Genomic DNA, 281,120 nt, shown 5'->3' on the forward strand with positions numbered 1-281,120 from the left:
AATTTGGTCACACTTATTACGCTCAAAATGGAAAGCGCGAAATGTACATACGCTTTAAATATGCCATTTAGACTTAAAGCCAATTAATCGAATCAAAATGGACTCTTACTTTACAAAGCAGACTAATTATGCAATCGCTCTAAAAAAATTGAGTCTGGATGAAAAACAAATATTTTGTAACCAGAATTGCTTGAATACACCTAACAGTGTGTACACACTTAAAAAAAAAAACAACAAAAAATGTTTGTTGGGGGCTTCAGCTGATTATGCCAAATGAAAATAAACATTGAATATAATGAATACTGTACATTAGTAAAAATATAAAAACAAGCAATGATTCTTGAACTTCATTACTACATAATTTATGTGTATTTTGTACATTGCATGATGCTCAGATTCAACAGTTGCGCAACTGTTGAGTGCTCAAGCCACCGTTCGGTGTGGTGAATAAAGACGAACTACAGCTGCTGATGAATGAACAAGCAGTAGTAAGGTGTAAAACATAGCAAAACGTAAAAATTCAGCAACCGCAACAAAACAAATACAAAAAAACCAAGATTAAACAAAGTGCGTAGGCTGCTGTGAGCACATAACAAACAATAAGAGCGATTGCATATGGCGCTTGTGTACACAACAAAACCGGTGAATGCGACGCGAAAGCCCCAAAAAAAGGGAACAATGGCAGAAGGCAAAGCAGTAGTAGGAGTATGTTGAATGTTGAATTTGTAGCAGTGTAGTTGTAGTTGTACGAAGCAGCGTGCAAGCCGCAACTGGCAAAAACTTGATGTGAAGAAGCAGCACCAAAATACACAACTGCAAAATAACAAAAGAAAATCTCAAAAAAAATAATATAACAAAAAATACATAAAAATAAACATTACGATTTGTTAAGAAAATGCATTAATAATTGTAGCGAGCGCAAGTCAAATAAAACGCCGGGCATGTTAAAAACGCTGGCCGAGCAGCAGCTGACGGAGCAAACACAACAACAACAACATCAGCAGCAGGAGGAGGCGGAGGCTGCCGCAAGAGGCGGTGAAGGTGGAGAAGGAGCCAAAGTTAAAGCAGAGCGCAGCTGCTTCAACCAGCAATAATAATAATAATAATGTTGCTGGCGGCAGCGGGGCAAGCAGCGCCCTACACCTACGAATCCAGTGCGGCACGCAAAATTAATAACAATAACAACAACAGCAGCAACAGCAGCAGTAGCAAGAACAATGTCAGCTCAGGCAACAGCACGAGCACACCCACCACTGGAGCAGCTGCAGCAGCAGCTACCACGTGCAACACGAGCAACAGCAGCAACAGCATAGCCAGTAATGCAGCCACAGCTTTCATGAAAACGCTCTCTGTGCGCTTGCATCGCGGCACCGAATTCATCAAGGATACGGTCCAAAAGGCACTGGTCATGTCCGCAACAACGCCAGTGATTGCAGCGCCGCCGCAAGCACCGCCGAAGCAACCGGACACCAGTCACAAACTGAAGCGTAAAGTTTATGGCACCGGTGGCATTATGGGCACGTCGGCAGAAACAAGCCTCGCCAGTCGCCAGTTTGTGCGCAGCCAGCCATATATCAAGCCGACGCCAGCATTTCTCCGTCATTTCGCTGTGGCGCCGAGCGCCTTGCATCGTTCGGCGTCGGCCCGCAAACGAAATCCCAGCACTGATAGCTTACTCATGGACATGTGCCTGTTCAAGCCCATTCGTCCCATGCCCATAACGCCAATCAAAATGTAAATGCCACCTTCGATTTTATTTAATTTTTTCAATTTGTATTCAAGTTTTGTCCATTTTTCAACGTTTAGCAACAAAGCACGCGGCTTCGAACTGAAGCGGCCCAAATTTATGCCGCCTGCTTCCAATTTATATAGTGAAGATGAAGATGAGGATGACGACGATGAGGAAGAGGACGAGGGCGACGAGGAGCACGGCCAGGAGGTGGTTGGCAAGGAGCGGGAAGCACCCAAGGAGCCGGTTGCACTCAAGCCAAAGCTCAGGTAAGTTGCACTTACAAATGGGAGCACTTTTCACTAAAGATAGTTTGCTTGCAGCACACTGACATTGCCACAAAATGTAACTGCATCGGCATTTGTGCTACACGAAGCCGGCAGCAGCAGCAGCAACACTCAAACCAAGGACAACAGCAACACACACACCTCAGGCTCAGGCTCCACCGCAGTCGCAGAAATTGTAGCAGAGGCAGACGCAGTTGCAGTTGCAGCAACTGACTCCACGGGTAGAGACAGCGCCAAGCCAAAAAAAGTGGCCACCAAGCGACGACGTCGGGCGCCCCTCTTAACGGCCAGGCGACGTCGCAAAACATCATCAGCAGCAACAGCAAAAGCTAAGGAAAGTGCAACCAAAACAGCTGCCACAACAGCTGCTGCACCGAAGCGCAAGCGACTCCCTGCAGCAGCAGCGACTGTCAGCACAACCATATCGCCAGTGCTTCACTCGCCGCCCATGACACGTCAGCGTGCGCGTCTACAGATCTCCACCAGCAAATAAGCGCAACAGCTTGTTACACACACACACAAATACACACCCACACACACAACACTCCCATCCCTCTCAGCTAGGTATTTTTTTATTAATGCAGTTAAGTCATTGGAACACGGCTCAAGGCCGGCCTCCCTATTTGTAATACGATGCCCAAAAACTGCTTAAACAACGCAGAGACGCAAACAACAACAACAAAACACAGACACAAACCAACAACAACTACAAATCCTAAGTCTTTTGGTTCTAGTTACTGATTAAGTCGTAAGCGCGATTCCATTGTTGTTTTTCCATTTGATCGCAAGTGAAATCCAAGCAAATTCAAATATTTACTTTAGCGTAGATCGAGCGAAGCGTTTTGATTTGTTTTTTGTACGTTTCATTGTCCAATTTGTGTTCCATGTTTTAAGTTGCTGACAAGTATTTCTCTCCAAACTGCTGATGATTTGTGTACCTTTAGTTTCTTATTTGTAAATGTGTTTCATTTTCTGTTTCACTTGCTTCCTGTAAAAATGTTTGGTAAACTCTACGCTATATAATAATATAAACTGGTCTTCAAGACTGATGCATAACTAAACGAATATTAAAAACAAAAAAGGAAAAAATAAGAGAACTCATTAAACGGCAACTGATATGCAACTTAAACCCATTAAGAACTAAAATAAAAAAAAAATACAAAAAAAAAAAAACAACTTAAAACGTAAGCAAAGTATTAAAAACAAAACAAAAAACAATATAAAACTTCAAAATATAAAAAATGTATAAAAAAAAAAAACAAAACAAAACGAAACCAATACAAATAGTAATTTATAAGCCATTCCTGATTATTATATTTTGTTTAACATTTAATTATATTGCATACAACTAATGTGTATCGTTTGTCGGCCGAATTTTCATTATAATTTCCATTAGACACTTTAGAATTTTTCTTAATTACAATCGTATAATGTATGTATGTATAATGTATTCATATTGCCTGTGAGGCAAAATGAAATGCAGAGAAAACGCCACAACTAATATTAATTTCCTACATTTAATTAAGTTTGTTAAAATTTATAGCTTAGTAAGCAAAGAAAACAATTCATTCTCTTATATAAATAACAAAAACAAATCTACATATATATATATATATATATATATCTGATCATTGACTATAATGCATATGCCGGTCAAATCAACTGTGTGTTGTGATATGAATTAATTTATAAATCAAAGCAAAAGACAACAAAATTCGTTTGCTTTTAATGCCACAGAGATATGAACGCAATTTGACAATTCTCCAACCCCCAATTAAAATATTAAAATGAAATTAGAAAAACTATAATTAAATATACCTAAGCATTGAGATACCAACGAATTGGGCAACCGAAAACAACTCACAAATTATGTATTAGCACTAAGCCCCTCAACAGTTTTAGCCGATTCCAAAATACCGGATTAAACTAAAAAACAACACACACAAACTAGAGCAAAATTACTTAAAACACACAGCGAGTTATGCGAGTATGCGTCAATAAATCCGTAAAAAGTTAAAACAAATATTTTAATTTATATATGATGATAATCTATGAAGAAGAAATTTTGGGAAACAGAATTTAGGTACTCTTGTTCAAATGTTCATCAGATCAATATAGTCTCAAGAATCAGAGACTCTGTTCGCTGCAGTGGTATTTTAACTCTGAGAATTCCTACTAAAATCTACTTTCATGTTCTCATTTCCTGCAAATTTTAACTCCCATCCATTAGTTGTCTATTATTCTTCTGTTATTCAGTTATTGATCAGATCTTTCTAAACTTCTCCCAATAATCAGAATATTAGAACATACTTCTATCTATTCTTCCTCCATATTATCATTTCATGAGAATCTTAAACGCCATTCATTATTTGTTAATTATGTACTCTTCTTCAAATCACTATCAGTTCCATCTTTTCATTTCACACAGATCTTAAATCCCATTCACATATTAATATAATAATTATTATATTATTATTATTATATATATATATTAGTATTAATTAATTTTCTACATTTTATTAAATGATATTTTTAAGATTATGTAGAAATCCGAAATGTAAATCATTTGTAATGTTCACTCATCGATCATTTTGGTGGGCAGAACATTCCACAGATCCTGCAGCTTGTAGCCATTGGGTATGGGTTCCATGGCAAAGCCCAGCTCCTTGCAATAGATGGGCTCAACTGTCGTTTGATCCGTGCTCAATATGCCCAGGCTGCCAGCCGCAAGATACTTGTTCAGCTTGGTATTGATTTCGCGTTCCTGACGCTCGTCCAGCTCCTGATAGTTGTCGATCTTAAATTGTGTTGCCTGGGCGGCCTCCTCGGCGGCGGCAGCCAACCGCTGACGTGCATCCTGCGGATCGTACTGAATGCCAAAATTGGGCTGATCCTTATAGATGGTGTGCAGCGAGCACAATTCCTTAAACAGTTCATTCAAACGCTCTACGGGATCGATGCGAAAGCCCAGCATATAATTGCCACCCGTCTCCGCTGTTTGTATAACCAAAGCCGGACCATATTTGGACTCGCGTATGCGCAGCTACAAAGTAAATAAATTTAGGGAGTTGGGATTCAATTGTCTAATGGGACTGAGAAACGGACTCACGTTATCCAGCTGCAAATAGGGCAGACTAATGTTGAAGGTTTCGTTGGCATCGGCAAACCACACCAGACGTATATTGGTCACCACAAAGCTGCCCAGATTGCCCTGATCACTCGACAGATTCCAGACGCCCTGCACCTCGCTGAACACCCGCTCATCTGGCAACAGGATCAGTTGACCCGCCTGGACAATGGCGCCGCGCAGTTTCAGATCCCGATACAGAAACGTGCGCTGATACAAGCTGTTTTCAGAATGGATACAATTTTAATTGAAAAACTATTTAAGCAAGCACTGATTGCCAACTCACTGATGCACATCGGAGACGCTGGCAAAGATGGGCTGATCCCGACGCGCCGTTTCGCCGGACACATCCGTGAAGAGAAACTCGAAACGGGTCTCATTGCTAATGGCCAAAATGTAGAGCGCCTGGCTGGGAATGCGGTTCTTGGTATGCAAGTGAACCATTCGGGTGCTCATATTGGCAATCCGAGCATAGCCAATGGCTGCAAGAAGGTAATCAATCACATGAATGAATACAAGATTAAGCTATATACATATATAAAAGCATAACTAATGGCAGTGCCTGGTTAAATTCTTAGATTTTTATAGAAGTTTTTCTTTAAATTTGACGTACACAAATTGAACTTCTTGTGGACGAGTGAATGCCAAATGATGCGCAAATTGGTGACCAGCAGTTTGCCCGTATCCCCCGGATTACCCTTGCTGTCCTCTATGTGGCAAACCGTATCCAATATTTTCTCGCCAATATGTAGACGATTGTGTCTGGAAGGGATTGACCAATGATTAGGCTATGATGCAATTGAATTGCCTTACTCACAAATGTGGTGTATCGAATTTGACTTCCCTATCCTCCCAGAGCAGCTCCTGATGCAGTGAATCCATTTTGCTGATTATCTCCAGGTTTTTGAACATTTTTCGCACAAGTTTCTTTTAATTGTTTGTTGTGTTTTGTGGCCCCAAAAAGACGTTGCCCGGCAACGCTTTTAACTTGAAACAGCTGATTATTTGTATGGGTTTTTTTTTTAAATTTTATAATACATATAATATATTTATATTTCGTATATTTGACTACAATATAGCTGTATAAAAATACTTATGCATTGTTAGTGAAAAAGTATTGGTCAATGCTGTTGCATTAACTGCATTTCGGACTTCATTTGAAATTGCGTTCAAAGTCTTAAGTAAATTATGCACTTTTAGCCAGGCTAATTAATGGAAATGTAATTTAGAATATTGGCAAAACATTCAGCTTAAACGTTAGCAACATTTAAACAAACACGCACACACACAAACACACACTCGCGCACACACACACAAGGCAATCGGTGCATCGAATACCAGATGACAAAAATAATTAAATACTATTTACAAAAAAAAATGGCAAATAAATATTTGCTTCACATAATTATCTGGGGCTCCGGCACACTGGCAGCGATGCTCTTGTGCGGCAACACCTGGCCACCGTTCACATACAGCTCGTCCTTGACAATGACATCCTCGCCGAGCACAGTGATGCCTTCGATGCGCACCCAGCGACCGACAGTCGAGCGCCAGCCCACAATGCAGGAGTCCAGCCAGGAATGCGAACGCACAATTGCCCCCTTCAAAATCGTTGAGCGCTTAATGCAGACACCATCCTCGATGATGACATCGGGTCCAATTGTTACATTCGGCCCGATGCGACAACCCTCGCCGATTTTAGCTGTGGCATCCACCAGCACATTGCCTACAACGCCGGGTCCAGTATACAATTTGGGTGATTGCTTCTGACGCAGCGAGCTAAGATAAAGGCACATCCCTGAAAGTAAAATGAACTTGGTTATTGGAACATAGATACCACAGTTGTTCTATTTGTATATATGCTATAAGAGAAACTAAAAAACCGAGATACAAATAGATCAATTCAGTTTTCTATTGTAAATTCAAAGGTGGAAATCCAAAAATCAGGTATTAATAAACATGAGACGCTTTATCAGCAATTACGAGTCATTAGTACCATCGTTCTATCAAGCATTTAAAATTGCTTTTCAGCTACTGGCATAGGTTCTAGGAAACCAGATAAAAGTCGCACTGTGTGCACAAAATTTGATTAAAGACATGTCGCAACAAAAACTGAAGCGTTAACTGATAAAAACGTAAGTGGGGCAATTGAAGAAGATATGACTCAATGAATTGGAGAGCGCACCGGTTAGAAAGTCTTTGGGCTGTCCAATATCCATCCAGAAGCCGGTCAGCTCCATGGCGTAGAGCTGCTGCTGCAGCGCCATGTCGGGAAACACCTCCTTCTCAATGGACGTGGGCTTCACCTCGATGCGTTCCAAGACCGATGGATTAAAAATGTAAATGCCCGCATTGATTTTGTTGCTGATAAACTCCTGCGGCTTCTCAATGAAATTCTTGATGCAACCCAGTTCATCGTAGAGTACAACACCATATTTGGAAGGCTCCTCCACTTTGGTCACCACAATGGTGCCCTCTTTACCGTGATTGCGATGGAATTGCACCAGTTGCTTAAATGGAAAATCACAAATCACATCCGAATTGAGTACGAAGAAGGGTTCCGCACTGGCGGACAAGAGAGGCTTGGCCAGGGCCAAGGGACCAGCTGTGCCCAGCGGTTCGGTTTCGTGTGAAAAGATCAGGTCCACTCCCAGCTTGTCGGCCTCCACTTTCAGCTCCTGCTCCATTTGCTCCGCTCGGTAGCTAACCGCCAGAATGACCTTAAAGGAAAATATAACTATTTTATATAACTCTTTTGCTCTGGTTGCATATAAAAACTCACCTGACGACAGCCGGCATCGACGAGCGCCTCCAATTGATGCAGCAAAATAGGCTTATTGGCAAACTCCACCAGCGGCTTGGGCGTGCTCAGTGTCAGCGGACGCAGACGTGTCCCATAACCGCCCACCAGAATGAGGGCACGGGCGCCGGTGCCAGCCGTTGTCTTTGGAGATCCGCACATTTTTCTTTTTGTATAATCGCTGGTTAATTTTTGCGGACACGTCACAGAATCAACACCGGGCTAAATTATCTTAGTGCAATTGTCGATGGTTTTGCGATGACAAACGCTACAGGAGAATTGAGTTTTTCGTTTTGTTAATGTTTGACTCTGAAGCTATTAATTAATATGGGGCACTTTTTGTTGTTGTCTCTTTGCTGATAAGCCGCTTGTTGTTGTCTTTTTTATTACCGTTGGCGCGTTCCTATTGGGAGCGTCGTTGCAGTGACTAGGTGTTTGTGATTCTGCCTATCGATGTCTATATCGATTTCAAATACTTTCCACAGTTTGAATTTATTTAATACAACAATTTAGGAGCAGCTTTGATGCTGCTTTTGTGGTTGTTGTTTGTTTTGCCGTGAAATAAAACCAAATTATTATAATTAGAGATGTTGATTGTGTATCGATATTTTTTTGCTGCCTACAAAGGCGGATACGATATATGTAAATATACAGGAAATTTGTCATACAAACGCAATAGTTACTAACTTCCAATTAATCCAGCTATACCTATGTAAAATATATAGTAATTGTACTGAGCAGCTTATGCCATTGTAATATATTCATTTAATTGGCTCTTATCGATATATCGTTTGGCTGATGCCAGAGTTTTTGGTGATATTTTACATTGCGCTCTTCGGTAATACTGATTTCGAGAACAGTGTGACCTGTGCTGTTGACAGCAGTGTCGGAGTCGGAGTTCTGTTATGTGTGGAAATAAATAATAAAACAGAAAAAGCTGTGAAAATTGTGCAAATCATTCTTAATTAATAGCTTAAAAGGTAAGTGTAACAATTGAGCATATCGACGTAGACATGATCGTTCACAGTTATGTAAATGCAAAATGTATAATTGTTGCGACAGACAAGCAGCAGCATAATTTGAGGCTCCGCTGGCCACTCACACACACAACAGTCATACTCAACACACACATACACAGTCCGACATATACATGCACACACATATTTGTGTATTTCGTCGAATCAGCAGCCTCAACAGCAGCGAGCGACAACCAGACAGACAGAAAACAAAATGTCGACCATTTTGCATTTGATTTTGATTGCTTTTTTATTCGATATTTTGTAAACGAATCGTGTACATTTATTGCACTTGCAACAAAATAACTGACAAAAACATATCGCCAAACTATGCTATGTGAATAAATACGAAAAGTGCAAGCAAGCTGAAAGCGATAATAAAATTGTGTGTGAGTTGAAAGCTTCTTCGATATTGATTTTTACAAGAAAATACGGATGAGTTAGACTCAAATGTGTGTGTACATTTGTGGTCGGTTCTTTGTGATATCGATTCGAATTAGAAAAATAAATATATATGTGCACATACAATTGTTGGACGAGCAACGATGATCTCAAATTGGTTGGCAACGCTGATCACCCAACAACAGTTATTGTCGAGTGCCCCTAGCCATGAGTGTATGTATGTTTGTGTGTGTATAATGATTTGTTTAATTCTATTTTGAATATTATCTCTATATATCGTTATGTATGTGTGCTTCATTTTTCCTGACTGATGCGCGCAGCATCTTGTTAAGTTTTTACTTTCTCTTTTATTTATGCTACGAGCGAACGGCAGCGTCTACTAAATCGATGTATGTGTGCCTCCCTCAATGCAGCAAAATAAGCAGTCACGTTGAATTTCATGCGCACACCGTATTTTATTTGTATTTAATTTTGGCCTCTTGTCAGCTTTTTATATGTGTTGTTGTTGTTATTGCTTTTATATTTGTATTTGTTTAGCTTTTATGGTCACATTGCATTGAGTTTCTCTGAAGGTGGTTTGTTCTGGTGATTGGCAACTCGTGTTTAATTTTTTTTGCAAGTAATGACTTGCAGCAGCAAGAGAAGAAAAAAACAACTCTGGGCACATAATGATCAGCGTTTGATTTAAATACTACTTACACATACTTATGAAATACACACACGTCGTTGTGTGACGTCATTATTGGCATTTGAATTTAGAATCTGTGATTTAATGCTTTATATAAAGAGTTTTACAAAGAGCCCTAAGAACACCAAGGTCATCTTAAAATGTATAAGTATCGATAGCTTGAGATATTGTTATTGTTAAATATGGAGCAAGACAATTATAATTATAAGAGAGCATGGTAAAAAAAAAGGTATGAAGGTCGTGTGTGTTTGCAGGGTATATCAACAATATGGCAACGCTGTCGTCTCATAAGTCAACCTTGAAAGTTGATTGAACTGCCAAAGGAAAATATTTTGACCCCAAGAGTCCCAATACAAGCACACACACACGCACATGCAACACTCCCGAGCCGTCAATTGCCTGCGCCGCCTACGGATCGCATATACATAATTTGATTTCCGTTTTTGCTGCTGCTGCGGCAACTCCCGTCCTTAGACCACAAAATGCTGCCTGCCACTTCTTCAACTTTGCCGTACAGCAGACGCCTTCCTTTTCTTTTTTTTCAACTCCACAGTGCAGCGAATAAAAACAAAATCCTGTTGTGTGTCTGTCTCGTTTGTCTGACGGCAACTTTGTATGCATAGCAGTAGAACGTGTGTGCTTGTGTATGTGTGTGTGTATGTGTGTGTGAGTGTGAGTGAGAGGGATAGAGTGCGATGGTATTGGTGCGTTTCATTTACTCTACACTCGATACCCATTCCCTTTCCGTGTTGGTTTCGTTCGCCCCCTCGAACAGCCAAAACACAACTCGATTTTGCTCTCTGCGCTTTGTTTGCCCATCGCCTGGCTGACTTTGTTAGCTATATATATATATATATATATATATATATATGTTTATATATATATATATATGTGTGTTTTTATTTGTGTATAAGTGCGCCTTTGTACATTGAACTCTCGGGTGCCAGGCCCAGCACTGGCAGCGGTCCTATTCCTGGACTCTTCGTGTTGCAAATCTGTCACGTTCCCCACTTGCACCCATTTTAAATTTGAAAAACGAAGTATGTTGGTTGTAACTCTTACGACAGGTGGCATGCAAATTATATACATATAAAAATCACAATTTAAATTTATCGAATTTAGAATACACAAATAGTTAATTTCTTCTGGTCGGGCTAGTTTCTACAAAAATAAATCGATAATATAAACATATGATATCGATATGTACTTATTTGATTGATTGAAATTGATAACGATCTGTGTCGATCGGCATATCTTGTAGAGTACAAATGATTCGTCCTTTTTTAGCTGGTTGATTCTGCAATCTCTCTTCCTGATGTCTTGTTTTTTCCTTCTTTTTTTTTTGGAAGTCAGCGTTTGATTTTTGTTTTTTCTTTTTGTTTCTTCTTCTGGTTTGTTGTTGGCACCCATCGAATCATCCCTTAGCGATGAAATTCCGTGCCAAAATGCTGGATGTGCTCTATATGCGCGAATTCCAGGCGATAGTTGCCACATTGGCCAAGCTGGCTAAGGATTGCGTGATGATATTGGGACAGGAACGGATGCATTTCATTGTTAACGAGGAGCACTGCTCGACATCGTCGCCGCTCGTCTGGGTGACCATTGCGGCTAAAGATTACTTTCCCGAATATAAAATGACACCAGCAGCAGCACATCCCGGCGACGATGAGGACTTCATTGTGCTCGTTATGTCCGCCACGCATCTGAGTCGAGCGCTCGCCGTGCTCCGCTCGGGCACCACCAGCACTGTGCACAGTTGCAAGTTGAAATTGAAGCAAATCCAATTTCCCTGCATCTCGGTGATTGCATCGGTTGTGTCGCCCAGTTCAGCTGAGCCGCGCGAAATGGTGCACGACGTGCCCGCCACCATAATCCCCGCCAGCGAGTGGCCCGCATTTATGTTGCCCAAGATGCCGTCACCTCAGATTGTGCTCGGCGTGCCCTCGCTGCGTCTCATGCGAAGTCTAGTTGACAAGCTGAAGAACATTTCGCCAAGTCTGATATTCCATGGCAGCACCAATGGTGAACTGAATCTGGTCTCCGAATCGGAGATGGCAACGATTACGTCGCGTTTCACTCGACTCTTGCTGCACAAGGGTGAGGGGAACTCTAGCCACCAGTCGACGGAAGTCTCCTGTTCTGTGGATTCGCGCAAAATGTCGGCGTTTTTCAATGCACTCCAATTGCCCAATGAGGAGATATCGATAGGTATCGATAACGAGAATTGCATTTGCCTGCAACTGGATATTCGCAGCAATGTCGTGTTGCACTCCATTCTACCAGCTCTTTGTGTTTAAATTAAGTCAAAATAAATGTTACCGATATGTCGCCGAATGTGCATATCAGATGGGCAGCCAGTATTGATAAATAAGCCTTTGTTTTTATTTGCAGCTGTTTGTTTTTAGGAAGAGGAGGAAGGAACCCGTAGAAAACGATTACCGATATGTATGTAAAATATACTTGATATCGATATGCAAATTGTCAGGCAACATCGATAAGCGAAAGTTTGTTTTTTTTGTTTTGTGCTGTGCGCTTTTTCGCCCCAATTTGGCAGCGACGTCGTCGGCTGCAGCGCAGGCCGTGGCCTGTTTTTATATGCAGCGGCAGCGACGTCGACCGAGCGCTCGCTCTCTTGAGCTTGTTGCATTGCCTGAGTGTAGAACACATACAAATGCATATGGCTATACACGTGCATGTGTGTGTGCTGTTGTTGTTTGTTTGCATATTTATTGTGTATTTTTGTTACTGGTTTTACAACCGCTTCTGTTTGCTCACTGGCAATTGCAATTGACTTGCATTTATAGCGTACTGTTATTGTTGTTGCTGCTGTAATGCAGTGCGATTGCAGGTGAGTAGCTCTTTCAAGTAGGCCAGCTGTGACGCCTGCAGCGACGTCGACAGCGCCGCACTCTCAAATCAGTCAACGCTGCGTGGGCCGCTCAAAAAAAAAATTCGCTCTCGTTGGAAAAAAAAAAGTACACAGTTGAACAGCCATTTTGGGCTCGGCTGCGATTGCTACAAAGCAAAAAATAAAATAAAGAATAATCGAAATAGATGATGATGAACAGTGTTATCTATATAGTGGTCTTTCCCTTTCAAATTAGAACGCTGCGAATCCCGAGAATAATAATAATAAATAAGAATTTGGTCATTTCTGTGTTGTAAAAAAAAATAAAAATAAATTAATTGAAATGAGTATCGTCAAAGTGACATTTTGAATTTCTTGATCTCGCTGTTGTGAACCACTGTATTTAAATAAATAAATGGCTGCCATTTTTATCAGGCATTTTTTTGTAGCCCTTGTCTCTCCTCGTTTCTTGGTTGCTCGTTTAATTGCGTATTTCAAAGTAGAGTGTGTGTGTGTGTGTGAATGTAGACAGGTCACCTAGCCACACAAAGAGACAGACCCTATTAGAAGATTAGTCACAACTTCACAAAACGGCTGTTCGTTTGTGTAACCCAAGTTGAACCTTTCACACACACATACACAAGTCGATATATTAAAACACTCATGCGATCAGCTGATCAGTTCAATACAAATTTCGCTCTAACGCACGAGTCACAAGTAACAGAAAAGAAAAAACAACAAAATTCCAGCGAGCAACGAGTGCACGTTCCAACCCCAAAGTATTACTTGGGTGCAAAAAGGAAGAAGAAAAGAGCACTCATTTCTCTCTCTCACTCTTTCTTTGCTCAACAGCCATGGCCATATTGAGTGGAATTTAAATTTCCCTTACGGCAAAGAAATTTGTTCGAGTCCCAATGGAAAGTTGTTGAGTGCCGTGTAAAAGGCCCATTTGTTGCGTTAATATTTTAAGTGCGTCGCACTTTGACTAAATAACAAAAAGAAATAAGTTAGTCCAATGGCTGCTGAGAGTCGGTTTGTTGACCTCATTGCCAGTCAGCGACAAGGGTTGAGTGACCCGCTTAACAACTGTGCTGAGAGGAACTGAGTGCTTTTGTGCTGCCCGTTGTCGTCTCTATGATATATTGGATATTAATTCTAAAATGAACTTGTATTAATTGCAAAGTTAACGTGCTTAACTTAAAAGCATATTGAATTTTTATGTACATTTGAGTGATGAGTGTTCAACTCAAACAAATTTCTCGCCTGACTCACTCTCACTCATTGAGTTGAGCTCGTTTATTCGTCGGTCGCCATCATTGACGTTGTCGTTTCTGCTGCTGCTGTTACCGCTGCTGCTGACTGTCAGTCGTGAGTTGGTTTTGAGTGCGTGCACAGCTGAAAAAATGTGTTCGTGCCGATGAGGCAAACGTTTTTTTTCTCTATCTCTCTCTCTTTTGTTTTTTTTCTTTGCTATATAAGACTGTGTGCAAGTACATCATGTACAAGGCATTGCTTTGAAAAAAAGGTGCAGTACATTTATATAATTTGCAGTATATTATTAATAAATTACGTAGTCGCGTTTTAATTTTTTTTTTTTTTTGGGTATCGAATTGTGTTCTTAAATAGCATGCAAAATGGTTGAAATGCTTTGTGTGCTGTGCATTCGTCGTTTATTTCCAACCATTTCTTTTGCCTCTTCGCTTTGCTTGCGTTATATACGGTTATACGTTACATACGTATACATTTTCTTCATGGTGTGCGTGTGTGCGAGATTGGGGCTGCTTGACTATGTGTGTGTGTGTGTGTGTGTATGTGTGTGTGTATGTGTGAGTGCGAGCGACTTATGTGCTGCTGCTTCCCCTCGTGCGTTCATGCCGAGGCAAACGACGACGTCAACGTCGCTGCTTTAATTCTGGTCTGCTCTGCCTATGCTCCCTTTTTGTATTTATACTGGAAATCGACAGTCAGTCGTCAGCAAAGGAAGAGGAGCACAGCGTACAGTTAAAGGAAAAGTAAATATGGAAACGTAGTAAAAATATAAATAACTTTTCGCGATGCAGTTTAATAAAATTTGTGGGAAAAAATATTTCACTTTTCGCATTTCCATTTTTTTTTTTTTACCATGTAAATGCATAAAATTCGTGCGTTCTTTCCTTATATATTTCTATTCTCTATCGTCGTGTGTATAACAGTAAAGAAGTTTTGTACTGTGTGTGTGTGTTGGTGTCAGTGTTTACATACGCCTTGTATATAACGGAATTGAGTAAATACCTAGAATTGTGACTTATATATATGTGTGTATATATATAGTTATAGTTATATAATTATCGCCTCGTTCTACTTCTATTTCTTATTTAGTAGCTGTGGCAACAAGTAGTGAAGCTTTTGATATTTTCTAACTTTGCAATAGTTACATATATTTATTATGAAGGAAGAGGTGGGTCACACTTAATTCCATATATCGCCAAAGGCCCTCAAGCAGTCAGTCATCCAATCAGAAACCGCCCACTTTGGACAGACCTTCACTGCGTGGCAACCACAACAACAAATAACATTAACAATGGCAAGGTTTCTAGTTAATTGTTGCATGCACTTTTTTTACCTTGCATTTTGTTTTTTTTTCATTTGCCACTAGCAGCTGTAGGGTTGCCAGACCGGTAAAAATCTACCTTTTAAGCAAGTGCTTATTTATTACGTTCTTTACTTTGTTGACCTGCTGCGCCTCTCAAAGCTAAAGTTTTATTTGAAGAGTGCGCAACACAGAAATTTTCCAATGCAACTTACTTTACTTTTTACGGTTAAGTTGCCACAGTGACGACGATGGACGGGCGACCCTTTATTTTGTAGCCCCAGCCAGCCAGCAGCAGCAGCCTGTAGAAAGCGCTGTTGTTGCTGCCCACACATACAAGCACACGACCACACGCACACCCCACTTTCCTATCATTCTCTCGCTCGCACACACACGCTGTTGCTGCTCAGCTGTGCGTAGGCCACAAAAGCAGTTTCGTAATAGAAAATAGAAAACCAACATAAAACACAAACAACGAATATGAATAGTAAAAAATTCAAACGAAAAAAAACTTGACGAGGCAACACTGTTTTGTATGCTTGCAGCCCCGTTACGACGTACATTGTCGTTGTTGTTGGTGCTGTTGCTGGCGTCATATGCTCGACTGAGTTTACAAACACACATACATATGTATATGTATATGTATACAAATAAGTTACAAACAATAGCACGCTGTATAAATCTACGGGGTAGGTGTTTAATTTTTGGGCGGAAGGGTGGAGAGGGGGTATGAATTACAGATAGAGTGAGCAAGCGAGCGGGTCAGTGAGTTACGGGTGGGGAAAGGGGATAGACACACACATATATACATACAAATGTTATCAATTATGTTTGCCAACAGGGTTGACAACAAGTCTAGCACAAAAGGTAATTGCAATGTACATAAATACATACATACAGACATACATATTCATACACACATTATGTACAATTGGAGGCCCTTCACATTTTTCAATTGCTGCTGATAAAGAATTAAACAATATTGACAACAAGCGATAACTACATGCCATATGTTTGGAGTTGCCACCACACGCAAGGAAAATGCTGCTGTCTCACACACAGGCACACACATAGATATATAGATATGTATGTATCTACCATTTGCGGCCTCGCACATTTTTTATTTGGTATCTGTTTATTTTTTTGGTGTGAAAAACTTGTGGTTTCCACTCGGACAAAACTAGCTAAAAATGTAAAACAAAAAAACGAAGAAAAAAATCCAAATTCAAACAAATTTTCATGTAGCGTGTGTCGACGTCGACGTCTTTGCTGGTTTCATTTGAAGCGACCTTGAACTCAATTCGTTTTCGTAATTTTTTTTATTTTCCTTAATAGTTGTGATTGACAGTTGGTTTGCACTCAATGTTTGTTGGATTTCGTGTCATATTTGTTGTAACGACGACAACGACAAACACACACACACGCTCACAAACTACGCATTTATTTTGTAAGTGTAGCTGGCGACTTTGTTGCCAGCGCTAACTGCGCTGCAAAGGGCGAAGACGCCGTCGACGTTGCCAACACGTTTCGGTCGCTGCTGCTTTGTGTCTGTCTGTCTGTCTTCTGCCTTTGCGGTGCATCACTGCTACAATTGCTTGCTTTGCTTTGCTTAGCTGTGTTTTGCTTTTTATCTTTTATTCGTCGCGTGTGCTTATTGTATTTTCAATACGTGCGTTTTTGTGTGTGTGTATATGCGGGATCTTGCATTGGGTTCTCGCAGCGAAACAAGCATGACAAGTTACACACACACACACACGCGCACACACACACACTCAAGCAGAAACGAGTTCGTGCTCGTTGTTCGCTCACTCGTTGACTCGCTCGCACATACATAGGAAGAAGGGGCAGTCAGCCAACTGAGCAGCGCTGCTTACGAAAACCAAAATATAAACAAAACGGCCGAGAACAGCTGATTAACAGCGCAGCATGTGCGCGCTCTCACTTTGTGTAAGTGTGTGTGAGTGAGCTGCTCCGTCTCGCTGTAAGTAATTTCCACTCAAAACAAGTCGCTCATAATCATCTGCGCACAGTTTACTCGCTCTCTCTCTCTATCTCTCTCTCTCTAGCACACATGCACGTGTTGGTGGCTGCTGCTGCTGCTGCTTGCAAACAGCTGTTAATTTATTTACATATTCGTGTGTGTTTACTGCGCACATATGTTAAAAACAGCTCAACTGTGCGCGGACGAGCGAGTGTGTCTGCCAGTGTGTGTCTGCTATCTCTTGTGCTGTATTCTTTTGTGCTCTTTAGCCCGGTTATCAATTTTCTTTTCGGCCTGCTGTGCACTACGTACCTGTCTTCGTTTGCCTTGAAAGGGGCAGCATAAATCTGCGACTTACCCTCAATGCGGCCGGTTCTTTGTCACATGGATGTTTCACGCACACGCACAAACACACACACCCCTAAGCACTTCCTATTCCGTGTCCTCATCCACAGATCTTTGTGGTCAATTCTCTTTTGACTGTTCATTGAAGCAGTCATCATCGGTCAGCATTGAGTTTTTTTTTTTGCTCTTAGCTATTCAAATTACATTTTCTTCCCTTTTGGTACTTTAACTTAGGCAGAAAAACATCGATAGCATGAACATAATCTAGTAAGCAACGCTGTCAACGCTGAGTAATCTAGAATATTTATAAAAACATTGAAACAAAACAAAATTAACTAAAAATTACTTTCTTTTTATTTGCAATTACAGAAAACAAAACTTCTCTGACCGCAATAAACTAACTGCCGCGTCGTGCACTCGGAAGAAGAACTCAAAAAAAGAACGCTAAAGTCAAACTGAGCAAATGAGCAAAATAAATATATAGGAATTTGATCCTAAGACTCTATTCAACAACAAAGCAAAACTTAAAAGCGTGTGGTTTATATATATAAATATTTTTTTTGTTGGTTAGCATATACATATAAAAATAGATATATAAGACAGATGATTATAATTGCAAACAATTCTGAGTGAAGTTTGTGGCATGTTAAGTGTGTTCGATGCCAGTGCGGTTAAGTGTCGTCTATGGCCGAGTCCGTTAAAAGTCAAACGCTCTCTGCATTGACGGAGGGGCAACACGACGGTAGTACAATAATAACAGCAGCAACAGCAACAACTACAACAACATCAGCGTCCCATTCACATCGGCGTTACAATAATAATAATAATAATAACAACAATAACAACAACAACAAAAGCAATAATCATAGTAACAAGAAACGCAACAATACAACAACAGCAACAGCAGCGAGAACAACAATTGCTGCTGCTCCTGCCACATCCTCCGTCGCCACCGCCATCGCCAACTCTGCCGCCGCACGTCGTTCACGTAGCAAGGGTCACAGCCTCACAACAGCAACAACAACAACTACATCAGCAACAACAAACAACAAAACTAACAACAATAAGAAAAACGCTGCCACTGAAACTGCACCACGACGCTCAACAGCATTTGGTGGGTCGCCAAACGGCAATAGCAGCAGCTGCAGCAACATCGATTGGTCCTTATCGCCAGGCAGTCGCAAGCGCCAGCATCAACTGCATTACAACAACATCAACAACAGCAACAGTCAAAATCGTAGCAGCAGCCACTGTAAGTAAAGGTTAATCAAGCTGTAAGCAATTGGTTCTCTCATATTTTGTTTATTCTATTTTGCGGGAATATTTACTTGTTTGGAAGATATCGATTTGTTTGAAATTGATGCAGGGTGTCAAGTTATCGGTTGCCCGAAATATCTATATATAAGATATAAAGATATATGATATACAAAAGATATGCATATATATATATGTATATATTGCTTATATATTTGGCTAACTATAGATAATATTTTTGTTATCGATAGCAGCAGTTACAGGGTGAGTCATGTAAAATCAACTGCAAGTTGAAATGAAATTAATTTTATTTGTCTTCCGTATGAAAAAGAAGTGAAAAAAAATATAGAGAGAAAAATGTTAAGCAAGCTCTTCTGTGTTTATCGAAATTAAAAAGGTAGTCAACATAGGCAGAGCTACAGCGATTTGTCATGTTTTTTTTTTTTGTATTTGGTTTCTCTAATTAGTAAATTTATAAGCAAGTCACTCTTCCTAAAGAAATAACCTTAATTAAAGCCTTGTTGTTGTCATGTCCTTTTCAGTTGCGCCGCCCGGTGGAGATCAGTACGTGGAGCTAAGCTCGCAGCTAATCAAGAAGCGACGCGTGCAGCAGCAGCATCATCTCCATCTACAGACGTCATCTAGTGAGGCAACAGCAAAGGGAGCAGGTGTAGGAGCAACTGCATCGGTTGTTGCTGCAGGAGCAGGAGGAGGTGCCGCCGAGCCAGCGCATAGTGTATTGCAGCAGTGCACGACGCCGCTGCGTCAGCCATCAGGTGGCGATTGTGTGGCACAGCGTACACGCTCGAAAACTCTATCGCCCGAGGAGCTGCCCAGCACCAGCAGCGCGGCAGCTGCCCGCCAATACAACAACAGCAACAACGCTAAACAGCAGCAGACAAGTGAGTGCAGCAGCGGCAGCAATTGCAGCAATCACGTCATTGGCGTGACGCCACAGCGCGGCGCAGCTGCCCGCGCAGCAGCAGCAGCAACAACAGCAACGGTACGTGGCAGCAGCAACAGTAGCAGCAGCAACAGCAGCAGCAATTTGCTCAACTATTACCGCAAAACGCGCAAAGTTAGCCACTCGCGCGCCAAACCAACAACAACAACAGCAACAATTGCACCAGCAACTGCTGCATGTCAACAGGAGAATTTGGTCGGCAACAACAACAGCAGTAGCCCACGTCTGCTGGCCAGCAGCTCGGCGGTAATTGCAGCCGCTGCAGCAATCGACGCTGCCAACAACAGCAACAGCAGCAACACCAACAATAATAGCAAAAACAACAGCAACAGCAACGTTGTTCTCAAGCGTCTGGACAAGAAAAGCAATAGCAACAACCACAACAACAAATACACCAAAAATCGAAAAAGTCTGCGCAAATATCAACAGCAACAACTGTTCGACAAAGTTCACGGTGAGAAGGACAACAGCAGCGGCGAAATCAACGAGTTCAACGAGACAGAAACAGAGAACGGCTACGTCGTCAACTTGGACGCGGAGCAAATAGCGCCGTCGTCGTCCGAGGCAGAGGCCCAGGCTAATAATAAAGTAGACGTCGTCGTCGCCGCCGGTGTTAATAGTGCGGAGAATCTGTTTGAGGCTGCCGGTGCCGATAGCACATCCGCCGACGAGGACGAGGAGCCGGAGCAGGAACAGGACGAGGACGAACAGGAGGAGGAAGTGGATCCCGAAGAGGAGGAGGTGGGTTTCTACGAAATAGTTAACTCGGCGGATTCATCATACGAGGAGGACGCCCAAATCGTTGCCGAAGAGGACGAACTCAGCGAAGAGGAGGACGTTGACGACGAGGAGGACGACGATATCGAAGAGGATTTCGACGAGGAGGAAGAGGATCTCTCAGAGGGTGAATTCGCTGAGCATATTATTGGTGAACTTGGTGAACTTGGTGAGTTCCATTTCCATTTCCATTCTCTTAAACTATTATTCACACACTATATACACACACACATATATATCTATATCTACACTTGATCTCGACTAAAAACTGTTATGCTATTATATTACAATATATAAAATATTAGTGTAATCTTTGATAATTGTAGAATATATATTCAAGGATATATATAGTTTGGAATTCATTGCAAGAAAATCAAAGCCAATATAGAATACAATACGAATAAGAATCGTAGTTTTTCAAAGTTTCATTTCAAAAATTCTTATTGATGTGAGTAAAGTATTTGCTTTTTAAAAACTTTTGAATTTAGAGTTTCGATAAAAATATCTTATTTTTAGATCTGACCATCATGTTTTTGTATATAGATATTGTGTGGTATATTGAATTGTCTTGTTGCTCCTTTGATTAATCTTGATAGTGAATTCCAACTACTTGACCTATATACATTTATTTGAGCTATCTTTTTGTGTACATATTCGTGCTTTTTTATTGTTTGATGTTTATCGAATTGCTTGCAAATATTTATCTTTCGATTTGTTGTACATAGAAAAACTTGATTATTATATGTTTTAATTACGCTGATAATTACGAATCAAACGCTCTTTTCCCTTTTTCTCATAATTTCCTCCAAATATTAACAAATGACGGGCGGCCAGTGTTGCCACACAAGAAAAACAAAAATAAAAGAAGCAGAATAATTTGCAAATATTTTTTGTGCTCAATTTGATAAGTGCTCGAATTTCTTATCAACAACAACAACAACAAAACCAAAAACAACTAAAACATTTCTTGATCAATTGCCTTTTGAGCTGCGTCATGCCGTCTACATGCGCACTTATGAGTGTGTGTGTGTGTGTCTTAATATGTACAAACATATGTGTGTATATATAATATATTAATTGTTTTGTTGATAAAAACATGTACATTGTTTTGCAATGCCAACGCACTTTGTCAAAAGGCAGTTGAAACTTTTACGTCGCGCTGTTTAGAACGAGAATTTCAGAGTGCATGATATATATTTTTTAATAGAAGTCGAAGCAGATACTAAATTAATTGTGTAGCAATAAGAATTGTTATATATAAAGGCGCAGGTGTGTGCTTTTTCAAACTATCAACAACCACCCAAGCTACCATCCCCTGGCTGCTGTTCCCACTCGCCACTCCATCCCCTGACATTTAAAGCGGGACTCTCACATTCATAAAATATTCATCGAGCAGCACAATACCAAAATAATCCTCCAATACTAATATTGTTCGAAACCATCCATATCCATTGTACAAAAAAAAAAAAAATATATATAAAACAAAACAAAAATACGCCCATTAATTTGAACTATTGCATATAAATATATATACATTTATGTGACGATACCCTTGCAGAGGAGGGTATCTAAATTTTTGTTATGTGATTAAAGAAAATATCTATGTTCATGAGTAGTGCTAAAAACCACCAAGAAGTGAACAACTGTGAATATGATTAGGAAATTATATTGTACATCAGTCGTTATACATACATATGTTCAGCTGCAAGAGTATCTAGTCTTCGGCAAACCCGACGATATAACAGTTCCTTATTCATTTATTGTATTCCATATATATATTTTTCTGTCTTTTATTATACAACTGCATTTGCATTGCATTAAGAAAATACCCTTTCCATATTTATTTCGTTAACTGAGTGTGTATGCGTAGAATGTCGTCGTGGCCAGTGTGTCCCCCAAGCAAATAGGGTTTCTCCCGTTTATTTTTGTTTCTATTTTGGAGCGAAACACTCGCAGTGTTGTAAAACGCCGCCAAAGCCAACAATTTGATTTAAATCTCGTTTTTGCACGTTGCTGTTGCAAATTTTTGTTTTGCGATATGTATTTCATTTGATTTGCCAAATTTATAATATTTGTAAATTGCCGAAATCTATTTCTATGTACAACTCACTCAATTAATATGTATGTATTTACGTATATTTATAAGCATATATATTATATATATATATGTAACAAATATGTATTTCATTGCTGATGCCTTGTGTTGTTGATGATGATGATGATGTTGTTGTTTTTGTGCAAGCAAACAAAATTATAGATATATAATGTATATATATATATAATTGAAATAAACAATTAAAGAAGCATTCAAAGCGTCGCGTCGCAGGGTGTGGTGTGTACTCTAGAAAGAGACAGCGAGAGAGAGAAAAAGAGACCGAGAGAATGATAGAGAGAGGGAAAATAATTTGTAGCAGCAACAGCAGCAGCAACAACAACAACAACAACGACAACTATTAGCAGCGGCAACAACAAAAGTGCAGCAGTGATGGCCTAACGACAACAACAGTACAAACAGCAGCAGTAACAGCAACAACATGTTACTTGCTGCACTCTTGCAATATCTCTAGAACTTGCGTGCGTATGTGTGTCTGTGCGTGCATGTGCATGTGCATGTGTGTGTGTGTGTGTGTGTTTTCTCTACAGCCACATACATACACACACATACACACACACGCACAGCCCAGACTCTGGCGTACAACAACATTAGTTTAGTGTGCCGAGCAGCAGTAAACAGCAGCAGCAACAACAGCAGCAGCAACAACAACAGCAGCAGCAGCAGCAACATCATCATTGTCAGCGACTACTTGATTAGTTCCCCCAAAAACAACCCCATTCGCTATCTTCCCCAATCCACCCCCAGCCTTCATCCCCTCTAAAACTGACCCTTTTATGCGTGCCGCCCTCTATTCCTAGTTTTTTGCATTACATTATTCAAAAAGCAACAACAACTAACGTAGTAGTGTAGCTGCAAGCAAAAATAACAACAAACAAACAAACAAAACACAAATCCTAAAACAAAAACAAAATTAAGAAACAAAGCTGTTTAACTGTTGTCTCCCACTACTCTACCCCCCTCTCTACTTGTGCCGCCCAACAACAACAACAACAGCAGCAGCTGCGCCACACTCAAATCGCAGCCACAGCAAACGCAACAGCAGCAGCAACAAACACACAACAGCAACAACAAACACCCACAGCAACAACAATAATAATAACAACAGCAACAACAACAACAACAGTAGCAGCAAACCGAACAAAAACACGCTGGCAACTTATTCATCAACAACAACTGCACTCACAGCAGCACCGTCGGCAGCACCTGCGCAGACAAACCACCAAACACCAGCTGCAGCAGCAGCAGTCGCAGCAGCAGCAACTGGCACAACAGCAACAACAACGTCCTCCGGGTATCAGCGTGCCGCCCCCCCTGGCCAACAAATTGGTGGCGGGGCGGCACGAGCCACACGCAGCAGCGCCGCTGCCGCTGCTGTTGGCATTGTTGATTATAGCGTGCTGCCGGCAGCAGCCGCCACTCACATGACGCCCTACGTACCACAGCAACAACAGCACTCGCACCCGCAACAACAACAACCACAGCAGCAGCAATTGCCGCCGCTGCAGCCGCATCCGCAACAGTTGCTGCCAGCGCATCAGTTTGCTGCTGCGCATCTGTCGTCCTTTGTGACACCCACGGCGCCGGCAACGCAACATTTTCAGGCAGCTGCATATTTTACAGCGGCTCAGCAACAGCAGCAACAGCAACATCATCACCATCAGCAACATCAACACCATCAGCAACAGCAACAACAACATCATCAGCAACAGCAGCGACAACAGCCGCATTATTATCACAGCTCAGCTGCTGCTGTCGCTGTGCTCAATCTGCAACAGCAGCAGCAACAGCAACACCCACAACAACAACAACAACCACATCACTATAACTCCACAGGGCCGCCGCAACATTCACGTCCAGCGCCGCCGCCCATTATTTATCAGCAGCCACGGTACGCAGCAGCAACATTTGTTCCGCCACCAACACAACAGCAACAACAACAGTCACAACACACAGCATACACGCAACAGCAGCAGCAGCATTCTTCACTGCGCCGCAGTTCACGTGGCAAAACGGGTTCTTGTGTGAGTTCCGCAGCAGCCGCACAGCAGCAGCAACAACAACAACAGCAACAGCATCATCTGCAACAGCAACACCAACTGACAGCAGCTGTTGTTGTTGCGCCCGGCACGGCTGCTGCAGCTACACTACAACAACAGCAACAGGCGCCCAATCAGTATCAATATCATCCGCAATTGGGCGGCAACACGGTGGTTGTTGCCGTGCGCCAGCAACAACAGCAGCAGCAGCAGCACGCTGCTCTACAGCAACAGCACCAACAACTGCATCAACAGGCGCTGCAACAACAGCAACAACAGCATCAACATCACCAACAGCAGCAACGCGCAACAATTGTACAGCCGGGTTTTTTGTTCAACTACCGCGGAAGCAATCATAATCAGCCATCGCAGCAACACCAGCAGCAGCAACAACAACAGCAACAGTTGTCGCAACAGGCGACGCCCAAAGCGACGCCGCACAGCAGTGGTAAGTGGAGCGGGATTGATGAGAGGCATGTGTGTGGAGTAATGGAAAACTGCGAGCACAGCAAAGCGGGACGGCCGGCGATCCTCGATATCGATCTAGATCGAAATTCATATATATATATATATATATATATATATATATATATATTCCTAACAAGCTCTTTTGATTTATTTGTTCGTCTTATTTTTGTTTTTTGTAAGCCCACCACACATACGCACGCAAGCACTTCACGTTCTCTCTTTGGGTTAGGATTAGGATTAGGGCTTTGAGCAGCAGGAGCAGTAGGCGTGTTGTTGTACGTTGTAGGGGCATGGTCAGTCCGTTTGTTTTGTGTTGTATATGTACACATATGTTTGTATATATAATGGTCTCGGTATCGGTATCGGTCTCTTGGATATATCTGGTACATGTATATTCTACTGGTGTTGGGTCATCAATCAATCAATCAATCAAGCAAGCAAGCAAGCAAACAATCTACTAGAACAATTGCACAAAAAAAAGTCGAATCAGCTCTGTCCCAATCCCATTAAAATGAAGTAAAGCCTGAAAGGCAATCGATAAAGCAGTCGATTCTGATGTTATCGATTGTCGTTTTGCGCCTTACACACAAGTCATTTCATCTATTTATTGCCCCTCCCCCCTTCTTTCTACCTGTGCCACCCTGTGCAGCCGTCGCGCGTCGCATTGCTCGCGGTAACTGGCCCTCTCTACCAACTCCTCCCCCACCCCCTCAAGCCACCCAATCACAATCAAATAATAGCAGTTCTAATTTCTCTTTTGCGTTTATCTCTCTCTCTCTCTCCTCTCTTTCTGACGGTCTATCCCTTTTACTGCGCGTTTCGTTTTGTAAAAAAAAAAAAAAATTCTTCAATTTAGCAGCTTCGGATGCTTTAACATATAGTTTGATGGCACAACAGCAACAACAACAACAAGCGCCAAATGGACCGCCGCATGCAGGTGGACAGCAACTGACGACAGGTAAACAAAACCCAATAAAAAAAATAAATAAAAAAAAAACCAGAAAGAAACTCACCACAAACAACAAAAATGAGCAGCACACGCATACAACACCACACACACACACACATCACTTATTAACTCATGCTCTTATTTTCGCTTACAAAACACGCACACACACACAGGGCGACTCAGGTGACAGGGTGGTAGCAGCAGCAGTAGCCTTTTAGCTCTTTAGTTTACAATTGGATCTTTATTTTTCGATTCTTGATTTTAACACAACTACACAACACTACTCTAACTTATCGATCGCTTTTATGTATTGTTTTTGTTTTTCTTTCCATTTTGTTGTCTTATTCTATGTATTTGTTGTCTACGTCAGCTGTTTGCTAGCTCTCTCTCCCTCTCTCTCACTCTTCCTCTCTCTCACTCTCCCTCTCTCACACTCTCCCTCTCCCTCTCTCTCTCTCTCTTCGTATCTCTTGCAATGTTTTAGTGCATTTTGCACTGTATTTTTTGTTGTTCTTATTACATTTTGTGTAGTTCTAAATGAAAACAATAATTACTGCTACAATTATGTTAATTGTGTTGTTTTTTTTATGAACTCTATTTTTTTCATAGTTACCAATTCGGCAAATCTCAGCATCGTTGCAGCCGCGTTGAGCGCCGCACGCGAATCAGCGGGCAACGTTAACGTTAGCAGCGCCGTGGGCGCCAACAGCAGCAGCAACGCTAGCAGCGGCGGCGGCGGCGGCGGCAGCGGCAGCAGCAATAGCAACAACAGTGCCACGGCTAGCGGCAGCAGCAGCAGCAATGTAACAACAACAACAACAGCAGTAGCAGCATCAGCAACATCAGCGGCAGCTGCTCCACAAGCTCAGGCACAACAAGCACCAGCAGCCACAACCGGTGGAGGAACAACAACTGGCGCTGCTGCAGCTGCTGCTGCTGTCAATGCTGCCGCTGCAGCCGCCGCCGCTGCAGCAGCCGCAGCAGCAGCAGCCGCGGATTCAGAGAGCGATGATAGTGAAGTGGGACGACTGCAGGCGTTGCTCGAGGCACGCGGTCTGCCACCGCATTTGTTTGGGGCACTCGGTCCGCGAATGACGCACATATTGCATCGGACGATTGGCAACAGCAGCACCTCTAAAGCGAATCAGCTTCTGCAGGGTCTGCAGTCGCACGATGAGTCGCAACAGTTGCAGGCCGCCATCGAGATGTGCCAAATGCTTGTCATGGGCAATGAGGATACCCTCGCTGGCTTTCCCGTCAAGCAGGTGGTGCCGGCACTCATTCAACTGTTGCGCATGGAGCACAATTTTGATATCATGAACAATGCATGCCGTGCCTTGGCCTATATGCTGGAGGCATTGCCACGGTCAGCGGGCACTGTGGTGGACGCTGTGCCGGTGTTCCTCGAGAAACTGCAGGTCATCCAGTGCATGGACGTTGCCGAACAGAGTCTGACCGCACTGGAGATACTCTCGCGACGCCACAACAAGGCCATCTTGCAGGCGAACGGCATCAGCGCCTGTCTCACCTACCTTGACTTCTTCTCGATTGTGGCCCAGCGTGCCGCTCTCTCGATCACCGCCAACTGCTGCCAGAATATGCACGCCGAGGAGTTCCATTTCGTGTCGGAGAGTCTGCCACAGCTGGCACGTCTGCTCTCACAGCAGGACAAGAAGTGTGTGGACAGCGTTTGCACGGCGTTCTGGCGTCTGGTCGAGAGCTTCCCGCATGATGGCAAGCGATTGCAGCAGATTGCGAGCGCTGATCTGCTCAAGAATTGCCAGCAACTGTTGGTGATGACACCGGCAATCCTCAATACGGGCACATTCACGAATGTGGTGCGCATGCTCAGCCTGATGTGCGGTGCCTGCCCGGACTTGGCGGTTTCCCTGCTGCGCAACGATATTGCTGCCACGCTCCTCTATCTGCTCACCGGCAATGCTGAGCCAGCGGCAGCCAGTGCCAATCATGTGGAGCTTGTGACGCGTCCACCCCTCGAACTGCTCGAGTTGACGTGCTTGATTGGTGAACTGATGCCGCGTCTACCATTGGATGGCATCTTTGCCGTCGATGCACTTCTCGATCGACCCACACTCAACACCCAGGATCAGGTACAGTGGCAGTGGCGTGATGATCGCGGTGCCTGGCACAATTACTCCACAATTGATTCGCGTCTCATTGAGGCGGCGCATCAGAGCAGCGAGGATGAGATCAGTTTGAGTACGCTGGGACGCACCTATATGGTTGATTTTCATGCCATGCAACAGATCAACGAAGACACGGGCACCACACGTCCGGTGCAACGCAAATTGAATCCAAATTATGTGGCACCGGCGGCAGCTGGACAGGATTTGAGCACAACTGGTGCAGCCGCCTCCACATCTGCAGCAGCATTAAACAGCAGCAGCAGCAATAATAACAACAACAACAACAATAACAACAGCAGCAGCAGCAACAACAGCGCAAATCAGGTGAAGCGTCGTCCATCGCTGGATGCGCGCATCGCTTGCTTGAAGGAGGAGCGCGGCTTGGCTGCCGATTTCATCAAGCACATCTTCAATGTACTCTACGAGGTGTACAGCTCGTCGGCCGGGCCCAATGTGCGCTACAAGTGTTTGCGCGCTCTGCTGCGCATGGTCTACTATGCGACGCCAGAGCTGTTGCGTCAGGTGCTCAAATATCAGTTGGTCTCCAGCCATATTGCCGGCATGTTGGGCAGCAATGATTTGCGCATTGTTGTCGGCGCATTGCAGATGGCAGAGATATTGATGCGTCAGCTGCCAGATGTGTTTGGCACACATTTCCGACGCGAAGGCGTCATCTATCAGTTCACCCAGCTGACCGATCCCAGCAACCCGATCTGCGCTAATCCTTCACCCAAACCGGCGGCACTCGCAACGCCAACGGCAAATGCGGGCGGTTCACAAAGTGCACCCGCCTCGGCGAATAGTTTGCAAGTGAATCCCTTTTTCATGGACAATGTTACGGCGCCGCCAACATCAGCATCTGGCGGCGGTGGCGGCTCGAGCAGCGCCAGTGCCACTCCCAGCAGCTCCAAGCATCAATCGTATAGCGTGAAGAGTTTCTCGCATGCGATGAACGCGCTCACAGCTAGCGCCAATGCTGTGGCCAAGCACCAGCAGACAGCAGCAGGAACAGGAGCATCTGCGTCGGCTCCTCTGGATGCTGGCTACAGCTACAGCAGCTCGGCGCCCTGCTCCTCGACAGCCCCGACGACGACGGCGGCAGCTGGAGGAGCGCCACCAACTGCTTACTTTGTGGCTGCCACATCAAGCGCTGATCCGCGCCAGTATCTGAATTTCCAGCAGCCAGCGGCGCCGTTAGCTGCAGCCCAATTGGAATTGCTGCCCACCGGAGGAGCAGCAGGCGTAGCAACAGCAGTCGGCAACCAACAACAGCAGCAGCAGCAACAGTTGCCGTCATCACAGGTGCTCTATCAACAGCAGCAACAACTGCAACAGCAGCTGAATCACATGAATGTGGCAGTCGCCTCCACCAGTGCAGCAGCAGCCAGCAACAATAGCAATAACAGCAGCAGCAACAACTCCTCCTCCTCAGCCTTGCAGCACAAGATGACGGACATGCTGAAGCGCAAGGCGCCGCCCAAACGCAAATCGCAGAGCAGCGGACGCGCCAAGTCCAGACAGGATGATGCCGCAGTAGCGGCTGCAGCAGCAAGTTCGGCCAGCTCTGCAATGCATGAGCTGCTCAGCCGTGCCACCAGTAAGTATTATATCTATACTATATATATAACTCGTTTCTATATCTATATCTCCTCTGCTGTTGCAGGTCTTGGCAGCGGCGCAGGTGGTCGCAACACGCCCAGCTCTGGCTCTGGTTCGAGCAACTCCAAGTCACGCTTCAGCGCTGGCAATGCGGGCAGCAGTTCAACCAAAACCTCATTTCTGTCCTCGCTTAATCCGGCACGCTGGGGTCGCCAGACATCGAATCATCATCACCAGCAACAACAGCAACAGCAGCAACAATCCTCATCGCATCATGGCCTGTCTAAGGATGGCAACACCAACAGCAGCAGCTCAACAACTGGCGCCTGCAGCTCGGCCAGCGGTGGTTTGGCCTATTCAGCGGGTTCGGGATCACAGCATGGTGGTGCTGCGGGCATGAATGCCGCCGCTGTAGCGGCCAGCATCAGTAAGAGCATCTCGCATGCCAATCTGATGGCGGCGGCGAATCGCGAGCGTGCTCGTCAATGGGTGCGCGAACAGGCCATCGATTTCGTCAAGCGGTACACGGAGCAGGAGATGCGACGCAATAAGGCGCGCGAAAGTGAAGGCGGCAACGGTGCATCTGGGGCTAGTGGTGCAGGTGGCGTCGGTGGTGGTGTGGGTGGTGGTGCAGCTGCGTCAACAGCAATCACATCGCTGGCCAGCACAAGTGTGCTGGAGCGTCTGTCGAGCATATTGCTCAAGCTGAACGGCAGCTATCACGACTGTTTGGATGCGCTGCTCGAGCTGAAGACCATTCTGCTCGAAAGCGACATCTCACCGTTCGAAGTTAACCATTCGGGTCTGATCAAGGCCATGCTCAACTACATGACCAGCGAATCGGGTTTGGTGGAGCGCGATGCGCGTCTTCGCAGCTTTTTACACGTCTTTGCCGGTCTGCCGCTGGAGCCGCTGCTGCAGAATGTCGGCCAGCTGCCCAGCATGGAACCACTGGCATTTGGTGCGTTTGTGGCCAAGCTAAATGGCTGCGTTACGCAGCTGGAACAGTTTCCGGTGAAGGTGCACGACTTCCAAGCCGGACCCGGTGGTCGCACCAATCAGAGTGCTTTGCGTTTCTTCAATACGCATCAGTTGAAGGTCAGTTTGCAAGGCATCTTCACTTAAATTGCTTTCTTATTAATTATTATTGTTTTGGCATTCGCAGTGCAATTTACAGCGTCATCCGCAGTGCAGCAATCTGCGCCAGTGGAAGGGCGGCACCGTCAAGATCGATCCGCTGGCGATGGTGCAGGCGATCGAGCGTTATTTGGTGGTGCGTGGCTATGGCGGCATACGTGCCGATTCCGATGATGACAGCGAGGAGGATATGGATGATAATGTCGCTGCTGTCGTCATGACCCAGTCGAGTTTCAAGCACAAGCTGCAGTTCCTCATCGGGGAGCATGTGCTGCCCTACAACATGACCGTCTATCAGGCCGTGAAACAGTTCTCGCCGCTGGTCAACGAGCACAACGAGACGGACAATGAGTCCGAGATGCTGCTGGGTGAGTACATCACAAAGAATGCACAATGATTTCATCAAGTAATCAATCCATTTTTTGAAAATATGAACAGGCAACAGCAGCATTTGGGTGCAACAGCACACCATCTATTATCGTCCTGTGGAGGAGGAGAATGTGGCATCCACTGCCAATAGCTCGTGCAGCAGCAGCAGTCAGACATACAAGTACCAGCAACAGCATCAACATCAGCACCAGCAACAGTCAAATAGCAATGCAACGTCCAGTTCTTCGCATGTGGCAACCTCATCGTGCTCATCCTCATCATCGGCAGCCACTTCGAGTGGTGGTGGTGGTGGTAAAAAGTCGCACAAATCGAGCAGCAAATTCATGCGCAAGAAGACCGAATTATGGCACGAGGGCATTGCACCACTGGTGCAGTCACCGCTGAAGACATTCCTCAGCAGCAGCCTGCCCGGCGATGTGGTGACCGTTCAGGATGCTTCACTCGATGCTCTCTGCATGCTGCGCGTCATTTACGCCCTCAATCGCCACTGGGAGCATCTCTATGGGTGCGTTGTGCGTCAGAATATCATTGCCAATTCGGAGTTTGTGCATCCGAAGATAACGGCCAAGGCCAATAGGCAACTGCAGGATCCGTTGGTCATTATGACTGGCAATCTGCCGCAATGGCTGCCCCAAATTGGCATGGCCTGTCCCTTCCTCTTCCCCTTCGAGACACGCCACTTGCTGTTCTATGCGACAAGCTTTGATCGCGATCGTGCCCTGCAGCGTCTGCTGGACACCACCCCGGATCTGAATGCAGCCGAATCGTCGGAGCGTGTCGCTCCGCGTCTCGATCGGCGTAAACGCGCCATTTCACGTGCCGAGCTGCTCAAGCAGGCGGAGCACATACTCCAGGACTTTGGCAACTCTAAGGCACTGCTAGAAATTCAATATGAGAATGAGGTAAGTGCATAAATTCTTGACTGTGTGTTTTTGGTGTTAACTTGCTTGTTTTGTTGTTTTAGGTGGGCACTGGGCTGGGACCCACGCTGGAGTTCTATGCTCTGGTCTCCGCTGAGCTGCAGCGCACGGATTTGGGTCTGTGGAATGGCAGCGATAGCTATCGCCACAATTCGTCCAATATTGTGGATGTGGTCAAGTCCAGCAGCGCTGTGCTGCATATTGAGGATGCACTGGAGTCGTCGGACACAACAGCAGCAGCAGCAACGGTGACAGCCTCTGTGGTTAGCAGCACCACTACTACGACAACCACACAGGCAACCACCACCCCACATCTGACCCGCTCCAGCAATCGCAGCAGCACACTGCGCAATCAGCAGCAACAGCAGCAGTCGGAGCACAGCTCTTCGAGTGCTGGAACGAATGATAACGCTTTAAATATGATCATTGCACAGCAGTTTAGTGATATGGCTGCCACTGACAATAATGGTGGCACCACCAACAACTCCTCCTTCCCTCAAGCGCTGGACCAACAACAAACGGCAACAATCACTACAACAACAACGACCACAACAGCAACAACATTGCTAACAAGTTCAAGTGTTAGTTATGTGCATACAGCGCATGGTTTATTCCCGCTGCCGCTGGGCAAATCCTCCAAGCTGCCACAAATGACCAAGGCCAAGTCCAAGTTTAAGTTCCTGGGCAAATTTATGGCCAAGGCGGTGATGGATAGTCGCATGGTAAGTTATTGCTAGCCCCGGGTAAAACTAATATATATTGTATATAAATCTATTGTTCGATTTGTATTCCTTAGCTGGATTTGCCATTCTCGCTGCCGTTCTATCGCTGGCTGGTTAGCGAGGAGCACTCAATTGGCCTGGCCGATTTAATGCGCGTTGCGCCCGAGGTACAAACATCGTTGGTGCGTCTACAGGATGTGGTGCGCCAGCGCGAGGATATACAGGCTGATCCCAATCAGGATGCCATGGAGAAGAAGGAAAAGGTCAGTCAAACAGCAAAGATTTCATTAATTGAAAATTATCTATGCTATATTTCTGTATGCAGATGGAGCAACTGGATTTGGATGGCTGCGCCATCGCCGATTTAGGCCTGGACTTTGTGCTGCCCGGCCATGCCAATATTGAGCTGTGTCGTGGTGGACGTGATACGCCCGTTACCGTTCAAAATTTGCATCAGTACATCTCGCTGGTGACCTACTGGTTCCTCGTCGAGGGCGTGCAGAAGCAGTTTGAGGCACTTCGCGAGGGTAATTGGGCGTTACATTAAAGTTTTTATATCTTTTACTTAAATATGTATTTTGCAGGCTTTGATTCCATATTTCCGATACAACGCTTGCGCATGTTCTATCCAGAGGAGTTGGAGTGCGTATTTTGCGGCTCGGGCAGCGAACAGCATCAAAGCTGGGATCTCAAAATGCTGCAGGACAGCTGCCGCACCGATCACGGCTTCCACCAGGAATCTCAGGCCATACAATATCTGTACGAGATCCTAGTCTCCTACAATCGTGATGAGCAGCGCGCTTTCCTACAGTTTGTAACCGGTTCGCCGCGTCTGCCAACGGGCGGCTTTAAGGCGTTAACCCCGCCGCTGACCATTGTGCGCAAGACATTGGATGGGAATCAGAATCCCAATGATTATCTACCATCTGTGATGACCTGTGTCAACTATCTCAAGTTGCCGGACTACTCCAGTCGTGATGTGATGCGGCAGAAACTGAAAGTGGCTGCCAATGAGGGCAGCATGTCCTTCCATCTGTCTTAAAACTTAATCTTACACAAAGCAACACGAAAATCCAATATACACGAAATACACGTTATTCATTTAACACACACTACAACACACACACACATACATATATTGATACGATACACTCACAATCCAAATATGCCTATACATATTCAATATAGTAATATCTATCTATAGATGATTATAGTAAAAAAATCAACAACAAGAAAAAGAAAAATTAACAAAATGGATAGCAAGCATCCCAAATCCAAAAACACAATCAAGATTCAAATCAACCAACAACAACCAATCGACTTTATTTAAAAGTTTGCACAATTTGCAATTTCTCCCTTATTTCTCAACAACTGGCCAAATTTCAATATGCTATCTATCAATATATTATATAAATATATTTTTAACAACATTTGCCAACATTTAGTTTTGATCATCATATGTACAGGCTCACTTTACCGTGTAGTGTTGCCCTGTTGCTTCCCCTCTCTCCCCATCCCCCTGCCTGCACCTTCGGGTGTATACAATCATATATACATGAAACATGATACATATGTATTTTGCAACAAGGACAACAATGTAAAAATGCTATTAAAAAAAAAAAAAATATTAAATCGCAAGAAATACCCGAAACGAATTGTTTACGAAAACGGTTATTATTATTTCATACTATATATATTTCATTTGTTTAGTTTGTAATTTGGATTTCGCTCTAGTTGAAATTTGAATTTCGAATCCAATTTTGTTATTAAGTTTTTTGTTATGTTGCAAACTGTGTTTTTGTAGGCGTTTCGAATGATTTCTTTAATCGCAATTTATGTATATTCCTTGGCATAAAGTGTGTGTGTCAATGGAAACGCTTATAACATATATACTGAGATACATATATATATATGTGAAATGTGAAATATGATAACGCAGCAATTTTGTTTTCCGGGGTCCCCATCCCCAATCCCCAACCACCAACCCTTTATCCCCCATCCAAATATGAAGAAATGAAATGAATTCAAAGCGAAACGTAAAAATAATGAACGCCCACCCTTGAAATTAAAGTTTATAAAAGATAAAATAAAGCATGTATATATATATATATATATATATATATATATATATATTTATATAAATATACATAATATAATTATATACATTTAAAGAACACACACCTTATGTATCTAACAAACGCCTCTAAAGCAAATATTCTGCAAGCTGTGTTAACTTATTATCATAGCCAACAAAGGAAGCCACAGAAAGAATGGGCAACAACCAGAAATAAATAAAATGATCTATACAAAATATTTTAATTGAAATGTAATGATGCAGATACAGCATACACAAGATGAAATGGAGTTCTCTAGCGATTAGTTCACATTACAACATTAACAATATATCTATACATACATATAAATAAATAAATAAATAAGGGGTATATAAAAACTACTTCGTAAAAAGCTGTAACATTACATAAATGTATCTGTAATTGTATTGTATTGTATTTAAAGCATATGCATATACGATTTTTGAGTTTGTTCAAACAAAACTAATCGATCGATCTATATTATTACAAATATAAATACGATTTATCAACTTTTGCAGTACTGATCATAATAATAATAATAATATTAAAATGATGATTTACATTTATAATAATTATACAAATATTGAAGATTACCGCATCAAGTTATAAAACAAAAAAAGCTAGCATTAAATTATCATATAAACATTACATCATAGTTACAACAACAACAAAAACAAGAAAAATTGCTATATTACAATGAAACCACAACAACAACAAACAAGCAAATAAAACTGAAGAGAAAAAGAAACAAATGTATGGCAATATGTTTATTAGCTATTTTCATTTTTATGGATATTGGATATTTACCAAGCTGAACTGTTTGCCCAACTGAAACAGACAGATCTCTAATAGGCCTAGCAACAAGCTCTATGTAACTTGTGCTTGATGGAGACCTTATACTGCTTGCAAATTATTAATTCCAGAATTTAGAATCCCCTAGAAAACCGAATCGTAAATTTCAATGCTAAAACTTAGTTTTGAGAAACTATAATTGCATTTTCGCTAAACATATGAAACCGATTTAAATATTTCAATGGTTGTCATAAAGTATTGCAATTTTCCTAATAAGAATTAGCTTCTGTTTTATAAGATCATCTTCAGAAATTAGATTAGTTCGCTAAGTGGAATCCAATTATTGAGTGATAACTGTACGCAAAAAATAGCTGTTTGTTTTAAGTGTTGTTAGGGATTTTACAATTGTCTCGATGATAATGGGATATTCCAAAAAGTGGGAATGCAAACACAGTTGTTACCATTCTTTCATTGTTACAAAAATAACCTTCGTTATATATATATAAACCAAACAAATGGGAAACTATATAAACCCCAGATCTTGAACATAGTTCTATCAGTAATTTCACGATGTTTACCCTGTTTGTGCTTAGTTTGACGCTGTCTTTGGCCTTTGGGCAAACCGACTACTGCGAGAAGGATCTCTGCAGCAGTGGTACCACGCACATTGCTTGCAATAATACTGGAGTAAGTCTAGCCTTCTAAGGATCGGTAAAGTATTACTTAATCCAACGTTAATTATAAATTCCTAGGGATGGTCGTCAACCTGCCCCACAACTCCTGCACCGTACCTCATCAACATGAACCAAGCGCTGCGCCAGGATACGATAGATGCCCACAATGTTAGGCGCAATCGTCTGGCGCTGGGCAATCTGCCAGGTTTTGGTCCAGCGAGACGCATGGCAACTATGCGTTGGAGTCCTCAGCTGGCCAGCTTGGCGGAGCTCAATGTGAAGCAGTGCGTGCGTAAGCGAGATGAATGCCACAACACCGATAGATTCCGCAACAGCGGACAGAATATTGCGCTGTTTGCCTACGAGGGCGCTGAGTCTAGCAGAACAAACCAATTCCTGGTGAGGCAGGCCATCTCGAACTGGTGGCTGGAGAGCGACTTTGCCGACATGACAGTCATCAATAATTACCCAAGCAGCTGGTCGGGAGGGTAAGCACAAATGCTGCCATTGCTGCAACCAAATGTTGTACCTTCATCTTGTCCTTCCACAGCCAAATTAATCGCTTTACGCTGATGGCGCAGCAGAGGAACATCGCTGTGGGCTGTGCTGCTGCCCGATTCTTTAGGAATAATAACAATCAATTCCTGTTTACCTGCTATTATGCCGTAAACAATGTGGTTGGCCAGCCCGTCTATGTGACCGGTCGTGTGGGTTATGGCTGCCAAACGGGCATGAATGTTGCCTACCCGGGTCTGTGCAAGATTGACGAGGATTTTAATATATGATAAAAATATAAATATATACTTTTGAATGATTGAATACATACATATTGAATGCACCCGATAATGTGTTTTACTAATGGGATTTGGATTTATGGATCCATAATGCATATAAACAGAATTTTGTAATTTCTATTTTTGCTTGTTCTGCAAGTGAAATATTTAAAAGGATCTTGCAAAAAGGACATATACTCTTATGCCACACTTTGCCATATCATTAAAGAAAGGACACATATATTTGAACTCGCTGGAGGAAGGTCTGCCGATTGGAAACTGGAAAACCCGTGTCTAACTTGACCATTTTGTGATTTTCACACATTTGAGTTCGCGCTGTGAATGCAGTTTTTGTGTTTGGGTTCATAGATGATCCAATATCCCTTGAATGCAGTTCGAGGCGATTTTAACGCTGTTTCTTTTCGAAAATCTATAAAGAATTGGCCGAATTAGAGCCTTTTTCCTTGTCGCTTGTGTGCCCCTAAAGGTATGCACTATTTTTCTGCTTGATGGAAATTTAGTCAGTGCTGCAACCTTATGGTTGTAGCCTTGAATAAAAATAATGTCGAATTATTTTATTTGCTTCCAATACAAATATTTTGGTTTATTTATAACTCAATTTGTCTTTGTTCAGCATGACTAATTACGATAGGAAGGAAAAGATAAGATGGATAAGAAAAATGTAAATTTTACTATTTATTATCTACTATCTATTTTTTTAAATTATTGGGTTGAAGTTGGGGAAGGGGGAGGATCTGTGATATGAGAGAGTTAAGCAGTATTTTATATGAATATATAATAATGTAATGAATAATAATATAATGAAGTTATTCAAAACAACTTGAAAGCTGATTCAGTAATTAAAAATCTATTCAAACTTTAAAATCGCAAGGCTCACCCGGTTAGACAAAACTTTTAATATTTATCTGTACTTTATTTTTTAAATAATCCAAGCAACAAACTACCCGCACTCCTTCCTGCGCCAGGCAATTTCCACTTACGGTAGTTAACAACAATCTGTCGTTGCCCGGAACAGGCAGGGCAATAAGGAGAGAGAGAAAATCAACACGCCAGTTGCCATAGAAAATCAAGTAGTTTTTCTTGAATAAGAGTTTGTAAATAATACTTTCCGAGCTGGATATAGTATTATATCCAGCTTGATATACACTTTATTGTAATTATATAGCTAGGGACATTGCAAGATTGATAAAGAACAAATGAATCGAACGGAGGACATGAAGAGCAGCTCGCTGGACGAGTTCAAGCTGGAAGCGATGCGCTCCATGGGATGGGCCGTTGAGGACGATATCCCAATGGCCAATGCCGAGAATCTGGCCATACTCCAGGACATGGTCGGCATGCGGGCAGAGAAGTTCATTCTTCAGCAGCGAATTGTTGCATTGGATGAGCGCGAAAAGGTAATCGAGCGCCACAAGAAGAATATTGAGGCAACGCTGCAGCAGAACATTGTAAGTCTTGTGGGGATCGGAGGGGGTTAGATATTGGATATGGAATGGATTAACAATCACCGTTTTTGTGTAGACCTTTTTCAACTCGGTGAAGAACGATGTGCTGAAGGAGGCGCATCGCACCCAGCTGGTTATATTGGAGCGCAACAAGCTCAAAGAGGATGTGCGAAAGAATCAAAAGGAGCTGGCGGAATACACCGAATATGCAGAGCATACGTTGTGTAAGTCACAAACTATTAACTGCATCCCGAGAAGCCATCGAAAGAGTTGTGTTTCCAGGTAAAATCACAAAGAACAAACGAGAAATCGATGATTTGACCAAGCGCATCAAGACGGCCAAATCGAGTCTGGTCGACTGGGCTGAGGCCATGGAGGATGGCAATAAGGGTTATCAACTGATCGATCGCTACTATCAGGATGATCAGCAGCGGGCACGTGAGCTGAACACACGGCGTCAGCTGCTCCAGGCGGACATCGATAAGCGGCGCAAGCTGATCGTGATGCTGTACGATGAGCAGACGACCCTGGAGAAGAATCTGGAGAGGACGGCCTGCCTGTATCGGGAGGCGCACTTGGAACGCCGTCAAATGGTAGAGACTTGGAAGCAGGCAGTTAGTCAGATGACGCAACGGGAAATGGAGATACAGAACAGTGAGATGGAATGCTCCAGGCTGATCGAGCAAGCGGAGAAGATGGCCAGCAATTATCGGATTGCCAACGAGCAGCTGAACGATGTCCTGGAGAACAATCGATTGGTGGAGCAGGGCATTGAGATGCTGAATGCGGACACCTCCGAGATGAAGAACGAGATGCAACGGCTAACAGATGCTGCATTCCTGAAGGATCGTGAGATTCAGGCACTGCGCCACGAGCTGGAGAATCTCTCCAATATGGTGCATGCCCAGCGTCTGGATAATCGCAAGCAGCTCAAGCTGCGCGATGATAAAACGGCCGAGATTGAGAACTTTACGCAGGTGCTGCTGCAGATGGAGGGTCGCCTTCGATCGATTGAGGATAAGGCAACGGACGCCAATCAGCGGCTGCACATTCTCGACGAGATGATGGAGGGTGAGGAGGAGGCGCTGCGTGTGCTCAACAAGGAGCAGCAGCGCTGCAATGAGCTCCTGTTTCGCACACAGCGACAGATAACGGAGCTGAAGGATGAGGAGAAGACATTCGTTATGCAGAATGATTCGCTGCATTCCACGATGATGGCGGTGAAGCGGAGTCAGCGACAGGTGGAGCTGGAGATAAAACGCCAGACGGAAATTCACTACGACATGTCCTTCAAGTATCTGCAGGTGGAGCGTAAGCTGGCTGAGTTGCGCGGCAAGAATACCGATCCGGAAACGGAGGCACGCAACCAGGAGACGCTTGCCGAACTGGAGCAGTATCTGGCGAAGCTGCAGCGTCGTCTGAACTCCACGGAGGCGCAGAATAAGAAGCTCAACTATAGCATGAACGCATTAGTCATTGTCTATAATAACGATGCCAAGGATCTGGAGCTGGTCAAGTTCAAGATCAAGGAGGCGCAAGTCTACTGCGAGGGCACCATTAAACGTCTCCGGATGAATCGCTACGACAACTCCGAGTTCGTTGTGGAGCTGAGTCTGCTCAAGATGCGCTGCTGTGACCTGCAGAATGTCATCGATAAATGCGAGAATGGCACCTACAGCCTCAATCAGCATCGCTTGGCCTTCCAGCGCATCATCAAGGATCGATTTGTGGAGCTGCGCAGCCAGCAGGACGTGTTGCTGCTCAAGCGCAAGCATCTCAACGAGGAGCTGAGCACCCTGCGTGCCGATCTTGGCGAGCGCAAGAAGCACATTGCCTCGATGCGTGCCCGCTTCGAGCTGACATCCGCACTGTTGGGCGTCAACGAGGATGGCACTGTGATCACGGCCACCCAGCTGAAGGTGGAGAATGCCCAGGAGCGGCAGCTGCTCGGGGACGAGGGAGATGCGCTCAACAAGAAGGTGCTCAAGGCCGAGAAGGAGGTCATCGCTCTCGAGAATACGCTGCGCCAGTTTGACAAATCTAACGATAAATATCGCAAGAATCTGAAGACCTACGATGATAACTCAAAAGGTAGATACATATACCAATGATAATACTAGTTTTTACTTCCCCCCAACCGCCTCTTCAATTGCAGATGAACTGCGCCTCGAGGAGGAATTGAATAGGCAACAGGAGATCTGCTGCCACAACTTGGAGCAGCTGAAGATGTTGCGCTGCAAGGCGGAGCGTTACGATAGCAAAATCGAGTCGCAGAAATTGGAACAGGAGCGTGCGATGCATCAAGTGGAGATGGAGAAACAAAAGTGCCTCGAAGATGCTGAGGCGCTGGACAAGTTGAGCAAAGAGCTGCAGGATCAGAAAGCAAAAATCGATAGGGCCAATCGCGAGATACACACTTTGATCAAGGACATTAAGCAGAGAGCCATCGGCACAGAATATCTCAACTTATTCGAGCGTGATCTCAATCTGCAGGAGCTGGAGAGCCGGAATCGAAAGACGTTAAATCTATTGGCCGACATGGCCAACAGCGATGACGATGGCCCAGAGATAATACACTTTATGCTGGGTAAGGGACTGAAGCTGCCACATCATTTAAAGCCCACACGCAGTTGCATCTCCTCGAGAACTACCTCGTACTCCTCCCTCGATTGCTACTCGGTTAAAGGTATGTTGACAATTTGTGTGCTTTCCACTATATTATATATATATATATTTACTGTACAGGTTACAGCGCTCGCTCCTCCACCTCGGAGGCCAGTGTGGGCAAAGAGGAAAGCACCTCGACACGGATCAGTGTCGTATCCCTCGATTTTCCGCCCAAAAACAAATGAAATTTGTATCCACATTTTATTTGATGATGTATTTTTTTTTGTGTTTTTGGCCAAGTATATGAAATATTCTTCTCAGACTACTCCTGTACTCCCGGGCACTCACGTGCTTCTTTGGCCAACGAACTGTTTACAAATCGGACAGCTAAACAGAAACACCAATAAATAGCGCAGCAAAAAATATATAGAATAGAAAACACGACCCATAAAAATAGCGCACAACAAATCGTTGACCAAATAATAAAAAGAAACAAGAGAGCATTATACACACAAAGATGTATAGATATACTTGATTATAAATAGAGACGAATAGTATACAGCTAGCGGATACCCTTGACTGCTTCAATGATTTGCATACATATATACCCTATTGAAAAAGACTACACATTGTGCTCATCTACTACACTCAGAAAAAATGATTTAGATGTAAAGATTTAACAATCTTTTACAAAAATTATCAAAGAGCAGAGAATTTCAGAGAATTTCTTCAGAGAAAATCGAAGCAAAAAGTTCCTTACCGAATTCCAAGTAAATGTGTTTTTACTACTTTATTAATAAATCAGTGAGTTTTAAAATTTAAATAAGCTGAAAAACATTTTCTTTTCATTTTTATTTTGATTGTAAAAGCGAAAAAGTAATCATTTTAACAAAGTATTAAAAATGTTCTATTGATGAATATTGTTATTAATGTAGAGCAAAATATATTCCAAATATTGTAGTAAAGTTTTTAACTTCAATAAGGATTTTTCAAAACCAAATGCCTAAATTAGAGCACTCAAAATCCGAAACAACATTTTTGTGAAGAGTGGAAACGGAAAAGTTTTGCGTAAAGTGGAGCACAGCTGAACATTTTCCATTTGTATATCTATAGAAATTTTAGATTATTAGTATAATCATTAGAAACAAGACTAATATTATATATATAAATATGATATGATTAAAACACTTCCATTTAATTAGATTACTGACTGCAGCAGCATATAAATGTAAGTATTTCCTACCAAGCATACCCCTTGAAGCTTTTCGTTGTACTTGGTTTAAAATATGAAATAAATTTTCTTAAAGAAGTACAATGGATGTAGAATATGCCACTTTTCCCGTTTCGATCCATTTTCGAGCGAGATCAAAACAAAGAACCGAAAATTCCAATACTAAATACTCCCACTAGACACAAATTGTGGTGCAACAAGAGGAAAAACAAAAGAGCAACAACAACAACAACAAACTAAGATAATCTGTCTTGTCTGATCGATGTTGTTGTTGTTGTTTTTCTGTTTTCTTTTTCGGCACTGCTCGGCACTTTCGAAATTCGGGTTTTTCTTCGTTGCTCGCCGGGCTGGGAGCGCAATATTTTCATTATTTTCGATTTCGCCCAGACGAACAGAGGCAACGTTGTCGTCGTCGTCGGCACAATTTTTTCAATATTTTCGTTGCAAGTATTTTTAGAAATTATCTGAGTAGAAGGAAAAAAAAATTCCTTTCAAGTTTTGTCGGTCAAAAATGGTTACAACAATTTCTATGCACGCATATTGAAAGTAATATCGATAAAAATCAGAGTGATTGTAAATCTGTGTAAAAAGCGTGTAAAGTGCCCGTTTGCCATGTGCTCCACATCGGTGCTGTGTCCGTTGTGCGCCGTGCCCAGTTTCAATAGCATCGATGCACTGCAGCAGCGTCTAATTAAGGCGGCCAACGGTCCCTTGGCCTGTCCATTTCCACACTGCACAGAGCAGTTCCTGGGCCTGGATAAGCTAACCATACATCTGTTTAGCCACACCAGTCTCATGAACAGAGTGGATGAAGTTCCAACAGTTGCCACACTTCCAGAAGTTGCAGTCAGTTCGCCACCCCCGCCTGTTGCAGCTCCTGCTACTCCGCCGACTGCTGCGGCGCCCAAGCGGCGTGGCAAAAAGTCGCGTGCGAAGACTGTGGAGCCGCCGCCTCAAGCACCACTGCCTGCCACACCGCCGGCCCGCTGTGACATCTGTGAGTTTAGTTTCCGGAACGACGAGTTGCGCGACATTCACATCCGGCTGGTGCACGAGAATGGAGTGGAGGGCACGGCGGCGCAGCCGCTGCAGCAGCAGGAGCCGTACAAATGTCATCTGTGCTCCAAGACGTTTCGCATGAAGGGTTCGCTGCGTGTCCATCTCAAGGTGCTGCACACAGTTGGCAGCAGTGGCACCAACAGCTCCAACAACAACAACAGCAGCAACGCAAACTCGAGCAGCAGCAATGGCAACCTGATGCTCAATCCCACGCCCAAGATAAGCATTTGCGATCGCATTCGGCACAAGGAGGCAACGGCTTTGGCTAACGGCAACACCATCACTTCAAGCAACATCAACAGCAACAACAACTCAAACAACTCCAACAGCAGCAGCAGCAACAACAACAATACCCAGCCATATGCGCTGAGTGGTGCCATTTGTATGCTGAAGCAGGACACGACAAGTGCAGCAGAGTCAGCGAACAGCTCGGAGTACGGAAGCACGCCCAAGAACTGGGAGTGTGATGTGTGCACCAAGCTCTTCACCACCAAGTACTTCCTGAAGAAGCACAAGCGGCTCCACACCGGCGAGATGCCCTACACATGCCAATACTGCGCTCGCACCTTCACCTTCCAGCAGTCCTACCACAAGCATTTACTCTACCACAGCGAGGTGAAGCCGCACGCCTGCGGCATCTGTGGACGGGCCTTCAAGGAGCTATCGACGCTACACAATCATCAGCGCATTCACAGCGGCGAGAAGCCCTTCAAGTGCGAGGTGTGCGGTAAGTAAACAAGCGAACTTACGGACGGGCTCGATATGGATCAGAGAGATATAATACTTAGCATTGGTTGAAAATTGGATGTGACTTTAAGATTTGTAGACATACATCATTCTCAACTTTGTGATTTTCCTACTTTCTGTATCAGATTTTCTTCCATAATATAAGGATTATCTTAAATTAATTGCTTTCTGTCTAAATGCCAATCTGACAAAAAAAACACTTTGTACAACAGTTCAAATATTAAAAAATGTTCCAAATTTTATTTTGTGGCTTCGAAAATAAGCCTGAAATATATCGTTCCAATTTGTAATCGGTATAAGTCGTATCTGATATTTAAATTCATTAACGATCAGATGAAAATGAAAATTGCTGCGCAAAATGCAGCTTTTCTTTTATATAGGATAGAAATTGTTCCAATAGATGCCCAGCAGTAGAACTTGACTAATGTAACAAATAAGAGAAAACTGTTATTGAATAACTAATTGATAATAATGAATAATAACAATTGCTCTCGGCATTCACAGGTAAATGTTTTCGGCAGCGGGTTTCGTTTCTGGTGCACACCCGCATCCACACCGGCGTTATGCCCTACAAGTGTGAGCAGTGCCAGAAGACCTTCCGGTACAAGGTCTCGCTGCGCACACACAAATGCGCTGCTGGCGCTGAGGAGGCGCAGACGCCGGAGCAGCTGATCAAGGCACTGCTGGAATCGAATGTGGTCGGTGTGGTGGGCAATGTGCAGACAGAGCATTTGGCAGCGGGAAGTGCGGCGAGTGCTGGGGATCAGGAGGCGTTGCTCTCGCAGACGATCGATGACATTGTTGTCGAGAGCTGCCAGAAGCTGGGCATTTGTGGCGTGGAGCCACCACAGCAGGTAATCCTGGACAATGGCAATGTGCACTTCGATGGCAGCAATTCACCGCTGCAGCAGCTGCAGAATTTGCGCCTCTACTCGCCGCCACAGCAGCCGGAGCAGCCCAGCTCGGATGGGGAGCTCTTTCGCCACTTCCTCATGGACGCCACGTAGCTGCCCAAAGATTTAAAATTAGCTTAGTGTTTTTTGTCTTTGTGTACATTTTGTGTATTGTTCTCTCTTAAATTAGAAGCTGCAAAAGTTTGCGAATTATTGTTATTGCTATTATGTTTATTCCTCCTCGGTGCCGCTGCCAGAGCTGGAGCCCGAGCCGGACCCGCTTGGTGAACCACTGCGCGAACGGCTGGGCGAACGGGAACCGGAGCCAGAACGCGACCCAGATGCACTGCGACTGCGACTGCGTGACTTTGACTTTGATTTCGACTTGGATTTCGACTTAGATTTTGAGTGGCTGCGTGATGCACTGCGACTGCGCGACTTGTGCGACCCAGCGGGTGTATTGGAGCGCGACCGTGACCCGCTTGGCGAGCGGGAGCCAGACTTGGAGCGGCTGCTGGCCCGTGAGCCTGAGCCGCTCGCCGAGCTGGAGCGGCTGCGACTGCGACTATGGGAGCCGCTACCACTGGCGCTGCCGCTTCGGCTGCGTGTGCGTGAACGTGAGCCACCGGAGCGGGTGCGGGAGCGAGACTGTCGTTCACGTTGCGCCTGTGCATCGGGCGTTGGCGTTGAGCCGCCAGCAGCTGCTGCCTCTTCGACAGCAGTCTTTGATTTGACAGCCAAATCCGCTGCAGCCGCGGTTTTCGTTTGCTCCTCATCCACCTCCATTTCATCGTCCTCCTCTTCCTCCTCCTCGCCAGGCACCTCCAATTGGCGTTCGCGATAGCGCTGCATGCGATGCTCAATGGCATCAAGCGGACGATGCTTAACAACCTGCGGCAGTCATATAATATAAATGTGGAAATATAGAAACTGATTTGGACAATTGGGAATTGAGAATTTTAATACGGACCAGTTTCGTGTTGTTCGGCTGCTGTCCGAGTTTGACGCGTCGCTTGTTGAGACGCACACGCGTCTCCAGCTCGTTGTAGTAGATGCCGTCGGGTCGCATGACAAAGAAGTAGTTCTCCTCGTAGCCCTTGGACGCTTTTGTCTTGACATTCCAGTTGTATTCGCGCGCAATTTTGTACTCGTATTCCTCATCGTCTTTGTAGAGCTCGCCGGCGACAAAGTCGTTGCGACGCTTCTCCAGCGTTGGCTCTGTTGGCAAAAAGTAGGCGACAAACTGTTCACCGCTCTCGTCCATGACACCACGAATCATGGCCTGCGACATCTCCTCCAGCTGTGCGGGCACATTTTTGCCCTGTGGCGCCGGATCGCTGTCGAAAATGACCTGAGCGCAGGGATACTTCCAATTGGTGAAGTCGGGGAATATGGGCAACACCTCAACGGGCACCACATTCGGCTTGGAATAATGCTTGGTGATGTCACTCTTTGTGTCGATGAACGTCTTCTCGATGGCCTTGATCTGGGCATCGCGATCCAGATAGAGGGTCTCCTCGCGCAGCGACTTCTTCACATTGTAGCCCACCTTGGCCTCAATATTCTCCAGATTCTGAGGCTGGAAGCGCGTCTGTTCCGTGGAGATGTATTCGGATTTGCGCAACCAGGACACTGTACGTGAATGTTGGCGTGAGCGCACCGAATCCGTTGGCGTCATTGTCTCCTCCTCGAGCAGTTTCTCATCAGCCGGATCCAGTTGTGACATTGAATCGGCCTGGTAAAGTTCGCGATTGATGAGATCCACTGTGACGCCAAGATCGTGTTCCGTCAGCACATCGTACTTAAAGTTGCGCTCCAGCGATGTGGGATTGTACTGCACAAAGCGATTGCTATCGAACGGATACTGCAGAAACTTTAGATCGAAGGGAATATCCGGCAAATTATTGCCATATTTAACGCGGCAAATTATCTCGGACCTGCAACAAGTAACGCATGTTTAGCAAATAAACGTGGGCGCCTGCTTCTGAGGCGATACTTACTTGCGTTCTGTCTGACGCTGCGGTCGCTTTTCCGCAGCGCTATTTGCCGTCGAATTATTTATAGTGGGCGGCATTTTTATCTTTCCACTGCAATGCACTAAAATCTAACAATGTTATTTCTTTCTGCAAACTCGACGCGAGAAACTTCAGTGTGACCAGAGGGCACAAGCACCATTAACTAATAGCTTGTGGTGGCATGTCGATATTTGGTGTCATAGCAATAGTGGCAGTAGGTGGCTGACAAAAAGGTAAATGCCACCATTACGCTACAAATTCGAACTCGAAACGCATAATAGCAAATTTCTAGATACCAATTAATTAGTAAAGCTAAATGTTACAAACGACAAATTCGAATTTAAATCGTATTAGGGGAATTTTTGTAATTAGAATTTAATAAGATTTTATTAGTGTGCACATTTTAATTGTAAAATAAATCGCTTGATTGTTTTTGATGTTTTGCCTGGTTTTACATTGATAAAATAAAATAAATAAATTAAAAAATAATTAATAAGAAAAATTAAGTAATTAATTATCAATGCTAAATTGAAATCCTCTTTTGTGTTGTCAAAAGTTTGAAATGAGCGAAAGTATTCTTACTTTTAATTTCTGGACACTCAACTGCCAGTTTCAATCCCATGAAACCTATGAGACCTCAAGGCGCATTCCCAAAAGGATCGACAAGACACGAGCAGGACACAAAGTCTCATGTAAACGATGCGTCCAATAACCAGCCTACAGTTTTATCCCCTTTCAAGGGTTCCGAATCCTCTCATAAAATGAAGCCACTAAAAGGACACAGTGCTGTAGTCAATACCGGACAAGCTTTATACGTAATACCAACTATATATGTAAGTGCACAAACGCTTGCTTAAATTAAATAATTTATTCTTCTTTCATATTTTATTTGCTTAACTTCCAATGCGGAACTTGATAAATTGGCTGAGAAAATGCACAGCTGTCAACTGCCACCAATACATCCATGGCGCGCAGGTAATTTGTCTTCCTTTTAGAATTTGTCTCGCATCAAATGATTGCATGCACATATTTAAATAGCATTTAACAATCGGATAATGTGGAAATATATTTCAGCAATTAACGTGACATAATTTGTTTTGAATCAAATATTTGTTGAATTCATTTATATTTATATTTATTATATATTTGTATAATGAATGTATTTCGCTAGTTGTCAACCCAGGGAATTTCTGATATGAGCATTATCCATTTAGGCTGACATACATGCTTAATGATACGTAAAATGTATATGCAAATAGCGTAAACATGGCAAATTTTTACAGTAAATAACAACACAACAAATTTATTAAATTAGCAATACTGTCGATACAAAATAAAGATATAATACAATATCATAACAATTTTCTTCACGCAAAATTTTGTCAACTGTGTTGTTGGTTATAGACGTCACTTGGTTGGAAGCAGCGAAAAATATCGCTGACAAAAGACGACTAAACAGTCAGCGAGTTCAATAACAAGGTTAAGCACATCCCCACACTGACAACCTCCCTTCTTCAATAAAAAATATTGCATTATTTACACTTGGCTTTGTTGTGTTGTCAACCTTAACAGATGGCAAAATAATCGTCTTAAGTAATTAGCATAAATTTGATTGTTGTCCATGTATTCAATAAATGATCAACACGAATCCGCAAATCGTGTTATTCATTTCAAAAGGAACACGACACAGTGCCAAAAAAGAAGTGAGATATAACTCTTAATTGCCTGAGTGTAAACAAAATTACTTCAGAAAAGATTTACAATTAGTTTATCCAGAATATTTTACTTATTACATCTTGCTTTCAATCAAATGCTTATTAGTTGTTTTTGTTTTTTGTAGCAGATTTAGTTAGATTTAAATAAAAGTTTCATTGTTATTTTCACTGGAATTTTCAAAAACTAAAACTTTAATCAATTTTCATTGCAAATCGGTACGATGAGAAACATAAAAGTCACAAAGAACCGTTTTCTACTCACATTTAGGCAGAAAAATATGGATTAAAATCATTATTTCTTACATTTTTAAAGTCGAATGTTTTGAAAACGATTATCAGGCGAGAAATATTGACACGACTGCCAAATAAACGTGACACATTTTTTTTGCTCTTTGACAAAAATGCTAAAAACAAGTTAAAACTTAATTAGTAAGTTAGTAAATGAATGTTAATCGAATGCATCGTACGATGTGAGACTAGATAGAGAACAAAAAGAAAGCCAAACAGATGGGTGTGCTAGAAGAAGACAAACGAACCAAACCGGATAATATGTTACAGTCAATCAGGAAAATGATTGGTTTAACTAAACGATACTAACCAAATACCTCGATCCGATCCGATCCGAACATGTGCAAATTAGCGAAACATGCGCGGCGCGTGCAATAAAATTTCCAAGCTCGTTAACCGGCTAAAGCATCCATGCATCTGCTTCGTGTTCCATCGGCTGGCCGAGTGGGAAAAGCGAATCGACCGAGCTCTGTCGTTCGGCTATTGGCAGCAGTCTGCGTCATTGACGCCATCGGCTAAAACAGATCGTGCAAACGCTACTCGTTGATTTGCCGATTGTCTAGCTCTGTTGTTGTTTTTTGTTTTTTTTTTTCTGCTGGCGCTTCTGTTCTGGGTGTCGGTTGGCTCGCGACCTCAGTCCGTGAGTTGAGATCAGTTTCGAAAACGGTTTCCATTTCGCAACAAGCGCTAAATTCTTAAAGCAAACAAGCGCGCTGTTTTCGTTGATCTGCGATCACAGATCGCAGTTCTTTTAATTTGCTGTTTATTAACATAAATATTTGCTTAATATTTATATACAGTTATCATATGCACAAATATATATATTAATATATATATATATATATTTATATTTCTTTTGAAGCCAGTTGGCGACAGTGTTGTGCGAGTGTGTGAGTGTGTGAGTGAGTGTAGAAACTACTAGAGCCTCAGTTTTGGCACCTTAGATGAAGTGTGAAGAAAACCTGTGAATCGATATTGCGATCAGTATCCGTTTTATGCTCGCTGCGAACGGACTTCGTTTCAAAATCGATGGTCAAAGAAGAGTTCAAATCTCACGCATAGAATAAGTGTAAAGGAATAATCCTTAATCAGTGATTTGTAGTGCTTAACCCAGTGCAAATGAATATGATACCAAGAATAGCAAACTGATCCTGACTGGATAACAGTGATACTCACATAACAAGTAGGTAAGTGATTTAACAATTTAAGATGGGACATCTCATAATTATTATTGATTTTTAACATCACAATTTTAAATATGAATACGGTTAATCATAATATAAAATCCCTCACTAATATTGCGTATAGGTTAAGTGCATTAAGTATTTCAGATATGATTTCATATCTTACAAGGAAAATCCCAAAAGTAAAGTTCAACTTTTTAGAAATCATCGTTAGTTAATTGACAATTGTTGCCCAGTAAATGTAACGCAATAATTGTTGATTAATATTGCGTATTTGTCAGTAAAAAATCGAATTTCACGATTTTTTGTAATACATTGATTAAAAAGCCATTAATTTTGTGGTTTATTGCATTTATAATTGTTACCTAAGTACAATGTATATCTGCAATTGTGTACAGCTAGTCAGGCCTGGCAGCAATAAAATCTTCCATAATTATTGGAGCGCTGTCTGTGGGAAACCACAGGCTTTGGGGGAATATACAAATATACAAATATATACATATATTATTTATATAGCGTCGCGCGATTTGCACATGACGCCGATCAATGAATTATGCATTAAAAGAATTAAAAGAAATATTTGTTGTTGTTGTTGATTGTACTTGTGCACGAAATGATACGAGATCAGACTGATATATACTATATATATACGATATATATAAAAACTGATGGAATACTTAACAGATTGGGAACAGTTTAAGCAAATGCTGGCCACAGAAAGCACACCAAGCATTCAATTGAACCAAGTATTTAGTATTTGTATTAAGCCGGTTTTGAAATTTCCCCACAGTTCAGCATCTATAATGAAGCCTAGCAATTAAAATGAGTTATGGATAACAGAGCTAAATACGCCTACGTCATATTCAAGATTTTTACTCCCGAGCAGTGGCTTTTCACTCAATAACAAAATCCATGCTTTATTTTGCTGTTGGCTTTGCTTTAATTAATGACTAATTGCAGTGATGGAAACTATTTTAGAGCAGCATAAGATTCATTGGTGCAAAATAAGTAGGTGTGTGTATATTCAATTACGTATTATGGGATTTATGCGGAAAATGGGTTAGTTGTTTTTTATTTTTTACTTTGTTGTGTTTTTGTTGTTGTTCTTGTTGTTGTTATCGTGCCTATTTAGCTTTACCTGTATGCAAATTATGATATAGCAAAAAACAAAAGAGAAAACAAATATAGATATAAGTATATTATCGATGCATAATTCAATGTAAATTAGCAAATGGAATATTAAATCAGATTTGTGGGAAATTCATGTGTTCATGCCTGACTAACTTAGTGCATCAAACTCTCATCTAAGAGTGTATACATTAAAATCAATCGTTGATGACGATGTTAAATATTGAAAACTTAAAAACATGAAATTTTAAAGCGTAAATTAAATTGATTGACTAAGTAATTAATTAATCAATTGGAGTGTAATATTCAGAGAGGATACAATTTGCAATAAATATAAATTCAGTATGGATACTAAATTTATTAGTATGCAAAATAAATAGTAATTGTAAAAAAGACGAAAATAAAGGATATACAAGGCAATTCTTGAAGTCGTGAGATAATCATGAGATATATGGTAAACCCATTGGGCAATAATGAGCAAAAAATGAAATAAGGACTGGTAATACGATAAGAGTAATCAATCAAAATTGAAAAAGAAATGGAATATTTCCAGTTAGGTTATTGCACTAAATAAACTTTATTAATAAAGTGCCAATTATTTGATCGCAGTAAAAATCTTAAAACCGAGCTAATTGCTTGAACAAACACAAGTGTCAAACGTGATGCAAAGAACGTGTTAAGCACATCATAAATACATATATATATATATATATATATATATATATATATATATTTATTTATATATGTATATATATGTATCACTGTCTGTTGCTAGATAAAGCTTTGGCTTGTGCCGATGAGTGTGATAATTGTAAAAAGGCAAAAAGCACAACAACAAATATTAGAATTAAAACAAATAAATGCTTGTCGTGCAATACTAAACAAACAACGCCGACTGACACTTGAACGAAAGCAACATTAAAAGGAAAAAACCACAAAAGCCTAAACAGCAAGCACAAAAAAAAAATAGAATAATAATAAAACACTTAAGCAAACGAAATGAAGCGAAACGAAATGAGAAACGCGAGTAAAGAAATGTTGGCTGACACGGCGTATGAGCGTTTTTATACCCTGAGCCCATTAAACATGTGTAAAAAGGGTATAAGGATTTTGTGCAAGGGACAGAACGACAGAAGGCAGCAACACCGAGTATAGTATATATATTCATGATCAGGATCAACTGTATAGAAAGGCGGATCTCAGAGGCTATTAAAGCTTGAGACTTCCTATGTGAAAATTATAGGTACTCGTGTACCCAGCACAGATCAAGTATTGAGTCATATCTGAATTCGCTGCCTTAGTTATTTTATACTCTTCTTCTTCTTCTTAGAGTGATATGTTGGCAATAAAACTAGAGTATATTCAACAGCTACAGGGTACAGGGCATCCCGTAGTCGACTACATCATTCTTAGCTGTTCTTCTTTTGTTTTTGGTCATTTTTGGCACTGAACAAGCGCAGACGTAATATGTACAATACCGCAAATTGAATGTGTGTGTTGTTTTGGCAACCAGCGGCAAGGAACCAACATACTATCGACTACAACACTCGAGCGATGCTCTCTCTCTCTATCTGTCTCTCTCCTTCTTTCTCTTATGTTGCATTGATGTTGATCTTGCTAGCCAAGCAAGTAAACTTGAACTTGACTTTGCGTACGGAAATTGCAGTCGAGTGCAGCATGCATAATGATCATTTGGGCAGCATATTGTTGAATGTTGTTGAACGTTCAGCTATAAATATCCATATTAGTGTGCTCGGAGCGCCACAGGCGGAAATCTAGACACTTTGCCACTCATCAGCAGCCACAGCAGTAGCCACAGCACCACCAACCACCACAAGCAGTGATGGCCCTTACCTCGGCCTCAGTGCGTCTCAGTGCGCCGAGAGCATTCTTCGGCTCTTCGGTTGTTCTTTTGCTCTCGTACTCTTTGATTATAAATCAAATAAATTACGTTTGCAGACACTTTGCATACTGTGCAGCGATCAAAAATGTGTTGCACGTAGTGTTGACTTGCTTATAAAAAGAGCAAGTTTTTCTACGATTATATAAAGTGCATGAAACACCTACAAATTACACAATCAACAGTTGTTGAATACGGGCAAAAACACTTAAGAGTGGAAGTTTGATTAATAAACAATCGGAGTTGTACAACACAATGAGTTTTATTCATCCCGATGCCAGTCTAATCTTGACTAAGTGCAATCCCGAACGTGAAATGGCAACGGCAAAGGAGGCTGAGGTGCGGGAGGAGGGGCTGCCGCACGAGTGTACTGCAACTGCCGCAAAAGCCAACCAAAATCAATATAAACAGCTGGTAGTGCTGTCTCCGTCTCCGTTTCAGCCTCCATCACAGTCTCCTACACGTGTCAGCAGCTCGCCACGCGACCGAGTAGAGATCAAGATTACGATGCTTAAAGTGCAGGTGATTCGTTATAGTCCATAAATGTAATTTTAAGCTGCTACGTCCGGGTTTCAACTGTATTCAAATGAATAAAGTGGAGAGTGTAGCTTTATCAATTATTGGGAGAGTACAAATCAGCCCATAATTATTTTAATATATGTGTAATTAGTTGATGTGTTGAAGTGCAGGTCGTTGAGCCCACTAACTATATACAATGGAAAACATTTGGTTTTTTGCATTATTCATTATAAACACAAACAAAACAAATACCAATAAACAATATAGAAAACGGCTAGTAATCATTTTAAACACATAATATATGTATATCCAAAAATCTAAAATCTAAATTGTTTTTGTTTGTCGAGATGCAACCAAATCGATAGTTAAAAAATATCTCATTCATAAATTTCGATTCCGCTAGGTTTATTTTTATGAAATTTACATAGAATAAACAATATACTTGAAGACAGCACTAAAAAGTGTGTTTCTCATAAAAAACAAATGAAATTAAGAGAAAGCATAGCTGAAAAGCTTTTAGTATGCCAGATAATGGCGTCGACTAGAAAAGAAGGTCGCCCCTTCAACGTTTATCAAGTTTCCTATTTGCCCTTCAGAGTTTAATTGCCGTGGATTTATTTATTACTGCAACTTATTTTATTATGGCTGCAGTTTATGACTAAACTTGAATCATCAAATCGAGCAAGATTTTCGAAGGCCACAAGTATCCACAAAGTTTTACATCAGCCTGAAGGAATGAGGCGCCTTGCGTGTCTCTAATTGCAGCGGCAATTTGCATAGCATACTAGAATAGAATAGAATTAAATCCACGCATATGATTGAGGACGAAGGCAGGACATTAACACACGCAGGCTACAAATTTAATTACAACCGTTTTGGTTTTTTCACCACAACTTTAAGACACAATATCACAAGATGTACGCAAATTAAATTGTTTGAAACTTGTTTTACATGATTTCGTTTGAGTTTTCATTTTCTTTTCAATTTTTTGCGCTGTTTACATTTTATTGTACTCAACTCGTAAACAAGTTTCGGTGGCACGTGTCGTATGCGTAATCTAATTTGCGTTCTGCACGTGGCAGAGGCAAACTTTTCGTATCTAACTGAAGTTGTTGTTCAAAAACTTATTAGCACCTGAGACTGAGCTAGTGAATTAGATTTGTAAATAAATAATTCAACGATAAATAAATAAAAAAAAACAACAAAAAGAACAAGCGCAGCGCATTCTACTAAATTAAATCACAGTATTGAATGTCTTAATAAATAAATCATTCAAATTAGATGGGTAATCGAAGGAGGCTGACGGGACTTCATTTATGAATTTTGCATTAGGCTTGAGGTGATGAATTAATTTATTAATTATTGATAATATAGCATTGCTAGAGAATTATATCAACCTTTGTTTAATATATTACATTTGATGTATTAATCAACTGTGGTCAGGAATGGAGTTTCATGTTCTTATATAGTTATACTATTATCTTATAAGCCTATAAGCATATTGACCAAGCTCTAAGATTTCCTTATTATTATTATTTCTTGGCGTTTGTCTTCAGTTCCCTTTAAAGTTTGTTGCTTAACTTTTGGTGAAGTTTCTTTAAATTGCCTCGAGCTGCTTAACAACCATTTTCAATTTGGCGCTGATGTCAACAGAGTTTTTCCAATTATAATTTCCCTTGAGCTGCGTTGCTTTACGGATTAAAGTGTAGATCCTGAGATTTACAAACAAACCTTACAATTTTCTCTTAAATAAAATTCATGTAATACTCTTGATGTCGATTTGAAAGATGGCCGTGAATTGCCTTTGAGGATTATAGTTTACGGTCTTTGTTATGCAATGGTTGTTTATTCCTTTGTTTATTTTTATTACACTGCTGTAAGTTATAATTCGAGTTGTACCAAAAAATGGGGGGAAAAAAACAAATTCAATTCATTGTTTATTGGCGCATTGCACCTGGTGACACGTGCGTCAGCAATTTAGCAATTTGTTTGGGGCTTGGTATTTGCAAATTGTTTGCAAATTGTTGAACTCTGTTAGGGGGCCACTTTTTGATGGGGTTTCCTTCTTTGTGTAGTCTATAACAAATGAAATTGTAGCCATGCACGAAACGTAATTTGCATTTAGGCAAACAATATAAATAATTTGCCAAGAGTTAATCAACAACAAAACTATTGCAAAAACAAATCAGAAAATGAACACAGCAGACAGCACGGGGCAAGTGGGCACAGTTAAGTTTCCCGAGTGGGTTGTCCACAACAGCTGTGTGTGCGAAACTTCAAAGCATCAACATCGTGCAACGAGAGTGAAAAACCCCGCACATAACTTCTGTTTTTTTTTTTTGGGGGCCAAGTTGAAACCCTGGTCATGAATGGAGCCAAAGTCAAAGTCGGAGTGTGCGTTGTGTTTGTCTGTGTCTGTTTATGCGTGGAAAAGCTTTCGCTTTTGCGCCTCGTCTTCGGGAAAAGTGCCAGGAAAAATGCCGAAGTTCGAAGTTGGCTCGTTACGGGATCCTGAGCTTTTAGCCACATTTCGGGAAATCAGTTGCGCGTTGGGCGAACGGCAGCACGAGTCGACAATTTTGTGAAAAGCGGACGCTGCCATTTTCACAAATTTTATTAACATCAAATGCTTAAAACGTTTCGGAGCCCAGCACAGGCATGGCCTGATTTTTCAAATGTGAAAAAAGCTTCAAAAATGTCAAATTTATTAAAAAATAAATATTTGATAAAGAAAAAATATTTGTTTGCATGCCCTGCCATCAAGAGACAAGCTTGAAAATGTGAAAAGTGTCTAAAATATTCTGTCAAATTGATGAAACAACAAACTGTGCAATTATAAAATATTAAAATAGCTAAATACAAAATTCTGCTTAAAAATATTTAGGCTAAGCGGCGCATGCTTGCTGAAAACAAATATTAAGCATATGTAGCATTGTGCGAGTTATATATATAAATATATCTATATATATATATATATATATTTGTATTTTGAAAATACAATCAACTTTGCACATATATAAAATTCGAATAATTCGGATGAATTGATGTATTAAGTTCGCTTAAACACTTGAGACATAAGAACGCAAATCAAAAGCGCATAAATATTTTGATAGCCACAGCTGTGGCCAGTACTGGCTGGCATGTGTGTGTGTGTGTGTGTTCGGGTGTTGTGTTAGCTGCTGCGAAAGTGAAAGTGAAAGTGCTGCCATTTGAATGAAATGCCGCCTATAATTGACAATTTAGCGGGGTAAAAAGGCGCGCTTCCGCATCCGCTTGCCGGCGGACCCTTTCCACTATGCCCACGAACATTAGCAATGGCGGCGATGGCAGCGGTAATAAAACCAATGTTGGCATTGGTCATGGTCAGGGTCTGCTCGGTAATCTGACCAACAACAGCTGCAACAACGGCTCCACCACCGGCATTGGCAGCAGTATCGAAAAGCTGGCAACACAGCCAGCGGCGACGCGAAGCGATGAAATGCGAAACGCAGCTGCCGACAATGACGATGATGAGGATAACGATGATGACGATGACGATGATGATGAGGACGAGGATGAGGATGAGGATGAGGATGAGGATGAGGAGGAGGATGAGACAACGGTACTTGCATCATTAAACTAGATATTAAACTAGATGCCCTAATCAGCCCTCCTGCTATAGACACAAAAGCAAGGGGCATAAATTGTGGCAGTTGTGCGAATTGGCTTATCTGCTGTTTGTGCCGACAGCCAAGTTAACTCGAGCGGCTGCAGATATTAGATTATCAGGCTCTTGCTGTTTGCCTGGATCTAATTAGACTCTGCGCCTGGCAACCATTGCCTTGGTTAAGTCATGCTACGTCAGCCAAATTCATAATTTAATTGCAGCCGACATTTACGGGCTTAATGCTACACTCAGAAAAACAACGCACTGTATTTTAGAAAATTGCCATGGGTAATTCAGATAATTAATCAGAAAGTATATTTAAAAAACTTAGAGGTTTTCTTTTCTTAAATTCAGGGTACTTTTTTCTAATATTCAGAATAATATTCAAAATATATCTTTATGTCTGTATAGATAATTCTTACATTCGACTTTTTTTATTCTTATTTTATGATTACACATAAGTTTTTTAGGATTTCACATATATTTAGAAATCCATCAAAACTAAGGGTAATTGTTTTTTTCTGAGTGTAGAAATAAAAAAAAACTGTGGCAGACATCTTTTAGTACCATACAAAACGTACAAATATTAAATATTTTATTCGATTAAATATGTTAATATGCTATGTACAGAGACGATCATTCATAACTGCTTAATAATATTCAATTGAATAATTTGTATATAATTATTTCTATTATTATACCATAAAAGGTTGTTTAATAAGCACTTTAAGGTTGCTGTTTATTTTTTAGTGTCGCTGCAATTCACGAGTTATCGCTGCATAAATATTTGAATTTATGATTAAATTTTGAGTTAAATTCATGAATGAATTCTTGTAATAAGCACTGTAATAAGGGTTTCTCCGTTTGCCCATTATATATGGGCCAGCGCTTAGTTTGATAAAGTTGGCGAGTTTTGTCAGGCACATTTTTGTGTCCTCGCAAACCAACTCCTCCGGCGAGGTCTCAACAATGTATGCCTACTTAAGCAGAACAGGGCCTGCATGACAGTCCACAATTAATCACAACTTTTTAAATTATTTACACAGTATACCATGTATATAATATATATATTTACTCCCTCCAAACCGCAACAAAACCCAGCGAGACTAATGAACTTTAATGAGAAGCGTGGCTGCGGTGTGAAAAAATTGCAAAACGGCGACATTTTGAAGAATGCTTTAAAAAGCTGACCCGACAATAAATTCAAATAGCTAGCCTTATAAATTTTCATAAGTAAATAAATATATATAAATCATACTCTATGTGTGTCTGGGGACTGTCGAGGATATACTTCTCTGCAGTCATCTAGTAATATATTTATATAAGTTTACACTTTTTTTCTGCTGCTCCAAGTACATTTTTGCCAGGATAGAGCTTTGTCTGTGCAGCTGTTTTGTATGAAAATTATTTAACAGTGAATGACATCAGCGAACAGAAAAAAAGGCAGAGCTGAAAACAATACAAAACCAGTTGAATTTCACGATTTGCTTCTTAATTAAGTGTTGTGACGCAGTCGTATGCGTAATATTTGCATTGCTCTTTAATTACAGTCGGTGAGGGACACACGTGCCGCTTCGACAGCTGATAAGACCTCACTGGTAATCCATTTAGGGAAGGGTATCTACGAGTATCTAACAACTCTTTAATATATGTGGAGTTGAAGCAAGTTTCGCTTAGGCCACTTTTCATGAATTTTCAACTTAATTTCACATGGGATACACGTTCGTTAAGTCTGTACAAATTACCCACGGAATCTGATTTATGTAAATTGTGTTTTTCGGAGTTTTTCTTTTACTAAAGCAGGGAAAAGGAACAGCAGGAGCAAAGATCGTGTCCTGCATACAGTGTACATAAAATACATATATATATATATATACACTTTTTTATTTTATACATGTCGAATAGTTTGAGAATTAATCGAATTGCATATTCTTGACACATAATAGCAGATATAGGAAAAGTGGCAGCTCGACTGCTGAATGATGTGTTTCCAATTGAAAACCGTTGGCAAAATCAACCGTCTTACATTAATACATTTATTTTTCTATATTCAATAAAAATTTGGTGAACTTTGAACTTAAACTGTAGGATTAATCGATTTTTTTTCGATTTAGACGTGAGAAAATGCTTAGGGGTTCAGCTTCCAAAATATTTGCTAATATTCCAACATCATTTTCGCTCGTGGGCGAGTCTAGGCCAATCATTCCACTTTATCAAACTTTATTTACTTATTTATATCGATTTACCTATGTATTTCTATATGTTTGACATTTCAATATTAGGTGTATGCAAAGCAATTTGCATGCGGTTGTCAAAAGCTGTTGAAGCTGTTAAGGGGAGACAAAACAAATTTACATAGCTTTGCCTGAACCGAACCAAAATGACAACTCCCAATAAACTAAACGCAGAAATTGCAAAAGGAAGGAGTGCGGAAATAAGCCTAAATTGCATATGGCCAAGAGGCAAAAGAGCTTTTTTTTTTGGGTATTTGTTATGCTAATTGCACATTCGGAACAGTTTCACGCACTGATGCTGGCCCAAAACTGTTATACGCAAAGTATCTCATAAAAGGCAAATGTGTACACGCACACAAAGAAACAAGCACACACACACATATACACATACACACACACACAGAGACATACACACACCCGCACACATACACGTATACGGCCATAAAGATAGAGGCAACAAATCTGGGGAAAGTGGACACTTTTATGGTACAAACAAAAACTTTGTTGTTCGCCAAATACGAAAACAAACTGATGAGCAAACTTTATCGACTGTGGACCTAACCATTTAGTCTGCCTCTTGGCCTAGGTCAAAGTTCGTTAGTGGAATCAGCTCAAAACTGGGCAAAAGTTACAGCTGAGCTCGACAAATGCTCATTTAAATTTAAAATAGGAAGTCTACTCCAACCGTTCGCCTTTTAATTGCCTTTATTTTATTTAGTTCTGCTCGAGTGCCTTTCGATTTCAGCTGCTATTGCTTTTTTCGTGTTTTTTTGTTGTTATTGTTGCTTCACCCCTGGATACATTTTCCATGACGTTTCATTTGCGTTCCTCGAGTTCTGTGAACCCCGTGGCGAGCAATGAACTTAAGCCGATTTGCGGTCAGGAACTTTAAATATTTTATTATAGAGAACAAACAAGACTGTATCCAAGAGATACAGATTTCAATGATACTTGTGGAATTTCGCCTTTAATCAGACGCTAAGAACGCTTTGAAGTTGGATGCAAAACAACTTCAACTTAGGATTTGCCTCACAATGCCCCACTGAATTCCAACTAAATCAAGGCATGAGGTGAAAGTGAAAGCAAAAGCAAAAAGCAACGCCTCTTTTATTTGAGTGTGTGTGTGTGTGTGTATTTTTCGCTTGCCTAAGCCAAATTATATATATTAAATCAGCCCATTTTCGTTTTACGTGCTTTTCGCCCCTTTTCAGCTAATCAGCAAGACTTGGCACTCGAAACTTTAATCACTGAGCCTGAACAATGCAATTTACGTTTAACAAAAGAAATTGAAACCAATTTATCAGTGACAAAGGAGCCATGCATAAATTATGCTCTGGTTTTTTTTTTTGTTGCCAACAAACACGTCCCAAAATTGACAGCTTAACAAACAAGTTTTGGCTAGTCGCGATAAGTTGCGCACAGCAAAACGATATAAATTATGTATGCTGTTTGCAAAACTTGTTTGACCTTATATTTTTTTCAAATTATATTGATATTTAGTGTATGCAAATGAAGTTGATCGATATTTACTGCATGCAAATCACATAGAGAGGGAGAGAGAGATACACCTTTGATTCTTTGCAGACCTTGCTAATATACACGCAATGTCGTGCGACTGTTCATCAAAATCATAATTCACATAACGAATATAATAGGGAATGGTTTGCACAAATTGCCGCAATTATTATCGCTCAGAGTTATAAATGAATTAGGTCCGAACAATGGCAAAAGTTTATTCACGAAACACTTGTGCAAATAAATGACAGGAAATGAGCTGCTCGCTCTAGCAAAAGTGTTCCAAGCCGGCGACCAAACACAATTTGTCTCCCAGTTCCCAGTTGGCAGCAACATTAAACGGCAATTGAGCTGTTTACTATGAAATGGATGGACAGGATATTCAGACTGACACATGCAAGTGGCTCTTTGAATTGATATGTATCGTGAAATATATATTGCATACTTTTCAGCTGAGTTGCGCAATGTGTTTTCTATCCAGCATGCTAAACATTCAGAGAGAGCTTTAAGACCCAAAACAGATGCCAAGTACTTAAGAACATTATTTTATTGCCACAACTCGCAAATTGATAATTATGTTAATGCACTTAAAAGGCAGTCAGTCTGGCAAACAAAATTAAATAATAACATCCATTTTAAGGCTGACTAAACAAATTTAAATTCAATTCCAATATTTGCCAAGACGAAAATTAAATTTGCATTAGGCCACGATGACAAAAATATAATAAACATAATAAGATCGAATAAGCACTCATCGATTTTTGCTGACTTTCCACAAAATTTGCGGCATTTGCCACTTAATGTTAAGACTAAAAGGTTTTGCATTGATTTATGGGCTTTCGACATGCAAATGAAGTGAATTTAAAGAATTAAGAGCTCACATAGAAAAGGATTACCAAAATGCGGTTGAGTAGCTTGGAAATAGTTTACTCATCAAATGTTGTGATTTATTTTATGACTTCCCATGACATAAATCAGATGCATAGCATATAATTAATTGAGTGTGTGTGCGTGAGTATTTCCCTTAAGCGAATTTGGTTAGGATTCATAGGGAACACAATCGATTCAATTAACAGCAGTGTGTAGTTTTAGTATGCAAATCGTTTATAAATGTGCACAGTCAGCTTCAGGCCAAAAACATTGACAAGGAGGCTGACGAAGGAGGAAATTGATGCCTACTTTGCAGCGTTCGAATTTTTCATCAATACTTGATTGTGTATTATACATACATACATATATACAAATGAAAGCCCGTCCATCTATAGACGAAATCAAGGACAAATGATTCATTGTTTTCTTGCTTGAGCACGAAGGTAGCCAAATATTTTTGTTGTTTATGCAGAGCTAAAAAGAACGAAGCAAAAAAATAATAACGTTAACATACAAAAAAAACATAAGCATTTGAGTTGTAATTTGTGTGTATTTCCCCAACTGCGTCTTCTTTGCCTTGGCAATGTCGATTTCCCGTTCGTTGCCTCGCCAATCAACAATAACAAAATAATCCAAATCAGAGCTTTTGGGAAATATATAGGAAAAGGCCCAAATGCCGATATATATTTTTGTGTGGGCGAAGAAATGTTAGGCAAGTGGGAGAAACAATGCAACATATTTATTTTGTTTGACTGTTTGACATCCTGATGTGTTTGGCCTTAAGCTTTTCATATAAATACTTTGAAATTTCTTTGGCTAAACGAAGAAAGTGAAGGATTGGCTTTTTGGATCAAGTGATTGATTTATATATCTAGATATAAGTACAGGTATATTTATAAGAAACCAGCAAATATATATATTTACATACATAATATTGTAACTAGTCGAGTTCCATCTAAAACCATATAAAAGGTTCAAGTCTTCTTGAATGCACATATAACATTAGTTTATGGAAAAAAACTCAATTATATTTCAATGTCGAAGTCCAAGTGAAACCTCTCAACGAACAGACCCAAGCAGCCTCCAACTGTGGTCCCTTTTTGTTTCGTCCTTTTTTTATTTGGTGTATCCTTGTCAATATTTATGGCATGTCTGGCAATAAAAATGTAGTCGTATTTGTTTTGCTGGGGCTTCGTTTTGTCCAACTGTGGCACAGCTGCATATAAACTGTTTTCCAATTGAATTTACTGATCAAATTTAATGTTCTCTATGCCAATGCTCATAATAATAATAATAGTAATTATGTTTCTTTTTTTTTTTTGGTGATACCTTGAACACAATGAAATTCAGCTGTCGAAATCATGCCAAGCGAAATAAAATATGACAAAAAAAAACACCTGCACAAACAGTTTGTTAGCCAACATGTGAATAAAGTTATTGAAGCAGAAGCAGAGAGTCGCAGAGAAAATAAAATTTTTGCTATTGACACAGCTCATTAATTAGTTGCTTGAAGTCTGCAGTCATTAAATATTTCTTTTGTCTAATTTTGACTTTTATGTTTCAGTTCTCCGAAATCTTTTCTTGAGCATTGCTGGATGGGTTCTTAATTCTAAATTCTGCGAATATCATTTTGCTTAATTAGAGATGATATTTATGATTGAAGTTGATTGCACAAGAACACCTACCTAATAAAATTAATTATTTTGTATTTGCCAACATATTTCTCAGCTATTCTTCTTCTGTCCACATCTTAAATTTTGATGTTATTTCTATATAAAAAGAAATTGATTGTTTGCTTGATTGGTTTGTTCCATTATCACTAGTTGCCCAAAACCTTTTCACATTGACTTTTTTCAAACTATATATATATATATTTTTTTTTTATGTACTGTTATTCAACACGCATTTCAACACACTCGCACACACACGTACATTAATAACAATTCCCTAGATAATACGTATACGCCATGCTGTGCCAAATTGTTCTGACAGCTTTTCGGGCGCCAATTTTGATGTTTTTGTTTGAATTAATGTGCCACTCGTAAGCAAATTTGCATACACGTGCCCCAGCCTAGCGCCACAGAACTCAGCTCTCGCGCCACATGCCATAAATCAACGCCTATCAATATTCCAAAAATGTGGAAGCTGCTGTTCTTTATTATTATCAGCTCATTGCAACTCTTTGGTTTGATCAGCTGTGCAAAAGTAAAATAATGAAATATTCAATTGTGACTAGTGTCTGGGCCAATGTCTAGCCATAATTAAGTTCGTGTCAATTGCCAGTTTCATGGCTAGTTCTAAATAAATAATATCAGCTAAACACGTTTCTATTTTCTGGTTGGACAAAAAAGCTGACTAAGCCAGAACCTTGCCAGAGGTGAATACTACTTATTTACTCTTCTATATATATATATATATACAGGTATATATATATAATTATAGATATGTATATATAGAACAAGGCTTTTGAGAAATGTTTAACATTTGCTGAGATTAAAGTTGCTAACAAAATGGTGCCTATCTTAAAGAAAAGTTCAATAGGTTCTTTTCGAATATATATTTATCTATATACATATATATATTCTTTTGAATTTGTGTAGATAACTGATTTTCTTAGGCTATGCTTGAGTGACTTTAACTGTTTCATTACACAGTATATATATATATATATATATATGTATCTATCCATTTAGAATCCTCAGGTTGTTCTGGTTTGGGTACAAGATGTCAACAGCTTGGTGCTTTCACATGACATGATAATGATAGTCAAGAAAATATCTTGGGAGTGAGCGTTGACAAAGGCTGACAAAAGGGGGTGCAGTGGGCAGAAGGAGGGATTGCTTTGCTTAGTCTATCTTTGAATTTGGTATGCAGCTGCTTCAGCTTTGTTCCATTTAACTTTGCCGCCTAAGGCTGTCAACGGAAGCTCGAAGAAAAACACCTGAGCAGGTGAAATCACGCCCAAGCACACACGCACACTTGATAGGTGCATGAGTGTGTGTGTGTGTGTATGTGTGTGTTTGTATCTTGGGCATGTGTGCTGCTGTTGCTACCTGGGCGAACAATTAATAATTCATTAGGCAAGTATAATGGCCAATGGATACAAGGACAAAAGAGCAGTCCACAACAACATACATGTATAGTAGTATATATATATATGTCCTGGGCAACCAAAGATAAGATCATCTTGTGCTGCTGCCAATTAGCTCCTACTGAATTTAAGTTTAATATATCAATTAGCTGGGTTATGCCTTTTGCCTGCCATTAAACTTTATCCTTGCTGCCTGTCATTAATCATCAAAGGCAACAAAAGATAAAAATGAAAGCATTTTCGGCAACTTAACTTTGTTTATAGTCTGAAATATTTGTATTTTTTTTTGTATTTTTGCCAGGTTTTAAAACGTTTTTTCCATGTATATATTACTGTCAGACTACTCATGATATTTAAATAGATTGACAAGCCAACGATTCGTGGAAATCAACAGTGTTAAGTATTTAATACAGCTGTGTCGAAAGGATTGTGAAATGTGCGAAGCTGTGATTTGAGTCTAACTGACAGTTGATATTGAGTCGTATATATATACCCATTAAAAACGAGGAAAAGGGTTTAATGAAATTGTGCAATTTATATAAAAAATACCCTGACATTAGTATTGAGCAACTGTACAAATTTCATAAGCCTCGAACAAGAAACAAAGGTTTTGTGAATCAAAACATATGTATATATATATATATATATATATATATAGATATCAGGGTATCACCTAGTCGAGCTGTCTCGAATACATACTGCATTCTAATTTGTTTGTTTTCAACTTTATAGCTCACTGCAGACAGTGTCTTGAATTATTTGCATTGACTGAGTCTAGATTCTAGAGTTATGTAAAATGGCGAAATATCTAACAGAATAGTAGAAGAAATACCTAAGAACAGAAATAAAAGACATAGAAATATTTTTGAAAATTCGATAAAATTCCATCATTAATTCAAAATAAATGCAAATAATTTCTAAAAATTTATTAAAATTTTTACTAAAATTAGTAAAAGCAATGCACAAAGTAAATTTGAATTTTTACCACATATAAAAATAAACATTATTTCAGGATTGTAACACTTCTCAGAAAGAGATACTTGATAAGATCCTCAACTAATATATTCACAGCATTTCGAATTCTCAGAAGGAGGTGAAAATAAATTTGCAATAGTTTCCCAATGTTCGTAATTGCATAGCAATTTTTCGGTGAAATGTATTTACTTTCATCGTAAACTAAATAAATTTCTGGCAATTGGATACTTCCTGGAAATGCACACAACATAAAAAAAATCAGATGTCAAGCAAAACAAGCCCCTGAATTGACTGTATATTAAATTAAACTGGGGGCATAATAAATAAGCCAATGATATATTCAGGAGGGCAATATTAACCCAGTTGTTATTGTAATCTATAGTAAAAAAAAATGCGGCTTATGCCAAAGAACTCAGTTGGCCAATCTGGCATATACTTAATGACATTAGATAGAACCTAATAGACGAATTCCCAGAGGGGAGAACAAAATCAATTTCCTGCAAGACATAAGCACATTATTATTATTTGCTTGCGAAAAGCAATGAAGAGTGCAAATAGTTGATATCTATTACTATTAATCGCAGTAAACAAAAAAAAGCAGAGGCGAATTAATAAGCAGAGAAAAAGCACAAAAAAATATCAATAAGGGAAATGGCTTAAAGCGAACACTCTGCGTGTCCTGTCAGTCATCCATTGCCAAGGATTAGGGAGCAGGGAGTTGGGAGTCGGGAGCCAGGATGCCATTGTCAAACTGACGGCAGCTTTTGAATTATTAATGGCTGGATTATTTGGATTTTTTGCGCTTATTAAAATGCGAAATCGAACGAATTGTGTGCAGTGACAGGCATAAATATCCGTTGGGAATCGCTCTGGCACTTTATTGAAAAGTTCCACTTAAGGGATGGTGTAATACAATTATTGATGAATTTTTTTTAGCAACTTTAAAAATGTCTCAATACAAACTTTTATCTTTTACAATAAAAAATGAATGTAATTGTAAGAAGAAAAAGTTTGAATTGAATATATTTTCAATACGATTATTTTTTATCAAAAGTAAAAGTATATTAAAAAAGATGTAATTTAATTGCAATCAATAGAAACTCCAACACGATTTATGCTATAAGCCCAGGCAATAAAATGTGTATAAATTGTATATGAAAATCAATTAACTAAGTTAATTAACAAATCTCTGTAGAAAAACACCTCTTTTGACACTCTCTATGTGTGTGTGTGTGTGTGGGAGTAAATGCTAATGACACTCTGACAGGCTAGTGGCAATTGGACAAAGCCCACCAACGCCCAGCAGCGACACGCCCCATAAATCAGTTGACAGTTTGAATTTACTGTTGAAATCGGTTTCACACAGCACACTGCTATGAGTAATACATATTTAATTATCTAAACAATATCAACACTTGTTTCCACACTTCGCCATGACTCAATGCATCTGATGCGGCGGGTTCAATAGAACTACTTATATGGGGGAACGCTGTATTGAACCTGTCACTGTCACGTGACCACCTGCAAAACAATACAAAAAATAAGAAAAGGTTCATTTACTTGCAGCTATTTACTGTTTACGACTGCCAATCAGCCGGTGCTCGGCATTTGGCGTTTAGCGTCAAAACCATTGCTACTGTTTGCGCAAGTGTCTGTCCGAATATATAAATAAGTCGATTCCAGCAATCAGACTGAACAATCGCCCGTTAAATGAACCAACTTCGATATTTATTTAACTGATTGTAAAAATAGACCGAAAGTTTAGCGGCTCTTCGAGCAGAACTCTTGCATATTTCTAGGCTGACAATGAATGACCTTTCACATGCAAAATGGAAATTCAAAATCTATTTTTAAATGCTGCGATTTTTTTCATTGAATTTCTGTCTGATTTTCTTTTGTATTTTCATACATTTGTTTAATTTATGCATGGCATGAAACTGATATGGAAAGCTGTTCAAATGCACTATGCATATATATCTAATGCTTCGATACGATCTGACACTTTAATCAAGGTCAGTTTTCCCAGTATACATAGTTAGTATACATATATGTTCCCATAATATAGCTGACATATACATAAGCCAAATTCCTTTGGGACAGATGCACACACCCTACTTTATTTTATAATACATAAGTGAAGTATAAAAATAGGTCAGAGAGCAGCATGGTCAACAACAACCCGCTAACACAAAACATACTTTAGTGTTTTGACTCACGAAACAAAGAACCAAAAAAAATATAATGACAAAATAAAAATGCGACAGTAAAAAAAAAGAGGAGCACAGCTGAAAATGTGAGCAATTGTTGTCATATTCCTCGAAAATACATACATATAGAAATACATACATACAGCTTCAAGGGTTTGTGTCTTTTTGTTAGCTAAGGGTTCTTTTATATACCCTGAACACATTAAAAATTTATAGAAAGGGTATAATGGTTTTGTGCAAATGGTTGCAACAGTTAGAAGGCAGCATCTCCGACCCCTTAAAGTATAAATATTCTTGATCAGGGTCAAAAGCCGAGACGATTTAGATTTCAGAGACTTTAAGAGCTACAGATTACAAATTTGAGTTATAGGTTCTCTAATGCTCCACCCAGATCAAGTTTATCGATATCTGTCTCAGTTTCGCGAATATATATATATAGATACATAGCATAGCAATAAAAATTGTGCTTGTGAATAAAAACATGCGCTGCCTTATCTTATTTTTACTCTTCAGCACCTGTGCCAGCCATAAAAAGTGAGAAGACTTCCACTCATGCTTATATGTAAAACTTGCTTGAGTGTGCAAAACTTTTAAAGTGATATCTTGGCAATAAAACTGGAATTTATTAAACAGGTTGGCTTAGGCTATATCGGAGCGAGCTCACTCGACTACAGCATTTTTGCTTGTTTCTTGTTGAGGGGGTCACTTATAAAGCATGCAATGAAATTGCCAAGCAAAAAGACTTGACAAACTCAAGAGTTGTGAGCAATTTTGCAAATGAGAGTAAAGAACGTTTTTTTTTAAAGTAGAACATATCTATTACAGTGACACAAAAGGGGGTGGAGGAATGCGCTGATTGGGTATGATTTATTAGAAGATGCGCTATAGCAAAGTGTGATATTATATATAATTATATATATATATTGCTTAGGTAATTTATTGTAAATATTTTATTTATTTGAAAGCTAAAGATGCAAAATGTGATTTATTTGAGAGCTAAAGATGCAAAATGTGATTTATTTATAGAAATATCTATCCCGAATTCGATATGTAAAAGCTACTATATTTTCAGAAATAATTTAAATTTAGTACAGATTTTAAAAGACTAGAAAATAAATATGTGCCATAGATTTGTTTAATAATTGAATATGCCAAAGTCGTATGTTATTATTGATGTTAATGCCACTGAAATTGGACTTAATGTCGCCCCTTATTTAATCCTTTGTTAACCCACTAGCTTGCCCAAAGGGGTGTGCGAGCTGTGTGGTTAAATATTTACAGCTGATTTAATGACTGTCATGGGTCGCCGCAATGGAAAATACACAAAAACAAAGTGTTGCAATGAATGTGGGACGCGGCGTATGCGTAATGTGAAAATGTACAAGAGAACGCGTACAAAAATCAATAACAATGCATGAGTCGTGAGAGCTTGACGGAAAGATACCCTGAATTTTACGCTGAATAAATCACATATTCCAATTTTGTTGCTTATACAAATATATACAGTTGCTATCGGTAATCGATTTTTATCGATATTCGTGAGTTGGGAGAGTCATCAGACAGTTATGACTCGGCTATAGATGCTGGTCCATAACATATATATATATATATATCCTTTATAGCTTCGCAGCTGACTTCTTCTGTCTATTACATACTTGTGCACAACTTCATTCTATCCTTTGAACACGTTTTTAAAAGGGCATATAAAAGTTCTCCATATTCAGTACGTGTATGCAGGGCAGATTGCGCCCATTAAGAGCCTGACCTGTTTCTGAGGACGTTGCCAAGGACATGACTGACTGAAGCAGCTGCCGGCTGTCGACTTTCACAAAAGGTTCCCTTGAATTGCAATCATATCATTGATGACCAGCTTGTGGCTGGGGGTGTGTGTGTTGGTGTGAGTTTGTGTGTGTGGGAGGATGTGGGGGTGTGAGTGAGTGTGTGCTGTCTAGTTTTCTCAATTACCACAGTGTCTGACTGTGGCTTTGAGTCTGAAATTACTCGAATAGAGCACTATAAATAGAGATTGGCCAACGCAGAGCAATGAAGAACTTGTGCTGGCTTTGCGCAAATGCAATTTATATTCATTAATCCTGGATTCGGGGGGGGATGCATCTCATTTGATTCTAGGGGAAACAGCCCTTGACACCAGACGTGCTGCCCCGTTGAGAATGGATGAAATGTAGGCACTCGAATCCCACACGATGAAGTCTCAATAAACGCACTTGAGTCGATCCCATGCCACATATATCAAACACTTGACATATTCAAGGGTATGTCCATAATGTGTGTGGTTATAAAAGTAGTTGGCATAGCTGTGGTCAATGCTAGTTTTGGGTCGATAGAATTTCAGACTTAATTCAATGAAGATAGTTTTCATATGTTATTCATAGAACTTTACTGTGCACAAAATGAACATTTCGATTAAAATACTTTTGCAGACACTTGTCACAAGAGGACGAATGAAATTTGAATTTGAGTTCAACTTAAAGTTAAAGTAACAAGTGCAAATTAAATTTCAAACTTGAGGTTGAACTGATTTTAGTTTAAATTTAATTAACAAAATTGAAATCAGCTTTTAAATAGTTTTGAATTGAAAAGAAAGCATTTGCGTTGCTGATAATTTCCTATTGATGATTTCATAACTAATTTATATTTTGCTCATTCGCTTTACAGGCTGAATCACCACTACTGCCCCTGAGGGAGGAAGACGGGTCGACGCCCCGTCGAGCAAGCAATCCACACATATCAGTAACCACTGTAAAGAATAGAAACGAAACCGTTACTCCACACACGCCCAGTGCCACGCCCAACGAGTGCCGACGTCGCAGCTCGCTGACCAACTTTCCGCCATCGCCAACGCTCCACATCCAGGAAACTAGCGAACCCAACAACAACAACAGCAGCAATAACAACAATAACAACAACACCAATAACAACGAGGAGGAGTTTTACACACAGACTCCAACGCATAAGCATACGCCGGATTGCAAACATTATCCGTACGACACTTTTGCACGGCTCGAGGGCAAGTCAGAGAGGCCGAATACGAAAATGCAGAGCAAAGTGGATGCAGTGGGCCGCATTACCGGCCATTGGGGCAAATGGCAGCTGCGCACTGTGCTGCTAATCTTTTTATGCAAAATACCCTCATCATGGTTCATGGCATGCATTATATTTACGGCACCGGCACCACGGCACGGTGAATTCTTTTGCAAGCCACCCACAGACTTGGGTGCACAGAATCAGACGCAGTGGATCAAAGTGTCGCATCCGCAAAAGGAGGAGAAGGAGGATCAGGAGTTTACCATTGATTTCTGCAATGTGTACGAGGATGCGCAGGAGCATGCGCATCACTACTACAAATATGAGGACAGCGCCAAGGAGCCGCGCGTCTGGGAGAAGCCACACAATCGCTCCAATTTGATACCCTGCACAGAGTTCCAGCACGAGAGCAACTACCAATCGGTGGTCACCCAATACGATTTGGTTTGCTCGCGCGACATCCTCGTCTCGGTTACACAGTTCTTCCATTTGTTTGGTGTACTCACCGGCGGCATCCTGGCCAATCATTTGTTAAAATAGTAAGTCTGATTTATGGTGTTCTTTTTCGAAAATATATCGATAATTTTCATTTGACATTTTGCAGCTTCAGTCCACGCAGCGTTATGCTCTTTGGCATGATCACCCAAATCTTTTGCGGCAATCTAACGGGTCATGTCGCCTCTTATGAGCTGCATGTATTCTTCCGTTGCCTCTCTGCTGTCTGCTGCGCTCAAATGTACACCGCCGGTGGCATGATAAGTAAGTTTGCCATTACACAGCACTTTTTCTAACAATATCGATATAACTACAACTGTTACTGTTTCCAGTGTCGGACATCACGGGCGGCAAATATCGCACATGTGTCTCAACACTGTTCGAGCAATTCTGGTCGATTGGCGTTATGATGTTGCCGGGTGTGGCTAGTTTCTGGTCCAGTTGGTCGCACCTCTATATGGCCATCTCCTGGCCCACAGTGATACTCATCTATTTGTGGCAGTAAGTAACCTTTCTGTTTAAAATTGGGTTTTGAATCCATAGTGTTAAATAGCAGTTAGCATTTTTAGTATGGTGAATTTTTAAATTTAAATAGACCGACCCATAACAAAGATTTGAGATTTGAAATTAACCAATTAAACCTTTGTTTTGTAGATGGATACCCGACTCGCCGCGCTGGATGATTGATCGAGGACGTGTACAGGATGCCAAAAAGATATTGCTCGAATGCGCCGAAATGAATGGCACACGGCTCAGTCTTCCCCACGACATTGATCAGCAGCTGGAGTTGCAAGCACAAACAGCCATGGATGCCCCACCGCCCGCCGGTTGGTGGACCATCTGGAAGGGTAAGAAGGCTGTGCGTCACATAATCTGTGTACATCTCTCGTGGTCGCTATACATCAGCGTCTACTATGGCTGTCTGCTGAACATTCGCTCCTTCAGTCGCGAGCATCTGTATATCAACACATTTGTGGCTGGGTTCAGTGAGATGATTGGCACCTTTATTGGACTGTATCTGATAATGAAAACGACTCGTAAGTGGCTCTGGGCAGGCATATTTAATATACTGGCTGGCTTCTTTGCGTGGTGCTGTTGGCTGGTGCCGAAGCCGGGTGACGTTTCGCTGGATGCGAATGTTGCCATGCTCATGTGTACGGCTATGATCTCCAAAATTGCCATTTCCACATCACTCTCCATACTGACGACGAGCACCGTCGAACTGGTCGATCCCGAGAAGCGCAAGATTCTCGCCTTCTCGACGATATGCTGGGCTCGTTTCTGGCTGCTGGGTGCACCGTTCATTGGTGCCTTGGTTGTCGTTGGCCAATTGATACCACAGACTTCCTACACCGCCCTCGCCATCATTGGCGGCATCTGCATGTGCTTGATCAGTAGTCCGCGCACACATCCCATCTCCAGGCCGGCGTCGCCAGTATCGCATGTCGCCCAGAATATGGCCACACAATTTACGGTTATCGAGGGCATGGACAATAAGGGCTATGAGCCTAGTTCGAACTCGAGTACCATCTGTGCGACGAACAGTTTTAGAAAAATGGCATCACCACAATCGAATCTACCTCCACAACTAATGCCGGGCATTTGGACGACAAAGATACATGAGGACGGGCCCCCAATGTGATATCTATATGCAAAGTGAGGTTAGGGCAACAGCAACAAACACAAAAAAAAAAACAAATAGAAAAAGTAAAGTTAGAATTATTGATTTGTGTAACAACAAATCAAAACAGTTCAATCTAGTTATTTGATACACTGTCTTCTTATGTGCTATATATATACATATACACAGATGTAACTATCAGGTATCTTCGAGAACCAAAAACTTTTGTAATTGCACATTAACAAAACAAAAAAAACTTTTGCTATTTAAACTTCAAGCGCTATTCGCTTTGAGCAGAGTTATTCACATGCCCCCAATTTACAAATGAACTCAACTGACAACCACAAAAAAAAAAGAAATATAGACAAACCTAAAATGAATGCTCAAAAAATGAGAATATAATTAAATATAAAAACATTAAAAAATGGCAAAGATACATTTTTAAGTAGTCAAAGTTTTAAGCCTAAAACTATATATTTAATATAAATACTATTTGATTTCAATTAGAGAAAAGACGCTCGTAGGTAACAAACATATAGAAATGAATATAACTCTAAGTTTTAGAAAATATTTGCAAACTAATTTTGATCAATCATAAAGACACATAAAAACCACATACCAGGTCTGGAAGTAGACAAATAATATCTATATATATTTATATATATATGTATATAGCATCGTAAGACAAATGTGGAACATGCGGAGAGAATGAAGGCCAGTATTAATCTGAATGTGTAACATATGTCTCAAATCCAACAATGTACATACAAACATACTAATACGTAATTACATATATATATATATACATATATATATATATATATATATATATATATATATATATAACGCATTGTTTCCTATTAACTAATATCAACCAAAACTGATGATAATATATTTGTACTTACAAAGTCCTCTTGAGAACCCTGTAACTGTTCCACATTTAAGTGATTGTGTTGAAAACACCTGGAGAGAATTACATGAAAAGACATATAAGTAGTTACACTTAATTCTTTATTAATTAATTAATTAATAAAAACAATAATTTTTAATCAAATTCATATTACTTCATTACCATTATGTATTATCAAGTGCAGCAGAAAACCACAAAGCTAATTTTACATTTTAATCAATTAGTAGCTTTTCATTTTTAGTCACTTACATATGTACTTAATAACTCTGGAAAACAAAAACACAAAAAAAACATACGTACATACTTATATTTTAGAAAAATAACTATTTTAATAATGTATGCGCATAAAATCTCGTTAAATGTTAAATGATTATGGTTATTCTATGAAAAGAATGTTATGCATGGCAACAAGAGCAATATTTTTTTAATAAAGCATACCAAAAAATTATAAAGAATTCTTTGTGTTAATTATTTGAATGTAACAGATTTTTCAGATGCACCCTTGCGGCAGTGGCTCCGTAAGCGTTTGCAGATCCGCTTCGCAGCAGTTGCGCAACTGCTGAGCTGGAGCAGGGATGTATCGATGTTTCATCAAATACAACTGTGTTCCTTAACATATGTATGTATCGATATTGATATGTTAAGTAACAGCTGTGCTCTTCGGTTATTACATGAACCACCTAGCGGCTGTTGAACTTAAATACTAACTTCATTTTCTACATTTTGGCCCACTTGCAACCATCTGATAAAAATTATTTTATTATTTACCCACATTTTCTAGCTATTCGATTAGCAAATCAAATATAACGGATGTTTTACAGGAAAATGTAGGTGCGCTGTTAATATCAGTTCAGCGAAATGTTAATGTCAGGCAGCCATTATTCTTCTTCTTACTTGCGTCTGACTTCAAATTGTAGCGGCATTTTTTACGACGCGTTCCAATAAATTCGTTCTTATTGTTGAAACTTGCAGCTGAAATAAGCTACAATTTGTTTATTGTTATTGTTTTCCCGGTTATACACAATTTGTTGGCAATGGATTTCGATGAGCAGGAGATGGAGGATGCGCTACAAATGAATTTGAATCTCTCCAATCGCAGCGTGCTCAAAGAACTAAATACAAACGATGGCGGCACACAGGTAAGCATTAAATTATAATTCATCAATTAGCGTTGCTGCCGCGGCAAGTGCAAGTTCGCCACGGCAAATTAACGGTTCGCCGTTGAGCGGGCGTGCCGCTAAAAAGAAAACAAAATCAAAATATGAGAACACATTTAGCCGACATTCACTTTCTAATACAAAATGTGCATGTGTGTGTGAGTGTGTTTGCGCTCTGCAGTTTCGGCGTTTATTGGCAACACCGTCGACGCTGTGATCGATGGCTTCTTGTTGTTGTTCTTGTCGCACTGCAATCCGAATAAGTGTCCATTTTGTTTTTGTTGTTGTTAGTTTTTGACTTTGTCGTTGTTATTTCTCCTGCTGCTTTACATTTCATTTGCTTGTTTTTATTATTATGGCTCGTTGCTGCTGCCGCTACTGCTGCTGCTACTGTTGCTATTGCTGGTGGCACAGCTGTTGCTTGGCTAATGTTTCAGTATGTTCTAAAAGTCGCGGCGATCGGACGTTCACCAACATAGTTCCGCCCAACGCGCAATAGTATTACTTTATCATTCACCTCCCTCCCCCCCGCCCGCCACAAATGGGCAACAAGTCGGCCAAGCCATCGAGCCACGCCAGCGAGCCACCAACGTTGGAACATTGGCAACAGAATGCGGTATGCAAAGAGTGTGCGCAAAAAGAAAATATTCCAAATATATTCAGTAGCGAATACATATGTACATATAAATATCCATTAAATGTGCCATATTGCACTTGATGAGTTCAATTGTTTGTGCCGCACGTCGCCAGTGTCCAGATGTGCCAGATTGGATGCCAAAATGAAAACCGTGTCGAGACAACGTCAGTGCCGCCGCCTGGCAACTGTCAGCCCACCACAGTGAACGATCGCTAATTGCAACGATCCTCAAATTCAAAATTTATTTCTCATCTAGTTGGAATTGAAAGTACATTGGACGCTTAATAGTTATTTGTCACTGGAGAAATAGAAATATTATTTTAACATTTCCTGTGCTTCTTGTGGCTATTGTTTGATAAGAAGTATTTCTTTGAATAATAAGTAACTTTAGTAAAACAAACATCGCATTAATAATTACTAAAAAAAAAAAACTATTAATAATAATGAGTCAGTATCCACAGCACAAGCATAATATTGCTGAGCTGATTAAACATATTTCAAGCCTTCATACAGCATAAACAAAAACAAAAACTGACTGACTTAAAATTTATAAAAATAATAATATTGTGATAATTTTAAAGTTGTTTGATGATAGTGAAATTATCCTATTATTTCTTATTAAAGTATATATTATTTTTGACTGTGGCATCGACTGAAATGCTGAGTTGGGTTTTCTCATAACCCGTTCCAGGTTCAATCGCCCTTTTTTTTGGACAACTTCCTGCTCGCCATTAGAGTTCATTGGCAAGTAGCTAAAGATGCCCCTCAGCGTCGAGGCAGTTGTCTGCCTGACTGCTGCCTGCTGCCTCCCTCACAAAAGGCGCTGCTGTCTGCATTTGTTTTTGTCTATTTATAGGTTAGGTTCAAATTGGCTGCTCCCCTCCCTTTGTTATTGTTGTTGTCTTTGGCGTCTCTTTGCTTCTTTGACTATTGCATTTCGATTTGTTTTGATACCCTTTCACATGGACAGGCATAGACACATCTGTGTCATATTTGTAATGCAATATATACACTAGAAAAAATGACACTTAAATAGTTTAGTTACTGATTACTCCAAATTTACCGGTAATGTAAATCATAACCTCTTTTTTTTAATTATTCTATTAAATATGTTTTTCTGAATTTATACTGAGTACATTACAATCGCTAAATAAATATTGCGCTTATAATTGTGGGGCGTATACCCTCATTACTCATTATTAATGAACAATTTAAAGAGTTGTGATTGTAATTTACAGTAATTTAAACGAAACAGATTTCTTAAAACAAATTTGTAAATTTGTGAGTTTAAAAATGATTATTGATTTTTAAATTCAAGCATTGTTCTTGGCCCACTTTTAATGTGAAAGTGTTATGAGCTAAGAGCTTTTTGATGTCGGCTCCCTAAAACATTTTCAAAACGTATTTTGCACTTGGCTGCAACATAAACTTTTACTGTTTTATTATGTTCTTTATTGCCCCCTACTTAACTGTCTGATGTTGCAATCTGAATTCAATGTTGCAACGTTGCAACTGGGCAAACACTATCTTTGTCACCTGTCACGCATTGGTGGCGGCTGCTGCAGCTGCAGCTGTTTAGCACTTGCCTCTTGTCGCTTGCCGCTCGTCTCTCGTCGCTTTAGTTCGTCATGGCTTATCGTGTGATATTCAGTTTCTCTCAAAATATGCAAAATCAGCAACTGTCTGCGAGGGGTCGTGTCGGAGGGAGGAGGGGGGTGGTAAGGGGTATGTGGAGCACTTCCTCAAGTGCACGATGCGCAACAATGGTCGCTGCGGGATTGCATGTCTCTGTCTCTCCACATGTCACTTGGCATCCACATGCCACATTTTACAGGGTGCTCGCCCCACCTTTTTGTGTCGGTTGCTTGGCCTGCCAAATGCGGCTTTCTTTCATTAGTTTAAGCTGCTCGCCCTATTCTTGCACGCTCTCTTATTGTCTCGCTCTCTCTCTCTATCTCTATCTCTTCCGACAAGCGTTTTTGCATTTTGTGTACATTTTTTATTTCGTGGCATTTTTAGTTGGCGTTGCAAGCGCCTCTAAGACGGTTGCATTGTGCTATTGCCTTGTGGCAAGATCAATAAAATTGTCTAGCGTTTAATTAAGAGGCTTAAACAATCTTAATTGTATTGCATCCCCATTGCAACCACCCACATAACGGAATACTTAACGATTTAAGCTATTAAAAGGCCAACGGAAGATCGCTGATAAACAATTTAATTAAAAAGTGAGACTACGCGTATCGAAAAGCAAAGAGCATCGTTAGATTTGTGGCATATGCACTTACCACTTCAAATATTTAGTTGCTGCTAAAAATTAAAAAAAAATACTCCAAAATCTGGCATATAAATATGAAAACTTTTTAAATGAACAAATAAGCATTTCGCTTAATTTAAGGCTGTATAAATTTCAGAATATCGGCACATGATATCCCTACAAATAAGAGATATTTAAATTCTGAAGAATTTATTTGTATTTATTATTCATTTGAGTAGGAATAATAAACAGCGTTTCTAAAAAATGCAAAGTTATTCTTAGAGAGAAAAAATAATTTCTGAAATTAGGAAAATAGTAATTCAGGCGATCTTTTTCTGAGTATATAGACTAAGGATTGTTGAAGTGAAAGTAAAACAAACATTTAAAATGTCACTTGACCAAGATCAGTAATAAGAAACTGCAAATGGAATATACGAAATGTCAAATGCACAACCTTCTAACAATTGTCAGAGCCAAGACAAACACTTGAGAGACTAAAAGGGAGATAGTGAGAAAGAGAGGAAGAGAGAGAGAGAGAGACTGACTGATAAAGAGAATATCAACTTGGGGGTTGAGTTTGTTCCACAAGCAAGCAGAGAACACATAAAACGTGCACAGATCATTTTGTGGATGTCATTCGAATAAGTACCGTCTCTGCCCCTCTCTCTCTCTCACTTGCTATCCTCATCTCGGTCTCTCCCTGCCTGTGTAGTTCTCACAAATTGAAACGAAAAACAAAAATATTTTTAAATTGATTTCAAACAACGACGAAGCGCAGAGCAAGCAAGACACAAACAAGCGGCACAAAATGCGGCATACGCAATAAAAAAAATTACAAAAAGAAAAATCAGAGCTATTATTTAACGATGAGCGCAGGAAAATTGAAAATTTTCAAAAGCAGCAAACGACGACAACAAAGTAGGCGCGACTGTAGAACGCGGCGTACAGATTCTACATAGGCATTCGTAATATTTATAGGGCAAATAGTTTGATTGTTTTTCGTGTATATGCATATATATTGTGGAACGCGCAGTGAACCGATTTAAGCAAGACGCCATATACAACAACAACAAAAAATAAAAACCATAAAAACATCTTGGCAAACTCAAATCGAGCGTGGCAAGCAAGCCAAGTGTAATTAAAAACCAGCAAACACAATATGGATTTCCTATCGAATCTTATAAAGCGTCCCATCAGTATAGCCCTGCCCGAGAACGAAACAAAAACTGAAACTGAAATCGAAACTGAAACCGAAACCGTGTCGAGTAACAGCTCCTCCAGTGCGCCAACATCAATTGTTGCAAGCAGCGGCACAACAAAGCCCACATTCACCTCTACCTCACAAATAACATTAGCGATGAATACTGCGGATCTGGATGATCTGTTTGATTCGGCTGCACAGGATTTGGACATCCTGGAAGAGCAGCACAAACAAATTATCGAGAGCGATGTGGCGCCACTGGAGTGTGCAGCCCAGCAGCCGGTGCTGAAGCCCAACTATCCAAGGGAAACCATAACACAACTGCTCAATGATATCAATGTGAATTTGGATCAAGTTAGTGCCAATGAAATGGAACACTTGCAGGCAATGAGTCTAGAGGTATGTGTTGTGAGTGAGAGGCCGATAAATACTTTGTCATTTTGTGGATTGTTTTCAATACCATACACAAAAGATTATACACAGAGGTATGTGTGGAATGTGAGTGGGCGCCGTATTTGTTGTTGCTTGTCAACATTTTGCGTTCTACAGCAATTGGCAGAGGTTTGACAATTTATGGATTGCATTAAATTCAGCCTAAAGTAGGCAAATTGTCAAATATGCCAACTTATTGCTAAAAGTTTAAAAATTGCTCAACTATTTCGAATATAATCCACACAATTTTTCGATCTAGCAGCAGCATTTATAGATGATATAATTTATTTGCGTTGTTTTTGGACACATTTTTAAGTGTGAATTGTATTTGTTACATAAATTAAATTATAAATCTAACTGATCAACTCGCATTAATTCTAATATGAAATGCTAGTTTTAAATGCTACGCTTTTGTGTTTCACTTGATGGGAATTGAAATTGCCATTAGCCTAATTCAGTTCACACAGAAAACGCAATTTGTCAAAGCTGATGCTAATGCCAAAGGCGCACCCCAATTTTTTTCAAAATCTCCTCACTCTTCTGCCCCACCACTCACAAGCTGACTTTAACCTTGTTGCTTGCAATCGCTCTAATTAAATTTCGCGTGCATTGACGACCCAACCGACGAACGGACGGACGGATGGACGGACAGCAGCTGACTGCAATTGGACATAGTGTAGACATCGCCACACGCTCAGATTTAATTCCTATTCATTTATTTTTATAAACTGAACCCCCATTAAAAATGGTGAGAAGGGCATAATGGTTTTATACAGGCAATACTATATATATACATTCTTGATCAGTTTTAAATGTTGAGTTGATTAAACCTTGTCTGTCTGTATGAACAAGCCCAACTCTGAGACTATGAAACTAGACTAGAGAAGATTCGAGGTATAAGTTTTCACATAGCATAGTAACTGATCTCGTTTCGCGTCTGTCGATACAAATCGATTACCGATAGCTATAAAAAACACAGTTGTTAAGATGTAGCCTATCAATTGATTTATAAGCTACCCGGACATATTATAATATAATTGATCAACTGCAAAGGTTGCGAATTTTGCTAACCAAATAAATGTTCATAATTAACTACTATCAACAGCTGGCTACTGGGTATCTGCTAGTCGTGCTGTCTCGACTTTAGTGCAGTGTAATTTGTTTATTTTGCATAGCAGACGCCACCGCCGCCGCCAGGCGAGCGACCCACTTACCCCAGTCGCACCCCCTAAAAACCCGCTGCGTGTCCCGTCCACATATGCACACATCACACACACTTATACTCATACACACACATATATCTCACACCATCATGCTGGGTGCTTTTAAAATTAATGACATTTGCCTGGCCGGGCAACTGACCGACAAACGAACACTTCTTCGGCATTTATCTATGTGTATCGATGCCACACATTTGCCCAGGTTGTCTTGAATGGGAGGTCATTATATAGTATATAGTATGTCAATCGCATGTGCTGACTTAATTAAATAGGCATTCCACTTAGGTTGAACTGCGGTGGAATACACATAAGTGCGACCTATGCCTTTAAAGTAGTATTATGTAGGCTCTAGTTTTTTACACCTGACCTTACAGCTAATGTGCTCTACTTCAATTTCTTAAGCTGAGCTTGTATTTTTAGCATTATAAATTTAGCAGTATAAATTACTTATGCTTCACACAAAAGTTTAGCTTTTGTGGAATATATATTTTACCTAGTCTAATCATTATAAACAAATTATTATTAAATATATATCCAATCCACACTTCATAAAGGATTGGCTTATATGTAAAATCATCTCATAGTCTCAAGAAAGTAATTTCTTGGATTCTATTTAACACAATCCACAATATAGAGTATTTTTTATTTGTATATATCTTCTATGTGTTTGGGGACATTAGATTGACGGTGTTCGACCCTTAAGATTAGCCCAGATTGTGGCCTATTTTTGTCACCAGCTATGCGCCCCGCAACTGCTGTGCCAGCTGCCCCCATTGCCAATGGGGCACAGCTGCTTGCAAGAGAGCCAACAATTATGATCATGATGATATTTCAAATAGCCTGTCGGCTTGTTTACGTTTTGGTTGGGGATTTGTTTGGATTTGTTGTTTGCTCCGCTTAATTTATTTATTTTTCATAATATTTTCTTTTACGACGAAGTCGAGTCTCATGTCTCGCGTCTCAAGACTGTGTACTGACTGTGTATTGCGTTTTCTCTCGTTGCACACGCGATATGTTGTGAATTGAAAAATGTGCATTAATTAATTTGTGATTAACATTTTGTTCATTTTCTTTCCCATTCAATGCGTCGCGGTGTGCGCAGCTCAGTCCATTGGCGGTGAGGCCGAGTCCCAGACACAACATGGACCAGCAGAAGGCACTCATCTCAGCATTGCTTTGCCCCTCGCAGCCGGTCACGCCTACAACGCCCAACAGCTGCGAGCAACAGCCAGTGTTAAAGTTCACCGGGCTGCCCGAATACGATGAGACACAAATACCAGAATTGCCGCCACTCAGCGTCGACATGGAAGGTGAGTCAAGTGAGATTTGGAGATTCAAAAATGGGAGACAATTTTTTAAATTATTTTTGATTGCACTTCAGCTCAATTAAAGACGGATGCTGGTATGCCAACACTGAGCTCCACTGTGCTCAAGGTCAGCGAGCCGGATTACAATTCGGATTCGGATGTCTATGCCGAATGCCTCTCGCTAAACAGTGTCAAGCTCTCCGCGGATCAGTCCGAGCTCGACGCCTACGCCAGTGCTCTGAATGAGGTGCTCGATCACCATTTGTCCAATGCTACGGCCACCACACTGGAGAATACGCTGAGCGAGGCGGCCACTGTCTCCAGTCACAATGATAGTTGTGAGTCCATGGATGTGGATGACATAAATGAGACAATGGAAATGTTAAAGGATGTCCTCGCACCCGAGGATTGTCACCTGCTGCAGCAGCAGTTGTCCTCCAATGAGATGTTAAGGCAGCTACAAATCGAGCAAGTGCAGCCAGTTGCCAACGAGCAAGAAGAGCTGCAACACAAGCAAGTAATTTCAGCTTCAAACTCACCTAAAATAGAGCAAGAAGAGATGCAACAAATGCAAGCAGTTCCAGCTTCAAACTCACCTAAAAGGGAGCAAGAAGAGATGCAGCAGATGCAAGCAGTTCCGGCTTCAAACTCACCTAAAAGGGAGCAAGAAGAGATGCAACAGATACAAGCAGTTCCGGCTTCAAACTCACCTAAAACTGAGGAGAAGCAGGACATGCATATTGAGCAGCTGCTGCAGGAGCAGACAGCATCAGCTCCAATCTCTCCACCATTAGCCACAATGCAGACGCAGCAAACAGCTGCAGTTGCACCCACAATTGAGGAGCAACTGGTGGTGCCTCCAATGCTGCCTCCAATGTTGCCCACCTCACCGCCCATACCCACACATCGCACGCGGACAGCTGAGGAGTTGGCGGAGCTGAGGGCAATGGCGGCATTTGCAGAGCCACCAGTTACAGATGGAGGAGAGCAGCCAGCTACCACAGAATCTGTGGAGCAGAAGCAATTCCCAGCTAGTCCGAGCTTACCCATTGCATCAGTGGCACCCATGGAAATCAAACACACACAATTTCCAACGCTGACACTGAATATAACCAATCCGACGTCGCAGGAAAACATTTCGGCGCCCACATCGCCCGCTTTTCCCATCAAATCTCCCGCCGGTTCACCGGGTCACTTTCCACGCTCGCCGCATGCGCCGCCCGAGCACGAGGAGATGGACTATTTGGAACAGGCCATCATTGAGCACTCGGCTGAGCAGAGGTCGATTGTTGTCGGTGGCGTTATAGCCAAATCACCGCTGCCCGTGGAAGTGTTCGTATCGCAGCCAGATCCCGAGCAGTCCAAGGAGGCAGAGGAGTCTCCTTTGAATGACACCTTTGACAGCACAGCTGAGGCACTTACCGTAAGAAGACGTGACACATACGGGTTGCCACTGGATGATGCCAATGATCAGCAGCGTCGCACCTTCACAATTATTGAGCCAACGGAATCGAAGCGACGCACAATGACCATTGCAAAGAATGCATCGCCGGCTTTGGAGGCCACCGAGGCAAACATTCTGGGCGATGAGCTGGAGTCCATGGATGTAGATGTATCAATGAGCGTGGACACTACACTCTCAGCGGAGCATCAAGCGACAAAGACGCCCTCACCATCTCTGCAGCGGGAGATGCACTCGCCGCCCATGCCAACACATGAGCAGGAGCAGCAGCCGAAACAAGAGCCGCTGCGTCCATCTCCGCCGCTGCCGGCACATTTCAAGCGTCCGTCTATCCACAAAGAGCACATGTTAGAGGAGCAGACGCTCTCCGTTAAGGAGCAGCTGAGCGTGGGCGATGAAAAGGATGATGTATATGTGGATCACTTTGGCGCCATGTCACCCATCCCAGATGATATCTTCAAGGCTCCCCAATTTACCAGCAGCACCTTCAGCAGCATGGCCAGAAGCAATAATCAGGCAGCTGCTCCTGTTTCTGCTGCTGCTCCTGCTGATGATTCTACTGCTGCCGCGGTCCAATTTGATGAGGCCGAGTTTCACGATGGCGCCAGCAACAACAACAGTGAGTAACACGCCCTCCAAAGGCTACGCCCCTTATTAACTAATATGCATAACGAAAATTCCATAAAATTTTCACACTCACAAATTTGCTTAGTTGTGGTCAAGCGTTTCTCTTTAATTCAAATTTAACATATAAAAAAGAAAAACACTTAACCCACGCGCACATATATACATATATATATATACACATATATACACCCCTACATATACATAATTACAGTTGTGAAATAATAATAGCACCACTAGGACTTTTTTTCTTATGAATGACCAAAAAACCAAGCAATGGTTGTGCCATTTTTTTCAAAAATTAATATAGGTGTGAAGACAATAATTTGTTAGTTTTCGAAAAAAGTGTAAATATCATGTCCAACACATGTCGACATTATTTATTATTGCAAATCACTTTAATCAATTTGTTTGGCACATTTCTTTGTTAAAAGTCCATATTGAACATAAATGTAAGAAAATGTTAATTTCTCTATTGGTTTTGTAAAAGGTAAGATTTGAATATTTTCATTATAATAAAGGCTTAACTGAGATATAAAATAATATTAAATGGACAATGGACATCACTACAGGGCTAAGGATAGAAGATCAATGAAAAAATTAACAATTGCATTGCCACATCAATGGGAAGGTTTCAGAACTTCTTTACTTTAATGCTGTTACGTCCGAGACATGCAACCGATAATCGTATCGCGTTATTGGCTCCTTTTGAGTCATCAGTAGCAATTGAAAGAGAAATTAGCAATGGTGTAACCTACATCAAAAAAAAATTAGCTAGTCGAATATCTAGTAAAGTTCCTTTGCTTAGATCAGCAAATTTTAAGATGGGGGAAAAATTGAATAAAGCCATCTGTGAAAACATTTCTTGTGAGAGTGGTGCTATTATTTGTTGTGCAACTGTATATCCTCATTGATACCTCGTGCACGTCACCACAAACCGCTTGCATCGACATCCTGTAATATTCGTGACCTCAGCGCATCAGAATGTTGGCAAGGAGGAGTAGTAGTTGACGGGGGAGGGTCCTTGTTGGCTTTGGCATTTGAACTTGAAATGTGGGCACAAGCCAGGGTCGAGTTTTTAGTTTGTTGTTTGCATGTGCCGTCATGCTGGGGCTGGAGTAGATAGAGGAGTTCGTCTAGCTGTAAAAATAAATCACCACATGCAAGGCAATGAACCTGAACTTCAATACCACAACATAACGGCACACACGCACACAAACAGGAAAGAGAGCAACAACAACAAAAACAACAGCAGCAAACTCAACGTCAATTAAGCGCATAATTTTTGGCTGCCGCGCAGCTGTCTGCATGTTGTTGTTGTTGCTATTGTTGTTATGGCTGCATTTTAATGCAGGCGCTGGTCTTCGAAAATGCCGCATTGCCCCTTCACTCGCACTCACACACATGCTTCAAATGAGTACACTTTTTGCTGTATTACGCTCTCAATTTGACAGCACTTTGGCGCTCTCTCATTTTCTCGCTCTCGCTCTCCCTCTCTCTGTTCGCACTCGAACCCTTATCAGTATGCCGTAATCTTCGCACCAAATTTATAAACGCAAAGGTCTACAATGTGACGTCACGCTATCCAATTGATGTGCTGCTGTCTGTAAATTTTTTTCTTTTTTTTTTGCATTAGTTTGTGTGTCTGCCACCGATGAGAGCATCCATATTTTTGACTAATTAACGCAAGGCGTTGCCTAATTCGAAAATTTCTCATGTATACAAAAAATAATGTCGTTTAATAAGTTTTGTCCATTTTTCGCAAACTTTTACACTTCATTTGCTTTGATTGCCATTTTTGGATTTGCTATGATGAAATAAATTTTTGAATTGGGCGCACTAATCGTTATCGCTGACTTAACAAATGCAGCTCTGTGTTCCAATACAAACGCATAAGTGCACATCGTTGATATTCATCTCTCATTCACCATTCATAGAACCAAGTCCAATTGAAAGAGAGAGAGGAGACAGCTACAGTGAAAACAAGCTAACAGTGACGGAAGTTCATTCAAATTTGAAAGCAATCTTGTTTAACATTAACGAATAGCTGTCAATAAATATATTTAAAAATTCGTATACTTACATTACATATTTTTCTTGCTATTCCATCAATATTATTATATTATCTTCATAGAACATTGCAACTGTAGCTTGTCGAATGCAGTTAGTCGCTATCTCAGTCTCCTATGTTTTTCGTTCTCTCATACACATGAGCTCTCAGTTCGAAGTATGGGAATCTTGCATAGAACTTGCACATGAAGTGTTACTACGATAGTCAGCAAGAGAAGTCAGCCCCAGGAATATACAACGTGTACACAAATACACGCGCATACACATTCAAGATACACTCTCTCTGCATGACACAGCGACGCTCTCTCCGCGCTGGCGCAGCGCACTTGCTCATTGCATACGCGTCACTGTCAGAGTCCACTCAGAATCAAACCTGACTCGCTCTCTTCTCTGTATATGTATTTTTGTCTATAAGTGTGTGTCTGATTGAGTGCGTGCGCTGGTTTTCTTATTGGCATCAGAGAAAAAAGTAAGCATATTAGCATTCCATTTCAGTTAGTTTTCAACTTTTGACGCTGTCGCTGGTGCCACCGCGCACGTCGCTCTGCCTGCCATAAAGTCGCTAAATAACATTGTCTGCGCCTTTCTAACGTCGACGTCATTTTAACGGAGTACTTGCAAATGTAATTGAAAAATGTGCAAAGAAAACAAATATTTAATGTGTTACCAGCGCTTAGCAAATGTTTTCGATTTGTTTGCCCCATGAAAATTGCTTAAATTTGAGAAAATGCAAAGCAGCTGTGGTCTGTGTGCCCAGCAAAAACAACAACGACAACTTGCACAGTTACACAAAAGTGTCAATGACAAAATACCCAAAACCAAAAAAAAAAAGAAGCATAAATAAAGAGCCAAAGATGAAGACGTAGACTGAAGTAAAAAGTTGTTTTTTTTTTTTCAAAGAGAGCAAGAGCGTAATGCCGTTGCGTGTTTGTGTGTGTGTGTGCGTGTCGAACTCTGTATTGATGAGCAAGTGTTTCAGCCATAGTGAGTGAGTGTATGTGTGTGTGCGTGCGTGTGGGCGCTGCGTGGTCATGGTTAAAACTGCCTGTATTTTAATAACTGTAAAAAATCTTGAAAATGCAAAAGTTGTCAAGAAACAACAAACAGATAGACACGCAATTAAAACGCAGTGCAGTGTGAAAAAATATTGCGCTTAATAACCGCGCGCGCGAAAGAGAGAGAGAGCCACAGCTTTCTCAGCAAGTTCCTCTCTCACTGTCTCTCCCTCATACTCTTTCTCCTTTTGCTATTGTGTCTTGATGCATTGACATCAGTTTGTCAATTGTATCATTTCGAAAAAGAAAAAGAAAAAAAGCAACCCATTTTATTTTGGGCCTTCTGCGCGTCGTCGCTGCTATTGCACAAAATGACTCACAAAAGTCGCCGTTGCGGCTTCCTTTTCATATTTTTTGTTTTGTTCTGCAATTTTATATTTTGAGTTATAATTGTTGTTCGCCAGCCTTATCGCCTCACCCTGCTGCAGTTGAGTGACCTGCATTCGACATACCCTGTCTTTTTAAAATATTTTTTTATGTATCTGCGGGTTCTCATTTTACTATTTTAAGGCCGCTCCATTTGCCATTTGTTTATAGGTTGACCAAAATTATGCGGCTTCTGTTTGGTGACACACCTCAATTGCTGGCTTAGTTTCGGGGGGAGGGAGGTAATTGTCTCTTTCTCTCTTCTTTCTTTATATAGGGTAGGGCCACCTTTGAGTCATATGCCGCAAAGTTATTTAAATATCGCCATCCCTTCTTCGTTGACATTTTCCTTCCGCTTTTGTTTTCAACGCTGAAGCACACAAAGAACAAGAAAGAGTGAGCGAGAGAGGAAGAAAGAGATTCAGCTGCTTGTTGGGGATTAGGTGCGCTACAAAAATTCAAATAATGAGGTCCATTAGAACGGAAAACACAAAACAAACATGAATAGCATTGGAGGGAAAAGGAGAAAAGGAAATAAGAAATCGTCATTTGCATTCCTCACATTTTTACGCAGTGCATTTGAAAGTCGTTGATGCTTAAGCTTAGATTTTATTTGTGCTAATTTGTGTCAATAATATTGCTCTTTATCTATCGACATATCTACACACACAAGTATTTATAATATATTGTTTAATGCGACAAATTATCAAATCTGATGTAACATAATATAATACAACAGTGATCGCTCCCAAATAAGAATCGTTAAATTCCCTTAAACAGCACATTTGCCAGGGAATAAATACTGCACATATCCATAAATCACATATTAGAAACATGAATTGATTAACTAACTTTTTTCTTATCTTTCTGTCACCACCACAAATTCAAAAAAAAAAATCAAAACAAAAACAATAAACAACAACAAACAAATAAATGCACGCGCATGTACATACATCATATATGTCATTTTAATACACAAAAATGCACACACGATCCACACCCACACACAACAACAGTAATACTGAATTCATCGGATTTAGACTATTTATTCACCAAAGGCAGCAACAATGCGCCCATCGATCGCAGCTCGTTGCTATTAAAATTCGATCCGCTTCTGGGTGCTCCGGTGCCAGTGAATCAACAATCGCAGCAGGAGCAAACGCTCCACAATATTCTAAGCAACATCAACAACAACCACAAGAACAGCAACAACAAAAACAATAACAATTATAATAATCTAACACGTGCTTTGAGTCCCACATTGGAGGAGCACGATTCGAGCGGCAGCAATCAGTCCGGGGAAATAACAAAAGTGAGTTTGTTGTTGTTGAAATTAATTCAGAATTATTTAATATACATCATATATATATTCTTCTTAATCATTGCAGAAGCATGCTAAAATGAGTGTGGACGTTATTGATAACGATTGTAACAAAACCTTCGACAATTCAACGTAAGTGAAAATCGCTTTGGATCAAATGTGGATCGTGGATGTGTGATTATTAATATTGTATTTCTTAGCCTGAACTCGGAGGACAAAACACACAAATACCACAACATGGATGAACTGGAGAAGAAAATCAAAAATGAAGTGTAAGTTTTTGTGGATTTTGAAGTGTGGAACGTATTGTATAAATAATTATTACACGTTCCTTAGCACCCGCTCCGAGGACATTGAAAACAAACTCAAAGAGGCAGAACAGCGCGAAGAGGCGCTCGTCAAACGCATTACAGAAAAGGACAAAAACAACTCAAAGCTCAAGTGAGTGTAATAACACAAATCGCTTGAATTTATCCAGCAATTACTTACAAACAAACACTTGCAGCGGCGTCATTGAAGCCTACGAGAAAGCCATTGCGGAGCTAATCCATGACAAGGAGCAGCTGGTACAAAATCATGAGAGGCAAATGTTGGAGGTGCAAACAGATCGTGATTCCAATTACACACATTTAATGTCGCTGGAAACGACATTTTCCGATCTCCATGTGTAAGCCCCTCAAATAGTAGTCGTAGTCTCGATATTAATTTTAATTACTCGTGTTATTCATGCAGTAAATATGAAAAGAGCAAGGAGATGACCTCACACCTAAAGCAGATCGAGGAAAATCTGCTAGAGGAGAAGAAGAAAGTGATGGATAAATTGCGACAGCAGGAGCAGCGATACGAGCAAATGAAAAGCCATGCCATGCAGCAAATGGAAATGTAAAGAAAATCTATAAACAAATATATATGAAAATATGCCAAAATTAATTTCCCAATCACATTTTACAGTGCAAACAAAAAGTTGGTCACCCTTACAAAAGAGCACACGGATGAGGTGAAAAAGTTGAAAGCATTACTCAAAAAGGAGGAAGTGTCGCGCATCTCGACCGCCGAGCAACTGCAGCAGAAATCGCGGGAGAATGCCGATCTGCTCAAGATATGCGAGGAGCTCATCTACGACAAGGGACAAGGAGGTAGTAGTTAAACTTCACCCCAAGTTGGATTGATTATTTTGCGGCCTGAATGTATTTTCATATATATGTATATATATATATACATATATATTTTATGCTGTAAACGCGCACACAGACACATACACATACACATACTCAGCACACAAACACCCTTACACATACTTATGGCATGTGGAACGCATGTGTATCGCATGTTCTTCACTATCTCTCTCATCACATTTTGTAATCTTTTGTTGTGTGCTCTCACGAATTGATTTGAGATACTCATATTAAATCTCAATTATTATGCTCGAGGCCTCTAACTATCCATATAAATATATATATTGTACTATTTCTAGATTTTTAGTTGGCGTTTTCTAGTTTACAACAACAACAAGAACAATCTACACGTCCCCGAGCAGCAAAAGAGTTCCAAGCACACACACTCAGATACACACACACACACATACACGCCTTACTCTGGTTCCCCCAACAAAATGTTACTTATTTCTTTCGAATCTGCCTTTCGATTAAGTTCAATGATATTAATCGCCCTGTTTGCTTGAAATTCTCACAAGCAGTTTTTCATGTCAAATTCCCAACAAAAAAGCACACGAATAAAATGAAAATGGGAATATTGTGACAACTAAAACAGAAAAAGAATATGAAAAAAAGAAAAAGAAATGAAAACAGCGTACGCTTGAGGCGCCCTTTATTAAATGTCTAAGTTTACAATTAGTTTAATTTAAATTAAAACTTGTAATAATTGTATTAGAGCATATTTAATTCTGTATTACATAATAGTACTAAAAACAACTGCATAGAAAACGGAAGCAAAAAGAAACCATAACGAACCATTAAAAAAACAAAAAACATACACAAAACAAAAACTATTTATATATATATATATTAAAAGGAAAAACCTACAAAATAACTGAATATATGCAATTTTTTATTGTTTTATTATTACAGCTTGTTACGAATTATTTGCTGAGCGCACTAAAAGTGGTTGCCTTAAAAAATGAAATAGTTGAATTAAACAAAGATAAACAGACAACCATTAACCCATCCCCTTCCCGCCTCACACACAGACACACACATACACAGAGAAAAACTCCACAAATTTTAAGCAATTTTTATATTGTAGCACGCTTTTTGTAGAGTAAACCGCCTCTGAGAACTCTAAATGAATTTTACTTCCATTTTTTGACATTTATTAAGCTGTAAGAAGTTGACAAAAAACAAAAATCATAAAAGTTGTTAACACAAAAAAACCAAGAACGTAAAATGAAAGAAAGAATTGTATACAAAATTTGTACCCAGTCCATGTAATCGATTAATATGCTACTACACCAACCAACCAAGCAACATATATATACTATATATTTTTCTAAAGTTGTAGCAAACAAAACTCGCGCTTACACAAAAAAAAAAGAATTGAAAACAAAGAAAAACAACGTTGAGAACTTGATAAACGCAAATTAGTTTTTGTTGTTTGAGATTTAATATGGAGACAAACATGATATATATCAATGCGCTGTAAAAAATACACATAAATAAATAGTATTAAAACATGCACATACACACACACACATACACACAAATGTATGTGTGCCGAAGCATGTGCATGTAAAGGTGATGAACAAGTTGCATAAATCAATAAATAACATATGTATGAGTATAATTGCAACTGAAATTTCAATTTTCCATTGGGTGGCAACGTTGAAGGTGATTTGAGGCAAGTGCTGGCCTTGAATGTTGCCTGTAAGGTGACCGTTCGGCTTGCCAAATACAATGGGCAGCACAGACGACTGGGTGGCAACGCCAAAACCAGCTGAGTAGCGATCTTGAACCCTATTGCTCTCCTGCTCGCACACGTGTGCACTTGTTAATCAAACCACGCAAGAAAAACAAACCAGAAGCTGCGGCAGATGCCCAGATTTGAAGCCAAGCAAGTGATTACATAAGCAATTATTTCAGCTATGAATTTCGCCGGAAAAGTTGTGCTAATAACCGGTGCTAGTTCCGGCATCGGTGCCGCCACAGCGCTCAAATTCGCCAAACATGGCGCCTGCCTGGCGCTCAACGGACGCAATGTGAAAAATCTGCAACAAGTGGCGGATGAGTGCAGTGCCGCTGCTGGCGGTGTCATGCCCACCCTCGTTGTGGGCGACATCAGCAAGGAGGCAGACACGGAGCGAGTGTGGCACGAAACCATACAGAAATTTGGCAAACTGGATGTGCTGGTTAATAATGCTGGCATCATTGAGACGGGCAGCATTGAGAACACCAGCCTGGACCAATACGATCGCGTGATGAACACCAATCTGCGTGCCATCTATCACCTGACCATGCTGGCCACTCCGGAACTGATCAAGACTATGGCCAAATTTGTCCACCTTATCCTGTGTGAATGGCTACGCTCGTTTCCCGGCGTGCTCGCCTACAATCTGTCCAAAATGGGCGTGGATCAATTCACGCGCTGCGTCGCCTTGGAACTAGCTGCGAAGGGTGTGCGTGCCAATTGCGTCAATCCGGGCGTAACCGTTACCAATCTACACAAGCGCGGCGGCATGGATGAGGCCACTTATCAGAAGTTTCTCGAGCACTCGAAGAACACTCATGCCCTAGGCCGACCCGGCACCACCGATGAGGTGGCCAACGCAATTGTATTCTTGGCCAGCGATCTGGCCACCTTCAGCACGGGTGTCAGCCTGGCTGTGGATGGCGGCCGACATGCCATGTGCCCGCGTTAATTGTAGCTGGAGCAGTGGTTGGGTGTCCAAGATTTTCAATAAGACAAATTGGAAAATACTGGCGACAAAATTGTTTTGCCTTTTACAGTTTTTTATATTTTAAAGTTGGTTTGAATTTTGCATTTTGAATTAAGAAAATGGAAAGCATTTTTTTTTTTATTTTTGCTTTAATTTTTCGATCAATCTAAAATTCTCTTGCCTATTCATGTTCCAAAATAAACTAAGATACTCATCCAAATTCTGGCAATAGAAAACTCAAATCTGGCCAAAGAATATTTGATGCATTTATTTTGTGTCTTAAAAATAAAGCTGCACAGAAATTGAATATTTTTTTTCTAGTTGTCTCCATTCAATATTAAATTGAAAGTAGCGCCCCGTTTTTACTCAATCTAAAGCTCAAGCTCAACGTGGACACATGACATGACGACCGCCGTCCACTGGGAAATTGACGCCCGTCGTGAAGCTTGCCTCATCGCTGGCGAGGAATGCAATTGCAGCAGCCACCTCCTTCACATCGCCGGGACGACCCAGAGCGTGGGTTTGCTTGGTGCGCTCCAAAAACTGGGCGTAGGCAGCGTCATCGAGACCGCCACGCTTCTGCAGCTCCGTGACGATGACGCCAGGATTCACAGAGTTCACACGAACTCCCTTCGTAGCAAGCTCCAAGGCGACGCAGCGCGTAAACTGATCAACGGCCGACTTGGACACATTGTAGGCCAGGACACCGGGACAAGAGCGTAGGCCACACGCACTGGATACGTTGACAATGTTGCCCTTGGTCTTGATCAGCTCCGGGGAAGCCAACATGGTCAACTGATAGAGGGAACGCACATTGGTGTTCATCACGCGATCGTATTGAGCCAACGATGTATTTTCAATGGTGCCCGTCTCAATAATGCCAGCATTATTAACCAGCACATCCAGTTTGCCAAATTTCTGCAGAGTAGCTGCCACAATTCGTTCCACATCCTCCTCCTTGTCCAGGTCCGCCTGCAGTTGCAGCGCAGCAGCGCCACCTACAGCCAGAATATTGTCGGCGGTTTCTTTCAGTTTATCCACATTGCGTCCAACAATTGTGAGCAGACCACCAAGGCTGGCCAGGTGCACGGCGGTGGCCGCACCTATGCCCGAGCTGGCGCCTGTCACGATAATCACCTTATCTTTGAAATTGGGCATTTTCGTGCGTCTGCCTTAAATGGTGGTTTAATTGATAATGACAAAGCCTACCGATATCTATGTTAACTGTTGGCAACAGCACTCAAAGCGCTGAGCTCGATGACAAGCTAAATCGATAGATGGCGCTCTCTCTCTCTCTGTGAGAACGCGAGTAGCGATAGATAAGAAATTTTCAAATATTGACTTAATCGATATCTAGCTCAATCGATAAGTTGCTCTCTCTGCCTCTCTCTATCTCTTTGAAAACTGAAATAGTGCAAGCTAAGAAAACATATGTTGGCTTAATCGACATATATCTAAATCGATAGAAGACCTTTTATCTTTTTGTTGTTTTTGGCGGTCTCTCACAGCTGAAAGTTGTGAAATTTGAATCGTGATCAGAACTGCTAATTAGCTTTAAATTTATTATAAAATTTACTATTTTAAAAAATGCCAATTGCCAACAAATTCATACACATGTTCACATATTTATTGTTTTTTTTTTTTAATTAGCGCGGACACATCGCATGTCGTCCGCCGTCAACCGGCAAGCTGACGCCTGTTGTGAAACTTGCCTCATCGCTGGCGAGGAATGCAATTGCAGCAGCCACTTCCTTCACATCACCTGTACGACCCAAGGCATGTGTCGTCTTTGAGTGTTCCAGGAAGTTTTGATAGGTGGCTTCGTCCATGCCACCCCGCTTGTGTATATTGGTGACAATGACGCCCGGATTCACGGAGTTCACACGAACACCTTTGGGAGCCAGTTCCAAGGCGACGCTGCGCGTGAACTGATCGACGGCTGCCTTGGACAGATTGTAGGCGAGCACGCCGGGAAACGATCGTATGCCATTCACACTGGACACGTTTACAATGTTACCCTTGGTCTTCACCAGCTCCGGTGCGGCCAACATGGTCAGTTGATAGATGGCACGCACATTGGTGTTCATAACGCGATCGTATTGAGCCAACGATGTATTCTCAATGGTGCCTATCTCAATGATGCCCGCATTGTTCACAAGCACATCAATACGTCCATGCTTGGCCAGCGTGGCAGCAATAATTCGCTCCACATCCGCCTCGTTGTTCATGTCCGCCTGCAGTTGCAACGCAGAAGAACCTCCTGCAGCAAGAATCTTTTCTGCGGTTTCTTGCAGTTTCTCCACATTGCGTCCAACGATGGTGAGCAGACCGCCAAGGCTGGCCAAGTGTACAGCAGCACTTGCCCCAATGCCAGAACTAGCACCAGTAACAATAATCACCTTTTGCTTAAAACTTGGCATGACGAAAATCAGGGGTAGAATGCAAACAGATCGAAGGCAATCGATAATAGTTGCCAGCCAGAAACGATAAATGCTTCAGCTTCGGGAAAAGCTGCAATCGATCAGCTGTTCAACCCTTCCACTTGGAAAACCACAAAAAAAGTTGCTCATATAAAATAAAAAAAAAAATTTTTAAATTAAAACAAGCTGCGCTGGTTTTTTTAAACTTAGATGTTTTATTCTTCTTTTAAAAAAACGCTACGCCCCAAACACGTAGACACTGCCGGTGCTGTTGTTAAACCTCGTAGCCGTAGGACTTGATAATCTTGTTGAAGGGCTCGGCCGCCTTGGCAATGTTCTCGCGCGCCTTCACCGTCAGCTTCTTCATCTCTCTGTTGTGCTTGAGGGTGATGTGGAGCTTGGCCTTTCGTTTGCGCTCCAGACTCTTGATGACATCCTGATAATGCCAGCCGACCTCGTGCGACAGACGACCGACCATGCAATATTTGCGGTCGGAGCGCAGAGTCAACACACGCATCGCAATGGGGACAACGACGCGACGACGCTTGTCGTACGGTGATGGAATACCATCGAAGACACGCAGGCGCGCCAAAGCAGCCTGGCCACGCTTGGTCTTGTGTGGGATCATGCCTGCAAAACACAAAAGCAAATCACATTTAGTCGGCAAACCAATTATAGATATAAATATAGAACTATTGTTGGCTGTTCAGTTCTGCGTTGGTTACACGATTTCTCGTTCAAATAATGTAGGTAAGAATATAATAATCATCATTTAAAGGACAAGCTGCAGTCGCAATTATCGCGTGATATAATAAACATACCTGCAATTGAAAGTAAACAGAATTAATAAATGTTTATATTTATAATAAGGTAATTCAATTCATTTGTTGTCTGCTTCTCAGTTTCTGTTTTTGTTTACATGGTTTCTACGTTCAAATAATGTAGGTAAAAATGTTTAAGCATCATCAAAAACACAACAACAAATAAATGAATAATTCATTTTTAAACGCACCTCGCACCGCCTTGTAGAAGATTCGGGATGGGGCACGGAAGTGGAAGGGGCCACGAGCCGGATTCACGTTGCAACGTTTGCGCAAATAGGCCAAAAACTTAATTTTGTTCCTGTAGAAGTGGCCAGAGAGGTTCAGCTCCTCGCAGCGCACCACGGCTACCTTGCCGCCCTGCAACAGGTACTTGGCGACAACGGAGGCCAGGCGGCCCAGTAAATGGCCGCGACCATCAATAACAACGGTCTGCAGACAAGCAAAAAGACAAATTAAAAAAATAACAATATAATTGGTGCAAAGTGAGGTTAAACAGAGCGGCGCAAAGCATAAACAAATGTGTGCAATGCACATTAAATAGCTATAAAATACACTATAGGTGCAATTTGCAGCATTGAAGCCACTTTAATTCTCACATGTTTTAATCAAATTTTATTTTTCTTTTTTTTTGGCTAGCGTTTGGGCACGTGTACAGGAACACAACTTTCGCGCACTCAAAACAACGCCAAAACGCTATTAAACTATCCATTAATGCATATTTGCAGATACAGCATGGTATAATTAATGTTTTGCACACATTTGTTTGATTGCGCCGATAAGTTAACACGGTTTTATTTGCCAAAATGGTGGCACTTACCCTGTTCGTTAAACCAGTCATGTTTAAGAACCGCACGGAAAGAAAGCGGAAATCGCTTTGACAGCTCAAGCGTCATACGGCAGGGTTGATTTCGACATTCGCACAACGACAAAATGCTCATTGCTGCACGCATGCATTTTCGATAATTCAGCAATTGTACTTAAAACTCGATTTTAATTCATATCGCGTTTTATGGTTATTCACGTGTTATGTGTATACGGTCAGTCTGCAAAAACATTTATTTTTTGGTGTGTTTTTGGCTGCGACCGGAGCGGATCGTTGAGAATCGTGTTTCCCCAATTTGTTTACACTAAACTAAATTAAACGAAAATATAAATAAATACGTACTGTGAAAGACGACCAGTCAAGTTAATCAACCAATGGAAATGTAACGCGCGTGCTGAGTTCAGTGTTTGTGCTAAAAGTGTGCTAAGCACATAAACAGAATTGAGATTTGCTAATTCTGCTTCTACTATTTAAACACAAAAGCACCCACCCACCCCCTCAAAAATCATAATACCGACAACAGATAAGCAACAACATCCAATTAGAAGCAGCGGCAGCAACAGAGGCAGCGGCAGAACGTCGACGTTTTTGGTTGTCGACAGGAAAAAGTCAACACCTTAAAAGGCAAGTCTTATTTTTTTATTATAAATACATGTAGAATAGAAGGTCGATCGAGGGGTTGCGGGGGAGGGTCGGAGGGGAGAGGATGTGCATAGACACCAAATCAAATTCGAGTGCATGTAAACATATGTGTGTGTGTGTGCGTGTGTGTTTCTGCTTGGCATAATAATTACTTTTTATTCTATCGTTTTAATTAAATGCAATTCACAAAAAAAAAATACAATGTCTGTCTGTCTATCTGTCGGTGGGAGCTTTTTCGTGTTTCTGCTTTGCCGTCTCTTCATCCTGCCCGGCTGCCAGTCTTTTGACATTTTGCCTTTCCCCCTATTTTGGCAGCGCCAGTTTTTATCCAACTTGCGGTTAACATTTCTTTTTTTTTCTTGTGCTTTTGCTAATTTTTAAATTAGGTCAATGCATGCGTCGACCGATTTACTTGGCTTTTCCGTCTCTCTGACATGTATTTTTGGTTTGTTGTTGTTGTTATTGTTATTGTTGCCGAACCAGTTTCTTAACCTTGTTTCCTTTCCAAGTGCAATTGGCGTTTGACTCTTGCTTTTTTGACAATTTGAATGTTCTACTTTTGTATGTGTATATATATGTATATATATATATAAATATGTACGCGTGTGTGTTTGTTGTTGCGTGTTGGTTGCCAGTGACAACTTAATATAACGGCATTAATGAGATTTGCTGAATTATGTGTAAATAACATGCAAAGCAGTCGAACAGAAGAACATTAAATTAATATTATATATGATATTCTTATGTATACACATTTTTTTATCTGTATATAATATATACATTTCATTTTTCAATCATATATAATAAGAAATGTGTGTTAATTTTCAATGAACGCTCCTTTTTCTGCGTCACAAATGCATCTCTTCTCATTTATGCGACATTCATGAGTGTGAGTGAGTGAGATAGTGCAAAGGGTGCTTTTAAGATTTATTCCAATTTCAATTAGAGTTTCAGTGCGAAAATAAGAAAAGAGAGAAAAAAGAATCGAACAGCTGTTAAGTGCAGCCAGTGATGGTAAACGCGCTGCTGATCGATTTGTGCAAAATGTTTAGAAATGTTGAAAAAATAAACACGCAAACAATCAAACTAAATGTAAGTATATATTTAATATTTATATATATAAAATATGTATGTCTCATTGTGTCTTGCAGATGTCAAATCTGAACTTTTATGAACTGCTCAATGCGAACGCAACGGCAACTTTTGAAGAGCTTAAACGCAATTATAAGCAATTAATACTACAATGTCATCCCGATAAATTACAACAACAAGCTGTAACTGTAAATTTCAATGAGAGCGACCCAAATCGAGAGAGCCACCACGACAGCAATTTCAATGCGATAAACGAGGCCTGGAATACACTGAAAGATCCCATCAAGCGTAAGCATTACGATGCCGAATTATTGCAGACGAAATTTCAAACGGAACACAACAACATGTATGCCAGCATAACATTTAACGATATGCAACGCATGCCAGTTGAAATCTTGGAAGAGGAGCAGGGGGAGGAGAAGGATGGAGAGAACACAAATATAGACAAAGACTGGAACTTTGCCTATGCGTACAATTGTCGCTGCGGCGGTCAATATTTGCTGGATGAGTCACAGAGAAGGGAGGAGTTGGAAGAGAGAGCAGCAAGTGAAATGATTGTGGAGTGCAGCGAATGTTCTCTGGTGATTGTTGTGAAACACCAGACAAATAAACCGTAAAATAAATGCATATGTTTGTAAACTTCTTGTACACGTTTATTTTTGGGCCTACATAAAAAAAAAACAATATTGCAATATTGATTTGCATTTTTTGACTATTGAATAAAGCGCTCATTTCTGTTGTTTCTTTTGTTATCATCTTCGTTTTTGTCAGCTAAGCGTTTTCTTGAACCTTTAACATTGCGACGCTGATGCATGTATATGTGTGTGTGTATGAATGTATGTAAAACTGGTTGTGTTTTGCATATATTTAATGCCCTTCCTTTCTTTTGACATTTGTGTTTGACCAACAACAAAAAAATGATGTAATATATATCGCATCGTGACACACACACATAATTTGGATTGCAATCACAGCACAACCCACCATTTTTTGTTATTCATTTCCGTTGTGCAAAATCGTTAGCCAAATAAATGTCTTTATTTTTCCTTCTTTATTATTTTGGTGGTGGTGTGTTGTTAAGATGGTTTTTATGCCTTTGACGCGTGTGAATTGTCTTTTAGCGCATTATGTGGGTCACATTAAAATTGCCAAATGCGTCTACAAAAAAACTAATGTTACATCTTACCCTTTCCCCTCCCACCCCCTCCCCCCAAACAGAGCCGCATTTTGAACGACAAACGGCGGATTAGACACAAAAAAAAAACTTGCGTTTTATGCGGGTTAATGTTGAAAAGCTTCTTCGGAAACGTTTAAGACGCTTCTGAAAGTTTTCTATCTGTGTATGCTGTGCGATATCTGTTGCTCAAGTGATAATTTAATACAATGTAATATTATTTTATATGTTAGTTTATAAGTATGTGTAGGTTGTGTGGAGCTATGCAAATATTTTCAGTTAATGCACGTCACACTTATTTATAATTGCACATTTTTGAGTCAAGTGCAAAGTTTGTTGACTTTTTTCCAGTACAGTGGTCCACTTTCTGCAAGTCAAATTTGGGCATATCGAAAAAAAACGAAATATTCCATTTAAATTTAAAAGCATCTACAGATGTCAAAAACAAGAAAAGAAGAAGAAAAAAATGTTTAACAAAAAAAAAACAGAAAATTCCAACTGGAAGTTCCAACGAAATTAGATTTACTGCTGCTAAAGCTTCTAGCTCAACCGTTACGTGAACTAATCACTTTTTGAACAAAAACACAAAAAAAAGGTTAAGCGCCTTAATTTAGTAAATTTTTATGTGCGTTTGAATGTATGTAATGGTAATTACTGTCAGTTTTTTTTTCTACTTTTTTTTTTTTGTTTTTGGCCGAGCGAAATTCAATAACCTCGCCTGGTTTTTGCCGGCTTTTTGTAGCTGATCTGATGATGTCAGCAACAGCAAAAACAACACACATAAAATGGAACTGTATATGTATAAACATTTGCGAGAAACAGACGCATGCACAAGCTGATTGGAAATCCATTTGTTTATGGATATTATTGCAAAGTGATTTGCATGTTTGCTTCTTTTATTTTTCTCGGTATGTTAAAAGGCTCTTTGCTGTTCGCTGCTGCTAACTCGTTTTTCCCCCTCGTTTAGTGCATATAAGTGCGTCTGTGCTTTATTGATAATTAACGGTGTCTGAGCTTTCGTTTTCTTGATAGAGCATCGACTCGATTTCCAGCAGCAACAGCAGCAGCATGTTAATTACGCCGCCTGACGACGTCGAGGAAAACAAAAGCGACTCACACAAACACACAAAACATGCAGATATATTTGTATATAAATTGTATGTGTATGTTTTATCTCTTAAAGATCGCCCACTTTAATAACCTTTTGACACACAAAAATTGAAACGCTTTAGCGCATTTGCTGTCTGTCTGTCAGTTGTCCCTCTCACTCTCTCTCGCTCTCGCTCTTTCATTGGTTACGTCTTGTTGTTGTGTGACACGCGCTGCGATTTTATAGATAAAGCTCACTGACAGAAGTGCATACAATGATGTCCCACACACACACGCACACACAACTCTAACTGTTTTACAGAGCTTCCATCTACCATCTCCGTCTCTTTATAGCACTTTCATTTCGTTTTCACTGCGCATTAAAGACGCTCGAGCAGCTTTAATTGCTCAAGAAAATGGCAGAAGCGAACAAAAAATAAAACACCGGCACAAAATAACAAAAGTAACAGAAAAATAAAAGCAATAACAACAACAGTAACGGAGAGTGCATGTCACATGTTGCGTGTGTGTGAAGCGTGCGTAGAAAGCTCAAGAAGTTTTGTGGCTAAGGAAGTTAGTTGTCACTTCAGACAGGCAGGCAGACAGGCGTCTGAACTAAAACTTCCCGCTTCCAACAGTTCTGACAAGCCACTCACCATTCCAGTCACCCAGTAAGATAGAGCATATACAATGAAAATAGTTGACACATTCACTTCCAATGCTGATTAAAATACTTTTCTATAACTGAAAGTGGTTTCTTGCATTCAGTTCCTTCAACTTGAACACCGTCCTTGGAATGAATCATGTTGCACTTTATCGGGCAACAGCTGACGATTCATAACTTGTTTTTATTTATTGATTCAGCTGAACTGTGCAAAAACAAGCAAAAAGAAAACCGCAAAAGCGATATTCATAAGTAAGTGATAAACGCGAACGCAGCTCGCCAAGTGCTGAAGTTCTATTTTTTTTTCCTGTTATAGTATTGTATTATTGTTTTTTTTACCATGCTTCTTACAATCTTTTTCTGTTGTCTTGTCTACGCTTTACATCTTTCTTTCATTCGATTTTAATTACACAAAAGTGCCAATTAATTGTGGCTTTTTTTCTTGGCTTTTTGTTTCAAACGTTTTCTGCTGCGAACTGTTGTCGAGCTTAGTTTTAGTGCCCATTTCATTCCTTTTGTGTGTTCTTCTGGCACATTTCCAGGTGTGTGTTGTGTGTTTGTTGTGCGCGTAACCATGTGGAAAGATGGCAACAAGTAGAGCAGTCAACAGTCCAACACAAAATTCAAAAATAAGCAATTTAAAAACACCCAGCAAACTATTTAAGTTTTTTTTGTGTGTGTTTTCAAATGATGCGCTTTGGGGCCTAACTGGAACAGCTTTCCGAATTTGACTAATGGCTAATAATGGATATTTTACTTGCAGGCAAACGGACGCGTGTATTTCCACGCGTAACAACGACTTCAATCTGGCCGGAAGCAGCAGCAGCATTTCCAATAACCATTACAAGACTGAACGCCAGCCATCATCATCGTCCGGGAAGCTAGCACAGAAGATGGCCTCCACTGGCGAAATATGGCTGCAGTGGTTCTCCTGCTGTTTCCAGCAGCAGCAGCAACGCTCTCCCACCCGCCGGCCACATCATCAACGTTTGCGCATCGATCGTTCCATGATCGGTAATCCGACGAATTTTGTCCACACTGGTCACATTGGTTCAGCAGATGTGGAACTGTCCGCCAACCGACTCAATGCGATCTCAACACAAATGCAGAGCAAGGGCGGCTACGAAACAAACTCGATACACTCGCTGCACGTAAGTTGGACTTGGATTCGGATTCTCCCTCGATGAATCATTCATTGTTGTTGTTGTTATTGTTGTTGGTTGTTGCTGCTGGTGTTTTGTGGTGCATATTTAATGTGCGAATCACGATGATCACAATCCGAAACGTTTGCCTCATTTATCACCTACATACAAACGTACGCAACTGAAAATGACAAGGTGACGATCTGATCTGGTGGTTTTGCTGGTTGCAGTGGTTTTTGCCAAGCATCACAGCTCAAGGTGTTGCTGCTAATCAAAGTGTAACATTCTGCATAAAACCCAACAATAATTGCAGAAAAATTATAAAAAAAAATAATAATACTAAGATTGCAAAACAAGTTGAGAATAATCCTAAGGCAATAAACTCTTCAAGAACATTTGCTCTCTAGATAAATATTTGTAAGGTAGTCGTTATATACAGTTGTCAAAAAGTAATGATAGCACAGGAAATGTTTTCAAGGGTGTACTTTTTAGTAGTAGACGAAGATTAAAATAATAAACTGACAAAGTAGAAAATCCCCATTTTAAATTAAATTACAATTAAAAAATTAAATTTTATGAAATTGAAAAAAATGATTGAAAAAATAAAAGCACCATTTTATATAAATTATAAATAAGTAAGCGATTTCTTTAAAGTGGGTAAGTGGTGCTATTATTTTTTACGCTTCTTTTTGCCACTTTTTCCTTCAAATGAAAAAAAAAACATATAGATATATATATAACATTTTAATTTATAGGGGAAATACCAAGCAATATATTAAAAACCAACATTTAAAAAAATTACAAATTGCTTCGTTTTTTCACTCGTATGAAAAAATTATATATAAGATTAGACAAGAAACAATATAGACAATAAGATCACAAAATCTAATGAATTGATTCTATGGAAGTAGGTGTATATGATATAGTAATCCGATTAGGTAGTACATTTGAAAGATCAGAAATCAGACCAGTAAATATGCTAAAAATAAGATCAATTAATAAAATTTAGTTTATAGACATGTTAAATAGCAGTTAGATAGACCCATTCCTAGCTTTTTATAGGCGATAACAATCGAGTCAAGTTGCTCCACTTGATAAACAATTGTATTGTTTTGTCAAAAAAACAGAGAAGAAAAAAAGACAGTTGGCAGAGTTCAATGCACTTTCAGAGACAATAATCATCAGGTGTTGTTGCTGTGTTTGTAAAAGATACACACCCAAGTTTTAGTACAAAATGTTCAATTAAGTTTTTTGTTTTTGTGTGGTATTAGTTGCACACCAAAGCAAACACAGACTTTTTCATGCTATATACCCATTTACTTGCTGCTGCCCGGCAAACTGATAAGATCTCGTTCCTCTCCCCGCCCTTGTCGCAATTGGTAAACACGGGTACGAAGTGCCCAGCCCCCCCAGCACCCCACCCAAACCCAAACCCAATCTCAGCATAGTTCCAGTTTAAGTTTGTTGTGTTTACGCTCTAGTACATCGCTTAAGCTGCTGACAACAACAGCAACAACAACAACAACAGAAACTAAACTTTTCTTTATAATTATTTTACATGTTTCTTTTTTTTTGCAGGCCTGCTGATGAAGGAGCACACACACACACACACTCCCTCACATACACACACACACATACACAGCACTGGGCTGCTAAGTGCATTTTGTGCAATTTTCTTCAAAACAAAAACAACAACAACAAAAAGCAACAATTTAATATAATTCTTTGTTATGCGCGAGGCGTTTGTTATCAGCCGGCGTCGGCGAGGGTGACTAAGAAAGCAGCAGCAGCAGGAGACGCTTGATGAGGGTGAATTTTTTGCCAAGGGGCAAAGGGTGCCAACTGACTGACAACGCCAAAAGCAGCAGCAGAAATGGGTTCCACACACACACACCACAAAGGAATAACAAGAACCGCAGCAGCAGCAACAGAACAACTGAACTGAGTTCCACACACACACCACAATGGAATAACAGCAAATGAAATGGGTTCCACACACAGATACCACAAAGGAATACCATCAATGTGGATTATGAGAACGGACAATGGAATCCATGTGTGTCGCTGTCTGTATATGTGTGCTTGTAGAGAAAGCAATTTAGCCCATAAGTCAGCACCATCTAGATATATGTATGTGTACACGTGTGTGTGTGTGTGTGTGCTTGTGTAGACTAAAACTGAAAACAGTATGTACAATTTTGTAGACTTCCACTTGCGACTGTTTTTGTTTTATTTTTGCCATTTTTGTGAGTATTATATAGATGAAAAATCGCAAAAGGTTAGCAGGCAACAGTGCATTTTATATATACACATAAACGAATACACAGATGAATATTTAGGTATGTACAGTTTTGGTTGACCACATATTGTACTTAATGCCAAAATCAGGACACATGCAATCAGCTAAGATCGTTTATTGTTTTTGTTCTTTTGGATTTTACCTATATACGTATATATTTACAATTAGCATTTCCGATTGCATAACACGAGACAACATTTCCAATAATAATAATACAAAATAAAAAACTGCCTTATTTCGTAATGCGCACAACTTAGGGGGCCCCAGATCAGTTGATCTGTACACATATATATATATATATATATATATATACAATGTATACCCATATTGTGTGTGTGTGCGTGTGTGTGTACTCGTCACCTAGCAAAGCAATTTTACAAAGCTGATTTAGCATTTATACATAATGTTATTAACTTTACAATGACAACAAATTGTCGCACAATCAATTTTTCAAAAATCAAAAAAAAAAACAGAAAAAAAACCATAAAATGTATAATTTATGATATTTATAAAATTCGAATATTTGTTTACAAAGCAAAAAGAAAAGAAAAGAAAAAATAAACTTGATAACCACTTTTTTAGATACATTTAGTATATATATACATATTTATAAAACGAAACCGAATAACCAATGCAGAATATAGTGTTTAATGTTTGGCAAGTAGAAAGAACCGAATGAATGTAGAACGTGTACCTTTCTAGAATCCCTAATCAAATGTGCAAAAATCTTTAAAAAAAAATATAAAAAAAAACAAATTGATAAGAATCATTTCTAAAAAATCAAATGCAGTTGTAGATATTTGACTAAGATGAATATTTTATAATAACAAACAAATATAAACACATGTGTTTTGGGTTGAATGCGTCGCAAGTTGTACGCCGACTAGACTAATTGTATAAAACAAAAATATTTAAGCAATAATTTATGGAAAAATATATTAAAAACCAAAAACAAACAAAATTTCCCAATGTGATTTTCTTTCATTTCTAAGGAGTCGTTTTATAGTACTGAGAGAAATCAGGAAAATGTTTAATTATAAATGTTTTCTATTACAACTATTTTGTACTGAAAACAAACAATATGTCCACGTCTATTTCGATCCCACAACTTAAGACTCATTGATTGTTCCTATGGCAAATGGTGATGATTTTATTTTGGCTAAATTTGAGAAGCGCATATTTTGTTATCTTGGTAGATTGTTACTATTTCAGCTATATAATATAGTGGAACGATCCGACTCCGACGTCATGTGTGACTGAACCCATAAGATGGATATATACAAAGTTTTATTAAGATATAGAACCAGAATTATCAACGCTTCTAAGCAGACTGAGAAACCAGTGGAAGATTACATTTATTAGTATTATATTTGATTTTAATATGTATTCTACTTTGTTTTTTATACAATTTATGGGCAAACTAAAATATGAAACCGAGAACAGTTTTTCTTCGATTAAGTGTATGTTGAAGTAAGTGTGGATAACAATGACTAATCATCATTATCGCTACCACTGCCGGAGCCGGAGCCGCTGCCACTGCCGGATTTGCTGCCGCTTTTGTGGGATTCATTATCGCTGCCGCTGCCACTGCCCGAGCCACTTCCACTGCCACTGCCATCGTCATCGGGGCCATCGCCACTCTTGCCACTGCCGACATCGGATTCGCTGTCGGAATCGCGGAGCGCTTTGCTGGCCTTCGCCTTGTTCACCTTTTTGCTGCGACGCGCCTCAAAGTCGGAGCCCTCATCTTCGTCGGAGGAGTAAATGGTGGAGGCCTTCGGCTCACCCTGAGCACCGCCACCGCCACCGCCGGAGCCCTTCTTGTAGCGATTCTTGATGGCGCTTAAACTGATGGCATTCTCATCGTCGCTACCATCGTCATGCTGATAGGAGTTGCCACCACCGATCAATGGCTCGCCGGTGCCGGCCTTCTTCTTCTTGGGCTGCGCCTTGTGCTGGGTACGCATGGCCAGACGCAGTTTGGCCTCCTCCTCCTTTAGTTGCGAATAGCGATCCGTTGTCGGATCCTTGCCCACTTGGGTGAGTATCTTGATGCCGCTCGTCTTGGTCGAACGATCCGCCAGTGACATGGTGATCTTCTTGTGCGTAAACGATTCCGTCGAATGCGGCCGGAACGTCAACTTGGTGCGGAACACCGACTGGCCCTGCAGACCCGTGCCCTGCCGTATAAATAAATGATTGTGATCACCGACAAGGGGTTGGCGATACGCATCGAAGATTTCATTGCCTAGATGGAGGCTCATGCTGCCGTCGGACCAGCGCACATAGCGAGCATTCGACTCCCGGACCATTTCGCCTTTGTTGTTCATGTACTCGCGCCAGCGGATCGTGTTGCTCACTTTGAGCTTGATGCGCTGGCGGCCCTCCTCATCCATGGTTTCCTCCTCGTCGATTTCATCCTCATAGGTCTCCGGATCGAAGGGATGCGTGACAACCGACAAGAAATTTGGCAACTTGATGAAATGTTGCTCCTTGCCCAGATCAGCCGATATGCGTGGAATTTCCACATCGATGCGTGTCTCCGGCAACGGTTCCGGCTCATCTTCCTTGGCTGTCGTCTGCTGGCGCTGCTCGCGGGAACGCGAACGAGAACGACTTCGTGACCGACTGACAGATCGACTGCGTGATCGAGATTTGCTGCGGCTGCGACTCTGCGAGCGTTGCGGACTTGGCTTGGCAGCCATCTCCTCATCGTCACTGATGTCATCCGCATCGCCAAAGATGTCCGAAGCGGCAGGTGCTTGCTGCTTGGGCTAAAGGAGCACTAGGAATCTTAGTTAAGCTACAGTTAAATCGATATAAGGATTACCCACCGCTTCATCATCGTCGCTATCTGAGTCAATCAGGCGCGACTTCTTTGCTTTCGATGGCGTCTCTGTATCGCTGTCGCTTCTCCGTTTCTCTGCATCGGAGCCGCTTTGTCGGCGCGGCTGTTTTTTCTTTGGAGCGCCAATGTCACTGCCCGAACCCGAGCCGGAAGCACTTCTGCTGTGCGATGTGCGGCCGGAGCGCGGTGTGCCCGACTTAGAGCGTGGAGTGCCCGATTTGGAGCGTGGTGTGCCCGGCTTGGAGCGTGGTGTGCCCGACTTGGAGCGGGAACGGGAAGTGCGACTGCCACTGCGACTCCGACTGCGACTCTTGCTCTTTGAATTGGCACGTTGATCATCAATTTGCAGATTGGGCGAATTGGAGCGCGACTCCGGATGCGATCGTTTGCTATGGGGTGTGCCACTGCGGGACCGAGATCGGGAATGGGATCGTGACCTGGACTGAGTGCTGTGCGCCGAGGCGGGGCTTTGGGGCTGAGCAGGTCCCGAGCGTTGACTGTGCTGCGAAGGGGAGCGCGAACGGCGACTGCCTGCCGAGCCGGAACGGGCGCTATGCGGCGAACCGGAACCGGAACGCGAGCGCGAACGAGAGGATCGAGACCCTGAACGCGAACGTTCGCTGCCGCTGCCCGATTTGTGACTGCGTGGCGAACTAAACAAATTTTAAGGGTAATCCTTATAAGCTGACAATAAATCATTTGTGGCAAACCTACCCTGGAGCGCTGCCTTGAGGCGTGACGCTGCGACTGCGGCTGCCACTGCGACTGGAACCGGATCCTGAACCTGTAAGAATGTCAATTATAAAAGTACAGCTGCAACTATAAAAAATATTTTAATGCATTTACCGCTTTCGTCATCTGAATTCGCATCGCCCATTTTGCAATTTTATATTTTATATGCCAAACTTGGACAGTAAGCTATAGGACCAGTAAAAAAAACAGTTTAATTAAATGAATAAAGGAAAATTAACACTCCATTTAATATCTAGCTAAGTAACAAAAACAAATTGCACTGTTTTGTAAAACGCCGAAAATAAGTTGTTGATTACTTGACGTGCCTTGTGTTCCTAAAAATGTTCAAGGCAACCGTGTTGCTGTTGCGAATGCCACTATCGCATAACTATCGTCAACTATCGATAAGAGTGTGCTGCATCGATAGTCATCATCCGTCTCCGTCTTTTGTGTGTTTGTATTCGTATGTGACGAGCCACAAAAGTTTTTGCGGAACATTTTTTGTGTACATTTTAAGCGTTTTTCGAGCGCTCAAAAATTGTTTATAGCATTGCAATTGCAACTATTGGGCATTTGCCTATTTTCAATTAAAGTGCATCAAATTGTGCGTGGCGTAAAAGGTGCGCAAATCGCGAAGCGAATTTACCCCAAATTCGCGTTCGGGTGAAATTTCAATGAACTGAGAAAACAAAGACAGAGAAACACACACATATACACAGTGAAGTAAGAGGAAGCAGTGGCAACAGCGCAATAGCAAGCAATTATTTACTTACAATAAAATCAACATATTATACATAAACGAAGGCAAAACAATCCAAAAAAAAAACCCAAATACCGTTCGAAACAAAAAAACAAAACGCTTCGAGACTCTTTGAAGCTATCGCATTGGCCGCTCAAGCCCCAGCAGCAAAAAAAATTGTGTGCGTTCGCCGCTTTTCTGCAAAAAGGAGGAAAGCATATTAAAAAAAAAAGAAAAAAAACCTTCGGTACTCCTTCTCTCGGGCAGAAAGCACGACGGCAATAAAGTTCACCAATACACAAATACAGCGCGCGTGTGTGTGTGCGAACATACATATATATGTATATTGTATATATATACGCAATATATTTAGGGACGAAGACGGCGCGGAAAAATACCAACTAACCTCTTTCTCTCACTCCGCTCCGCACGTTTCGCTGCTAACACTTTGCGCATCAGTGTGGGTGCTTGTGCCAGTGTGTGTGTGCGTGTGAACCGTATCCCTGTGCATGGATCCTGAATGTGCCGTTGTGAGTGCCATTTATTAGTAGCTGTAAAAAAAGTGATCAAAAACGGCAACTAAAATTCACGCACACAGCTACAGAATAGTAAGGACGCCAGTTGTGTGACAGCAGCGGCAACAACAATAAGAACAAGAACGCAACGGCGTTAGGACGACGGCAGCAGCGTCAGCGTCGCCACAGACGACTCAATCCCAGTCGCTTTGGAATGTTAGATGCGGTGAGAACAAAACATTCAGTGTATGTTGTTGGTAGTAGCAGCAGTAGTCGGCAAACAGTAGCATTAACAGTGGAAGAGGAAGAAGAAGCAGCACCAGCAGCATTATCATCCAACGTTCATTTAGGTAAGTGAATAGTCAAATATTTTTAAATTTCTTCATCTAGTCTATTAGTTGTAGTCTAGTCTATTAGTTGTTTATGTTGCTGCTGCTGCTGCTAAAAGCTAAAGCTCTTTTTCAAGGCTAGCCCTGAACGCTAATTGGCCAAAGTTGAATTCGCAGCCGCAGCAGCATTTTGTTGTAAGCGAAAACAGTGTTGCCAAACGGCACATTGGTCAGCTGATGAAGTTACACACATAAATCGAAACAAGATCAGCATTCGCAGCAAAGCAAATCGGGCAAACAAATCTGTGTGTGTGTGAGAGAGAGAGAGAGTGAGAGTGAGACAGACAGAAAGAGAGAAGGTCGCATAAAGCACATAAAAGGTGCTCAGAACATAAAACACAATAAGTAATAATAATCATCGGACAACAAGTGCAGGGCCGAGAGCTACCTGTAGATCAGCAACACTTAAGCACTTTTTGTATATGATTGTGTGTGTGTTTAATTTTACGCATCACACACACCAACACAGATTGTATCCTTCACCACTTGTCTTTTGTGTCGGCCATTTAAGCAGAGCAACAACAGACGACGCCGCATCCTGTTTCTGGTTTTTGAGACGCCAAGCCAAATTGATGCAGATGGATGTGCCTATATATATATATATATATATATATATATGTATGTGTGTGTGTGTGTGTGTGTGTTTGTATATGCATACTTGGTACGCATTATGATTCCTTTTCTGCCTGTCGATTGATTTATTTATTTTTTTTGACAGCTGATGGCTGGGTGGCTATTTAATCTAAATAATACTACTGCGTATTTGTTTACTTGCGTAGGTTTTTCATTATTGCCTTAACAGCTTGATTACTATTGGAATATAGCCCTACTGTTTGTTGTAATTGTCGCTTTTGTTGTAACCTAAAGTTACGTAAATTTGCAGCAGCCTTGGCTTTATCAAAGCCGCAAATTAATACCGAAAAAAAAACCCGCCCCCATACTACAAAAACAATAATGCAGGCACTGAAAACCAAGCGGCGCCCCATTTAGCTTGTTTATATTTATTTATAAGCATATGTTTGTGTATTTTTTAACGCGCCACAATATTTCTTATAACCTGCTCTGCACTCAGTATGTGTTATCAAATTGTGCTCTCTAGTTTCTTGTCTGCCAGTCTCTCGTTTCTACAACAACCTCATAAATCTGAGTGAGTCACAATTGTCTGCTTATTAAATTGCGACTCTCTCAACCATTCACAATGGTAAACAACAGCCGGCCTCGCTTGATTTGTTGTTGTTGCCCAATTGGTTTCTGGGTGTATGTATATTTGTTCGTTTCTTATGCGCGCCAAAAACGCACGTCACGACTGCATCACAGATTACGACAGGGCTGTCCGATATGCCGATCGACCATCGTCTGTTATCGTTGCGCATTTTGGCAGATAACTTCAAAATCGATATCAGCGATAATTGCTTCGCTAACTAACGAAATTCAATCAACACAAACAAACTCAAATAAAATTGTAACGATTTTCTGCATTTTGTTTATTTTTGTTATGCTGCACAGATTATGGCGAATTTAAATTTTCAACAACCGCCGAGAAGCATAGCAAATGCGGCATTAACGGGACGAACAGCAGGCGGTTTCGGTGGTAGCTCCATGTCTGGCCATGTAACACCCACGTCCGGCATGTTTCAAACCGGTAAGAGACCAGTCGATAAGTAATCGATTACAGATATATATAAGTAATTTTGCGAATTAAATGGTTTTGTTTTCTAGATTTCGCCACCTCGTATCCTGGCGCTGCGAATTACGGTCAACAAACGCAACAGCCGCCTCAGCTATCGCCGAATCGGAATGCGCAGTTATCGGTCGGTGGTCCCGCCTTATCGAGTGGTAATCGCAATGCGAACCTGTTTGGCCAGCGGCCGTTTGTGGAGCGTCGTGCCATGGGTTTGGGCAGCGGGCCCATGGTGAGTATCCATATGTAAATATATTATATAGATATATTAATTTTGGTTTTTCGCTTGCAGTCGAACATGGGCAATTTTATGCAGTCTGGCCGCGGTGGCTATGGCACGGGCGGCGGAGGGGGCGGCGGTCCTTTAAATAATTTTCATGTATTCGGTGGGGGCGGCGGCGGTGGCAGTGGCGCAGACTCATCAACGCCAGCGCTCCTCGATCCCACAGAGTTTCCATCGCTGACGAATGCGCGCGGCCAGAACGATCAGACACTGCCCCAATCGAATCCCCTCCAGCCGCCGGGCAGCAAACCCTACGGTAATTTCTTTACCTCTTGTGAGTTCAAAAAAAAAATCCACTTTCTTTTAATTTAATTTCTGTTACAATAATTGGTTACGGTTTGGGTATTTTGTTTTGTTTTTATTAATGCTTTATTTATTTATATATTTTGTAGTTTATTGTGCTAATGGTTCGTTTGTTTGTTTTTGAGTCTTCCTTCATTGCTTTGTGGTGCTGGAATTAACAAAAATATAGTTTACAAGCTACTCATGAGTGATAAAAGTTAGTCCTTTATACAGTCGTCGCTCGAATTCGCTAAATTTTAAATGGGTGACGTTCATAATATTTATGCATCGACAAATAAACGATTCCAATCTAGCGACCACTGTGGTATTTAAGAGAACTCTTTCCCATATTAAAAGTCAACTTTTTAAAAAAAATTTTTTGATTTTGCGATATGTGTGTGTTGAGTGTGCACAACATTTGTGTATTTTGGGGTATTTTTATGTAACTGACGATGTGCTTTTTTCAGTTGGCATGGTGAAGCAACCAACGTCAGAGCAATCGGAATTCACGATGTCCAACGAGGACTTTCCTGCGTTACCGGGCACCCAAAACTCCGACGGCACAACGAACGCGATAGGTGGCAACAGCAGCGGAGGCGTTGGCAGCGCAGCAGGTGGCGGAGTCGGCATCACAGAGAACAATCTGGATGGCACGGAAAAGGCAATGAATTCAATTGTGGTCAGCGGCGGCTCGTCGGGCAGTTCCTCGGGCAGTGCGGTGGGCGGCGGCAACGGACTCGGCGCCGTTGGCAGCGGTCTGGGCGGTGTTGTTGTCGGCGGTGGCAGTAGCAGCAGTGGGTCAAGCGGTGGTGTTGTCAATGCGACGCATGTAGGATTAGTGGGCGCTGGCGGTGGCGGCGTAGGTGGTGGCGGCGTTAATGTCAACAGCGTGCCCGGCAACAATGCGATGATGGGCGTAGGCGGAGGTCTCGGCAGCAGCGGGGCAGGCAGCGAGCATATGAACGATAATTCCAGCAATGATAAACTTGTGAAGAGCGGCGTACAAACATCGCCAGATGGTAAGCCTACACTAATTATAGCTCTATGTGTTATCTAAATATATATAATCAATCGACCATTATTTACAGGCAAGGTCACAAACATACCAGCGAGCATGGTGAACAATCAGTTTGGCATGGTGGGTCTGCTGACGTTCATCCGAGCGGCCGAAACGGATCCCAATCTGGTGACTCTGTCGCTCGGCACGGACCTAACGGGCCTCGGCTTGAATCTAAATTCACAGGAGAGTTTGCATCCAACATTCGCTGGACCGTTCGTGGAACAGCCCTGCAGGTGAACATATATAATATATATATAATTTGAATATATATAATAATTTGATTTGCAATTTATTTATATAGAGCACAAGACGTTGAGTACAACGTGCCACCCGAATATCTGATCAATTTTGCGATTAGAGATAAGCTCACCGCGCCGGCACTCAAAAAGCTGCAAGAAGATCTGCTCTTTTTCCTGTTCTACACGAATATCGGTGATATGATGCAATTAATGGCAGCTGCTGAATTGTAAGTCATAAAACGTTGAAATTGTAATCTAAATATGCATTGAATTTTATTGTGTGTTGCAGGCATAGTCGCGAGTGGCGGTATCATGTGGAGGAGAAGATATGGATAACTCGAATTCCTGGCATTAATCAATATGAAAAAAATGGTACAAAAGAGCGTGGCACCTTCTATTACTTTGATGCGCAAAGTTGGAAACGTTTGTCCAAGGTTTTCCAAATAGATGCCGAGAAATTAGATAAATGTCCCAATATAAATGCGTTTATGAATGGACAGTCTGTATAATAATAATAAAAAACAAAAAATCGAAAAAATTTGAAAAAGCAAAAACAAATCAACGAACGTATTTTGAATTTGTTAACGTACAATTTTTAACGTAGGCGACCCTGTGCTCGTGTTATCGATAAACACTAACTATACATTATCGACCAGCCACCACAAAGAGAACTGCGTAGTTTTATGCCTTGCTTGTGGTATGCTGATCACGGGATAAATTGAATAAATTCTGCGTGACTCGTTTGATCTGCGCTCATTGCGTATTTAATTTTAATATTGTTATAATGGGAAATGCTTGCAATACTGTGACGAGGGATAGTTAACTTATTGATATAATATGTTAAGCTGTAGGGTCGTCAGCTGCATACTTTGCTTGTATACCAATTTTAGACAGCACAATAGTCAGCTGCATACCTCGCTTGACAACAAATTCGGATACGGCGCTTGCGCATTTGGTTTACATTTTAAATTGAAAAGTTAACCGACACAAGATGAACACGCCAGGCGTCAGCCTATTCCAGGGCGCCGATACGCTCAAGGTGAATTCAACGTTGGAGCGCCAGGAGGAGGAGGAAGCGTTGCAGGATCAAAAACGCCGCGAAGCTGAGGTGAGTGATGGAATTTTGTTGTTGAACGACGCCAGCATTGTTTACATAGAAATTGGGCCGTTGTTTCGCAGCTGGGGAATTTATTGGAGAATGCTTTCGATGATTTGGATGACGACGACGACGACGAAGAGAGTACAATTGACTCCACAACAAATTATCCATCGAATTTATTGCCAGCACAGCCGTTGCCCCCACTGCCAGCGCCAGCGCCATCCGCCCAGCAAGTGGAATATGTGAATGCCAGCGAAATGCACAAGCTAAAAATGTTGCTGGAGTCGAAGACGCACGAGCTGCAGAACACCAATAAGATAGCGTCGGATGCGCACAAGAAAATCGATGAGTACCAGAAGCGACTGACCATCACCCAAGCGGAACTGGAGCGAGCGCTGCGCGAGAAGCAGAACATGCACGAGCTGCTCGTGGACAGCAAGGAGAAGTGCTCGAATCTGGACAACAATATCGAAAAGTTGCGCAGCGAAAAGAAATCAGTGGAGGCGGAGAATACACAGCTGGTGGGCCAATTGGAGACGGCACAGGCGCTGTTGGCGGATGTGCAGCGTAAATATGATCTGGTCGAGCGGGATCAGCATAGGCGAGAGGATCGCAACGTCGATATGCGTATCAAACAGCTGGAGGAGCATCATCGTGCACAAACCGAACTGATGCAGCAACAGTTCAGCCAGCTGAGCGATCAGTTCGATAAGAAGAAACAGGAACTCGATCAGATGCACATGCGCTACAATTCGTTGCAGTCTAGTCACGAGTCCATGCTGCTGGACAAGGCGGCCAAGATCAATGAGCTCAACTCGGCACTGGATGTGGCGCAGCATCGCTGCAATCAGTTGACTGCGCAGCCCAGTTACGAGGCGGAATATACGCGTCAGCAGATATGCATTGCGGATTTGCATGCCCAGATTAGCAGCAGAGATCAGACGATAGCGCAGTTAACGGATCGCTTGAATGGCGCCACAGCCGAAATGGATCTAATGGACACACTGATACAGCAACATCAATCCGAATCGGGGACACTAAGTCACCTGCCGTCGTATCTCTCGGGCAGCACACCCCTCAATCCCGCTGATCGCATGGGTCACATCAAACATGAACTGTATCGTGCCCTGGGCAATCTCAAGAATAAGCGTGAAGAGGTGCGCCGCCTGGAGAAGCAGCTGGGCGAGCGAACAAACGAGTTGCGCACGCTACGCGATGAGGAGAACAAAACACTCGTGCAGCTGGCCACGCTTAAGGAGGATAAAACGCGTCTGGAGACGCGCATTAAGGTGCTGCAGGAGCAGCTGGAGGACCGACAGCACAACTCCTCCCTGAACGTGTCCAAAATGCGCAGCGACCTGGATACACTGATAACGGAGCGTGATACACTGCGTCAGCAGGCCGATAGCCAAAATGTAGAGCAACAGAAACTGAGTAAACAGTTGCAACTGTTGCAGTCACGCCTGGACACACTGAGACAGGAGAACGAGCAGCTGAGATGCACATGCGATCAGCTAACGGATGACAAACGTCAGCTGGAGATGCGTGCCACCGGCGACGATGTGCGACTGGAGCTGGAGCGGCACAAGATTCTGCTGAAGGATGCCCAGGGCGAGGTGGAGCGACTGAAGACGCTCTACACGGACATTGCCAACGAGAAGGAGTCGCTCAACTATCAGCTGCGCAAAGTGAGCGACAAGGATAGCGTCAAGGAGTTGCAGGAGCAGCGTCAACAGATCGCTCAGCTGCAGCGCAACGTGCAGCTGGCCGAGCTGAAGGCCCAAGAGCTCGCCAAGATACTCGAGACGGAGAAGACGCGACACGAGCGAGAGTTGCAAACGCTGCGCGAGAAATGGGAGCGGGAGAAGCACGACGAGGTGCTCAAGGCCGCCAAAGAGAGCTCCAGCAATTGCAGCAAGTGCAACGATCAGCTGGCCGAGATCACCAAGGTAAGTGGCGAGGAGTAAGGAGTCTCCACTGTATTTGTATCTAAACTGTAATTTTCAGATTGAAATCCAAATGCTAAAGCTGCAGAATACGAACTCCATGCAAGCCAAGGAATTGGATGAGCTGAGAGGCGAGTTGGAAAAGACGGAACAACTGCAACTGGAGCTGGAGGCTAAGGTGCAGCTGGCGGCGGAGCAGGCGAAACAGCTCGGCGAACTGAAGGCCAAGGCGCAGCAATACGAGGAGCAACTGCAGCAGGAGGCAGCTAAGATGACAGCGCAGCCAAGTCCCGTCAGCTCAAATCCGGAAGTCAACGGGTCGCCAACATCGCCGGAGTTGACTCAGGTGCGGATCAAGCGCATCGAGCAGCGTGTACGCGATGAGATGGCCAAATTGTTTGCTGCCGAACTAAAACGCTTCACGATGCGCGCCCAGCAATCGGATGAGCGCAGCCAATGCCTGCAGCGAGAGTATCAAGTGGTCCAACGGGATCTGCAGCAGCGTCAAACGGAGGTGGAGGTGCTGAAGCAGACAATACTCGCGGAGCGCGAACACATGCAGGATATGCTGGACGACAAGGATGACAAACAGAAGCAACTGGTGCAAAAGTGCCGCAACGAGTTGCAGGCGAAGAATCAACGTATCGCCGATCTGCTCCGCGAACTGGACGAGCAGCATGCGAGCATCGAATCGGAGCGTCGCTCGATGAAGGCCGTGATGACTGAGTGGGACAAACAGAAGCAATCCATCGAACAGGTCGAGCAACATTGGCGCAACCATGTACAGGCGGTGCTCGACAAGCATGCGGAGGAGCTGCAGGCCACCGAGAAGCGCTATCAGAGCGCCAAGCGCACCGTCCACAACTACAAACTCTATCTGGAGGCCAAGGATGCGCACACGAAGAGCGAAATCGAGCGCATCAAGCAGGAGTACAACACATCCCTCGTCCAGATCGAAGCCAAACTGCATCAGCATTTCCATCAGCGCAAAAGTGCTCGCGATGAGCTGCCCAAGAATACAAACGATAAGGAAAATGAGCCGAGCAATCATTGAAATTGTAATTTGGCATTCTTAGTGAATTGTTTATACTAGTTTTGTACGGCGCTAAATAATGTTTTATGTCCAATTGTTTTTTATACGAATGAATAGAATTAAATACATTTATCGTTACATTCCCAAACAGATCACGCTAATTTCAAATTTAAGCTGTTTTTGGTAGAAGTATAATAGTTTTAAAGAACGATTGGCATTCGGAAATTTTTAAGATTTAATAAGAAATATCTTTAGATAAACGTTCAAGTTCAATTCAGTTTATTATAAAAACTTTGTATTCTGTTTTAGTGAATTATTTATAATTCACTATAAATAATTATGATTATGTATTTATTGAATTTTTTATAGATATATATATATATATAGATTATGCAAATATGTACACACTTTATACATTCTTAATCACCCGACTTGAGAATATAATTAATTGCAATATTTCTATTGCTTATCTGTGGTTTTGTTGAACTGTGTCCAGCACTTTTCCAACACCTCGAAGAACTTATCAATATCGGGACAAGTGATGCCCAGTGATGCGGCGACAGTTAAATAGGGCACCTCCAGCAGATCATGATGCGCACCGAAATCTGTAAACGGAAAAAACAATCTAAATTTATTTGGGGAAAAGTATAAATTTAAAGTTGGGAGAAACTATCGATTGTTGCTTCGTTAAATGATCGAAACCCATTCAAAATACTCACGCTTGAATTCATATCCATCGATGGACTTCAGCTGAGCCACGGGCACCACTCGCACGCCGGAGATGCCACGCGTGTGCAACATGGCGCCCAGTTCAACGATGTTGCGACCGCCCGGACAAGAGGTCAACGTACCCAGTGTCAACGCTAGCGATATGTGATTGTCTGCCATCTGTGGCACGGTTTCGTTGTGCTCCTTGGCAAACTGTTGCAGTCGCTGCTTGAGACATTGATATCGCTGCTGACGCTGCACAAGCAGAGATTGATAGCCACTGCATCCCAGTGAGAGCAGCGTCATGAATACATCCAGAGTTTGGGAGCTGCTCGCACGACCCGCATAACAGCTGGCCAAATGCTGCAGCAGCTGCTCATCGCTGCTGGCGACAATGGCGCCGCCGACGGGCACAAGGAGATTTTTATCTGTGCTTTGCACAAAGTAATCAATGCGTCCAACGCGCTGCGCCTTCTCCAATTGCCCACTGATTGCAGCTACCTGCAGGCCATAAGCATTGTTCACCAGGTGTGGCAATGAGTTGCTCTTGGCCAGCTTGGCAATCGCAACGATGTTGTCGCTATTGCGTGGCGCAAAGCAACTGGTTGTCGTGTACAGGCAGAGTATGCTGTCGGCGCCCAGTTCCTCAATTTTCTCTTTAAACTTCTCGCAATCGGTGATCAGGGATTGCTCCTGCTCTAGCAGCAGGCAGGGTATCACAATTGGCTGTAAACCGGCAGCTGTAATTGCCTTGAAACAGGATTTCTGATCGATGCGTGACCAGAGCACATATTTGGCATTGGGTCGACGCTTGCGTAGCGCCTGCAGACACAGCATCAACGTCATCCCAGTGGCCATGGGCACCAGAAAGCAGCCACGGCAGCTGTGCATGCCCAGCATCTGCAGCAGCTCGAACAGCAGCGCGTTTGTCAATGCCGCCAGCAGCGTGGAGCCGGCTGCTTTCGGCTGTGCCTCCAACAGATCCCCCGAGCGACCAATGCCATGTCCAAAATTATAATGTCGTCGCGCCACAAGTCCTCAAAGTATACAAATCTTATTTATACATACAATTTTGAATCTCTATTTTTACTTACTGCACGCAATGCGCGCTTCACGCTCACCCAGACCCACATTGTGGGCGAAATTGTTGCTGTCCAGGGCGGCCAGTTGGTGCACCAGCTCCTCAATCTCCTCGTCCCGCCAACCATTTTCCGGCAATTTACGCTGCAAAACCCGACCTTTTTATCAATCGTTTTTAACAATAATAGTTGAGGGCAATCACTACCTTCTCGAGCAGTTCCTTCACATGACGCTGCTTCACACGCTGCGCTTCTAATCCCAGTTGTAAGTAGTTGTTGGGCACCAGTTTTTGGGGTATATTGATGCCTTCAAAATTCATTTTAGGACCGGCCAAAATTGCACTGGAATGACACCATTTAGTGCGGAATATTAATAAGGTGTCAACGCTGCGAAGCAAATCAGTTTTCTTTGTTGTGTGTGGGCGATGAAGCTGATTGCTTAAAATTATTAAATATTATTGTTATTTTTATACATAAGAATACTTTTAATTTTTGTAGTCAGTCTTCACTTACTTTCACTTTAACTGAAGGAGTGAGTTTTTTTTAGTTAGGCCGCCAAAAGTGCTCAAAAAACATAATAAAAGATTGTAGAAAGTGTTAGACTAATCTTTCGACCTCACAACATATAATATAACTATATATTTTTGGAAAACACGCAGCAATCAATATTCATTAAATTGTTACTAATAAGAACATGTATTTTGTAAAAAAAAAACAAAGCCAGTGTCATTTGACCACATGAGGATATGCTATCGATATCGCATAATAACAAAGTATCACCCCGTCTATCGATTGTTAGTCGTTTTAGTGTTGAACAGTAATCCGAACAGCGCGCATCATTTGGGCATCCATAAATTTTGTATGGAATTCCGATGCAGCATTTAAATTGAACATCTTTAAATACGAATTTATACAAGCCTACAAAATGTAAGTGAGCAAAATAGAAAACAACAATTGTACAGTGAACATAATATAATTTTACAGGCCTAAAATAAGTGAGGACACGATGCGTGAGCTGGATGACATTTTGAGTGAGAATAACACGGACGCGGATCGACTGACGGCATTTCTCAAACTCAAAGCCGAGGCAAGGCCACAGAATGGACCTCAGTTTGTGCTGTTCGGTGGCGGTGATATTTCATTAGATGTTGACGTCGATTTGATAAAACTGCCCGCCGCTACGCAGGCACAAAAGCAACGAACAATGCCCGAAGCAACACAAAAAGCAGCACAACATGAAAAATTACGAAGCAAGCTGCAGGAACATTACTCGGATAAAAATGCGGAGCAGCAGCAACAGCAGCAGCATATTTTGGTGGCCGAGTCACAGCCGCAACCCGAGCTGCTTACGGAGAATATACCGCCTTTGGCGCGCTCCCACAGTTTGTCAGCAGGACATGTCGTACCCTCGCCAGCTCGAGCGTCCATCTACAGACGCCCCAGGAGCATCGGTCGCGATCTACTCAACGATTTCGATAATGTGGCCAATGACACAACGGCGCAACCTCTAAGCTCCCAGGATTTCGTAAGTGATGCCTAATGGGAGCGTATTTATCTTTATAATTTATATCTACTCTTGATCTGCATTCGTCCGTGCAACATATTTGCATCGTCCCTTCCTTTTGCCTGGCACTGGCATCTCCGTAATTACCAAAAGTAGACACATATTGCAAATTTTAAGAGCTAATCTCCAACATATTTTATGCCCTTGCAGAGTGTATTATAATTTTGCTGTCTTCGATCTCACATAGAGTATATAAATATATATTCTTCATCAGTTAAATGTTCCTCCTTCCATCCCATATATCGTATAAATATTCTTATTCAAGACAAACATTTTCGCTAATTTATTTTGGCACTCTTCGAACGTTAAAGAATCTTAATATCAAATTTAAATGGGGATCATCTGCATATAGAGATCTCTGAGTTCCATAAATCGACAATCACCGCTTCAAATGTTTTGCTTCGAACAAATCTTTGCGAAGTCCGACTTTTTAGTTGCTCCTTCTAATATTTAATTCGCTGTGTGTTTTCCAGTTGCCCGAGGTAAGCAGCACGCCTGCTTTACGCAAGCCAACATCACAACAACAAAAGCAACACAATGGTCGCCAAGAGCAACAGCGTTCCCCAGCAGCAGTAGCAGCAGCTGTGGCAGCCGTCGAGACTATGCCGTGTCATGAGGACTTCGAGTCCATATTTCAGTCGAGCCTCATCAATATGCAACGTCGAAGCGGGCTGTTGTCCACACAGGACAACCAGTTGCCAACGGCAAAGAGCAAGTTGAGCAAGGGTGCAACATTTATTGTGCTACAGCAATCTGATGAGCCGGCACAGCTGCAGCAGTTGCCCGCAAAGCGAAGCACAACGGGTCCAACAGCGCCGGCTACGATAAAAGAGCTTTGTGTGAAACTGCGACGTCTACCGCAAAAAGAATTGGTTAAAGCATCACCATCAGCAGCAGCACAGAACGGACTGCAGCGGGTGGTGCCAGAATCTTATCCAGATGTAGAAGAAATGATGCGTGTATTGCACAGTCCGGAAGAGGCAACAGCTGCAACAACTACGGCAACACCAGCATCGGCAGTAGCAGCTTCTGTCAGCTGTGGCATACAAACCTCATGCCAGAATGGTATGCAAATAGTTGACTCCAGTGAGAGTGACGATGAGGCCGGGGACAACGGTGCACCACAGAATCTGGCACCAAGTGGTGGCAACATAACCCGCAGGCAACGCCTGCTCCAGCAAAAGCCGGCAAAGGCCACAACCCGTGAGCAACTGCTCGATTTGCATTGTACGCGCATGGGGGACTCGGACAAAGGCACTGCGTCCACTCAGAAGCTAGCGCAGGCAGTACTCAATAAGCCATCAGGTCCGGCCATCAATGTGGAAGAAATGATGCGTGTATTGCACAGTCCGGAAAAGGCAACAGCTGCAACAACTACGGCAACACCAGCATCGGCAGTAGCAGCTTCTGTCAGCTGTGGCATACAAACCTCATGCCAGAATGGTATGCAAATAGTTGACTCCAGTGAGAGTGACGATGAGGCCGGGGTCAGCGGCGCACCACTGAATCTGGCACCAAGTAGTGGCAACATAACCCGCAGGCAACACCTGCTCCAGCGACAGCCGGCAAAGGCCACAACCCATGAGCAACTGCTCGATTTGCATTGTACGCGCACTGGGGATTCGGACAAAGGCACTGCGTCCACTCAGAAGCTAGCGCAGGCAGTACTCAATAAGCCATCACGTCCGGCCATCAATGGTGAACAGTTCGCCATGGAGCTGGCGCGCATGAGCAACTATGAGATACTCGACTTACGCAAACGCAGCTCAAATGGCAGATTGATTCCCCTGAATGGACAAAAGACGACCACAACGGAGGAGCAGCGGAAGGTCGTGGTGCAAAGCATACAAAGGGAGTTGCAGCGTCGCAATCTACCCGATCCCGACGATGAGTTACCCAATGGTGACGAGGCCGTCAGCAGTTCAGTACCTGTCGCACGGGAACCATTGCCGCCAGAGATTTCTATGCTGCCGTCGCCACCAGAGATTTCTATGCTGACGCCACCGGCGCCAGCATCGCCGCCTTATAGATTCAGGAATCCTATGCAGCGTGCTGCGAAGAACCAACTGGACACATCGCGGCAGAAGCAGCGACTTGGGAAACGCCGCGATCCGCCCATGGTAAGTGACACCTTAATAGACCATATGCCACATATTCCACATAAGAAATTTTATAGTTGCTGGCATGCTAACTCTTCTCACATAATATGAATAAATTCAAATTTCAATTCAATTTGCAGACCGCAGAGCTGCAGAATTATTTGATTCTGTCGCAGACCATTGAGGAGCGTATCAAAAAGCACTCCGGCTTGGGTACCAAACGGAGCCTGTACACTAAAGGCAATTCCGATTTTGAGGATAATAATCTGTCGCCGGTGCCGGCGAAGCAGCACCGCTTCAGCATCATACAGATTGCGCCTGCACCGCCAACAGATGCTGGCTGCAGCATGCCCATCGGGGATATACCAATTGTGTCACCGCCACCAGCATCCATACGCTATTCGCAATGTATGCGGCGATCACGAAAATCTATTCGCCATATCAGTCCGCTTGATGTTGCTCAGGAATCAGGTGCATCGCAGGAGGCGGAGGACGAAGGGGTGCAGCAAGAGCAGCAACAGGACAGAGATGTTGCTGGGGTGGTAGTTGAAGAGGTGGAGCGTGAGTTAGTGAACGGTGAGGAGGATGAATATGTCGATGAGATTAAGGAGAAGGTTATGGAGCAAGAGGTACAGGAGCGTGCGGAGGAGGAGCTAACGGAAGACGAGGTGATGAGGGAGGAAGTTCCAGAGCATTTGGATTGCGAATCGGAGGCAGTTGTGGATCAGGATGAGGTGGAGGCAGTTGTAGAGCAGGAGGAGGCAGTGGCAGTGTCAGAGTCTGAGTCAGTGGCTGAGGCGGAGGCGATAATGGAGAACGATAGGCTTAGCACTGAAATGGAAGAGTTGCGTATGCAAATAGTAACACCGCCGCTGGACGTGGAGCAGACCGACTTGGATGATCGACCAAGTACCAGCAAAGCAACACGCGAAGCCCTGCAGCGCTCAATGCAGAAGCAATCACGATCCAGGAAACAAAATACTAAGCAAAGAACAAAGCAGACGACGAAGTCAACAGAAAATGAGGAAGCCGTTTTCAAGAAACCATCGGCGCCTGCTCCACGTAAGAAGCCGGGATTGAATAAAATTTTAAAGAATTTGGAAATCACGCTGGTCAACGAGACGCTGCCGCCGGAGGAGAATGAAGCACGCAATGCCCACGATGAGACAAGTAAGAAAATGTATTTCAATTGCTATCAACGAATTATGTTTATATTTTTCCATGCAAAACCAGGTGGCGTGCGCAGATCGAGACGTGGTCAAGTGCCGTTGCGCAACACTTGGGTGCACAGCATAAGTAATCCCTTCAAGCACACCTTCTTCGAGCGCTCGCTCTCCAGTTTCCCGGTTATGAAAGTGAAGAAGCTCAGAGAGGGGGCAACGCTCAGTTGGAGCACGTCCGTCACTGATGAGGCGCCGCTCTACAGCAGTACACCACATATTCAGGATCCAGTGGTGGCGGCCAGTGGCTCAACGCTGAAGCGCAAGCGGCACGACAAACGACATGAGCCGTTGGAGTTAACGGGCATCTCACGACTCGCCGATGTAACTGAAGAAGCTGAGGAGCAATCATTGCCCCATATACAGCAGACCACGAAGACAGCAACGGCAAAATATTCCCCGCTCGAAAAGCAAAGGACATTGGGGAAGTTAGCCAAAAAGTCTAGGACTCGTATAATGTCATCAGATTCAACAGCAGAAGCAGAAGCAGAACCAATGCCAATGCTAATGCCGCTGTCAGAAGAAGCAGAACCCCAGGCAGATCAGGCAGACCAGGCAGCGCCAGAGCCAGCAATGCCCAAAAAGTTGCGAAAGCGTGGGCGACCCAAAAAAAATGTTGGAAAACACAATCACATACCTTCAGAATCAGAAGCACAGGCAGAAGTCGAAACAGAAGCAGCGCAATCATCAATCTGCCAGTCGGAACCAGTTGTAGCTGTTGCCGTGCAGCCGCGCGTTGAGGTTGCTTCAGCGCCAATTATTACTGCAGCAGAAGCACAACTGTTGCAAGCGATATCCTGGCTGCGTTGCACCAGCGACGTACCGCGCCAATCCCTCAGAGATGATAATGATTATGAGTGCGAAACCGATTCAATGCGCTTCAGTATGTTGTCTACACGTCAGTTATTTAATACAAATCAAATTTATATTTCGTGTTTTGTATTGCTTGCAGCATCGGTAGCTGACTTGGAGTTCACGACCATGGATGGCCTTGATTACGCCTTCTACAATTCGGAGGAATCATATACCCTAGGCTTCATACGCTTCCAACCACTGCAAGAGCGTGGCTCAAAACGGAATAAAACCAATATACTGGTACATATCAGAATATATATCTGTATATACATATAATGTTTGTATTAAGGCATATTTTAAATATTATAATTTTTACTTATCAATTTTGGTATGGATTTTAACAATGTAATTTTTCAAAATGTGTTGAAAAAACCTGATGAAACACATTTCTCAAAACTAAGAATGTAATGAATGTTCATTTTGTCATTGTAAGCACTGAGTTTTATTAAACTTATTTTTATTGATATTTGTATTATTTTTACCATTGCAGCGTTTCATTGCAATTATTGGAGAGTTTGATGTGGAACTCGAGTGTGACGGGAAAAATTCGCTGAATCGAATCTTAAAGCCAGGCGATATGGTTGAGATTAAAAAGGGTAAGCAATTTGCTAACTTAACGATTAATAACAATCATTGCTATATTGACCAATTAATTTGCAGGCAATTGTTTTAATATTATCAACCGCTTAAATGAGGTCAGTGTCCTGATCGTGAATCGAAAGTGAATATTTATGTATGCTTATGCATATATCCGATATTGCTTGTCGCATTTCACAAGTCGTCGAACAAACGGAAAGGAAAGGAAAATCAATTACAACCCATATATAAATTTATGCTGAAAGTATGATATATTGGTTTCCTCTTTAACTTATGAATAGTTCTAAAACCAAATTCTTATGCGTAGAAATATATTTTGTTATCACTGATAAATTATTTCAATTGGGATCAAAAAAATCAGTTTGGGGACATTCCAATACAATTTCTTCGCAAGATTATTCGAATTTTCCTGCAAAATTCAGCAAGCTGCACGTTTCGCAAGGACGTGTGTGTGCGTGTATGTGTGTGTTGGGTGACTTCAAAAGTAAAACACAAACAAGCAAAGGACAGCAACAACCATATACAAGTGGAAGACGAACAACATCAACAACAGCAACAATAATGGCGGCTTTCGCTACACTCTGCATGCAACTTTTTAACACATTTTGCACGTTTGCTTTGTGTAGCAATGTCTTAAAAGTACAAACACACATTTACACACACACACACACACATATACACACAGAGAAACCCTCACTTGCCGTGGGATGATGAAAAAGTGAGTGGCTGTGGGTGGGGTAAGTGGCTAAAAAGTGTGTTGGAGGCGCATAAAACGAAAGAAAGAATGTCCTATATATAGGCAAGACTATGAGTAAGTTCGTAGAAAGCAATCGCAAATAGACGACACAAGCTTTGTATATATCCTAGAATTTTATGTTTCGACACTCATGGAAAGCTGGTTGTTAAATGTTCTTTAATATACTTGTTTCTCGAACTTAATATAGAGTTCTGCTTAAAAACTTTAAAAATATTGTCATCCAATTGACTTGCTGACTTAAATCCCTTTACTACTTACATTACATAAAAATTCGAAGAACAAGCATTAATAATATTCAGTTGACAATGTGTTAGAGGGAAAATGTGAAAGCATCAACTTAATATAAAATTAACCCAAAATGAATATAACCTCTACTGTACACAATGAACGGGTGGCTAGATTTAAATTAAATCAACAGCCGAGCGACGATGAAAGGCTTCGTGGAATTGAGCTGAAGTCTGCCGAAATGTGTGGTGTGTGTTGCTCTGTGGCAATGAAATGTTTTAAATTAAGAAAATAGCAACTGACATTCATTACCAATGCGCACAAACCTGAAATACTTTGATCAAGCACGAGCACAGCGTGACTCCAACTACAGATGATGATGATGATGGTGATGATGATGATGACAACACTTTCTCAAGGCTGCCCGCTGTGTTTGAGACGCCCCACTGACAAATGCAACTCATATATGTCAAACATATTTACAGCCATCGTATTTCGATAGTGAATGGTCTAAGAACATTTTGGCTACCTTAAATTATGGACAAAATGTGCTGTGCATGCTGGGAATGTTTGATGGGGGCAGACATCAAACATCGCAAGCTCATTACAAAGGTAAACATTTTAATTTTGTGCACACATTTGCAGAGTCTTCGAACGCCTTTGCGACGATACCCACAGACAGGATGTCGTCCTGCAAGTGCACACAAACACACACACACACACAGCTAGACACAGATAAACGCATACAAGTATCAAAAACATTCAATAGAATCGCAGCAGAAAGTTTTGCAGCGCTGTTGAAATATTTAATTAAAAATGTCGTTCCAACAAGAACAAATAGTAGAACATACATATATATAATAAAATATTATAATACATATATTAAATGTTCATTTGTTCTTCGTTGAAATGAGATTTCTGTTATCAAGTATACGCCACACGAACACACCTACAAAAAAGGTGTTCATGCATATTTAGAAACTTGACTGGCTTGACTTTTTTTTGTTTGTGCCCACAAATCCATTCTGAAATTGGCCGAATATGCTCAGGCGCCTAGCTCTTGGCATATGCGAGGACTGTCCAGCAAGTTGAGTGTAAACTTTTTTTGGCAACCCCCTTCTAACCCGCCCTAACTCGTCTGTGGCTGAGTGTCTCATGTGCCTGGCACGGTCGCATAATTTACCCATGTCAAAGTTTATTGTATTTTTTTTCCTTTTTTTTTATGGGATGCTTGCTTTCTTTTTTGTGGTGGGTCAACTTTGCATATATGCCAAATAGCTGACCACAGCTTTTTGTTGGCATTGTTATTGCCGTTCTTCTTGTGTGAAACTGTTGGCCAAGAGATGCAAAACAAAACGAAGAATAAGGTCCTGCACGATAACACAGTTAATTGATTCACCAGCCATCAACTGTGCAGCCGCATATCTAAACAGATTTTATGCTAACTAAACCAAAAAAATTAGTTCAGAGTGGCCAAATCTGTATACTTATAATATATAAATATTTAATAAATATATTTAATTTTGTTATATATAATTCATACTGACGATATATTATTTTTTCTCTGATTTGCTTTCTCTGGGTTTTATTAGTCAACATTAAGTAAAGAATCTATGCAATTAACTATAGAATTTCTGCATTTAAAAATTAAACCGATATAAAAACTGCAATTAAATCTTCTAATTATTATAGATTTGTGTTTATAGTTGTCAGAATTATTTTTAAAAAAATTAAGCCAATACAAAAACTGCAATTAAATCTTTTAATTATTGTACATTTGAGTTGATAGTTGTCAGAATTATTTCAATTATGTTTTTCTATATGTAGCTTTTTTTGGTTAGCCGCTAAATTAAATATATACGACATTTAAAAAATATGCTCTCTACATTGCGCTTCTAATATATATTTAAATATACGCTTTTGTTGAGTACTCCATTGAAATGTGAGTGCCCCAAAAAGTAGGCAACATAAATCTAAAATTGGCTCATGGCAAATGCAGCTGCCAATGCAACTTGTCAGGTTGGCCTAATTACAGGCCAGACATAAATAGCATGACACACACACACACACACACGCACACACACACACACTCACACACACACTCACACACACACACACACACACACACACACACATACTCACACACTCACACACACATTCAGCAGTAATAAAAAGCAGCAACCGGAATTTTCCGTACTTGAACCACACCTGAATTTACACAACGCATAATACGCGTATATATATATATGTAAATATGTCAATATAAATTAATTGTATTTCCCTTTTCATTTTCAAGCTCATTTTCTGGCTCGGTCAAATGTTAACTTGCGGCTGCAAAAACGTTTACTGCAGCTGATTAAGGTGGACAGGCACACACGAATATTCCAAAATTGTGGCAGGTATAATTGCTACAAATAAGATATTCTGTTAGTTTAGCTGTTACATGATTATCATAAATATCTACTTTGGATAGCTAATAAGGATCTCGGCTTAGTTAAATTGTTGACCTTGCTTCTCTATTCATGGAAATGAATGTTAAATGTCCTTTGTTGGAGCTTTAAATAAATTATTCAAATTAGTTCTTGTTTTGCATGGAAAAGGATTTGATTTGTGGGTAACGGTCTGTGGTTGCCGGTCAAATGGTTACCCGTTACCGGTTACTGGCTACCGGATTTTCTGGTTAACCAAACTGGTTTTTTCATTAGCGGTCAACATGGCCAGATACGTGTAACTGTATTTGCATGTGTGTGTGTGTGTGTGGATTACGCCGTAATTAAACTGCAACAATTTGATTAGATATTTGGAATTTCATTTTGGAGCGCTTTTCAATGCTGCCAATAACGCTACGGAAATGAAGACTGAACGCAATTTTGATTATTTTTTAAATATTTTGTAATTGAACGTTTTTATCAATTTAGAATTTAGCTCGAATGCATTTTTTTTGTGAGCAATCGTTGCGGAAATGAATATTTAAATGCAAATACATTTTATTTTCACATTTTTGGTCAAATTTGAATAAATTCTAATGCAAGAATAAAAAATATGAATAGTTATGAATGCGTGTATTCAATTTTATTGAATTTCTCAGGCCTCAACGGAAATGCAGCGAGTGATTTATGGATGGCGGCTTTTGCACATCCTGTCACGATAAGTGTGCCATTTTGGGTACACTCCAGTTGTGCATCAGTTAACACGCTATTTCAACTGGGTCGCAGAGCCGCCGGCAAATGCCGAAACCTTTCAGCAGAGCTCACCGCAAGGCAGATGGCCATAAAAACACTTTACATGTCACATGGTGACCGGGCCACAATCGATGCAGGCGTGCGACCAATAACTGCAAATGATTGGGGACCAATACGTGGGTCCAAAGTATTTTCATTTGTAGATGATGGACGAAAAGGTAAATGTAAACGTGAACGTGTAAAAGAAAACTGCATGCATAATGTTTGGCCGGCGGGAAGGCATTTTGTGAAGTTCTCTGTTCTCTGCTCTGCTCTGCTCTCCTCTCCTCACCTCACCTCTCCTCTCCTCACCTCTCCTCTTTGCCTTGTCCACCACAATTCCACCCAGAAATGAGCAACAGTTCGTTTTTGGGCAGCAAGCGGCTTTCCAGCGTGGGCTGGCCAAAGGAGGGTTTGACGCAGGCGCAAAACAACATCAACAATGTGGGTAGGTGAAACACCACTACAAACAGTAGTGGAATTGAAAAACGTACTATTAATAATAGTATTCGAAATTTTACTCAAAAGTGCAGTGAAAACTGTAGTGACAGTATTTAGGGGAGCAAGGGAAAGTGAACAATTTAGAAGAAAGTGGAGTAAAAGGAGGAGTACAAAGTTGAGTAGAAAGTGTACTAGAAACTTATTTACATAGCTAAAAGTTGTATATATTTTTATTTGCAACTTCTAAATTAACAATATTTTTGTTATTATTAATAATATAGTATATATTACATAATTAAATAAGCTTTAAATAAAAATCCTTGATTAAATTATAAGCCAGCCTCTTTTCTTTGGAAATTTGTATTTACAAATTAGATTTTATTATTGCGCTTAACTATTCAAAATAAAAAGTATTTATAAATGCTTGCTAAAAATTATGAAGCAGCAATGTACCTTAATTAATAAGGATAGAAAATGAAAATAAAAATTGTTCCTTAAATTTTATTCATCGTTAACTGCTAATAGTTGTATCATTCTTAAATTTATATTAAAATTTGTATAAAGAAATATATAACTTTGTTATTGTGTTTTTAAAATATTTTAGGTGCTTATTATCAAAAGGAGATGAATCATTTTTAATTCCATTTTCTTCTCTATAACGAATAATAAGGTAAGTAGTAATATTATTTAATTTTGCTCAAACCAAAAAGAAAAAGAAAATGTCCTGGCCATCAGCTGTTGGGCGCGCAAAGCAGCAGCTGGCAGCTGACTGTGTGTTATCAGGCAGTCACTGACACCACCACCTGGCCACCACTGGAACAGGTTGCAACTGGAAGCCGCTTGGCTGGCATTACCTTCGGCTGTCGATGGTCGGCTGTCGACTGTCGGCTTCGGTAGTCGGCCGATTCGTTTGTCTTGTCTGAACGTGTCGTTGTCGTCGTCATCGTTGTTGCTGTTGTTGTTGTCGCAACAGTTTGCGTCCACATTCAGTTTCAGTTTGTGCTTCCGTTTCAGTTCCTGGTCGGCGTTGCACGTTAACGGTACCAATCGGAACGCAGCCAACGCTGGCGAACCAAATCGAAACGAAACGAACCGCAACCGAACCAAACCGGAGTACAACAAGTGAAGTTTTTTGTTTCGATTACGCTTTTTGAATTTGAATTTCAATATAAATTTTAGTTCTCGAGTTATAACCAAAAGCAGTGTTTGCCAATTGTTTCGCAGTGCTATAAACCACATATTGAATAATTGCTCAACAGTTTTTCCATTTAATAGAAATAAATGATTATTAGCAATTTGTATGCGCGACACATTAACTGATTGATATTCAACTATCAATTTCAGATCTTGCTAAAAGGTAACGCCAAATATGTTCATGTGAAGCGTTGTTCATAACTGCTTGATGGCATTCTGCAATTTTGGGATTATGGAATTCCATTAAGCGACACTTAACTAAATTTGATTTTGATTTTGATTTTCACGTGTATCAATTATAATCTTTTAAGCTGTATAAATGTTGTGTTAATTATGACTTGGTTAGTTTCATTTTGGATGGGAATCTTTATTAATTCAGATAAAAGGCAATGCAAATTTATAAACTTAAAATAAAAAAATAGAATTGTATAATAATTTATAATTCATAAAAATGTCTTTAAATATAATAGAAGGAAAGTTCACAGCAACATTGTTTAATTGAAGTTTGTTTTGCTGAGAAGCAAACATAATTTAAATAACTTTGGAAATTATAGTTTTAAGCTGCTCAAAGCAGCTCATTAAATAATATGCTCAGTGTAAAAGTATTTCAAAAGCAAAACTTGAATTAAGAGTGACGCCGGCTTTAACTCGAACAATTTATCGATGTCGTTTTTAACTTTCTGTGAATGTCACATTCCTAGTCATAGAAGAGTTGAGTGGAATTAATTTATTTTAAGACACTTAGAATATTTTTAGCAGCCTTTCCCACACTTAGTTTGAATATTAAAACCCAATTTTGGCACATTAGCAAGCTGCTAATAAAACTCGAATTTTGTATAATGCTTGTCACTCTTGCATATTTATAAAAAACTTGCAAGTTAAGTCAAGTTCATCTGGTGCCAATTGTGTGTGTAAAATTCTACAGTTCGTTATAATGAGTGCAGCCAAGGGCAAGTGTGCATGAAACACACACAAACACACACACACACACACACTCACACATACTCAAACACACACTCAAACACACACTCAAACTCACACACACACTGTGCATTTAGTATGCTTGAGAGGCGAGGACGTCATATCAAAGTTTGCTTTGACATTGCCAGCTGATTTGGCAAAGAGCCTCCGGGTTGAGAATCACCCGCACAACCCCTTAGCACCCAACCACCCCCACTGTTACGCTTCCACACGATGTCGTGCGAGAATGTGTAGCAATGACAACCAATAACTATTTAAGTGCAGGCAAACTGAAACCAAAAATAATCAAAATAAATAATGGCCAACTTAGGAAAGCTGAATATTAGATACCCGATTATTTCTATGGTAATCTATATATATATATATCTCATCCCCTGTGTCTTGAGTTGAGTTGAGTTGTGTAAGTGTACAATGAAAAATCCAATTGTAATAATATTTGCCTGAATGGCAGTCATTTAATTTTCCAATGACAACCGCAACCGCATTTCAAGCACATGCTTGAGCTGAAAGGCATTGAAGTTGTGGATTGGTTTACGTATTTGCTTTTGGTCAGCCACTTGATTCAAAATGCATTTGGACTTTTCTCGCTCTTGCAATCAGTGTCCATCTGCCCCTGCTGCCCTACTCCCCGTGTTCCTCTTCCTTATTAGCTGTCTGTTCATCTTGTCGTCGTCGGTTTTGCTCATTCACTTTGCATTGTTTCGGAGAACTTTTGTTGGAAATTTGTATTTGAATGACTTTGTTATTGAATTGAAAGTTTGTTTTAATTTCGAAATATCATCGATATGGATTTTATGAGTGTGTTGTGGTAGTTTTCGAGCTTAGTTTTATATCCATCGCAAATGACATTGTCAACGGACATGCGAAACATTCAACACTAAATCAACTGGGATTCAACTAAGCGGCTTTTGTTGGGCACAATAAATTTAACAATTAATGGTCCTGAATTCCTATCGATAAACTGCAGCATCTTCATCCTGCTGCCCCCTTTCTTTCTCTTTCTCCCTCTCTCTCTCTATCTCTCAGTGTGTCTGTTTATTGTGGTCGTATCCTTGTTGGACTATCTTGGGCAGTTGAATGAATGAATTTGCCATTCTCATTCATTGTTGGCCGGACAACGTCGGCACGCGTATCCTTTATAACAACGACCGATGTGCCCCAATTAAAAATGGCCGTAAAACGTGAAAATTCCGTGGAACAAGAGCAATAAAAACAACTACAAAGAAACGAGAAAAATGCGAGCATTGATCAATTTACAAGGCATAAGCCATTAATGAGCAACGTCATGCGGATAACTTTTGAACAACTGACGACTGTTCAAGTCACGTCTTCCCTCTTAGTTTACTTCTCCCTCCCCCTCTCTCTCTCACACTCTCACTTTCTCTCTTCCTCTCTCTCTCTCTTTCGCTCTCTTTGTTTTCTCTGTCGTTCCGCAGTTATTAAGCGCAAAATTTTTAATTAAATTTTCGCTTGAATTAGCCGCATTTCAGTCACGTGTTAATAATAACAATCAAACGTCCAAGTCAAGGACACTCCCCTTTGCCCATCTGCCCCACCGCATCATCTCTCTCAGCCCCTCTCCTCCACCCACACTGAAATTGTAATGATTTTTGGCGTGACGTAAAACCCATAATGATAAGTAGAAACTTACTACGGCCAATTGATTTTGGCTACGTTTTAGAGATTTATGACGCCCCGCTGGCTTTGACAACTGATTATATTTATGCCCTTGCCACATTGGGTTGCAACGGGTATTCAATTTGTGGGTAAGAGCTGGATACAATCGACTTGGGCCTGAAGGCAAATTCTAAATATTTAATGCATTTTATTAGATCTGCTGTTAAATTAGCATAGGGTTAATTAAAAACTTGAATAACCACTCCTCAAAGCAATATCGCCTTTGCCAGAAAGAGATATGCTTTTTTAGCACAAAAATTATGTTTTATCGAAGAGCTATAATAGACCTAAAAAGTCGCGGAATAAGAAGCCCCACTCTAACAATAAGGATTACAAAAAATCAATAATAAACTGTTTCTTAGGTTATAGTTACGAATTATTGCAATAATATCAACTATCTTTTATCGACTCTTGTCAATCAATGGAATCATTACTCGCTGTGTTAAAATTTCTCTTCCCCTTTTATTGATATTTGAATCACATCATATATAGGACGAATTCTCTGCCATATGGCATATTTTGATCGAAACATATTTTTTTGTTGACATATTATTTTGTTTGTGTTTGACGTTTGCCGATTTGTTGCTTTGCTTTATGTTGATTAATGCAGCTATAACTGTTGCTGGGTTCGTGGAATATGGACTATGATGATAAGCCTCATATTTATTCTTTAATTATTTGGATAGCCGCGTAACGTTGCTAATCCGCAAAGTGCTGCCAATAAATAACTAACTAGTCACAGCAATAATTATAATGATAAAAAAATAATAATAAATATATATAAATGAATATAGTATTAACATAATATTAAACAACAAATAATAATATCATTTATTATAAATAATACATATATATTAACTTGTTCTAATATTTGCGAAAGGCTCAAAATCCACTCAAACATTTGTGCTTAAGTTTTCATCGAGCTGAGGCACTCACACAGATATATAAATTTATATATATAAGTATACAGATATATATAGAATATATAAGCTGGCTGGCAGACATTTAGTGGCACGCCCACCAAACATTTTGCCCATTTACTTACTTACGACTACAAGAATTCCCATGTGGAAAGTCGCGCATATTTGTGCTAGTTACGTTATTCTCATATTGCTTACAGTGTCTGCGGCATGCCGAAGCGCTTCCTCTGTCCCCTCGCTTCCTTCAGGGGTGTGCAGAGGGAGAAGCTGAGGTTGGGTTGGGGCAGCTGTTGACAGAAGCGAGCCGAAAATAAGGAAAATGTGTCAACGGCACTTTTCACTTCCGTTTGCCAGTCAGCAACAGGATCAAGAGCAGGCGTGGGAGTTGGAACAAGAAGCAGAAGCAGCAACAGCAGCAGCAGCATCAGTAGAAGTCACCTCCATGCCCAGACACATTTCTCTGCTCATCCAGTAAATATGGCAAAGCGCGCGTAAATTGATTTAAACGCGACAACGAGGCGCAGTACATTGAGGCTGGGCATGCTTATGGCATGTTGACAAGGAGCAGGTAATGCCAAGGATGCGGTGCAACTAAAACGTGTGCACAGCTATCGCCTGGCACCAGCACTTAACTTGCTACTATGTAACGAAAAACCATAAGTGAAATATGAATATGTGAAAAGTGAAAAGCTTTTACCTAGCCAACAGACCTGTTTTTGTTGGTGCTCTTCTTGTTTCAGCCACAAAACATAGCAGCTAATAATTGCAGTTAAGTTCGTTAAATGGTTAAGATCATGATCTTGGAAAAAATTGTGTTCTGTGATATGAAATTGCAATTCCCAACAAGTCATCGCAAGGTCAGCTAACTACAAGTTTTTTTATTATTTGTTTGTAATTTGTTATTATTATTTTTTATTTGTGATTAATAATAAAGTAACCAGCTATAAGCAATATTTGTGATTTATGCATAGTCTTAAAACGAAGGCGATTAGCTAAGCGAGGGTCCATTGTAATAGCTGCCAACTGTAAACTGAATTTAATTAGCTGGCAAATGAAAGGAAAACACAGTGTCCCAAATACACATGCATATACATTTGCACACAAAAGACGATACGCCCACACACACACACACACACACACACATACACACACAGAGAGACTCAGTTTTCTGGCACATTTAAAAATGTTTGCTTAAAAAAATATATGAAAAGCGAAACGGAGAGAAAAGTGTAGAGTTTGTTTCGATAGCAGCACAAAGAAAGGCAAACACTACACATACTTGTATGCAAAAAGCACACACTACACACACACCCTACACACACCCTACACACACATGCACACACGCACATGCATAGCATATATGAGATAGTATGCTCACATGTACATATTGATAGCTTCAATTAAGTGCTTGGACGCATTTTGGGTTCAATTTAGCGAGGACAACGCATCATCATATGCCACACATACTCGCACACACACACTTACACACTTACACACACACTCGCACACACACATGCATGCACGCATACACATACGGTTCGACCAGATTCCTCTTTTATTTTTATTGGCATTTTCTGGAAACCTTTTCTTCTCGTCTAACCCCTGTTTGCCGTTGGTCGCCTAAGCTGATGCATAAATATTTAAATTTGTTGTTGTTGACGAAAATTGATAGGATTTAATGACATTAAGGATGAATGAGAGGCACGGGCCGGGGCAGAGGCAGAGACAGAGGGGCAATCCATGATGCCTGAGTCCTTGATAAGCTCACCCTCTAATGCGATATTACACAAAACAATTTTATATGTGTGCATGTCATGTGTGTGTGTGTGTGTTGTGTGTGTGCGTGTGTTGTGTGTGTGTGTGTGTAAGTGGGATAATGTGTTAAATGATGTCTCGCTTACCGATTTACCTGATTTATAGGTCGGCACACATTGAGACCATTAAAAAGCCATAAAGCTAAACAATAGACAATAGATCCCGCTGCTACAAATCCAAATCGAAATAAAACATAATTTTAATAATTGCTATGCTTCCAGATAAGCCTAAAGCTGTATGTGTTTATGTTGCATCCAATACATAAATGTGTTTTTTTTTTTCTTTACGAGTAGGTACAATTATATACATATATTTTATAGTTTGTTCATTTATTTAATTTCAATTTTGGCATTTGCATATTGATCTTATTTCAATCAATTTTGAATGCCTTGTTGTATTTATTTTGTTGGGACTTCAATATAAAAGCGCGCGAAACTCGTAATTCAATAAAAAATGCAAGTGGATATTCTAGCATATTTCATTTCATATGTGTTGCAATATTCATGGATTATTTGAGTTGCTTTTTTTTTTTTGTATTTTTATATTTAACACCAGACTTGTGGAGGCATCTCACACTTTTTTCTATTCAATATTCAGAAATATTTTTTTCCTTTGCATCTCACATTTTTCCCGCTTTACAAAGCACAACTCAAAATGCTGCAAAAATCGTGGTTCGACTGTTGATTGTGCGACTCTTTTTCCCGCTCAATGGATTTGCAATCCAATTCCTCTCCAGTTCCCCCCCACACCCTTTGCTCCCACAAGCTCACTCTCGAAAAGTCCCCATTTCGAAAATTCAAATGCACGGAACAAATAAATTTTCCATTGGGCTCTTAACCGGCTGTTGCTGCGTTTTTGCATATCGTTGCATATCTCAAAATTTATAACGCACCCTTTGACGGGTGATGGGTGTGTGTGAGTGTGTGTTTGCGGATGTCTGTGTGTGTGTATTGCACCCACACTCTGTTCTGCCCACTTCTCGTTTGTTGGTCTGATAACGGCTCTTCAAACGCATCATCAAATGATATCCTTAACTGTGCACATTTGTCATATACCCTGTAATTTGCAAGTGCAGTCGTTTCTTGTACAGAATGTGTAAGCATTGAATTCAAAATTTATTCAAAGTTTTTCTTTTTTAATATTAAGTTGTTGTGTGGGGTTTATCCACAACCTTTATTTTGAAAAATCATTTGACCTTTTTTTCAAGATTGTTCCATATAAAATATATCATTAGGATTCTCAGAATCTTTAATTATTTATAATTATGTAAGTACTTAACGCAGAGGAGAAAGAATTGATTAAAGTATTAATCGAATAAAGTGTGGATAGGGCGGGAAAAATCTTATGACAAATACATTTTTGAATTGAGTTCGTTTATTCTATTATTCATTTCTTCGTTCTTATTTTTGAGCTCATTTTAAAGACCCCTTTTTGAACTGATCCATAAAAGTCGTAGTACTAGCTGAAAAGTTCTTAAATTTAGGTTTGCAATTTGGTTGCACCCACTAAGCTTACGCCATATATTCGATTTACAGGGTATACGAATGTTGACCGCCGCAGACAACAATGTTAGCTCGTTAACACCGTTATAATGTAACCAAAAATGTTGCTAAACATGACGACAGACACGCATCTGTAGCGCCCACAACACTAAACAAGTTATCACGTTGCATGCATGTGTGTGTGTGTGTGTGTGTGGTTACAATGACAATGGCAAGCCAGAAAACCATTTTGCTACATCTAAGCGTGGGCGTTGCCAAGTCCCGCACCTCACTGATGGCACCAACGAATGCATGCAGAATTGATTGCATTGATTGCGTATGAAGTAAGGGGGACAAAATGTGTACGGCATTGTGTGTGTGTGTGTGTGTTTGTTTGTGCACTTGTTGTGGCTATAATTGAATTTTATGACCGCTTATTTTTATTGCTGCCTCTGTCAGTTGTGCCAATTTATGGCACAAATCGAATCGTGCGGATGGGGACCGAGGCATAAATAATTGATGCACGCAAATATAACAAAATATGTCATCAGAATGTTGTTGTGGCTCTTCTGGGTGTTGTTTTTGTTGTTGTTATTGTTGTTGTTGTTATTATTGTTATTGCCAAGCTAGCCAGTAAGTGAAACGACGAATTATCCTGCCTACTGACTCCACTCGCTTGTCATCCTTTCTGCCTTGACCAAATCAATATGCTACAGGGCTCACTCGAAAATACAAAAAAGAGTTTTTTTCAATTTGCAAAGAAAAATAAAATAAATTTGCTGGTTGTCCTTTTGTACATAAAATAATAATGGTTGATTAAGAAATATTGTTGGCTTTTACATAGCAAACATAATATATATACAAAGAGAGAACTGTAGTAACCAGATGTTTTGAAAGTTTCATTGTACTGTAACAGCGCTCGCAACTTGTAAGTTTGAATAAAATTTCTTTGGACCAAAAAAAAAGTTAATTTCAACAACAATAAACGGATTCAATCATGGAATATATTCTTGGCTTAAGAATAATAAGAATAAAGAATATTTCCTTGATAGCTAAAGTAGCTCGAAGTTTTAAAATGTTTATCATCCTATTAGCAGTGTAATAAATCTCATAAATTATAAAAAAAATGAATAAACCAAAAATTGAGTAGACAAAATATTAATTTTCGACTGATTGTTCATTCTACAACAAACGGATTCAGTTGGAATATATTTTTGGAATAAATACTTGGCTCAACGTTATTGCCCGTTCGCTTCTTTTTTTTAAGATGTTTTCTGCTTCGCTGGGCTTACTTGCTAAAAAATTCTAATATGCGAGCGACTACCGTACAATATTTTTGGATATGCGCTGAATTTATATTATGTCTTGGCTACCTGCCTGGCTGCCCGGCTGCCTGGCTGCCTATCTGCCTGCTGCGTGTGTGTAATACACAACAAATTTGCGCACCTGCTGTTAGTAATATATATGTATATCCGTTATAGTTATAGTTGTTGTTGTTGTTGTTGCTGTTGCTGTTGCTGTTCTTGTTGTGGTTTGGTCAAGGGCGATTCGCAATTGCGAAGGTCTGAGCTGAACGCCTGAAAGTAGACAGCGGCATAAATTAATGGAAAACAACATGAAAAATTGAAGCTAACAGCTGCAAACAGCAGCAAACAAGAGCAACAACAATTCCAGTGACCTAGACACACATCGCTGCGCTCATAAATCTCAATTTGATTTGGGTAGCCAATGTCTTTACCGATAAAAGCGGACAAAACATCAACGATTCAACGATTCAACGTTTCAACGATTTTTACAACGCTTTTGCCGCTCAGATATTTATTTGATTTTTGTTTGTGTCTCACTTTCGTCTTTGCCTTTTCTCGTTCGGTGACTTTTGCCCAGCGGCGACCCAAATCAATGCCTTTAATGCCTTCCCATATGTGTGTGTGTGTCTCTCTCTCCCTCTCTCTCTCTCTCTCTCTCTCTCTCTCTTTCGTTGTGCTTGTGTGTGTCGTGTTATATCACGCCTCATTGCTTACGCCCAACACTAGTAAGGGATTTCCCACGCCAACTCCAACTTTTGTCCTGAGTTCCATTCGCTCACTTACTCAATGTCGTTGTCACCGTTTGTCTAATTGTTTTCCCCACTGTCAATTTGCCTTTAATTGCATGGCAATTAAGGGCAGCTCTCAGAAGTGGGCATGGCAGGTGTTCAAACAATCAAATGAGCTGTCGCTAATCAACGCAACAATGCCATTGTTGCCACCACTATAAAAGTAGTTGTTGAGCGCGTTTCCTTCGCGTTTTAAAACGCTACGAAATAATGGTGACTCTGCGTCTTTAAATGCACAACTGTTTTGCTTGTGCATCGCTGGACACGGATAATTAGTTTAGCTAGCTTCTAATTGCTCCTGCTGCGCATATTGGCCCTAAGCCAGCATCAGCATCAGGGACATCAGCTAATGAAATTGCTAATAAAACCGCACGAGCACAAGGGCCAAAGCACACAAAAACACATACACTAAAGCACAAACATACACATCACCATACACACATTATCCAACGAAAATGAGTGCTGGCGCGACTAGCATATACCCTGTACCATGTTGATTAAACCAAAACCAATATAAAATCGAGAATATATTTTTGAAACAGGCACAAAATGAACCAATTGTGTTTAGAATTTCAACATTACTAATCCAAATATATATTCTTAGAGTGAGTCTTTTTATTTTAAAACAAATAACCTTTAAACAAGTTCGTTGTCTTCTTACTTTTTATTTTTATCTGATCTGCACTTGAGGTTAACAATTTTAATTGAAGACTTGCCATTCTTGAGTGAAAAATTTCATTAATTAATATTCCCTATTTATCTTATATCATTTTTTCTGGGTATGCTGTACGAGAATATAAGTAAAAAGTTTGTTTTATATATTTTTCTATATATATATAGTATATCAGATATAGTATTTGAGAGTGACGCGTTTATTTTTACCCATGATTGAACGCTATTTTGAGAAAAATCCTTCTGGACTTGAAGCAAAATACATAATAAAAATAAATAGGAACAGGAATAGAAAATAAAGTACAATGTAAATTTGTAGGGGTTAGCATTGATCAGCTGCTGTAGATAATAAAATAATACTGCTAGCTAAATAAGGCAAGGATTTCAAGTTCTTTTCAGATTGTGTTGTTATAATATATATATAAGAAGATGGCTACAATTTATAGTCTTATGCACTTGATTAGTCTTTCTATTTCTGTGACTAATTTATAATTGCCTTTGCAAGGAGATAACAACCACATAGAAGCACACACTCAAGCATACATCCAAGCACAACTACTTAGTGTCTCTATATCTTGGTGTCTCTTCAGTTTCTGTAATTCTTTTGTCTGTGCCACAGCATCGTGTCTTAATTGGCTCTCAGCAAAAGCGAATTTAATTTATAGTCTTCGCAAGCTATGTTGAGCATGTCACGCCCACAATGTCAGCTCAGCACCCTGCTCTAAATTATCGCAAACAAGCTGACCAGCAAGCAGCTCCTTCACCGCAACAATGTCCAATGGTCAGTGGCTTTGTCTCCGTTGCGTTTTCGGGCGAGCACCAAAGAAAAGAAATCAATTATGGATGTCAGTCATTGTGCGTGTGTGTGTGTTTTGGGATACACAGTTAGATAATAATGAGCGATAAGTGTTAGAGTTGCCACCACACATCAACCCTTTCCACCCGTACATGACGCAGCCACGACATCTCTTGCCGCGTTCTCGTCGAGCAGCTCGCTTGATGCCTCTCATTGCTGTTGACTCGTCCTGAGTACATGTGTAAATTTAGCTAACATTTTAAGTGCCAACTCGCTATGGCAACTAAATAATTTTGGCCGAAGAGGGAAAGTGTTCAGGGACTGAGTGTGGGAAAGGGGAAGTGGGAAGGAGGAAGGCGGTGTCGCAACGCTCTAACTGGGTGTGTGATTAATGGCGCGTAGCAAAGTGTTCTATGAATGAAGGCCTGAATACTGTCTACAAATTTCAACGAATTTCGAATGCACTTAAGATAAAATATGCATTTTACGAGCTTCTTTTTAGATTAGGATTATAATTCTATTATATAATGATAGCATGCGGGTTATTTTATACTCTAAGTTTATAATTATTAACTATTTTAGAGATCCTTCTGTAGTTTAGTTAAAGGTATATAATATAAATAATGGTGAATAATTTATATACATATTATATATAAATTATATTATTTTAAAGGTTTAAGTTTGGCCAATAGTATTTAAATCTTTGTAGAGATTTTAAAAATATTCACAACTTTATTTATGAAGCTCGTTAAAAGCTAAAGTTAAATTAAATTTGACTTTAAAGTGTGAATTTGAATATTATTAAATTTTGAATATATTTATAAATATTTCAATTGAACGCAAAGTGTAAATGTCTTCAAATTGTGTTAGAGCATATAAATATTTGTCAAGTGCGTTCCGGTTCCTGTTATTATGTGACTTCCTGTTGCGGTGTCCTTCTTTCCGTGCCTTGTCATTAAGTGTTTTCGTCATTGTGCGACTAAAAATAAATGGTAATTCCACATAAATAACTATGCATGCATATAAAGTTGTATATACATATATATATATATATATATATATATATATATATATATATCTATATACCTGTCTGAGCGAACTGCGCAAAAAACGCAAACTGTAACTGTGATTAATCGTTGGCCGTAGCTGAATGAGCTACATGTCTGCCTGTCTGTCTGTCTGTCTGCCTGTCTGTCTGTCTGTCGGCCTGTTGGGTGCGGCTGCCTTGACGGATGTCTCGCGCACCAAATACATATTTCGAGGAGCTAGCAAAATTGTGGTCAAAGGTATTATCAGTATTACATCAGCGCCCAAAAGTAGACTACGGTTGCGACTTCCCGTTTGACATGCGTGTTATTATTTGCTGTCCACCTTTGGGCTTCAGTCGGTAGCAGAAGCAAATGCAAATTCAATAATTATTAATAAAATATGCGGCACGAAGAAATCAATTTCCAAAATTCAATTACACAAAATATACACACAGCAATAAAGATATTAATTTGCATTGGAAGCGGTCGAAGGCAAGCAAAATGCTGCCGTTCGCATTCTTGTGCTGGTGCTGGTCCTGGTCCTGGATCTGGTTTTGGTCCTGTTACTTTACGAAATTTCAAAATTTGCAATTGTTGCCAACCAACCGCTTTGATCGCGGCAAGCTAACATAAATAAACATAAAGACAGAAATTAAATTAAAGACGCTCTTAAGCTGTAGACGCTAATCAAAATGTCAAAAATATCCACGTTGTCTGACGCCAGGGTTACAAGGGGGAATCGGTAGGGGGGAGTATATGGAGGAGCAGGTAGTTACTGAAGTGGTTGTGGAATATTTTAAAGCTGGGCCTTTTTTGTTGTCGCTAACGTGTTACAATTAATTGTATGAAAATACTCGCTGACAAGCCCGTCGTATACGTAATATGGGGTGTTTTTTCACGCAGATGACTAAAAGACAAATCAAAAATATAATGTGTGTCTTGTACTTTTACTATGAAGAGCATTCAAACTTATCTCAATGCCATACCATTATCAAAACTAGACACTTTTTAACTGGGCATTTGAGGGTTTGATTTAATTTTATTAAGATTAAGATTAAGATTAATTTACTGAAAATTATGCTTATTTATTTGCTTTGAGCAATGTTTTTGCTTATCGAACGATGGGCGGTCATAAGCTACGCTCACTTAACTTGTTTAAAGGTTAAACGATTACAATAAAGGAGACAGTGCCACACTTAACACATTATCGAAATTAAGTATACGACGTGGTTACCTTAAAGTCGGCTTTATTTATTTATTTATTGACTGGACGCAAACAGCGGCAAAGCGAAATGAATGGCCAAATTGACCTAAATACCTGTTCCTGTTCATACACCAGGACAAAAAACTTACATAAAACACATATATTTTTGTTTTTGTTTGCCTGTGCATACCCGAAATGATACTTACATATATATCAGTCAGAAGGCAAAGTGAAAAGGAAAAATAAGACGAAGGCGAAGACCAAAGTAAGCCTACAGCTGGCACTTGGCTACCTTTCGCAGTTTTACGACTTAATGACTCTGCTGGGATTAATATGACTAATGGTGCGGTGCTTTTCATTCGATACAGCTCCAATTTGAGTTCGAGTCATATATATATATATATATATATATATACATATATAGTGTGTGTATGTATGTGCTTTTGTGCAATTTGTCCAAATGGTGCACAAACACAGACATACACAGCTACACCTACAAATAATTATGGGTTCGGGTCGAGTTCTTTTGACTTCGCTTTGTGTGCTGACATGCTATTCTTATATAGGAAATATACATTATATTTGGACTACAAAAACCAAACTCTAAACGATATTGTAGAAATGGAATGACTATTTGCTTATACAGTTAGACATTTTTTTCAATACTACATAATCTAACTAAGTGATTAAAACTAAACACAATTATGTCGTACAGATTACTTTCATTGACCAAAGTCATACTTTGGCTCGCATAAACCCTTTGGCAATTCCGTTATTGCTGTCTGCTAGGCAACTGTTACTACATGAGCTAACGTTCCCAACACACGCCCAAAAAGTTTACCTAACATTCATTATCTTTACTCATTGAGCACCAACAACAAACTTGCTTATTGTCTGCCATTTTTGCGCATTTATCAACACTCATATGCTTTAGAGCGTTGCCAGCCAGTCAACTTCTTCAACATAACTTAAGCATCAATGTTATCACATGGACTTTATTAATTAATTCGCTTTCTTATCGTTTTTTGGGCAAACATTCTAATAGCTTACTGAACTTTCCTTATCTTACCTTGTTGCGCATGGAGCCCTAACTGACTTGCTTATTATCTCCTTTGTTTATTGCCCAACACTCGTATATGCCTTAAAGCGCTGCCAGCTAGACAACTTGTTCAACATAACCTAAACTTAAGGACATTTTAAGTATATACACTCAATGGCTTAACTACAGGAAATAAATACATACATATCAGCAAAAAAAAAAAAAAAAGGGAGCGGGAGATAGAAAGAAAGAGAGAGAGAGGGGGGGAGGGAGGGAGGGACAGGGCAAACTAAGGCAGCTTGAAATTTAAACACTCGACCCACAGCTAAAGTGGCCGTTTGACTGTCATTAGCCTGCACCACCAGCACCACTAGCACCAATAACAACAACAGTAATAACAAAAACTACAATAACAACAGCAGACAACACTTGATGGCAACAAAACAGTCTATCAAAGCGACTGAACGGCCACTTGGACAAGGGATCAGGTCAGTTGGAGTTGGACCTGGTGCTGGAGCACTGGCACGGGAGGTGTTGACTCCTATCTGTGGCATGCATCAGTCAGTCAGGAAAATTAATTAACAAGAAAATTGACACTTGAACATTTGACAGGACATGCTGACAGCAACAAAAAGGCAGGGTATAGAGGGCAGGGGGTCTATTAAAGATGGGGGCGGACCACTCGTAAAGTCAACAAGGTGACTGACTCGAGTTGAGTCCTTAGAGTCCGTTTTGCTCTCCACATGAATTGTTTTGTCATTGTTGTAGTTATTGCTATTGCGGCTTGCTCTTGGGCTTCTGTTTATACAGTGTTCACACACACCCACACACACCCACACACACAGCCACACACAAACGCATCAATGTGGTTACTGACCTGCCCACGAGTCAATCAGTTTCAAAAATAGTCAACTTCAAGCACAAAATTAACCACACACGAACAAGAAGCTGAACTTTTGCTTGCCATTTTTGTGGTCTATATGCGTGTGTGTGTTTGTATGTGTGTGTGTGTGTAGATAAATTAAATTTTAGTGTTGTTTGCGTATGGGTTTTTGGTTAATATTTTCATGTGTCCACTTTTTACAAGTGTTTTTATGTGTGTGTGTGGCTTTAGTGGTTTTAATCCTGCGACCCGTTCTGATATATGTCTCAATTAATTTTCCACATTTCTAAGAGTCACATTCGGATTGTTGGGATTTGTTGTGCTGTGCATTCGACATCATCAAAGTTCAGGCATTATAAATTACGCACAGGGTTTATCCGAATCAAATGCAACAACGACAAACAGTTTGTCGTCATGTTGAGTTTATTGCTGGCCATAAATTATAATTTATGATGTAAATCTCAACGAATTGTACATTCCAAGTGAGATTTTTTTTATTTAAAATTATGGGGAACTTACATCATCAAAAGAAAAAAACTATTTGGTATTTGGTTGAACTCAAATACAATACTTGTGTATATATTAAATTAATAGGTACAATAAATATTAAGAAAAGTGCACATCAGCCTGACCTGTAATACTATCTATACGATCAACTAGGAGATACACTTTACACATACATAACATTCTTTCGAGGTACAGGTTTCTATAAATTATATAATATATGTGTACATTTCAAAATAAAATGGGTACTCATGGTTTTATTGCATTTTTTTCTTTTTTCAAGGCTCTGCATTAAATTGTACATAGTTGAGCCATGAATATTGACACACGTTTGCAAAGATATTAAATGAAATTGAATATGAAATATTTGACCCGAGCAATGCCGAGTAGTTACAAGGCGATATACAATTGCCTTTTTGCCATTATATAATAGTAGTTTTCCTGCTTTCTTACTTGTTGAAAGCTTTAGTTATAATTCGTTTTCTTCTTTTCCTTTTCTCGACTCGCGTTCTCCGTTGCAACAGAAAGCTTCCGGTAATTTTGCGCCGTAAAATGTTTGCCACCAATATCCGTTGGGCTGTCGTCAACGTACTAATACCCCTGGCCCAAACCCATTGACGTTCTATATAAAAACGGTACATGAAAATTGTATAACCAGACTATTCTGCATAGTTGGCTGTGGCACCACGGAGTTTCCGTTGCATTTTGCAATTTGAATTGGCACATGCAAAACAGTTTTGCAACTGTATATGCTCTGGCTAATTAGTATGCAACACAAGCAACAGCAGCAACAGCAGCAGCTGGTAGAAACCAAGTAGAGCATAGAAAAATATATAATTCACTTGGCGAACATGGAGGAGGATGTTTATGCAACGATAAACTACAATGATAGCGAAGGCGGCAGTGGCAGTGGCAGCGAAGATGGCACCGAGGATGACGATAGCTGGAGCAGTCTAGAGAGGAGTGTGGAACAGCTGCAGCATTGGCTGATCTGGCAGCTGCCCGATCCGGCCAACTACAGTCAACACCAGCAGTTGGCCAATCGGAATCTCAGCAATGAGACCACAATGTCAACGTCGGCACCCAACAACCAAACGGAGCCATCACTCGATGCCAACAATTACTGGGCACTCCTGGCCCTTGTCCTGGTCGTTGGCACTGCGGCTGGCAATATTCTGGTCTGTCTGGCCATTGCCTGGGAGCGTCGATTGCAGAATGTGACCAACTATTTTCTCATGTCGCTGGCCATCACGGACTTAATGGTTGCCGTGCTCGTCATGCCACTGGGCATCCTAACGCTGGTTAAAGGTGAGTTACAACATATCTTTATTAAATATATATTTATTATTTAATAACGGAAGAATTCCGCCTTTTCCCCACTGGGATAAAATGTTAAAGGTTGTCTAACAGCTTGTTGGTATATTAAAATATGATATATTGTAATATTATTTTTACTTATCAAAAATGTGAAAATAGTGTTTTTTATTGAAAACATTGAATTGGAATTTTCACCTAGGATGAGTTTTAATTTTGGGAAATTGATTGAGAGATGGATTTTTGCATGGATTTTTTTTCATTTTATTATTATTATTATTGGGATGCTTCATCCACTGCAACCTGTTGAATCAAATGTGCCCCTAAGTCACTCATCAATCTTAATTCATGCACGAATGTGAAAATTGTTGTCGTGTTGAGGGTTTCTATGTACTCCGAATATAAAACATGTTTCCCTAGGGCACTACATTTTTTACTGGCTAATGCGACATGTTCTGCTATAAAAGCACATTATAGTATTCTTTCGCATTAAATATTAAAAAAAATATCGTTGTTTATTTATCGGCCTAAGAAGCTGACATTAAATCGGTCCACTATGTTTGCTCACTTTCGTTAAAGTGGCTGCTTTAAGAAAGGACTTCCTCTCTGATAATGCCATATCGTGTCTAACAATGCAGGCTAAATGCGCTTGCAATCAGCGTGGTCAGGCATAAGGCATTGTGCACAGTAAAGAGCAAGTCAGCGCATGTCCTTGGGGCATCCTTTCGGTATTGAAGACACGCACCCAGCTGCGATGCGTTTAATGAAGCTGCCTGTCAATGGATGCGCATTCGGAGCACGCCTCGTCAATTGCATTATAACCTAGCTATTTCGATCAAAGCAGCTAAACACAAAAACAAAAAGCAAACAAAAAGCAAACAAAAACCAAAACATTCACCTGGATAAACCGAATGAAAACCCTACGCAAACACTTGAAAGTAAAGGTGGTAGAGCGGGAGAAGAAGATGGGGCAGGGGCACACCGGGGTGCAGACAATTTAATAAGCGCGTCGCTTTTGTTGCACGCTTTCAGCCAGAGCTCTGAGTTGAGAACGCAGACAATAGACAGAGACAGCAGCAAAAAGAACAAACGGAAGTTTTCGTTTTTGGCTGCAGTGCAGCATAAAAATTGCATTAGACGTGGCAAACGAACGCTCCACTTTGAAGCCGCCGTTCAGGATGAGATACCTTGCCCCATCACCCCCAGTAGGGGTACAGAGAAGTTGCAATGGCAAAAGCTGTCTAAGGAGCAGCAGAAGCAGACACAGCAGCTGTTGCCACCCGTTGTTGACAGTTCTGTTTGTACGCTTTGGAAGCCATTATACACAAGCAGACATACACCAACACAAAGGCACACCTGCAGGCGGCACACACACACACACACACACAGACACACACACATTCACTTTGCCAAATGGCATTGCCAAAGCCATGCAGCAGTGTGGCTGCTACTGCTGCTGTGCAAACAAATGGCTGGCTGTTATATCAAGTGTGAAAAATACTGCATAAAGCTGAGAATAACAAAAAAATTCTCATAAAAAAGCCAAAAAATCAGGTTGGCACAACTGTCTTCAGCAGGTCGAAAATGAGATGCCCTTTTATCCAAGCTGCTTTCATCTAAATTGCATTAGTAATTTATTGCATTTTCCAATGGTAGACCGTAGTCTAATTTTCATAATTGTTAGTCTAAAAACTAAAATATTATTTGTATATACTCAAGAACGCTTTTACCGATGTCCGAACATATTTTAAAATAATATATTAGAAAAAAACTAAATGCACAAAAATACACAAAAATATTTCAAATAATTGGAGAGGTTGCTTTAGATATCTGGAATGTTTTTCATTCACGAACACATTATTCAAAATAGTAAGCTTTATGAACGCAGGTCAAAATGCTGATCAAGAATCTATTTATAAGCTTTAAGCTGCCTTACAAAATAATACTACCCTCCGCAAGGGTATTGCAAAAGGCTATGCGACTATTTTGGCAGTCAAAGCATGAGAATAAAGCAAAATGTTTAATTTGAGTGCAGTCTTTAGACCAGACCCTTTTTGCCAGGGTCGCAGCTGAGCTGCCGATAAGCAAACGGCAAAGAAATTTTGAATTACCCATAGAAGCATACATAAGTCAAAGTAAATGCTGTATTTGTAAAGAGCTCTAAAATGAGCATTTCTATGGGTAATTTAACGACTTTTTGTATGCAACTTGAGAGAGCCTGGCAACTGAATGGACTTCCCAAAGAGCAGGACACACTCGCACAAGCAGAATTGTTTTGAGCTCGTGGATAATTATGCGTTAATTATGTTCATTCATAAATCGACAGAAAGCGGCAATTAATTAATTTAACAATAAGTGCAATTAATGTACCGCATAAGGATGTCCCTTAGCAAATTGAATAATATGCATTGAATAATTTACTGAATTTCTCAAACACAAATTGTGGAAATATGAAAAATATGCCTCCAAGCCATCAGCTCAACATAAATTAAGTGAGAACGACAACAGCAACGCTTAATAAACCACAAAGAAGACCGCAAATCAGAAGTACAGCCACAAATAATAATAATCATAAAAAATATATACATACAAAAATGGACAAAGACCAGAACAAAAAAGAAAAAAATAATAAAAAATGTAAAAGAAATGAGACGCAAAAGAAATAAACAGCATAATTAATTGAGCGCAAATTGGCGACGTTGTGATTTTAGCCGCCAGGCGATGAAATTTAACAAGTGCAAAGGAAGCAGCAACTAAAGCATAAGCATAAGCAAAAGCTAATGCTGATAAGAGACAGAGAGGTGTTTAGCTGTGCTCGGGATTTGGATTGAAATAGGAGCCTGACAGCAGCAAAAACAGCAGCAGCCAAAACAACGACAAGACCAACCAAAAAGAGCAGTAGAAAATAGGATAAAAGCAAATTTATCATTTCAATGCTGTTTGTTGTTGTTCTTACTATTATTGTTGTTTTTGTTGTTGTTGTTGTTGTCAAAAAGCATTTTAAGCGCTTAAGCTGCGACACGCACACAGCCAGCCCATGGGGGGAGTATCGCATCATTGGTGTGAGGAGAGCACAGAGAGAGATAGAGACAGATGAGACTGCTTCGCTGGGGACAGCTTTAAACAAAAACAATTTTTGGGCATGTGTCGCAGCTCAATTGAGTTTATCAAGCAAAAAAGCTGTTCTGCAATTTCAATTCACAGCCAAATCGCCAACGGATATGCCGTAACCTGTTCACTTCAGTGCTGTTGAAAAACAGAGAAATCTATATCATATCCATTAGTTTTCGCAGTTTGGTTATGATTCTTATTTTAATACTTTGAAAATATACACAAATATATTATCCAAGATTTAATGAGTTTTCAAGAGTTCCATAATTTAAAATAATTTATAAATGGCACATATTAAAATATGTTCAATATTTTTATACTTTTCATTTTATTCACATTCTAAAAGTCGTATTTTTCAAGCGTTCACTGCAAATTTATGTTGCTTAAAAAAACGAGCATAACTTAAAAGATTCACCACATAAACTAAAACGAAAGTAATCTTATTGAAATGAAGTTGAAATTGATTTGTGGAGCTCAGTGGTTTTGATTAGGCACTCAGATTCATACACTTCATAGATAAACGAGCCGCAATGAGCCAATGCGAATTCTAATACCAAAACTTTCTGCAAAGTTTCTGCTTTGCTTAGCATTCGCCTGACTTTATCATAAATCTTTAAGCTACCCACCTGAACTAAACGGAGGAGGAGAAGTGGGAGCGGGGAATCTGCGACATGTCTACGCATTACAAATGGAGGCCACCCCAAAATGGCAGCTGTCGACTCGTGCCGAGCAGCCAATTAATTTTTGGGGCCAGCCCCAAAAAGTAGGCAACACAAGGCCCACAACTCGTAATGAAGTTCCTGCTGCTGTTGTTGTGCTTAAAGCACAATCATTGCGTACGGCTTAGGCAAGGGCAACAGCAAGAGCAAGAGCAAGAGCAGGGTGAGGTTGACTGAACCCTTTTTGAGAAAATCCTGTCGCAATTTTTTGTGTTTTTGGTCAGACGATGCGTGATTCCCCTTCACAGCAGCTGTCTAACATCCGCACATCAATCAACTGGCCCGAAAACTCTTGTCTCGTTTTCATTTTCAGCTTAATGCTGAAAAGTTGTAGTTTTCCATTTTACATTTTAGTTTTTCTCATTTTTATCTGTTTTCTTTTTTTTTTGTCTTAAAGACGTCGCTGTTTTGCATATGTTACCAGTGGGTGATGTACTCATTGCCCATGCAAAGTCCCTTTTAGCTGTTAAGTGTTTTGTGTCCGCTTACAAATGTAGTACTAAATCAGGCGGAAGAAGCCAGCCCAAGGTTGAACGTAGGGGACACTGAGTCGTGCAGGCATTAAATATTTCATTTAAACCTGTGCTGTCCGTGCTGCACTTGCTGGGGTAACAAATCGAGCAGCAGAAAGGATTCAGATTATCATTAAGATTAAGACATTTACCATGTGCAAAAATTCTGGGGTAATTTAGGCTATATTTCTGTTGGGGAGTCATTTCATTAAACACTCACGTTGGCAAATAAAATTAAAAGTCCATTGAAATATACATATATGATAGGAAAGAGAATTTAGAAGTGCAATTTTCATTAATCAGATATATTAAATGAAAAGCAAATGCATTATTCAGCAAAAATGCCATTTATTTTATTTAATAAATCCGTATTTTCTCTTGCCATTTACATAATGCCTCACTCACACTATTTATTTTTGCTTTGTGGCAGAAGTGCAGAATAAATAAATGTTATTGGTTGTTGCGAACTAAGTTTTAATAATTAATTGGCAAACAGCAGTCACAGCAACAATAAGTGAGAAGCTAAAATGTGTAAAGTGCAATGATAATAAAATTATGTGAATCCAACCTTTAGTTTAATAATAATTGTGTTGCTAACTTATCTAAATTGAAAATAGCTGCGGGGCCAACAAGTTTGTCGAGCAAGACACAGATATGGTTGTAGAGACAGCTACAGATGTAGAATATATATATATATCTTAATGTGGATGATGTCAAGTGAGAGAGAGACAGAGAGAGAGAACGGAGACAAATAAATTGACAAACAGCTGCCAGACATAGCAGAGCGCAAAATAAACAGCAAAACGGGAGACAAGTCAAGGCAGTTAAGCAACTGTCACACAGTGTAACAGAGGGGGGACATGGGGGTGGGAGTGCCGACAGAAGGCAGGACGTAAAACAACTGAAGCTCAACCACAAAACCAAGACCAGGACCAAGACCAAGACCAAGACCGAGACACTGTTTGGCTTACCTTGGCAGTCAATGTCAGAGCAATTGAGGAACGCCAGTTACACAGACACATTTACATCCGAGTAAACATGTACACATAGATATACATATATGTTTGTATGTGTGTGTGTGTGTGTATGTGTGTATATGCACATGTCTACATTTGTTGAAGACAGTCGACACACTTGTGTTTTACTTTGTGGCACCTGCATGCACGCCAAATGTCCAGGCTACAGATGAGTATGACTTAAATGGACTAACTGACTGACTGCGTGACTAACTGACTGAATGTGTGAGTGGGCGACTGTGTCACAAGCCCAAGATTATCGAGCACAGCACGCAGCTTGTATACCCTTATAATATAATCAGAAAAATAAAATGATTTAAAACTTAAAGTAAATTCAGCACTACTGCTGTACTCACATAAACTTTAAATCTCCAATTTGGAATACTTTTCAACTCAGTTGTCAGTCAGTAAATAATTTGTAAATATAATTAAGGTTTTACTCAGTCCATATAACTGTTGTCTGCTTACATAACATCTGCATTTTCTCAATTTATATATTTACATTAAACTTATTATATTCTATAAACACTTTTTACGCATTTAAATTTTGATGAACAAAATAAAATAATAATATTAGTTAGACTTTCAAACATGCAAAATGTACTACAATTCTAATTCGAGAAGTGCTCAAATTTCTGTGAAAATTCATTACATTTACAGACAAATATCTAGCTGTAGCTAAAGACTAAAGTCCAAGGCGTAAGATACAATTGCACTTAAGCAGATTGTATGCAACGTGTGTGTGTGTGTCCGTGTATGAATTGTGGCCCTGTTTCAAGGTCGTTGTAATTATTGGAATATCGATTGTTTTGCATGCGACTTGTGGGCGTTTTGTAGAATAGAATTGAACTTCTGTTTATATTTATTACTCATATACTCGTAATTTCCGCTACTTCCCTGTTTTCTTTTGTTGTATGTTATATGTTGTACTAATGAATTAATCGTTGCATTTTTAAGCTTGAACTCAATTTCATATTTCATGTGGCCAGAATGCAGTTGCACAATACCCACACACAGCCAACGAGCAGAGCAGCCAGAGCTAGTCAGCCGCTAACTGCCTCAAATGTGGCCGCAAGCTCATTTGTCGCTAAGTAAGTGGTGGCATGTAATTTATGTGGCATCCTGACATTGCAAAGAATGCGAAAGATTGCCCCAAGCCAGTCCGAGTTCGTGCCAACGTAAAGCCACTGCACTTAAAGCCAACTTTTATCTTGGCAGTGCACATCGCTGAAAAGTATGCTACACTTTTTCTTAAAAACATTTTTATTGTAGTCGCATTTGTCAACACAGTGAAAGCATCGGGGCCGTGGAGCCGGGCATGGTGGTGCAGGTGATGACTGTTTTGTTCGCATATTTATTGAATTATCAACTTTTTGTTTGGGTCGCACTCGCAGCTGCTATTCAAGCTGAGCGCCCAAAGGCAACGAGATAAAAATTAAATGAAGTAAATAATTTGATTTCAATCAATTGGCTAAGTACGAAGTGCACTAAAAGCAAACACGCTTAGGGGTCTGCTTATAAAAAAATGTATATGTGAAAGAAGTAGGAGGAGAAGCTTCTTTGGAGCAGCTTACTTCACACAGATCGGAGTTCAACTAAAGAAACGATTACAGCTCAAAAATTGAATTTAAATATATATCTATAAATATGTCTATGTCTATATATTTGTATTTGCTTACTCTACTAGGCTCTAATGAGTCCAGTATAATCTAATTGTATCTTATTTGTAAATGGATTCCTTTACCATATTTTGATATTTATACAGCCTTTAGAGAAGTTAATGGAAGGGGAGCCAGCTACAAATTTACACTTATTTAGATTGCATTAGCCAAATTGTGAATATTTTATTTGCAAATGGAATAAAAGTCAAATGTATATCGGTATAAATATGCTAAACAGTAGATATAGAGCTTTGCATTTTACAAAGCATTAAGTATACGACATGTGGGCCACAAACAAATTGTCGCACAGACAATCTGTCTGCAGGCGCTGCTTATGCTACTCTTGTTACTGGTGACGCTGCTGCTGCTGGTGCGTCTGGCAACACTTAAGTGACAGGATATTAAATGATAACAGGCAACAGAATAACGAGACCGGCAGAAATAACAATAGCAACAACAACAAAAGCGCCGAATAAAATGTGTAGAAAACTCAATTCTTGCCAGGCCAAGCAAAAACAGCTGCAAACAAGATTACAACGATGCCACCTGGCAGAGATATTCCGTAAGCTTGAAGGTGAGAAAAGAGGTTGAGGATTGGTGCTAGTCAATGTCAGCTTTGACAATTTAACGCTACTAATTGAGAGTCATGGCGGCGATAATTCCAATTTGTGCACGTTTCTGCGGGCATTCCTCAAAGCGATTGTTAAATATTTATAAGCAGCTTCTAAAATCCCCTCAAAAAAAAAATAATAAAAAAAATCATTCAACCTTCACCATACCCCTTCGTCGGTGTCGGCTTTCTAAAGAACGTGACTGGCATCGCATGCTGGCTGGCATATTATTATTTTTGTCAGCGTGCTTGGGCTGTCTATAATTATTTATGGCAGGCCAATTCGCGACTCACGAGCCGCACACAGAATCCACTAACTGAGCCAAAAGCATTATGCATACGCCCTGCGCGCACTTGTGTGTACGTGCGTGTGTGTGTGCGTGTGAGTGTCCGTGTGTGTGTGTGTGAGTGTGTGTGTGAGTGTGTGCGTTTCATCCAAGCACGTGTCGCTGTTGAGGTCGAGTTGCTTGTTGACAGTTGTCGCCGCTTGTCACGCAAATGTTGTAGCTTCTCATTTTTATATATTCTACACCCTGCACCTGTTACAAATTGATATCATTTTTCGCAACTCCTGACACAATAAATAATATTCTTTATTGGTCAGCATCAAAAGCTGAGTTTGTTATTCTGTCGTTTGTGTATATCCTACACAGAGCAGGTTTAGTTTTGTTGCTGATAACTCTGTATAAATATGAAATATTCATAAAAATATCGATTTGCGAGCACAGTTTTCTGACATATGAGCTAATCATGAATATTTAGTTATATTTTTGGTACGTGTAACTTCCTCAAAATTCACAAAATGGAAAAACACGTAAATTTCACAATAAAACCCGATGTATGTTTATAATTCTAAAATTTATTTGATAAGGCAAATATTTAAGTAGTTAAGATCATAATATCGCGGGGTATCTGTTAGTCGAGCACACTTGCGCACAATAATTTTTATCTTAAATTTTTTTCCGGGCTGTTTGGTTGTTTGTTTCCGGGCCGACTCACAAAAGAGAACAAGACGCAAATACAATATGACGTTTCATTTGAATTTGTCCTGCGTGGGCGTTGCTAAAAGTGAAATATGACTTGACAACGCGGCAATGCTGTCCAGTTGTTGCTGCTGCTGTTGCTGTTGTTATTGTTGCTAGTGCTATGCTAACTAGCTGAAGCCTTACACAGTCCTATATATATTTTCGGGATGGGAGGATGGGAGGCAATGTCGTTAATCAACTCAAAGAGTAAAACTGGACTTGCCGGCCTGTCAGTGTCAAAGTCTGATAAATGAAGTGCGCATTGCGGTATCTAAGACCAAAGCTTGAGGCACGAGTTTTGCCAGCTGCATTGAATGCGAATGCTTCTAGGATTGATCGACTGGCGTTGCGAGATTTCAGCTTGGGCGGAGCTCAGTGAACTGCTTTGATTATGATGAATGATTTTTTTGTTGCTTAGCGCTTATAAATGTTTTACAAAAGGATTTAAATAATTGCTGTCATAGTTTTGTGCAATTTCTCTGTATGAGATTTGGGAGACGGGCTCTAATAATCAATTACTCAGGCATAAACATGACTTCATATCTTGTGTCTCGCATAGAAAACTCGATTATTTTGGTACATCTTTTTGTTAATAGAAAAAAAATAATAATACAATCTTCATCTGTATACATACGAGTATATCGACAATTGTCTCTACTTCGTACTTCATATTACTTGTGAATTTATGAAATTATTTTTGAATTGGCAAATAAACAATGTAAAGAAGTTCATTCATTTTATTTATTTTTATTATTTCAAAAGCACCAAATCAAATTTCACAACACAACAGAACAACTTCTGCTTGTATTTATATAATTGACATGTTTTACCACAGCATTTGTTTGCCAACAGGCATTTTCGATGTTTGTTTAATTATATAGTTCATTGGCAGTGCTCAGACCCTTAAGCGTCCAATCAAAATGATTCGTTTTCAAAATGAGAGACAGGGAGAGAAGCAATATAAGTTGTTGTTCAATCTACATTACAACAAACATACTTACATATTTACACACAAGTATGTATTGTAGATACATATGTATGTGAATTGTTGTTACAGTTTTTCATGCGAGGACTTTGGGCACTTCAATTGATGCACGAACAACTGCAATTTTCATTTAATTAAATGGACACAGGCCATGTCGAGGTCGGAAGGCAGTCCTGCCTGTTGCACTCCTGCTCCTCGCCTCGTCTCGCCTTGACACATTCTTGATTGTTTGCTTTGCACATTTTTGGACTTTCATTAAAATGGCAACACAAGCTGACCAAACAACAACAACAACAACAGCAACAGCAACATCAGCAGCAAGCAGGAAAGCAGGCAAGGTGGATACAGATGTATGTACACAAACAGACTCAGACCAGTCCAGACATGCATATCATGCCCAAACTGAGGTTATGTGGGCCAAATTGTGGGATTATGTACATGACTCGTTCCATTCCGCTTGGAGTGCAGCCCCAAAAAAAGGATATATTTTAAAGCGTAAAACTCAATTTTTATTTTGATTTGCTTGCTCAACCTAAAGTGAGAGTGAGAGAGAGATAGAGAGAGGGAGAGAGACAACACGTCAATATATTTGAGTTTAATTCAGTTTTGTAGATTCTCTTAGCAAACACTCAAAGGTATGTAAACATTCGAAATTGACACGTGCCAAATACTTAATGTGGATTTCATTGAGAGACTTTTTCCAGTTCGCGTTTGGAAATGTGAACACTTTGAGAGAAACTAAACTATGTGTCGAATAAAAGTATGTTTAAAATTAGATATGTAGCTAAGCGAAATAACGCATAATATGCCAATAACAATTTATTGGTAATAGCTCACAGAAACAAAGCAAATCACGATTAAGCCAAATGTTTTAGCTCCCACGGTTTGTCTACCAATTACGATATTTTTAGCTTTATACTAATGGCAATTGGTAAATAACGGCAAAGTCCTTTGAATTATACATAAATCCACATATATAAATAGATCTACTTTTTCAAAGGCAGGCAAAGTTTTCAGGGTCCTTGGCTGAATGTCCTCGATAAATTTAAACAGACTATTTTTATATTAGACAAAGCAAGTACATTTGCATTAGACGACATTTGGGCACATACTTTCCTCTCTCTCGCTCTCTCGCTCTCTGTAGCTCGCTTTCCCTTTCTCTCTCTCTCCCAACAGCAATTACAGCGATTTCCCTCCTTCCGTGCATGTCTGTGCGTGTTTATTGAGAAAATTATGCCAAATGTTTTGTTTTTTTGTGGCCAAAAATTGGGGCAGAAAAGTATTTAAAAGCCTGCACTTCAGTTGCAGCCAGCAGTTAGCCAACTTCAGAAAACCAAAAAGCATTTTGTGGCTTTCGAGTTGAGTTGGCAAATTCACATTCTGTTGCGGCTGCGAGAGTTGCCCAAAATGCCATGAGGCATGCATGTTGCAAGTTGCTTCTGCTTCAGCTGCAGTCAGCAAAGCGAGTACAACAACAAGAATTTGCTCCAGCTACAGTTCTGTAAAATATGGATATAGCGTCTGCACTGTTTTAGCCAAGCAAAAAGTGTAATTAAAAGTATGTTTATTGAATTATTCATAAATGTGTTGAACGATTTTAAAATCATAATTATAAATTAATTAATTTAATTACTATCAAGCTGTATACAGCGCAATGAGCGTTAACTCATTCGAAATTAAATGGCAAATGGTGATTATTATTATTACTGCATTATTCAGCACTTAAATTTTAATGCGGATAAAACCACATTAATAATCACAAACAAAGCGCTGACGCAACAAAATGCAGAAACTTTTTTTAATAGTTCCAGTGTAAAATCAATTTCCAATTAAATTTATGTGTGTGTTGAAAACTTGGTCTGTAATAAATAGTTCGCAGAGCCTATCAATAGTTGGCAAAGATAAACCAAAGAATGCTGAATGGCATAGGCAAAAATATTTATGAATGGGACAAAAAGAGCCCAAAAAACAGAACCCATAAGCATAAAATTGGTCAGGGGGCGGGAGACAGGAGGCAACAGGATATGCTCACATATTTTCGGCAAGTTGTCCTCGACGTTGTTGTCTAGATGTAGATGTCTGGTAATTTTATTTTATTACCCAAAAAGAAAAAAAAAAAATGAAAACAGAAAGGGAAAAATCGTTTTAGGCTCGTCTCGTCTTAAATTATTTAGTTTGGGGTTGAAACCAGCCTTTCATGTGCATAAAGAAAAGTTTATTTTCTTTTTGCATGTCTTGCTTTATACATACATATATATAATCTGTAGCATTGTTGTCGGCTGCTCTCATTACAAATTGAAATCGGGTGCAATGAACTGCTGCCAGACTATGGTAACTCGATTCGGGCCCTAATCAATCTCACTAAATCAAATGAAATGCGAAATGATATACCTTTTAAGTTTAACAACTCGTCTATTGACACTTGAAAGTATCAGGTTGCAAGCAGTAGACATATATATATAAATATATATTTAAAAGTTTTCTTATTGATGCTATATTTGTAAAATGAAACTTGTGTAATTCGTGCTCAGTTTGCAGTCTGTCAGAGTTGGGTGCTTGTGACTTGAGCCTAAAAGATGCAAGCCAAAATTTTGCTGGCATAGTTTTTTTTTACAGCGAAACTTTGCGCAAAGTTTGCAACTGTATAACCAACTGTAATACTGAATGCTCATCAATTGCTGAAAGCCGCTTATAGCCGTAGATGGTGGGGGCAGAGACTATTTAAACAAAGTTGCAATAACTTTGCAATGCAATTGTCGGAACTAAAACTAAGAGCGAAAGGTATTACAAGTGCTTTTTAATCCATTTGAAAAGTTTGCCAACAACTCTCCCTCACACACATAGACACAGAAGTAAACATAAATGAGGAAAAGCCATAAGAAAAACGCTTGAAATAGACAAACAGCGAGCGAAAGCAGAAGGAGACTTTAAAAGAGCGTGTAATGAAGCAGCGAAACCAAAGCAATTTGTGTAAGCCTCCCAAGCTTGCACCAAACTCAAATAGACTTGTGATGGAATATAGCCGAGTGCTTAAGTTAATGACACAACTGCCTTCAAATGCTATGGGGAGTTTAGATGAAAAAACCGCATCGAAACAGTCGCCATTCCAGGCATCACATACAAGTGGATTCTCAATTGCTGGCCGGATCAAAAGTTGAGTCAGAAATGGGCGGGCATTAAGTGAAGCATGAGCGAAAGCAGGAGCAGGAGCAGGGGCGCGGGCAAGGATGAGGGTCCTCACGAAGCCGCAGTTTCTTTCACCTAGGTGTTCGAATTAAGCGAAGCGTTAACAATTCAAAATAAAGCAATGGAAAACGATGTGTAAATATTAAAAGGTACATTGAAATAAAGTGCGACCCGCCAGCCAAGTGGACAGAGTGCGGAAGGCGAAGGACAGTGGCAGTGGCAGTGGCAGTGGCAGTGGCAGGAGATGGGATGTGCAAAAAAGGACACTTGCGACTAACTGACAGAGACAACAACGGAGGCGCAACAATTACAACACCATTCATAAAAATTCATAAAAATCCCAGCTCATTTTTTATGTTAATACAACGAAGTTCAAATGCGCTCACATTAAGAGAATCCCTTGCGGAGGGAATATATAATGATTGTTAGATATTAGTTTGAAAATGTTTTTCATACTACGTGGCAGTTGGTAAAATAAGAGTTATTCTGAAAAATTCCAATGCATAAAATTAATTAGACTTAGCTATTTGAGTCTTGAATTATTTATTCGGATTAGTAAACCATGAAATATATTTTCAGCTGCATAAAATTCTTAACTTAATTCTTGAAATCTGTTTAAATGAGAACTGCTTGCAGATGTGCCAGCATGGAAGCAAATGAATAATATTAAAGAGTATTAATATATAAAAAGAGAATGAGCGAAGAATGGATGGTGAGAGCAAGGGATGGGGAACAGAGAGAGTTCCCCAGTGTTTTATCCACTGTGCTGATGTGGGCTTTTATTATATTTTATGTGGCTTTTGCTGGGTGTGTATGTCGCTTAAGTTTGCTGAAGTGTGAAAATAAATCAAAAAAAAAAAAAAGAAAAAAGATTGCTCAGCGAGAGATAGGAAAAGAGTGAGCAAGGCGGATGAAGGGAGCCAAAAAGAGATTGAGGTTATGGCCTGGTGAGTCTTGGCCATTTCTGTTCGTGCTTTGTTTTTAAATATTCAATGGGATATTTATATCCATTAAAATATAAAAATTTAAATAAATTTACATAACACCTGTTTGCAATTTAATTGAATTTTTTTGTTTTGTTGGCTTATCTCACCGGTTTCCCACATACATTTATATCTTAAATAAAGCAAAGTGTTTTTTTTAAGATAAATCCGGTGATGAATTCCTAGTTATTTGGGTACGGAAAGAGAATATGAAAATTGGTTTACTGAAAGCGTTGCGTTCGTGTATTTATTCGTAATCATTATCCTCTTTCAGCGAATAATCATTTATTGAAAGGACCGAAGCTCAACTATAAACACAAATACAAATGCAAACACACACGCACACACACACACACACATACGCCCACACACGCATTAGAACACACAGTTTGAATTGTGCTAAATTTGAGCGTTGGGGAAGCTATTAACATGCATATGATAGACACTTCCGCACAAGTGGCAGAACGTACACGAGGACATGAACTCAAAGCCGCAGCGGAACATGCGGTGACTACGTGCATCAGCCAGGACACCACACACACACACACACACACACACACACATAGACACATACACCCACACAAGCACACGTGCTGGTTATTCTGTTGAGTTGCTTAGGCAAATACATATATGAGTGTGCTGCATTTGAGATACTTCTGAGTGTAAAATACCCTCTACTTTAAAGTCTAAATAGACAGCTCCACTTTTAGTTTATGGCCTTGACTTACAACTGTTTAAATTTGCGTCATTTAAAATTACACACTTAAAGACAAATTGTACAGCAGTTGATAGGCATTTTGATTATTATTTTCCCTCTGTTTAATAAAATAAAATTGGACTGTAGAAATTGTCATAAAATTATAGAATAACTTCCAAAATGAAATGCTCTAGTTGTTAAGAGATTACTCTAGTTGTAGAATACGGATTAATTTGAAATTCACAGTTTCGCATTCATAATTAATAAGTGACAAGAGCACAAGCTACCCGTTGTTACTAAAAAATGAGTGAGTATAAAAACTTGGCCGAGATATTGTGAGTTTGGTGCTTGTGCTTATGCTCTGGCTATTGTTGTAGCTGTGGCCTTTAACTTGCCTTATCCTTTTGACGGGTTCATCATTGTCGTCATCATCATCATCATCATCATCATCATTCGCAGCAAATGGACGGCAAATCAAATAAATAACTATAGGGTAAAATGTGCCTGCCATGCATAAAGTAAACTATTTAATGGACTTTTGCCAGCGATGGTTGCCATCAGCTCAATGGTGTTGATATGCCGCCGGGAAGCGGGAAAGGAGTCACGCCGGGGAGTGGGGCGACGCAGGGGACCAAAGCGGAAATCGAAAGCTATTAGAAACGAGGCTGCCTGCAGGGAAACGTGGACGCTCATCGGTTAGTTTCTGCAGATTGAGCCGATGTGCTCGCCTCCTTCATCGACTCCACAAACATTGTCGTTTTTAGCGCCGTTTGACTTTGAACTCATTTGCTTGCTATTTTCTATTTTCTATTTTCTATGTTTGCCATTTTCATGCAAAAATTTCACCACAATTTGAGTTTTGCGAGCAGACTCAGCCAGGAGGATGTCGTCTCCTCCTTGTATATTTTCTTATATTTTTTCTCTCTCTCTTTGGCATTTGACTTTCGATTTCGTTTCATGTTCTTGACATTCGCTGAGCTCTGCACAGGTACTCAGGTGTGCTAAAACTCACACACACACACACACACATAGACAGACCCAGCGGGACACAGTCTGGCAATAATGCAAATGACTTTTGCTTCCGTATGGATGCCGCTTGAACTCGACCTCTTACATTGTTGTTGTTGTTGTTGTTCTCGTTCTTCTTCTCGTTTTTGTTGTTGTTGGTCTTTGCTGACACTTTTATTTGTTTTCTTAATTTTTTTTTTTTTAGACATTGAGAATTTTGTTTAGCGTTTTGATGCGAGTGAGTGATACCCGAGTCTTTTGCCTGGAACAGGAGGTGGAGGCGGATATACAGGATACACAAGATGTGCCCAGATAAATACTTCGTTAAAGCTCAATCGTCACATAGTAAGGAGATTATTCCAATATAATTTGCATTTAAATTTAGTGTTCTTATCTGATTTATTTATGCAAATAATGCTTAGATTAGGTTTCCTATTCGCTTCTAAGAAAAATCTCTCTCTTTGTGTGCACAAAAAAACGCTTTTCGTATGTGGAAAACGTGACAGAATTGCAACGATTTTATTTATTTATTTTAATGTGGTTGTAATATATGTGTATATGAAATGATCATTACTATGCCATGATTGACCATAATAGTGCACATGGAGGAGCATTGGAGGCCATAGGCTGACCACTCAACATTTTCATTATGGTTTTCCATTTAGCATACGGCATCCTTTGGAGATTTGCTGCATGGCAGCGCATGCTCGGCTGCTGTCATCGCAAATATTCGACCACAAAAACACACACAAAACGGCAACAACAACCAGTAACAGCTGCGACAACATTTGAAACCAGAATCGGGACTGACAACACGTTTTTCTTTTACTTTTCCTTTTTTTTTTGGCACAGCATTCAACATATCGTTGAAACACGGAAACGAAACAACAAACAAACCAAAATACATCTCATGGGGGTCAGAGATACAAGAGCACAAGCACGAATACATATAGAATACGTACACTGAGCAAAAATATGAGTGTATCGATTGCATTCTTAAAGCTTGGGCGATACATTTTATATATTGCGAAGTACTTCCAATTTAATCTGACTCAAGATATTATACTAATTACAACTTGGACAAGAAGACAACAGGCTTCAAAATCATTTACTTAATATAGAGTACCCTACTATATCCTTGCAGTGTACGTTCCATTTATTCGTTTATTTAGGAAGACTAGTTTTTTTTGGATGCCTGATAGGTGAGGATTAAGCAAAGTACTCTTTTCCATTGACATTGACTTTGACAATTTACGAGAAATTCTTGATTGATTGAGCAAGTATCTTTTTCTTTTAGTTCAGAGTTCAAAATATTATTATGTTTTGCTTTTGCGATTAAAAAATTTGTTGCTTCAAGCTAATTTTATTTAGATGTAATCCATGTATCTACTGGAACAAAGTTAATATTCCAAATTAGTGTAGTTATATTGCATCAGAACGGGTGACATGAGGTTTATCTGAGTCCCACAAATAAAATCGGTCGACTAATTGGCAACTATTATATAGCTATCCGCTATAGCTAATATTACTGGTTTAAAAAATTGGTGTACAAATTGAGGACAACCGGACAATCGAGCATGTTGTTGCTGAACAAGAATATATATACTCTATGGTGTTGCATTTATTTAATTTGTAAATTCATTACATTCATCACTTCAATATACCATCAAGTCTAGTACCATCAATAAACTCCAATCAGTCTACTATTGGAGTTTATTCATTGCTTTTATGTATTTGTATATATATTTTACACTGCTCAAGCATAAATCTTAACACATTTACGTTGAAGCATCCTTATGGGTAAACTTTGACAAGTTGTCAAAATGTTATTATCTCAGTGTATATTTGTATGTAAGCATGTAGTTGTGGGTGTATTGGGATGAGTACATGCATATGCATGCAAATATGTCAACGGGTCGCGTCAAATGAAAATGAAAATGAAAATGAAAATGATATTTACATGCAGATGCGCCAAAAGTCACAAAAGTATATATACATTTATATCTATATATATATTCATGTAACTACATAAAAAAGGGAAACAAAGTGGGGGATTTTTTTTTATTTTTTTATTGCAGTATGGAAATGGAAGGGGATGCCATTTCATAAATTTGCTGACAGCGGAGGTGACAACATGTCAACAAGCGCCGCGGGTGCTTAACAAACAGAGAGAAACATATATGGGAAGAGTGAAAGAGAGAGAGAGAGAGAGAGAGAGAGAGAGAGAGAGAGAAAGTGTGGGTTTGACAGAAAGAGATAAACAGCAGGCAAGGCAATTATATGAGAGAAGCAGTTTTAAAGCGTGCGCTCAAAAGCAGGCAACACTTTAAATGATTGATTATTAGCCATGTGCGGCAAATTGTTTGCTCTTGCGTTATCCCCTCTCCCCATCCCTAGGACTCCTACCAGTACAACCTCCTCGCCCCCTCCCCCACCAGGACAGCAAGCGTTTTGTCTGGCAGCTGTCTGTTTAACTTTGCCGCGCTACATGCGACCCCGAACCCTCGACCCTTGCCCTCCTGCACCCTCACTGCTTTAAGTAGCTGTCATATGCCAAAAGAAATGTGTTTTCATTTTTTTCTTTTCGTTTCTTTTTTATTTTTTTGTGATTTCTTATTGAAAATTGTTATTGTCGCCGAATGTGCGTGACAGCAAGAACAGTGCGAGCATAAAAAATGAAGAAAATTCGACTTATTCGGCTTATTTTATAATCGCAGCAAATTTTCAAATTGTCTCACAATGGGGTTTTATATCTATATATGAATACATGTACAATATTTATATATATATACACATGTATATATTTTTATATTGATATTTTTGCATACAAATTGATTTGTCAACATTTTTATTGACAGAAATCATTGAGATTGTCGTGAGTTCTACAAGTTGTTGTTATTTCGATTGTTATTTGTATTGTTGAGCTGAGTTGTATGCGCTGTCAGTTATTTGATATTTTATCACTGATTGGTTTACGATTTACGATTTCTGTGAATCATTTTATGCCCGCTGAAGCGTCTCGCACATTTGGATTTCAGTCCAAAAATATTAAATTCACGAAGTGCAGTTGAATTTATTGGTAAGCAGAATTATAAATAGAATACATCAATGTGTCCTAAACAAATTCACTTAAGCCAATTAGTGCGAACCCTTTTAGCCAATGGCAAACAGCCGTACGCCAAAATGTATCTAATTGTTGTATCTAAGATAAAACAGAAGCAAACACAATGTGAAATCAATGTCTTCTAATAATAACAGCAACAGCAACATCTACCAATAACCAACAACAATAATTTCATCTCGCATTCTTGTCTTATTCATAAATCATTTTTGGTATATTTTCCCAAGCGGTTTTCCCAGTTGTTCCGCATTCTGACCGCTTGGAACACTGCAAGGGAATTGTTTGCCAAACGCTAAAAAGTGTTCAAATATTTGCTTTTGATGTGATGGTTGGAGGACGGATGGAAGAAGGCTTTCGTTTGGCTCGTCCCACAACAGCTTTTATTGTCAAAAGTAGCGAATCCGATGTGTGAGCGAAAAATAAAACTAAGCAACTAGAATTTCATCAATTTCCGGCATGACTTGAAGTATTTAGCTGGCCTTTTCTTTTTGTTATTTGTAGTCGGTTAGTGTAACTTGATTTGACGAACATGAAAGTCATTATTAGGCCCCTGGTCGCCCTCCATTTGACCCACTAAAACTTGCAGCAAATTAAATAAGTTTCAACGCATTTACAAAGTCATTTCGGACGCTCAGCTTTTAGCTGGCTATTTGTGTTTGAGTTTAGTTTTTACGACTGGTTTTCCGAGGCCCCACAGTTCGATGTGTATGCAAAGCAAAACAAAACAAAACAAAACACGCACAAAATAAGAAAAGAAATCAGCTAAAAATTTATTTGTCTGCTTAATAAAAAGGAGCTGAAAGGAACTTTTTCGTTTTTGTTTGAAATTTGTTTCGCATTTGTAAGTTGAAATGTTTTATTTGGGGATACGAACAAAACAAAACAAAATACAACACAGCCGAATTGAACGGGGAAAAGACAAAAAAAAAAAGAAAAGAGATCGAAACATAAATAAAAGCGTATCCCCCGAAGGCGCTGCCAGACCTCAGCTTCAACCTCAGGCATGCAGTTTGGCTTTTTTGTGTTATTCCCGGACCAAGTCGCCCGTAAATGGTCCCCTCCGTACACAAGGGCACACATACATACATACATACAGACACACACAAAAGAACACAATACAGTAAGAGCAACATGAACAGGAGCAGGAATTCGCAGGAAGCGAAACTTTGGTAGCATGCGTATCCGTTATAAGTCTGTTACCTTTCTGCACCCCAAATCCGCCTTTTCCTGCAACGCAATTGTTTCCATCGCGTTCTTGCTCGTTGCTTTAACAAATTTATTTTCAATGTCTTTTTTCGTAAAGGCCTACGTGTAGTTTTTTTTTTTTTTTTGGTTTTTTTTTTGCTTAAAGGGCGCCCCAAATCGATTTAATTGACACTTTAGGTTCGTGCATAAATCGTTTCTGGGCCGGGGCTGACTCAATGGCCGTAACATTTGTGTTTGTAACACCTAACCAGGAATAGAAACTGTCAAGCAAATGGATTGCAATTTGAGCACTTTATGGTGGGCTTGACAAATGTTGATGGCCCACAAAAACCAGCGCATATGAATGTCGACAGGCCGGCAACTGTTGATTGGCAGACTGTTTGTCATGTTCTTGCAGCCATTTGGCTTGACAATTGCAGCATTGGTAACAGGGTGAATTCCTTCAATCAATTCCATGACATCGACAAAACAAAGAATTTCACATTTTACAAAAGGCAGAATATGATATCTAATAAATGGGGTCTAAGTCCAAAAGGATTTTAAATTTGTCGTATATTAATAATGAATGCATACTTATTAATTTACTCATCCTAAAAATCTGTCTATCTTCGAATCGCCAACTTATTATTTTTGAATTTGAATATTAAAATTTATTGCGCCCAAAGATAACAATCATGATTTCACTGCAAGTCAAAGGAATTGACAAAACATTAAAATATAAGTTATAATTCTACTTCGAATGCATTACAAGTGCTCTAAATATATATATTGTATTCTTTTTACAAGGGTTTATTTAGGTATCGAATTTTAGGCTAAGCAATTACAAGACTACCTTGACCGTGTGGGAAAACCATAAATACTAATTTAATAAATGACTGTCTTACAATCTGGCTTAATAGGGTAATTTGAATTAAAGAAAATCTTCATGAATGTCAAATTTTGACTTAATAAATGGTAACAAATTAAATATTAAGATTTATCGATTTATATTAGCTTTAGTCGCTTTACTCTATTAAACCCATCAGCTACAATTTGATATGTATTTCAAATCTTGTGGAGTAGTTGCTATAGTAAATCACGTGTCTGCATACCTTCAAGTGCATACACATTTCTTATCGGGCGCTATAATTCAAATGCTGCAGTTTACACAGAGAAATGATAAATATACATATCTTGTGCAATACGATATTCATTCCCAGTCAAATACCAGCCACAAATCCGGCTCACAAATCTTACAAAATACACTGAAACACACATGCCACATCTCATTGCAGTATATATACATATATAAATTTACACACACACACGCACACACGAACACAGAGTTGTATACTCTTTGTGCTGCTTGTCCTGCACAAGGCATTAAAGGATATATGCTTGGCTTGTGGAGCACCTCGCTGAGTTATGACGCCCAACAGCTGTGCAAAACGACTGTCCAGGAGGCGGGTGGAGGTGAGCCGGCACAAATATGTTGCATAACAGAATAAAAGAATAGAGGCAGCCACAACAGCAGCCGTGACCATAAGGTTGGAGGTGCCACAAATATTAGAGCAAGAAGTCTAGCAAAACGAAAAGAGAAAATCAAATCAAATGGTCCAACGACAGTTGGCCTTCTGTTTCGGTGGCTAGTTGGAAAATATTGCTCTCACTTGGCAGACCGTATGTATTTTGTTATTGTTATTTACAACTAGAAGGCAGTCCAACAAAAGTCCCAGTCAAACTTATTATACTCTGTTGACAAAACGAATTGGGTTTTATAGGCTGTTTGTCTGGCCCAAAAACCACAGACAAACGTCTTGCTATGTCAAGTAAAGTATTGCAACAATCTTAATATTAGTGTTAAGTCTAGCACAGTTTTAAAACTAGTCACCAGAGGTGCTTAGTCAATTTCCCAAAACTCAACAGTCTATATTTTCTACAGTTTAAGTTTGAGAGTCAGCTAATAAAACATCAACAATCGAAAAAATGCAATAAATTGAATCTCTTATATGGAGATATTAAACCAAAAATGTTTTAGTATTACTTTAAAAAACTATATGTTCTAAAACTAGATTATTCAATTACGGATAATACGTTTGCAAATATTAATGCTGATATTTGCATGAACATTAAAGACTTTCAGCATCACCAACTTTGATATTGTTCGATCTCTAGAAATAAATTGAAATATAATTTTAACCTACAATTTTTCTATTTCTATACTTAGTTCACTTTGAAAAACAACTTTTCAACTTTTGTTTAAAACAGCATAGTAAACTTTTGTTGCAACGTTCTAAGTTGTTTCGATTTTCCGTCTCTTTTCAGGCCACTTTCCGTTGAGCTCGGAACACTGTCTGACGTGGATATGCCTGGATGTGTTGTTTTGCACGGCAAGCATAATGCATCTGTGCACGATATCCGTGGATCGGTATTTGTCGCTGCGGTATCCAATGCGATTTGGGCGCAACAAGACTCGCCGTAGAGTCACACTCAAAATTGTCTTTGTCTGGCTGCTGAGCATTGCGATGAGTCTGCCCCTCAGCCTGATGTACTCCAAGGTGAGACTGTTAACCATTTTGATGTCTTAGTTTGACTAAAATTTGATTATGCTGTCTAGGATCATGCCTCGGTGCTGGTGAATGGCACTTGCCAAATACCGGATCCGGTTTACAAGCTAGTCGGCTCTATTGTTTGCTTCTACATACCGCTGGGCGTGATGTTGCTCACCTATTGCCTCACTGTGCGCCTCCTGGCCAGACAACGGCAGAATCTGGGCGGTGGCCAACCAACGGCAGCAGCCACTCCAGGCTGGGCAAGCGGCTGGTTGGGCCAGGCGCCCGCTTTGGGTATGTTTTCTTCGAATTATTATTTTCATTTATTTTTTTGTAACGAAATCTGTAACGAATTGAACAGCTAACCCTAAGGTAAATACATCTAAATAGTGGCTGAAAACAACCTTTATAATTAAGTAACCAACATTGAAGCAGTTTTAATTTTGCTTAGCTCCTCGTTAATGTCTTTTTCATTCATTTCAGTCATTTTTTTGACTATTCTAAATGGCAACTAAATAATATGATTATGCAACTTAATTTCTAAATCAACGTCTTATATGTTTTCAATAGTCTGATTAAGATATCATTGATTTTTTTATAGTGTTGCAGACGGCAATAGATAATAAATAAGAACAAACATCGTTTTTTTTTATCTAGAAAATTAATATATTTCTGAAAGGAACAAACGGCTTAGCTGAATTATGCTTCTATAAAAATTTTGCTTAAAATATCTTAAGCAAGCTCATTGCTAGTAATAACTTCGCTCGTCATTTCGCAAATAGTTAATTTCTTGTACAATTTTACTAACTCACAAAGCTGTGCATTTTATGACATCCTTCTAGGCTGACTTCGTCTAACAGCTGTTGGTGTTTAATATAATTTTCACTTTAGCCAAAATCATGTAATATTACAAGCACAGCACTTTACATAACATGGCCGGGGGCAGCCAGGCTGCCAGACAGAATATGTAAATGGCTCTAAGCCGCAGCAATGCACACAGAAATCAAGTTAGTGTGTGTGTGTGTGTGTGTGTGTGTGTGTGGGTTGATATCTAATTTCAGTGCTGAAACGCTACATCGACGTGCATGTCCTGTTTTGTTGATAGGCTTTCCTAATCCCTTTACCAAGTGGCAAGCAATTTGAAATTCAAAATGATATCTTTTCCGCACAGTTCAAGCGTTGTTCAATTATGCTGTGTTGCATAGAGTTGAGCACTCGTCAAATCCTATCGATTCAAATCCGAGCTTGTTGCTCTGAAATGCGTCATTAGATACCTGAAACTGGTAGAGCATAGTTATTATAGCAGTCATAAAGTATCATACAATAATAATATTCATTTTACAAATTTCCATTTTGCAATTTTTTCCTTGTTAATAATAAATATGAACAATATATTCACAAGGGGCCAACATTTGCTCATTAAAACGCATTACAAGCAAACTTTCAATTTGAGTGCAGAACAACAAAAGTTCGAGCATATTATTTGAGCACTCATGTTTAAGCGATTCAATAAAAAATAGCATTGCGGGGATCTCGAGTGCAGCACTCGACAGCGCACTCCATGTGCCAATAACAATAATCAATAAAATCCAAATCAGAATGAAAATAAAAACTAAACATATTTAATGGACTTTCAACAGCGAGTGCAATTGCGAATGCTGCTCTTTTAGCTGCTGCTGCTGCTTCTGCTGCATTGCAGTTGGTTTCCGTGCTGGATGGGGTGAACGGTGGGTTAGGGAGATGGAGAGTGGTGGGGTGTGGTGGGGATATGCGCTGTAGTTCTGCGAAGTAGGGCATTTGATAGCTAATCGAGAGCAGCAAGTTTAGCATTCAACGAGGCGCATTGCGACGGTGCCTAAGTGCAACTGTATTTGTGTGTCTGTTTTAGTTTGTTATTGCGTGTACAGTGGTCACTAGAATTGTTAATATATTAAATAAAGAGTGAACAGCAGACAGGCTACTGTTTATATTCGCTTACATATAAATTTATATATTAATTTTGCCTGCAATAAAAATATTGTCGGAAACTGAGCGACTTCGAAACATATAGATAAATCTTTTTCTTTCTGAACATAGAATATAGATGTTACTTTATTATTCCGTTTCAGTATTTTACATTCACTGAAAATTCCGATTTTAATATCCAAGTTCAAACTGAAAAGCGTTGACTGTATTTGTGTGTGTGTGTGTGTTTGTGTGCCACATGGTTTGGTATTTTCTGTTCAGTTATTTTAAGCTAAGTCCGCTGTAAGGCAGCTCGAATTCGCTCAGGCACGTATCGGAGCTTCACCCTATCCCCATGTGTGTATATGTGTGTGTATGTGTGTGTGTGTGTGTGTGTGTGTGTGTACTCGTGCGAATTTATAAGCTCATTTAGTTGGCTTATAGCCACGATGTGATTTTTTTCTTCTGTGTCCTGGCATATGATGTCTTTTAATATTTTATTTTTCTCTTTTTGTGAATATTTATTGCAGAGCGTCGCTGCACTTGGCGGCGTCTGTTGAAACCGGGACAGAGCCCCGCCTCTTCGGTGCTGCACGCCCACTCAGCGAACTCGACGGACACAGATCTCAGCACGTTGGACAATCACGAACTCTGGCTGCCCGACTCCAGGTGAGCTACGCTCAATATTGCAAAGGTTACCAACTAGCTAGCTAACCTAATCCTACACCCACTTAATCCATAGCATACCGGAGCCGACGCCAACGACGATGACGGCTTTGCATCAGTTTGGTGCCGAGATGCTGAAATTATCACGTGGTCTGGAATCCGTTGCATCGTCATCGACAACGGGCTCGCCTACCAAATCCGAATTTTCCATTTCAAATCATCTGCCGTACTCGAGCAGTCCACAGCGCTATGCAGCAGCACATCAGCAGCAGCAGCAACAGCAGCAACAGCAGCATCAACATTTGCAGCAACAGCAACAAAATCAGCTGCCAAACTTGCAACAGACATCGCCCAAAAAAACCACAAACCTGGGCCTGTCAACCACAACGCTGGGATTGGAGCGCGAAAGCACCCGCAACTCCTTGGCCAGCAGCCGCATGGGCGAACAGAGCGATGGGTAAGTGCAAAAGTGCCTAATTGAGTTTGGCCTAAAGTCCAAATTGAGGAAGACGCACACGAAACAGAAATAGATCAAGTAACAGTAACAGTAACAGAAAATATTGGCTTTTATGAGTTAAGTAATTTAGTACATCGATCGATTACTTTAAGAGTGTTTTCATATACTTCCTGATAAGCAGATTATAAACTTGAGAAAATTGATGTAGCAATAAAGCCATATATAATCCGTTAAAAGGAGAATTTATGTGTATTCAGTCAAATAAAAAATGTCGTTAACAATTCTAAGTATTTTCTAAGTGTTAGTAAGCATTATCCGGGTATTTTCGAAGCTTTATTTATTAAGAAATGAGAATGAATTAAATAAAACATAATTCCCTGCGTCACAATTGGTATTGCAGAGTTTTGAAAAGCTAAGCGAATTAAGCTTGCAATTTAATCCAATTATTCACTTTACTAATTATTATTGTTCGCAAAAAAACTGCATAAATGGGATTTCAGAAAAAATTATAATTGAAATTATTGCGAATTATGTTTTGATTTACATTTTTGGCATATATTTTTTTAAGTTAATTTAACAATTAAAAACAATTATTTCGGATTTGCCGGAAGGAAAAATAAATAAGTTAATCAATCTCATTTAATATTTTCACTCAGCTCTAATATCCGACTAGCACCACTTGATGCCACTTGCTGGATCATTCTTAATAGGAAACTTCCCAGCCTTTTCACATGCTAACAAAATAAGAAGTGTTTACTTTAGAAACTTTACAATTCTAAAATAAACTAATATTATAGATTACTTTTATACATTTGCAATTGAAATTCAATTGCCTCACAATGTACACATTGAGAACGTTTTTAAAGAGCTCTTCAGAAGACAGCTCTTTTCAAAATACTCCATGGCCAGGTCGTTCTGAAAGCAGCAGCAAGTAAATGCCACAACTTCAGGTTTCTGTGGCTGACAAAAGGCCAAAACAGCTGCCACAGAAAGCGAGAGCATTATCCTCGAACATTTCCCAGACACAGCCCTCAATTCTCTCCTCTTGTTACAGTCCCTCTCGCTTGACCGCATCAAAAGCCAAGCCAAATGTTCAGTTCGTACTTATTTAGTTTTATTTGTGTGGGTATTTTTTTTTATTTTTTTATTTTTTTTTAATTCTCGTTTATTTTTGCCAGCATTGTGCTTGTTTTGGCCTTTTGCCTTTCATTGTCCTTCCGCCTTTGAATTGTTGTTAAATTTTTTGTAATAATTAATTTTTTTCCCCCTTAACGCTTATTTCTGTTGGCCACTTTTAAAATACATAAAGAAAAGGTTGCTCACTGTTTAAGTGATTTTATCCCCGGCATCAGCATTATTTGCTGTTTTTCTTCAACATAATATTCTAATTTTAGTTGACTGGTTTATGTTACCGAGGCAAAGAAAATGGAGAAGAAATAGAAAAAGATACACAGCAAAAACTCAATTAAAAATGTTAATTTCGAAGAAAAAAAACAGCAAATTACAATTTTCATTTAACAGATCTGCAATATAGATATTTAACGTATTTAAATTGCGAGCAGTTGAATTAGTTCAAGGACCAGCAAATTTCGCAAAAACCATGTTGGAAAATCTTCACGGAATCAATTAACTTAAACAAAATATTCACATCAACAAAATACAATTTGAATGTTAAATGAAAGTACACATAAATTCACCTTTAAATTCAAAGAGGTTTAATTGCACAATTCTTTTCTGTTCTTTGAACTTTTTTTTACTTAAATCAGTTTCAATAATACATCCGCAATCAATTGGATCTGAACTGATTCAGTATCGGGTCAGCTTTTTATCTATTTTGATGCTCAGTTTCTGCCATATATATATTTTTTTTTGGTTTTGGCCTTCACTTTTGGCAGTTTGTTTGACAGATGAACGAATTTGTGCAATCAATAAACTGGATTTCCGCTGCCGTAGAAAAAGAGAGAGAGAGGAAGAGGGAGATGGAGAGGGGAAGAGGGAGAATGTCAAGGCCTTTCATTGCCAATTGCCTGGCCTAAAGTGGCGGTCAATATAAGCCAGCCATTGTGCAGGGCAATTCGATCCTAGTTGAGTTGAGTCATTGGATCGACTTTTAATTGTTTGACTATTTGTCGTCTCATGCAGTCTGTGACAGCAACAAAAATGTTAACAAATGATATTGTCATCAGTGTTATTTTTTTCACATAATGAGTATATTCTTTTTTTTAACAAAAAAATCGGTAATGAGAGAGTCGATTTCAATTTATTTCCAACAAAAAGGTTTATGAAATTCTTGGAAACTTGTATTCAATTCAATTCTTTTCATATCAGTTCAATCAGTTGGTTTCAGGATAATAATTCAATATGCGTCCGCAGTTTTTCAATTTATTTAATTATATTTTTTAAGCTAAGTTCAACTCAATTTTAAATTCCCTTATTATTGATGTGATTAAATTTTTTGCTGTTGTTTCTCTCAAGTTTGATTGCTCTTCCGTATCTATCTCTCTGTTTCTAAATTTAAATTCTTAATTACTTACCTTTTTTCAAACAACCACAGCGGTGCAAAGTTCAGTAGATTTGGGAATGGTTATACATATTTGAACACCAAGTGGCATTAAATTGAAACACAAAATTGTTTACTGTGTAGGCGGCTCGGTCGGATGAGCTACTACTTGCTTGGCAGCTGTTTTAATTCCTTTGTGGTTGAAACAATAACAAAGCCGGCAAGCAGATGCTTTCGCTTTTGTTATACTTGCGCATAATGAGATGGTGTCACCTTTTTGCCTGTTTCACTGTTTCACATCTTCAATCTTCCATTTTCCAAATGCCAGCTGCCACCTCACCTATTCTCTTAGCTGCATCTCAATTTATGCGCTCGCGTCTTGTGCAAACAAATCAGAAGCGTCAAGGATGCATAATGAGTGCTGACAATACCCGCCATATTTCCCCTCCCCTCGGGTGTCTTTACCATAAGCCCCCCGCAACGACACCTTCATTAGCAGCAAATGAAGTTGCGGCTGCTTCAACATTTGCATGCAAAACAAATGGCGGCAAAGTGAAAGCTGAAAGCCAGCCGCAAAGCCAGCGCTCAAATTCATACGCTTTATTAAAATGAATTCAAAATGAAAACCTGAGTAGCGAGCCAGAACCAAGAAGAACAACACTTCAAAAGAAGAAAAACACATACACAAAAAAAAAAAAAAAAAAAAAACAACAAGAGCAAAATTGAAACAAAAACAAGGGCAACAAGCAACGACACCGACCACAAAGCGCATTCTGCGGATTTTGTGCGCGTGGCGGCAGTGGAAAAACAAACAAAAAGCGTTGCATACTTTTCAGCGTGTAGGAGGCCAGGTGACCACAAGGCGTGTCGGTGTTTGTATTTTTGCGTGTGTGGATGTGTGAGTGTGTATTTTCGGACGTGCTTTCAGGCACTCTGTTTGCCAATTGACTGAACAATTTTAATTTAAAAAATTGAGTTAAACAAATTCACACAATGTGAACGACAACATAAAATATGAGAAAAAAAGGTGAGGACGCGTGTGAATTTCGAAAATATATGATATATATATAAACACAAAAGTCCATAAAGTAAACCCTCTTATGCAATTAAAGTATAAACTTAAGTTTTAATCTGCGAGTTTTAAATGCGAAAATGTCGCTTCAAGTACTCGCAGATAGTCAAAATGAATAATCGAATAAATAGTCTATGTTTTAGAGAATGCATTCATACTTATCCTAAAAGACTCTTATTTTATTTGAAATACAACTTTAAAATACAATATTAAATTCCATAAAAAGTTTACGCGCGAAAAAAAAGGCACACAAATCCAAAACAATTTTTGCAGTATGCTTAAGTTGCCTGTCAAAACAAATAAAATATTAAATCAGAAGTAATCTGCTCAATTTTGACAAGCTTGAAGTGTACAAAGGCAATAAATATGCATTTTGTAACTTTTATGTTAAAAAGATTTATTTTGACATGAACTTAACCCGTTTGAGATGTGATTTAATAAAGCATTTGGAAATTTAATATAGCAATTTATAATTTAAAAAACGTAATAATAAATTGATGCCAACTAAAAAGGAACTGAAAGTTTTTCCCAGAAAAATGTGTTCATTATGAGGATTTAGGCTCTCGAAAGATATTCAAAAATGTAGAAATATTTACATTTACATATAGGTACATCATAATTAAATATATTCTTCTCTTCTTTTATATTTTTCACAGGACCCTTTCACAGTTGTCACAAAGGCTGCGCGCCTACAAGAAACGACGACGCGCCTCCTCAGCAGTTTCTGGCCGGGAACAACGCGCTGGCAGCGAGGATGCCGAGGATGAGGAACAGGACTCACTGCGAAGACGCAAACGCTACAATAGTTTGCCAAAAAATGCACTCTACACACAGCACAAGACGCTGCACGAGAGCCAGGACGACGATTATGATGATGATGTCGTCGACGACGATGACGACGACGACGACGAGGACGAGGAGAAGCCATCGAAATCGTCGTCCATTAGCAAGGGTTGTCACTCGGACACAGAGGTTGACCATCAGCAGCAGCAACAGCAGCAGCCGGTCAAGCAATGCCGCGTGACCGTCAGTCCAAGTCATCAGTCGGATTATCTGCAGCTGCCGTCTGTGTGCACCTGCCCCTACTTCGGGGATCGTCCGCTGCCGAGCTGCGTGAAGACCGCCGAAGTTAAGATTATATCGTCCGCTTTCAAGGTGACCACCACGACGACAACAACGGCAACGGCGGTGAGTAGTTCGCCCAGTGAAATGGAACTACTACTCTGCAGCAGTGCCGCTGGCAACAAGGGCAATGCGCTGACGAACAGCCTTAGCGTCGGCCTAGCAGCAGGCGGTGCAAGTGCAGCTGGTGGTGCCACCGCGAACACCCTGTCGCCGAGCAGTGGATTCTTAGCAGCACCCGGCACACCCTGTCCGGGTCGACGCAAACTGAGCATATCGAAGACCGCCTCGGTTATTACCTGGGAGGCCAGTCGTCATCGTCGACGAGGTAGTAGCTTTGGCGGTGTACGCACCTCTCTGCTCCTCACCCCCACAAAGACGGCATCATGTACGACGACAACGACGACGACGCCGCTGCGACGCTCGGCAACCCTACGCAGTCATCAGAATATGAATTATCAGGGCGCTGGAGAGGCAGGAAGTAAATCCAGAACGCCACAATCCTCACCGTGCCTGCTGCAGCGACAGCAAACAGTGCGATCCCATCATTCCCGCAACTCTAGCGTCATCTCGAGAAACTCCTCCCGCCATGGACGGATCATCCGGCTGGAGCAGAAGGCAACCAAGGTGCTGGGTGTGGTCTTCTTCACATTTGTCATACTTTGGTCACCGTTTTTTGTGCTCAATCTGTTGCCGACGGTGTGCGGGGAGTGCGAGGAGAGGATAAGTCATTGGGTATTCGATGTTGTCACCTGGCTGGGCTATGCCAGCTCCATGGTGAATCCCATTTTCTACACCATATTCAATAAAGTATTCCGACAGGCCTTCAAGAAGGTACTCCTCTGCCGCTATTCCAGCAACAGTGCTTGGCGGCCGAGTAGATAGCAGACGCCGGTTAAGTCCGGCAAGCTGAAAACAAATTCGAATCCACTTAAAAATCTCAAACCGCCACCCATCAAGTGTGCCAGCTTTGATTTCGAGCAGCGCTCAACGGTCGTCATCGGTAGTGCCAGTGGTGGTTGTGGTGGTGGTGGTGTCCTCAAGAGGCATTCGAACAGCAGCTCAACGGCAAACTTATAAACCAGTCCAATTTTCTATGTGCTCGAGCTTGTGGTGTACCCCACAGCAGCACCACCCAAAATCAAATGCTCAGAGGTTGGTGTATGTGCGTATTGTGGTTTGTGTGTGTGAATGTGTGTGTGCACACAGAAAAAATATCACTAGATTAAAGTATTGTTATTTATTTTTTTTTAATTTCGTCAAATTTATATATTCTAATTGGTTTTTTTATTATAATTTATTATCAAATATATAAAATATTTGTATAATTTCGACTTAAGGAATATTTGATTTTTACAAATATATTTATCAGGGCGATTGTTTCTCTGAGTGTGCCTGTGTCTGTGTGTATGCGTTTCCATGTTCTAGTGGCTTAGTTCTCTAATTAATTTCAAATTCAATTTCCATGCCATTGAGCACATTTGCAAAGCAAGCCGACACCACACCAAATGGTTGCTATAGCTCTATCCATCCCACCCAACCCAACCAAGCAAACTCAACCAAACCGAAGCGACCCGAACCCAACCCTGCCAGCCTACCATCTTCAAGTCTCCCTGGTCAGCTGTTTGCAGGCTGTTTTAGCTGGCCAAGAAGCTTAGTTGCCACAGGCCACAGCACAACATGTCGTTCTATAATTGTGGTTCACAAGGTGTATTAAGTTTGTGTTCCTCTCTCTCTCTCTCACTCTCCTCTATCTCCTCTCCTATCTACTCTTCAATCCGCCGTGGGCTGTGCAATCATATAACGGGATTATTAAATGAGGCAAAACAGATTTTCAAGTAATTATATTTCGTCATATAATCCTTAAAATATCATACGTTTCCCTTGTTGAAAATCACAAATAAAGAAATTTGTAAATTAAAGAGAATCTTTACGATTTATTTTCGATGAGGCAGGAAGAAATCTCGCAAGCCGTGCAAAATCTATCTATTGATTTCTAATCATTTAATGAGCTTTTATATGAAATGTATGCAAATGTGTCAAAGTCTCTATTATACTACTTAAAATTTGAGCAAATTCCACTCTAGCGAATTTTAAAGGAGACAAGCTATTTTACTATTTGTATTTAATTTCGGAAGGAAGAAATATTTAAATTGTTCTAGGAGCCGAAGAGAAGGGGACAAGCAAGCATTATTTTGCAGATAATGAGTTCTACGTGTAAAAGTGTTTTAGTTGTTGTGTCCTTCCGTTCCTTAGGCTATTTTAAAACTAATATTTTATTTTTATCTATGCCCAAGCTGGACAAAAAGAACAGGGTATAGGAGAAGGAGGAGCTCTTATCTGATATCGATTTTCTAAACATGGAATGACTATGTTAAGTACAACCTAGTAGGAGACGTCCAAATAGAGCGAGGGTACACAAACTTAATTCGGTTTTAATTGCAAATTGTGCTGACGAAATTTCGTATATATTTGCAGGCACTTTAGAGCCAAATGCATTAATAGGTATTTCCACAGAATTATGAATCAATAAACAATTTGCTGTTTGTTGTTGTTGATAAGTGATAAGTTGATTAAACAAATTGCAATCAATATTAGCTGAGCTTTATTTATTTGTTCACTCAGGCTATTTTACGCAATAATGCATTGTTAATTTATGGCAAAATTTGCAAGCCGCTAATGCGAAAAACATGCCAAATTTATTGAAAACGCCCCAAAAACAACACGTTCGCAAAGTCCATGAGAAATGATTGTTGCTGTTGTTATTTTTATCGAACAGATTGCTATTTTTATTTGAAAAGTTGATTCATTTGGCTTCATTCCGTTGGAAAAATAAAACATTTGCGCTGGTCACGTAAAAGGTGCTCTGAGACGGTTGTTGAAAAACAGATGCTTGAAGCAGCACATCAAACAAGCAGTATTGGCAGCAACAATAAGAAAAGCCATAATGAAAGCTATTTGGCTCGCAAAAGTTTCAAGTTTAAAGCGTAATTTTGTGATGTGGCTACAAAGTAAGCGACAAATTTGCAGCGTGGGAGATGCGGTGGTGGATGGGAGCATGTAATGGTGCCATTAGTAGCACCTACTCAAAGAGCTGCTGCTGGCACTTACGTGGCACGAAGCATTTTTTTACAGCTCCTGGTGCGTATAATTTTTCAACAGAAACAAGAAAAAAAAGGCAGGCCGAAAGCGAAACTCGAAAATTTATAGCCATTTATTTGATGGGACAGCGGAAACATTTTTCTGTCCACTTCATTGCCGTCAAGTAGGGCTCGATGATAGGTTGCGCCTAAATGTCACCGTCTGCCGAAACTTCATTGAACTTTAATAGCCTGTCCGTTGGGCAAACAATAAAAGCAACAGCAGCAGAAACAACAGAAAGAGCAGAAACAGCTTCAGATGCTAACAGCAACTTCCGTTTCCGCATTGCCACTTTTCGCAAGCGAAACAAAAGCGAAAGGTTTTTACTTCCGTACAGAATTTGAAATACCCTTCCCAGATCTTCAAATCTTTCCCTATCCTATTTGATATTATCAGGCCTTTTATATATCAACTAAACTTCGATAAGAACATAGGTTAATAAGCAGTCATATTTATGTGCTATAGTTACTAAGACATCATTATCGACATCATTTTATGTGTTAAGAGTGTCGATTCACTATTAGTTTGGCGTTGTAAATAAGCACAATTGAAATAAGCTAGGTAAAATCGAATTTAAACCTCTTTAATGTTGACAACAATCAAAAGGCATCACATTTAAGTAATTAAAAGTTTTCGTGTATCAAAATCATAAATACATAAACTCTAAATAATTACCTAATAAATATGTAAGATACAGAAAAAAGGGGGGAGCATTGTCACAAAACGCTTTTACTAATAGCTATGCTAAGTTGAATACACTTCCCAGATGTAATTCTGCTGAGAACTGTATTTAAACCTTTAATAAGATAAACTAATTTAGTAGTAAATTCTAGTAGTGAATGTTAAGTTTAAAAAAAGTGTTAATCAAAACTTGTTGTACATATAGAAAAAAGCAAATACAATAAGTCAGATGGAAAAATGTATATGTGAAAAAGTAAGCCCAAAACCAGCCTATGATCTGATTAGTGTAAAAGTAGTATAGCTAAAGAATGATATGTAACCGCAAACTATTATAAATGTACTCTGAGTACTTAATAACCAATCATATTATAAACACATAGTAACAACGCATTTCTACGGATCAAAACTACAGGTTTCCCCCGGAAAGTTGCACATTCTCGAATTTAAACAAGAAAAGTGCTTAATAACTAGAAACAACTTGTATGTGTTTGGTTTCTAAAAAGAAAAGTAAGGAAATACCACCCACAAAGTATTAGAAAACCAAAATTAACATAATAAAGGACATATCTCTGTGCTTTGATGTTGTCTACAAATTGTACAAACCACGATAAATTAGATAGTAGATATTAGATATTCCATTCAAACACGTCAAAGACACTGAAACAGTAATATATATAAAATAAATATGGAAATATGTATGACATATTAGCAATAATATTTTATGCTTAACTAATCATAAGCCGTTACATTACAAATTGTACAAATGTGTGTGTTTGTTTTTGAAGAGCTTTTATTATTTACATTAAATGTGCATTCAATCGAACAAACGCCACTTGTTTCATTTATGACGGGGCACAGGACAAATCAGTTGACACAGGCTATATTTACAATAATTGAATGAAGCAACTACAATTTGCTGTTGTGCAATTCAACGGCGTCAATTCAACAAAAACTGCACTCCACTCATAAAATCGGTCGCAATTTGCTGCTGATGGATTCGATAAAAGCATTCAGTCTCGCAATGCCTCACAACGAATTCCACTCAATTAAACATCAATCGACAATTTCATTAATTTGCTTTGCAGACTGAATGAAAAGCATTAAAATGATATAAATAGAAATATTGGAAAAATGCGATTGCATTTCTAAGCAATTATTGTTGCGGTCTAAATATAATTACTGTCTCGGGAAAACATCAGACTTAGAACAGCTGTTTCACAGATGCGTAACACGATTGACGACAAAACTTAAACAACCCCTGCAAGGGTATAATAAAGTACTCACAAGCCATTAACTATGCTATACAACTCGTTCCTATTCCAATTCCACTAAAAGTATGCACTTTAAATGCTGCACCACCTGCACCAGGAGACCAGGCGAAAATGAAAGTTAGCTTAATTTTGCAGCTGCTGCTGACAAGCATCATTATTAGTTGAATGATAATTATGATAAGTATTTGAAGGTACTTGAAAAATTAATGCACACAGTAAGGCCACGCAAATTTGTGAGCAAGTTTGGCGGGCCACAAAAAGCGTAAAGTAAATCCCAACAAAGTGGCGACCAAAGTCATAAAAAATGGGCAACGTCCAAAATAGCGACTACTCAGCGTCTCTTAATTTTATTTTAACTTTAAGGATCTCGTAAAGCACAGCAAGCGGACCGAGGGGAGTGCCACCAGCAAAAACAAAAAAAAAAAAACAAAAGAAAAGTTACTGTAATAAACGCTGCTCTGCTGTTGCTTGTGTTGCTTCTGCTTTTGCTACTGCTGCTGCTGCAGCTGTTAGCGAAGCGACGCAACTTAAAAATTTGTACTCGAGTGCGCCCCAGGGCAGGCAAAAAAATATAAAAAACTGTAGTGCTCTCTTAGGCCCTCGCCATTAAGCTCCACCTTAAAATAGAGCATTCACTAGAACCGAATTTAAGACCAGATCTACATTATTTTTAATATACATACACTTTGAACAAGGACTCACATTATTTTTAAAACGGAAGCTTGTGTCCTTCTAAAACAAGGATATTTTTAAATTAAAAAAAAATGTGCTAAATAAAATATTTGTAATGTACAGAGAACTCTAATTTTAAATTTTTTGTTTTTTATATTGTTTTAAAATATTAGTTTTTAGCATTTTACAAATATATGAAATTAATTCTAAAATGAATTAAAAAAGTTATAGTTTTCAGGTAGATTTTCAATTGAGTTCAGAATGTGCTATATACACAAGGAAAGAAAAAATGAAAAACAACATTTAAAGCAACCTTAACTAGTAAAATATTAAACCAAGACTGATTTTTGTAGAAAGAACCATCTTTAAATAAATTTTTTTCTTTTACTCTACATTGATAACAATTTCAATTAAAAATGCAGAATTTTGATAATTGAGTACATCTTCTTCTCAGTGTATTCATATACATCTGTGACCTGGCAGATACTTTATGACCCTTTTGTTCAACTCATGCAGCTCTGCATGTGATTTATTTTATTTTTAACTACGAAAATCGTTAAATATTTGCGGTTAAATTGTTGTGTAAACAATTGTCAGCAGCAAACGAAACGACCGCGAAAAAATTATTTAAAAAGTTTTGTGGAACTTGGTCGATTTTCGCAGAAGCAGCATAATAAATGCACACGGAACTTAATCGATTGTAGGTTAATAAACGCCTGCAGTTTGTTATTTATGACCATTTATTGTATTTGTGCCATTTATAAAATAAAGCAAAATGGCGAGATATCTATATATCAACTGCAGGCAGTCAGCCGGGTAGCTGTGCGCCTGATTGCATTGATTTACGGTCCAAGCTTGTTGCGCTTTTTATAGCCCCTTTTGGACTGGTTCTCTGCAACGGGAATGCTTTCGCATATACAATGCAATTTTATGCCATATCTAAAGATACCCATACGAACACGGACAACGGAATGCAGCACCTATAATAGCATTATGGCAATCAGTATTAAATTATTTTGATGAAGCCAACAGAAAGCTGAGGAACTACAATAAAAACCACATAATTCAATGCTTTCATTTCAAAGCACTTACAAAACTGATTGTGCACAATTTCTGATGGAATTTAATTTGAGGACAGCCCGACACATACGCAAAGAGACACACACACGCATAAAAAGTAAAGCTGATTGCTTGACTCGTTGGAAAATAATACTTGGCTTTTGTTTAGTCATTCTGATTGTTCCCAGAATGAGGATGTGAGTGTCTACTGTGTGCACCTTGTGGCCAAAAAGGCTGCTGGGTATTTGGAAATTTGTGACAGCAACAAGCTGACAAAAATATTCCTTAACAATAACAGATACGACATGTTGCACGAGCCAATTAAGTTGCAAAAGCAAAAAAGAAATGTATTTCATCGGTTCTTGAATGAAGCTCAGACACAAATTGCAAATTGAATATTAGCATGTAAATGAAATTAGCCAAAGGTATGACAATACACAGCCCTTTCACCTTTGGGGTAAAAACCCTGTAGCTGTGTGTGACCGAGATGCATAATTTGATTATGTGACAGACTGACAACAACACAAAGTGTCAAAATGATTGAAGTCACAGCTGGCAAAATGTGATGGCATTATTCTGGCAAAAATACAAATAATTTAATAAGCAACTGTCGAGAGTTGATTTCGAATACCATTAATTAGATCTAGTCAATCTTTATTTGGCTGCTTATTTATAAGTTCTAAAATTTGAGCTGCAGATATGCCGAAGGTTAAAATAGCTTTTAAATAAACAAATAAGAACCGTACATTTATTTTACAAAAGCTTTCAGATCCAATTCGAATTTAAATAAATAAATAATTAAACAAGATTTTCTCGCACTTCAACTTAATGTTTTCATCTTCAAAATGAACATCACATTGCGAACATTAAGTGACAGATATTTGGGTTGACTTCGGCTTAATGAAAAACTCGTCCCTTCCGCTGCTGTATTGTATTGTATTTGAAATGAAATTACTTTCCGAATTAAGGCAGCATAGCAGCAATGTATATTTTTAAACAGTTTTACGGCACACGTTTGTCGAACAAGTCAAATATTCAATACTATTAAACTGAATCATTAAAGTGTTTAAGTTACGCTAATAAAATGAATAATGTAGACTGCTAATATTGAATTATACACTCTATATATACAAACAAAGTTCAGCTGAGTTTTATGGCTTTGGGCAAACCGCTTTCATTACAAATCTCAAATCTCTGGCCAGCTCCTCTGGCAGCTGCTTCATGGACCAAGATAGAAGAGTTGGCATGCCGACGTCGCGTTTTTATTGATTGCTTTCAATTAAAATGCCGCCAGTTGGTAGCCGTGGCCAATGCCTTTGTGTTAATTTAATTTGGTGAAGACGACTATTAGAGTTCAAAGTTGTGTCGACAGGTCCTCGAGGGCTCGTCAATGGCAAATGCCATGCGGCCGTGGATATTTATTTGTCTAGCTGTTTGCCAGGCCATTGACAGGCAGCTGGCATTCGACTGGTGGTGTGCGTGGGTGGGTGTTTTTGGGTGTTTGGTTTTGAGTACCCAGTAGCAGATTGTTATTCATTCACTCAACTTTTCATGGTGGCACTCTGCACTCGAGTTGAAAACAAAACAAATTAGCTTATAAACATATTTTCGCGCATCCCTGCACCGGACCACAAAACATTTTTGTGTGTGTTCACTGGAATTGGCAGAAAGCTGGAAATGAGTATTTTGGCCTGTTGCGTATTGGCAGCGTGAAATTAAAGTGGAATACTTAACAAGAAATTAACGAAATGCCTTAACATACAAAATGAAATTCAATTGGAAAAAGCTGCATTCTTTTGTCCCAAGAATTAAATATTTATTTTCCCATGTTAATTAAATTGAGAAAAAAAGTATTAAAAAACTTATAATAACAATTTTTATTTATTATTTTATATTATTAGTTCAAAATATTAAACTAAAACTGTTAATAACTTTTAGTAATTGGTATTTTAAATTTAGCTGGCCGTTTTCAATAAAGCTTACTTGCTGACTATTTATTGAAAGCTGTAAAATAATATTATTTAATGTCTACCTAGGCTCAATGCCACAATGTCTTTAGACAGGCAGAGAAGCAGATGGAAGTGAAACTAAAGAAAGTTGAAAAAGAAAGAAAGCTCATCGTTCAACAAATAGACATTTGATGCTGCTGTCTATTCCTTTGGGTAATCAGATATGATTACCAATTTCAGTTTACTCAATCCGTCAGTTGCTCCCAGCGCCCTCAGCTCAATTTGATTTGTTTACCATTTCCATTTTCCATCAGGTCTGCTATCAAATGCACTTTTCATCCCAACTGCGTTTTGGTTATTAAAGCTGTCAGCTAAAGTGGTTAGCTGAGACTCCGGCCATCTCGTCTTCGCCTCATTATGACAAGCTGGATTTTGATTTTGTTGCCATAGCTTGCTGCCTGGCTGACAAAGAAATATGGCAATAACATCTATTTGCAGGTGCTGCTGCTGCTGTTGCTTTTGCTGTTGTTGCTGCTGCTGTTGTTGTGCATTGCGCTTATCAAGTAACGTGCAATATAAATGTCCTGGCTCCTGCAGTCACGCATAAAGGTAGTTAGCCAGGCAAAGTGAATAAATTGACAAAAATGAAAGGTATTTCCGTAACGACAAAAAGCACAAAACGCACAACGAGCAAAAATGTAATTTTCTAAGAAGCACACACAAAAAGAATAAAAAGCACAAAGAAAACAATGATATTGCAGTATCTGACTAGGAGATACCCATTATGTATACAAACTTGTTTTGCGTATGATATACAATACAAAACACCTCCTGACTATTGCATGAATTTACACAATTTCACGATTCCCCCTGAAGCACATTTGTAATGGATACAGGGTATCACAAACAAAAGGGAAACAGCACGTGGGCGGATCAAAATAGGCGGCAGCAAAAACAGAAACAAATGACTCACTATAAATACATGCGTTTCTCATACACAACAAGTTTGTGAGTGTGTGTGTGTGTGAGTGTGAGTGTGTGTGTGAGTGTGTGTGTCTTGGCACAATGAAAAATGTAAAGCGCAAATGAGTTGAAAAGTTTGCCATAAGTTTTCGTACGTGTGTCGCGCTGATACCAAAATTAAAGTCGACTTTTACGCGGTTGCCAAATCTTAGAACTTTGCCACCCAGATAGATACAAAATGTTGTTCTTCCTTTTCTTTTATTTCTTTTCTTTTTTTAATGGCTGAACATTCCATGCCATGGCACTTTAAAAAAATAATAATAAGAAAACTGACTACCCGAGACATTTAGCTGACATTTCAACTTTTCAAAAAATACAAATGTTTGTAAGTAGCTGTTTTTAAACTTTAATTGAGATTCCATTAAGGAATTCATAGCTGTTTGGTATGGTTAGTTGAAGATCTTAATTCGTTCTTGATTCTTTGTTTAATAATCAAACATTTTGAGTAAATTGTGGATTATGAAACTTATGTATATATTTGAAGGAATAAACATCTCTAGCTGAGGTAAATGTTGAATACAGTTTAAGCACTTGAAGATCTGTTTGATATGTAGTATGTATTGAATTACTTAAGTGTTGGGTTAATCCTCAAGCGATCTATCTCAAATTTTGCTTAAGATTACTTGAGTTATCATATGTCTCAAAAATTAAAAAACAAAAATTAAAGTATTTTACTGATGACATAAATCATTTACAGATTTACAGAATTCTGGAAAACAAAAACCATTTGGTTAATGGATTGTAGCCATTAGCTTGAGCTTACAATTTTTTATTTATTGTCGGCGCAAGAAAGAAAAATAAAATGAAAATGAGCAATTTTTGTTTTTGAATGCATTGTTTGTTTTTTGCTGTGTGTCTATAAACTGCTGTCATTAACTGTACACATGTAGCCTTAATTTCCGCCTGTTTTGGAGGCCACTTAACTCTTGGCGTGTTGCTCCTCGAGAGTTTTGAGTTGGGTTGGCATGGCATGCTTATCAAAGATAGGCCAAAGGAGAATGCCATATTTAAATACATACACATATACAATACATACAGATAGGCATTTTACACGCCCACACATTCACACGCACAACGGAGCGTAGTTGTAAAACGTTAAGCAAATAAATGAACGAGGCGGAAATGTATGTAAATATTATTTGCATTTTACTCGACATGTTTTTAATGAGCAAAATAAATATTAACATAGGCAAACAATGGCTGCCGACTGCGCGGTCTGACAAGGACGAGAGCCAAGCCCTAGGACTCCGGGGCTGTCTTCTTGGCGGCCAGTTTTTGGAGCAGCGTCAGAAAACTGAAAGCCTGCGTGATGACCTAGCAGCGAAACAAAATGGAAGAGTTATTAAAAAACGAGTCATTAAACCTAAATTAATAAATCACAGCGTGCTCTAGTCAAGATAAATCAACTCAAAATTGGTTTCTTAAATAACTTCTGTATTTGTTGAACTAGCTCTTTTAAATTAAAATAGCTATAGCTTGATCAAAATGCAAGTAGACTTATGTGAAATTATCATCTGCTGAATTCATTAATTTTTGGCAATATTTTATAGACATTTTTAATAAATAATTTAATACATAAGCAAAGCAAAAATCATTATTAAAAAATTTAAAATGTTTACAACTACTTTCAAATCGGCTGATATGACTAATTCAACCTATCTCGGAATCCTGATCGAGATCATATATACTTTATGGATGCGCTGATATTCCCTGTTGTCAAATCAATAGTTTTCAATAATGTGCAAGTTAACCCGAAATAAAATGCAAACCCACCGATCGCAATCGATTAACATCCATGACATAAAACTTGCCGGCTGTGATCCGGACGGCTCGGCGACTATTCACCAGAAAGATGAGCACATCCCTTTTCATGTTGGGCGCATGCTGCCACCAGATGCCACGCCAGAAGGCATCGCCCACACGGACGCTGTGGCGACTCAGTAGCTCGCCGCAATAGGTGAACATGAGGAGCTCGAAGATGGTCAGGATCAGATACTGCAACTGATTGATCACACGGACAACTTCACGTGAGCCGGAGACTCCGACGAAGACGAGCAGGCACAGCTGGAACGTAATCTGCAGCGACTTGAACAGGCAGTATGGACTAAACAGCTCCTCCAGCTCTGCGGCGCACTCCAGTATAAAACGATGCAAGCGCACGCATTCCACGAGTCCTGCATGGGCGCCTCTTGTCAAACTCAGTGGTGGCTCCATACGCGTCAATGTGAATCTGTCCAAGTCCGTAGGTTGCTCCTGCAGCATTGCATATTGCCCGAGCTCACAGGTTGACTCATCGAGCAGCAGTTCCTGCTGAAGAGCACTGGCAAAGAAAATAAAAACTTCGATTTGAATAGGTGAAGTTGATTTGTTGGTTGCAATTTGGTTTAAAAAAAAACAGTTTATGTTAACATGTAAAAAAGAAAAATGAATAAGAAAGAAGTCATGAAATACATTGCAGATTATATATTATATATACACATAATTTGGAAATGACGTAATTAATTTTGTATTGATATTTTCATTAAAAATACCAACTAAAAAGATAAGCAAATATCTTAAAAAATTTGTCCAATATTTAGTTTTAAGTATGCATTTTAAATATTTAAGAGAAATACGCCGTTTAAATGGAAACAAATTCTTAAAACTAAGGCAATATATAATCCTTTTTTACCCTTTTAAGTTTAATATATATTTTACGATACAAATGTACAATATAACTAAACAAATGTAGAAGTAAAAAAAAACAGACTTTAAAAAGGAATCATAAGAAAAATATTTGTTTTAAACGAACATTTTTTTAAAAATACTTTCTTGTTTCATCAATAAATTTTTTGATAGGAAAATTATTACTCACCGCAAGTCGCGCAGCGATTCTCCCGCCATCAGCCTGGCATGGGCATCCAGATTCTTGAGACTACAGTAGAGCACATCATACTGACCCAGCAGCATTGAGGAGATCGAGACAAACAACAAGCCGCCATAGGCGAATGTGGAGCCCACAATCATCTGACCGTAGAGCTGAATGGCATAGATGAACGGATAGATGTGCTCGGCCATCGCATCGAAAGGATACCAGCAGCGCAACGGAAGCACCCGTATGCCCAGTACCAGTGGCGTGACGCCCCAGAAGATGACACCCGCCATACAGGCGATGAACCAAATGAACGAAAATCTTCTCGCCCAGCTGTACGTGGCATGCATATTGACAAAACTGACACCAGCAAGGGAATGATGACGATACTCTCGATTGATGTGGGTCAGGTAGTGACTTAAACGCTTGGAGCGCAAACACCAATAGATGATGCCATAGGCCGTAAAGAAATATATGATGGTCATGGTCAGAGCATCCGTAATGTCCTCCAGATTGCCCGTGGGCAGTGCATCCAGTGTCGTTTTGGTGAACAGCATTCCCAGATGCAGTGAGATGAAAGCAACCAGCAGACTGTGGAGGATTGCACCTAAACGCAGCACCGACTGCTGCCACTTGGGCTGCGAGCGAAGCAACTCTAGGTTGGGCATCAGGCCAGTCAGCAGCTGGAGCTTCAGATGCAGTCCAAAGAAGTGTTTCGCCCGACATGGATCCTGATCTCGCCTTGCATAACAGACATTCGGATCGATGCCGCCGTGAAACTGCAGACTGGCCATGTTGCCAACTACTAAATGGAAATCTAACTGCTCATCTGCCTGGTTAACGCGGCTATTTAAAGAAAAACTTATAGTGGGTTGCACGGCAAGTGTGGCAGGAGATGGAACAGCCTAATTTATGCATTAATGAGCTTTTAAAAAGTTAGCAGCCAAGTGTCGCACGATGGGTGTCTTAATTGATATTAAAAGGACAGGTGGGCGTTGGCATTCACATAGAGTTGCTCAAATGTTTAATTGCCACTTTCGAGTCCAACAAAATAGTTTCCTGCAGAGACTTAATTGTTTATTAATTCAAGAAGTGGGCGGTCAACGATTAGGTTGATTGAGATTACTATATATTATATACCTATTTGTGGTGTATTTAAAACTTGTATTCCTAAAATCCCTGATTGATTTCAAGTAATCCCCATAAGACAATAAAGCACTATACATTCATGGAAGAATATTAAAGCAGATTATTATATTAGTAGCAGATTATTGTAGGGGAATATTATATTGACTTTGAACCGATATGATTTGAGGCCAGCCCCTATATGGAAATCAGTTTTTAATGCTTTAGACATTTTGTCTCTCTACTTAACTACTTCAACACAAAAAAAACATGTAGTTTTGATGTTTAGCTTAATTGAAAATAAGCAAATGACTAAAAAGACAATTAAAAAATAAATAAAAAGCTACATTTTCATATATTTTTACTACACTACACAATAGTCATATATGTTGATTATCATTATTTGGTATCTATACTTCGCCCACATGTCTTTATTCAGCACATTTTGTATAATGAAACGTGTGCGATGAATTGTGAAAATTGTTGTTTTTGATTGGAAATGCAGCTATTTGAATATAGTTCTTTTTTTGTACAAGCGATTAGTGTTTGATTTTTATTTTAATTTTGCAGTATGGTAATTAAGTTTTGAATAATTCTAAATGTCAACCAGAAGATGTCTCATAGCAAGAGAATAATAAATTGTTGGAAATAACTGTATTTGCCTATGTACACCGCAGCTTGTCTTGCATTCCCGTTTTGTAGTCTTAATCTGTTGTTGCCTGCGAGCAACGGTAATTGTCAGTTCCTTATGATCCAGACCTTCTTCGATGGTATATTTAAGCTACTTTCATGAAGCAAGAGTCAGTCGCTTTTGGTCGCTTGAATCGCGTAGTATAAGTCGCATGAAGCGGACATATATTCTGTATTAAATACAAAGCTCTGAATAAATATAAACCCCAAGTTATAATATAAATTAAACAGAAAATGAATGTATAAAATTGGAAGCATAGAAAATCAATTGCAGGTGTAGTATAATTAAAATTATTTATATTATCAATGAGTGTTAAGTGATACTTAAACGCTGCCGACGACACTTGTCAGCTGTCGTTTGTTGCAATTTGCAATTTGTAATTTGCACTTGGCACTTTTTTGTTTGTTTCATCTTTTGCTCCGTGCTTGTCTTGCAAACTGACTACACCTGTTGCCATGCAAAAGTGTGACAGAGACGAGCAAAAGGCAGTTAATTAATTTTATCGCAAGCGAAGCTAGCCAAAGGTTTGATGGATTCAATGGTGCATAAGCGACAGGTGCTCAAGGCAAAACATTTAATTCTAGGTAAGTTATATAACAGACTCCGTTGAAGGTCACCATTGACCCTCTAAATGTACATACTTTAAGGGATTTTGTATGGAAAAGGAAAACAAACAAAAATGTTCTAAAAATATCTAGCAAAACTCATCAGGGAACTTTCGCAAACTCATCGAAGATATAAATTTATATATATACATATATACAAGTTTGAGTACAAATGGAAACTAATTTAATTTTTGTTTCGTTCTTTTTGGGCTTCGTCCGAGACACAAAGATTGAATTTATTTCGTAGCCAGGCGAAATTGTTACACACTGTTGGGATAATGAGGCATGAAAAGCACCAGCATCAGCATCAGCAGGGACTGGGCCAAGTTTTGTGTCTTAGACTAGGTCTGAGTCTGAGCCCAACTGCTGCTTTACAGCTACTTGGCCAAATTGTTGCCGGGTTGTAAAAAGTTTACACCGAACGCGTCTGCAAACTCCACATAGAGTTGGCCATCAATTTTGCATGCTGCTCGGCTACATGTGCAGTCTTCTGTTGTACCTTTTTCTGTTTTTCTGTTTTATTTTTTTACTTTTTCTTTCTCGCAGAAGATTCTCCCAAAAAAAAAAACACATCTCCAGTCTACCTGCTGTGATTTATTCAATCAACTTGTGCGTCGCGCCAACAGCTCAAGTTCCTTTTATTATTTAGACATCTTCTGTTCTTCTTCTTATTATTTTATGTTGTTGTTTTTTTTGTTGTTGCTCAGCCTTATGCGAATTTAATGTCACTTGGCTGGCTAAGCAAACGTTGTTGCCACATTTAATCTGCATAATTTTTATGAAAGAACAACAACAGCAGCAGCAGCAACAGTGTGACAGGCAGAATTGAGATACTTCATTCAGAGGCCGCAGCCTGTTGTGGGCGAATACGCAATATGCCAAACATTTTACATACATTTACACACATATTGTTGCATACTTATGCGGGTCTGATTTATTTAATTGCTTAAGCGCACACGTCGTGTATGCATAATGAAAAGTGAAATTGCTAAAGATTCGCTTAATGAGCAACTCGGCAATTTTCTTAGCATAATCTGTTATTGTTTTTATTACTTGCCTGCGGATTTGTAAAATGAAAATAAAAATTATATCAAGAACGAGTGTTTTAATAAAAACTAATTGAAGCCAAGGGATACTTATATATAAAAATAAGTATATATGTATATGTTTAATGGGGTCGGAGTTGCTTCCTTGTGAATTTTGCATACTTTGGAATTTCAAATTAAATTTTATATTTACGTTTTCAAAGTTATTAAAATTTGGGAAATATTAAGAAAAAATGGAGCAGAAATTACTTCAATTTAATTAGATTTCAAAATAAAATATATTTTAAAATTAAATCCACCACCATTTTGTAAGTTATTTATGTTATTTTCAATTAGGGGATGGCATGCTATTCGTTATCCGTTTAATAAAAGCTGGCACACCTGTCGTATGCGCTATTTCAATTAACACACATTCTATTGCAGACTGAATTTGTTATTTTGTGCTTTGGCAGCTGCACAAATATTTGTAGAGCTGTGTTCGCCAAACGCCAACCTACTTCTTACACCCCACAACCAACTCCCCGCCACATAGCTTACTGTCATTGCAGTTTTGCAGGAAACTTTTTAATTAATTGCGCTGGCCATTTTTGGTCAGACGACGGCTAGTCTTTAATTGCGAATGATTATGGCAAGGGATAGATGCTATGGGCAGCAATGGCAGTGGTAGAGTGGTAGTGGCTTTCAAATTCGCTATGTGAACCAGACGAACACTGCTAATTTTCAACGAACAAGAGCGCAAAAGTCAATCAGTGTGTCATTAGTATGTGTATGTGCGTGTGTGTGCTGGTCAAGGGGTTGTTAAATAGGCAACAGTCACGCGCTTTGTTCACTTCATGTTTGCTAATTTATGCACGACGTTGCAGCCGCAGGCAACATCGCAAACAGCGAAAAGTTTGCCAACTGACACAGGGGGCAACCAGCTAACACCCTGCCACCGCCGCTCGCACTCCGCACCGCCTAGCTCAGCTTAGCCAATTCGTTGCAAGTGATGTCCTCATTGTTTTTGTCACTGTTTAAACTTTGTCCGCTTCGATGCTCCACCTCTCGCTTGCCTCTCAATGCTGCAAAACATTACTCTTTGACGCCATTTTTCTGTTCCTTTTTTACAGTTTTCAGTTCCCGTTTCCCGTTCAAATTTCCCTTTTTCCCAACAATAAATAAAAGTTTGCATTTGATTCCTTCTGGGCTTTTGCAGAAAACAATTTGTCAGAAAGAAAAGAGCAAAAGTTGACACTGTCATAGATAAATGCCAAAAGACCTTATGCTGGCAATAATGGGATGAGACAAAGTTTCATTTCCAGACGGAATTCACCGATTTTGCACTGGCGGAAGAAAGTGGCTTTTAATTTAATATTAAGATTACAATGATTTTAGTATGAATAATTCGGAAATTACTCTAGTTATAATTAAATAACAAATAAATAGAGAAATTCTAAAATAAGCCCTTGCGAGAAATGCGTGGCTTTAATTTAAATTGAAGTAAGGAAAATTGTGTTAAATAGTTCTACAGCACCCAAAAATTATTTTCGATTTTACAATGGAAAATTAGTTTATGTTTATTCACAATTATTCATTAACATAGTATCTTAAGTGCTGCGAATAAACTCAATGAATATAATAGAATTATATTCTTATCTTGAAGATATCATATATTTTTACTCAATATTTTCCGAACAGTAACAAAATCAAAGAACTAAAAAACATATTAATATTCATTATTGATCTTAGTTTTCTTTATCTATTCTATTTTCAGATTTGTCAGATTGATTTTGATTGATTCACTTGAATATGGAATATATTGCCAAAGTATGATTCTATTTCATTAATCTATTTCTTGTTTTATTGCAAGCCAATTGCCAATCTGGAGCTTGTTGCAAAAGTTTCTTTGTTTAAGCCACACTTCAAGGCAGGCCTCACAACATTACATAGCATCTTCGCCAGTTTTGCGATAACTTTTTAATACAATTTTGTTAAATATTTTTACTTTGATTTCTGTTGACGTCCATGTACGAAAATAGTATAGTTCATAGTCTCAAAATCGATGCGTAGCCGCCTCATCACTCGGTTTGGTCGGTGGCCAAAAAGTTTTTGAGGTGCCAAATCGAGTTAAGTGTTTGAAGCTGCTGCCTGCCTGAGTGTGGCTCACACACACACGGTCTAATTGAATTTGTGGTAAAGCGGCAAACACTTTAAGTTTAGTAAAGCTCTCACCCTCTGGCAGAATGCACATCAAACAACAATAACAATTAGCATTAACGCACATTGACGTGGCAGCTCAGCTTATTTGGCCATTGGTTAACTACTTTAGTTGGCCAAGATTTCACCACTTTTATTTTCTTTTGGCGGCTTGCGTCGTTTGTCTCGTAAAACGCAAGTAAACTTAATTAGGCTAACGATTGCAGTAACTGAAACCAGCATCAGTAACAATTCTGGTTCTTGTTCTGGTTCTGGTTCTGCTTCTGATTGTTGTTGTAGCTGTGTGCTGGTAATGCGGTTTGCCCACATGGCTTAACTGGCATTCGCAATGCTTTTGTTTATTTCTTGTCTACAGTTAACGCAAATGCGGGCCGGCATGTTAAATGTTTGACTGTAATTAACACACACACACACACATAAGTACACACGTACATGAATCGAGCAACAATTTATTGCATTGCGTGTGCGAGTGTGTGTAAATGTGGGTTGTGGCTCAACAGTTAAACGCTGTGGTCATGTATGTAAAATTTAATTTATTTATTTCTATATGCAAAAAAGCCTTTACAAATATTTATATAAATTAAACAAATAGCAACCAAACTACTGAAATCCTTTGAAAAGCTCTATAGCAGCGTTAAATTTGTAATGTAATTTTTGTTAATTATCGTAATTTAATTTACAAATGAAATCAATTTAATGGACTTATTTGTAACCGCTCACAAACTAAAATGTAAGAAAATGAAAACTTTGAAAATTTGCTTACAACTAAGTATATTTTTTTAATAATTCAGATTTATATAACAGTTATTTGATAATGAAATTTAACTAATACCTTTAATCAGTTTAATCATTTTTACATCAATCGCAAATAGACGCCATAAAGAGGTGAATAACATTAAAAATAATAATAATAATAGTTATATTTATTACTAAATATTAAATTAAAATATGGAAAGCATATACTGAAAGCATATTTTCCCCTGCTGTGGCTGTACAGCAAGTTAATAATAGGTGTTCATTTTTGGCTATTTAAGGTTAGTATTTTAAGGAATAAAATCAGTTTGAAATACAACTCAACCGATCCAACACGCATCAGTGCTCCTTCTATAAGTATTTGTGGTTTGATTATTTTAATAGTTTTGTTTAATTTGCCAGTCTCATTAAAATCGCATTACGTGCGCAAACAGAATGCGTCGATGACTGTTGAAATTGGCCTTGAATGCAAACCGCAACTTGACCATATTCATACAAAGAGCCGTTTCTATGCAACGGCTAATCAGTTGTGGCTCAAACATACCAACTGGTTGGTTGTTATTGATTTGGGGCTGTGCACCTGGCTCACTTGCGAAAAGGTCCCATCAGGTATCTGCTTGAATTAAAGTTAGTTGGCCCAGTCAGGATAATGAAGGCGCTGCCTGAGCTTGTTATACAAATAGCTGTTTGTTAGTCAATTAAGAAGATGAAGGCAGTTAAATATTTCATTAGAGCCGGCAACGTTTGTCTTGATTATGCGTCAAGTCAGCGTATGGTTGGCGCATAACTAATTGAAAACTTGCTAAACTTTTGCTCATTAATAATAAGCCAGAGCCTAAGCGAGCCAGGGCAGCCCAGGGAAACGAGTCCTTGAGCAGCATATCTTCTGTCTGTCCCATTTGATTTGTTGGAAATGATTTAATTACTTATTGCAGAGTATTCTAAAGCTATTATTAAACTGAATGCCCGTTGGCCGCACTAAATACGCGTATTAGATTGATGCTGTGATTATTGAGGACGACACGCCCCCATACCCGTCCTCGCCTCCATCCCCATCCCCATTCTCACCCGCATCCAACATTCTCAGCCACTTTTGTACGCTGTTAACTGTTTTCTGAAGCGTTAACGAGCTTGCCACCGCTTAATGCATACTTTTCTCGTACTTTCTCGAGCTTTGCTCGATTTGTAGGGTTTCCCCGGCAGGTCGAAAAGGCTAGCAGCAGGCAGGAAGGCAAGCATTGAATTATGCATGTCTCGTTGCACAAAATGACGAAAGTGTGCGGCAACAGTGGCAAGATATTCATTTATTACAAGTCACAGCTGCGGAGTCATAAGGCAGTCAAGAAAATCAGTCTGAATGGCAGGTTGCAATAATTGAATGAATATAATTCAATAAGTTATTACAGAACACATCAACCTCTTTTCTTTCATAATAAAATAAAAATATTTAAGCTGTACAAAATTTAAAGACTTAACTTTTAACAAATATTTTCGTATATTTTTTTAAATTTCCATTTTTTATCAGTTTAGTAATAATATTTACATCTGAAAAGAATTAAATTCTATAAATTTTTACGAAATTTAAAGGCTGCACTTTTTGCAAATATTTGTATATATATTTTTTTTCTTTTTCCATTTTTCTTTTCAGTTTAGTAATAATAATATTTACATGTCAAAAGCATTAAATTTAATAAAGCAAGCACTCAGAAAAAATCGTAAAAAACTGTCTATGGAATATTTGGGTCATTGCTAAAGAAAAGTGAAAAATTATTAGACGAGAATCTCTCGTTTTCTACACAATTTCGTCATAATATGTTTCTGCATGACAAAAGCATTATAATTTAATAAGCACTCAAAAATATGCAAAAAATATGCAAATTCTTACCGAAATATGCTGTAAAATATTAAGGAAATTTATGAAGGAAAATATAAAAACAACTTTAGCGTTATCTAAATAATTTGAAAACTGGTAGATCAATCGGTATAAAAAGTCAAGCCTAAGCTAAGATTCGTTGTACTTGGATTTACAAAAAAGTATTAGATAGGAGTTTTGCTAGTTTTTCGCTTACTTACTTAATAAATTAACAAAATATTTATGAATAAATACTTTAAAATTATATTAAAAGTAAGTATAAGAAACAAGAAATATTCGAAATAGTTCTTAAATGCTCACTAAAATATTAAAGTGTTTATACAATATTGTAAAATTTCGTTTGCTCGTAAAAATAGAAGTATATAAAAACAAGTTGTTTTTTTCTTAGTGGCCTTTAGGCAATTCACACTGTACTTTTGATACAGGTACATTTAGTACATGCATATATATATACATTTACATATATCTTCATCAATTTGATTGAATGCATTGCTGACTTATTGATACAAACAGTTTGCTGTAGGAAATTATTTTGTAGCACGTGCCTCGTCTGCCACCTCCTCATACCTCAACCACCCACTTAAGCCTTTGGCATATGGAATTCTTGGGAATATTTGTCCAATTTTCTGATTACTCTCAATGTGCCAAACATTTGCAAGACAACACTTTGGCCAGTTTGCCTCGTTCAATGCAATTAAATCAATAGCATTACGTATACGCAAAGTAAACATAGAACAGGCAGAAAAGATGGAAGATGAGGGGGGACATGAAGTTATTTCTCGGCTTGCAATTTGCGTCAACAGCCCCTAGTAAAAGTGAATTATTATTGTGCAAGTTTCAACAAATTCAATTAACAACGTAGAAAATGGCAACAAAAATTGCATTTTTAATTGAAAGATTGCAAAAACAATCTTTAAACCACTCAAGTAACTAAGTAAATGATAAGGTCAAGCGATGATGAAGTGATGATTATCTACGCTCTACGCGACACACTGGATATTCCTGCAGCTTCAGCGATATGCTGCCCTTGACCAGCAACTGTTCCAGCCGGGCATCGGTGCGGATGCGATAGCTGCGAAAGATTTTGGCCAGCAGCACTTTCATCAGAAGCTGGGCGTAACGATAACCGATGCACATGCGCAATCCCTTGGTGAATGGCACAAAGGCGAAGGCATGATGTGCTGGTGCATCCGCTCCAAAATGTGCATCCGGATTGTAGGTTTTGGCCAAGGGACCCCAAACACGCTCATCCCGCTGCATGTTGTAGATATCAATGCCGATTTGAGTACCACTCGGTATCAGGAATTCACCATCGTCACGTCGCAGCTGCAAATCCTGCCCAGCTTGACGAAGTACCATGGGCACGGGTGCAAACAGACGCATCGATTCGTTAATTACCATCTCGGTGTATCTGAGCCTCTCCAGCTGCTCCATGCTTATATCACCATATTCGGGCAGCTCGGCGGCAAGTTCCTCGTGCAACTTCTCCTGATATTCCGGATGCATGGCCAGACATAGGATGGTGAAGTACAAAGCCGTCGATGTTGTCTCGAATGTCTGCAGCGAATGGATAGAATTGATTGAGTGAAAAAGTGTCTTAAACTTAACTACAAATAAAATGTATACTAAAAATGGGTTGCAGAAGGCATCCATCAAAATGGTCAATTAATTTGAATTGCCTTGGATTGTACCCCATTCGTTTTAAAAGGCTTCAGCCAGACTGGTTGCTAGTAATGAACCCTTGACTAGATGTTCCTTCTCATGCCTCACCACTGCGGCTTATACCTAATTAAAGCTGAATTCATACTTTTACCCATCAAAATAACACGGTTAATTAACTTAAAAAAAAAATAAGCAAAATACAACATTTTTCACATCTTACTCAATTTATTAGGGCTTTAAAATGACTTTAAGACTGAGGGAATATCGATGTGTTTATCAAAACAGATTTTAAGGCTCGACCTTCAACGCACATAAATGCTAAAAACAAAATTGGTGGTCTTATGGACTATTGTTTGGTACTCACCGCCGCAATAATTACATTCGCCTCATCTCGTACATCCTGCCAGCTCATTTGCAGTCCTCGTTCCACATGGTCCCGCACCTGTTCGATGAATATCGACTTTGACTTGATGCGTTGTTGTTGCTGTTGATTTAGTTGTTCGTGTTGTTGTAGTTGCTGCTGTTGATGTTGTTGCTGCTGCTGCTGCTGCTGCTGCTGTTGTTGTTGATGTTGTAGTTTTCGTGGTCGTTGTTGGTGTTCCAACTGGTTGTTCGCATCACAATCTTCCACGCCCACCACAGAAACGGCTGGCTGTAACAGCTGCGAGGAGTTGGCATAGTCATGAGCAGACAAAAGTTCTGAGGATAAGCGGAAGTGGAACGGCTTGACGCCCACACGACACGACAACACACACATACCTGCTCAATGAAGCCAAAGAGAACCCCGACGACCTTCTGCTGTCGGTCAAAAAGTCGCGACCAGCGATAGATGAGCTCCGGGTAAAGCCAAGGAGATAGCATACGCTTCACACACACCTCCGTTACTCTGTCAAAATCGGACGACATGAAACGAAACGAAAGGAAACGTTGCAAAAATGTTTACGCTGTGGGAATTTGAATACCCTGCCTACCAGCCTGCCCCGCCCCTGCCCCCTGCCTCCCCTACCGGAAAAGCACCCAAAGCGCCAACTCATGTCGCAGTGTATTAGGCATGGCAGAATGGCCAGCGAAGCTGCTGGATTGTAATTAGCTAATAGGTGAAGACAAAGTGGCCGGGCATCCAGTCATGATGCTATCTCTCTATTCTCACAGAGCAGAGAGAGAAAGAGAGGGAGAGAGTAAGAGAGAGAGAGTGAAACATAGCTGAAGTGCAATCGAGCGTGGAATTGAATGTGAAAGCGACTTGTAAAGTGTGATTAAGTTCTGCATAGATTTAGTTTAACTAAAACAGATGTTAATTAAGCTTGAGAAAGCTCAATAACTATCTTAAAGTTTTAAATTAAAATACTACGTAAATGTTCTAAAATTGGGGCTTTGAAAAAGATTTATTGATCGAATATTTTGTTCCGTATAGGAAACCAAAGTTTCCTCATAATTAAGAAAAATTGTATCTGTGATTTGATTGTAGAATATTCTCAATTTCCCCATGTGTGTCTGTGATTTGTAGAAACTGCCACTTAATTTGTAGAATATTCTCAGTGAAATAATATTGCATGCTACACACATATTCCGTGCCATTTACTCAGTTCGCTTTTATGCCTAAAAAATGTGTTTACTTACTACAAACTACTACTTTTCTAAATGTATAGAACGCCGATTTGGAAGTGTCGCGTTTGGAAACTATAAGAGGAATACCAAAATTGGTCGTGTAGATGACGCACATAGAATTTATTTTGCTTTTTTTGAAGTCAAACTAAATGAATTTAAAATAACGATTGAAAGATTTATGACGGTTAGACGGTAGCCAATAGAATTTTCCCTACAAACGTGTTCAATAACTCACCCATTATATGCCTCAAAGATGGCCATGGAACCATCGTGTTGAAAATTCATTTTTTTGCCCATTGTCGTCTCTGTTGTGGAAATTCGAAATCACACATTAATCAGAAATTTAATATGGTGATCCAATGACTACTTACGACAAGCTGCCTCCAGGACAATTTTCTTGAGTATTTGATAGATTTCGAGACTTTTACCACGCTGCACACCCTCCAAGTCCAGCTTATCGAGCAGAACCTCCGCCTCGGCATTGAAAATGGGCAAAAAATTGCACAGAATCTGACGGCCAAATGCAGGATTGATGAGCCGACGATGCTTTTGCCAGCGTGGTGCTAACAAACCAAGTTAAATATTATATATAATATGTCAAAGATCATAGCTCATATCCCACACACACTTACAGCTGGAGGTAAAGAGTCCATCGCCAATGGCTGAGCTCATAAAGCGATAGAAATCGCCCTTGTTGGTGCAGTGCGTCGAATTGAAGATTTGCTCCACAGTTTGTGGGTCGTTGACATAGAGGAAACACTTGGTGCCCATCCATGAGATGAAGGGCGCCTTGTACTTATGCGACAGTCCGCCCATATACTGCAGAAATTCTACGACGAACAATTATTCGATGCAACCGAACACATTTCCGGTGACACTCACTCTGCGGATTCATCATTTGCAGACCCATGCCGATGAGTGGCCAACCGATTGGACCGCGCAGTTGCCAGGCTGCTTTGTAGTAGCATCGTCGACTCCATAGAAAGTAAATCCATAAGAGGGTCAGCCAGCTGGCCAGAATGATGCAGGCCAGCATGTCGTTGAACTGCAGAGAGCCCGAATCGAATCGAATCGAAATAAGTTTACGCCACCAGGCACCAACTAACACTGAGCTCCGGGGCAACTCATCGGAGCTTGGCGAGTCCAAGACCAGGTTGGCCCATTGAGTTTTGTATATGTACTACGAGATTACGCATTTGTGGCGCTAATACGACAATCTCAATTCCTGCCACGTGCCGGGGTCTACGCTAATGCATCGATTTAAATGCCAGTCGCGTATTTTTCCAAAAAAAAATTATGCCAGTCAATATTATGCGATAGGCATTATTAGAAACCGATAAGCCTAGGCAAATAAAACGTTTGTGGTTTTCGAATACATGAATACACTCAAAGGCACTCAAATTTGTAAATAATTAACTTAAACATCAGTGCGCTCAATGGATTGAGTGTACTCATTTGTGAAATCTTTATAGTTGGGCATGAATTGGATCAATTTAATTCTTAAGAAAACACTACAATTGGTTGATTATTTAACTATGAATCAATTGCAGAAAACTTAATAAATAAACAATTATTAATAACTAATACATATTTTATATGATAAATATTAAAATTCCAATCAATAATCACATAAATTCCCAAATCTAACAGTAAATAAAAACAAAAACAAAACATTTTTATAATCATTTTGATTTACTTAAGAAAAAAAAAAATGTAATTAAATATACTTTTGAAAAAAAAAACAGTTGAAATGAAGTAAAATATTTGCAAATGGATTAATATTCCACATAAAACTTAAATTAATTTTTTAGATTTCAAGTATTGGTCATAAATCAGGAATAACCAAACCAAACGACCTACAATTTATGGCATTCACAATCAGCTGTATTCAAACACCCATAAAATGATTCACTCTCGAACACAACAGCAGAACCAATATGCCGCAATGGAATTGCTGTAGGCTATTGAAATAACAATAATATTGCATGTTATGAGCTGATTTTGATTTAGTAATGGGTTAATTATTGGGTCAATAGGCAGGTCTATGGAGTGGAAGTGTGCTGTGTAGAGTTTTCAAATATATTATTTATTCACTATTCATTTGTTTGCACTTTATACAAATTCTTCAAATTAAGTTTAACAATATAATTTGTTTTCCGTGCGTGCACGTTTTCTCTTTCCATACCTTTGTTTTCTCATTACTTTTAGGCATTTAATTATTATTAATTATGTTTGTGGTGTTTTTGTTTTCATTTTCTTCCCCGTTTCACATTATTTGGGTCTTATTCCTTTCAGAGGGTTGAGTTGAGTTGTGTTGAGTTAAGTGAGAGTTGTAAGCCGGGTATTTTATTAGATAATTACTTAGTTTGCTTCGCTTAAGATTAGGACAGTGCAGACAAAATAACCCATCCAGGCAAGATATTGCCAGATTCGTTCTTAATTTGTTCTATAGAAATCGCTGCTCTTAGGATAAAACATAGTACAATATATTTTCATATATATCGAGTTTTGCTTAATTCCTAGGCAAACAGCCGGCTGGCATTTTATGGATAAGCTAAGTATGTTTAAAAAGATTGCGAATGTTTTTTATTTTTTTGTTGTGTTTTTTTGTTTTTTTTTTTTTTTGTTTCATGGACGTTGCGTTTTCACTTTGAGTTCATATTTTGTATATTTATAAGCAAGTAGACAGTTTGAAAGGCCATGGATCATTGGAAGGGGAATTTGAGAGACTTTCTTTTATCTTTCTCTTATTTTTGTTGACTGGGATTTGCATAAGCTACGTTTTTTCTTTGACTACTTGATCTGACTTGCAGTTACAATACTATACTCGTTTAGTACTACTTTATGTATATATATGTATATATATATATATATATTTATATGCTACTAATTTTGTATATCTGTCTTCGTATCTGTAGTATGCCTATATACACATTACATACACCTAAACATTTTTTCATGAATCTGCTTACAAAAATTATACATCTTTTATTGTCAAAAAATATGACGTCTCGACTCGGCTCAACGATTGCATTTTGCCTTTGCAATATAGCTTAGTTATACAATATGCTTAATAATTGCAATTGTTGTTAATTTCTTCATTTTGTTTTTTTTTTTGTTTTTGTAACTTCTTTAGTTAGTTTAGTACCATACGTATTATTTTTCAAAATGTGTAGTATGTTTACTGTTATTTTTACTAGAACAGGGGGGAGTTCACGAGCAATTCAGTACGCTATTTAAACTGTATTTGTGTATTTGTTAGAAACTTTGCATATTTGCTGTTATACATTATTATTTTATACCCCAGCTAAATGACAAAATCAGATTTTTCAGTTAGATTTCCATATCTCTGGCACATCTTTATAGTTTGGCCATCAAGATCGGCTTAAAAACACGTTTGTATTTTGTTTTATGGAACATCATCATTAGAAACCCATATGAGATCAAATTCGTATTGGGAAACCTTGCTGATCTGCCACAATATATGTTAGATAAGACTACATGAGATTTTAGCAAGGATATAAAAGCTTCGACTGGCCGAAGATTTTTCAATAATCACTCGTATACATATATATTTATGTGTATATATATTTCATGATGTTTTTTGTCCGAGCAAATTTAATTGCATTCCATCATTTCATTTGTTTTTCTTTCACGCTTATTACAAAAATATTTATGTTTTCTATATTTTTCAATTATGCTGCTAGTTGTTGTTATTCTTTTCAGGCTTAATGCTTAATGCGCTTAATTATGCAACAAAAAGTTAAAAAAAAAAAAAACAGGATATGAGTAATATGTATATACTAATAACCGGGCGCTTTACGAAAAATTGTGATTTCTGGACGCTGTGTGGCCTGTGTTGCTGTAGTTGTTATTTTTCCACATATTGTATAAATATATAGATATATATGCATATACATATATACATATATACATACATACATATATATATACATATATATAAATGTGTATATGTATACAAAATAAAATTAGCTTTTGCTTTCACATTGGCGCTTGCATAAATATAAATCGAAAAGACATTGGCATTATTTTTGTTTTCCTTCGAATTTTCTTCTTTGTGTTTTTTTGAGACGGGAGCTTAGACGGTGCAAATTGCTTGTATGTGTGTGTGTTGTGGGCGTGGCATGGCCATGTGTATAAGCGTGATTGTGTGGTGTCTTCGTGTGTGTATAAGCCTGGCTAAGGTATCCTAAATAAACTAACTGCTGCGAATTATTATTAATATATATGTATATATGATATATTATTTTATTATTAAATTGTTTATGATTTCACTTGTTTTATCATATTATTCATACTTAGGCACAATACATTTATTTTGTTTTGTTTATTCTTCACTTGCTGCAACTGATTTTTTTGTTGTTTTGTTTTCTTCTAAATATTTTTAGGTATTACAAACTAAGCACTACGCATAAAAACATTGGTGTTGGTGTCTGTCTGTCTCTGTCTCTGGGTGTGTGTGTGTGTGTGTATTTATTGTTGATTATTTGTATTATTAGATATTTGATTTGATTAATTCTGTATTGATTTGCATTAATTTCTCCTACAATTTTAAAAATGCAGCCACTTGGCAAATAGTTAAAGCTTTTTACTTAACTTTAATACGCAAACGAAATGTTTAAATTGTGTACGAAAATATCTAGAAAAGAAAAATATACAAAACTAAATAGAAATCATGTTGAATGTGTATTTATTTGTTGTTTATGGCTATTACTTAATTGGCGTTCGTCATACAATTTACTTTATGCTGTTTAGTTAACATTTCCATTTTTTAATTTGCGTATAAAATGTTACAAATATTGCTTCCGATATATTATTAACAATATTTAAACAAAGCCATCCGTTTCAAATGCTAATATACTAACTTAAAAGAAAAGGCATTCATTTATCATTTTTTACACACAAAAAAACCTTTTTGGGACATTTTTCTCCTTCACAATTACAAAAATTATATACGCACTTTACAATTTTTTTGTCTGTCTGCTTACTTGCTGTTTTTTTGCTTTTTGTTTTTTGTTTTTTTCTTTAACAAAATACGCGCTACGTTTACTACGAATGCTACAAAGTAGACAACAATTTGTTATTTTTTTTTTAGTTTTTTCCATTTTAGTTTGCTTTTGTTGTTACGGGTTGTTTTTGCTTAGTTATTTTATGACTTGCTTCAGTTGCTTCAGATTAACTCTCCGCTGGCTGGTTAGTTGTGAATTGCGTAATGCCATCGCTCTCCATGGACTCGAGCACATCGGCCACATAGGCGGCGACATCGGTGTGGCTATTCTCGCCTCTCCTTATAAATGGCATCTGCAGCAATAGGCTATACTTGGGCCGATCGCTCTCCTTCTTAATCAGGCTGTAAGCGAAAATAAAACATAAAGCAATATAGCAATTTAGCTAATCGTCGCTAATCTTTCGACTTACCAAGTGTTGACAAATTCAGCAAACTCAATGGAGAACTCCATGCCATTGTAGGAAGTGTGCAAGCGTGGCGGATCACCTTGCACCACCTGCAAAAATAGAGTAGTTAATCGCAATTTAAATAGGATGCCAAATTTGAAATTCTCACCTGGCAGAGCTGCTCAAAGACCGAGTCCCATTTGCGATAGGGAAAGTTGCCAGTGGCGACCTCCATTAGGGTTATACCCAAAGACCAAACATCGCTGCGCACATCGTAGCCCTTGGCCCGTTCCGGATCAATGCGTTCCGGCTGCAAACACAGAATTTAATTGCAGTCAAAAATATAAAGTTAGCGCACCTACCGCCATATAGGGCCTACAGCCGGCATCCTTTGTCTTGGCTATTGAATCAACCAATTGGCCAGAGATGCCAAAATCACACAGTTTAATATCGCCGCGTCTATGCAACAGAATGTTGCTCGGCTTCACATCGCGATGGATGATCTTGAGCTCCTCCTTCAAATAGTTAAGCGCATTTACCGTGGCCACCGTAATCTTCGCCAATATGGATTCGGGTATATGCCGTTGCTTCTTCTCGAATATATACTTGTAGAACTTGTCCAGCGATGTGTCCATTAGCTCCATGCATATCCAGCAGTCGCCCTCCTTGAACAGTGCCCCATAGAATTGCACAATGTAAACGCATTCATTCGACTTCATCACCACCTCGAGATCCATCAGCAATTGTTTCTGCTCCTTCTCATCGACCGTGGAGCGTATACGCTTCACAGCCATCACTTTGTCCAGTTTCTTGAATATCATTTTATTCACAGCACCAAATGCACCCCGTCCAATCTCACCCAAATCCTCCAGATCATCCGACGTAAACTGATGCGTATTGATGGCACCCTCACCAAATTGCAATTTACCACATGCCTGCTGCCTGATTCGCTCCCGATGACGATCCGTTGCACTGCTGCCGAGGCTGGCGACGCTGCTGTTGCTGGTGCTGTTGTTGTGGCTGCTGCTGCTGCTGCTAGGCATGGGAACAGCGGGCACAAAACTGTTCTGGGCGCCAAAACGTAACGCGACATTATTTTGCTGCGATGAGGAACTCGAGCCGGACGATGTGGAGCCCGATGACGTTGACGACGTGGACGATGGCGGATGTCGAATGCTCAGATTGTTCAGCGTGAGCTGATCAGGTGGCACACGAGACCGACTCGGTCCAGCTGCGTGTGTGTAGATGTGCGTGTATATATATATATATATATATATACATATATATTTAGATAATAGATTTAGATAAGATGCAAAAATATGACATTTTATGAGCTATGTTTTTGTCTTATCAAATGCATTGCGCCCAAAGCAAATGCGTCAGTTAAATGCTACGTGTGTGTGTGATTGTATGTATGTTCTTTGTGTGTGTGTTCTTTGTGCGTGTGTTGTTTGTGTGTGTTTGTGTGTGTGCGTGGGCAGATTTTGGTTACAAGAAGAATTACTCACTCGCAAACAAATTTTTGGGTCTCTCAGCCATTGTTGCTTACTCGCTGGCAATAATTGTTTAATTATTTGTCGCTTTGTCGACCCGTCCGTCTGTGAGTCTTTTTCGTTTTGGGCCGCCGCGCCCCAAACACACACGTCGCTTTTTTTTCCGGGGCGCCGAAGTAATTTTCGCAGCGCAAACTGACAAAAGGATATATTCACACCATAACCGTAGCAGCGAGTTGCGTTGTGTTCTTTTTTTTGTTGGGTAACTTGAGTGCACAGCTCAATGTGTTATTTAAGCTGTTGTTTGCACATTTATGCGCATATTTATTTTCACACTAGCGTTTTTACATAAAAAATAGACTAAAAAACATTAAAAAGGCAGCAATGCAACAAAATATGCAGTGTGACCGCACGACACAGCACCAAAAATGCCACCATTTAAAAAACCAAAACTACCAACTGCAATGTAACAGTGTCTGAGAGCATATGGTAACACTATGTAGCGTTGTGTGTTCGCCCGTGACTTTGTTAAAAACTAAATTGCATCGCCCGTGACTTTGTTAAAAACTAAATTGCATCCGTTTTTTGTTAAAAGTAAAATCACTTGTCAGTTTTAAACTGATTTTAAACAGTTGCACTTTCTAAGCTGTTCTACAACTGACAGTTCAAAAGCGCTCTGTTCATAACAGTGCCGCATGCTGTTAACCTCACAAGTGCTGTTATAAAAAAGTAAACAACATAAATTACATAAACTATCATGTCCGGCACCGTGGCACGTAGCAGCTACAAGCTATTTGTGGGAAATCTACCATGGACCATTAGCAGCAAAGAGCTGCGCACCTATTTCTCCCGATTCGGCCATGTGGCCAACGCAGAAGTCATCTTCGACAAACAGCTGGGCCTCTCCAAATATTATGGATTCGTGATTTTCAGCCAGCGGGATGCGTTCAACAGTGCCAGCAATCAGAACACACACTTCCTCGAGGGACGTGTGCTCAACGTGCAACGTGCGAACGAACCCAGCTCTGACACAAAATAAATACCAAATAAATGCAAAACTAAATTATAAGTAATCAACTCGCTGTTTACGAATTTGAAGCTGCGATATGGCAGCGCCAATGCTGCACTGCCACATCGTTGAAAACAGTCTAACCGGATCAAGGTTGTAATGGAACTCATTGCAAATAAAATGTTGATTCACTGTTGAACGTACAAATGTAATATAGTAAGAAGAGTACAGGTATAAAGAAAAATAATTAAGTCGCAGCTTATTCAATGTATCTCAAGCTGTGTATCTAGCAACGCCAATGTCGAAAACATCTCGTTTCATAACAGCACTGCCACATCGTTGAAAACAGTGCAACCGGATCAAGATTATAGGGAAACTTAAGATTTAAAATACAGTTTGTTTTATTCAGATATAAGAAGTTTACAGCTATTTAAAAAAAACGAACAATTTGATTGTTCCTTTCAGAGAAACTAGGGTAGATATTGCAAATGATTGGAGCCGACAGCGTCGCGGACATTCTTGAAGCCCCGTTCGTTGAGCTGCTGCGACAGATCCTCCTTGATGCGATCGACGAGATCAGGTCCCTCGTAGACGAGCGCCGTGTAGATTTGCACAAAGGAGGCGCCCGCCTCGATCTTCTCGAATGCATCGTGACCCGAAGCCACGCCACCAACACCAATGATGGGCACCCGGCCCTTGGTCAGCGCATACATCTGTGCAATCAGCTCTGTGGATCGTTGACGCAACGGTTCTCCGCTCAGCCCACCAGTTTCGTTGGCCAGTTTGCTGGCGCTGATGTTCTCACGCGCCACAGTCGTATTGGACACAATCAGACCATCGACGCGGCATTGCTTTGTGTTGATCACCGCAACGATGTCCTTCAGATCATCCAGCGCCAGATCAGGCGATATTTTCAGTAGAATGGGTACCTTCGGATTCGTTTTCAGCTCAGTGCGAGCTCGGGTCACCGCCTCGAGGAGAGTGGTGAGCTCCTTTTTGCACTGCATGTCGCGCAAACCCTTCGTATTGGGACTGCTCACATTGACGACGAGATAGTCGGCAACTGGTCCCAATTCCAAGACACCCTGCACATAATCACTGATGGGGGTCAGACTGTCACGATTCCGGCCAAGATTAACGCCGACCACCGCATTGAAATCCTCGCGTTGCCGAAACTCACGCAAACGTTCCGCCACCAGTTGATGGCCATCGCTATTGAAGCCATACCGATTGATAATCGCACGATCCTCGCTCAACCGAAACACCCTCGGCTTGGGATTGCCCGGCTGTGGTAGCGGAGTCACGCTGCCCACCTCGATGAAGCCAAAGCCCAAATCCTTCAGTCCGATGACAGCCTCGGCATTCTTATCGAAACCGGCAGCAATGCCAATGGGATTGCTGATCAGCCGGCCAAAGAACGTGCTGTGTAAATTTAGATCATCCATCTGCTCGGACGCCGGATACAGGCGATATTTGCACGCCAGCACAGCCAAATTGTGGCTAGCCTCGGCGGGCAGCAGGCGTATTGCCGGCATCACGAAAGTGCCAAAGAGATGATCCTGATTGTTGTAGGCTGTTAGGCCAGCGAGCAGCGCTGTGGCGCCCGCCGTCACAATGCCCAGCGAGCGTAGGCGGTTCTGCAATAAAACAACAACAACAATAAATACATATTTTTTGCACAATTTTTAGTTTGAAATTGTTCTGCTCACAATTTTTTGCGTCTTTTGCAACACCATCTTCAGAAACGAACTGAGCGGTGCCATTTCTAATGTGTGTTCACAATTGTATTGAGCGGATTAGTTTGCTGGTGACTTTATTGAGAATTTGTTGGCATTTGGTGTTTATTGAGTAAATTTGTGTTTAATAAACTTTATTTGAATAAAACTGCTAGGCACTAACAAGTATCAGTTGCTAAAAGAAATCAAATTAACCACATATTTTACTTAGCATAGTTTATCTTTTCGGCGCTTTTCAGCAGAAAAAACGCTAAAACGGCACAACTGATTCACAGCTGACATATGTATCGAACTAGTTACATGCTGAATTGAGTTCAACTCCAACGGTGAGTCAGTCTGTCCATTTTGGACTAGCCACAATACAGCAACAACAATAAACAACGTCAACGATGAAAGGTGGAACATTTCGCAGCACACAATGGGATCCAACGCTGCTCACATCACAAATTTTGTCCATGCAATTCTGCGTGTATTTCTCCCTCGGCCTGCTCGTCTTCGTGGCCAACAAGTTGGCTGGCGACAATTACACGCTGGATCATCTGTTTGAGTATCATGTGAGTGCCTCAAACTGCAATAATTAATATGTGCAATATTTAATATTTTAATGAACATACAGGAAATACATATATACGATTTGGGCGGTCGTCTCGTCATTTGCGCATTTGTCGTAAACGCTCTTATTGCCTCGCTGGCGCTCTGGTGCATTGTGCGTCGGGCCAAGCTCTGCCTGGATTTCAGGTAATCCAATTCTTTATACTTACATGTATGTGGAACGACTGGAGATCGTTTGGATCCTGGATAGTGCGGTTATATTCAAACTCCATACTTGGAATTCACATCTGTTTTATTTGCAGCTGCACTTTCCATTTGCTGCATCTGCTTGTCTGCTGGTGGTACAATCGCTCATTTCCCGCTAACGCTTCCTGGTGGCTGCTCAACGTCATCACCGCGACCATAATGTGCATAGGTGGTGAATTTCTCTGCCTGCAAACAGAGATGCGCGAAATTCCAGTCGGCTATGCAGCGCTCAATCAAAAGTCGGACGTTTGACGAGTACCCCAAATGTGATGCTTACAACAGAAAAGAAAGCCACCAATTACGCTAAACTTACTACTTGTAATTTATTGTTAACACTTTAAGAATATGTATAGAATAATATACGAGCTCTCAGCTAGGGAAATAACTCATAGATAAATGGCGCGCCGCGCTTCAATTTCAGCTCCTTTGGCACCGTTTGCGGCGGCATAAAAAACTTCAATTCCGCTGTCGACGTCTTTGCGGCAGCGCTGCCGCTGTCATTGCTGTCGAAGAGTTGCCAGATGTGCATTTGATGCGGCATCAAAAACCAAAAACTCGTCATTATCACAAACGAGGCGATCAGCGAGGTGAACAACAACAGCGTCCAGCACTGTTTGCATTGCGGCTTCTCCATTGCTCAACTGGTCTGCTGTCAGCAACTAAATATTCGACTCGAAAAAAACACACCTTGTTTGCAACAAATGCGCAGCAGCCTTACAATTAAAGCATGCCTAATCTAATCAAATTAGTGGCTTTCTCTATATGCCCACAGTCAGTCTGCTCAGCCAGCCGATCTGCTTTGACGCGAGCTTTTTTGGCTTTGGCTAAATTTATGTTAATTGAAGAGCGGAGGCCGAGCACTTTTTTCATTTCCATGTTTCGCACGCTGCTTAGAAAGCTGCTTAAATCCAGTTTAACCGTTATTACTTAGTCGTTAAATTGGATGTGCTTTGCTTGCAGGAAAATTCTTGAAATGTAATATTTTCTTCTATAATTTTTTTTATATATTAACAAAAATATCAGATATGTTTCTGGTAGACTACAAATTTTTATCTTCAACAAATGCTTCTTGAATTAAGAATACATTTTTTAGAAGTTTCCTTGTTTTTTCTACATTTTATTGTAACTTTGAAAAGCCTTTAAGCCCAGATCTGCTTGTTGTGGAATGAAAATTGATTATGTATTATTTTCAAAGCAAAAAAAATGCTTCTCAAGCCTGAAATTCTGTTTTTAATTTTTTTTCTTTCTATATTTTAGTATAAAAATGTCTCCGCCGAAGTCAAACTATCAAAAAAAAAAAAAGTACAATTGATTGCTGTAATAAAGAACCATTGCAAAATACAAATTCATTGAAATAAAATTCTCCAGTTTCCATTTGCTAAATTGTTCAATTTATTTTTAGCAAATTTGTTTTTTTTTGTTTTGTTTTTGGTTTTAAATGATTTTCTTGTATTGTGTTTGTGTGTGTGTGTTTTTATTTGCGTTGTGTGTGTATGTGTGTGTGTGTAGTTTATGTATATATGTATGTATATATAACTTTACTAGTTATTCTTTTTTTCTTTAAAATCATCAATTGAAGTTTATGCTTTATATCTCAATTGTTAATCGCTTTAAGTTTTGTTTTTCTTGTTTTCTTGTTTATATATATCGATTTCAATATTTGAAAGAGAAAATATGCGAGAGGGGGAGTGAGTGGGCGGGGCGGGGGCTCGGGGGCAGTAAAAGTAGATTTTTACTTTTAATGGACACAAATTCATAAGTTGCCCTTATATAAATCCTTAATTATCTCATTTGCTTTGCTCTAGCATATATATATATATAGATGTATATATATATATATATATATATATATTTATATTATTATTAATATGAGCCTATTTATTAGTTATTTCGCTTGTGTGTTGTTTGTTTGTGTGTTCTTTTTGTTTTATAAACTACAATTTGATGTTGTAATCTTGTTGCTATTCCATCAGCATATCTATGCATATTTCTTGATTCCTTTTTCTTTTCTGTATATTTGTCAGTTATTATTTTTAAACAATTTTTATTTTATTTTCTTTATATATATATATATATCTGTAATGCTTGCTATTGTAAATGTGTGTGTGTGTGGGTGCATGTGTGTTGGTATGTGTGTTTGTTTGTTTTTGAGTGTTGCGCTGCGCACAGACAGTTTCTCTTTCACACTCTCTGCCCCCATACATATATATATATATACATGTATATATATGTGTATATGCATATATATATATACATACACATAGATCATATATATGATACATATAATATGCAAATATAATAAAGTTGTTAATCAATCGATCGATCGCGTTTCGCTCATCCTCCACAACCAGCAGCTTTTCTTTCTTCTCTGTTGCTTTTTACGGTTTTTAATTAATGACAAAAGTCGGACTTATTTTTTGATGTTGTTTCTGCTGTTGTTGTTGTTGTTGCTGCTGCTGCTGCTGTTGACGAGCGTTTGTTTGGCGGCTTCTGGCCAATCTTTCTCATTGACCCCACCAGTCCGGTCCGTTGGAGTGGGAGCCACCGCCGCCGCCGCCATAGGATCCACCATACGAGCCGCCGCCATAGGAGCCTCCACCCGAGCTGCTGCCACCTGTTTAGGAAGTTGCAATTAGGGGGAGAGGAGAGGGAGGATTTTAGGGTATAAATTTCAATACAGTTTAAGAGATGGCTTAAAATAAGTGTGTGGAGAGAAGGAGGAGTTCACTCACCAAACTTACCATACGAATTGCCATTGCTGCGATAGTTGCCACCACCGCCGCCCGAGCTGCTGCCACGATTGCCGCCGCCGCCTCCACCGCTGCCCATGCTGCGTCCACCGCCACCGCCGCCGCCGGAACTGGTACGATAATCGCGTGAGCCAAAGCCACCGCCGTAGCGTGCGCCAGCGCCGCCGCCGCCACGTCGCTTGGCGCCGCCATGTCCACGATCGGAGCTGAGCATCTCCTCGAGGAAGCCGGGTATCTCCTGCTTCGTCTCGATGAGCAGCTCGAGCAGATCGGAGCAAATGTTGCGATTCTTATCATTGAAAAAGGAGGTGGCCACACCCAGGTTACCCATGCGACCGGTACGTCCGATGCGATGGACATACTCCTCGACATCGGTGGGCAGATCAAAGTTAATCACATGCGTCACATGCGGAATGTCGAGGCCACGTGCCGCCACAGCGGTGGCAACCAAAATGGGGCAATCACCGGAACGGAAACAACGCAACGCCTCCTCTCTTTCCTTTTGGGTGCGATCACCGTGAATGCTCGTCACCGGATGATTGCACTGATACAGGAACTCCTCGAGCGAATCGGCACCCTTTTTTGTCTCCACAAAAATTAATGTTAAATTATCCTTGGAGTATTCGGGTCCATCGCGTATCGATGACAGCAAATCGAGCAAATACGAACGTTTATCCTGATCATAGACCCAAAGCAACGTTTGCGTTATGTTCTCCGATGTGGAACCGACACGGCCAACAGCCAAGAATATATAATTGCTGAGAAAATCACTGGCCAACTCCTGGATCTGTTTGGGGAATGTGGCCGAGAACATCAATGTCTGTCGCTGACCCGTCGGCGGCATATTCAGCTGCTCGACAATGCGACGAATTTGCGGCTCGAAACCCATGTCCAACATGCGATCAGCCTCATCGAGGACCAAGAAACGTATATTCTCCAGTCCGACTTTGCCACGGGTTATCATATCCTCCAAGCGACCCGGTGTTGCGACAATCAAATGACAACCACGATCCAATTCACGCATCTGTTCGCTGGTATTGTTACCGCCATAGAGGACAGCGGGACGCATACGGGAGCGATAGGCGAACTTTTTGGCCTCCTCGAATATTTGGGTGGCAAGTTCGCGGGTCGGCGCCAGCACCAGACCGAGCGGAAACTGTTTGCGACGACTGTATTGGCGATTGTTTTGCGGCGGTGCCGACAGGCCATGCTCATACATCTGATTGAGGATGGGCACCAGAAACGCTGCCGTTTTACCAGACCCAGTCTGGGCGCAGGCCATCAGATCGCGTCCGCTGATTATGATGGGTATTGCGTATTTTTGCACCGGCGTCGGTTTGTCATAACGCGCCAGATTCACATTGTTACGTATGATCTCCGTCAGCTGCACATCATCGAAGGATGTGATATGCGGGGGCACATTTTGGCCCGTCGCCTCCACGGGTATATCCTCGTATTTGTCAAAATTGATGCCCGTATTGCCCACGCCGAATAGCTCCGTCTCCAGACGCTCGTCGCGTGCCAGCAATTTTGTGTAATCGGTGTTGCCGCCACCGCTGCCGCCTCCACCCTCCTTCCAGCGATTATTGTAGCCACCGCTGCCGCCGCGATTGCTGTAGCTTCTGTTGCCACCGCCACCGGGTGCGCCGCCGGGTCCACCTTCAGTTGATGAGCCGCCCTCGTAGCCGAGCGGACGCTCCGGCTCCTGCCAGCGATCATTGCGTGGCTGCTGTGCATCCTCCGGCTGATCGTTGAGGCCGTTGCCTCCACCACCGCCGCGATACGATGGCCCGCGTCGATCGCCAAAGTTACGTCCACCGCCGCGATTCCAGTCGCCGCCACGGCCTCCGAATTCACCTGCAGCAAAACAAAAATACAATACAAATAAATAAATAAATATAAACCAATCAGCTTTCATAGACTGCGAGATAATCTATGGTTCTAATCTCTCTCTCACTTTCTAAAATACAATCTTGCGTAGCAATATTGCTGCCAAAGGTTAAAGCATTAATGGAAAATCGATTTCGATCGGAATCTCAAGATTACAAATTACTTGGAATTGGGTAAATGCCCAATTGAGGAACTGGTTTCCATCTTTAGTCTTTAATATTTATTATTACCAAGCCATTTGCAAAAATGTTTCATTGATTTTCGCTTATTTTATATATAAATTATATATTCAAAAGGAGTTTTTGACTGAATCTGCCGATGTATATATAGTTATATACATGTAGTAAGCAGAATATTCATATCATTAAGTAAATAATACAATTCAATATTCACAATACACACACGGTTGCATTTCGCGCTTCATGTAATCGGTAACAACTGTAAACTGAACTAATGAAATACCCTACAAGAAACATATTTAATGGTTGACGATGTCAGAGATATCAATTAATTTCTCACACATAATTTAACATCTATAAAATCCAATGCATTTTTCTAATCTGAAAAGGGTTTCATCTCTACAAAGTATGTTGTTCAGTTAGTGGCTTTAACATACAAAGACAAGTACGGAGGAGTGTTGCTGCTATTTTCACACAGTAAAAGTATCCAATTAATCGCACCTATAGGGAAATCAGGTCTCTATTTTAGTAGAGAACAAGGCAAGTGAAGAGTGAGAGAGTAGCAATGCATGGTGTAAATATATACAAGGTGAAAGGCGATATGCCGATCGAGATAACAACACTTGACACAGTAGTTAAGCAGCTGAGAGTATTTGAGTTTGACAGCTGCTTGTGTTTATGTATTTTACTTTCATAGATGCAATTAAAGATTGTAAAATGTGTTTAATTACATTAAATATTTAATAAAGATACGATGTTTACTGCACCAATGATTTCAATTTCAATCTCCGCCAAGTGCTGTCAGACAGAGAGGTAAATCTTAACAGCTGTTATTACCTATAACAGCCATTATCAATAGCAGCAGCTGTTATTAACAACTGTTAAGACTGTTACCGCTCACCCCCTTGTATAGTTAAAGACAATCAAATCTACGAATTGCAGCTGAGCGAGATTTTCTATGCAGTCAGTTCCCAGGAGGAAACTAGTGAATAACCCCTAATTACCGGATGCATTCTGCATGCATGCACTGTAATTCATTCATTACCTAGTAATACTCTTGTATGGTAGAAGTGCATATTTAGCTGGACAGTGAAATAGTTGCGACTTGCATTAAAATTAAGAAAACTAGTTTCTCTATTAATTTGGTTTGCAAAAGATTTAAAGATTTTCATTATAGTAAAGGCCCAACTGAGCTATCAAATCATATTAAATCAAGAGAAGCTCTAAGATAAAGAAAAATATTATAGGCTAAAAGTTATCCTTGAGTCATCAATATTGAATGCTCGACGGCGATAAGTGACTGCAAATTTAGCTAGTAGAATATCCTTTGCTCAGAACAAACAATTTTAAGATGGGCAATGCATACAGAGTAGTGCAGTTTGTAATGGGTTCTTTTGGTTGCTGGGTGCTTTAGTTGTTTAGGGGTTGTTGTAAACTTACCACCGTTGTAGTTGTCCTCGTAGCGATTGCTGCCACCACGTCTACCTCCGCCGCCGCCACCGCCGCTGCCAAAACTTCCGTAGTCGCCGCTCTGGCGATTGTAGCCGCGACTGCCGCCGCGATCGCCTCTGCGATAATCGGGGTTGCGCTGCTGCTGCTGCGATTGCTGCTGCTGGTCCCTGGTGCTGTCGAGACGCGGTGCGGCACCTGCTGAATCAAAGCCCTGGCCCTGATTGTCTAAGTCCGCGTTGTTGTTGCCACCAACACCTCGAAGATGCGGGGGCACATAAACGCCACCGGTGACCGAATTATTGGGAGTCTTGCTTGTTATGGGGCCGCTATAGTTAGCCGAGCCGCCATTCAAGTCCAGACCAGCAACCTGCAAAACAATTATTCATTTATTATCAACAATAAAAATGTATAAACAAAATAAATTTATATTAAGAAAATAAACACGTCGAATGCGTTGCGTGAGTTTCGTGTCACGTTGAAATTAGACACATGCACACACACACACATAGAAGCGCGTCTCAAGTTCAACGAATTCTAAGCCAAAATGAGAACTCTGTAATAACAAGTTTTTTTCACTGGAATATATACACACAAACACACACGCAGTCAAACACACACATAAATCACACTCTTCTCCCGGTTTCTCATCATTCCCGGTTAGCAACATCTTTTTTTTTTGTAGAGCTACGTGTATAGGGCACACACACACACACATGCACATTCATAAATATAGACACACATAAACACTTGCAAAAATAAGCGCAACTAGTTTGAGAGGCTTTGACGCAGCAACAACAGCAACAATCACAATGCTACAGCCACCCACACACAGCCATTGTGTATTCACGCTTAGTAGTGCAAAGTTTTGTTGGTGGTACCTTCTCAAATGTGGATCTTGTTTTCTCCATAGAAATAATGTGCACAGGGTGTCACACATTGTGAGCGTTTGATGGCTATACAGTGTTAACAAATGCACAGATTACATGCATGGCCATCTGGCAACCCTGTTTACAATACTCAGCTTCCACATGTGCGTGAAAGAGCGTGAGCAAATGCAAAAAGAGAACGCCGCAAACGACTCTCACACACACGCACACATGCATGCACTGGTTTAGAATTGCGGCTCTCGCACACATACACGTGCAGTGAACATGTCAAATTGGAGGCAAGCTAAAAATTATACAAAAGAAATTACACAAATGAAAAGAACTCGGACACACACACACATAGACGCACATATACACCGTTCGTATATGTACACGACGAGTCACCGTTCGCTGCAAAATGTAAAAGCGCAATGCGCTCCACGGTCAGACATTTTGTGTTATGAAATCAATAAATTTTTTTTTGTGGAACCCTCGAGTGAAGAATCGGTGTTCACAATATAACCACATGAGCATCACAGACACTTTCACACACACACACACGCACTCACACACACACACGTGTAGCAACGCTACATGTACATTACTGTTTTTTTCTTCTTTTTATCCATTATGTACCCTTCTATTGTAGCACTTGAACATTCACAACGACATCCACATTCACATCCACGGATGTATCCGCCATACTTACTTGCTGCTCTAGACCTGTGCCATTTTGGTTAATAGCATTACTCATATTATCCTCCAATCACTTGCTGGTTTTTTCTTTCTTTCCGTTTAGGAAAATTTTTGCAATTATTCTCAGATTTTGCGCACACTTGCAATTTTCGACGAAAAAAAAAGGTAATAATATAATCGATGTAAATGTTGTTTTTCTTTCTTTTGTGTGTATTTTTTTTGTGTTGTTGCACTTCGTGTCTATACGTTTTTCTTTAGTTTTTCTTCTTTTTTTTCGAACTTCTTACGTTCCACAAGCTACTACGTTCTTATGTGGTGAGAGAGGTTGTACTTTTTTCACACTCGATTCTTTCGATCAATAGGGATTATTATATTGTTCGTATTTGCTGCAAGGCCTACTTGTGCCTGTTTACAATCACAAGCTGTAATTGTTCTTATGCTTAAAATGTATGGGTTTTTTTGTTTTTTTATACGCTTTCGCGTTTTTCTATGCTTTCAGACGCGTGTCTTATCCACACCAACGGCGAAAACGAGCCACACGGGAAAATGGTGGAGAGCTGGTGATGGGAGCGTGTGAGTCAGCGCAATTGTTATCGGTATCAACAGTAAACCAGAGTTGCTTTGGCAGAGCTGCTTTTTTTTGCTAGAGCGTGGCCAGACTAATAGATAGCTTGATACATCGATAGTCTTCTCACGAATTTCGATATTCGATATCCGATATGCTTTAAGGGCGCTGATTACTCTTCCTTCGTCGAATATAATTTTGAACAAATTTTAGCGCTAATTGGAGATCTTCGCAATGTGGGCCCGATGTTCTTGGTACTTAGAGAATTTCTTGCCTTGCTGTTAATTTTGAATAAAATTTGCCAAAACTTGTTGTGTTGTGCGTGTCTGTGTGTTATATTTGTTTGGGCCTTAAAGTTTGATGCTAAATTCAAAGAAAATTCGAAAGCAGCAATTTCTTGCAATTTTCAATTTGAATAAAAGATAGAAAAGTACGGCAAAATTCAATTTACAACTTTTATTTACGCGCACACCCAAATTAACCATACAATTGGTATACATGTAAATATATACTTTTAAATATAGATATATGTTTTTTGTTGTTCAAATTCTCAATATATGTTTATATAGAATAAATGCTTTTGGTATTGGCTTTTAGCTTTAGCTAGAATATTATAATTAGGAGTATATTTCGGAATGTTACAATAGCTGCTTGTAAATACATTTACTATATATATATATATATATATATATAGATATATTGGGGGTGTAGCGAAAGATTCAACTTTGAAGTTTGAATTATCTGATTAACAATCGAGTTGCTTTCGAGATTAGCCCTTGAGCAGGCAACGAGTGTAGAATTCCCGATCGATGGCATCGCTTGGGATGTATGAGCTCCATTTGAAGATCAGCGCCAGCGTCTCCGTGGCACTCAGATGATCCAGGGCAATGTTGAGGAAACAGTTCCACGTGTAGAAGAAGTGACGGGAGAGCTGTTCCCGCTCCACGCTCGTCACCCGCTCGCAGTTGACGCAGATGAGGCGACCCCGCTGCACATCGACGAACTGCTCAAAGCAGCGTGCCCAGGCAGCGCCATTCAGTTGCCGGCCCACATCCTGGAACAGTTCGACGGCGCCATAATTCAACACAATCGGTAGCACCTTGGCCAAATTGTGCTCGGCCAGGTAGAATTTGGCGAGGATGTCGAGCAAAGCGGGCACAGCTTGCAGCACATCGAAACACTTCAGCTGCTCGCCGCGTGACCAGTAGTAACGCAGGAGAACTGCACCCAATCCGTGGTAGGCACACGCATTGTCGAAGCGCAGCGGGAAGGAGCAGTGGGTGCAGCGCGTGATCTCCACGCCGGCATTGAGCCGTGCGAATCCGCTCGCAATGTAATCCCTTGTCGCATCATCCATCTCCCAGATGAGCTCCGGATTCAGATAGTTGAAGTACATCTCGTAGCAATTGCGTTGCGCCTGCTCCGCACTATCTCCATGCTCGATCATAATCCCCGCCAGCTTCTCGAGCAGCTGGATCAGCTCACTCGCCGCATACTCGTCGAAGACGCCACGATAACGTTCCACACAATGGGTGCGACTGAATTTGGCGCTCTTGTGGATCAAGTACAGATTGTAGATGGTCTTCTCCTCGGGACTGATGACAATGCAGCTGGGCGTGGATGTGGCACGTTTGCCGCCGGCAGCAGCAGCAGCCAAGGAGCGACTGCTGCGACAAACAATTGCGTCATCATCATCATCATCCTGTGACTCGTAGCGCGCCTTAATATCCTTAAAGGGCAGCGAACGTTCGCTGGGCGGGATTAGTTCACGGACCAGTTGCTGCTGCTGCTCCTCGGCAAAGATGTTGAACTTGTACTTGATGATGTTCTTGCCAAATTTACCAGTCACCGTGAGCAGGGCATCCTTGAAGTGACCAGACGTTTTGGGCGCCTGCTTCAACAGATTATCGCAAAATGCATTCTCCAGCACATAAACCCCTCGAGGAGGATTATCAGCCTGATTAGAAGGTGGAGGAGGTGGCGGGGGAGGCGGCGTCGCTGTTGTTGTCACACTGCGCTCTGTGGTCGCCGAACTGCCGCCAGAGCTGTGCGTATCCAGTGCGCTGCCCGTGCACTGAGCAATGGCATCAAAGATCACGGATATATCATTCAAGAGCTCATATTGCTGGCGCTCGATGAGCCACTGCTTGAGCAGATTGAGCTGCTTCAGTTCGTAATTTTCGCGTGCCTTGTCCGCAAAGTATTTGACATGTTGGCGCAGCAGGCGGGCGCACTGCGTCAGCTTCGATTGCTCGATGAGGGAGATGGCGTGCGATTGCAGCGTCTGCAACTGGACGCCGTAAAGCGATCCGGTCTGGGTGAAGACAAAGATCTCATTGCCGGCAACGCGACAATCGACAATCCGCTCGAATTGATTGCACCACAGCACAACGGTGGACAGACGCACATCGAAGATGTACAGGCCCAGTTCGGTGTAGGCCAGCATAAAGTCAGTGCCGAGTCGCTGTAACTTGGCGAACTGCAGCTGCTGCGGCTGATGATCGAGCAGTTCATCGTTGGACTCGAGTGCATCGTCACCATCGGCGTTGTTAGCATTATTAAGCTCATCGTGGTCGCTGGCCTTCAATATCTTGACGGGTGCCGTGGCCAAAGCGGCCTTGAACTGATGCGTCTGCACCACCTCCCCCTCGAAGTCCACCTCCCAGATGCGGGTACCAGGACGGGCGCAATATATCCGAGAAGGCTGCAGCGACTCATGCGGCGAAATGAAGAAACAGGCACCAAAAGCGCCATCTCGTGGACGGTTGCCGATCTGCAAGCGAAAAGGAAAAACCACTAAATTTAATAAATTCCTATTTAATTATCTTATTGCATAAATTATTAAATTAATTCATTCAGACTAACAGCGGGGAGAAAATTGCTAATCTTGGATTTCATATTAATAAATATAGAAATCTAATAATGTTGGTTTTTGTATTATTAATAATCCATTTCAATAATTATTTCTTCAATAGCAACAGTTATCTTACAAATGTAGTCGGAACTAATTATTTATTAATATTTGTTTAGCTTACATTTTTTAAATATTATTTTTACTTTTTTAGTAAGATTTTGATAAGATAACTCACCTGCTTATACTCTTCGTACTCCGTGTTGCACAGGATGCATTTAGTGTTATTGGAAACGAGGAGCAGTGATTCAAAATCATCGATTTGGACAATGGGCGCATCCAGATAGAGGAGCGGATGCACAGACATATTGAAGAGCAGACTGTGACCAATGAACGTGGAGATGATCACTAGATTGACCTGGCCACGTGTGTCGCCATAGTAGAATTGCTTCTCATCCGGTGTCCAATGGATGCAGCTCACCTGCACCGACTGATCGGTGCTCAGATGAGTGACAATCACCTGGGGCGCTGCCTGTGCTGAGAGATTGACGGCATACACACAGATGAGAGAGCGTTGGGTGGCAAAGGCCACGTATTTGTTGTTGGCCGAGATGCTCAAGTGTGTGACGGGTCCATGCTTATTGGGGATCAGATGCATGAATTTGCCACCTCGGTTGAAGAAGTACAGGGAGCCCGAGGTGGCACCGAAGATGATGTAGTTATCGGATATATCGAAGCATGTGTACTAAAGCAAATGGTTATCATATATCCGCTTATCATCATTTGGCAAATAATTCTCTTGTTTTGTTACCTTGATCCGGTTGCTGTGCCTCAGTGGCTGCGACAGATGCTGCGAAAAATCAATAAAATTCGACAGACAGTATGCGTCAGTCATTTTGCTGTTCGTTTTGTGTTGGCCGGCGTTACAATGTTTACATTTCGCGCAACACTTAATTGCAAACTTTTTACGATTTAGCTTTTTCTGATTTATTCGTTTATTAATAATGCATTTTTACTGTTAACAAGCAAGCAAACAAAAAAAAAACAAGATGCAACTTTTACAGATGTTAACGCAGCGCTGCCAGTCTAATTGCACCTTGGATTCTGGCATCACTTACAACTTGTTTACATTTAGCGACAAATGTGTGGCAACCTTACACTGCACAGATGTTGCACTCGTTTTGTATTATAAATGACTTAAATAAATTGAAAACAAGCTAATAAATGTAATATTTAGTAATTTTTATTTTTTTGCAAAATACTATATGTATTATATTGTTGAATTACTAGCCGGTCACAAACAGCTGTTCGACTTCACCGCACCCCCATGCTCAGACCAGCGAGCTGTCAAATAAACGTCAAAACAGTTTGTGGTCGTCGCGATATGAAAAAAGTGCAAGCGCAAAGCAATGAAGAGTAAAACAAATACAAACACAAGACACTAAAATCCAAGTGATAAATAATTAGCAAAGCATAATTTGCATATGTAAAATCCAGCAAGATGGCTGAAAAGGAGCCAAAAACACCAGCACCATCGCCAACGGAAGAGGGAATCGCTTTGGCTGCTTCTGCTGCGGATCGTGTCGCCGACGATGGCGCAGCAGCAGATCCTAACGCCAGCAGCACCAACAACAACGACAACACAAGCAGCAGCAGTGGCAGCAGCAGCAGCACAAATGTAAAGGTTTTGATAATTGGCGCAGGAATGGCTGGTCTGTCCGCTGCCAATCATCTGTTGCAAAACGGTTGCGATGATTTTCTCATTGTGGAGGCTAGGGGACGTGTGGGTGGGCGTATTGTTTCCATACCGCTTACCAGCAATCAAAAGGTAAACCTATTATGTAAGCACCCTCATAGGACACAGGGAGGGTGTTGTCTTTGCGGGGGGCTGGGTAGGGCAAGCCATATTTTTATATTTTTGTCCACTCATTTTTTGTTGTTGTTTTGCCCCACAATATACAATTATAGATTTTTCCACGCGTTGACTTTAAAACTAACACATTTTTATATGAGCAGTAAAAATTAAATAACTGTAAAAATAAATATTGCTCAGCATGATATCTCGCCCATAAACATTGTTTTCGTTTTAATTAGTATTTACAAAAATATCACAAATTGCTGTTATTGCATTTTGTATTTCGTCCTTGGCCTTGTCCTTGCGCATTTTACTTGTTTGCATTTGCAGTGCATTTTGTGTTTGCTTTTCTTGACCGGAAGTGGGAAAATCGCACAGCTGACGAAAATTTCGCTGGCACTATTGTTATACAACTCACGCATTTCTAGATAAGATTATGCATATATATTTTACAGAGGGCGTTGCATCCAGCGACGGGTTAACAATCACGTAGACAGCATATAAACCAATATAGACTTTAAACATTATTTCTTTAGGTTTACTCGAATGCATTTCCCATATTTGTAGAAAAACCTTAAACTTTATAAATAAAATTGTTGTCTATCAGAGGATTTATGGTATATATATATTTATTATCATATAGGTCAGTTCTTATCTGACTTAATAGATAATATAGAAGTTTATCACTTTGTCAGTTGCACATCACAGGGGCCAGTTATCACTAGGAGTATAAATATATTAATTATACTTATGACATACATTACTATTATTTTTTAATAATGTATTAATTAAAATTTGTACACATATGTTAATAATAATACAAAACCAATATTATATATCTGTAAATACATTTTAGAGTTCTGTTAAATGTATTATATATATTTATTATCCAATATTACTTTTTTTTGTGATATTAAATAAATTAAGTAAAATATTAATTGAAACTTGCACATATATTAATATTTGTTTTTAATATTTGTTTGAAAATAATTTATTAATTAGAATTATATTATGAATACTCTGAATTATTTACGCTATTTTATCAATTAAATATCAAAATATAATACAATATAATAATAATACTTATCCAATTAATTATTAACTGTTACAGATATTCTAAGATATAAATTTATAATTATATTTTTATAATTTGTAGGTGGAACTGGGCGCAAATTGGATACACGGCGTACTTGGCAATCCGATATTTGAGATTGCCGTACAGCATGGACTAGTCAGCGTTGTGAACGTACCAAAGCCGCACAAAGTGGTGGCCACCACCGAAGATGGCCATCAGGTTCCTTTCAGCATACTGCAGGAGATCTACCAGGCGTATGTTTGTTTCCTACGCCGCTGTGATGAATATTTCCTCTGCCAGTACAGCCCGCCGCCGGACATCAATAGCGTTGGGGAGCACATCAACTATGAGATCGAGATCTATCTCAGCTCCGTGCAGGATCCAAAAGAGAAGCGCCTGAAACAATTGATATTCAATTGTCTGCTCAAGCGCGAAACCTGCATCACCGGCTGCCACAACATGAACGAGGTCGATTTGCTGGAATTGGGTAAGCAGCGTAAATGATATATTAATGCAGATTGAGATTATTAATTGTTTCACATCATATTGCAGGCAGCTACACTGAATTGCAGGGCGGTAATATTGTGCTGCCCTCCGGATACAGTTCGATATTGCGACCGCTTAGCGCACAGATACCCAAAGAGTCGATTGTGACCAAGTGCCCGGTGCGCAAGATACACTGGAAGCGAAAAAAGACATTCACCGGTCTGGAGACCGTTGACGAGGAGCACTCCGAGGACGAGGACGGGAATGATTCCGATGATTCGCAAAAGACAGTGACAGAAGTGCCGACAGCGTTGCGCGGCGCCTCCATCGAATCAAATGCGAGCAACAATTGTGATTATGATGCGTCCGAGGCGGGTACTGTTCGCGTCGACTGCGAGAATGGCCGAGTGTTCCATGCAGCGCATGTGATATGCACTATACCACTGGGCGTGCTGAAGCATACGCATAAGACTCTCTTCGATCCGGAGTTGCCGCACTACAAACAGGAATCCATTGAGAATCTCATGTTCGGCACCGTTGACAAAATATTTCTGGTCTATGAGCGTCCCTTCCTCAGCGCAGCCATATCGGAGGTGATGCTGCTCTGGGACGATGAGAAGCATGAGTCCGTTAGCCAGGAGGAGCGCGAAACGGAGGCGTACCTCAGCAAGCACTGGTTCAAGAAGATCTACTCTTTTGCCAAGGTGACGGACACCCTGCTGCTCGGTTGGGTGTCGGGTCGCGAGGCGGAGTATATGGAAACATTGTCCCATGAAATTGTCGCCGATAAATGCACCGAAATACTGCGAGATTTTCTACAGGATCCGTATGTACCCAAACCCAAGTTGTGTGTGTGGTAAGTGAATAGAATCTCTCTAAATACCTTAAGCTTATTAATTGATTGTTGATCATAGCACTAGCTGGAAGACACAGACGTACACGGGCGGTGCATACACCTCAATACCCGTGGGTGCAACACAGGAGGATATTGAGAATTTGGCGCAGCCGCTTTATGCCACGCCGCATGCCACAAAGGTGAGTTTTTGAGCTGAATACTCGTCTTATAAATGTTGCCAATTGATTTTCTCTCTCTTTGCAGCCGGCTATTGTGTTTGCTGGCGAGCATACTCATTCCAGTTTTTACTCAACCGTACACGGCGCCTATTTGAGCGGACGGACGGCGGCACAGTACTTGCTGGCCAGCGATGAACCCGACGAGATTATCATGGAGTCCGACGGCAGCGATTTAAGCGCCTGGATGCAGGGCATCGCCCTCGACTGAGCCGCCTCAACTCGACGACAACACGATTCATTCAATTTTGTTTTGTATTATAATTTATGTATGTCCAAACATTTTGTTGCTTTAAGGCACTTTTATTTATCGCTTCTGTCGCATAGAGGCTGCTTTTTAGCTAGTGATATAACGATTTGTATATTATGTTTTCATTGTGCATTTGTTTCTAATTGTTGATTTTGTTTTTTTCGATCAAATATCATTATTATTTTGTAATCCTTGAACAATTCATGCAACCTTATATTTATATATATACACATGGATCATTTGTTTGATAGATCCAAATGTATTTGAATACAAATATAAAAAGAAAAAACAAAAGAAAAAGAAAATTACTCTCCGTGCACGCTAAGCAGCTTTCACTGTAATGTTGTTAATCGTGAGAAAATGTGCACAAAATGGTAATTGTAATGAGAATCGATTAGACCATAATATATATATATATATACGCCTATTTTTATAAATTCATATTAAATGTAGTCGAAACTTGATTTAAGTTAGCTGCAATACATTATTAAATTCAAAAAATTCTCAAGCAAAGATCGGCGACAGAACAATTTCAAATGGAACAAATTGTAAATTTAATAAACTATGTAACTATGTATTGTTAATGTTAACTATTTTGCTAACTAAATTATGCATTAGTTAATTCTCTAAGGCAACCGATGATACTAAAATTATGTGTATCCAATATAGATCTACATATTTATTTGTATTTATTAACAGTTATTTCAACTTGTGCGCATACAGAGAAATAAATGAACACGCTAAATTGCAATAATGATTACATCTCATTTCTATTCAGCAACTTTCACAAATCAAAGGCATTCCTTTTTTAAATTCATTTCACTTTCTTTTACGTTTGCATATCAAAGTAGCCATTTATATTTTTCAAAATAATTTTATAATTTCAGATAAATATCTTCAGTCTACAAATTATCAGTTATAACAAAATAAAATTCCTTTAGTTTATCAATATCAATATCAATTCTTTTGCAACCGCAGTATTCGTATTCAACGTGGAAAAAGGTAATATTTCAATTGGGAACTCAATAGAGTAAATGATAAAAGATGAGTGAATCCTTCGAGCCGGAGTCGAACCAGCGACCTGTGGATGTCTATTTTTTTCGCAATTGTGCCCCAAAACTACAGTCCATCGCTCTACCAACTGAGCTATCGAAGGCGCAAATTCCGCGCCACACAAATGCAAATTTGAATATTGCACTTAAGAAAAGAGCAACGCGAATGAGGCAATTTTTCGGTGTATCTTAAAAATAATGCACATATTATCAAAAGGCAAATGTGCTAATATTAATTAGACTAAACAACCAGGTTTACTTTTTGTTTTGTGCTTTTGCATTTACCATTAGCAACAATATCCTTATTATGTGTAGCAAATATTTTTAAATGAGAAAAACACCTCATTCGGTCGCGCGGACTTAAAAAAGCACTTCTAATTTGATACCATCTATATCCATCTCACTCTAGCGCAAACCATATCAAGCCGCTTAGCCGCCTGCTTCAAATTCAAAGCTCATTTACTGTGATTGCGACTGCGACGGCAACGTCGCCAACAGGCAGACAGAATTGCTTCCATACGAAGTAGAAGCAACAACGCCGGCAGTTTACTTCCAATCGCCGGTTGTAGAGGTTCGTTGTTGTCAAAGCTACCAATACGTCACTATTCTTGTCTGCCATTTGCAAAAATAGAGCTGTCACCCTTTGGTTAACAACAACAACAAACAACAACTGCAACAGCAACTACAACTTCTTGAATTCAGCATCAACGCGTATTGTTGTCAGAATGTCGTACCACAAGCCCGAAGCTAAAACCGTGCAGGATTTGAAGGATGTGGCTCACAAGCTGCGTATTCATTCCATTAACAGCACGCAGGCCTCCAAATCTGGGTAAGCAGCGACCACGACCACAATCACTTTACCAACCCACCAACAAACAATCAGTGCTGGAAAAGTTGTGCACCTTGCACTTGTTGCGTGATCGAGCCGGCAAAGGTGACCTCAGGCTTAAGGCCGCCAAGCCGCACTTCGCCCAATGCAACGCCGTTCTAAAAATCCAAAACAAAAACCACGTTTTACTGTACATTTTGCAGTGTGCATACTACGAGCATATTCACACGTGCATTTGCCATTATTATATTGCTGATAAGCTGCGTTAATTTATTTGCTTGGGAATTTTTTTTCAAAATTTGAACATAACCTTCGCTGACCTTCATCAGAAACCTAGAGTTCAAATAGTGTAACTTTTACCAATTAGTAGTCGGCTTTGAGCATATCCAGTTTTTACACGCACATAAATATATATATATATATGTATATGTCACAGCGGGGCTTCAAAGAAAGTTCAGTGTGCGAAAGCTCTCTTTTCACATGTTTTCGTCAGTTGGCAACGCTTAACCATTGAAAATAGAGAACAACAACAACAGTTAAAGTTAATGGCTGATAATTCGCACTATGCTCTGACGTTTTTATGACCTTTATGATGGCATATGTAATTAGGCAACCAAATGCATGATAAGCTAAGTGCTTGAAGTAAATACTATTTCAATGCATTTCATCGCAATTGTGCTAAATCTTATCGCAACTCTGATTTTTGCTTTGCTGATAGCACTTTTTTTTTAATACATTGTATATATAACTATGTATATATTTGTGTCTTTGGGGGATAAGCAGATAACCTCCAGTTAGTTGAAGCTTAGATGCAAACAGAGGTGACCGCTTTGAAGTATGATTAACCTTGATTAGTTCTCTATAACCAAACAAATATATTTGCGCCATGTGCAGATCCAATTTCCAGACATATTCCACTGCACAGCCAGCATTCTTTCCAGACATGGGAACGATCATGTCTGAAGGGCCTGTGGCAACCGGTTTCCAGTTGAAAACATACACAAAAAAACGTGTGCGATAAGGCCTATTTATATGTACACATACACACACACAGCACTCGTATGTGTATATAAACAAACATTGTCGATAAGACGAGCCTCCATTTTGGGTGTAAAGTTTCAATTCTCCTCAGCATTCGCTTTCCAGAGTTGACAACGACACTTCCCGATCAACACTTTCCAACAGTGTTGGTAACAACTATTTTAGCTTTTTGTTTTTAATTTGAGCTGCAAAAAGAAATTTATAAAAAATATTTTAGTACATGTGAGCAACAATTACATTAGAAATAAATTGACAAAATTTCGTTGTTTTTAGCTAGCAGCAAAAAGCTATTTTACCCTTTTTCTTGTAGTTATAAATTAATAGATATAAGCTGCAATTAAATTATAAATTAAATTAATCCCATTTCGTTCCTTTTGTTTATTTAGCCGCAAACAGCAAATTTGCTGTTATTAATAAGATATAAGCAGCAAATAAGTTATCAATTAATTGTTATAATAAAAAAGCTTCTTTCGCTCACCATAAATTTTCCAGCATTTGATTTGTTGTTGCATTTTTAGAAGTACCCAAAAATAGAAACCTTTTGTATTTATATATTGGACACCCTTTGCCCTCTCTTTGCAGTCATCCGACATCGTGCAGTTCGCTGGCCGAGATCATGTCCGTGCTGTTCTTCCAGCAGATGCGCCTGAACCTGAAGCATCCGCGCGATCCGTCTAGCGATCGCCTCATCCTCTCCAAGGGGCATGCGGCGCCCATTCTGTATGCCGCCTGGGCAGAGGCGGGCCTCTTTCCCGTATCGGAGTTGAACAATCTGCGCAAGATCGACAGCGATCTGGAGGGACATCCGACGCCTCGTCTCAATTTCATTGATGTGGGCACTGGTTCGTTGGGTCAGGGTGTCGCCGTCGGTGCTGGCATGGCGTATGTGGGCAAGAATCTGGACAATGCCTCGTATCGCACCTATGTGATTGTCGGCGATGGCGAATCCGCCGAGGGTTCCGTCTGGGAATCCCTGCACTTTGCCGCCCACTACAAGCTGGACAATCTGTGCGTGATCTTCGATGTGAATCGGCTGGGCCAATCGGAGCCCACCTCCTTGCAGCATCAGATGGACGTGTATCGGGATCGCCTGGAGGCATTCGGTTTCAATGCCCTCGTCGTCGATGGCCATGACATCGATGAGCTGTGCAAGGCTCTCCACTGCGCCGAGAGCACCAAGAACAAACCCACTGCCATCATAGCGAAGACCTACAAGGGCAAGGACTTTCCCGAGATTGAGGATCTGGATAATTGGCATGGCAAGCCGCTGGGCGATAAGGCGGCCGGTGTCATCAAGCATCTGCAGGGTCTCATTGTCAACCAGAACGTGAAGATGTCACCCAAAAAGACGTGCAAAACAGGCCAAGCGCCCGAAGTCGATATCAATAATATCAAGCTGTGTACACCGCCCAGCTACAAACTGGGTGATTCGATTGCAACGCGTCTGGCATACGGCACAGCTCTGGCCAAGATTGGGGCTGACAATGATCGGGTGATTGCCCTCGACGGTGATACGAAGAACTCAACGTATTCGGACAAGTTGCGCAATGCGTATCCGGAGCGTTACATCGAATGCTTCATTGCGGAGCAGAATCTGGTGGGTGTGGCAATTGGGGCCGCCTGTCGTCGACGCACCGTCGCCTTCGTCTCCACCTTTGCCACGTTCTTTACGCGCGCCTATGATCAGATTCGGATGGGTGCCATTTCGCAGACGAATGTGAATTTCGTTGGTTCGCATTGCGGTTGCAGCATCGGCGAAGATGGTCCCTCCCAGATGGGCCTCGAGGATATCGCCCTGTTCCGTACCATACCAGGCAGCACCGTCTTCTATCCCTCGGACGCTGTGAGCACGGAGCGGGCTGTTGAGCTCGCCGCGAACACAAAGGGCGTCTGCTTCATACGCACCTCGCGTCCCAATACGGCTGTCATCTACAACAATGATGAGATCTTCACCATTGGCCGGGGCAAGGTGGTGCGCCAGAAGCCATCCGATGAGGTACTACTCATTGGTGGCGGCATCACTCTGTACGAGTGCCTCGCCGCTGCCGAGCAGCTGGAGAAGGAGTGCATCACGGCACGTGTCATAGATCCTTTCACCGTGAAGCCACTCGATGTGGATCTGATACTGGAGCATGGCAAGCTGTGTGGCGGTCGCATCGTTGTTGTCGAGGATCATTACCAGTGAGTTGCGGAAAACAGTTTTCCCCTCTTTTTCACTCACTTGTCTAATTGTAATCTCTGCTTACAGGCAAGGCGGTCTGGGTGAGGCTGTGCTGAGCGCTCTAGCCGCGCATCGCAACTTCGTGGTCAAGCATCTGTTTGTGCCCACTGTGCCGCGCTCGGGTCCGCCAGCGGTGCTGATTGACATGTTTGGCATCTCGGCTCGCAACATTGTCGAAGCTGCTAATAGCATCATGAAGAAGTGAGCTGCGTCTCTCCATATATATATATATATATATACACACACACATAATGTGCACTCTAAGATTGATATCCATAATTCCCATGTTCAAATACGAATTTTTACTAAATTCACAATAAATTCTTTCTCAATACAAGTCAAATGTTGCCAATTATTGCTCCTCTTTATTTTTTAAACACATCAGAATGCGGGCGCAAATTTATAGAGTGTGACCAGCGCCCGCTGCGTTAGCTTAAGAATTTCTACAGCTACCCATGTGGCAACGCTGTTCAGATGTCAACATTTTGCATGTACAGCAACTAGTTGAAATTAACTGGCGCTAAAACATTGTTGTGTGTTGGATGCATTTTGTGCTTACAAGCGAATTAAATATACATAAATGTCGAGTGAAAGTGAGGAATACTACTCCGACGAGGAGCCTGAAATCATCAGTGGCACATCGTCATCGATAGGTGAATAATGAGCACAATAATGATAAAGAATAAAATCTTAATTAGCAACATGTGTGTTTTTAAGGCAACTCAAATGGCAGCCGCAGCGTTGCCAGTCTCACTGCAAATTCCACCAGTATCAAGAGTGATGCCACCAACTTGACCATTGAGGACTCCGATGCCGATGACGATGACGATGCCGATGGTACCAGTTTGCGTCGACCCCAGTTCCGTAGACGTCGCGGCCGTGCGGCAATTCTTTCCGACAGCGAAGACGAGGAGGAAGAGAATGCGGAGGAGGCGGATGAGGATGATGATGAGGATGAACTGGAGCAGCGTGCACTCTCGCCGCGCACGCGCATGAGCATCACTGGTGTACGTCCGGCTGACATGAGCGATGGTTCCAGCGATCTGGAATTCAGCAATGATGACGAGCAGCAAAGCTCGTCTCTGAAGAAGGAGGTGCCTGAGGAGGAAGCAGCTGTTATTGCTGGTGCTCAATCGCCTCGTTATACCTCACAATTTGCAAGTAGCATTGTGGAGTCCTTGCACTCTACAATTTTCCCCATCGCTGAGCCCGAGGAGCAGCAGCATCAACTGTCCAACGAGTCCAGTAGCAGCGATGTGATCATCTGCAGCAATCGGGAGACGCCCATTGAGATATTAAGCAGCTCCGAGGATGAGACGAGCTACACCAACAACAAGGAGAACAAATCGAATCGCATTTATTCGCCACGCAGCAGCTCTGAAGCGCCGAGCAGGAATCGATCAAGCAGCAAACTCGTTCAGCCCACCATTATGGCGGCCATGAAGAAGTCTTCGCCAGGACGTCGATCCGGTGTTAATGGTCAAAGTGTCTCTCAGGATTTCTATGATAAGGAATCGCTTAAGCTGTCCGAAATGCGATCGCACCTCAATGAAGCGTTAGGCCTTCACGATAAGGTGTCCCACAAGTTGCCCGACAAGGGCGCCCAAATGTTGAAGCGCATCGAAGGCCTCCGTCTGGACATTGACATCAAATCCAAATATATCGCTGGACTCAACGTGCAGAAGGATATTCCACCAGTCAAGCTGCCATCGCAAAAAATAACAGCAAAACAGGAGAGCGACGAGTTTGGCTGGGATCAGCTTTCGGCTGCGGTTAATCAGATTAAGCCAACGCATACCGGCGCCCGTGGCATGGCCACATTCAATGCCATGAGAGCGCTGACCGTGGATTCCCTAAAGGTGCGTTAGCATACAACAACCCTTCACCAATCCTCTCATTCGCCTTGCATGATGAGTTCTGCTAGAACGGATATCTGAGATGTGTGCACCGTTTTCTGTCTGCGCCTGGGCACGAGTTAATGTGCGGGCGCCTGGCACTGGTCACGCTCTGATTATAACCAACACCAATTCTGATGCACTTCCTCTTATTCCTTTTTTGCCTCACCAAATTCGTTGCTTGCTTTAATTGTGTTCTCATTTGCAGGATCTGCATGGTTCGCTGAAGGGTTGTCCGGCGGAGGATGTGCTCGCCGATGATCCGGCTGGATTGAAGGTGCAGCTGATGAATCACCAGAAGCATGCGCTCGTCTGGATGTTCTGGCGCGAGCAACAGCGTCCACGCGGCGGCATCTTGGCCGATGATATGGGGCTGGGCAAGACTCTCACCATGATCTCCCTGGTGCTCGCCTGCAAGAATCGACAGGAGAGCGACGCGGACGCCAAATCCGCCAGCAGCGATGACGAACCGGATACGGACAAGCAGCGAAAAAGTGTGGGCGGATGGAGTTCCAAGGGGCGCAAGGAAAGTTAGTATTTAATACTAATATTATATATTATATAATATATAATGTATATTATATTTATATTTATATTTAAATATATTTCTTTAACAGCCTACAAAGGTGGCACCTTAGTCATTTGCCCCGCCAGCTTACTGCGTCAGTGGGAGGCTGAGGTGGCCTCGAAATTGACACGGCATCGCCTCACTGTCTGTGTCCATCATGGCAACAATCGGGAGACGAAGGCAAAGCATCTGCGCACCTACGACATGGTCGTGACCACTTACAACATTGTCGCCAGGGAGCAGAAAATGATGGGCGCCTTGTTTGGCGTCAAGTGGCATCGCATAATTCTGGATGAGGCGCATGTGGTGCGCAACCACAAGTCGCAGTCATCGATGGCTGTCAGCGAGATGCGTGCCAAATTCCGTTGGGCTCTAACTGGTACTCCCATCCAGAACAAGGAGCTGGATGTGTATGCGCTGCTGAAGTTTCTGCGCTGCACACCCTTCGATGATCTGGCCACGTGGAAGCGCTGGATCGATAATAAAAGCGCTGGCGGGCAGGAGCGTTTGAATTTGCTAATGAAATCGTTAATGTTGAGGCGCACCAAGGCGCAACTGCAGCTGGATGGTAAACTCAGTAGTTTGCCTAACAAAGAGATACGCTTGATCGAGATGAATCTCGACAAGGATGAGATGAATGTGTATTCTAAGGTTATGGCCTTCTCGCAAACCCTATTCGCACAGTTTCTGTTCCAGCGTGCCGAAAAGGATTCGGATGCGCATTTCGTAAACGATGCCTGCAAACCGACACATAATCAAATCAAGGATCCCAACGGTGCCTACTATAAAATGCATGAGAAATTCTCACGCATGGCCGGGCACAACAAGGAGGTGAAGTCCCATGAGATTCTGGTATTGCTGCTTCGTCTCCGGCAAATATGCTGTCACCCGGGACTCATCGATTCGGTATGAGAATGAACATAAGCAAAAATGTTGTCTTAAAAGTCGAATATATATTGTTTTCGATTTAGATGTTAGAGGAGGAAGGGTCTACGAGCATTGGGCATGATGAGAGCGATGGCTATACGCACGAAATTGATCTGCTGGATCAGCTCAATAAGATGACCATCAATGACAGCGCCAGTTCCAGTTCATCACGGCGTTCCAGCAATGGCAACAGTCGCGGCAGCGGGGGGAATGATGATGTGCGTCTGGCCAAAGCCTCAAAGAATGTGCTGAAGCGCAGCAATCCCGTCTTCAATCTGTGTCGTCCCTCAACGAAAATGCTGAAAGTCTTAGAGATCCTGAAGACGAACATTCTGAAATCGGATGATAAAGTCATCATTGTATCGCAGTGGACATCGATGTTGGACATTTTGCGTGATCTTTTGCAGCAAGAAAAGCTGGCAGCGCTTTCACTAAATGGCAGTATTCCTGTCAAGAATCGTCAGAATATTGTCAATGAGTTTAACGATGCGCGCAACTCCAAACGCATTTTGCTTCTTTCTTTAACGGCGGGCGGCGTTGGCCTCAATCTGATTGGTGCCAATCATTTAATCTTACTCGATTTGCATTGGAATCCCCAGTTGGAGGCACAGGCCCAGGATCGCATCTATCGTGTGGGTCAAAAGAAAGATGTATTCATATATAAGATCGTGTGCCTCGAGACCGTTGAGCAGCGCATCAAAGCGCTCCAGGATCGCAAGATGGCGCTGGCCGAGGGTGTACTAACTGGCAAGGTCAGCTCCAAGCTGTCCATCGATGATCTCAAGGGTCTGTTCGGCATGTGAATCCTCATTTCTCCAACAATTCCATATTCCATATAAGAAATAAAATTCAAAGAATAGTTTTTATTTTCTTTATTTTTAGCATAAGTTTTTTATTTTTCTTTATTGAAACTTGATTTTTAAAGCATTTTATTTTCGCTACGATACAAATTTGAAATGTTTTACAATATGATTTCCATTTAAATTGAAGTGCATTTTTTAGGTTATTTTATTTTTTAGCTAGTACTGTTTAACTGTTCCAAGTTTTAGGCAAGTTTTACTTACATACAAAAAATATAAAAATTCAAATTGAAAGAAAAGTAATAATTTAACTACAATTTGAATAGCATTTGGTTTGAATAGCGTTTTTGGTTCTTGTCGATCCTAAGTAAAATATACACACAATGTACACACAAAATACAATGAACTTAAAACTAGAGAGTGAATACTAAGTTTTCTATCGTTAATAATAATAATAATAATTAAAAGAGAACATTATATAATAACTAACTGAATGATTCCGTTGATACGACAGCGCACAGCCCAAGGAAATGTAACATTTTGAAGGAAAGAATATAACTATTATTTGTTCTAAGTAATTAATGCATTGTGCTGCAAGCTGATATAATCTCAGATTGAAATATTATACTATATATATATATATATATGTATATACATATACATTGAAGAAACGTTTTACTAATTATCCAAATGCTGTACAATAGTTTTCAATAAATGGTGCAAGCTTACGACTAGATTTCATATATCATATCCATATATATATATAGTGGTGCAGATCGTTTAAAGATTCTTAGTTTCGGAGCACTTTCAGCAAGAATAGCTTAAATTCTTTACTCAGCTCATTAATTATTAAGCATAGCAATAGTTGTTAATATTTATTAGTTTTAAGAGTAAACAATGTGAGAGCGTTAGCATATTAATTTTATTATTATTATTAATTTCTATCTTGGGAATTGTTGCCGAGTTTCGCTTCCAGATGACCAGAGTCCAATTTCCAGCCAAAAGATTTCGTTTATTTGGTGCTGCTTCTATTTTTGTTTTTAATTTTGTTTTATTTTTCGTCTTTTCAATTATCGCTAAACGCGAGAGTGGAAAAGATATTTATATGTACATATATGGAATTAATTAATAGTTTTTAACTTCTAAAACCTACGTTTGCTAATTAGCAAACAAAAATAAAAATAAAAATAAAAACCCAAAAATTAATTTGATATTGGTAATCTTAAGACTTAAGCACAAATGTGGCATAAAACTGTTTTTAATGATAACGAGCGCTGGCATAATCCCAGCGTGCCCATATGGCTGCACTGTCTCTGGCCATAAAATGCATTAAAATCATTGTAATGCCCAAGTCAGAGACCAACCAAGCAGTCCTTGGACCCGAACCTGGGCCTCTTACCTGGCCAGCCAGGATGAGTTCGCAGTGCGCGCTCGTAAAACCAAATTTTATAGCAACAACGATGACGATGACGACGACGATGACGATGACGACGGCGATGACGACGGCGACGGCGACGACCACCTTTGTCCAAGGCAGCTAAAAATTTGACTTGGTCGTGGAATTGGTTTTTGTGAAGTTCAGTTCCAGCTACCTTGGCTGGCTTTGGGCGCAGCTGAAATTGCCGCTTTCAGGTAGTCTACTTCTCTTCCTTTATCATGCCAAATGTGATTTTTATGGCGCACTTTAAGTTAATGCCAAGCAGCCGCAAAAGAAGCAATAAGAACAACAACGGCAGCAACTTCTTTTGCCATGCCTGATTTTCAATTGTCACAGTTCAACGACTAATTGCAATTGAGCTGAATGTACATTGAAATCCACTTTGTCATACATATATAGACACATGTATTGCGCATATAATATATATGAGTACATAAGAGCATATAAGTGTTAACAACAGCAATCTGAAGGATTGTCCATAGATTGCTCAGTTGTCCGCTGGAAATACTCTTCTCGCCAGGAGTTGGCACAATGCGTCTCTAAAAATGTAAGCCTATTTTTATGGGTAGTAATTTATATTATTTTTTTTATATGAGCTCTGTATTTACTAACCCTTCTATCTATTTGTACATCATAATGTTATCTGGCATCTATATCTACTAATCTATCTCAGATGAATATCATAAAGATATCCACCTTATGAATAGGATATACATATTTTAATAAATTGAGAATGTTTTTCCCTTAACTGTACCTTCAAATATTCATATTTTTATCTAAATAATATATCCGTTTTTTATAAATGACATTTTAATTAATGAAACATAAAAGATACAGATACATTGGTACTGACAGACCTATCTATATGTAGATCATGAAGTTATCTATCATCTATATCTACTAATCATAAAGATATCCACTTTATGAATATGAATAAGTACACATATAAGGCAAGTCTAAATAGTTATATAAAATACCCATGCGGATCTTTTTATTTACCTAACACGTGCCTCAAATAAATGTTTAAATGCTTCTAGAGGGTATTTTAAGTTTGTTGTCAAGCAACAATCGTTACTTAATCGTAGAGTATATTTGCTTCGTTTTGTCGATAAATATTCCAACGCTGGTTGTGTTTATTTGCTCGACTCCAGTTTTTACGATCGCCACAAAATTTTCCACTGAAAAATGAGTAGCTGAAAATGTGCTCGGGGCAGGCGAGTTCTGTTTGTGGATCTGATTCTGGCTGTGGCTGTTGGCTCTGTATTCCCATCTTATTCATATTGTTTATTTTTTAATAATGCGTGTCCACTAAAAAAGAGACGGCGTAACGCGGCACCATAAAAAAAATATCCCGGAGAGCGTTCAGCACGCTAACCAAACGAAAGGCAAATTCAAAACAAAAACAAAAAAAAAACAAAACAAAAAACAATAATAAACACAAACCGAATGCTATTGGGTAGGAGTGGAGTGGGGGGTTGAGGGTTTTTCGAGGCGGGGAGAGTGTAATTTGAGCAGCGTAAGCCGAAACTGAAACTTCGAAACTCGCTCGCAAAACTATAACATTTTTTTTTTCTGTTTCATTCTTATTTTTATGGCAAGCATTGCATTTATTATGGTTCTTTGCGACCTCGAGGACCGGGCATAAATACATACATATATTATAGATATATATATATGTCTATATATATATATATATATATGTGTGTATTTAGCGATGATGACTGTAGGAGCGTTAACAAATAAAGGGATTTGCTGTTTGTATATTTTCATCTTTACTTTTATTTTTAATGACGACGAACGGAAATTAGAAATCAGCGGAAATTGTGCGACAACACAAAAGCACAAAATACATATAATGTATGTTGTTTATTGCTCAAGTTATAAACATACGTTTATTTTGTATATATTACTGATCTTTCGGGTGCCTAAAAGAGCACGCAACAAAGTTGTGTTCGAGAAAAATGAGCGAAGCTGGGCAAAGTTTCTGTTAATCGCAGGCAATGTGTGTAAAAATTCCCTTGCATAAAATGGCAAAATGATTTAATTATATCAAGAGCTAATACTGAAAACTATTAAATCGGCAGACAGCTAGAGTCCATCATATCTTTTTATATCAAGCTGGCATATTGCCAAGTTGTCTATCATTGAAAAGACACCCAAACGCCACATTGACATGAGTCTATGTCATTTTTCACATTTTATGCGGGTCTCTTTATAAAGATACAATTAAGATTCAGAGTGTGAACAAATTGTGCGAAACGTTAATTGGGCGTTGCTTAGAGATTTTAGATTAAGTGAAATAAAACCAAAATATCATGAAGCAAGAACAGCTAGAATTGTGAGAATGCCGACTAAGTGATTTATCTAATTTTATCTAGGAATCCAAGAATAGTTCCCATGGCAGCTGTATGATATAGTGATCAGGATTAACTGCACCAGAATAAATAATCTATTATATATATATAATATAAAACAATCTTGAGATATTAAAAGCAATTATTTATTTATTATCAAATTTGCCAGCCTTTTGTTTATCAGATCTTTGGCACTCGGACAGTACCAGAAATATTTTACGAGAGAAAATGTACGCTAGAAATTCCTACTTAGAATTCGCTTGGCACACGCCAGCCGGAAATGTTGATGAAATTGGAAATCGCATTCAAGTATTTCATTTGTTGTGTGGAAGAAATGGAGAAAAGCGGAAAATGAAATGGAGAGCATTTCCATTTCAATTTTATATTACTGCCAGAAGGTGTGCGAAATTTTCATGCGAACCTGTAACAAAATATCGTTAAATGGAAACTTATGCATTTATTGCCGTTTTGGCCAAGAAGCAGCCAAACAAAAGGCAAGTTGCAAAGTAAAAGAAAAAAAGCAAAAAGAAAAACACTCGACGGAATTGAAGTGCCATTTCCGAGGATATAGTTTTGTATGCGGGCAAATGAAACAAATGAAAGGAAATGCAATGCAGGAGCTGCTGCTCCTCCTGGAACACCGGAGCCTGAGAGGCACATAAAAGTTGCTCATTGTGTTTTTGGCTGTTTTTATTGCCGTTTGCTGCATTTGCAGTTGAATAATTGTTGTTGATTTTTGCTTCGCTGACGAATGATAAGTTTGATTTGTCCGGCTCCTGACGAGAGTTAAACGAACTCTTCTCACTAGTTTTATGTGTAAAAAAATAAAATCCTTACTTATGCCACTCCACCCCCAATCCCCAATGTCTTTGACTTTGTAGTCCCACAGCGCACTTTAATTGCACAGCCTTTTCTTCTTTTTTTCCTCTTCGTTTTTTGCCTAGGCTTAGATCGCATCCAGAAATACTTAGACATACTATATCTATATATATATATATATATATATGTATAAAGAAAGAATATTTTTACACAGCTCTCGTGCGTTCCAGTTTTATGATGCACTCGTAAAAATGCACGACTCGCCTTTGATGCGAAAATGCCACAGGAGATGAGATGGGTAGATGGGCAGCAGAGGAGAGTAGAGTGGATGTGGAGGGAAGCTGAAGTTGAAGTTGAGGTTTTTAATGTGCCGAAAGGGCGCGCAAACAATCGAAGGATGGCACGGAAACAGAACAATTTCTAGACAAGATTTAGATGCCTGGCTGCTGCGTTTGTTGCAAAACGCGTATATTTTATTACCTTGCAACGTACAGAAGGACAGACAGATATAGACAGTCGGACAGACTGACAGACAGACGGACAGACAGACTGTCTTTCGAACAGACATTGAAATATGCATTCTGAAGTGTTGTCCGGGCATCATAAAATTTGTGGCGACGTGAGGCGAAAGTTGTTCATGTGCATTTTGGAGGGCAACGCACAAGCATTATGATATTTGTGATATTTGTGGCATAAATACATAAATGCCAATGGCAAGTGGCAAGTGGCAACCAAACCCGTTGTGGCATCTACCCTCTAGAAAATAAATGATATAAACTTGACTGAGTGTCTCCCCTGTTTTGCCTGGCGGGGCTGCCACTTGAGTTTTTAATTAAAGCAAGGCATCAAGAACAAAAGGCAACAAAATGTTTCAAGCATAATATAAACTAAAATGCCAGCCAGCATGGAAATTTAACACTTGCACCTAAATTGGGCAACGACAACAAACAAATAAACAACCAAGATTGCGTTCGTGTTGCAGGTGCCACAACTAGCAGCTACCCTGTTCAGCTCAATTTGTAATTACTTGTGACAATTTTGAATCAATATTTAAATAAATCAGGAGTGCTTAAATTAAAGCAACAAAACAGAAATAATAAATATACAATTTTTATAAGTGAGTTTCAAATATATAAAAATAAAAGCTAAAAGTATACAGAGCAGTACAAAAAAGTGTTTGGCTTTTGCTTTTTCATGTGCCTTTTCAAAAGGGAAGGCTTTCCAGGACCAACTTGACTATTCAAACCTTAGTATTAATGCTGATCAATAAGTGTTTATGGCTATATAAACATATATATAGATATATGCCAGTACACACCTGCACAATCTGCATGAATACCCGGTTTTAGACGTTTTTAATGGATACAGGGTATTGCAATTGGCCAAGGCGAATGCTTCAATTGTCAGCACAAAAGCAAGCACAAATGCTACGACGCTGCTGGCTTGTGGGCTGGAGGGGGGAGGTGGGAGATGGGAGGGACTGGAGCGGTCGAGAGGAATTGTTTTTCATCTGGTGCAGCTTTTGTTGCCACGTTGCAGCCATCAGGCCAAATGATGAAAAAGCCATTGCATACTTTCGTGCGCAGTCCGGAAATGCAAGAGCAGCAGCCAGCAGGCAGCAGGCGCCGGAAATGGAAATGAAAACTGGCAAGTGGCAAGTGGCAAGTGGCAAGTGGCATGTGAAAAGCGTTGCAGCGTTGCCTGGCTGCCAACTTAAATTGTAAACATAAAACTATGCTGCGAAATTGATTTGATTAAAGGCAACACGCCTCGTCCTGCATGCCAAATAAGTTCAGACCCTTGAAAATAACCACAATCGAGACAGAGTCGAGACTGAGACACCCTTACACTATTTAAGGTATTTCCACTCAATGTGAGCCTCTTCTAATGCATCAATTCATTTTGCAGTTCGATATGATCGCCATATAATGTAGTATAGCTAATAATATACATTGCAAAATTTCTATATTTAACTATAGTAAATAATATGCTGATTATGACTGAGACCAACTGCTGATTAAAAGCGAGTCTTAAATCTTAGACGAGTTGGCGTAAAATCAAATGTTTTGGCATACTTATCAAAAAGAATCGCGATACATTTTAGAAAATCTCCCTGAAATGTAAAAAGTATTTCTTGTTTTTAGAAATAAATTCTAAATATAGAAAGCAAAATTCTAAAAATTGGAATTTCTTTATTTTTATATATTTCTGAAATATATTTCTTTTAAATAGAATATACTAAACTACTTTAGAATACTAAAAAGCAGAAATCAAAGCTTTGTTTTCTTTGTTAAAGAATTGATGTTTTTTTAAATGCAGAAAATAAATGTCTAAAAACAAGAAATATTTTGTAGTTTTCAAGGCGATTTCCATTTGAAGGCGATTTTTTAAATATCATGGCGATTGTTTTTCTGAGTGTATGGACAGGTAAATTTTTATTATTACATTTTGATAAGATAGGTATTTTTACAATAAATCAAAACCTGGGTTGATCAACCTGAAACATTGTTTCAAACCATGAATCAAATAATATATTTTTATAGGTTCCATTATTCAATTATTATTGTAATTACTTTTACTGCTGTCATAAATATTTTCTATTAAGATTGCTCAAAACTAGTAATAATAGATTTTATTGTAACTGTAATTGGAAACTACTGTCACTTAAAGTAAACTGATTCGAAAGTGTTAAATTGGTGAGAATGATCAACTTTTTAAGTGATCGGTGTTGGATACCACAGAGTTGTAAGTAATTTGGGTAAATGGCATTTACCTAAGACTCCTTTGAAGCTCATAATAAACCCAGTATTACAAGCCTTGAAAATACATGACACCAATTGGTTGTCAATCTTATTGGGTACTCTGGCTGGGGCAGATGCTCAGCAAGTGTGAGTAACTTAATAACTCAAACTGTCTACATAATTGGCCACGAAATGTTGCATATTCAAATGAGCAACGATAATTTGTACTTACACAAAGAGTACAGCTGCAGCAGCTGCCGCAGCAGCGGCGGCAACATTGCGATACTGCTGCTACGTGGCTGCTGCAGTCGCTGCAACGGCCGCCGCTGACGTTGAGCTGACCAGATGCTGGCCATGATGATGATGATGATGGTGATGATGATAGCCGCCATTGCTGCTCCTGTGCGCCGGCGGAGGCGTTGTCGGTGTCCCAGAACGTGAACGCTGCTCCTGCTCCAGCTGCTGCTGCTGATGATGGGGATGCTGATATTGATGATGAATGCCGGCCGTCGACATTGTTCCCACTGTCGTGACCAGCGTGGGCGAATGGGCGGCGGAATGGACGGTGCCATTGCTGCTGGCGGGTCGCGAATGCTTCTGCTGAGCATTGGACGCGGGAGATGTGACAGCCACCGCTGATGACGGACTGGGCGGTGTCCGGCTGAGTGCGAGCGGTTCGGGCAGTGGCAGGTGCGTGTAATTGGTGCTGTACCTCTCAATGTTGGGGTAGGTCAGGAAGACGGGCGCCGTTGTCGTGTGCAGCCCAATTGCCATCGGGGTGTAGTAGTTGTAATAGATTTGCGCCACGATTCGGTTTATATCTACACGCGCTGTGGAATACGAATAAAATGCATTTCAATTATTTTCATCAAATAATGGATACATTTGCGACGCTAGATGGCGCCACACAGAACTTCTCGGTTTCAGTTGACATTTTTGTGCGTGATATTTTCGTCGATTGTGAGAATCTTGAGACGAATTTAAACGATCGGAACACTTTATCATACTGAAAATATTTGCCTATAATTATTATTATTATAATTATTGCTCTATCGTATTTGTTCTTATATTTTTCTTTTAATGATTTCTACAAACCAATTCCATTTGGCTTTCGAAAGTTACATAATCAAACAGATAACAGTTAACAAGAAAAGAAATATTTTTATAATCTTCTCACATCTAGGTACATGCAAACTTTAATCTGAAATGCATTAAATGTTTTAAGCACTTAAATATTGGGGATTTAAAATGATTATGCTTGATTCGATGTCGATTTGAATTTTTGAGCAAGTCAAATTTGTGGAAAATTCAAATTAACTAGCGACTACTGTATAAATGTTCATGCTCCGATTTGACTGGAACTTATTTTAATTGGCTACATATGTGTAGATGAATTTTTTTTTTTAATTATTGCTTGGGGCTATTGTATTTGAAGAAGGTTACCAGAATCTGGCTAGAATCCATGACTACGTTTTACGTTTTATGTTTTACTTTTCGCACGAAGTCGAGTTTTATTGCTTATATCGTTAAATTGCTGGTTTTCACACTTTTTAGCACATAACTTATAAACTATTGAAGCCATAACAATAACTATGCCCGGGCACTAAAAGTCTATGTCTCGCTCCAAGATATGCGCCATTTTCAAAAATACACATACACACAAAAGCATACACACACACACACGCACACACACACGCACATACGCACACACACATGCGCATGCAACGCCTCGGCTAGGCATGCACCTAATGTGCAACCTTCACTGCACACACACACACACACATAGACATACACACGCAAACACACACACATGTATTGTAAAGCCCAACCCCCAAGATCTAGCTGCAAGAGGCAGAACCTTTGTGTACCGCTCCCAAACTCCCAGGGCCACCCCCCCCGTTTGCGTCTTATCTGCGTAGCAAAAACTTTTCAAAATTTTACTACTTGCTGCAACATCAAAATGCCAAGTTTTTACGATTACGTTGCTGCTGCTGCTGTTGCTGCTGCTGCTGCTGCAATTTTACTTAATTTTAATGGGATTTTTTCTTCCGCCAACTGCAGAATGCATTAAACAGGGCCCAGTGAGGCAAACGGGTGTATTACGCACCAGCGTTTGTGCCAAAGGCTCTGCCAAATACCTGTGCTCCTTACATACACATATACATACATACATACGTAATACATATGTTGATGTATAGAGCTATGTATGTGGAGCTAGTCGCCAAGGTATAGTTAAAACATGGTCGCAACTAATACTTATACTTATGCCAGTCCACTGTGCAATTTTGACGAAATAAAAAGTCGTAAACTTTTTGGACAAACCCACAATACATTTTCCTAGGGGGGGCTGGGATTAATTAAGTGAGTGCATCTTGAACAGCAGGTCAAAGTTTATGGCCGAATGTTTGAGTGGCAAATGGCTTCAGCTTAGCATCTTAACTACCGCACTGCAAAGCACAAATGTACAACAAACATTTATATATTTTCCTGCTTTAAATCTTGCCATTAAAATTCTTAATCTATTTTCCATAATTGTTGACTAGCCAATTTAAGTTCAACGCTTATTGAATGTGATGTAACTGGCAGGATTGGCCAAATTAATTTGTGCTTATTTGGTACTGCCAGACTGTCTATAAGTAAATAATTTTAAATATGGACGAATTGTCAACATTGTTGATCATTGATCAACAAAAACTTTGAGGGTTTTTATTTGAATAAGATTTGGTAAGTCCTGTAAACCTGTGAAACCTTATATCTGAACAGTCTGGTTCAATATTTATTTGATTCTTAGAGTCATGTCTTAAAGGTTTACGTTTATTGAGGAAATGTTTCTCCACAAATTTCATATTCCTTTTATTACAATACTTAATCTTTTTTACCCATAGGATTATGTTGGGTACGAAGAGTTTTTTGTGCTGTCAGATTGCTTACAAGTAAATAAAAGCTATAAAAGAAATAAAATCAACTCTCAATGGATCAAACTGGGTCATGGTATTGATTTAAAAATCATATCTTGAAGGATTAAGTGTATAATATTAGCGAAATGCTCCTCCACAAATATCAGTCAACCCACTTGGCCGCCCCTTTGTAAGCGCGCAAACGGTTTTTAATCAGCACGTTTGCAGGCCACAAAACCTTGGCAATAACTTTACACTTGACTGGGTTAACAGGCGACAGATGACGGCAGATGACAAAAACAGCAATCAGCTAAAGCTCGGTCAATTTAATGGTAGCAGTCCTCGGTCCGGCACTCTGTCCACGTTCGGGTCATTTATGACAAACTGGCTGCTTATTATAAAGCCAGGAAGCAAAGAATACATCATTGCTCCTTCTTTCTCCCCATATATATATATATATATAAAGCATGTGTATATATATAATATATATATATATATACATATATATCAGATGTCTGGCACAAGTGGCAGCTAGTTGCGGCATGCATGTTACTTGTAGAGCCGTAAAATGTCCGTACGAGTAGAGAAGAGGTATATTGGCAGTACCAGTTGACGTTGCACATTTTTTTTTACGACCCGCCCACAATATGAAGTCGTAAAGTTGAAATTTTTTGCTTCCTGCTGCTGTTGCTGATGTTGGCAACGCTTTCCTATATTATTTAATAAGCATTGGCGAATAGAAGTCGACTCCTTTACTCCGGACTCGTCTCATTTTCGGGAGTAGAAATTTGTAGCATTCCTCCCGAGGGCAGGGTTTAAATACATTCACATCATTCACATGATGAGCAGCAGTTGAAAACAAAAACAAAAACAAACAAAAAACAAGCCGAGTCTGTTTTATGGGTTAACGCTGCAAAAGACATGGCTTCAAATATGAACGAAAACTAGGATGAGGAATGTGTCATAAGAGCAGCTGTAAGCTGACTCATTTGCCTAAATGGGCGTGAAAGCTCATAAATACTGCTAGCCGAGTCTACGAACTGTAAACAATGGGTTTGTCATAAGTCAGCGTTTCGCTGAGTAAAGGTCTGGCAGGCAGTGCGATAATCGGTCGAGCTTTTTAGCATTTGCTGACATTTTGTGGATAATCCTTAAGCAGCTCGTTTACACTTCGAAAAAGCGAGCTTTGATATATCAATCTATTTGTCAAATAGATCTATAAAGTCGTAAACATTTGGATAAACCAAACAAATAATACACTTTTCTAGCGGCTGGACATCTTAAGTGTGCCTGGAAGGCTGTGCGATAATCAGACAATTTAGATTTAGTGGAGCCTTTTAGCTTTTGTTTAATTGTGTGAATCATCTTTGAAAAGGTCGATTTCATCAAAATCAGTGACATTTGATCTATGAAGCTTACGAGACTTAGATCTAAAGATATATGTATATATGCTGGACTCCAATCGGCTTGTAGGCTTCTGTTTAATTACTTTGAGATTTTAGTTTCAACTCGAACATTTATTGGACTCATTTTCGAGCTGTAACATTTTTCTATAGCCTTTTGATCAGCTGCTGACAGCTCAAATTTCTACATAGTCTTTTCAAGCTTTTTACTTATTATCGCTGCTCAGCTTAACTAACATTCAACTCTTTTCCTCTGACTTTCACTAGACTCATCCTCGAACTGAAATACCTTTTCAATCATTTATTCAAAAAGGAATACACTGAAACAGTTTCGAGCTGTGGAAGATTTGAAGCTTGTCATAATTTATTCACTAGTCTAAAGCGAAGCTTGTTAAGCCTTTTATAAGCGTTCTTTTGATCAGCTTTGTGCTTCTCATCCATTTCACTTAATAGGCATTCGCAGCTGCATTTGCAAATAACAACAAATCGCTTTTTGCACCCTGCACCCCCTATATCCCCCACATTGCATATTTGACTACCCCCTGTCAGTGTCACGTGCAGCATTCAAGCATTCAACACTTTTAAGCTTTATAGCAGACACATTTACACGTTGCATCGCCTGCCTATCCGAAATAAACCCGCTCATCCCATTCCTCCCCTCACCTCATCAACTGCACTCCCATCCCAGCCGTATACAGATTCATGCACTCTCTCTCGCTCTCTCGCTCTCACTCTCTCCATCTCTCTTTGTGGAGCACCTGACGTTTCTCTGGTGTGGACGTGTTTAGTGCCGGCAAACGATGCTGCGATATTATTGTAGCTACTACTACCTGCCAGCTTTCCCATGGATAAGCTCGAAGCCTTTCCCACCTTTCCACCAACGTTGACGTTGACGGTGTTGGCAATGTCGTAAATTTTTCGCATGCATTTTTCGGTTTAATGATGCATTTACGATGCCAAACACTGGCGACAACAACAGCAGCAGCGTCCAATCCCAATCCCAATACTCCAAACCCAAACCCGGACCCAGACACAAACTCTAACTCCAACTGCAAAAGACCCAGCTGGCAACGGTCGGGCTTGAAGTGAAATGCTGGGAAATGGCAACAACTTGAGAAAGCAATCGTTACGGTTTTTAATGCCATCGACACAAAAACAAAGGAGCACCTGATTCTCTTCAATCTCAATCTTCAATATCAACTGAGTGAGGCAATTTGCCATTCTCAGTACGAATATATAATATATATATATATATATATGTATATAAATGATTTGTTTTTCATTTCGAGTAGCCCATTTTTCGATTTGATCGAATATTTGTTGTTTAAGGAAAATATTTTATTTTTTACATTTATTGGTTTTTGTTTTTGTGTAGTATTTTCTGGCTGTTGTTGTAACTTGGCATATGTATTATGAACTTCTTAAATCGATAACAATTTGTTTTATACATAGTTAATCAATAGGTAGTTGGATATTACAAATAGATTGGTAATATTAAGTCTCTGCATTTTTACATAGTGTAAACATTGAAACTATTTATAGTACAGCTTATTAAAGTTTCACTGAAATTCAAGAACCTGATTAAGGACATAGCTTGGGGAGTACTAAAGTACCATAGATCATTTTGTAATTGTGCTTTAAGAGTTTGCAATATGTGAACGATGTGCAAGTGTGCGAGATTATCATTGAAAGTTCCAAATTCGCAATTTGAAAAAAGTCAAAATAAAAAATAAAAAATTAACATCAGACAAATAATTTTAATCTTAATGGCAATAAAGGCTAACATAATTATTAAAGTACTCTAGGCGTTGAGTTGGACTAAAAGGCGTACATCAAAATGTCAAATTAAAATGGTAATCCTATTTTTAGAAATTATCTCTTATAGTCTAAGTTTCTACGGTGCGAAAGAGCAAACTTCTGAAATCAAGAAAAATATTATTTGCCTGCCTAGAAATATCTCAATAACAAACTCACCACAACTAAAGCTAACTTAGCAGAACTTGATATTAGGATTGAACTAAAACTAAACAACCGTTGGGTAGACTTGTAGCACATAATAACTATTATATTTGATGTTGAAAGGGTATATAGGAATTCTTCCGTCTTAGATAGGGGTATGTTGATTGGAGAGAAGAGATTCTGTATGTAAATCATTGCGAGCAACTGGTATGTTGATTGTAGAGCAGATTTTGACTTTCCATTGGTCATCATCAATTTTGGTGTATGTTGATTGAAGAGTGACATCATCAGACATCATCTACCGTGGGTATGTTGATTGAAGTGGCAGCATCCATGAAGGGTATGTTGATTGAAGTGCTATTGATTGATCAATTTTCATCTATTGATAGCATGTTGATTGGAGAATGGTGTTGGTCGTCTGTATTTGGTTTGTTGATTGAAGATATATGTATCCAAGTAGTAGTTGCAAGTTGATTCTTTACAACGATTTCAAAATATTTACAACGTTTTTTTTTTTATTGAAAACTTTACTTTTTTTGTATTTTTTTGTTTACTGTAATTCGCGCGCATTTTGTTGAAGCATTAAGCTCACTATTTTATATGTATTAAGTTTAAATTTAAGGTAAAGTGATGGAAAATAATAAATATATAACTAGATATTTTTTTGTATTTTTTTGTGTTTTTTTTCTTCTTTTTTTTGTTTTGTTGGCAATTTAATTAGTATAAAAATTATCATCCACATTGCCGCGTTGTGTTGCGCAACTCACCCCCGTCATAGATATTCAAATTGTGTTGACGGGAGTATTCATTCACAACATATTGGCCTGGTAATTGATCAAATCAAAACATATATTTATGGGTATATATAGCAAACATACATCACATATATAGAGAGTTGACGAGTGCTGGTATATTAACTATGGTGTTTTTAATTATAGTTATTAGTTTTGCTCACCCTCTTCGATGCGACGTGAAGCCTCATCAATGTCTGCGCCAGCATCTTTTAATATCACATACATTAGCGGCATCAGTTCCCACGGATAACGAAATTTCTCTAACAGCTTTTGACAATAGTCTAGGAAAACATCTTGGCCTGCAAGGAAAACAAACATAATTCATATGATTAGATGGCAACTTTCGCATATATATCACATTCACTTTCACATGTCATTCACACATCCGATCGTAATCATATACAAAGTTTGAATGCAGTAAACAATTCAAACGGCGACTTATTCAAATTGTGCTCATAAATAAATAATGGCAAAGCATGTTTTTTTTTCTTTTTTTTTTTACCAATGTACAGCGCCGTATACTTAATTCCCATTGATATTCTCAATTTTCAGCAGGACGCACTCAATTTTTGTGTACTATATTTTATTTTGCAAATTGAGCTACTCGAAAAGTGAAGCCCCATCAAAATTGTCAGACGAAATTATGGTCAACATAAACATGACGGCAAAAGCATAGGCACAAAATGAAACCCAATACGAGTGAAAAATAAAATAATTGCGATAAAGCTGAGTTCAGTTGAGGTCTGGGAAAGAATGTTGGCAACTCATGCTTGATCAGTTTGCCACGAGCAGAGTGAGATGAACACAAACAGACAGAGGGAGAGAGAGAGAGAGAAGTTAGACCGTCTAGAATACTTATTAAGTAATTGTACTGGAATGTGCAGGAAAACTGTGCAATTTTCATTTGAAAATCGAAAATCGGCATAAAGAAAGAATGAAAATTAGACGGTGAAAACCAATCAACTTGATTAAAAATTGTTCATTTTAAAAATGCCATTTTTGGCTTTAGATTATTGCTCTGTTCTTCACTTTTCTAAGGGAGAAAATTTTCTTTAATTAAGTTTGTTCGTATTCGAGTAAAAATGATTCAATCTGGGAATGTCTCTTTAACTGAAGATTCTTAATCTCTTTTGTGGTTGAAACAAGATTGTATCTTCTTTATTAAATTTTTTTTAACAGTCTAAAAATCTCTACAATATTCCTTCTTGTTTTCTATTTATATTTTCCTATTTTTATTTTCATAAGAGTCTATTCTAATATTGATTATATATTCATAAGATCAATCTTTAAAGATCATTTTATATGTATTATTGTATTTCATGTAAATAAATATTAAATACTCCCCAGAAACAAATTTCAAACAAAAAGAAAGAGAACAAGAGAAAAGTGGACATATTTGTAAAATCAATCCTAAGAAATCATTTAATTTTAAACACGATGCAAATAAAGTTATTAATTAAGGGTATCTTTTGTGAATCATAAACAACTGTAGAATCGCAGCCCAAAATTACTTGTATTGTGATTATTTGTACAATTAAATAAATATAATTATCTGTATATTGAAACCCTTTCCGTGACGATCCTTAATTCGCACTAGAAGATGAAAGCAATAATAACGCAATTGTGGCATTCTTATTCTAAATGATTAGGATAATTGACGTCTACCTTAACATATGCATAATTCTTAGTATACATTTTTTTTATAGTGTAAACACAACTCGAAATTGTGTTCACTTTTCATGTTTGAACTTGTTGTTGCTCCTGTTCTTTTTCGTGTGCTTTAGTTGGCTCTATTTCTTTCAAATATGCTTTGCCATTTTTTGTTGCTTTTCATGTTGTCTGTTTTACCTACACAACAAAAACCAGAGGAACAACAAAAAGAACAAATGACAGCAACTGCGCTGTCGCCGTCGCCGTCGCCGCAGCCGTTGCCTTCTCCGTCGTCGTCGTCGCCGTCGTCGTCATCGTCGTTGTTGTTGTCGTTGTCGTCATCATCGTCGGTAGTTTCTGTAGTAGGCGGAGCTTCATAGTCATTGGCCCGTTTTATTATGTTTCTCTCTCTTCTGTCGTTCGCTTTTGATGTTGCTGTTGTTGTTGGTGCTGCTGCTGCTGCTGCTGTTGTTGCTGTTGTTGTTGTTGTTATGTTGCATGCAACTGCTGCGTTGAGTAGTTGGCGCTTGTGTGGTTTGTGGCGCACGTTTTGCATTGGTGAGCATTCCGCTCTGTATGCGTGTATGCGCGCGTGTGTGTGTGCGTTGTGTGTGTGTGTGCGTTGTGTGTGTGTGAAACGTGTCTTCTGCTTTGCGTGTGTAGCTGTCATAAAACAATTGCTGTTATTTTTGTTGTTGCTGCCGCTGTTATTTAGTTTACATAAATTAAGTTGTATACAAATAGCATGTACATAATTATACACACACACCATCACACACTTGTACATCAAGTTAACCTATGGGACATGTTTGCCATTGTTCTTCATTTTTTTTTTTTGCCATTTGCCATTTTTAATTAAGTAATTGAGTCATTTGTCGTTTTGGTGTGCCTTTTTTATTGGTCGACATTTTTGCTTTTTGCATTTTATTTTGTTTAGCGTATATACATTTTATAAATTAATTTATTGTTGCCACGGCATAAAACAAGCAAAAACAATTTGATTGCTTAATTAGATACACACACACACACACACACATACAAACATACATATACACATACATATGTATGGAAAACTGAATTTGAAGTGCGTTTTTTTGTTTGTGTTTTTCATAATTAATTTATAGTTGTCTGGTTAACACAATTAACTTTATCTACACATAAATCAGTCCCACTAATTTGGTTTTAATTGCAATTATTATTGTGGCCATCAAGAACTTTCGATCCCACTCAGAAGCATTAACAATCAAAGTCACACCGATTACGTTTAATTGCTTTATATGTCAGTAATCGAATAATCAAAACTCACAACTCGATCTTTAGAGTATTGCCTATTGTCTGTCGTATGATTTATATATAAGTTACTAATAGGAAATAACTTTATACATAACACAAATTTAAATTTTCAATTCTTTGATTATTGAATTTTAAATATTCTGGCAAGTTGAGTTTTAAATAAAAACAAATATTAACAAATTGGAATGGTCTGAGTTTTGGGTTCACAAAATAAATAGTGAAGTATCCAAACTAGTATAGATTTATTAATAGATTTCACTTTTAATAGTGTGCGTATCTCAGCACAGGCACTGAAGAGTAAAAAATAAAAAAAAGTAGGGCATTGTTTTATTCATAAGCCCGAACTGAAATCATCGGCTTGCGACATACATACATACATGCATAAGCATACTTACATATGTACGTACACGCAATCTGAGGTAACGAAGCGCTGCACACAAATACACACAAACATTTTTACGCTCACGTCGATTATCTTGCCATCCCCTTCCCACCCATGAGATTGTGGCGTTTGCTGATAAGATCAATATGAGAATAAGTCTCCCACTATAGCTTGGGTCTTTCGTAGTACACCTTGATGAATCAAGCTGGATTGATCAATAATATAATATATATATCAATTATTAGTCTCTGCGCTTAAAAATGGCCGCCCTTATTTGTATCGGAAAACAAAATGTATAAAATGAAATTAACTTGATCTTGAATTGATATTAAATATTTCAAATGTGTTGATCTTGATTACGAATATATACATATGTAGCTTATAGGGTCGGAGATGCTTCCTTCTGTCTAATTTGCACATAACTATTTTTGGCCATTTTCAATGGTTGCATTGATAATGTGTTTAGCCTGCTTTTGGAGTCAACTGCAGTTGATAGGAAATCAACCAAGCTGTCCTGCCAAGAAGATTACAATTCCCTGGTGCTCAATTGCTTGCAGATCAGAACTCGCCATTACATAGAGGTGTCCGATATCATTTTCCGAATCAAAAACCAACTCATTCATTTTGTAACACTTTCAAAATTTGATTTTTAAATAATTGATTAGTATTCCTTCTATAACTTAAAGTTGGCACTGCTAATAGAATTATTTTCAATAAATATTTGTTTTTCATTTAAAAGGAAAAGAGGCAAAAAGTAAAGAAAAAAACACAATTTAATTAAGCATTCTTTATGGAAATCGTTTATTGATTTATAATTATTTCTAATTTTCTAATTAAAGCTACAAATTTAAAGACACCTTTGAAAACATTTCTTGTTAGATTGGTGCTATTATTTTGTTGACAAGTATACGTTCATTCAATCTACGGAATGGATCGTGCCTCATACCTTAAGTCAATACTCAAAAATGATGCTGCTATTTACTATTTAATTATTTATTTAATTTCATTGCAGAATTTCTAAAACTACTTTAAAAGCACATAGTATTCATTTATATTATTATTGTTATAATTGCACTGCGACCCATTAGATCTATTGAGCCCCCTTCTGAGCCTATAGCTCCTCCATTAAGCCAAGCTCCTGCACCAATGCTAGAATCTTTGCTGGGTCATAGCAAGCACACCTGGGATGATGCATCTTTTGGTCCTGGTTAAGGAAAGTATCCAAAGGCTGTTCTTCTCCCATGGTTATTACTTGCTTAGTTTATGTAACATTTACACAACAGCACATCCTATCCAACATTTTCAGTTTATTATGAATGATCTAAGCATTTTTTGTTGGTTTCCAAAATTCAGATAATTATTACGCAATGCGGCAAAAGTTGCATGTTGCATGTTGCTGCTTATGTACATATGTATGCATTTATGTATGTATGTTTGTATGTATATAAATGCGGGCTGTGAATTGCAGTATGCATATCGAAAAACGTTTTGGGCAACGCCCATCTCATTGATGGTAAGTGATGCAAACTGCAACAGTGGCGTGCCACACCCATTTCTGCGGGCACACATTTGCAGTTAGCCAGTAAACGATGCCATTAACGCGCATAAACGTAACTTACTCTCATTCGATGCTCGCCGCTTTCTCTCTCTCTCTCTCTCTCTTTCTCTCTCTTGTTCTCTCTCTCACACTCTCGCTCTTTGACTCTTTCTCTTTCCTTCTCTCTGCTGCTCCTTTGCTGCCTGCCCGGCTCTCTGCTGTGTTTGCTTGCTCTCGCAGCCGAATACTTCTTTTTTTTTCTGCTTTTATTTTATTTTTATTTGTTGTTTTTGTGTGCGCTTCTTCGTCCATGTTTCGTTCGTCGTTTAAGTCGTTATCAAAGTTGTTCATCGTCGTTTTTTGCGCCTTTTATGGAGTTTGGATGCAGCACGAAGTTTGTTGTTGTTGTTGTTGTCGTTGTTCGCGCTGCTGCTGCAGCTGCTCCTCAAGCGCATCACTGGCTTGCCAGGAGAGCAGAGCATTTTATATACCAGCATATATGTATAAATAAATATACGTTTATATAAATATATGTATGTACAAACTTAGGCCAATTGCAGGCATTACATCGCCCGGCCTTTTTATATCGTGCGCATCCATACATATATGCAGCCCTATATACATATTTATCTAGTTTCACCAATGCAGCCTGGTTGATATTGGAAAGTTTACTTCGAATCATATCATTTGTTGGTCAAAAATTAAGGAACATAATAATAAAATAGTACTTAAATATTTTATAAAAGAAAAAAATACTTAAATGTCTAATGAAAGATTGCACAAACTGAACTAAAGCCAGCGCTTTATGTTTACACTGTAAATAATCGCAAATAACTTATAATGTCACTTACAAAAATTGGTTAAGCTTTCACAAAGTTAAGTTCAAATAGATTGATCGAATATATATATAATAATTATTAATTAGCAATCTAAAATGATCAACAGAAGACAGCTCGACTAGAAGATCTTAAATACATATTAGGATTGCTAATATTCATTTGGTCCATATGAAAATACTATTTGGTTAGGAAAATCTGTATTGCCTCGATCTTAATGAAATTTGTAGAGTTCATCAATAATATGTCTGGGTATATTATATATCAATTGCAAGGATATATATATCGTATATATAGAATTGTGTCTTTTACTGCTTTCGGAATTCGATTTGCATCGATATTCGCCAAACGAGGACAGTTGTTGATTAAATTGAATAAAATTGATCTTCAAATATCATAATTTGATGTTTCTAACAGTTATAGTTTCTGAAATTGGTTGGATGATATACATATGTGTATTTACTTTATGGGGTTGCAGATGATTCCTTCTGCCTGTTACATACTTTTGCACAACTTCATTGTACCCTTTTCGCATTTTGAAAGTGCATAGAAATTATACGAGTATTCTCAACTTTTCAGTTTGAAAAGTTTTGTTTTAGTCTCATTAATCTAGCCAGCTAAAATATCTGTGTCGACTCGACATCAACTCTAACAGTCAGTTGTAAAATTAACTCGAGCAATAAAAAGACTCGAAAATATTTTGATACAATATTTGGCTGTTGTTTCATCTGCAAATTCACCAAAAACAGAATGAAAATGGGTATAAGAAATAGGGCCGTAAACCAACGAAGTGGTAATATTTTTGAATATCTGTGGAGAAAGATAGAGAGAGTCATTGAGAGAGAGAGAGAGAGAGAGAGATAGGGAGAGAGAGAGAGCACACAGCCTGGAGCCCGAATGCAGCCAAAATCGTAAAACGTAACAACAATAAAAAATAATAAATCGAAATATCCACAAAATGGCAGCCCCAAATGTGCTGCATGCAAAAACGAGTTGCGATGAAGACGAATTGATGCTGAGCAATGTGGCAAATGAAGCGAACCATGGAATGTCTACCGAATCCTAGATGATATCCTTTTTGCCCAGCCACACTGGCAATGAGACACACAAGCAATGCAAATAAACGCGTGGCAAGCAAAAGGAACAGCTAAAGCTTTTTAATGCGGCATGTGGGAGAGATAGAGCAGACACAGATGCGAATATAAAGTTAAGAAAGGACTTTAAGCAAATGGATTTGTATGCAGAGACAAACAGGCAGAGAGGGAAGATGAGAGAGAAAGATATATATGTTAAGGCACATACATACATATTTTAAAAGTAATTAATTAATACTTTTAAAAAATTCGCTGCCTTTTAAAATATTTAAGCAATATTTCAATTACTAACATGATTTTCGCCTCTATGTAGGTAGTCTATATGCATGTTTAAGTGCATATATAAATATATATATAAATATACATATATATATATAAATGTGTATATTTTGTTCAGTTCTACGACAATTATTTTGAACATTCTTAACTAATTGTATTTGTTGTATCTAATATATATATATATATATATATACATAAATATATTTCATTTTATTTTTAGAGCTACTTCTGAGAACTATTCTGACTTATAGTCAAATCATATAATATTCAACTAATGTTCACATTTTATACAATATTATACATATTATGTAGTATATAAATATTATAATATATGTAGCATTGAAAGTCTCCACTCCGAGATACAAAATTATGACTATGACATAGTTTTCGGATATTTGCTTTAATGTTTTCTCTCGGGTAAAACTCGGAGGTTCATGCTTAATTTAAAAGTCTTTATTGTGGGTTAAGGGGAGTACCAAGAACAAATTCGACGACACCTTTTAATGTCGACAATAACTTTCTGCTCTTATTGCTAACAAAGTTTCATTAAATAGATATATATTTTTTGAATATTTATGATTATAACTATTTTTTAAATAAACTGTTCCTTTAACATAATAAATGCCAATAAAATAATAATAATCAGGCTTAGAACCTGTATTAAAGAAAGAAAATCCTCTTTTCCAAATACCAGGTAACAAATTTGAATAAAGAAAATCCTCCTTACAAGGAAAAAAATTAACTTAGCTCCTGAGCATTCATTATTCATTTAAATAAGAATATTTTTTATGATTTATTTTAAGTTGTTTCTAAATATTCAAACATTTATGTAAACACTGCATGTTTTGACTCATATAATAATGGAAGTTAGTTAGTTAGTTAATCCATAAGAGCAGTTATAGTCAGGTCGGAAATGGGGCAACTCAAATAAGGACTACTTAGAAATTGATAGCTTTAGAGTCAGTTATTCAACTAGAGCAGCCATAAATAATGGCTACTTAGAAATTACCATCTTTGGCCAGTCAGTGAAGCTCTTTGGTTTCGCACTTCGTTTGGTTGAAAAACAAAAAAAAAACAGAGCTGTGATGTTATTCCTACTTTGGAATTCATTGGCTTGCACTAAATCTAGCAGGCAGTAACGCTTAACTTGGCTTTGCCTTAACCTGCGTCTGTGCTCGTTTTGCTGTAAAGTACTGTGCCCCATTCCTTGGAGATACCCGCCACCAGCCACCTGCCACCTGCCACCTGCCATCTGGTCTTTTCTTGTGCATTCGTCAAGAAATGCAGTAAACGATAATAAAACTGCATGTCGCATGGAGCGTTTTTATGCGCATGATGGGAAAAGTGGTTTGGGGGAGATGTTATGGGTATTGGCATGAGTATTGAGGATGTCACGCATCCTTGGCAGCCAGCAGGCGGAAGTTGGCAATGCTTGGCCTTTAGCTGCTTTTAGCCAAGTTAAGCTTGTTAAGCTTGGCACGAAAGCAGTTTTAATCTCAAAATTAAAACGTTTGTAATTTACCAGAAACTTTACGACATATACATATATATATATATATATATATATGTAGTATAAAGTAAAACCTCTAGCTTTCAGTCGCTTTCTCTATCGCTTTCGCCCTCCCCGCTCCTCGCTACCCACTCCGCCATTGTGTTGGTTTCTGTCATCGTCTCTGTCATTTTCGTAATCGTCGTTGTCATCGTCCTCGTCTTCGTCGTCATCTTCTTGTAGTCGTAATTCACTTGAACTTGTGTAATGCTTTTGGGTTTTACTCGTGCCAGAAATATATACACACACACACACACACACACAAGAACACACCCAAAATTTGTGTACGTAACCCCTTCTGTGGCCCCCTTGCCCCATGCATCAGTTTTGCATGCATTTATGTGTATAGTTTTTATTTTTATTATCGCAAATAACAAGCTTGTGCTGTCGATTTGTTTTTTTACGATCGAGAATATTATTATTTTGTTCACCCATGTTTTTCTTTTCCTTTTTATGTGTATTTTAATTTGACTTTAACCCTTTGACTTGGAAGTCGTGTTTCATAAATTGGCATAGATAAGAGTATCTACGGCTTGTCTTAGTTTTGTTACTCTTACTTTTGTTCAATTGAATTTCATTACTGCGACATTGTTCTGCTATCAATTCGCATTGTCCCCTTTGGCTTTTGGCTTATCAGAAGTGTGAATTTCATGTTATGCCTCTTTTTTTTCTTTTACATAATGTAATATAAATAATAGAGTAACTTCAGTTTAATACACAGTTTGATACATTGTTGTCAAGCAAACAAACTTAATTTGCCATCATAAGAAGAAAAAAACCTTGAAATCATTTAATCTCAGTTAAATGTATTTTATTGGAAAATGCGATTGTAAGTTACATATTAGAGCAGATATTTTAAATACTTTAAAGACTGGCATAAAAAATATTTCCTATTATTATGAAATAAATATAGATCAAAATATTTAGAGCATATTTGGTATATTTGGAAGTTATTTATTTGGAATTTAAACTATTTTATTTTTAAAGATCAGTTAAGGGCATTTCAAAATCGGTGTGATCAAATTAACTTTAATGACTAAGCTTTTATGTATTCCATCGTATCATTTAGTTGCCGTTATATATTTGCCACTTGCACGTTGTGCTGACATATGGCAATATATATATATATATATATAGATGTCTGGCTGTAAAATATAATTTTAATTATAAAACTTTGTATGGCGTTGCATTTCAATTGATATTCGAGCTTATATTAAATGCGAGTGGCAATTTGTCAAATGATTTGATGAGTTCATTTCAATTTAATTGGCATCCTTACAATTTAGCTAAAGATAAGTATAGTTTCTCACTTCATATATTATTTGTTAGAAATTGTAGTTTTTTTTATTGCTTTTAATTATTTTATCAAATACGTTGGCAATCTTTTGTAAATAAAACATTGCGAAATCGCATCTATTAGCATGTGCAAAGCTAAATAATCTACTTTATTTAAGTAAGCAAATGCAATCAATAGAGCCGCTAACAGGGAGGTCTAACAACTATAACAGCTAAGTAGAAATTGCGAAATAACAATCAGCATCTTGCAAGACGCTTGCCACAATGTTGCCACCAGCAATCATGTGGTGCACATGTGTCTAAATTGCATACACTTTAACAAAATAAATAATAAGATAATTCTAAAATATAGATTTATAAGCATGCTCTTCACTTAAATATCTAAAGATCTTCATTTAGCTTATGTACAAAAATAAATAGAATAAAGTTAAATAAAACTGCAAGTTAGAATCATCTAGTCGAGGCAAGTCGCCACTTGAACATAATTGTTAATGTTGTTAATTAACAAAAATTCCCTAAAACTAACAAATTTGGCTTGCTGAAAAACAGTTTGTTCAATATGATAAAAACCGATTTGGTTAAGAAAAGTTGATGACATTTTTACAGTTGCTCTATAATTTACTGAGGTATTTTATGTGTATATATATCATATCATTGTATTGTATTTGTACAGATATCCGCATTTTTATACCGACAGACATGGCTAAGTTGACACGGAATTTTAGGCAGATCGGGAAAAAGAAGTGTATAAACTATATGGGTTCCATAATAGAGTTATCTAGTTAGAGTCTCATATAGTCTCTGGCTGTATAGATATCAAAGTACATTTTTTTTTGCCAAGTGTAATTGCAATTGAATTGCAATGTGTGGGTTGTGTGTGTGTGTGTGTGTGTGTGTGTGTGTGTGTGTGTGTGTGTGCAATCTGTTGATTTTTAGCGCGCTTGGGGACTACGTCAACCGTTTATGGATTACACGTGCCGGGCATGCCAACTCGCTAAATGGCGGGGAAAATATTGAATGGTGGCAGCACTGTGGCAGCAATGCACATTTTTTTTATTAGGTAAATTCCATATTTTGCAAATATAAATAAATAAAAATGTATTTAAACGGGACAAGTATGTTTATTGTCGAATGTTGCAATATTTCTGCAGCCATAAATCTGTGCGTTTTATTTGCTGGGTCAGGCAAATGTCAGGTGCCTAGTCTTTAGCTATAAACAATGCATATTTATTTGTCTATGAAAAAATTGTGAACAATTTGTTACTTTATACAAGCTAATTTGTGTCGGTAGACAAATATCAGCATATTCAATTTTCATTGCCCTACTCATCCGACTATGTTGGATAATTAAATGAATCGTCAAGTCTCCTGGCAGCTGTCTCCACATGATCTACATTCAACTCGCTATTTTTAGAGAGCAACCTAGGCGTTTACGGACAGCATCTAAACGCCTCCCATCGGCCCTTCTATCTGCTCCTATAGACTTAGAAGAAGAACCTACCACGAAGCCATTATATATGAAATCCAAACATACTTGAAGTAAATATAGAATGTTTTGAGACTTGTTCATACGCTAATAAAGAAGTTTAATAAGGGTTTAATAACATTGAGTATTCTATTTGGCATTTTGAATAGAGACAAGAAAAATGTTAATCATTTATCTAGTCAATAGTCCTTCACAATTATAAGTTTCATATTTAAATTTGTGAAATTTGGGAAATTTATAAATTATTAATAAATAAATATATATTAAAATATCAGTACTATATATAAAATATTTTGGTTTCTTTTATTCAGCTGTCAAATTTGGAGAATATTAAAGAGCATTATAAAGTTCGTTTCAAGGAATAATATTTGTCTGAAGTTACAACATTTCAAAATTTGCTCCTTTTTCATCTTGACAGGCCAGATTGTAAATTGTATCTGTTAAATGCAAGTATAATAATTAGCGATTGTTTAACTTGTCTATATTTGTCAAACAAGTGCAGTGTTTACTGCTCTTTATACTATCTGCTGTGAATTGAAGGGTTGACATTGTGTCTGTGCTAGGGTAGACCCCACCGACACCCTAGACCCCTGGTCTTAGTTGTGAATTCAGTTTAAGTGCTAGCTCACATTGCACGACTTTCACTTTCAAATACACATGTAGGCTTATCACTTATCAGGGCTACGGATCAACGGTTGGCATTGATTGCACAAGCTTTGTTGGCTGCCCTTTTTGTGCGTGATAAGCGCAGTGCTTAGTTCCTTATCGAAGTGGTGTAGGGCTGTCGCCCTATTGCAAAACGTGACGGCTATCACGTTCCCTCTGCGCCTTGGCCATTAAAGCCAATTGGCAGTTGGCTTACAGCCAAAGCTAATGCGTTTGGTTTCCAGAAACGTTTTTCTAGCTACTGTTCGTTCACTAATTTCATACATGATTTCGATGGCAGCTCATATTTTCGACGCTTGAGTATAATTTAGACACTGAGGCTATAACTCGTCTTATAGACAGACGCCAAATGCTTGCTAGACTGTGCCATCGTAAAATTCTTCCTTGGTTCCTCAACGTTCGTTTTACGAGTAAACCCACCCCGCTCCTCTCCCCACTCAAAAAACGTTGACGTTGATGACGACGTTCAACAGCAAACAAACAACAACAACAATAACAGCGAACACATCTATTTGGCCGAAAGGTTTTCCTCACATTTTGGCATTGCCTGAGTTTGACGCTCGTAAAATGAAAAGTATGAGAAGCAGCTGATATATGTATATGCACATACACACATACTATATATATGTATATATATTTATATACACATATTGTACGTTGATTTTATGTCTTTCATTGCGTTCGAGTTTTGTTGCCATTTTTCGAACGTCTTTTTATTGCCGCCCCTTTACATTCGCGTTAATTGCTGTGACTGTGATATAAATCTGCTGATAAGACCTCTGTGTCTTTTTGAAATATCGGTCGGTCCTCGCCACATACTGCCCTTTCAATTGAATTGGGGAGGTTGCACCCCTGATTGAATCTCCAATTCGATTTTCGCCATTAACGATGAGCTTTTGATATGCACTTTTGGTGGTGTCTTCCCATATATTTAAAAAATATTTATACGCACATCTATACATCAATATGTATGCATATTTTTTATATCGTTCATAAAATCTTTTATAATTTATACAGTGTTTGTGGTTAATGGGTAAAAGTGTGCACTTGTTAAATCTGTGATAATTTCAATTGAAGGGCACTTACAATGAGTCTCTGTTTGACTTTGCTGTTTTAAATTGTAAATTGCCTTACAAATGGAAACGCCAAAATCGTACGAGCTGCGGATATGACTATTTCTATTTATACAGTTCTGAATTGCATGAGAAAGTGGAACATGTACGTCGAGGGATATTTCGATTATTCCTATGCGAGCCATTTGAAAAAGTGGTTCAAAATTGATGACTTTTTTTTGGCCAAATGTGATTATATACAACAAAAAAGATTTTCATATGAGATCTCATCGTTCCAGCCATTTGTTGCTTTAGAAGCTGATGGATTAATGTTGATGTGCAATATGATGAGCTTAGTTCGAATTTAGATGTGATCGATCGACTCAGATGTATTTAGTATCTTCAGTCGGATATATTCCAAGGTTAATTAAAACAAGTTGAATACTAAAAAGAGCTGGCTTGCGTCTGTTATTCAGCTTACAAACATCGGAGTAATCCAACCTATTTTTTTTCTTATCGGATTGACTTCACAGTTTTTTTTCTATTACACATATTAATGGAGTTGTACGTGCAAAAGTTGCTCAAGAGTTAATGCATCCATTAGTCCAAAGAACAAAAAAGAAACTGCTAAGTAAACATGCCGAAGATTTCATACTCTTGCATACCAAAGTCGAATTATTAATTGAGATATCCAACAATTTCTCCTACGGTGGTCTGATATAGATATTTTATGCTGGACTGCGATATACTCTGAATGCAAGTCTTTGCTTAAAATACAAATAAAAATATATATATATATGCGATTTATTTGCGTTTGAAGTCTATAGCTTTTATAATTACTTAGATCGGTTTAATCATGCAGGCAGGCAGATGAACATGCCTAGATTGACTTGGCTGTGGATCCTGTTTAAGTATATTCTGTCTGTTGCATACCTGTGCCCAACTTCGTTATACTCTTTTGACATACTTAGAAAAGACTACAAACAAGATTTGCTCAGTTACCATTTCGGCAATACAAATGGTATTTGAGCTGTGTCATTAGATGCCATTTCTGATAGGTAACATGATATTTGAATTAACAGGAAAAACCTGGCCAGTTGAATGTTGATTTAAAGTTAGTCAACTGCTGGTGCCATTACTATAATCAAATTAAGTCGAGTGACAATTTGTCGGAAGGCGTTAAAAAATCAATAAATAATTGAATTCGGAACTGATAAACTGTGGATTCGAATTTAAACGTAAATCATAGAATATCGCACATTTGTGTTTGTGCTTGAGGGTGCACATAAATATTTAAGTAGCGATAATTAGCGGAATAGGCATATCGCTTAATAAGTCATGTCACATTAATCTCAGATGCTGCTGTCCCGCGGCTCGCTATAAATTAAGCAAAACAATTTTGTCTTAGACACTATTTCGTGGCATCTACACGAAAACCATATGGGTTACACGCGGCGTATGCGTAATATGAATATTATTGCACCAGCCGATACGCGGGAATAAATTAGAGGCAATTGCAATTTGGTGCGCAGTTTTTACACTTGTTGCCAAGGCAGCTCAACACAACTGAGCAACCAAATTGACCGAGTGCAATTCGCAATACGTAGGCGAGACAGCGGCAGGGCGAGCAGAGAGTGTTAGGAGAGAGCGTGTGTCTTGGATGAGGGGAGAGAGTAAAGTCCGGCGGCAAGGCAAGTGTGAGAGAGAGTGAGTGAGAGAGAGAGAGAGAGAGAGAGCGGTGCATTGCAAATATTGTATTTGTTGCTTGTGCGATTATAATAGAAAACTGCTTACGTGCCAACTGTCGTCGACAAGACGGGTGAGTTGCGGAATGTTGGGGCACGGGGCCCCCAGACAGCTGTTGTTGCAAGTGTGTGTGTGCGCGTGTTATTGTGTATGCATAGTGTGCGTTGTGTGTGGTGTGTGTTTGCTTGTGCTACTCTAAACAAATGCAAGCAATATAATTACAATTTAGCATTTGTATAAAACAGTTTGTTTCGCTTTAATACTCTATTACTAAAGTGGGATAAAAATGAAAGTGCTACTGGCAGGCTAATTGCAAATCGATAGCATAGTTAATTGATAATCGATAAAACTCACAATTAAAGGCTAGATTCACTAAACTTGCCGAATCGTTAGAATCGCATGTCCAGTTTTTGAGATAGAGACATCAAAACTTGAAAATATATTACCGACAACCCCCCTTAAAGATCAATAAGAAATTTGTAATGTAAGTCGATAAAATCATCAATCTCATAAATTTTTAATGATAGAGTTACAGAATGTAAAAAAGTCGTATTACTAGTATTGGAAACTGGTAAGGGAGATCAATGAATATTCAATCCACACCACTCCCAAGTCTGTTGTTTGCCAGCTGTTTGTTCTGAGCTGGAATTAGACTGATATCAGAGTATAACCCAGTCGGTAACATCCGACTGTAATGATTTTCTTGTTAATTTTAATAGCCTATAAGTTTGTTGAAAACCTTGAAATATTCATGAGACACATTGAACTATCCTAATTCAAACAATATTTTTCACTTTGAAAATGTTCTTTTCCTTATTTTATGATCTTTTTTTCTTGAAGAAGAAATATGTGAAACTAAAATTAAAAATATATTTATTATATTTTAAAATATAAATATATTGCCAGCATTACAAACTACTGTTAAAAATATATATATGTTTTTTGTTTTAGTAGTTTATTGAGGCAATATTTTTAGAGCGTATTTTATCTGAGCGACACTTTATTTATGTTTTAATTTATAATAATTTTTGCTCAAATATTTAATGTGTAAATTACCACATTTGTTTCACACAATTTACATTGCCAAATTTGCTATCCAGATTTTTGTTTTACACAACGATCAATGTATAAAATTGATTGTGTAATGGAGGCAATTATTCACACATAAATTAATTAAAAACACAACTAGCTTAGAATACTGCTGGTATATATTTTGAAAACCTTGGTGAAGCACATTTATTGTGGCCATTATTTAGAAAATGTTGAAATATAACAAAAAATAGTAAATCGTGTCAATTTTATTGCCCGTCTAGTGAGTCAAAATGAATATCCAATTGGCCAGACGTGTCTGCCGTATCAGATATTTGAGTTAAGAGTATGGCTGGAAGATAGCCCAAGTTGGCAAACTCGGCAGCTGGCCGAATCTAAACCGTGCCCAGACGTCCAGGCTGCTACGTGCTGTATTGTCTTATAATGTGACGTGTAATTTGTGTTGCATTGAAAGCTGTTGTGCAGCAGTCTCAGAAAAAGAAAACAAATTGACATGCTGATAAAAAAACTCATAAAAACAAACAATGAAAATAGATATATGTGTGTGTGTGTGTGTGTGTGTGATTTACACATGTGGACACAATAATACAAAATATTTCGTGGCAAGATCATTAACTATATCAATTGAAATACGGCACCGACATATTGTCTTGCTTAAATAATACTATTTTCTAATTGTGCAAATTTTTGGCATGCTTCCAGCATTTGTTGCAGCAGATTCATTAATTATTAGCATAGCTGTCATCATTAAGTGACAGCGTTTATTTATTAATGCTTGGAATATGTCTAAAAAAAAATGATGCGTGACGACGTGACTAAAAATATTTTAAATATAAATTGAATGGATTGAGAATTAAGAGAACTCTTTGGAACTTTGCCAAGAAGAATGAATTAATCTTTATGCATTTAATATTTTGGTGAATGGTGAGTTTTTGGTGCATTAATATTTAATAGTATCTAATATTGAATTCCTAATATATATATAAACTTAAAGTTGTTAAAATCTAGGCGTAAAAGCAATACAATTGAACACAATACAAGTTCAAGGTGAACAATAGCGAAACGACGCTATAACAAATTAGCAACTAAAGTGACTTAGAATTATAAGTTAGTATTTCAAATTAGTTACTGTGCGCTAATAGTACTGATTAAATACTTGACTTTTAATGTCACTAATATTGACTGCCAATAATACAGATTATATATTTGCCTATTAGATAGTCCCATTTTTAATTCAAAATAAAATAATAATTTGTAAACTAGTTAATCTTTTTTAAATTATAATTATTCATGAGTTTTTACACAATAATCACAAGAATTACAATGCTTTATACATTTTAAACAAATAAACTTGTACATTAAAACAGAAGAAAATAGTACACAAATCAGATAAAATAATTTTGTTAAATTAATTGATTAATCTGAATGTCGTATTTAAATGTAGTTAATAAAAAATAAAAATTATAGTAATACTAAGCGCTTAGATACTCATATCATAATCATAATATACAAAACGGGAGAAACAAGACGTTGACTTCATTACGAATATGATGATGAACTATTTGCATTGCTTGGGCAAAGTTGTTGCATTGTTGATATAATGCAAGCCGGGGAGAACATATACAATGTTTCTATGCGTGTTTGTAAGCATGTGTGTGTAAGCATGACTGTGTAAGCATGTGCAAACAACAGTCAACACTCTCGCTTTCAGTATTTTGAGAGCGTGTTTGCTCTACTTTGGACTCAGTCGTCCGGGGTTGTGAGCCATTTAGAGGTTAAATTGCGTTATTACGAATTGATTTGCATAAGTAATGTGCACATTGTAGTGCTTTTCTGGCGGAAGTATTAGCTAAAAGAGAAACACTAAATTGTTTAAAGTGGCTTAAAGTAAGTCCATCCAATGTAAATATTTACATTGATAGCCAAGCGGCTGTCAAATCTATTAGCGCGATATCAACAACGTCACGAGACGCCTAATCAGTATTTTATCAGCCTAATATAGGTGTCTGGTCCCCAAAATATAGCAACTGCAAGGCTAATGAGGTAGTTGGGAAAGGCACTCTATTGACCCGCCTCACAGATAAGGAAGGTATATGTATGCCTCTGGCTACACGCGGTCTTCGGTCGTCTAGCACGCCAAACCTGGCCCATTATAAGCACGAAACATGGCAGAGAGTCGTGTCATCTCAGTTGGACAAGCTGTCCTGCAGTAATCCCTGTTATAACCAGATATTGATTAGTCGATATTCATGCCAATAGACTTCAGGCACCTTAAGATGACGACTGCAGCAGCTGTAGAGGAGAGGAAGCAATCTCCGGAACACTTATTTTGGTTGCCACCCTGCGCTTGCCAGGAAGCCCAAACCAGACCAAATCTATCAAAGCTATCAAACATGGGACCAGTCCAGATTGTGAAAATTATAAGCGCAACTTGCTGGATAAATCTTTGATCTCAAGTTAATAATAGACGGCATCACAACGGCCCAAGCGTAGCCTATATGTGTCGACATTACAGGTTTTTAACCGTTTAATCTAACCAAACCTGATGTGCGCTATTCGAACTATATCATTTAATTACTGTGATTATTGACTGGAATTATTAGTATTGTTATGAATATGTTGCTGGTTAGTTGATGATAATGATGAAGGCCTTTGGGTAGATTAAAAGTTTCGAGAGAGAGAGAGAGAGACAGAGAGAGAGAGAGAGAGAGAGAGAGAGATATCTTTATAGGAATGAATGCTTTGCGCAAATAAAATGTTTCGAGAGAGAGAGGCAGAGTTGTATTGTCCAAACAAATAAAAACTGTTTGGTTTGCCGACCATATGGTCAACACACATAGGCCACTCCTCTTCAGTGGTATTCGCGTGAGCTAAGATCAAGAGGTGATCCAGCTGGTTGCATTACTCTAACTGTTGTAGACTTGCTAGAGAGTGGCTTCCCAGGGTAGCGAATCGCTTCCTGGCAGAATCAATGTTCCGGAGATTGCTCCTCCTCTTCTCTTGGAGCCTGTTGTCACGAATGCCCACAGCCAGTGGCGATTTCGATTACACAGCTCTCTGCTGTGATTAATGACAATACATTTATTTTCCACAGATTTTAATCGAACGGCGGCAAAATTAAAGTCTGAGTTTAGTTTTTACGATTATTAAATTCATGCATAAAAGGTTCAAAATAAAAACGGAACTCGATTTTGCAAAAAGGAATGCCTCAACATACACGGCATGCAACCGGCAGAGCTAATTAAATTATTTTTTCTTTTATATTTTATTTTTTAACCAGTCAGCCAGCCAGCCAGCCAGCCAGCCAGCCAGCCAGCCAGCCAGCCAGGCAGCGAGGACGTCCCTGGCCTGGGCTTAGGATCATACTGCTTATTCGACTTATTGGTCCTCTGCTTCATTTTCAGTTGCGCCTTTCACAAAGTTACGCGCTGTAAAAATCAGCTTAAAAAAAGACATCACGTTGTTTTATGTTTTGACAGCACGAAAACAACAAAAACAACGTTGTAAATTATAATTTAATGTTTGAGATCGCAAGCCAATAATGTGCTTCCAAAGGGTGCCTAGATGAAGAGCCTACCTAAGCTCCTAGCTAAAGCAATGCCAATTGTTGCGGCCAAATGAAATAGTAGCCATAAAGCGGACATTGAACCTGTGCCACAACATAAAAAAAAAAAAAAAAAAACTAAAACAAGAATCGTCAGCAACAAGTTTTTAAAAGCGATACTTAGAATTGCGAAAACACCAAACGTTGATTGCTAATACTAATAACTGCAGTCGTAATTTGGGTCTTTATTGAAACTGGCAATAAGAACGTTCACACACACAAATATATATAATTTAAAGGGTTGTTTTCGGCAGCTCTAAAATTATACTTTTGGATGGATTTGGATGGATTCGAAAACGCGAGTTGAATGAATGTTTTTTCTATAATAATAGTTTTCACATAATTTATTTAATTATTTATATATTTTTTTCTACTGAAAATTAGAAGAGAAGCCTTTTTAATTTTAACATTTTTTTCGTGTATTTAGAAATGTGAAAATGTGAATTTCAAGGGCAACTTATACCAACGTACTCGTATATCCAAAGAAAATTGTCAAGCGATGTTTTTTTTTTTTTTTTAATAATCGAGTCGTTGAACTTACACGTACCGCAAGCTGTGTGGCAAATTGCCGACGCAAGCGATACAATCCGATCTGCTGTGGTTGCAGACCAACATCATGTCACAAAATACGGTCATTGTGCCTCAATACATTCTCAAGTTATTTTTTTCTCTAGCTGCACGGGTTGGTGGCTTCTGGTTGTGGAGAGTAAATTCTATTGCAAATACTCTGCATATTTGGATAATCGTTTTTTAATTGTCATAAGTGCTTAACTCCTACTACACTGGTTCAGAGATTTAGCTATCTCTTATTGTTTCCCCCTCTCAAACTTTCTTGCCCTTTTATGATTGGGTTTCTTCTGTGTGTTTCCCAATCCTGGCAAAGGATGTTGCACTATTTTATATTTGAATTACAATTTTAATTTGATATAATTCAAAGTGTAACTTTAGTAAACATTCCTATATTTTCAAACCAGTTTTTAAAATTGCGAACTGTGTTTAGACCACATAAATAAATGAAATAATTTACAAATGTTCTGAAAGCGTACAATTTTTCATGTTTAAATGGCAATCTCTTTTAAACATAATCGATAAAAATACAATAAGCATCGAAAAGCGCACTGCGAGTTCAAAGATTGAACATTCCTATTTCAAGATTTATAGCCAATAAAAAAAAAATACAAATGCAATTATTTGATCATAAATGTTAAATAAATATGGAAATTCATATGGTTTTTTAAATGACTTTTAATTAAATCCGGAATGATAATTGAATTGAAAGATAAATATATAAATATAAATAGTTAAGTTTTAACTATTTGCTTTTGGTTTTTTCTAAATAAGTCATCAAAATTGGAATGTTTGTGAAAAATTGTTTGAAGATTCTGTCGAAATAAAAGAAAATACGCAAGCCAAGCAAAAGCCAGTAAATAGGCAGCCAAAGTCGAGTCGAGGCGAGTCGAATCGACTTAACTCAAACCAGCTCATTAAATGCGTCTGCGCAACGTAATTTGCCTTTGAGACTCGCACGTTCTTATGACTTTCATCGTGGGCATGTTTCTCGAATCGCTGCTTGTCGTTACACACCATATAACCTCAAAAACACACACACACACACACACACACACACACGCACGCACACACACACATATACAGTTGTACATTTACGACTCAACGCGACATTTACAACTTTGATGCAAAAGCCACAGCATCTGAGAGTCTGTGACTCTCGTTTAAATGTTTTTTTGTTTTGTTGTTGTTGTTGCTGTTGTTGAATTGTAAAAATGTTGAAAATAAATTAAAAATGCGCTTAAAAATTGCGAGCAGCATTCGCGCAGAGTCATTGCCGATTTTATGGGCATTCTCTGTGAGCATTTTGGGTCCTAGCTAAAATCGTGGGCAGACTTCAAAAATTTTTAAAATGGCCACAAATTTAATGTTGGCAACAAAAACTAATAAATTGTTTAAGTAGTTGCTGCTTAATGACCATGTCTGTGCCAACGATTGGCATTAGCAAAGCGAGCGGTTTTCTTAATAGGCTTTCCAGTCTGTACTCGAGCAAACCGTTTCGAAAAGTGAGTGTTAATAAAACAAGCCAGGTTTTTAGCAACAATACAACTAAGCTTATAAACAGAGAGTGCACTTTTTAGAGGTCATTTAATACTTAAGGAATTTGTTAATTACACGTGATAAAAGTTGGGATGCTCTAATCGAGGCATGCTCGACTAGCATATACCCTAAATAAGCTCTTAATTGCAGAGGCGGTTTGTTCCTTACCAAAATAAGTTTCGATTAACAAAATGTGTCTTTCTCATCTGAACTTTACAATTTTCTCTTTACTTCATTTTTACTTTTGTTGTACGATTTAATTTTATATGTATAACTATTTAAATATGTATATGCAGTTATATAATTAAAAAAAAAAACGCTCTCAACTTTAGAAAATCACCAATGTTAACTCACTTTATTACACAAAGAGTATATTTTTATTAAAAAAAAAAAAAACACAAGTCAAGGTGTTTCTAAAAATAAGCGACTTTCTTTACTTAATTCGATGCTAAATTTTGATTAGATTTAGATATAAATTTATAATCCAATAGACAGAAACACGCTGCTTGCCACTTATGAAGATGACCCTGTGTTCAATGCCAACTCCACCACTGCTTGGAGAGCAGCTGCGGTTATACAGAAATTCCGGTGGAAATCTGCATCTGCGTATGGGTATGCATCTTTATCTGGAGCAAACACAACGTGTAAATTCAAAAGGCCGAAACTCAACTAGCCGCTAAAGCCATCCAGCAAACGCAGCATGAGCAACAAGCTGCATCATCGTGCCAACGTGGACATATGGGATTCCAGCTGGAAATTCTTGGCTGCACAAGACACACGACAGTTGTGCAGCAAATCAATCGACATACGAGTTGCCATTAGTACCGGTTGCATAACCATGTCAACCCACTGGCTCGTGTCCAACACAATTTGTGGAAGATGAAAGCGCCTTCATACAGGGGAACTCTGATACTGTCTCATTTGGAAATTAATGTGCAACATTTAATGTTATACATTATTTGTTAATTGAATTTCTTAACTTTAATTTCCTGTTATTATTCATACCTTAAAAAATGAATGTATTATAACCTTTAAAGGGTTGATGCATGTTTAACAAAAGTTTAATTTCCAGGGTGCTTATTATCTGTATGAATAAATCTCTAAAATAAGCTTTTTTGGTACTAATACTGGTTTGATTGTGTAAAGTACGTATAGCGTGCATGCCTTATTTTATTGTAAATTCTTAATCTGCGGAAAATGCATATGATTCTTATGAAATGCAGCCGATTGAGGAATAGCGTGACTCTGGGCATGCCAGCCTCAAGTACATGCCCTTGACAATGCCGATGAGTCCACTAAGTTGCTTTGAGCGTAGCATGTTCATATTTGAGCATATAATAACTATTATTATTAAACATAAGTAATTAATAATTAGTAGATTATTTATGAATATATTAGTTTGATTAACTAAACTCTATCTGCAGTCGAGAGAGCGAATTTCATTCATATTTTTCAAATTTCAAAAATGTTTTTTCCCGAAAAAGATACTTTTATTGCTTATGTTGTTTAAGTGTAAATTTGAATTTCAATTACAAATGTTGATTTGATTTTGCTACAGATTTTGTATTTAAATTCAAATTGAAATTGCAACAAGTTTCCAATGAATGCGAATGAGTGGAAAACTCCAAAAATGAACTGCTGCAAATGACAGACAGGCGGGTCTCATTGTGTGGGCTCTTCATTTTATACTTTGTCACCGATGGTATCATAGTATATTGGTTTTATACAAAGTCCGTCATGCTGTCTATCCGTCTGTCCGTCTGAATGAGCGCAATTTGTCAGCGAGAGTCACCAAATTTTGCAAGTATTTTACTGGTAACTCCCCTAAGAGATCGATGAATTCTCATAATCTAAGAGCTACAGTTACCAAACTTGGCGGGAAGATTACTAGGGAACTCTTTCAGCAATTTCTTTGCGGCCACACACACTCCCGCAAATTATAAGGCAAACTGTGATGGTATTTCTTGGCCACACATACCCGTTTCTTTGGTACCTGTTATCGGCTGGTATTTCGCAGTCGGCTACGCCCGACTACATTGTTTTCCCTTGTTTTATTGTGATTTTTATTTTTTGGGTGTTTTTTTCAATATGCCCAGAATACCATGCACTTTATTTTAATGGACAAGCATTAAGCTGAAAGAGTTGTCTGAAAAAAAACATGAAGAAATTATGTTCGTGCCGTATATTTATTATGCGAACAGGCATGTTACAAAATTGTACACTCGATTTGTAATCAATATGGACGCGTTAAGCACAAGCTCTCGTTAGCCATTAAATTAAGTACATAATTGGACTAATTATAGCATGCAAGAGCAAACCTCAAGCTAAACTTGACTTTGATATTTAAAAGACGGTCCGGCACACCAAAAGGCAGGAATAGGCACAAAACTGGTTCGCTTTTGGTATTGTTTTGGTTTTATTCTTGTTATATTTAATGTTTTAATTAAGAGCTTGGGATGTCTTATATTATATATATATATATATATATATATATATATATATATCGTATGTCAAATTTATGAATATTAATGCTTGTTCTCGAATTTTATTTTAAGTTCACACATGCTAAATGAACAGTTGTTAAAATGGTTATTATTATTTAATTACCCTTTTTTGCACTCGATTGCATAGTATTGAAAATCAAAAGCTGAATTTAAAAAATATCATACATATGAAATTGACGTTAAGCCAAAAGGACAATATAGCAAAGTGAGAAATATATGCAATATTAGAATGAGGTAAACATTAAATATGAACAACATGTGCAATATATTTCAAATGCGCAATCTAATTTAATATTTGCATATGTTGACAACTAAAACTTGTATCAACTAAATCATTGTATATATATAATCATCATCGTGGGTGTGCGTGAGTGTGTGTGTGTGTGTGTGTGTGTGAGAGTGTGCGTGTGTGTGTAATGGAAGCAACGTGCAAGTTTTACAACCGGTTAGCCGCTTTACGTTGACTTTAACAAGTCTTGACTATAAACATGCGATTAGTGTAACAAATTTGTAGTTGCTGACTGGCTGATAAGTCGCAAGAAAGCCGGCTTCAAACCAGACGCCCGATCTAGACTCAGACTGCATGTAGGCTTATTAATATTCAAAACATTTAAATAAGCGCAGAGAGGGCTGATTCTATCTATCTCATTGTTATACCCTTATATCCGGAGAGTATTACAGTTTTGTCTTGAAGCAGACATCTCCAGTTCCAATAAGTATATCATAATGCTCCCATCGTAAAAATCAATGTCTCTTTTTGAAAAAGTTAGCTGTCAGCAGATTAGCTGTAGTCTTAAAGGGTATATAGTCTTAGGCATGCCACAGACAGCTGATCTTACTAGTTTGGTTCATTAACTGTTGTAAGTTAACACCGCATGCATGTGTGTGTGGGTGTGTGTGTGTGTGAATATGTGTGAGTGTGTCAGTTGGAGCAGGTTTGTTGCAGTTGAGTTTGCAGCATCTAAAAATATACACACGTAAATGGGAGAGCGTTGAACTGATTTGCATTTAAATGCAGCTAGTGGGAAATATTGTAAATATTTTTTCTGTTCGATTGTCCAATATTTATATTTATATATATATATAATATACATAATATCATAGCACTTCAATAATTGATGTTTTTGAATCTCTTCTCTCCAAAATCGCTGAAAGCAAAAATGAGTTTCATATAGTTGAAGACAATAAGGAGATTTAAAAATTGTTTATAGAATAAATTCGAATAATTTGTTACTTAAAAATACCTGGAAAATATGTGTATTTATATCAGAGTTATTACGACCATATAAATATTAATGAAGTGCAAATTCCAAAAAGGTGTACTTTAAGTGCAGAATACTTGTTGCTAATTGATATGTTGCATGCCACACGGAAGGGGGACACTCAACGATATTGTGCGCATCTTTGTTGTGTTCACTTAACTGAACAAGCAATTTGACCTACACAACTTATCGTGAGCTGTGAACCGAAATTTCTTCGAGGTGCAAGTGCAACACCTGCAAGTGATGCATGAGTAGTTCATGCGTCGCTAATTGCCTTCTATATTTTTAAATGTTTTTGTGTTGCAGCCCTTTCTCTGTTAGTTCCTGATGGGATCTAATTACATATGATGATTGCTTAGTTTAATCAACTGGAATTATAATAATGTAATTAAACGAATTTTATTACTCGAATAGTTATATATTATATTATATTTTCCCATAATTATATTTGGAATTCTGTTTGTTTGTTCTAAAAGTGATTAAATGTTATATGAAACAATCATGTAATCTCCATTGTGGTTCTTTGAATAAAAATGTAAAAATCGCAGCATAAAAAGAGGATAAGAATTGTGCGTAAACTAATTGATTTCCAAGCCCAAAACTGCAAATTTAAAATTGGAAATTTGCCATGCTGCATAAAGCACTAAGCAGACAGCACAGACAATCCATTGCCTGCTTAGTGGTATAAGACAACTTTAATAGCTCAATAAGATGATTACTAGTTAACGTTAAATGTGATAGCTCTTTGATGTTGGCAGCCGACTGGTCAATAGTACCTCTTCCTGCTGGCTACATAATTAAAAAACCATTTGTGCGCATAATCCTAGCTCTCTGAAGCTCAGCTTGCCACAAATACTACCGCAAAAAAAAAAAAAAAAAAATATATAAAAACATAATTAAAAGTAATGCCTTCGCATTAGCTGGAAAATAGCATAAATTATGCAACAAAATGACTTGTTTTTGATCCCTGGACCGCCTCAGAGAGTAACGATTCCAAAATGTAGAATAATAAAAATGTAAAAAAAAAAGAAAAAATAATTTAAAGACCTACAGCAGCAACAAATATGGCTGCCATTTGAAATGAAATCGAAAACACAACACAAGAAGCAAACCAAAAAAAAAAAGAACACGCAAAAGAACGCAAAAATACATTTTTACAACTTGAATTTTACGAGCGCCTCAAAGTTTTGCTGTTCAGTTTGGTGTTCTGGGAACATGTTGAAGAACGAGAAGAAAAAAAAGTAGAAGACGAAACAGATGAAGAAAGACAGTCTGTCTTTAAGGACCCGAAATTAGCGCAAGCGCATTAAATTAATTAACTGAACTGAAACCGAACCGAACTCGAAGTTGAAGTCGAAGTCGAAGTTGAAGTCTATCGATTCGCCACCTGCTAACTGGCCAGCCACTTGACTTTAACGGTTTAACGATGATTCCGTGTACAACGAAATAAACCCTAGGCCAAACCTATCCAACTTAGAGTTAGCCAAGTTTTACGACCAACCAACCAAACAGCCCAAGCCAAAACACCAAAAGCATTTTCATTACAGTCTGGCACTCTTAGTTGAAGTTCCATTTGCAGTTACGTGACTACGATTAGAAAGCGTGATTTTCAAGGGCTCCGAGGGTGTGGGGGTTTTACGAAAAGCGAATTATTAAATCAAGGAGTGACACAGAGAGAGATGGATATATATATATATATATAGAGAGAGAGAGAGAGAGAGAGGGAGGGAGACCATCAAGACATTATGAAGCAAGTCTGATTGCTTCTCAAGAATTGCTTGTATTAAATTCATTCAGTAATATTAATATAATATTCGTTGTACTTTATGGCATGATAAAGGAAAGGTGTATATATGTATGTGTATATATATT

At 39.5% G+C, this 281,120-nt stretch overlaps 36 protein-coding genes and 1 non-coding gene across 66 annotated transcripts in view; 20 read left to right on the forward strand and 17 right to left on the reverse strand.

Moving 5' to 3' along the window:
• The first annotated feature begins 516 nt into the window (after window positions 1–516).
• LOC6567445 lies at window positions 517–3,143 on the forward strand. 2 transcript variants are annotated; one of them, XM_032740213.1, is made up of 4 exons: window positions 517–705; window positions 914–1,734; window positions 1,807–1,998; window positions 2,053–3,143. In XM_032740213.1, exons 2-4 carry the CDS (start codon window positions 1,106–1,108, stop codon window positions 2,507–2,509), a joined length of 1,278 nt encoding a protein of 425 aa, XP_032596104.1. In that variant the 5' UTR covers window positions 517–705; window positions 914–1,105; the 3' UTR covers window positions 2,510–3,143. The 2 variants fall into 2 exon arrangements, with proteins under 2 accessions (XP_032596104.1, XP_001994108.1); XM_001994072.3 differs by lacking the exon at window positions 517–705 and having other exon boundaries at window positions 851–1,734.
• A 1,375-nt stretch (window positions 3,144–4,518) lies between these two features.
• Window positions 4,519–6,127, reverse strand: LOC6567444 (Bardet-Biedl syndrome 5 protein homolog). Its single transcript, XM_001994071.3, has 5 exons — window positions 5,961–6,127; window positions 5,757–5,905; window positions 5,430–5,625; window positions 5,126–5,363; window positions 4,519–5,059 (listed from the first exon to the last, which is right to left on the reverse strand). The coding sequence occupies exons 1-5, from the start codon at window positions 6,053–6,055 to the stop codon at window positions 4,592–4,594; spliced, it is 1,146 nt and encodes a 381-aa protein (XP_001994107.1). The 5' UTR covers window positions 6,056–6,127; the 3' UTR covers window positions 4,519–4,591.
• Window positions 6,128–6,152: 25 nt separating this feature from the next.
• On the reverse strand, window positions 6,153–8,543 carry LOC6567443 (mannose-1-phosphate guanyltransferase beta). Of its 2 annotated transcripts, XM_001994070.3 has the most exons (4): window positions 8,334–8,427; window positions 7,926–8,211; window positions 7,329–7,863; window positions 6,204–6,941 (listed from the first exon to the last, which is right to left on the reverse strand). In XM_001994070.3, exons 2-4 carry the CDS (start codon window positions 8,103–8,105, stop codon window positions 6,541–6,543), a joined length of 1,116 nt encoding a protein of 371 aa, XP_001994106.1. In that variant the 5' UTR covers window positions 8,106–8,211; window positions 8,334–8,427; the 3' UTR covers window positions 6,204–6,540. The 2 variants fall into 2 exon arrangements, with proteins under 2 accessions (XP_043070972.1, XP_001994106.1); XM_043215037.1 differs by having other exon boundaries at window positions 6,153–6,941; window positions 7,926–8,543.
• Window positions 8,544–8,858: 315 nt separating this feature from the next.
• LOC6567442 (checkpoint protein HUS1) lies at window positions 8,859–12,417 on the forward strand. The gene is made up of 2 exons (XM_001994069.3): window positions 8,859–8,923; window positions 11,475–12,417. The coding sequence occupies exon 2, from the start codon at window positions 11,477–11,479 to the stop codon at window positions 12,344–12,346; it is 870 nt and encodes a 289-aa protein (XP_001994105.1). The 5' UTR covers window positions 8,859–8,923; window positions 11,475–11,476; the 3' UTR covers window positions 12,347–12,417.
• Window positions 8,861–34,389, forward strand: LOC6567440 (E3 ubiquitin-protein ligase TRIP12). Of its 8 annotated transcripts, none has more exons than XM_032739908.1 (13): window positions 8,861–8,923; window positions 18,162–19,044; window positions 19,589–20,956; window positions 24,737–25,387; window positions 26,264–26,365; window positions 26,966–30,100; window positions 30,167–31,200; window positions 31,268–31,607; window positions 31,678–32,531; window positions 32,594–33,271; window positions 33,346–33,534; window positions 33,597–33,798; window positions 33,856–34,389. In XM_032739908.1, exons 2-13 carry the CDS (start codon window positions 18,477–18,479, stop codon window positions 34,311–34,313), a joined length of 9,579 nt encoding a protein of 3,192 aa, XP_032595799.1. In that variant the 5' UTR covers window positions 8,861–8,923; window positions 18,162–18,476; the 3' UTR covers window positions 34,314–34,389. The 8 variants fall into 8 exon arrangements, with proteins under 8 accessions (XP_032595799.1, XP_032595800.1, XP_043070878.1 ...); XM_032739909.1 differs by lacking the exon at window positions 8,861–8,923 and adding an exon at window positions 14,267–14,422; XM_043214943.1 differs by lacking the exon at window positions 8,861–8,923 and adding an exon at window positions 14,267–14,422 and having other exon boundaries at window positions 26,267–26,365.
• Window positions 34,390–36,726: 2,337 nt separating this feature from the next.
• LOC6567439 (antigen 5 like allergen Cul n 1) lies at window positions 36,727–37,659 on the forward strand. Its single transcript, XM_001994066.2, has 3 exons — window positions 36,727–36,843; window positions 36,909–37,318; window positions 37,381–37,659. Exons 1-3 carry the CDS (start codon window positions 36,727–36,729, stop codon window positions 37,613–37,615), a joined length of 762 nt encoding a protein of 253 aa, XP_001994102.1. The 3' UTR covers window positions 37,616–37,659.
• A 1,087-nt stretch (window positions 37,660–38,746) lies between these two features.
• LOC6567438 (coiled-coil domain-containing protein 39) lies at window positions 38,747–41,998 on the forward strand. Its single transcript, XM_001994065.3, has 5 exons — window positions 38,747–39,072; window positions 39,146–39,293; window positions 39,352–41,160; window positions 41,225–41,755; window positions 41,815–41,998. The coding sequence occupies exons 1-5, from the start codon at window positions 38,821–38,823 to the stop codon at window positions 41,919–41,921; spliced, it is 2,847 nt and encodes a 948-aa protein (XP_001994101.1). The 5' UTR covers window positions 38,747–38,820; the 3' UTR covers window positions 41,922–41,998.
• Window positions 41,999–43,344: 1,346 nt separating this feature from the next.
• LOC6567479 (zinc finger protein 2) lies at window positions 43,345–45,720 on the forward strand. Its single transcript, XM_001994064.3, has 2 exons — window positions 43,345–44,693; window positions 45,218–45,720. The coding sequence occupies exons 1-2, from the start codon at window positions 43,520–43,522 to the stop codon at window positions 45,718–45,720; spliced, it is 1,677 nt and encodes a 558-aa protein (XP_001994100.1). The 5' UTR covers window positions 43,345–43,519.
• A 27-nt stretch (window positions 45,721–45,747) lies between these two features.
• On the reverse strand, window positions 45,748–47,789 carry LOC6567478 (RNA polymerase II-associated factor 1 homolog). Its single transcript, XM_001994063.2, has 3 exons — window positions 47,607–47,789; window positions 46,577–47,543; window positions 45,748–46,497 (listed from the first exon to the last, which is right to left on the reverse strand). Exons 1-3 carry the CDS (start codon window positions 47,678–47,680, stop codon window positions 45,838–45,840), a joined length of 1,701 nt encoding a protein of 566 aa, XP_001994099.1. The 5' UTR covers window positions 47,681–47,789; the 3' UTR covers window positions 45,748–45,837.
• Window positions 47,790–53,804: 6,015 nt separating this feature from the next.
• LOC6567476 (solute carrier family 22 member 3) lies at window positions 53,805–74,443 on the forward strand. The gene is made up of 5 exons (XM_032740192.1): window positions 53,805–54,358; window positions 71,570–72,477; window positions 72,543–72,697; window positions 72,766–72,934; window positions 73,088–74,443. The coding sequence occupies exons 1-5, from the start codon at window positions 54,092–54,094 to the stop codon at window positions 74,073–74,075; spliced, it is 2,487 nt and encodes an 828-aa protein (XP_032596083.1). The 5' UTR covers window positions 53,805–54,091; the 3' UTR covers window positions 74,076–74,443.
• Window positions 74,444–75,974: 1,531 nt separating this feature from the next.
• On the forward strand, window positions 75,975–92,869 carry LOC6567475 (histone-lysine N-methyltransferase, H3 lysine-79 specific). Of its 13 annotated transcripts, none has more exons than XM_032739817.2 (11): window positions 75,975–76,103; window positions 82,968–83,184; window positions 83,247–85,253; window positions 89,766–90,061; window positions 90,138–90,202; window positions 90,271–90,342; window positions 90,407–90,511; window positions 90,576–90,737; window positions 90,803–90,952; window positions 91,022–91,206; window positions 92,158–92,428. In XM_032739817.2, exons 1-11 carry the CDS (start codon window positions 75,999–76,001, stop codon window positions 92,208–92,210), a joined length of 3,417 nt encoding a protein of 1,138 aa, XP_032595708.2. In that variant the 5' UTR covers window positions 75,975–75,998; the 3' UTR covers window positions 92,211–92,428. The 13 variants fall into 13 exon arrangements, with proteins under 13 accessions (XP_032595708.2, XP_032595711.2, XP_032595712.2 ...); XM_032739818.2 differs by lacking the exon at window positions 75,975–76,103 and adding an exon at window positions 76,648–76,737; XM_032739814.2 differs by lacking the exon at window positions 75,975–76,103 and adding an exon at window positions 79,821–80,612 and having other exon boundaries at window positions 91,545–92,869.
• Window positions 92,870–93,044: 175 nt separating this feature from the next.
• LOC6567474 (3-oxoacyl-[acyl-carrier-protein] reductase FabG) lies at window positions 93,045–94,266 on the forward strand. The gene has a single exon (XM_001994059.3). It carries the CDS (start codon window positions 93,168–93,170, stop codon window positions 93,939–93,941), a length of 774 nt encoding a protein of 257 aa, XP_001994095.1. The 5' UTR covers window positions 93,045–93,167; the 3' UTR covers window positions 93,942–94,266.
• LOC6567473 (uncharacterized oxidoreductase TM_0325) lies at window positions 94,253–95,164 on the reverse strand. The gene has a single exon (XM_001994058.3). It carries the CDS (start codon window positions 95,115–95,117, stop codon window positions 94,344–94,346), a length of 774 nt encoding a protein of 257 aa, XP_001994094.1. The 5' UTR covers window positions 95,118–95,164; the 3' UTR covers window positions 94,253–94,343.
• Window positions 95,165–95,488: 324 nt separating this feature from the next.
• LOC6567472 (uncharacterized oxidoreductase TM_0325) lies at window positions 95,489–96,412 on the reverse strand. Its single transcript, XM_001994057.3, has one exon. The coding sequence runs from the start codon at window positions 96,377–96,379 to the stop codon at window positions 95,606–95,608; it is 774 nt and encodes a 257-aa protein (XP_001994093.1). The 5' UTR covers window positions 96,380–96,412; the 3' UTR covers window positions 95,489–95,605.
• A 159-nt stretch (window positions 96,413–96,571) lies between these two features.
• On the reverse strand, window positions 96,572–98,074 carry LOC6567453 (60S ribosomal protein L13a). The gene is made up of 3 exons (XM_001994056.3): window positions 98,021–98,074; window positions 97,392–97,632; window positions 96,572–97,009 (listed from the first exon to the last, which is right to left on the reverse strand). The coding sequence occupies exons 1-3, from the start codon at window positions 98,039–98,041 to the stop codon at window positions 96,654–96,656; spliced, it is 618 nt and encodes a 205-aa protein (XP_001994092.1). The 5' UTR covers window positions 98,042–98,074; the 3' UTR covers window positions 96,572–96,653.
• A 520-nt stretch (window positions 98,075–98,594) lies between these two features.
• Window positions 98,595–100,402, forward strand: LOC6567452 (DPH4 homolog). Its single transcript, XM_001994055.3, has 2 exons — window positions 98,595–98,650; window positions 99,820–100,402. Exon 2 carries the CDS (start codon window positions 99,820–99,822, stop codon window positions 100,375–100,377), a length of 558 nt encoding a protein of 185 aa, XP_001994091.1. The 5' UTR covers window positions 98,595–98,650; the 3' UTR covers window positions 100,378–100,402.
• On the forward strand, window positions 98,615–105,438 carry LOC6567451 (CDC42 small effector protein homolog). 5 transcript variants are annotated; one of them, XM_032739824.2, is made up of 4 exons: window positions 102,558–102,694; window positions 102,775–102,939; window positions 103,451–103,838; window positions 105,408–105,438. In XM_032739824.2, the coding sequence occupies exons 2-4, from the start codon at window positions 102,827–102,829 to the stop codon at window positions 105,414–105,416; spliced, it is 510 nt and encodes a 169-aa protein (XP_032595715.1). In that variant the 5' UTR covers window positions 102,558–102,694; window positions 102,775–102,826; the 3' UTR covers window positions 105,417–105,438. The 5 variants fall into 5 exon arrangements, with proteins under 5 accessions (XP_001994090.1, XP_032595715.1, XP_032595717.1 ...); XM_032739826.2 differs by having other exon boundaries at window positions 102,792–102,939; XM_001994054.3 differs by lacking the exons at window positions 102,558–102,694; window positions 102,775–102,939 and adding an exon at window positions 98,615–98,650.
• Window positions 105,439–107,441: 2,003 nt separating this feature from the next.
• LOC6567450 (another transcription unit protein) lies at window positions 107,442–109,909 on the reverse strand. Its single transcript, XM_001994053.3, has 4 exons — window positions 109,823–109,909; window positions 109,691–109,760; window positions 108,963–109,629; window positions 107,442–108,902 (listed from the first exon to the last, which is right to left on the reverse strand). The coding sequence occupies exons 1-4, from the start codon at window positions 109,851–109,853 to the stop codon at window positions 107,619–107,621; spliced, it is 2,052 nt and encodes a 683-aa protein (XP_001994089.1). The 5' UTR covers window positions 109,854–109,909; the 3' UTR covers window positions 107,442–107,618.
• Window positions 109,910–110,157: 248 nt separating this feature from the next.
• LOC6567449 (regulator of gene activity) lies at window positions 110,158–115,454 on the forward strand. Of its 2 annotated transcripts, none has more exons than XM_032739986.1 (8): window positions 110,158–111,312; window positions 112,858–112,993; window positions 113,071–113,264; window positions 113,325–113,589; window positions 114,065–114,616; window positions 114,686–114,890; window positions 114,959–115,123; window positions 115,186–115,454. In XM_032739986.1, the coding sequence occupies exons 2-8, from the start codon at window positions 112,861–112,863 to the stop codon at window positions 115,403–115,405; spliced, it is 1,734 nt and encodes a 577-aa protein (XP_032595877.1). In that variant the 5' UTR covers window positions 110,158–111,312; window positions 112,858–112,860; the 3' UTR covers window positions 115,406–115,454. The 2 variants fall into 2 exon arrangements, with proteins under 2 accessions (XP_032595877.1, XP_001994088.1); XM_001994052.3 differs by having other exon boundaries at window positions 110,172–111,312; window positions 113,325–113,571.
• A 330-nt stretch (window positions 115,455–115,784) lies between these two features.
• LOC6567448 (intracellular protein transport protein USO1) lies at window positions 115,785–119,166 on the forward strand. Its single transcript, XM_032740127.2, has 3 exons — window positions 115,785–116,004; window positions 116,076–117,944; window positions 118,003–119,166. Exons 1-3 carry the CDS (start codon window positions 115,888–115,890, stop codon window positions 118,993–118,995), a joined length of 2,979 nt encoding a protein of 992 aa, XP_032596018.1. The 5' UTR covers window positions 115,785–115,887; the 3' UTR covers window positions 118,996–119,166.
• Window positions 119,167–119,341: 175 nt separating this feature from the next.
• On the reverse strand, window positions 119,342–121,155 carry LOC6567447 (O-phosphoseryl-tRNA(Sec) selenium transferase). The gene is made up of 4 exons (XM_001994050.3): window positions 120,968–121,155; window positions 120,777–120,906; window positions 119,694–120,719; window positions 119,342–119,579 (listed from the first exon to the last, which is right to left on the reverse strand). The coding sequence occupies exons 1-4, from the start codon at window positions 121,079–121,081 to the stop codon at window positions 119,434–119,436; spliced, it is 1,416 nt and encodes a 471-aa protein (XP_001994086.1). The 5' UTR covers window positions 121,082–121,155; the 3' UTR covers window positions 119,342–119,433.
• A 454-nt stretch (window positions 121,156–121,609) lies between these two features.
• Window positions 121,610–127,429, forward strand: LOC6567446. Its single transcript, XM_001994049.2, has 8 exons — window positions 121,610–121,688; window positions 121,746–122,286; window positions 122,799–124,445; window positions 124,565–125,594; window positions 125,658–126,527; window positions 126,597–126,739; window positions 126,990–127,095; window positions 127,160–127,429. Coding segments are annotated over exons 1-8 (4,404 nt in total). The 5' UTR covers window positions 121,610–121,686; the 3' UTR covers window positions 127,225–127,429.
• A 21,353-nt stretch (window positions 127,430–148,782) lies between these two features.
• On the forward strand, window positions 148,783–180,687 carry LOC6567867 (dopamine D2-like receptor). The gene is made up of 6 exons (XM_001994047.2): window positions 148,783–149,337; window positions 171,488–171,720; window positions 171,780–172,008; window positions 174,189–174,327; window positions 174,401–174,781; window positions 179,010–180,687. Exons 1-6 carry the CDS (start codon window positions 148,881–148,883, stop codon window positions 180,358–180,360), a joined length of 2,790 nt encoding a protein of 929 aa, XP_001994083.2. The 5' UTR covers window positions 148,783–148,880; the 3' UTR covers window positions 180,361–180,687.
• Window positions 180,688–190,465: 9,778 nt separating this feature from the next.
• Window positions 190,466–192,916, reverse strand: LOC6567866 (putative odorant receptor 85e). The gene is made up of 3 exons (XM_001994046.2): window positions 192,126–192,916; window positions 191,045–191,591; window positions 190,466–190,585 (listed from the first exon to the last, which is right to left on the reverse strand). Exons 1-3 carry the CDS (start codon window positions 192,914–192,916, stop codon window positions 190,511–190,513), a joined length of 1,413 nt encoding a protein of 470 aa, XP_001994082.1. The 3' UTR covers window positions 190,466–190,510.
• A 7,968-nt stretch (window positions 192,917–200,884) lies between these two features.
• Window positions 200,885–204,725, reverse strand: LOC6567865 (probable cytochrome P450 313b1). The gene is made up of 8 exons (XM_001994045.2): window positions 204,564–204,725; window positions 204,314–204,511; window positions 204,053–204,244; window positions 203,917–203,986; window positions 202,833–202,959; window positions 202,705–202,734; window positions 202,438–202,590; window positions 200,885–201,968 (listed from the first exon to the last, which is right to left on the reverse strand). Exons 1-8 carry the CDS (start codon window positions 204,715–204,717, stop codon window positions 201,381–201,383), a joined length of 1,512 nt encoding a protein of 503 aa, XP_001994081.1. The 5' UTR covers window positions 204,718–204,725; the 3' UTR covers window positions 200,885–201,380.
• A 3,650-nt stretch (window positions 204,726–208,375) lies between these two features.
• LOC6567864 (dual specificity mitogen-activated protein kinase kinase 4) lies at window positions 208,376–211,017 on the reverse strand. The gene is made up of 5 exons (XM_001994044.2): window positions 210,605–211,017; window positions 209,459–210,327; window positions 209,266–209,406; window positions 209,121–209,206; window positions 208,376–209,052 (listed from the first exon to the last, which is right to left on the reverse strand). The coding sequence occupies exons 1-5, from the start codon at window positions 210,633–210,635 to the stop codon at window positions 208,878–208,880; spliced, it is 1,302 nt and encodes a 433-aa protein (XP_001994080.1). The 5' UTR covers window positions 210,636–211,017; the 3' UTR covers window positions 208,376–208,877.
• A 187-nt stretch (window positions 211,018–211,204) lies between these two features.
• Window positions 211,205–212,006, forward strand: LOC6567863 (SRA stem-loop-interacting RNA-binding protein, mitochondrial). The gene has a single exon (XM_001994043.2). The coding sequence runs from the start codon at window positions 211,347–211,349 to the stop codon at window positions 211,626–211,628; it is 282 nt and encodes a 93-aa protein (XP_001994079.1). The 5' UTR covers window positions 211,205–211,346; the 3' UTR covers window positions 211,629–212,006.
• LOC6567862 (dihydroorotate dehydrogenase (quinone), mitochondrial) lies at window positions 211,982–213,410 on the reverse strand. Its single transcript, XM_001994042.3, has 2 exons — window positions 213,308–213,410; window positions 211,982–213,235 (listed from the first exon to the last, which is right to left on the reverse strand). Exons 1-2 carry the CDS (start codon window positions 213,359–213,361, stop codon window positions 212,069–212,071), a joined length of 1,221 nt encoding a protein of 406 aa, XP_001994078.1. The 5' UTR covers window positions 213,362–213,410; the 3' UTR covers window positions 211,982–212,068.
• A 257-nt stretch (window positions 213,411–213,667) lies between these two features.
• Window positions 213,668–214,523, forward strand: LOC6567861 (protein SYS1 homolog). The gene is made up of 3 exons (XM_001994041.3): window positions 213,668–213,888; window positions 213,951–214,072; window positions 214,189–214,523. The coding sequence occupies exons 1-3, from the start codon at window positions 213,724–213,726 to the stop codon at window positions 214,382–214,384; spliced, it is 483 nt and encodes a 160-aa protein (XP_001994077.1). The 5' UTR covers window positions 213,668–213,723; the 3' UTR covers window positions 214,385–214,523.
• On the reverse strand, window positions 214,431–214,841 carry LOC6567860. Its single transcript, XM_001994040.3, has one exon. The coding sequence runs from the start codon at window positions 214,764–214,766 to the stop codon at window positions 214,506–214,508; it is 261 nt and encodes an 86-aa protein (XP_001994076.1). The 5' UTR covers window positions 214,767–214,841; the 3' UTR covers window positions 214,431–214,505.
• Window positions 214,842–215,646: 805 nt separating this feature from the next.
• LOC6567983 (ATP-dependent RNA helicase bel) lies at window positions 215,647–222,782 on the reverse strand. 2 transcript variants are annotated; one of them, XM_001994039.3, is made up of 4 exons: window positions 221,979–222,782; window positions 220,392–220,770; window positions 216,874–218,739; window positions 215,647–216,746 (listed from the first exon to the last, which is right to left on the reverse strand). In XM_001994039.3, exons 1-4 carry the CDS (start codon window positions 222,021–222,023, stop codon window positions 216,637–216,639), a joined length of 2,400 nt encoding a protein of 799 aa, XP_001994075.1. In that variant the 5' UTR covers window positions 222,024–222,782; the 3' UTR covers window positions 215,647–216,636. The 2 variants fall into 2 exon arrangements, with proteins under 2 accessions (XP_001994075.1, XP_032595638.1); XM_032739747.2 differs by having other exon boundaries at window positions 216,865–218,739; window positions 221,979–222,159.
• Window positions 222,783–222,971: 189 nt separating this feature from the next.
• On the reverse strand, window positions 222,972–226,492 carry LOC6567982 (Hermansky-Pudlak syndrome 5 protein homolog). Its single transcript, XM_001994038.2, has 3 exons — window positions 226,193–226,492; window positions 225,620–226,126; window positions 222,972–225,303 (listed from the first exon to the last, which is right to left on the reverse strand). Exons 1-3 carry the CDS (start codon window positions 226,274–226,276, stop codon window positions 223,300–223,302), a joined length of 2,595 nt encoding a protein of 864 aa, XP_001994074.1. The 5' UTR covers window positions 226,277–226,492; the 3' UTR covers window positions 222,972–223,299.
• Window positions 226,493–226,719: 227 nt separating this feature from the next.
• LOC6567981 (peroxisomal N(1)-acetyl-spermine/spermidine oxidase) lies at window positions 226,720–230,869 on the forward strand. Its single transcript, XM_001994037.2, has 5 exons — window positions 226,720–227,209; window positions 228,393–228,798; window positions 228,864–229,653; window positions 229,712–229,832; window positions 229,897–230,869. Exons 1-5 carry the CDS (start codon window positions 226,883–226,885, stop codon window positions 230,077–230,079), a joined length of 1,827 nt encoding a protein of 608 aa, XP_001994073.1. The 5' UTR covers window positions 226,720–226,882; the 3' UTR covers window positions 230,080–230,869.
• A 302-nt stretch (window positions 230,870–231,171) lies between these two features.
• Window positions 231,172–231,274, reverse strand: Trnay-gua. The gene is made up of 2 exons: window positions 231,238–231,274; window positions 231,172–231,207 (listed from the first exon to the last, which is right to left on the reverse strand). It is a non-coding gene; the product is annotated as a tRNA-Tyr (tRNA).
• Window positions 231,275–231,636: 362 nt separating this feature from the next.
• LOC6567979 (transketolase-like protein 2) lies at window positions 231,637–235,598 on the forward strand. Its single transcript, XM_001994036.2, has 3 exons — window positions 231,637–231,999; window positions 233,623–235,221; window positions 235,289–235,598. Exons 1-3 carry the CDS (start codon window positions 231,896–231,898, stop codon window positions 235,464–235,466), a joined length of 1,881 nt encoding a protein of 626 aa, XP_001994072.1. The 5' UTR covers window positions 231,637–231,895; the 3' UTR covers window positions 235,467–235,598.
• Window positions 235,599–235,763: 165 nt separating this feature from the next.
• Window positions 235,764–239,510, forward strand: LOC6567978 (transcription termination factor 2). The gene is made up of 5 exons (XM_001994035.2): window positions 235,764–235,914; window positions 235,979–237,120; window positions 237,365–237,686; window positions 237,774–238,630; window positions 238,696–239,510. Exons 1-5 carry the CDS (start codon window positions 235,842–235,844, stop codon window positions 239,452–239,454), a joined length of 3,153 nt encoding a protein of 1,050 aa, XP_001994071.1. The 5' UTR covers window positions 235,764–235,841; the 3' UTR covers window positions 239,455–239,510.
• An 803-nt stretch (window positions 239,511–240,313) lies between these two features.
• Window positions 240,314–281,120, reverse strand: part of LOC6567977 (protein doublesex) — a 44,757-nt gene continuing 3,950 nt past the window's right edge. The window contains exons 2-4 of one of the 3 annotated variants that reach the window (XM_043215178.1): window positions 254,018–254,155; window positions 247,036–247,633; window positions 240,314–240,527 (exon numbers count right to left, since the gene is read on the reverse strand). In XM_043215178.1, the coding sequence (XP_043071113.1) occupies window positions 247,095–247,633; window positions 254,018–254,155 (677 nt within the window). In that variant the 3' untranslated portion in view covers window positions 240,314–240,527; window positions 247,036–247,094. Of the gene's footprint in view, window positions 240,528–247,035; window positions 247,634–252,871; window positions 253,539–253,726; window positions 253,887–254,017; window positions 254,156–281,120 lie in introns of those variants that run through there. The other 2 variants (XM_032739917.2, XM_032739918.2) reach the window with 2 other exon arrangements.

Source organism: Drosophila grimshawi, unplaced genomic scaffold (genome assembly GCF_018153295.1).
Source record: "Drosophila grimshawi isolate 15287-2541.00 unplaced genomic scaffold, ASM1815329v1 contig_311, whole genome shotgun sequence".
Lineage (NCBI taxonomy): Eukaryota > Metazoa > Arthropoda > Insecta > Diptera > Drosophilidae > Drosophila > Drosophila grimshawi.

Excerpts from the sequence above, each read along its gene's own strand:
- LOC6567453 (XM_001994056.3), bottom strand. The coding sequence starts at position 98,041 with ATGACTGGTTTAACGAACAGG. Across the intron at positions 97,633-98,020 it reads TGACTGGTTTAACGAACAGG|ACCGTTGTTATTGATGGTCG; the intron begins GTAAGTGCCACC and ends GCTTGTCTGCAG. Across the intron at positions 97,010-97,391 it reads CTTCTACAAGGCGGTGCGAG|GCATGATCCCACACAAGACC; the intron begins GTGCGTTTAAAA and ends TGTGTTTTGCAG.
- LOC6567473 (XM_001994058.3), bottom strand. The coding sequence starts at position 95,117 with ATGCCCAATTTCAAAGATAAGGTGATTATCGTGACAGGCGCCAGCTCG.
- LOC6567861 (XM_001994041.3), top strand. The coding sequence starts at position 213,724 with ATGAAAGGTGGAACATTTCGCAGCACACAATGGGATCCAACGCTGCTC. Across the intron at positions 213,889-213,950 it reads ATCATCTGTTTGAGTATCAT|GAAATACATATATACGATTT; the intron begins GTGAGTGCCTCA and ends ATGAACATACAG. Across the intron at positions 214,073-214,188 it reads AAGCTCTGCCTGGATTTCAG|CTGCACTTTCCATTTGCTGC; the intron begins GTAATCCAATTC and ends TTTTATTTGCAG.
- LOC6567981 (XM_001994037.2), top strand. The coding sequence starts at position 226,883 with ATGGCTGAAAAGGAGCCAAAAACACCAGCACCATCGCCAACGGAAGAG. Across the intron at positions 227,210-228,392 it reads CGCTTACCAGCAATCAAAAG|GTGGAACTGGGCGCAAATTG; the intron begins GTAAACCTATTA and ends TATAATTTGTAG. Across the intron at positions 229,833-229,896 it reads CCACGCCGCATGCCACAAAG|CCGGCTATTGTGTTTGCTGG; the intron begins GTGAGTTTTTGA and ends CTCTCTTTGCAG.
- LOC6567475 (XM_032739808.2), top strand. The coding sequence starts at position 80,172 with ATGGATTTCCTATCGAATCTTATAAAGCGTCCCATCAGTATAGCCCTG. Across the intron at positions 80,613-82,967 it reads TGCAGGCAATGAGTCTAGAG|CTCAGTCCATTGGCGGTGAG; the intron begins GTATGTGTTGTG and ends CGGTGTGCGCAG. Across the intron at positions 90,512-90,575 it reads AAAAACAACTCAAAGCTCAA|CGGCGTCATTGAAGCCTACG; the intron begins GTGAGTGTAATA and ends AAACACTTGCAG.
- LOC6567449 (XM_032739986.1), top strand. The coding sequence starts at position 112,861 with ATGGCGAATTTAAATTTTCAACAACCGCCGAGAAGCATAGCAAATGCG. Across the intron at positions 113,265-113,324 it reads GTTTGGGCAGCGGGCCCATG|TCGAACATGGGCAATTTTAT; the intron begins GTGAGTATCCAT and ends TTTCGCTTGCAG. Across the intron at positions 114,617-114,685 it reads CGTACAAACATCGCCAGATG|GCAAGGTCACAAACATACCA; the intron begins GTAAGCCTACAC and ends CATTATTTACAG.
- LOC6567472 (XM_001994057.3), bottom strand. The coding sequence starts at position 96,379 with ATGCCAAGTTTTAAGCAAAAGGTGATTATTGTTACTGGTGCTAGTTCT.
- LOC6567978 (XM_001994035.2), top strand. The coding sequence starts at position 235,842 with ATGTCGAGTGAAAGTGAGGAATACTACTCCGACGAGGAGCCTGAAATC. Across the intron at positions 237,687-237,773 it reads TTCCAAGGGGCGCAAGGAAA|CCTACAAAGGTGGCACCTTA; the intron begins GTTAGTATTTAA and ends TTTCTTTAACAG. Across the intron at positions 238,631-238,695 it reads ACCCGGGACTCATCGATTCG|ATGTTAGAGGAGGAAGGGTC; the intron begins GTATGAGAATGA and ends TTTTCGATTTAG.
- LOC6567451 (XM_032739823.2), top strand. The coding sequence starts at position 102,827 with ATGTTGCACTTTATCGGGCAACAGCTGACGATTCATAACTTGTTTTTA. Across the intron at positions 102,940-103,450 it reads CGCAAAAGCGATATTCATAA|GCAAACGGACGCGTGTATTT; the intron begins GTAAGTGATAAA and ends TTTTACTTGCAG.
- LOC6567447 (XM_001994050.3), bottom strand. The coding sequence starts at position 121,081 with ATGAATTTTGAAGGCATCAATATACCCCAAAAACTGGTGCCCAACAAC. Across the intron at positions 120,907-120,967 it reads TGAAGGAACTGCTCGAGAAG|CGTAAATTGCCGGAAAATGG; the intron begins GTAGTGATTGCC and ends CGGGTTTTGCAG. Across the intron at positions 120,720-120,776 it reads TGAAGCGCGCATTGCGTGCA|GACTTGTGGCGCGACGACAT; the intron begins GTAAGTAAAAAT and ends GTATACTTTGAG.
- LOC6567860 (XM_001994040.3), bottom strand. The coding sequence starts at position 214,766 with ATGGAGAAGCCGCAATGCAAACAGTGCTGGACGCTGTTGTTGTTCACC.
- LOC6567983 (XM_032739747.2), bottom strand. The coding sequence starts at position 222,023 with ATGAGTAATGCTATTAACCAAAATGGCACAGGTCTAGAGCAGCAA. Across the intron at positions 218,740-220,391 it reads CGAGGACAACTACAACGGTG|GTGAATTCGGAGGCCGTGGC; the intron begins GTAAGTTTACAA and ends GTTTTGCTGCAG. Across the intron at positions 216,747-216,864 it reads CAATTCGTATGGTAAGTTTG|GTGGCAGCAGCTCGGGTGGA; the intron begins GTGAGTGAACTC and ends CTTCCTAAACAG.
- LOC6567450 (XM_001994053.3), bottom strand. The coding sequence starts at position 109,853 with ATGGGCGATGCGAATTCAGATGACGAAAGCG. Across the intron at positions 109,761-109,822 it reads GAATTCAGATGACGAAAGCG|GTTCAGGATCCGGTTCCAGT; the intron begins GTAAATGCATTA and ends ACATTCTTACAG. Across the intron at positions 108,903-108,962 it reads ATAGCGACGATGATGAAGCG|CCCAAGCAGCAAGCACCTGC; the intron begins GTGGGTAATCCT and ends GTGCTCCTTTAG.
- LOC6567448 (XM_032740127.2), top strand. The coding sequence starts at position 115,888 with ATGAACACGCCAGGCGTCAGCCTATTCCAGGGCGCCGATACGCTCAAG. Across the intron at positions 116,005-116,075 it reads AAAAACGCCGCGAAGCTGAG|CTGGGGAATTTATTGGAGAA; the intron begins GTGAGTGATGGA and ends GTTGTTTCGCAG. Across the intron at positions 117,945-118,002 it reads AGCTGGCCGAGATCACCAAG|ATTGAAATCCAAATGCTAAA; the intron begins GTAAGTGGCGAG and ends TGTAATTTTCAG.
- LOC6567478 (XM_001994063.2), bottom strand. The coding sequence starts at position 47,680 with ATGCCGCCCACTATAAATAATTCGACGGCAAATAGCGCTGCGGAAAAG. Across the intron at positions 47,544-47,606 it reads CAGCGTCAGACAGAACGCAA|GTCCGAGATAATTTGCCGCG; the intron begins GTAAGTATCGCC and ends TACTTGTTGCAG. Across the intron at positions 46,498-46,576 it reads AGCCGAACAACACGAAACTG|GTTGTTAAGCATCGTCCGCT; the intron begins GTCCGTATTAAA and ends TGACTGCCGCAG.
- LOC6567862 (XM_001994042.3), bottom strand. The coding sequence starts at position 213,361 with ATGGCACCGCTCAGTTCGTTTCTGAAGATGGTGTTGCAAAAGACGCAA. Across the intron at positions 213,236-213,307 it reads TGCAAAAGACGCAAAAAATT|AACCGCCTACGCTCGCTGGG; the intron begins GTGAGCAGAACA and ends GTTTTATTGCAG.
- LOC6567979 (XM_001994036.2), top strand. The coding sequence starts at position 231,896 with ATGTCGTACCACAAGCCCGAAGCTAAAACCGTGCAGGATTTGAAGGAT. Across the intron at positions 232,000-233,622 it reads ACGCAGGCCTCCAAATCTGG|TCATCCGACATCGTGCAGTT; the intron begins GTAAGCAGCGAC and ends CTCTCTTTGCAG. Across the intron at positions 235,222-235,288 it reads GTTGTCGAGGATCATTACCA|GCAAGGCGGTCTGGGTGAGG; the intron begins GTGAGTTGCGGA and ends CTCTGCTTACAG.
- LOC6567442 (XM_001994069.3), top strand. The coding sequence starts at position 11,477 with ATGAAATTCCGTGCCAAAATGCTGGATGTGCTCTATATGCGCGAATTC.
- LOC6567863 (XM_001994043.2), top strand. The coding sequence starts at position 211,347 with ATGTCCGGCACCGTGGCACGTAGCAGCTACAAGCTATTTGTGGGAAAT.
- LOC6567982 (XM_001994038.2), bottom strand. The coding sequence starts at position 226,276 with ATGACTGACGCATACTGTCTGTCGAATTTTATTGATTTTTCGCAGCAT. Across the intron at positions 226,127-226,192 it reads GGCACAGCAACCGGATCAAG|TACACATGCTTCGATATATC; the intron begins GTAACAAAACAA and ends CATTTGCTTTAG. Across the intron at positions 225,304-225,619 it reads AGTACGAAGAGTATAAGCAG|ATCGGCAACCGTCCACGAGA; the intron begins GTGAGTTATCTT and ends TTTCGCTTGCAG.
- LOC6567864 (XM_001994044.2), bottom strand. The coding sequence starts at position 210,635 with ATGGCTGAGAGACCCAAAAATTTGTTTGCGA. Across the intron at positions 209,407-209,458 it reads GCTGTAGGCCCTATATGGCG|CCGGAACGCATTGATCCGGA; the intron begins GTAGGTGCGCTA and ends CTGTGTTTGCAG. Across the intron at positions 209,207-209,265 it reads TCTTTGAGCAGCTCTGCCAG|GTGGTGCAAGGTGATCCGCC; the intron begins GTGAGAATTTCA and ends CTATTTTTGCAG.
- LOC6567444 (XM_001994071.3), bottom strand. The coding sequence starts at position 6,055 with ATGTTCAAAAACCTGGAGATAATCAGCAAAATGGATTCACTGCATCAG. Across the intron at positions 5,626-5,756 it reads CCACAAGAAGTTCAATTTGT|CCATTGGCTATGCTCGGATT; the intron begins GTACGTCAAATT and ends ACCTTCTTGCAG. Across the intron at positions 5,060-5,125 it reads CCTATTTGCAGCTGGATAAC|CTGCGCATACGCGAGTCCAA; the intron begins GTGAGTCCGTTT and ends TTTACTTTGTAG.
- LOC6567866 (XM_001994046.2), bottom strand. The coding sequence starts at position 192,916 with ATGGCCAGTCTGCAGTTTCACGGCGGCATCGATCCGAATGTCTGTTAT. Across the intron at positions 191,592-192,125 it reads GAATCGCTGCGCGACTTGCG|TGCTCTTCAGCAGGAACTGC; the intron begins GTGAGTAATAAT and ends TTTCTTTGCCAG. Across the intron at positions 190,586-191,044 it reads ATGTTAATCGATTGCGATCG|GTCATCACGCAGGCTTTCAG; the intron begins GTGGGTTTGCAT and ends TTTCGCTGCTAG.
- LOC6567479 (XM_001994064.3), top strand. The coding sequence starts at position 43,520 with ATGTGCTCCACATCGGTGCTGTGTCCGTTGTGCGCCGTGCCCAGTTTC. Across the intron at positions 44,694-45,217 it reads CTTCAAGTGCGAGGTGTGCG|GTAAATGTTTTCGGCAGCGG; the intron begins GTAAGTAAACAA and ends CGGCATTCACAG.
- LOC6567865 (XM_001994045.2), bottom strand. The coding sequence starts at position 204,717 with ATGCTGGCCTGCATCATTCTGGCCAGCTGGCTGACCCTCTTATGGATT. Across the intron at positions 202,960-203,916 it reads ATCTTTGAGGCATATAATGG|AGTAACGGAGGTGTGTGTGA; the intron begins GTGAGTTATTGA and ends CGATTTTGACAG. Across the intron at positions 202,735-202,832 it reads TCTTTGGCTTCATTGAGCAG|CTGTTACAGCCAGCCGTTTC; the intron begins GTATGTGTGTGT and ends AACTCCTCGCAG.
- LOC6567474 (XM_001994059.3), top strand. The coding sequence starts at position 93,168 with ATGAATTTCGCCGGAAAAGTTGTGCTAATAACCGGTGCTAGTTCCGGC.
- LOC6567438 (XM_001994065.3), top strand. The coding sequence starts at position 38,821 with ATGAATCGAACGGAGGACATGAAGAGCAGCTCGCTGGACGAGTTCAAG. Across the intron at positions 39,073-39,145 it reads CAACGCTGCAGCAGAACATT|ACCTTTTTCAACTCGGTGAA; the intron begins GTAAGTCTTGTG and ends GTTTTTGTGTAG. Across the intron at positions 41,756-41,814 it reads CGATTGCTACTCGGTTAAAG|GTTACAGCGCTCGCTCCTCC; the intron begins GTATGTTGACAA and ends TTTACTGTACAG.
- LOC6567446 (XM_001994049.2), top strand. Across the intron at positions 122,287-122,798 it reads CTCTAAGCTCCCAGGATTTC|TTGCCCGAGGTAAGCAGCAC; the intron begins GTAAGTGATGCC and ends TGTGTTTTCCAG. Across the intron at positions 127,096-127,159 it reads TATGGTTGAGATTAAAAAGG|GCAATTGTTTTAATATTATC; the intron begins GTAAGCAATTTG and ends ATTAATTTGCAG.
- LOC6567867 (XM_001994047.2), top strand. The coding sequence starts at position 148,881 with ATGGAGGAGGATGTTTATGCAACGATAAACTACAATGATAGCGAAGGC. Across the intron at positions 149,338-171,487 it reads CATCCTAACGCTGGTTAAAG|GCCACTTTCCGTTGAGCTCG; the intron begins GTGAGTTACAAC and ends GTCTCTTTTCAG. Across the intron at positions 172,009-174,188 it reads GGGCCAGGCGCCCGCTTTGG|AGCGTCGCTGCACTTGGCGG; the intron begins GTATGTTTTCTT and ends TATTTATTGCAG.
- LOC6567445 (XM_032740213.1), top strand. The coding sequence starts at position 1,106 with ATGTTGCTGGCGGCAGCGGGGCAAGCAGCGCCCTACACCTACGAATCC. Across the intron at positions 1,735-1,806 it reads CCCATAACGCCAATCAAAAT|CAACAAAGCACGCGGCTTCG; the intron begins GTAAATGCCACC and ends TTCAACGTTTAG. Across the intron at positions 1,999-2,052 it reads GCACTCAAGCCAAAGCTCAG|CACACTGACATTGCCACAAA; the intron begins GTAAGTTGCACT and ends GTTTGCTTGCAG.
- LOC6567476 (XM_032740192.1), top strand. The coding sequence starts at position 54,092 with ATGAGTTTTATTCATCCCGATGCCAGTCTAATCTTGACTAAGTGCAAT. Across the intron at positions 54,359-71,569 it reads TTACGATGCTTAAAGTGCAG|GCTGAATCACCACTACTGCC; the intron begins GTGATTCGTTAT and ends TTCGCTTTACAG. Across the intron at positions 72,935-73,087 it reads ATACTCATCTATTTGTGGCA|ATGGATACCCGACTCGCCGC; the intron begins GTAAGTAACCTT and ends TTTGTTTTGTAG.
- LOC6567443 (XM_043215037.1), bottom strand. The coding sequence starts at position 8,105 with ATGTGCGGATCTCCAAAGACAACGGCTGGCACCGGCGCCCGTGCCCTC. Across the intron at positions 7,864-7,925 it reads TCGATGCCGGCTGTCGTCAG|GTCATTCTGGCGGTTAGCTA; the intron begins GTGAGTTTTTAT and ends TTTTCCTTTAAG. Across the intron at positions 6,942-7,328 it reads GCCCAAAGACTTTCTAACCG|GGATGTGCCTTTATCTTAGC; the intron begins GTGCGCTCTCCA and ends TTTTACTTTCAG.
- LOC6567439 (XM_001994066.2), top strand. The coding sequence starts at position 36,727 with ATGTTTACCCTGTTTGTGCTTAGTTTGACGCTGTCTTTGGCCTTTGGG. Across the intron at positions 36,844-36,908 it reads TTGCTTGCAATAATACTGGA|GGATGGTCGTCAACCTGCCC; the intron begins GTAAGTCTAGCC and ends ATAAATTCCTAG. Across the intron at positions 37,319-37,380 it reads CCAAGCAGCTGGTCGGGAGG|CCAAATTAATCGCTTTACGC; the intron begins GTAAGCACAAAT and ends GTCCTTCCACAG.
- LOC6567452 (XM_001994055.3), top strand. The coding sequence starts at position 99,820 with ATGTCAAATCTGAACTTTTATGAACTGCTCAATGCGAACGCAACGGCA.
- LOC6567440 (XM_032739908.1), top strand. The coding sequence starts at position 18,477 with ATGGCCGAGTCCGTTAAAAGTCAAACGCTCTCTGCATTGACGGAGGGG. Across the intron at positions 32,532-32,593 it reads AAATTCAATATGAGAATGAG|GTGGGCACTGGGCTGGGACC; the intron begins GTAAGTGCATAA and ends TTGTTGTTTTAG. Across the intron at positions 33,535-33,596 it reads CCATGGAGAAGAAGGAAAAG|ATGGAGCAACTGGATTTGGA; the intron begins GTCAGTCAAACA and ends TTCTGTATGCAG.